Source organism: Ovis canadensis, chromosome 3, assembly GCF_042477335.2.
Source record: "Ovis canadensis isolate MfBH-ARS-UI-01 breed Bighorn chromosome 3, ARS-UI_OviCan_v2, whole genome shotgun sequence".
Lineage (NCBI taxonomy): Eukaryota > Metazoa > Chordata > Mammalia > Artiodactyla > Bovidae > Ovis > Ovis canadensis.
In genome coordinates, this window is record NC_091247.1 from 955,538 (window position 1) to 1,219,635 (window position 264,098).

Consider the following 264,098-nt stretch of genomic DNA (forward strand, 5'->3'; position numbering starts at 1 on the left):
CATCCATCCCGCCTGGGCGTCCCGGAGCCAGGGACCCTCTCAGCCGGCAGAGCCTGTGCTGGGGCTGCCCTGAGGCACCGGCCGGCGCCAGAGGCTCCCCGGGGTTGACAGGACAGGTTGACCCTGGCCTCCCAGAGCCATGGTCTCTCCCTACATGAGGAGGCGTGGAGATGTTCCTGTGCCCCCAGGGCTCAGACCCCACCCGCCTGCCCTGACCCTCTTCCTTCCATCCTGGCGGCTCCAGGACCCTCAGGCTGGGTGCCCTCTCGCCCCATCCTCCTCAGCTTGTGCCCGGGACAGACCTGGAGAGGCCCGCTGTGGCCCCGGGGTGACCGAAGCCCTGGAGCTGGTCGGGGCCCGGGGCCTGGCTCTGAGTGCTCCCGGCAGGATGATGCCACCCACCGGAGCCCCAGGCTCCTTTCCTGAGAGGCCTGGGCAGCGGCTGCCCTGGTTGGGGGCCATGGGTCCCTCTGCCCAGCTTGCCCCGTTCTGGGTTCTGGTCCCAGATGGAGTGGGCGGGGCCCCTGCTGAGACCGCCAGCTCGTGTGAGGGTCTCTGGCCTGGCCTGTTGACATTCTGGTTCCCCCGCCCCCGTACCCACGGTCTGAGTCAGGCACGCCATCCTGGACATCTGGGTCTCGTGGGCCAGGACAGCAGCTAGGAGCTCCCAGCCAGGCCTGGGGGCGTTACCACCAGCACCAGAGCTGAGGACACCCTGTGCCCAGCTGGACGGCCACCCTGGAACACGCGCCCGCCTGTCCTGGTCTGGCGGGCACAGCCGTGGCCCAGCCACCCCCGCTGGGAGATGGCCCAGCCACGCTCTGGTCCTGGGGGCAGGTGGGTGGTGGAGACAGACTGTGTCGGGCCAGCTGGGCACTGACCCACTCTGCACCAAGGTTGGGTCTCAGCCAGAGCTGCCTGCGGCCACTGCCCTGCTCTCCAGCCCCGCCCCCCAGGCCCAGCGGTGCCGGGGTCCAGCCCCGGTGGATCCAGGGTAATTTGAAGTGGGGACTGCGTCGGTGATTAGGAAAGAATTATTTAATTAGAGCTATAGAGAGAGATTAGGGAAGAATAGTGAGTGAGAGGACAGAAAGTAGGGGAGAAAAAGAGGCTGTATTCCTTGGTTTACATAGAAAGCCCATAAAGCCCCGAGACAAGGGACTTGCACCATCTACGTAGGCCACAGGCGCCCGCTTGAACAGCGGAGGGTGCCCTGCCGTGGGCTCCCTCTCGCGTGGGTCTCAGAAGCCCAGACAAATAAGTAGACACAGCGAGCCTCTAGCTCCAGATGGGAATTCAGCCTGAAAAGGAGAGAAAGAAAAGAACAACATGGGGGAGCCAAGCACTGGTGCAAGACCCACAACTTTATTTTCAAAGGCAGCTTATATACCCCAAGTTGTACATAAAGAAATAATGGAATATGCAGAGTTATGCAGGGGCAGCAGTCCTGACCCTTATTGAGACCAGGCTTTCTTTTTGCACCAGTTTAGTTCAGTTCAGTCGCTCAGTTGTGTCCGACTTTTTGTGACCCCATGAATCGCAGCACGCCAGGCCTCCTTGTCCATCACCATCTCCCGGGGTTCACTCAGACTCACATCCATCGAGCCAGTGATGCCATCCAGCCATCTCATCCTCGGTCATCCCCTTCTTCTCCTGCCCCCAATCCCTCCCAGCATCAGAGTCTTTTCCAATGAGTCAACTTCGTATGAGGTGGCCAAAGTACTGGAGCTTCAGCTTTAGCATCATTCCTTCCAAAGAAATCCCAGGGTTGATCTCCTTCAAAATGGACTGGTTGGATCTCCTTGCAGTCCAAGGGACTCTCAAGAGTCTTCTCCAACACCACAGTTCAGAAGCATCAATTCTTCGGCGCTCAGCCTTCTTCACAGTCCAACTCTCACATCCATACATGACCACAGGAAAAACTATAGCCTTGACTAGATGGACCTTAGTTGGCAAAGTAATATCTCTGTTTTTGAATATACTATCTAGGTTGGTCATAACTTTTCTTCCAAGGAGTAAGCGTCTTTTAATTTCATGGCTGCAGTCACCATCTGCAGTGATTTTGGAGCCCCCCAAAATAAAGTCTGACACCGTTTCCACTGTTTCCCCATCTATTTCCCATGAAGTGATGGGACCGGATGCCATGATCTTCGTTTTCTGAATGTTGAGCTTTAAGCCAACTTTTTCACTCTCCTCTTTCACTTTCATTAAGAGGCTCTTTAGTTCCTCTTCACTTTCTGCCCTAAGGGTGGTGTCACCTGCATATCTGAGGTTATTGATATTTCTCCCGGCAATCTTGATTCCAGCTTGCACTTCACCCAGCCTGGCGTTTCTCGTGATGTACTCTGCATAGAAGTTAAATAAGCAGGGTGACAATATACAGCCTTGACGTACTCCTTTTCCCGTTTGGAACCAGTCTGTTGTTCCATGTCCAGTTCTAACTGTTGCTTCCTGACCTGCATACACATTTCTCAAGAGGCAGGTCAGGTGGTCTGGTATTCCCATCTCTTTCAGAATTTTCCACAGTTTATTGTGATCCACACAGTCAAAGGCTTTGGCATAGTCAATAAAGCAGAAATAGATGTTTTTCTGGAACTCTCTTGCTTTTTCCATGATCCAGCGGATGTTGCCAATTTGATCTCTGGTTCTTTTCTAAAACCAGCTTGAACATCAGGGAGTTCATGGTTCACGTACTCTTGAAGCCTGGCTTGGAGAATTTTGAGCATTACTTTACTAGCATGTGAGATGAGTGCAATTGTGCGGTAGTTTGAGCATTCGTTTGCATTGCCTTTCTTTGGAATTGGAATGAAAACTGACCTTTTCCAGTCCTGTGGCCACTGCTGAGTTTTCCAAATTTGCTGGCATATTGAGTGCAGCACTTTCACAGCATCACCTTTCAGGATTTGAAATAGCTCAACTGGAATTCCATCACCTCCACTGGCTTTGTTCGTAGTGATGCTTTCTAAGGCCCACTTGACTTCACATTCCAGGATGTCTGGCTCTAGATGAGTGATCACATCATCATGATTATCTTGGTCGTGAAGATCTTTTTTGTGTAGTTCTTCCGTGTATTCTTGCCACCTCTTCTTAATATCTTTTGCTTCTGTTAGGTCCAGACCATTTCTGTCCTTTATCAAGCCCATCTTTGCATGAAATGATCCCTTGGTATCTCTAATTTTCTTGAAGAGATCTCTAGTCTTTCCCATTCTGTTGTTTTCCTCTATTTCTTTGCGCTGATCACTGAGGAAGGCTTTCTTATCTCTTCTCGCTGTTTGGAACTGTGAGCCGGCTCACTAAGCGCAGCCGAGAGGAGCTTCTTTTTGCATACTTTCCTGTATACAAAAGGTCTCAGGTGATTTACATTATCTTCTGGCCAAGAGGCCTGTTAACATTTTTATGGCTCCTTTCCTAGGAAAACTCATTTTCCCTTGAAGTGTTTTTTCTTTAATCTGCATCACCCTCAAAGTACTAAATAAAGTTACATCCCTGTAAAACAAAGGTGCAGTGGGTTATAACAAAGAAAGTGCTTAACTCAAAGATCTAATGTTGCTAATGCCAGGGCTACTACCTGTTTTTTCTATGTACCAACAAATAAAAGATATGAAAACTTGGCAGCAAGTATTGGCTCAACAATGAAACCCTTAATCAGTTCTATTCTAATGATTTTGACTCCTCAGAAGTCCCTACATTCCTAGGATGTTTTAAGCTTCCTATGCCTCTCACGGAGGCTGTAAACAATCCCATGCATAGCTGTAAGAGTCTGGATAAACCTGTCAGGCAGGCTAGAAAGCCATCAGAGGGGTTTTTGGATTGAAACACTCTTATTATGCCCAGGAGACTTATTATCTAAAAGCTCTAAATTAACTTTTTCCAGGAAAAGGTGGTGAGGGGATAGCCCCCTATTAATGTCAGAGGAGCTGGTGAAAGGCATAACATAGTAAGGCAGACAGATTCTGGTTTTGGGGTAGATGCTCGAGTAGGTCCAGGGAGGTTCCCTCGAGATCCGACTCGCCTTTGCCTGTCGGGTCTCTTCCTCATGACCTTTGCCCTGGGCGGGATTCCTCGTGCTGGCTCCCGGCACAGTGGAGTGGCAAGAGCCGCTGGCCCCACCCCACCCCCTGCTCCTTGGTGGCCGCTGCGGCCCATGGAGCCCACTTCCTCTCCCCCTCCCCTAGTCCTGAAATGGGCGAAGCAGACCCAGCTGGGGCCCCTGAGGGACCACAGGCCCCTCTCTTGGCAGAGCACTGCTGGGGGCTGGGAGGAACCTGGGAGTTTCTGGGCTCAGGGCTTGGTGCCTGGACTCCGGGGGGCACCCTCACCTGTAGAGCTGGTCCCCGCCCCCCCTCCCCGCCCCGCCAGGCACAGCACCAGCTCTCAGCAGGCTGAGCCGTCCCAAGTGTTCCCAAGTCCTGCCTGGTCTCTGCTTACATGCCCGAGGGCCCTGCCCTCAACCGCCCACTCCCTGGCCTGCTCCAGAAACCTGGGGTCCCCTCAGGAGCGGGAGCCCCAGGCAGCCTGGCCTGTGAGGGGAGCTGCAGCCCCTCGGCTGGGGGCTGGGGGCTCAGCCGTGCCCCAGGCTGGCCAGTTGCCTGAGCTCAGGGCGCCCAGAGAGCTGGAAGAACCTCATTCCTGGTGTGTCTGGGGGGCATTTGGGAGAGAGCAGCCCCGAGGGCCCAAATAGAGCAGAAGGTGGGGGGGGGGGTCACTCGGCCAGCCTGAGCTGTGTCCCCCCTCCCCTGCCCACAGACACCCGTGCCCCCGGGTCTCACGCAACCCCGAGTTCCCAGGCCTTAAAACTTGGGCTGAGTCACACCCCCACTCCCCCGGGCCCAGCGAGCAGACTGGGGAGCTTGTCCCTAGACTGGATCTCCCTGTAGGCATCTAGACCATGTCCTGTGGGTCCTGTTTCTCTGCAGAACACACCAGGGCTGTAGACAGCCCGGGAGTGGAGGGGGTGGTGGCTGGCTTCTGGCCCTGGGGCTCTGGGCCAGCACAGAGGAGGAGCTGCTGCCCGGAGGGGTGGGCCTGGGGCACGGGCAGTCGGGGCGCTCCTCGGGGCCGTGAGGACCAAGGACTAGTTAAACAGTAGAATATGAGAGCCAAATGTTGAGATTCAGGAAAGACTAAGAACAAGGTAGAAGCCCGGGATGATTGCTCAAGACACAGAGACGAAGCGCAAATCAACAGGGCAGGAAGGGGCAAAAACATCTACAGACACTCCAAGGAAAACGAGAGAAAACTTCCACGAAGAAACGGGGAATTTCCAGCAGACCCACCAAAAGGGATTCAAGAAGAAAAGCAAGCAGAGGCAGCCTCCGTCCACAAAGCCCCCTGCCGGCAGGCCTGGGGGCTCGCTGACTCGCGCCTGCTGCGCCTGTTTGCAGTGTTTGAATGGTGAGATTTTAAAAAGTAAAAACTTTAGAATAGTTTTAGATTTACAGAAGACTCGTGGAGGTGGCACAGAGGGCTCCCTAAAGCCTCCAGGTCAGGTCAGGTCAGGTCAGGTCAGTTCGGTCGCTCAGTCGTGTCCGACTCTGTGACCCTGTGGACTGCAGCATGCCAGGCCGCCCTGTCCATCACCAACTCCCGGAGTTTACCGAAACTCTTGCCCATCGGGCCCCCAGCCCCCATGTCACGTCAGTGCAGTGCGTCAGTCACAGATAATGGATGAACGTTGACACACTGTTAACTGAGGTCTGTGCTTTATCCACGGCTTCCCGATGGCCGAGTGTGAAGAGGCCGCCTGCTGTGCAAGAGACGCAGGAGACTCGGCTCGACCCCCGGGCAGGGCGGTCCCCCGGAGGAGGGCACGGCAACCCGTAGGTCAGGATGGTCCCCTGGAGGGGGAGATGGCAGCCCTGGGTCAGGATGGTCCCCTCGAGGGGGGGACAGCAGCCCTGGGTCAGGACGGTCCCCTGGAGGGGGAAATGGCAACCCGCTCCAGTGTTCTTGCCTGGAGAATCCCACAGACAGAGGAGCCTGTGGGCTACAGTCCATGGGGTCCCAAAGGGCTGGACGCAGTTGAGCAGGGACGTGGATACGGACGTGCCTACCCTACTTTCTCAGTTTTCCCCAGTCTTCCTTTGCCGTCCCACGTGACGGCTGACGATCACAGCTCCTCGGACGCTCTGGGCTGTGACTGTTCACACACTCGCCCCTGGCCTTCCCTGAGCTTGATGGTTGCAGGCTTGGGGAGGGGTCTCGCAGGCTGCCCCTCTGCTGGGATTGGGCAGAGAGCCCAGCACGACTGTGGCTTAGACGAGACGCGAGCCTGTTTCTCTCTGATGTAAAAGCCCGGAGGTGGTGGCCGTAGCCCACGAGCCTCGTGGCTCGCGGCCCCTCCTGCAGCTCGTCGCCTCTGTGGGTGGCCTCTGCTCCACGCTGCTGGCTCAGTCCTCCCCCCACCAGCAGCGAGGACAGGGGCCAGGGCGCACCTCTCTCAGAAGCCTTCTGGGGCGGTGCAGAAGTCACCACACATCTCTGGTGCAGAGCTGCCATGCGGCCACGACCCGCTGCCCAGAAAGCCAGGAGCCACAGCCTGCATCCTGTGGCCGTGTTGACAGCTCCCTGGGGCCTCGCCAGGATGCGGCCTCGTCGACGGGGGCCCCTGGCCTAAGGGCCTAGCACCCTGCCTCTGGTCGGGCAGCCCCTAGTCCTGGAACCTGTCCTCTGCGTTCTGTGGCCAACCTCCCCAAGCCCCTCTGGAGTCCAGACGCCGCGCAGGCCTGGCGCTCAGGACACCCCTCCGCCCCTTGCACGTGCATCAGCGTCCTCTGGGCTGTGACTCCGTGGCTCCCAGGTATCAGGCCCTCCAGGTGCACCCTGGCCCCTGGCTAGGCCATGCTGGGGGCGTGGCAGGCTTCCCCGTGCAGCAGCCAGCTGGGCTCCCACACTGGGCAGAGGTGAGGTGGGCCACCGTGGAAGGGTCTGCCAGGGCCTGCCTCAGTGGCACTCGGATGAGGTCCTCGGGGCGCCCTAGGTTAGAGGGGCCCAGTCACCGGATCTTGGGGGAGGTGAAGGGGGCTCTGGGTTGCTGGGGCTCCCTTGGCCTGCAGCAGGAGCAGAAAGGAGACAGCGGGGTCCCGGGGTGGACGCGAACCAGGCCCGGCGTCAGGACACATGGTGGCAGGGGTGCTGGGGGCCTGTGCCCGGGGCTTACCGGGCCCCAGCGCAGAGGAACAGGTTATTTGGAGGCTGCAGAGAGGGGAGGCTGGGGTGGGCATGGGTCCTGAGGCCGGGAGGACCGCGGGCCGCGGGCCTTGAGGAAAACATTGGGCCCTGGGATCCGAGGTCAAGGGAGATTACGGCCCAGAGCGGGGCGGTGGGCAGCAGGACCCAGGCCCTGCCCGCTCCCGGGCAGGTGGCTCTTCTTGAGTGAGAAGCCTGGTCTCTGCCCCCAGCTGCCTCGGGGCCACCCGGACAGTCATGCCGGGACCCCGCCTGGCTGTGGGGGGAGGCTGAGACGTTGGCTCAGCCCTAAGGGAGGCTGGACCAGCCGGGGGGTCGGGCCAGCAGGAAGGCTGAGCGGTGGGCTCAGCGGGGTCTCACCGCCAGGCTTGGTCCCAGTGGCCGAGATGTGGGTTCAGAGCTCTGGCCGGCTCGGCCACAACCGGGCCCTCAGCACTGAGGTCCTCTGACCTCAGGCAGGGCTGAGTGTGGTGGGGCCGTGGACAGGCCCTGTTGGAAGGATTCAGCTCTCAGTACTGGACGCAGAGCAGCCTCCCCAGCCCACGGCTCCGGCCAAAGTCCTCGGTTCTGGCCCAGTTGTGGCCCTGCTGCAGGGGGAGGGACCCTGACCTGGGCTCCCCAGGGTGGGTTGGCGTGGGGAGCTCTGCCTACCCCTAGCTCCCTGTGGTTCGTCCTCGGCCCGGCCAGCAGCAGCCATGGGAAGGGCGAGGGAAGGCTTCGCCCCTTAGCACTGACCAGATGGATGCAGACACAGCTTCAGAATGTGGGGCCCTTTGAGGGTGACGGCCAGACCTCCGGAGCCCAGGCGGAGCGAGACCCTCATCTCTGCCCCAGGGGTGCTGCAGGGCTCAGGGGACGTCCTTGCTTCCCTTCTCGGAACCAAGTCTGGGTCAGCCCCACCTCCTACTAGGTGTGGCCCCTTGCCCCCTTCCTGAGGAGACACGCACATGCACACACCTACAAGCGTACACACACACACACACCTGCTCACACACACCTAGGTGTGCACGGCCGCTCGTCCTGCCCTCAGAGCTGCCGGGGTCTGCGATTCCGGGGTGCACATCCCTCAGCCCTTCCCCTGGGGGCTGCAGGCCCCTCACCCTGCCCCTTTGCCTCCTCCCATCCTGGGAGCTGTGTGCATGTGTGTCTGTGTGTGTGTAGGGTGCGTGTGTGCGTGTGTGTGCATGGGTGTGTGCGCCTCCTCACCACCAGGCTAGTTACCCTAGGGGATGACGTGTCCCCTCCCCCAACCAGCCAGGGGAGGGACAGGCGTGGGGTGCCCCTACCCACTCCCAGAAACTAACAAGTCTGGGGTCTGGGCTCACAGCATCTTGGTCTGTGAAACTAGCCCGGGGGTGAGAAGAGGGCAGCACCCACCTCCACGCCCGGTGCCCATGCCACGCCCATGCCCCGCCCCACCCACACCCCGCGCCTATGCCCCTCACGTCCCGCCCCTGCCCCACGCCCCGCCCCACGCCCACGCCGCTCTCACACCCTGCCCACGCCCCACCTTTGCCCTGCGCCCACGCCATGCCCGGCCCGGCCCACGCCCCGCGCCCATGCCCGCCACGCCCCACCCCTGCCCCGCGCCCCACCCCTGCCCCGCGCCCATGCAACACTCACGCCCCGCCCCACGCCCATGCCACGCCCACGCCACGCCACGCCCACGCCCTGCGACCCGTGCCCCCGCCCTGAGCCCATGCCCTCCCACACCCGGCGCCCACGCCCTGCCCTCAGGGCTCAGCTGTCTCTCGCCTGGCCCTGGGTGGGGGCAGCTCCCTGCCCCTGAGTCACCCTGTCCCCTCGGCCGGAGCAGGGTGGGCATGGATGCCACTTGGTGCTGTGGGATCCAGGGGCACACAGGGACCCCCCCAGGGCCTTGTAGGGGTGAGACGTGACCCAGGCCCAAGGACGCAGGGGAAGGAGGGTGTGGGATCCCAGAGACCAGGCCAGCTGGACACGCCAGAGTGGGGTCTGCTTCTGGGACCACCGCGGCCTCACACTGGTCTTCCCAGCCCACCTGCCCAGCCTTCCCCGGGGGGCGGCCAGGGGACCCCGCCACGTGCCTCATGGGACATCTGCTGTCCAGGGGCTCCAGAAATTGCTGGAGTGGAAAAAACCCGACTCCCAGCTAATCCGCCCAGACCTAAGAAATACAATAACTTCCTTCAAAACAAAACAGCTTCCCGCCAGAGCATTCCTGCCTGAGCCACCCGAGCAGCCCGCCCGCGGGGCGATCATCCCGAAGAGACACAGGAGACAGCGCGTCTGCAGACGCAGGCATGCCAGCGCGCAGGTGCGCATGCGTGTCTGCGTGCGTGGACTTGGTGGAAACGATGTTTGTGCCCTCCTGCCCCCAGCACCCAGGGAACTGTGGCCTCCTCACCAGGGAAGGGAGGTGGGCCTCAGACCCCTCCGGGATCCTGCGGGCAGTTCCCTGGGCTGGATCTGCGGTGCCCAGAGCCATGACCCTCCCCGAGCCCCACCCCCATTTCCCATCTGGGAGAACGCTAGGGGGTCCCCAGATGGCTGCCCGGGGGGAGCCCTGCTGTGCGGGCAGCCGTGGGTGATGGGTGACGTTGGACACCTTGACGTCCAGCCGGGGGCCCTGCTGGCTGAGCTCCAGCCGCCTGGCACCCTGGCCTTGCCAGCCTTCAGCAAGCCCCCTGGGGAGGAAAGAAGGGGTGTAGTGGCTCCGGGGTGCTCTGGGGCTGGGGTCAGGAGGGCTCTACCTGCTGAGTGGGGGCCTGTTCTCCCTCCCAGGGTCTGTCTGTCCCTCTGGCTCCTGGGAACCGGTCAGCTTGCATGGGGCGGGGGCAGGGGGTGGGGAGCCTGGCTTGTCAGCCCCGCACCTTCCTCCATGCTGGAGTCCAGGCCTCCCCGCCTGGCTCCCAGGTCAGGTCAAGGGTCTGCAAGGGGCCCCTTTCCAGGACAAGGCTGGCCTGGAGGCCTCACCCAGCCCCTGTTCCTGGGGACCTGCCCCATGGCCACTCAGGGGTGCGCAGGCCCTTCACAAAGCCCCCCTACACAGCCTGCCCCTTCTGTCTTCCCAGCAGAGGTGTCTGGAGGACTCCCTCCGGTCTCCCTCCCTGGACGGGGGTCTCCCTCAGCAAGCGGGTTTCCCCAGTCACGTGGCACCATCCTCCTTGGGGGCCCTGTGTCCTCACTGTGTGTGTTGGGGGGGCCAAGGGGTGACTCTTGGGGAGTCAGGCAACCAGGCCCAGGTTGCCCTTTGTTGGGGGGCGGCTACTGGGGAAGATGCTTCCCTAGGGCCAGCATGGGCCCAGGAGGGCAGGCGGGGGTGGGGCTCCCGCTCAGTTCTGCACCCACAGATCCAGTCCCCCAGGACCCTGAACACCCCAGCCCGCCCGTCCCCCTCTTCCTGTCTCAGAAAGCGGGCGGCGTCAGCTCTGGAGGCCCCCAGGGTCTGGTCCCTGGCCAGCAGGCCCAGATGGTGCTGGGGGCTGTGGGGCCAGGATCAGGAGACTTGATCCGGCCGCCCACAGGGCCTGGGCCCACAGCGGGCCAGCTGCCAGGCTCCAGCCTGCAGCCTCCCACTTCCCCCCAGGGCACAACATTCCAGGACTGGCCCTTCCTGGCCTGTTCTCCCCATCTCCCTGCCCCAGGGACCCGAGGGGGGGCCAGCTTCACATATCACCCCCCTGCGCCCAGGCCCACCCCGCCTGACGCTTCCTCACCCTCGGCCTGGTCACGGGGTGGGGACCACACGAGGGGCAAGTGGGCCAGGCACCTGCCTCCCACCTTGTCCCAAGGTCACTTGGGTCCGGTGGTCCGGCCACGTCAAGCGGGCCCATATCCACCGTCCAGGCCCGCGGGGCGCCTACCCAGGCCCTGGCATCCTGCCCAGAAGGAAGCACGCAGGGCGGCCTTGCCACGGATGCCCGGCACACAGACCCTGTGCCTGGATCTGTGGGCTGGCTTCCCAGGGGGGCCGACAGCAGTGTCCACGGGGCAGCGCCTGGAGGACCCCTTCTGTCCCGAGGGACGCAGGGCTGTGTTCCACCCGGGAGCGAGCCTAAGGCACCACCTCCCCGAGAGCCGGGGGACACAAACAGGGGTGCAGGGGTCCCGGTCATCAACACGTCCTGTGACCGCCTCCTGTCCAGGCAGCTTGCAGCCCGGCTCCCCTCCAGGGACACAGTAACTGAACTGGAGACTGTGGCAGCCCCCGGGCCAGTCGGGGGGGAAAACGGGTTTCTGTAAGGGAGGGCCCGGAGGGCGGCAGGGAAGCACGGAGCTCCCAGAGGGCCTCCCGGGACGCCCACGCCCGCAGAAGAGGCAGGCAGGACCACGGCCAGCACAGGCGCGACTGCCTGCACACTGAGGGGCAGGTCCGTCCATCAGGTGCCAACCTGGGCCGATGGAGGGCAGGAGAAGTGGAGCCCCCGGGGTTGGCGGCCTCCCAGCCCAGACCCGGACCGAGGACCAGGCAGCTGGCCCTGGGGCCCTGCCCTTGCCGGGGTTTCCTTCGCGTTTTTCCTTCCTCCTTAGGGTTTTACATCCGTGTCCTTGGAGATTAACTTTACAGGTTTATTTATTTTTTTTGAAACAGAGCCTTCAGTGGGCCTGTGGCTGAGCGCAGGAAGTAGGTGGTTCCACGGGGACCCGGCAGTCCCTCCGGTGAGGAGAAAGGGGTACCTCCTCAGCTGTGCGGGGACCCCGGTTTCCTACGGGGGAGATTGCCCTTCCCCGCTGCTGTGGGAAGTTCGCGTGTGCCTCCCAGGCAGCGGAAAGGCCCTGCACGGGGGCCCGGTTCATCAGTGTAGTGCCTTTCATGGACATCTGCCCTCCCTGCCCTTTATGCGGAGGAGCTTCTCCCCTCGAGCAGGTCTTCTCCGGTGCGGGCCTGACGTGGTTCGGGGGCGGGGAACGTGCCGGGTGCGGGTGGTGGAGGCTCTCCCTGGCTGGCCCCGACCCCGGCCTGCCCTCCCAGCCTGGCCCAGCCGCAGCAGGGCTCCCGAGGAGCCGCCCCCCGCCCCGCAGCCCCTCGAGTCCTGCCAAGTGTGGCAGCCGCGGGGTCGGGGGTCCGGTCTGCAGTTCCAGGGGACACGGCAGCCCTCCCCGCTTTCCGTGTCCTCGTGTGACAGTTTAGGAGGCATTTGTTTGGGACTTTTCTCATTTCATCTTGGGCGTGTGGAGGTGCCCGTGATGCCCTCTCGTGACCCTGGACGGTCTCGGGCAGGCTGCGCAGCCTGGCGGTGGGTGCCGCCTCTCTCCTTCCTCCCTGCTTCTTCATCCCTTTGCCTCAGGCAGCCTTGCCTGTCGTCCGTCCACTTGACCGGCCGCTGCAGAAATGGCCGTGGACGTTGCTGTCTGCGCCGCTGTTTTTCCGTTTGGGTCTTGGCCCGGCTGTCTATTTCCTCCTGAGATGCCCTCGGAGCGAGCTGCCGTTTTCTCCACTTCCTGACCGAGGCGGTTAACCTTTCCCCCTTCCGCTCCGCTAACACGCCACACCCCCCACCCCGCCAGCCCCAGGGACCGGGCACTAGCTTTGACAGAAAGTGTTTTCTGATGTGTTTAGTGAAAAATATCTTCAGGGCCTCCCTCATGCCTCAGTCAGTTCAGTTCAGTTCAGTCGCTCAGTCGTGCCCGACTCTGCGACCCCATGAATCGCAGCACGCCAGGCCTCCCTGTCCATCACCAACTCCCGGAGTTCACTCAGACTTATGTCCATAGAGCCGGTGATGCCATCCAGCCATCTCATCCTGGGCCGTCCCCTTCTCCTCCTGCCCCCAATCCCTCCCAGCATCAGACTCTTTCCCAATGAGTCAACTCTTCGCATGAGGTGGCCAAAGTACTGGAGCTTCAGCTTTAGCATCATTCCTTCCAAAGAAATCCCAGGGCTGATCTCCCTTAGGATGGACTGGTTGGATCTCCTTGCAGTCCAAGGGACTCTCAAGAGTCTTCTCCAACACCACAGTTCAGAAGCATCAATTCTTTGGTGCTCAGCCTTCTTCACAGTCCAACTCTCACAACCATACATGACCGCAGGAAAAACCATAGCCTTGACTAGACGGACCTTAGTCGGCAAAGTAATGGCTCTGCTTTTCAATATGCTATCTAGGTTGGTCATAACTTTCCTTCCAAGGAGTAAGCGTCTTTTAATTTCACGGCTGCAGTCACCATCTGCAGTGATTTTGGAGCCCCCCAAAATAAAGCCTGACACTGTTTCCACTGTTTCCCCGTCTATTTCCCATGAAGTGATGGGACCGGATGCCATGATCTTCGTTTTCTGAATGTTGAGCTTCAAGCCAACTTCTTCACTCTCCTCTTTCACTTTCATGCCTAAGTGGTAAAAAGTCCGCCTGCCATCGCGGGAGACATGAGCTCGATCCCTAGTCCAGGAAGATCCCACCTGCTGCGGAGCAACTGAGCCGGGGAGCCGGAACTATTGACGCCAGGTGCCTGGAGCCCCTGCTCCGCAACCAGAGGGAGCCCCCACACTCCACAGCCAAGGAAGCCTGTGTAGCAGCCAAGACCCAGCACAGCCAGAGATAAAGAAATAAAGAAAGGCAGAAACCGATCTCTGACTGCCACCTCTATTTCCTCTTTAATTGCTCATCAAGTATTTAGAACTTTCTTCCCTCCTTTTTTCCTTTTTAGAAATTCAACTATAGGTAATTTATAACGGCCTTAGAAGCTCATTTCTTAATTACCAGAACTGCAGAGATTTGTTTTTAAAGAAGATTTGATTTACAATATGTTTGTTTTGTGGTCAGATAACATCTATTACTTCATTTAAAAATTAAAAAAATTTTCTTGACCATGCCGAATGTGGGATCTTAGTTTTCCCACCGGAGATTGAACCCCTTGCAGTGGAAACGTGGAGTCTTAGCCGCTGGACCACCAGGGAAGGCCCCTACTCCTCCATTTTAGTCTTTCTGTGTATGGAAACTCGCTTTGTGGTCCAGTAGTTGGTTAAATTTTGTAAATACCCACATAAACTAGATTTATTGGTCACAGTGAAAAATGTAACTGACCTGAGCTGAAGTGGGAAGCTGTAAACACTCGAGACTCCCATCAGGGGGCAGACGTATGACCAGCTTTGGGTACATCTGTGCAGTTAAGCACTCAGTTCAGTCACTCAGTCGTGGCCGACTCTTTTTGACCCCAGGGACTGTAGCATGCCAGGCTTCCCTGTCCGTCACCAACGCCTGAGGCTTGCTCAAACTCATGTCCATTGAGTCAGTGATGCCATCCAACCATCTCATCCTCTGCCGTCCCCTTCTCCTCCTGCCTTCAATCTTTTCCAGCATCAGGGTCTTTTCCAGTGAGTCAGTTCTTCTCATCAGGTGGCCAAAGTATTGGAGCTTCAGCTTCCGCATCCGTCCTTCCAATGACTGCTCAGGACTGAGTCCCTTTACGATTGACTGGTTGGATCTCCTTGCAGTCCAAGGGACTCTCAAGAGTCTTCTCCAACACCACGGTTCAAAAGCATCAGTTCTTCAGCACTCAGCTTTCTTTATAGTCCAACTCTCACATCCATACATGACCACTGGCAAAAACATGACTTTGATTAGATGGACCTTTGTCAGCAAAGTAATGTCTCTGCTTTTTAACATGCTGTCTAGGTTGGTCATAGCTTTTCTCCCAAAGAACAGGCGTCTTTTAATTTCATGGCTGCAGTCACCATCTGCAGTGATTTTAGAGCCCAAGAAAACAAACTCTATCGCTGTTTCCATTGTTTCCCCATCTATTTGCATGAAGTGATGGGACCAGATGCCATGGACCTTAGTTTTCTGAATGTTGGGTTTTAAGCCAGCTTTTTCACTCTCTTTCACTTTCATGAAGAGGCTCTTCAGTTCCTCTTTGCTTTCTGCCCTAAGGGTGGTGTCACCTGCGTATCTGAGGTTATTGATATTTCTTCCAGCAATATTCCAATATTCCACAAGATTCCAGCTTGTGCTTCATCCAGCCCGGCATTTCACAAGATGTGCTCTGCATATAAGTTAAGTAAGCAGGGTGACAATATACAGCCTTAATGTATCCTTTACCAGTTTGGAACCAGTCTGTCGTTCCATGTCCAGTTCTAACTGTTGCTTCCTGACTTGCATACAGGTTTGTCGGGAGGCAGGGCAGGGGTCTGGGATGCCCATCTCTCAGCAGCAAAAAGGAACGGACCATTGATTCAAGCAACACTGTGGATGCATCACAAGCTCATTTTTTCTGAGTGAAAGAAGCCAATAGAAGTGTCTGCTCTGCACGTTTCCACTCAGATGAAACCAGAAGGAGCAAACTTACCTGTAATAACAGCAGTGGGTGGCGGGGGGGGAGGGGTGGTTCGAGGAAGCTTTCGAGGTGACGCACTCACTTACTCGGCTCCATCGCGATGGTTGCATGGACGTACACGTTTACCAGCTTATCAGTGTGTCTCCCGAAATGTGTTCCGCTTGCTGCATGCCAGCTTCAGCTCAGTAAGGCTGTCGGGAAGACCTCCTTGTGTCCTTGGGGAGAGGGTATGGCGTTCGGCTGCTGAGCGCAGTGCCCTCTGCACACCGGCGTTACTCAGACCTTCTGTCCTTAATGCCCGGAGCCAGCACTGCCATCTAGGGAGGGAGGTCCGGGAAGCTGACCCTCAAGGATTGTGGGCTTGTGCCGCCTGTGGTTCTGTTATTTCTTGCTTTTGTTATTTTGAGGCCAAGTGATTAACTTCATACAAATGGAAAGTTCCTGTACGTTCTGGACTCTGCCGTCATCATGAAATAACCCTTTAGTCACTGGTAACTCTTCTGTCCTAAAGTCTTCTTTGTCTGGCATTATTATAGCTTTCACTGGACCTGTGTTCACCTAGGGAACTTTTTTCCTTTACCTCCTAGCATTTTGTTGTTGTCGTTTCCCTTTTTCTTTTTTTTCCTCCTAACATTTATTTACCCTTTTGTCTTAAATGTTCCTCTCATAAAACAGCCTATGATGCATTAAAAAAAAAAATCCTTGTCTGGGAGCTTCCCGGGTAAAGAATCCACCTGCCAGTGCAGGAGACGTGAGTTTGGTCCCTGGTCCGTGGAGCAGCTAGGCTCATGCGCCAAAGCTCCTGAGCCCGCGCGCTGCAGAGCCCGTGCTCCGATCAAGAGCGCCACTGCAGCGAGAAGCCGGGCACCACCGCTCCCCGCAGCCAGAGGAGGGCCTGGGCAGCAACAGACTCGGCGCAGCCAGAAATAAATCAGTTAATTAAAAAAGTTTATCTGATGAGCCTTTTAAGATGTATTTAGTTAACTTTGTTTAATGTAATAACTTATATTGGGATTTAAATTTGCTTTCTCACTTTGTGCTTTATATCTTTCCCACCTGTTTTTTCCATGGGGTCACAAAGAGTCAACACGACTGGGCGCCTAAACAGCAATATATGTGTGTGTGTGTGAGTGTAGTCGTGTGCATCCATGCGTGGGTTTTCCTGTATGCACACGTGTGTATGTATGTGTATGTGCACACACGTACGTGTTTGTGGGCAGCGTCTATTAACTCTAGACATGGGATCCCTGTGACGCAGCAGCCTCATTCCGAGCACGCAGCTCTGAGCCACTTTTACAGACAGCACTCTGACAGCAAGCGTGGCGGTTTCCACCCCAGCCAGTTCTCTGGTTCTCGGCACCAGCTGGGGGTCCCACAGTTTGATTTTGACACTAACTCCCTGGCGTATGTGCAGACCCCACAGACCAAGGACTCCATCCCACAGGGCTGTCCCCTCGCATCGGATGCCACCACCTCACCAGCTATAATCAGGGGCTCCCGTGACCCCTTCCATGGCTCAGTACCAGCTGGGGCAGCCCACACAAGCAGGCCCACAGTTCACTTGCTATTTGAAATGTATCCTGAAGGTACAGGGTGGAATCGGCCGACGGCCAGGGTGCACGGCCTTGCTGGCACCTCTGCGCACTCACGGAGCGGAGCGCTCCGGCCTCACAGGCGGGGTCTGGGGAGGCTGCATCAAGCAGGCAATTAAATGACCGGCTGTTAGCGATGTGCCCCCAGGAGGTGCAGGCGGGGCCAGAAGCTCCCCCGCCCCGAGCCACGCCTTGGTCTTCCTGGATTCCAGCCCCCACTCTGAAGCTACTTAGGGTTCCCTAACCCCTCCGCCCCAGCCCCCAGCAACCACCGCTCCACCGTCTGTCTGTGGGTCTGCTTATTCTGGACGCTTCATGTAAACGGAACCACACGCTCTGTGGCCTTTTGTGTCTGGCCTTTTTACTCAGTGTCCTCGGGGTTCACGCTGGTGCAGCGCGTGTCAGGCCCTTCTTTTTTGTGGCTGAACTTTGCGGGGCAGGTTCACAGCCCCTGGGGCTCTCCTGCTGAGGCTGGACCTAGCCCCGAACGTGGACAGGGAGGGCCATCCAGGTTGGCAGCTTTCACGAGCGTGGGATCGTCCTCACAAGGCGTGTCTTGGGCCGCAAAGACGAGCTGCTCTCCACACCCGCCACTGAATCCGAAGGCTCACCTGGCGCCTGGCCGCACACCGGCAGGTGTGCAGCCCGGTGGTCCAACCACCTGATGCTCTCTCTAGGCTGCGTCCCAGAAGCGTGTGGGCATGGAGAGCAGAGCGCACACCCCGGGGCAGGAGGTGTGAGAGCCTTGATCGCCTGCTCAGCGGCTGGTACCTCCTCCGCTGACCTCCTCCGGCATTTCCAAGGCTGGGATCTTGTGTGTCCCTTCCTGGGTGGCAGGCGCTGGGCTGGCCCTGTGTGGGGCTGCCGCGGGCCTCAGACCTCACAGCTAGTGCCCCCAAGTTACCAGGAACAAGAGCCGTGTGGGCACGTGTGCAGGGGGCATGTGTGTGCCTGCATGTGCTGTGTGTGTGTGTGTGTGTGTGTGGTATGCGTGTGACGCGTGTGCGGAGGCCTGGGCAAGGCCAAGGAGGTGGAGGCCGTGTTTCAGCATCGCCCCAACCCTCCCCCACCACAGCGGGGAACTGCGGCTTCCTCACCAGGGAAGGGGATGGGGGTCAGCCGCCCGTAGTCCCGCCCTCTCCACACCCACCGGCCCTGCGGTGGCAGGAGCCCTGTGCCCTCTCCCCAGTCCCACAGGCGTGCAGCTGTCCCTCTAGCTGCCCTGCCCTGTCCCCCATCACATGGTCAGACCCAGCAAGCCCAGTCGCAGACATGGGGCCTCAAAGGGTCCTGAGGCCTCAAGGGCCCTCTCTCCCTGGTGGGGGCTGCTCTCCCTGAAATGGTCCCCCAGGGGCTGGGGTGGTCTCTCCTGCGCCGGGGCAGTCACTGCGGCCACCCATACCCAGACGCAGCTCCATCCTCCCAGTCATGTCTCCGCCCTCGGGGGCCCCAGACCTGGGAGGAAACAGAGCTGCACTGACCGTCGGGTTCCCGGACTCTACACCCCCACCAAGGTCACGGCCACAGCTCAGCTGGGCCCATGTGTCCACCCAGCCAGCAGGATTAGAAACCCACGACCGGGATTGGGGCCTGGTCTGGGCCCTCGCCCATGTCTGGTCCTGATGGCAGGCGGCCACCACACTGCCCTGCCTGCAAGGGGGCTTGGTTGAGAGAACCGCAGGGCTGAGCCCCCCAGGGGGCTGGGGCCTTCTGACGTCTTCATGCCTCTAAAGGCTCAGGTGCCAGTGAGTCTGCATCCAGGGACAGGCCCCCGCTTTCGACTTTACAGGGTTTCTGCTTGTCAGAGGGCAGAGGTGGGGTTCCAGGTGACACTGACCCGTCCTGGGGACAGGCTGGTAACTGAGCCACCCAGAGCCGTCCCAGGGAGGGACGTCCAGCCAGCCTCAGAGAGAGGCGGCAGGTGGCATGGGCCAAGGGCGTGACCTGGACAGACGGCCAGTAGGACACCCGTGGGAACACTCGGGCCAGCGGGGGTAGGGGGTGGGCAGCTGCAGTGACCCTGCGCAGCTACGCATCAACTTTAGCCAAAAGCAAGCCATCTGGGTCTGCCAGGCGGGGCCATTGCCCCACACCCTCCCATGGGGACAGGCAGAGACCCAGCCTGGAGGACAGGGCCGGGCCGGAGGGCGGGGCCAGGGAGGGGCGGGGCCATGAAGGGGCGGGACTGGGGACACCCTGCAGGCTCCCTGCGCGCCGGTCACCGATGGGCGGGGCACGGGGGCGGGGCCAGGGCGGGGCCAGAGCGGGGCGGGGAGGGGCAGGCCGGAGGGCGGGGCTGCGGGACACCCCGAAGGCTCCCAGCGCTGCCGGTCACTCGTGGGCGGGGCCTGGCAGCTCAGAGTCAGAAACTGCTCTTCAGACGGTTAAACAAGCCCTTCTGTCTTCCCGCAGAGAAGGAAATGGCAACCCACTCCAGTGTTCTTGCCTGGAGAATCCCAGGGACAGGGGAGCCTGGTGGGCTGCCGTCTCTGGGGCAGAGTCAGACACGACTGAAGCGACTTAGTAGCAGCAGCAGCAGACTTTAAATATCAGAGAATGCGATGGCACCCCACTCCAGTTCTCTTGCCTGGAAAATCCCATGGATAGAGGAGCCTGGTGGGCTGCAGTCCATGGGGTCGCTAGGAGTCGGACACGACTGAGCGACTTCACTTTCACTTTTCACTTTTATGCACTGGAGAAGGAAATGGCAGCCCACTCCAGTGTTCTTGCCTGGAGAATCTCAGGGATGGAGCCTGGTGGGCTGCCGTCTATGGGGTCTCTCAGAGTCGGACACGACTGAAGTGACTTATTTTATTTTTTTCTGTCTTCCCACGGAGATCAGCGGGGCAGCTGCAGGCCAGACCACATCCTTCCAGCATCCGTCTCTGCCCAACCCCGGCTCAGTCCCCTCAGGACCAGAGCGCCTATCCACCCCCACCCCTCGCAGTGCTTCCAGGCCAGCTGACAGTGAACCTCAGGCCCACCCCTCTGACCAGACAGGAGGGGCGTGCGGGTGGCCAGAGGTCTGGTGACTCTGCCAAGGGGTCGGGCAGCATCCTTGAACCTCAGTTTCCTCATCTGTGCAGAGGCACCAAGAGCACCCCCTGCCCCTCAACAGGGCTGTGCAGGGTTAAGAAGAAGGCTGGGGGCCGAGCGGGGCCCCTCCTCTCTGCCTGCGCCTGGGGTCCGTACCCCACCCAACTGCTGTCCCCTGCCTGGCCCGCGCCCCAGGCTGGCGAGGGCTTAGACTTGCCTCTAAGGATGGCCCCTGTCCACGGAGAACACCATGGGTCAGCAGGGGAAGGACAGAGGAAGGAACACGGCGGGGCAGAGAAGAGACCACGGCGGAGGGTCCAGCCTGTGAACCACCACCCGGTGGCCAGTCCACAGAGGAGAGGCCCATCTTCACTCAGGAAGGATGCACCCCACAACCACAAGCCCTCGGTCAGAAACACAGCCACCCTCATGCCCACCTTCTCCACTCGTCCTCCCACCAGCCACCCACCTGCACACCTTGAGCCCTCTGCTCACCCCCCTTCCCTCCATCCGTCCATCCGCTCAGGGCCCGCCCCCTGCCCCAGCAGGCAGGTCTTCACTGCCTCCTCTGTGTCCGCTGCCTTTCGGGGTCTGGGACACAGCGGCGGGCAGAGCAGGCTTGTGTCTGGACAGCCTGAGCTGTTGGAGAGCCAGATGCACACAGAGATATCAAACCGTGACCACAGGAGGCTGTCACACGCTGGGCCCCTGGGGTCTATTACAGGGTCGATCTGGGTCATCAAGGAGGGCTTCCGTCCCAGAACCTGCCTGGTTTCTGCGACACCCTGCTCGGTGGACATGTCTGTGGGACCAGGCTCCACCGCCCAGGGATGCTGGAAGGGCTGCTTTCAGAGGAGTTTTAAACCAGCCCCACCCGGAGTTCTCCTGAGGGTAGATGCGCCTGGAGGCCAAGGTCAGGCACAGCAGGGGTCTCTCTGGATGCCTGTTGCCCTCTCCTGGGGCCAGTTCCCCCCTGGCTCTGGGGGCACACTACACCTCCTGGGCGGGTAGATCCTGGGGCACACCGGGAGGAGACTCAGGAAGGGGCGGTGCCCTGGTGCTCAGACTGGGGTTGGTGTCCCGGCTGGCAGGTCTCTGTCCCGCAGTGTCCCTGTCCCCTCAGCGGCAGGAGGCCCAGCTCCCCTTCCCCAGCCTGGGGCCTCTGTGTCCAGTCCTCCGGGCCTTCTGGGGGCAGAGAGGGGCCTTTGAGGGCCCCCAGCAAGGAGCTGGAGGATGAGGGGCCTTGTCCTGGGAACCACCCAGTACCGCCCACAAGGACATACAGACACACTCACGCCCTCGTGCGCACGCCCCTGGTGGGCAGGGGCTGGACACAGGTGCTCCGAAAGCAGCCCCCACCCGGGTGCCTCCCCACCTGCCCCAAGGTCACGGTCGCTCACACTCCTAGGCCCCAGCACAGCGCGTTTATTTCATGCTGGGAGTGGAGGCGGGGAGAGTGGGGCAGTGAGGCCGGGTTTGGCGGGGGGTGGGGGGTGACGTCATCTTTCAGCAGTTGTCAGGCAGGACTGGCCAGTCTGATGGAGAGACAGAGCCTCGGGATAGAGGGGATAGAGGCCGGAGGGGCCGGGGCAGAGCTGGGAGGGAAGCTGAGGCAGACACGGAGGCACGCACACACGCACACCCTGACACACGTGCACACACGGACACGTCGACATACAGGAACACACGTGCAAACACACGTGCACACACGTACACACAGCAAACCCTGACACACGTGCACACACGCACACTCACGTGCACGCACACACGCACACGCGCACAGTCGCTTTCAGGAGGGAAAGGGGAAGAGGCAGGTGGGAGGGACGGAGCAGGGGCTGGGGTGGGGGCCAAGGCACCTCGAGGGGCTGCCCTGCCGCCAGCCTGACCTCCTGGGGGGGAGTGCCCATGGGGCCAGACTCATTGCAGACCCCCGTGGCCAGGCATGGTGGGTGTGCGGTGGGCGTGCACGTGCTTGTGAGTGAGTGTGTACCTGAGGGCATCCTCCCTGTGCACGTGTGTATGCATGCGTGCGTGTGTAAGTGGTATATGTTCAAGCATGTGGCTATCACGTGTAAGGGCAGAGGCAGGAAACTCAGGGGTGATGGGAGGGGCACCTGGCAGGGGAGGGGGGGCCTGGGGGAGGGGGACCCGGGTGGGAAGGGTTGACCTGGCGGAGGGGGACCTGGGGGAGAGGGGTGACCCGGGGAAGGGGGACCCAGATGGGAGGGGGTGACCTGGGTGTAGAGGGGTGACCTGGGGGAAGGGAGACCCTGGGGGAGGGGGTGGCCCTGGGGAAGGGGACCCAGGTGGGGAGGAGACCAAGGAGCAGTGAGACCCCCGGTACACACTCAGGCTGAACCCTGGGGTAGCTGGGACCCTACACTTGGGCCCCAAGTGTGGGCCGGGCTCCCGCAGGGCCCCACAGGGCTCCGAGGCCCCGGGCAGACCCCAGCCGGAGCAGAAGCCCACCTGTCAGGTCCGGGAAGATGATGTTGTCGTCCGAGAGGCCTTGAGCTCGGACCAGGCAGACGAACTTGTCCAGCAACTGAGTCTGAATGGCCCATATTCTGCCTGGGGGCCGAGGAGCACGGCCTGGCTTCAGCCACGAGGTGGGGGAGCACAGGCTGGCCTCCCCGCCCCCCGCCCACCCTGACCGGCCGCGCTGGGGCGAGGGGCTCACACAGCAGGCTGACCCTGAGGACCCACTGCAGGCCCGACTGCTTCCTGGAGAGCAGGAGGGCGAAGGATGCGTAGTCTGTGTCGTACACGTGGATCTCCTCAGGGTCCGCCCCGGGCTCTGGGGGTGCAGCCTCGTCAGGCCTCCCCACCAGCACCCACAGGCTGCCCCCTCCTCCCCCCGCCCCCCACCCCCCGGCCCCTCACCTCCACTGTGATCCACTGAGAACACCCCAGGCTGGGACTGAGAAATAAGCTCGTACGACCAGGTGATACAGCGCTGGCCCCTGGGGAGGGGGACAGGCAGGAAGAAGGTTCCAGAACCTGGCCAGGCCTTTCCCAGGGGCTGCCCCCAGGTGGACCCACCGGGAGGGCCCACTCACGAGCCCTACGCAGACCTGGGGCTTTGCCCTGTGGAGGGGGACCTCAGCCCTGGGAGCTCTGATGCCGTGTGGCCCACCCATCTGTGGCCTCGGTCTGGACCATCTGTTGACCATTCCTCGGCCTGGAATCAGACCTGAAATGCACCCGTGGCGCACGCTCGAGGGACGGTGTTTCTGGGCTGTGACGTGCCTGGGAGAGCTCTGGGTGGGCCCTGGACTTGAGCTGGGAGGCAGGACCTGGTGCCCTGACCCTGCCAGGCAAACGCACTCGACTGACAGCAACAGCGGAGGCTTCTGGAGGTGGCGTTTGCACTGGGTCCCAGCCCCCGGAGGGATCGGGAGCGGGTAAGGATTTGGAGACTCCCCGCTGGGGTCTGGCGTGGCTGGGCCTGCACAGAGCCGGGGCAGGGGGGATGCTGTGTGCCCCGGTGCTGGCCTCCGGGCTTCCTGTCTCATGCCGGGATCCAAGGGCCCCAAGCAAAAGAGATCTCTGGGTGGGTGGGTGGGCGAGGAAGGCCACGGGACCTGCTGGAGGAGCTGCCCGGGTAAGGAAGCCTTGTGGCTTCCCCACCTCCAGGGGGGCTGTGCAGCCCCAGGGGACCCCAGGGCTGTCCATCAAGCCTCCCCACTTCTCCCCAGCCAGTCACCCCGGCCGGTCCACCACAGTGCCTGTCGCCCTGGACAACACAGCAACAGGTCCAGGGGAATGCAGGACTCAAGAAGAGCCGACCAGACACCATGGCCAGGCCGGCCTGGATGTTTCTTCTGTTCTGGAATTTTGGTCCTGAGGAGGTCAGTGTAAGCCACCATGTTATCCCTGTGAGGGGAGAACCTGTCTGAACGGAAGTCTAGGGCAGGCAGAGCTGAGAGGAGGAGAGGGAGGGGGGTGAGGAGCCTCTGATCACAGTGTCTTGAGATCCTGGATCCCGTGGAACCTGGCATCCACCAGCCTTGGGCTCTCCTGAGTCTGTGATCTAGTCCGTGCCACCCCTCTTTTGAAGACGGCCCCCCAGACCCGGGTGAGGTTGTTAGCAGCTCGTGCTGGACATCAAGTTAGGAGGAAGGCCCTGGGAGAGTGCGGCCGGAGCCCTCGGCGGAGCTGCCACGGAAGCATCGGCCTCTGAGGGTCTGGGCCCCAGCCCCTCACTCACCGGAACATGGCGTATGCCACTTCTAAGCGGTTGTTTTTGTTTAGCGTGAACGTCGCCGTGAAAGGGCTCAGCAGGGACCTGTCTGCTACCGTGTGGGTGTTGCCTGCCAGGCCGAGGACAAACCACTCCCCCTGGAACTGCAAGGGGCTGGGGGTAGGCAGGGGCCGGGCAACGGCTACCGGTGTTCGTTCATGCCCGCAGGAGCCCGAGAGAGCCCGGGCCCAGCAGGGACTGTGACACTGGCCCGGGGGCCTCTCTGTGCAGGGGGACTGAGACATTCCCCACAACTCCGCAGGGAGAGGTGGGGACTACGGGGGAGTCTAGGGTTCTCTGCTGCTGGAGGCCAGGGGTCTCCATGGCAGGGGTGCCCAGAGAGCTGGCTTGGCTGACTCCCCGCACCCGGGCCTGGCGGGCACCTCCCGTCCCTTCCCGGCCCTGACCTTGCTGTCCTCGAAACTGTGCAGAACGGAGGTGGGGGCTGCCCGGGAGTGTGGGTTCTGGCCCTGGAGGGCTCTCGGCAGGTACAGAAGCACCCACAGAGCCACCCACAGGCCCATCCCAGCAGGGACGGGGCGGGACGCGCCACCGGTGCTGCTGACCCCAGGCTCACCCACCTCTTTATCTGCCGGCGGGGCGGGCGCCCCTCCCTAGGGGTGTGACCCCACGACGTCCTCCTCAGAACCAGGCTGGGGGTGGGCTCCAGGGGCGGGGCCCAATCAGGCCCTGCCCACCAGAGATGGGGGTGTCTGGGTCACAGCCTGGACAGCGTGGGAAGCCAATGGGGTAGGTGGGGTGCCACTGGGTCCAACCCTCCCCGGGAGGCCCCTGAGCCAGCCTCCCGGGCTCGGCCGCCCCTTGCCTCCTCCGGGGGCCTCCCCACACTGGCCCAGCTGCACCAGGCAGAGGACAGAATGCTCTGCTCCAGGCGGGAGCCCAGGGGTCGGGGTCAAGGCCAGGGTGTTCTCACTCTGGAACAGGCAGGGTAGCAGGAGGCTCCACAGCCCGAGGCCAAAGCGGGGCCAGAACAGGGCTGGGGGGACCTGGGTCACCGCCCGGGAGGCGGGCAGGGGAGGAGGGGGCAGGGAAGGCCGGCGGCGGTGGGGGGCGGCCCCACACCCTGGTCCTGGGGGCTGGAGGGCAGCTGTGGAGGGCATGGGTGGCCTCAGACACCCCTGAGGGAGGACAGAACTGGGCACTGGGTGCTGGGCTCCGTCAGACATGGGAAGGACCTGTACTCGATCCCCGAGCTCGCCCTGGGCCACCTCCGCCCACCCTTGGCCTCCGGGCCCGAGGCTTCAGGCCTTGGCTCAGTCCCAGGCCGCCTCCTCTCCTCTGGGAAGGGCCTGGCCCTGGTTGGGTCCTTCCTCCCAGCTAGATGGGGTAGGACGGGGGATCTGGGGGCCCTGCCTTGACCTCCCTGGGCCTGGCTGGTTAGCACAGGTCTTCTGCTCAGGGACTCTGGCCTCAGTGACCTGGTGGTCAACCTCCCAAAGGACCCATCATGCTCCGCCTAAGCCGGGGGGCAGCCCCAGCCCCTCTGAAAGCTCTTACCCTACGCCCCTGACCCCACCGGGCCCTAAACCCGGCCAAGGTAGCGCCTGGCCTCCCGGGCTGGGGGTGCTCTGCCGCGCCAGGCCCAGCCATCCGGCCAACGGGGCCCTCCGGGGGGACGGGGCGGCGGTCAGCAGCGTGTCAGAATGGGACAGCCCGCCCCCCAAGTGCTGTGTGACCGTCGGGCCTTCCGTGGTCAGCTCCTGCAGCGGCGGAGGCCAGACGGGGCCTCCACCCCCAACCCAGGCCTGAGTGGAGCCCCAGGCCCAGGGCTCCCCCCGGCCCCCCCCAGCCCTGTCCCCCTACCACAGGCTCTATCCCCACTGCAGGCCCTGTCCCCCCGAGGCCCTGTCCGCCCCAGGCTCTGTCCCCTCCAGGCCCTGTCCCTCGACAGGGCCTGTCCCTTCCAGGCCCTGCCCGCCCCCTGCAGGCCCTGTCCCCCAACCAGGCTCTGTCCCCCCCGCAGGCCCTGTCCCCCTCCAGGCCCTGCCTGACCCTGCAGGCCCTGTCCCCCCCCCCCAGGCTCTGTCCCCTCCAGGCCCTGCCTGACCCCGCAGGCCCTGTCCCCCTCGCAGGCCCTGTCCCCCCCCGCAGGCCCTGTCCCCCCACTGCAGGCTCTGTCCCCCCACTGCAGGCTCTGTCCCCCCACTGCAGGCTCTGTCCCCTCCAGGCCCTGCCTGACCCCGCAGGCCCTGTCCCCCCCGCAGGCCCTGTCCCCCCCGCAGGCCCTGTCCCCCCCGCAGGCCCTGTCCCCCCACTGCAGGCTCTGTCCCCCCACTGCAGGCCCTGTCCCCCCACTGCAGGCTCTGTCCCCCCCGCAGGCCCTGTCCCCCCACTGCAGGCTCTGTCCCCCCCGCAGGCCCTGTTCCCCCCCAGGCCCTGTCCCCTCCAGGCCCTGCCTGACCCCGCAGGCCCTGTCCCCCCCGCAGGCCCTGTCCCCCCCGCAGGCCCTGTCCCCCAACAGGGCCTGTCCCCTCCAGGCCCTGTCCCCCCCGCAGGCCCTGTCCCCCAACAGGGCCTGTCCCCTCCAGGCCCTGCCTGACCCCGCAGGCCCTGTCCCCCCCGCAGGCCCTGTCCCCCCCGCAGGCCCTGTCCCCCCACTGCAGGCTCTGTCCCCCCACTGCAGGCTCTGTCCCCGCTGCAGGCAGGGCGGCCTCCTCCACGTGTAGACACAGCAGAGTAGGAGCACTGCTGCAGGGGAGTGGGAAGGGTGAGTGAGCCCCCCTGAAGCCCTCTCACAAGCTGGGGGACATGTGGCCCTCTCCCCACACGCAGGGGCCTGGCCCGCCGTCCACCGGAGCTCCTCGGGGGCAGGGGCAGAAGGTGTCCACCAGGAAGCACCGAGCACAGGGCGTGCCCTGGTGGCCCAGTGGTTCGAATTCCCGGCTTTCACTGCCACGGCCCGGGTTCAGTCCCTGGTCTGGGAACTCCCGCCAGCTGCGTGGCCAGAAAACGCAGAGCGCCCGCTGGCGCTGCATCCTCTGTGGGAATGAGGCACTGGAGGCTGGGGCGCGGCAGCCTCATCCCTGTGGGGCTGGGGGGTCTGAGTCAGGCGTGTGTGGCCTTTCCAGGCTCCCTGACCAAGACTGCCAGTCAAAGTTCCCCAAGTTTTTCAAGGTTTCTCTTCCTGATAAGATTCTCCGGGCAAGAGTGCTGGGGTGTGTTGCCATGCCCTGCTCCGGGGGATCCTCCCCCACCCCAGGCCTGAGCAGCCCGATAAAAAGCCAACTCTTACGATTAAAAGGCAAAGCTCAACCATAATTGAGAAACACCTTTACACAAAACGACTCAGGGCTCCCCAGGTGCCGCGGCGGTGAAGACTCCACCTGCCGTTGCACACGCGGGTCTGACCCCTTGGTCGAGCAGGCCCCTGAAGAAGGAAGCGGCAACCCACTCCACCACTCCTGCCTGGGAAACACCAGGGGCAGAGGAGCCTGGAGGGCTGCAGTCCGTGGGGTCGCACGTGTCCGCAGTCGGACGTGACCGAGGGTGCGCGTAAAAACGACTTGTCTAGAGCGACTGTCGCAACTGGATTCTGAAAACAGTTCTTTAAAAAGCGTATTTGGCTGTGCTGGGTCTCGTGGCCGCCAGGATCTTCAATTTTCACTGAGGCACGAGGGATCTTTAGTTTCAGCGTGTGGGATCTGGTCCTCCGACCCGGGATCGAACCTGGGCCTCCTGCGTTGGGAGCAGTCTTAGCCACCGGAGCACCAGGAAAGTCCCTAGTTTTTTAAACTTTAGAGGAGAAGGGGGCGACAGAGGAGGAAATGGCTGGAGGGCGTCACGGACTCGAAGGCCATGAGCTGGAGCAAGCTCCGGGAGATGGTGGACAGGGAAGCCTGGTGTGCCGCGGTCCATGGGGTCGTAAAAAGTCGGGCACGACTGAGCGCGCCTAAAGATGACTCAGCCAGAAGTACAGCTGCTCTACCTTGCAAGCGTAGCCAGAGCTCATCACACGTTTCAGTGAAAACAAAATACAGTGTGGCTGCAGCGCTCGCTCCGGTGTCCCCGGCCCTCAGCTCCGTGTAACAGCTGGGGCTGGGCTGGGCTGCCCTCGAGAGGTCCTGGCGCAGCCCCCGGACCCCCAGCCCTGCTGGAAGCACCCTTACTTCCCCAGAAGCCCGAGGAGGCTCTAGGGAGCCTGGCCTCCTGCCCGCAGCCGCCCACACTCAGGGCAGAGACCCTCCTTCCTGCCTGGGCACGTGCAGCCAGGCCTGCGGGGGCCTCTGGGCACTGCCAGCTCGGAGCCACAGCCCGGGTGACGGGGTGCCCAGCTTGGCAGGGTCGTTGCCTTTCCCGTTCCCGCCAGCCCCATTTGCCTGCCCAGCTGGGAGTCTAGCACCAAGGGACATGGTCCCTGCCTACTGTGGACACTGGGCCCTGCAGGCTGTGGGCTCCTCCCAGCAACCGCACCCTCTGCCCAGGTCTGGACGGATCCGCAGGGGGAGGAGGGAGGTGGGCACGCGGAGGTGGGCCCAGGGGTCTCCGACACTGCTCTCCAGGGACCAGATGGAGGTCCCTCCTGTTCGTGGCCTGCAGCTCACCCAGGGCGCCTGGCCTCCCTGCAGCCCAGGTGGGGAGGCGGGGCGGGCGTCCACCTCGCTGCGCCCACTCTACTTCTCCAGTGTCGGGGTGTGGCAGGCCCTGGACTTCGGCCTCCAGGGGCAGGGGCCTGGCACGCAGCGGGCACTGGGCAGACAGAGCCTCCCTGGACTAGGCGGCTTTGGCCAAGCTGAGGCCCACTCCCTGACCTCCTGCCCCGGCCTGGCACCAGCCTGGGGGTTGCCATTTACCCTCAAGCCTCCCCAAGTCCTCTTGAGGGGGACTGCCCCTCCTCCTCATGGGGGGCACAGTGGGACGGGGTAGGCTGGGCAGTGTGTGTCAGGCACAGCTGTCTTCAATGCCCCGGGGACGACTAGCAGCCATCACATAGGCCAGGCTCTCACCTGCCATGGGGTGCTGTGCGGGGAAGAAGGCCAGCCTCCTGTGGGGGTGGGCGGGGGTCTGGGGGCCCATCAGAGCGCGGGCGGGTGGGCCTGGGGCAGCTGGAACTGGCCCACATCCTCCTCGGCTTCACAGGATGGGCCAGGGGGCAAGCTCTCACTGGTGGGCCCGGAGCTGGGTGCCCCCCGCCACCAGTAGGCCTGGCAGGGGTGGGGCAGAGGCCCCATCAGAGCTCCTGCCCTTCCGTCTCTGCTTCTCGGGGGTCCGCACCACGGGTTTTTTCTTTGGTGTCCTCTCCGCTGTCAGGGACACGGGTGAGGGTCCCAGGAAGCTTGACCGGGACCCACATGTGTGGAGGGCGCTGGGAGAGGCCCCGTCCCCACACTTGACCTTCTGCCAACAGCCTGTGGTCGCACGGAGGAGCCCCTCCAGGCAGAGGCTGGGGGGCGTCCCCAGACCTCAGGGCTCCCACCTTCTGGAAAGTTCTCCCCTACAGGCCAGAGACCATCTCGTGGTCCCTCGCGGCTGGTAACCTTGGGCAGACCCTGGGTGTGGGCTCCTGGGGGCCACCCCATCTGTCCTGAGCCCCTCTCCCGGGCACTCTGGGCCCCCTGCTGGCCCACCCATGTGGTCTCCCCCAGGGGTGCCTGCTGCTCGCCGCCACGCACGGACTCGCCCCTGGGGGCAGTCCTGTGCCCTGCTGGCCTGGTCCACCCCTAGAGCGGCCGTGAGGGCCACGCAGCCTCCCAGGGGCCCTTTCTGCCTCAGCCACGGGTCCCTGGGGCTCTGGGCCCTGCCTCCCAGGAGGGATCTCAGGAGGAGGCAAGCAGGAGCCCTGCAGGGAGGGCTCTGGAGAAGGCCGGGGTGTCTGACCAGCAGGACGGCCCAGCGGGGTCACGGGGTAGGCCTGCTCAGAGCCAGGGAGCAGGAGAGACAGGTGCCAACACAGCTCGGGGGTCAGAGCAGGGGACACTGGGGTCCGAGGGCAGGGTGCCAGGTGCCCTAGGCCATGGCCAGGAGCCGTTCCCCTCCCCCACCACCCTGGGGAGGGCTCGGCACCAGGAGGTGGGCCCCCGCCCTCCAGCCCATCAGGGAAGCAGAACAGGTGGGCAGACGCCCCGGCGGGGTTCCGTCGTGGAAAGGAAGAGGCAGCAGCTGAGGCTGCAGCGTTTAATGAGAGCCCACGGAGCTCCCGGGGGAGGGGCAGCTTCCGGGGGGCGGTGGACGAGGGGTGGCAGGTCTAGCTCCAGGCCGGCTCCTTCGTTGCACAGGGCAGCCGCCCGCCTCACCTCCGCACTTCTGCAGCACAGACGCGTCTCAGCCGGGAGGGGGCCCTGGGCACCTCCCCCCCACGCTGCCCGATGGAGCTGCCCGCTCACCGTCCAGGGTGTGGAACTGGTCCGCAGCCTCGCAGAAACCTGGGGGCCAGGCCAGGGGTCAGGGGCAGCCAGGGGTAGGGGGCGGGCGGCGAGCCGGGGGGACACGGGCAGGGAGGGACACTCACCGTACTTGGGGAAAAACAGGGTGTGGTCCTCGGTCAGGTTGGCTCCCTGGACCCGCTGCTCAAACGCACTCAGGAAGGAGTCACCCACGGGCAGCGAGCGGACTGTGTGCGGGACACAAGGGCTCCTGGGCACCCAGGGGGCGGGGCCTGCAGGGCGCTCTGGGGGCTGCAATCCGCCCCTGCTCCCCCACTGCCCCGTCCCGTTCTGGCCCCACATTTGGGCCAGAGGGCAGGGGCAGGGAGGAGGGAGGAGAGGGCCCACCCAGCCCACCCAACAGCCCTGCGGGCAGGCAGATCCAGGCCCCCGGGACGTACCGTACAGCTTCACTGACAGCTGCCGCGCCCGCTCCAGGTACAAGACGGCGAAGCCGCGGTAGTCCGTGTCCCCGACGACCACGTCCACCGGCCCGCGGGCGCCCCGGGCTGTGGGGAGCCGGTGGGTCAGCCCCACGTGAGCGCTGTGCCCGCCCCCAGCAGCCACCGCCTCACCTTGGAGCAGGAAGCGCCCCGGGCGTCCCGTGTCTCCGTACAGCTGCCGCACTGCCCAGCAGATTCCATCCCTGGGGGCACGGCCGGCTTGGGAGGATGCCCAGCATGCTGGGGCACCCCGACCCGGGTGAGGCCGCAGCTGAGGTGGGCTCAGGGGTCCTCGCTGGGACTCACAGCTTTCGGAAGGTGCTGACGGTCATGGCTGAGCCCTGAGGAGCCGCGTGCAGAGTGGTGGCCTCAGCCCGATGGCCCTGCTCCTGCAGGTGGCGACACGGGGAGGCCACGGCCACCAGGAACCAGGTCCCTGCGAACTAGGGAGGAGGCCGGGTGAGGGCATGCAGGGATGGGGGCGTCAGAGCCGGGTGGGCCCCTGCCCCACCTCGGCCCAGCTCTACCTGCTGGGCGTCAAAGTTGGCCTTGGGCTGGATGGTGCTGATAGGGGATGGGGGCCGCGGGGGTCTCCGTGCCCGCTGACCCAGGGAGCTGCTGGCCAGGACCAGAGTCAAGAGGGCTGCAATCCTGGGGGTTAGCATGGCGATGGCAGGGACAGGGCAGGACGGCCACGTCCCGGGTCGGAGTCCGCTGTCCGCTGCTGCCCAGCAGCCCCGCCCAGGAAGTCTGCCCACGCTCCCGCAGCCAGAAACCCCTGCCCTGGGCCAGACAACCCCCCACTCAGGCTCCCGGTGAACTCAGCCTCACCCCGGACATCTGACCTCGGTCCTGCGCTTCCCGGCAGGGGCCCGTCGCCATGTCCGGTGTCCAAAGTCCAAGTTGACCTCTGGTCCTTGTCCACTGGGTGGCTCTGAGTCCACCTGCAACGCGGGAGAACCCGGTTGGAACCCTGCGTAGGGAAGATCCCCTGGAGGAGAAAGAGGCGAACCAGGATTCTTGCCTGGAGACACTCCACGAATGGACAGAGGAGCCTGGTGGGCTGCAGTTCATGGGGGTCGCAGAGTCGGACACGACTGAGCGACCTTCCCTTTTTTTCTCTTGTCCACAGACGCGGTGGTTTCCACTGCGGCGGGTGCTCACCCCTTGGTACGTTCATCTCCCCACAGCGGAGCAAGGGCCTGTGAGGCCGCGGAACGCCGGAGCTCGGTCTCGAACCCGCGACCCTGAGCCTCGCCCGCAGCCCTGCCCACGGGCCCGGCGCACGGCCGCCGCCCCTCCCGGCCGCCAGGGGCGATGTTCCAGGGGAGGCCGGGCGCGCCCAGGCGCGAGGAGGCGCGGCCCGGGCCGCGGGGCCCTAGCGCGCAGGCGCAGTAACGGCCGGCGCGGGCTGCGGCGCTCGGCCGGCGACGGTCATCGATGCCTCGGGGCTCGTGGCATCAGCCTGGCGGCCTCCATCATAGAGACGCGGCGGCCGGAGCGTCGACGGAGGGCGGAAGAGGGTCCGTGGGCTGAGGCCGGGCGCCGGGGCGGGGGCCGCGCATCCGGGCGGAGGCGGCCGCGGTGAGTGCGCCGGCCCGGGGAACGTCGTCACGGCGGCGTCCGGACCCCGGCCCGGGCCCTCACGGCCTAGCCCGGAGAGCGTCGTCACCCCGCCCCGACCCCTGGCCCGGCCCCCCACCTCCCCGGACGCGTCCTTGGCCAATGAATGAATCGCCGAGGCCGCCGGGACCGGGGTCGGGGCGGGGGGGGGGGGGGGGGCCCGAGCCACGGCCCCGCCCCCGGCGGCCCCTCGGAGGGAGGGTGGGGGGCGCTGGGCGGCCCCACCCCCGCCCCGCCCCGCCCCGCCGCCGGCTCGCCCGGCTGCGTCCGCGCTGGCCTGTGGCCAACCTGGCAGGGGTCCCCCAGGCCAGAGGGCAGAGGTCAGGGCCGGTTGGTGTTCCTGGCGGCGTCTGGGACGGGCGGCCGGGCCGGCCCTCGTCCCGCCGGGCCGGCCCTCGTCCCGCCTGCCCGAAGGCTCTCCTGGGAAGGACCTCTATCCCATGCTGACCGCTCCGAAGACTGGGGCAGCAAGGTCAGAGATGGTGTGCAGGGGTCACCGACCCTTCCCTTCTGGGCCTCGGAGCGGTCACCAGCTCTGGCAACCAATATCTCCCCGGGCCCCTATGAGGGGGCAGTCAGAGGGCCCCACCCAGAAAGCCTGTCCTCCTGAGGAGAGGAACTTTTGGGGTGACGGTCCCCCGAGCCCATGGCAACTCCAGCTCCAGCTGGACCAGGCCAGGAAGCTGCGCGTTCAGGGAATCACTGGGCCTTGTGGGGCCTCAGGAGTGCAGGGTCCGAGGAGCACGGCTGTCTAGGGGGGCTTGGGGAAGCTCTTGGCTCCTTGGCTGTGCAGGCAGTGCCAGCCGGCCCTCCGCACATGCTCAGTCCAGTGGAATGCCCAGCAGGGCAGTTGGTGGGGCAGGAGGAGCACCCGCTGGGCTGGCTGGGCTCCGCTCAGCCCCGGGCTCCTGTGCCTCTCTCCTTGGGCCTGGGGGCCGGTGTCCTCCCTGGTCCCACTGGCAGCCAAGGGGCCTGTGTGTGTTTCAGGGCCGCCTGGGCAGAATGTCACGATGGACGAGGGGGGCTCACCCCTGCTTCCAGACAGCCTGGTTTACCAGGTCTTCCTGAGCCTGGGCCCGGCCGACGTGCTGGCCGCCGGGCTGGTGTGCCGCCAGTGGCAGGCCGTGTCCCGGGACGAGTTCCTGTGGAGGGAGCAGTTCTACCGCTACTTCCAGGTGGCCCGAGATGTGCCCCGGCACCCAGGTCAGCACCGGCCCTCAGCTGGCTGGGGACGGCCGGGCTGGCCTCCCAGCACGGGGCCCGGGAGCGGGGCCAGAGGGTGGGCAGGGCGGCCCCCGGCGGCCAGGGCCCTAGCATGACCCTCCCCACAGCGGCCACGTCCTGGTTCGAGGAGTTCCGCCGCCTCTATGACGCGGTGCCCTGCGTGGAGGTGCAGACGCTCCGGGAGCACACTGACCAGGTCCTGCACCTCAGCTTCTCTCACTCGGGCTACCAGTTTGCTTCCTGCTCCAAGGACTGCACGGTGAAGGTGAGGGCGGTGGCCCCGGGGGGAGGTTAGGGCTGACAGTGGCCCCCGGAGAGGGTCGGAACCTGGACGACCACCCGGGCTGGGAGGCCGGGGCTGGGCGGCCCTAACTGCCTGCAGACGAGCAGAGGGCCCTGTGCGCAGCTGCGCCAGAGCAGGCCGGAGCCCCACGCACTCACAGGCCTCGGGTGGTCTGAAGGCCAGAGACCAGGGACCCCACCCGATGGCAGGCTCACCAGGCATGCCTGCTGGGCGCCCCCCGCGCAGATTTGGAACAACGACCTGACCATCTCGCTGCTGCACAGCGCGGACATGCGGCCCTACAATTGGAGCTACGCCCAGTTCTCCCAGTTTAACCAGGATGACTCTCTGCTGCTGGCGTCCGGCGTGTTCCTGGGGCCCCACAGCTCCTCCTCAGGAGAGATCGCGGTCATCAGCCTAGGTGAGAGAGGGCTGGGGGGCGGGCGGCCCGACCGCCCCGCCCCTAACGCCCCGCCCCTGCAGCCCCCGCCCGCCCCGCCCCTAACGTCCCACCCTCCTCCCAGACATCTGCGCCCCACACCCGCGCCCCACCCGTCCAGCCCCCTCCCGCCCCTTCCTGCTGCTACCCCCAGACACCTTCGCTCTGCTATCCCGGGTTCGGAACAAGCCTTACGACGTGTTCGGCTGCTGGCTCACGGACACCAGCTTGATCTCGGGAAACCTGCACCGCATCGGGGACATCACGTCCTGCTCGGTGCTCTGGCTCAACAACGCCTTCCAGGTGCGCGCGGGGGGCCCTGCGGCCGGCGCGGCCTCCCGCAGCCCGCGCCTACCTCCGCACTCCCGCCCCCAGGACGTGGAGTCGGAGAACGTGAACGTGGTGAAGCGGCTCTTCAAGATCCAGAACCTCAACGCCAGCACCGTCCGCACCGTCATGGTGGCCGACTGCAGCCGCTTCGACAGCCCCGACCTCCTGCTGGACGCCGGCGCCCCCGGCACAGGCTCCAGCCGCGTCTTCGACCTGGGCAGCGACGGCGAGGACGAGGAGAGCGACCCGGGCCCGGCCCGCGCCAAGGGCCTGCGGCGCCTCCTGGACGGGCTCCTGGAGGGCCGGGCACAGCCGCCGCTGCCGGAGAGCAAGCTGGAGACTAAGGTGGCCGAGCTGCTGGCCCAGGGCCACACCAAGCCCCCCGAGCAGGGCAGGGCCGCCGCCGGGAGCAAGCTCCTCATCTTCACCACCGGCTGCCTCACCTACTCGCCGCACCAGATCGGTGAGGGGCCTGGGGCGGGTCTGTCTGTAGGCAAAGTTCGTTCCTCCGCTTGTCTGGGGTTGGGGGGGGCGGGGCGGGGCATGCTGTAGTCCAGCATTGCCCCCCACTCACCCCTGGGCAGGCACACGTTCAGATCTGGGGGTGCAGGGCAGGCAGCACCCCAGCCATCTGGGAACTGCCAGGCACCGAGGCGCCGCCCCCACCCCCGCCCTCCTGCAGGCATCAAGCAGATCCTGCCGCACCAGATGACCACAGCTGGGCCCGTGCTGGGCGAGGGCCGGGGCTCCGACGCGTTCTTCGATGCGCTGGACCACGTCATCGACGTGCATGGACACATCATCGGCATGGGCCTGTCCCCTGACAACAGGTGGGCCTCTGTGGGCGGCCCGGGGGCGGGCAGCGCTCTGTGGGCGCACACTGAGCCGTGTGCCGGCGCAGGTACCTGTATGTGAACAGCCGCGCCTGGCCCAGCGGCTCCGTGGTGGCCGACCCCATGCAGCCGCCACCCATCGCCGAGGAGATCGACCTGCTGGTTTTCGATCTCAAGACCATGCGGGAGGTGAAACGGGCTCTGCGCGCGCACCGTGCCTACACGCCCAACGACGAGTGCTTCTTCATCTTCCTGGACGTCAGCAGGGACTTCGTGGCCAGGTGGCAGGGTGATGCCGGGGCGGGGCGGGGCGGGGGCGGGGCGGGGCGGGGCTCACCGCACTGTCCGCTCGCCAGTGGGGCCGAGGACCGCCACGGCTACATCTGGGACCGCCACTACAACATCTGCCTGGCCAAGCTGCGGCACGAGGATGTGGTCAACTCGGTGGTCTTCAGCCCCCAGGAGCAAGAGCTCCTGTTGACGGCCAGCGACGACGCCACCATCAAAGCTTGGCGCTCGCCACGCACCGTGCGCGTCCTCCAAGCCCCGCGCCCGCGCCCACGCCCCTTCTTCTCCTGGTTCGCCAGCCAGAAGCACTGAGGTGCCGGGCCCGCCGAGCCGGCCCGGGGCCCTTTCCCAGGGCTGAGCGCCGCCCAGACCGCACAGGGGCAGAGCAGCTCGCCACAGGAATGCCTTAGGAAGGGGGCCAGGAGGCCGCAGGGAGCGCGGCCTGGCCCCCACCACGCTCGCGCACACACACTGCCTCCTACAGCTGCGCTGCTCAGCGCCGGGCAGCCAGGGTTACCTCTGACTGGCCCGGGGTGCACAGGACACTGGGTCCCCCGCCCCTCACCCACCCCTTTCCCCTGGGCCTGGGCCCTGGGCCCGTCAGCACCACGTGTGCCCTGGCAGCCCCTGTGGGGCCTGGCTCTGTTCATGGCCCAGCCTTGCCCAGGGAGCCAGGGCCCCTCCTCTGGGAGCTGCCCAGCATCAGGGTTGCAAGGCGGTCAGGCCGTCGTGAGCCCAGGGGACCTGCATGTCACTGGTCGCCTGTTCAGGGTCTGAATAAACAGCTGGCAGGAGCACAGCACTGACCAGCCTCTGTGCAGGGAGGGGCGTGGCGTCTACTCGGGCCCTTGGTGTACTTGCTGGATGGGGTGGGGGGCCCCAGGCCACATGCTGGGGCTGCCCTGAGCCGGCCAGCGGGGACTCAAGTGCACATCCCCAGCTGTAGCCCCCACCGCGTCTAAACAAGGCCCCCCGGCACCGACTCCTGAACAGGTCCACTGTGTGCCCGCTCCCTGCCAGTAGGGGGCACAGGAGGAGTCTGACGGCAGGCAGGCGGGCCAGCCGGTTGGGAAACCAGAGCTCTGCCTGCCTGGGCGCCTGTGGAACCACCGGCTCAGGGCTTGGAGTCCTCAAGGGGGCCTTGGCTGGGGCAGTGGCAGAGCCCTGTGGCGCCTGGCATGTGGCTGGACACAGCAGAGGGGCAGGGGTGGCCCGGCCCCTCCCAGGGCTCACCCGGCCCTTGTATCATCTGGGGGTGCTAGGGGCGGGGGCTCTGACGTGGCGGCAGGCCTGCTGAGCAGCCCCGCGGGGAGCGGTGGTGCTGGACTGTGGTCGGCCCCACACGGCACCTCAACACAATGGTCGAGAAAGGCGTGGACAGGCCCTAGGGGACCTCACATCCTTCCAGCCAGAGGCAGCGGTGAGCAGGGGCCGGCCCAGTCGCCTGTGGGGTCACAGTCAAGCCGGCAGGAGGGAGACGGGCCAGGCAGGGCCAGGCTCACACAGGCAAGCTAGTCTAGGAGGACTTCAGACCAAAGGGCAATGTGTCTGGAGGAGCCAGCCAGCAGCACAGCGGCTCCCCAAGGACAGACCCCAGTGCCGCGTCAGAAGCAGGGGTGCGCACAAATCACATCCCTTGATTTGTCTGCAAACCGCTGGACCCGTGAGAACAGGGGAGGGGGCCCAACAGCGGCGGAGCCGGGGTGCACTGCCCTGGAGCCAGCAGACCCCATGGACGCTACTGGCCCTGAGGAGCTGCAAGATGAAACAGTTTCTGGAAAAGACCGGGAATATGTTTAATTGGAAGCCGTCAAGGAAATAGGAAACCTGTACAGCAGAAGCAGCAGAGCAGGAATTGAGAACAGGCAGAAACTGACATTTAAAAGGGAGCTGGCAGGGAAGACGTGCAGCGACTGGGCTAAGCGCTTCACACAGAGAAGGAGGCTGGACCTGGCCCCGCTGCTGCGGAGTCAGACGACAGAAAGCAGAGCAGCAGAAACCTGCCAGAACGGGAACGGGGCACCTGGGAGTGGCTCTGCAGAGGAGACGGTCCCCAGGGTGCGAGCAGAGGTCTGACGGAGGGCAGGAGCCCCACTCGAGCCTCCAAGCTCAGTAGCGGCTCGAGGCCCCGCCCCTCCCGGGCAGAGCATGGTGGGCCCACCGCCCAAGGCTCTGCAGAGGGGACCAGGGCAGCTGGGCCTCAGGACTGCAACTCTCCCCAGCGCCCACCTTCAACTGCCCGGCCTGCAGCACGGCCGCCAGCCCTCCGCGGGGCAGGAAAGGGGGTTCATGAAGCGGACTGAGTGCTGAGAGGCAGGGCGACCCCTGAGGGCTCTGTGGCCCCAGGTGCGGCGCCTGAGGGGAGGCCTGACGGCCAGGCCACAGGCGCCAGGTTTCAGGCTGGGGGCCAGACAGGGTGCTGGCAACCAGGCCAGAGGGAGCGGCTTGAGAAACAGCCCATGCAGGGCTTGTGAGGCCCAGGAACCCCTCGACTGTGGGGCTGGTCCCGAGGATCTGACCCAAGGCCTGGTGAGCTCACAGAGCAGTGCCTGCGTCCCCACCCAGGGCTGGGGGTGCACACACAGGGGGCCCGTCCAGAGAGGAGGGCCTGCGTCCCCGCCCAGGGCTGGGGGTGCACACACAGGGGGCCCGTCCAGAGAGGAGGGCCTGCGTCCCCGCCCAGGGCTGGGGGTGCACACACAGGGGGCCCGTCCAGAGAGGAGGGCCTGCGTCCCCGCCCAGGGCTGGGGGTGCACACACAGGGGGCCCGTCCAGAGAGGAGGGCCTGCGTCCCCGCCCAGGGCTGGGGGTGCACACACAGGGGGCCCGTCCAGAGAGGAGGGCCTGCGTCCCCGCCCAGGGCTGGGGGTGCACACACAGGGGGCCCGTCCAGAGAGGAGGGCCTGCGTCCCCGCCCAGGGCTGGGGGAGCATGTGGCACACCGAGAGAGGGCTTGGGGGGACAGCAGACGTGGGGTCCAGCCCACAGGTTGCGGTGGGGCCATGAGCCTGAGCCTAACTAGACCCAGACCAGATGACGTCCACGTCGAGTCTAATGCACAGCAGCCCCCAGAGCCGGGAGAGACGCCCGGAGGTGCCAGCCCCCCAGAACCGGGGAGAGACGCCTGGAGGTGCCAGACTTCCAGAACCGGGGAGATACGCCTGGAGGTGCCAGCCACCTAGAACCAGGGGAAAGACACCTGGAGGTGCCAGTCACCTAGATCTGGGGGAAAGAGAAGCCCGGAGGTGCCGAGTGTGTCCGTGTGAGCAGACGGGGCTGTGGTGGCTGCTCAGACACCTAAGCGAGCATCACACGCCGTGCCACAGACGTTAGGGCAGATACGTCTCAGCAAAGAAACAAACTCACTAGACAGACTCAACAGCAGGATGAAGTCAGAGGAGAGCCAGCAAATGTGACTGAGGATAGAGGGTGGAGAGGAGAGCAGGTGAGGGCGAGTGCGGGTCTGAGGGCTGTGGGCAGAAACAAGTGGTTCAAAGTAGTGGCTCTCAACGTCCGCAGATTCGGTGGAAGACACAAACCTACAGGTTGAAGAAGCCGAGCAGGACTCGGGGACGGCACACACACCCGGACACAAGTAATCAGAGGTGAGAGTGAAGACAGGATGCTGACGGAGGAGTGGAGACGCAGCTTGCCCAGGGGACGGTGCGTGGGGCCATGCAGCCCTCCCAGAGACCCAGGGCTGCAGGAAGCAGCACTCTGGGTGAGCATGCCTTGGCTTGCGGGACCTCCACTTCCAACCGGGGATAGCCGCTGGCCCGCCAGGGAGGCCCAGAAGCAGCCAATCTTCCGAGTGCTGAGGAAAGGTGGACAGCCCGGAACTCGGTCTGCAGTGGGAAGGCCCCACTCTGTTGGGCCTGGTGGAGGCGCTCTCCCGACAGGACACGACGTGAGCAGGAGGCAGCAGCGGCAGCAACGAGAAACCCTCTCCCGAGTTCTCCAAGCACGTGTGGTGACCAACCAGGGAGACGCCAGCGATGCCGCCTGGCGAGGCAGCCGGCCCATCAAGCAGACAGAGCCATCCCACACGTGTGCAGTGAACAGCAGAGCCTCAAAACACAGGCGGCAGAAAGAGACGCATCAGAAGTGACCGCCGCAGAGGCCAATGCTCCTCTCTCAGCGAAAGGCGAAGCCAGTCGGCAGAGGCCGCGAAGACACAGCTGAGCCCTCCCCGGCGGCTTCCTATGCGGCCCAGACAGGGAGTCTCACGCCGGGAAGTTTAAAATGGAGATCCTCGGAGATCCTCTCCGAGTCGTGGAGGCTCAGGTCGGAACTCACGGGGCTGGCAGGGCCGCTCCTGGGGAGGCGCCCTCCCGGGCTCTTCCTGGGCTCGCCTGCTGTCTCCGGACGCAGCACGCACCGAGCCTGCGCGTGCGCTCCCCTCTGCTTGTCCACAGGCTCCGGGCATGCTGGGCTGCACCCAGCCTAGCGCCTCCCTTTAACTTCTCTCTGTAAAGGCTGTCGTTCCAAACGAGGTCACATTCTAAGAAGTACCAAGAAACAGCACTTTGTAGCTTTGGGGGAACACAGTTCGACCCATGACGGCCGTCAGCCACGGGTCTGCCACATACAGGACGTGCCCCTCACCGACCGCAGCAGCACAAACAGGCACGGGGCTCCAGGCACTTCCTCCAGCCAGGACGGGTCCTGCCGCAGCTGCACGCCTGTGCGCAGGGCAGCAGGGACGCCCCGCCAGCCCGAGATGGGCGCGGGCAGGTGTGTGTCTGTGGGAGCAGAGTGGGGAGGCGACAGACGGCGGGGCTGGTGTTCACACCCGGCCGTGCTCAGCACACCAGGCTCTCCACCCTGGGGCAGGGGACGGGGCCCCGCGGGGGATGCAGTGCACACGTCTCACACGTGGGAGACCACACACGGAGACGGAAATTACACGCACAGCAGAGGGCCCGAATCGGCAAGGGCAGCGCCTTGGCTAGCTGAGGCGGCGCGAGGGGGAGGAGGCAGGACTCCGCTTTTCTGCAACGCCTCTTTTTAATTAAAATACGTAATTCAAAACGTGCACATGGTTAACTCTGGGCACGGAGTTGGTAACTCTCCATGCCTTGCTGCTGTTTAATGTCTCAACCAGAGCAGTGAGGGCGGCAGTGCTGAGGGAGCCTCCCTGTCCCGCCTGTCACGGGGTCTCTGAGGACCTGGCCCTCGAGTCTCCCAGTCGCGGTCACGAGCACAGCCGGGTGTGGACAGCCAGCAGCCAGGACTTGCGCCCGGCCGGAGGCCCCAGGGCTGAGGCCCCGACAGGGCCCACCAGCTGCATCCCGTGCTCAGGCCGCCCGGGCTCTGCCGCTGTCAAGGGGACCCCCAGGGCGGGCGAGGCTGCTCCTGGGGCGACTCCACATCAGGCCCCCACTGAAGACAAAGCCACCGGCACTTTTCAGGCCTGGGGCCCTGCTCTCCACGCAGCCCCTGGTGAGACCTGAGGGAGGGAAGCTGCCCAGCAAGCAGTCTCCCAGGAGAACAGCCGACTTCCCTGAGGTCCATGGTGTCCGGGAGCCACGGGCACTCAGGGTCACTGCCCCCAGGGCCGGAGCCAGGACAGCACTCAGCACAGAGAGCTGAGAGTTTGCCAACACCTCCCCGCACGGACGGGGAAGTTGACGTGTCTCTCGGCAGGGCTGGGCACCCCCACACCCTGCAGGACAGGGGACACGGGGCACCCCCGACGTGCAGCCTCTCAGGCTGGCCCAGCAAGGATCTCCTCCGAGCGGCAGCCAGGCCCAAGGCCGACCCTCCTCTCCCGGGCTCCTTGCGGCCGCCCTGCTGCGGGCTGAGGGCTCCAGGCCTGCGGGGCACACCCGCCAGCGACACACAGCCCGCAGCCCGGCCCTGCTCAGGACAGGCTCTTCAGGACTGAGCTCAGCAGGCACGCAGCCAGCGCAGGGCCACGCTGCGCGAGAGGCGGCTAGAGCCCGGTCAGGTCCACGATGGCCTTGATGAAAATGGCGTCGTCACGCACGTAGGAGTTCTTGGCCTCCATCTTGGAGACAGGGCAGAAGAGCGGGCAGCCGCTGGCAATGTTCATGTCGGTGACCGGCCTCTGGAAGGAGGACGAGGTCACGTCGGGCCTGAAGGCATCGATTACATGCTCCCGGTTGTTCTGGTCCAGCAGCATCAAGGTCACCTGGGAGGAGAGCGCCCGGGGGCGACAGGGAGTCACGGCTCCGCGGTCGGCTGGGCTTGTCCGTCTGTGCCCATCCCGGCCCATCCACTGACAGGGGCCCAGGCTGGCGCGGGCGTGTGGCCTGCGGGCCGGGGGGCTTCTCTCTGAGAACACTTGTCTCACGGGCGTTTTCTCAGCAGGAGCTCCCAGCTGCCCCGGCCGAGGGAAGAAGCGCGACCCCGCCCTGCACTCCGGGACGCCACATCCTCCGTGAGGGACACGGGGCTGTGCGTCCCCTCACTTCCGTCTTGACCTAGACCCAGACCTGGGTCCCTGGCTCAGCCCGGCTGCCCGCCGCCCTGGCATACAAGCTCTCTGAGGCAGCCCTCCACGCACCTTCTGGTTGAAGGGCCAGCGCAGGAGGGCGTCGTGCGGGCCACGCATCAGCACGAAGAAGAGAGACAGGTGGGTGCCGCGACCCGTGCCGTCCCCGTTGAGGTAGGCGCGCAGGCACATCTTGTAGCCGTACCTGCTGGTGTAGAAGGCTGCAGGGCAGGGGGGTGAGCCGGGCCAGCCGTGCAGCCTCCCCACAGCGCCTGCCACCCAGCATGGGCTCCAGGAGGGGTCAGCCACCAGTGCAGACAGACACAGAGCGCTCAGAAACAGGGCCTGAGCGTGAGCCCTGCTGGCCCGGATGCCGGCCGGGGGGCTCGGGCTGGGTCAACATGCAGCTCCCAGGGCTCTGGGCAGAGGGCCAAGGTCAGCCACCCCCGGTCTGGACGAGCCTCCCGTCCAGCGAGGAGCGGAGGGCTGAGCACTGGACGCAGCAGGGGGGGACGTGTAAGAGCGAGGAGGGTGAGGAGCAGGGAGCAAGCCTGCAGCAGACCCCAGCCTGGGGGTGGGGGCGGCAAGGCCCAGCAGAGCACCTGGGGAGAAGATGGCGGGCGTGCGGCCGGCCACGGCTTCCTGGCGCTTCCTGGAGAAGTCCGAGATCTTCCAGACGAACACGCCGTCGAAGGTGGACGCCTCCATCTCGAGGACCTTCTGCTCCAGGTCGGCCATGGCCAGATCCTTCAGGCCGATGCTCCTCTCTAGCTGCTGCACCTGGGGTGCGGGGCCGTGAGGATGGGCCTCCACCAGGCCCTCGGGGACCAGCTTCCGTCCGGCACGCACCAGCTCGTGGCAGACCTCCACGCCTGTCCCCATCTCCAGGAGGACGGCCCCTCGCCCAGCGCCTCAGCCTTCCTGGGGTCAGCTGCCGCAGGTGGGTTCCGTGCCCCGGAGACCCCCACCCAGGAGGCACGGCCACCTCTGCCCCGTCGGGCGAGGGGCCCAGAGGAGCGATGCCGGGAGCCAGCACGGGAGATCCCACCCACGACAAGGTCATGTGGACGAGACCTGACAGGCAAGGCGGACCAGGACTCGGTCTCCCTGGACCTGCTAGAGCATCCACCCCAAACCAGAATCTGTCTGCCTACTGTTTACTATCGTACGCCTCTCACCAACCCTTCTGATATTAGCAGGGGGCTATCCCCGCCACCTTTCTCTGGAGAAAATCAACTTAGGGCTCTAAGTTGATAAGTCTCCTGGGCATGAATGGAGTATTTCAATTCAAACCCCCATTAGTATTCTAGCTTTCTTGACAGGTTTTTCCTTACTCTTACAACTAACATACATGATTGTTCACAAACTTTCCAACCATGAAAGGCACGGGAAACCTAAACATTCTAAAAGTCCTAATGGGCACAGAGCCCTTTAAGGGGTGAAAAATCATTAGAACAGTCCCGGTAAAGGGCTTCATTGCTGAGCCAATGCTTGCTGCCAAGTTCCCGTATCCCTTACCCACTGTGCACCTGGGAGCGCATTAGCTGACAGGCTGGAATGTAAGAAAAACAAGTAGTGGCCTTGGTATTAACCACATCAGACCTCTGAGCCAGTAAGTTCTTTCTCTGCTGTAACCTTGTGCACCTTTGCTCCATGAGAATGTAAGTCTGTTTAGTATTTTCTGAGGCTGACACAGGGTAGAAACATAAAGAAAAAAAACATTTCAAGGGAAAACAAGTTTTCTGGTTGATCAACCTTTATCAAAAAAGGGTCATAAAATGTCAACAGGCCTCCAGGCCAGAAAATAATGTACATAACATAAGACCCTTGTTTATGAAAAGGCATACAGAAAAAATCCTGGTTTCAATAAGGGCAAAACTACTAGAGTGTTGGGCTGATTCTCCATAACCTTGCATCTTTCATTTCCCTTTATGTACGAGTCAGGGTAAAAAAGCTCCTTTTGAAAATAAAGTTACGGGCCTTGCTCACCGAAGCTTGGTCTCCCCATCTCTCTCTCTCTCTCTCTCTCTCTCACCAATGCCATCCATCCTGAGGGTACCCCTGGATCCTGCTGCGGCTGGACCCCGGCAGAGCTCTGCCCCGTCAGGCGAGGGGCCCAGGGGAGCTCTGCACAGGCACCAGTGGAGCAGGGAGCCTGCCGGACACCCAGGCGCCACCCTCCAGCCCTGGCTTGGACGCCCCGTGGCCCCCGGCCCCTGTCTGAGGAGGCCTGGGCACTGCGGGCTGCACCCCGCCCCCAGCACGGACCTTGTTGCTCAGGGCCTCAATCCTGTCTTGGTCCAGCCGGTGCTGCCGGCCACAGGCCTCGGCCGTCACGGCCACCCGCTCCACTTCCCGGTTCAGCACACAGACGATGTTCTCGAAGGTGGCCGTCTTCCGCTCCAGGGCCTCGCACCTCTGCAGCAGCTCCGCCACCCTGGAGGGTGTGCTGGCCTCCCAGGCGCCCTCGGCCTGGCCGAGGAGCGGGTGGCCGTCCCCTGGGGGCCGTGCAGCACCCAGCAGGGCGCCCAGCAGCAGGGCCAGGTGCTCCTGGAGCCGCTGCGCCTCGTGCTCCTGCTGCTGCTCGCTCTCCACCTGCCGGGACGACAGCGTCAGCCCCGCCAGGCCCCGGGCTGCAGACCTCGGCAGGCGCTGGCGCCTGAGTGCAGGGTGGCAGGAGGGCGAGTCCCAACACTGAGCTGCCAGCGCGGCGCCACCCACCCCGTCCTTGGGACACGGACCTCCCCGCAGGCCGCCCTCATGCATGAGCCGCCCTCGAGTGTGAGGCGCCGGAGGAGCCGTCAAAGACGCTGCCACACGGCGGGGGGCGGGGGTGAAGTTCACTTTCAGGCAGCCCCCCGCACAGGCCTGACTTTGCAGCCACGGCCCTTGCAGGGCTCCACAGTGAGTGTGGAGGGTCAGAAGGGCCAAGGAGTCTACAGCACAGATACAGGGACGGAGCTGCACGGGAGGCCTTGCGCCCGGGAGCTGCCGCCCAGCGTGGAGGCTGCGCCGAGGCCGCTGCTGGAGCCACGAGGCCAACGGGACAGGACCCTCCACAGGCCGAGAAGAGGCCCTTCACGCCCCGGGCCCCTCTGCTGACCACTGACAGCCCTCGGGCCCGCGTGGGCAACACCCAGCACTGCACTGCCCAGAAGCAGGAGGGCACACACAGACCCAGGGGACGGAGAGGGCCCCACCCCCATTCAACCTCAGAGAAACAAGGCAGGTGCTGAGGCCCGGTGCCACCAGCAGGCCGCCCCTGCCGAGCGCAGAGGGCTGGGCTGCCCATCTCTTGGGGCCAGGCCTGCACATGCCCAGCCCTCGGGGACACGGAACAGGTGAGAGGAGGGCCAGGGCCACGCGCACAAGGAGCTGCCCAGGCCCAAGGGAGCCGCAGAGAAGCTGGCAGATGCGGCCACAGACAGGAGGCGGGTTCAAGGTCCAGAGAAAGTTGGGGCGCTGGAGGACAGCTGGGCCAGTGGCTGGAGCAAGATCTCACAGCGGACCACGCAGGCCACAGAAGCGAGGCGGGGAGGGCTAGGGGCCGCCTGGGAAGAATGGACGCTCATCCGGAGACTGGACATGACGATAGACAGGAACAGGTCCAGGGTGACCACGGGGCTTTTGCCCGGAATAGCCAGGTGAAGCGAGGTGAGCGGATGGGCAGGGGGCGTGGCCAGACCTTGGGGGGTGCAACATGCTGGGCATCCTTCCCACTGGGTGGCCAAGGCTGGGCACTGGGGTTACTGGGAGGACAATGGGCACAGCCAGGACACGCGCGGGCCGGGCTGGGGCGAGAGCAGAGGCGTGTCCAGAAGGGCCTCTGCTGGGGAACGAGGAGCTGGGCCGCCTGCAGAGCTGGACTCACCATCTCGGGGCAGCCGACAGCGTGGAATCGGCACGGGACCCGGCATCTGCCACATGCCCGGACGTGGTCCTGAAACTGACGGGCCTGGGGTCAACACCGCTCCGCCTCTGCTCCGGCCGCTCACCCCTGCGGCCCCGACCAGGTCAGAGTCCGAGCAAAGGTCCCTGGACCCACCCCACCGGCTTCTGCACACTCAGGCCAGACAAGGCCCAGCAAGGTGCTCCCAAAGCTGCAGTGCACACTCGTGCACACGCACGCTCACGTGCACACGCATACGTGCAAACTTGGCCATGTGTGTGCTTGAAGCCAGCACAGGCTAAGGACGTCTCAGATCATCCACGGAGCCTCTACTCCCCACGCAGGCCTCCAAGTCCCAGAAAGCAGCCCCGCCGTCTCCCCTCTACAGCCCATTTATGGCCCCGGGGCTCTAAGGCTGGCGGTGAGTTAGCTAGCGGGAGTCGCTTACTCGTGTCTGACCCTTTGCGACCCCACGGACTGTAGCCTGCCAGGCTCCCCTGTCCATGAGATTCTCCAGGCAAGAATACTGGAGTGGGGTGCCATGCCTTCCTCCAGGGATCAAACTACACCCCCATATAAAAAGAGGGGGGGAATGTTGGTGAAACTCAAGGCAGAAAAGCTTTTGGCCACGTTCACAACCCGAGCATGGCCACCTGAAACCAGCCGGGACGCAGTTCTCACCCCTTGTGCTGCCAGGCCTGAGGGACCAAGGCTGGCAGGGAGGGTCAGGACGGGCCCCCTCCCGGCCTGGGAGGGCCTCGAGCCCCCATGTGCCCAGAAAGCACCCACCGCCCAGTCTTTGCCCTGGAGCACCATGACGGCTCAACACAGCTACGAACACGTTCTCTCCACAGAGCGACCCCAGACGCTCAAGAAAAGACGGACGGACTCTGTCAGACGCACCACAGCTGTCTCCCCGAAAACAGGCCACAGGGCTCTCGTCCTCCCCCCAGAGCAGAGGGCTGGAGAGACAGCCGGCCACACAGGTCAGCTCCCCGCGCAGCCAGCAGGGGAGACCACGTACTGCGGGAGCAGATGAGAGCACCTGCCCGCCCTGCCCCGCCTCAGAGACAGAGCCCCCAGGGCACAGGGGGCCCCGCCAGCGCGGGCACCCAAGCACCAGGTCCCCGTCCCCGCAGGCCCAGGGCGCAGACACCGGGCAGTGCCGTGGGGGGTGGGGGGCGGGAGAGACATGGAGCCCACCCTCAGGCCCAGAGCGCCCACCTTCTCACGGGCAATCTTCTTCTTGCCGCAGCCGTCACACGTCAGGGGGAACTTGGGGCAGGTCTGGTGGTGTGCCTGCAAGGGGCGCGGCGGCTGTCAGAGCCTCGGCCCGGGGTGCGGGGGGCGTCCGCGGGCTCAGGGCCGGGCCCGTCTGGACGCCAGGAGGCCAAGGGAGGGAGGCGCGGGCCTGCATGCTGCCTCGGCACGCTCACCTTCATGTCGGCCGGGCAGCAGGGTGCCCTGCAGTGCCGGCAGCTGAGGCTCCGCTCCGGGCACTGGTGCTCCAGGTGGTGCTCCTTCTCGCCCAGGCGCACGAGGCCTTTACACGCCGGGCACTCGGTCAGCATGAACGGGCAGTGTCCTTCATGGCAGCTCTGGCAATAAAGGGAGCGGGTGTTGGCAGGGCAGTGGCAGGATTCTGGCTGTGTCCAGGCCATGGGACCCCTGTGCTCATTCTGGTGCCCCTGCTCCAGGGCAGAGATCAGGACCCGGGTCCAGCTGGCGAAGCCCCGCCTTCTGGACACAGAGGGGACGGTGAGGGGGCCATGGACGCAGAGAGACAGGCTCCTAGAGGACGAAAGGCAGAGGAGAGCCGCCGCGGCCCAGGCGACAGCCATGCCGAGGCCCCCACTCGCCCTCCTGGAGCCGAGGCCATGGGTGATGCGGCCAGGGACGCGGACTCCCAGCCTGGGCTCCGAACGATCAGCCAGGCCCAGGCTGTCCCAGGAGAGGTGACGACGCAGGTGGCTGTGCTGCGGCCGTGAGAGCCAGGCCTGCCGGGCACTGGGGTTGCCACGGGGTGAGCGAGGAGGTGGAGGCGGCTGGAGCGGTGAGAAAGGGTGGGCCGGGAAATGGGAGGGGTGGCAGGCGCAGGGGACAGGCGGAGACCGGGAGAGCCGTCAGGAAACCTGGCCGGAAGGGGCACAGGAGGCGGCAGTAAGCAGAAAACGGGACACGATGCTTTGTGTGTGGCTGTTTTATAAAAACTGCAGTCAAATCCACATCACGTGAACATGACCACTCGTAGGAGCACAGCTGGGCGCCAAGCACACCACCCCACGGGGCCAGAGCCTTCGTGGAGATGCAGGCTGGGCCCCCGCCAGGTGGGGGCCGCTCAGGGCTGCAGGGCCGGGTGCCCCAAAGGTCAGCCACAGTGACCCCAGAGGAGGAGGAGCCTGCCTCGGGCCGTCTCCATGTGCCCACAGTCCGGGGCGGTGTGCACACACGGCCTCCACCTCCCGAGGCAGGCTTGGCTGCGGGGAAAGCAGAACCCCAGGAGCACCCCAGAGGCTCAGCACGGGAGGGGGCCCTCCAGGCAGCCAGGGAGCCCCCAGAACCCCAGCTCCACGCCGCCCCAGGGGTACACATCAGATGGGATGCAGCCCCCAGGCAGCCCCACATGGCCGGGGGGCGTCAGGGACGCTGCTGAGGAGGCCTGGTCCTAGGACACAGACGGGCTGTGCGGCGGGTGGGCAGGATGATACGGGGTGCAGGGAGCAGAGTGGAGGGACCCCTGCCCCAGGGGTTGCCGCTCCATGGACAGCGAGCGCCTCAAAGACTGCCCTGCAGGTATGCCCGGGGGGGGCACGCCCCCGAACCCCCCGAGGGCCCTGGCCTGGCCACACTGGGCGCAGGACGAGCCGCCACACGAAGGCCGAGGGGCGCCTGAGACGACGTGGCTCCTGAAGCACAGACAAGGGGCACCTGGGTTTGATCAAAGCAAAGGAAACGCTGGAGGCTGGGCGCGGGGCAGCTTGACCAAGCCTGGAGAGGAAGGCCTGTCCTGGTCGAGCCCGGCCCCACTCCACGGCGGCCGTCCCCAGGCTCAGGGTCCCGGCCCAGAGCAGGGGCCCACTCAGGGGCCGGGCCAGCTCCGTCAGCTCCCACTCCTCTCGGACGGCATGGAGAAATCAACACACATGCCGTCAGCCAAAGTTCAAACCAACTGCTCAGGCGTTTCAACTCTGGACGCCCAGGCAGGGCCCAGCAGCCCCGCTCTGCGCCCCTTTCAGCTGTGACAGCGCTATAGCCTGGCCCCCCCAGGTCCGCCCAGACCCTACTCTGAAGCCCGAGGTCCTTTCTCCCTGCTCTTTCCTCCACCGTTCCCTGCCTCTCCCTTCCAGGGAGCCACCCCCACCTGCATTTGGCAGGCGTTCCACCACCTTCTGACTGAACTGGAACATTATCTCACTGGATTCTTAGAAAACGCTAGACATCACTGCAAGGGAAAAGCTTATTCAAAGGCTACACAGGATTTTCCCCATCTTTCCAGACTCTCCGGAGCTCAGCTGCAGCCCCAGCATTTCCCAGCACGGCCCCAGTTCTGAAGTTCTGAGCAACCAAGAGGGCAGATGTCTTGGTGCAGGGCTGAGGGCGGGACCACCACGCAGCAAGGCGGCTGCCCGCACACCGAGGCGGGCCTCGCCCGCTGTGGCCTCTCAAGCCAGTGACAGGTCAAGCCTGCACCAAAGGCTGCAGTCAGAGGCCAGGCAGGCCCGCCTCCCACATGACCACCCCCTCGGGGACTTTCCTGAGCTCCCAGGCCCCGCCAGGGACTTTCCAGCCTGCGTGCCTGCAGAGCTGGCGGGCCCACGGCTGGCTGTGGTCCCAGGCTCTCAGCCAGAGGCCCCTGCAGCTGGCCCCGCACTGCCAGCGGATGCAGAAGAGACCCCCGAGGACTCGGGAGCTGGGGTTACTCCACCTGTCCCCAGGGACCTTTGGTCCCCTCAAAAAGCATCACAACATCCCCCACCCTCCCAGGGAGACCCTGCCCCAAGGCCTCCTCTCTGGACAGCCCCGGGCAGCAACAGTGCAGGCCCGTCCACAGATGGGACCCGTCCGTGCCCCTGCCCCACGGTGGCCCATGGACCGGAATCCCGCTCCCGGGAGGGGCGCAGAGAGACCTGTGCGTCCAGGCTTGGCGCCTGATCAGAGCAGAGCATGCGTGCTGTCCACCTGCCCCCAGGCTCCTCCACAGCTCTGGACAAGCTGTTCTGGCAAAAGGCAGACCCCGAGAGCCTGAAGCCCACGATGTAGAGTCGGGCAGGAGAACAGGGAACACCACTGGACAGGGCCCAGGGCCGGGGGCAGGAAGAGAGGAGCCGCAGGGACCCAGGGTCCCAACTCTAGAGCTGACGGGCCCCCGCCCTGAGGCGGACACTCAGGACAGCCCGCATTTGCCCCCGGCTGGGAGGCTGCTCTGTGGCCTGGGCAGCCCTGGGCAGAGAACAGGTGCCCTGCAGACAGCCTTGCAGCCTCGCCAGGGGGCTGTGCAGGCGCCGAGGCCTCCTCTGAGGCCCAGCCTGGGGACACGGACACACACATGCACACGCACGCCCCGGCCCCTCGGGCTAGGCCCAGCCACTCTGCCCTGTTGCGCTCCCCTCCCCCAGATCCCGCGTCACAGACCCCATGGCTGAGACTGGCCTCGGCGTGACAGCCCAAGGCCCCTCCCCCTGAAGCCTGGGGCGGGCTCCCCTGTTCTCAAGACTAGGCGTAGCCCGGGGTATGACCCGCCATGGCGTGGGCACCCCGTCCTCTGCGGGGAGCACCCAGCCACCGGGAAGTGCTGTGGGCACGGCTCGTGCGGGCGCCCCACAGAGGAAAGCATCCAGCGGCACTCGAGCCTCAGGAAGAGCACCGGCCCAGCTCCCAAGGAGGCGGCAGGGTGGCAGGCCCGGCTGCCAGAGGGCGGCTGGCACACAGGTGCCCCAACCTGCCAGACAGGCCCATAAGAGACATAGCCGGGTACTGCCCTTGTCGCTGGCGCCTTGTCAGGACGCCTTCCTGTGACCCCAGGACTGACAAGCGGGCCACTCCTGCACCCTCCAGCGTGAACACGCTCAGCGAGAAGACAACACAACCCCGGCAGTGAGAAAGCTGACTTCTTGCTCGCGTGGCGCTTGGGCTGGACCCGGGCCCCGCACACGCTGCTGCTCCCCGAACCTCGGCCACCCCAGGAGCGGGCACAGATGGCGAGCTCCCCAGCCCCAGGCGCGCGGCTCCATGCGGCCACCCCAGCGGCAGCTGCTCTCCCCCGTGGAGGCCCCTACCTCGTAGTCCTTCAGGGTCCCCTTCCAGGAGCAGCCCTCGCTGGGGCAGACGGCCGGCAGGCTCTCCACTTCCCTGCGGGCAGCATTGTCCGGGAACGCCTGGGGAGACAGCGGCCCTCGGGTGAGCCCCCCGCCGCCCGCCCCAGGCCCGGGCCGAGGCTTGGGAAAGGCCGCCTCTCCCGTGCAGCGGCTGCCCCCAGGCCCCATCTCGTGGCGCAGTCGGCGCAGCACCGACGGCTCACTCACCGAGCTGCTCTCCAGGATTGAAACGCCCTCCTCATAAATGCCCTCGTGCACACAGGCGGCACAGCTCTGGGGCCCGGAGCTGGAGCGGGGAGAGGCCCTGTGAGCCCGCTGCGGAGGCGGGCAGCCCCCGGACCTGCCCCAGGGCCCTGGCGCTCCCACGGCCACCAAGTGGGGGTGGCCGGCAGGCACAAGGCAGTGCGTGCCAGGGCACCCCTCAGACGGCCGCGGGGACCGGGGACACCGTCCCGAGGACTGGCCCCTGCCGCAAAGGGGCTGTGAGCCTGCGGCCCTGTCAGACTGTGCAGTTCCCACTCAAGACAGGAGGAGCGGGAAGACTGGCCCCAGGAGACGACCGCCTCTCCCTGCCGCAGCCCCACCTCAGGATGCTGCTCAGACAAAAGGAGCAGTAGCGATGCCCGCACTGAGCCTGGAAGGGTCTGCGCAGCACGTTCTTGCAGGCCGAGCACAGGTACTTGTCCTCAAGCTTCGTCCCCAGGAGGGTCTTGGAGAAGCCGGGCTGCAGCAGGTCCAGGGAGCCGGGAGGGGTCACGCTGGCTGCAGCCATGAGCGCCGCAGCCCCGCCAAGCCCACGCCCTAAGGGAGAGCACAGCGTGCCAGGCTGGGTCCGGGGACGCGCGGCCACCAGGGGCCGAGGCTGAGGCAGTGGGCACCCCCTGCCGAGGGGTGGCCCCTCTCCCAGGCCAGCCGGCCCAGCCCGCGTCCGACTGAGACCGCAGCCCTCAACCCTGGGCCTGGCATCTCCTCGAGGTGGCGACCGTGAAGAGTGCTCGGCAAACACCGGATGGTTCTCACAGACCCTCCTGCAGGAGGTCCCCTGGGCAGCCCAGGAGCTGGCCACACGGACCCCAGCCTCAAGACAGCCAGTCTCCCCGTGGCGGCTTTCCACCCAAACGCGGCTGGCTGACCACACCTCCTGTGGCAGATTGAGCCCATTCCATTAATCCATGGACTTTTATTCCTGTTGGACACTAAAGAACCACAGAAAGAGTCTCTCTTTTGAGCAATAAAGAGGGAAAATGCCCCAACACATTGCAGGCCTCGACCTCCCCCTCAGCAGTCACAGCTCCCTGGCCCAGAGCAAGGGCGCCCTGGGAGATCTCAGTGCTTAAAGCCTTAAATACTTTGTTCCAGTCACATTTACAAATGCACTTTAACCCTTAATCGTAAGGGAGTGAAGAATGAAACGGCAACCCACTCCAGTATCTTGCCTGGAAAAATCCACAGCGTGGCCTGGCGGGCCGCAGTCCGTGGGTCACCTGACTGAGCACGCATTGGGCGGGGGCGGGGGGGGGGGAACATGGGCGGGGGGGGGGGGACATGGGCGGGAAATGATAAACTGGTAGAGCTGAAAAGGAAAAGGACTGTAACGGGGGCACCACAGGGGCTCCGCCCGGACACCTGCGGCCGTGTAGGCCCCCCGGGCTGCACTGCACCTCCCGCGTGGGCGGGCGGGTGGCCGGCTGCCTTTGTACTCAGAGTGACAGATGTGAGGGGTCAAGTGTCAGGAACCTCCAACCAGGAACCAAACCCCTCCTGGGTCTTCCAAGCTTCCAGTTTATTTTCCAAATCCTCACTTCTCTCGAGCAAGGTGGTAAGAAACAAGGAGCGCTCCATGTGCCCAGCCCTGGCCTCGCACTTAACTCACACCCTAAAGCATGCTCCAGATGGGAATGCACCAACTTTACACAGCAGAATGGCATCCTGTTAAATGGCATTTCTACTAGACCAAAAAAAGTTACTCATAGAATAACTCCAGTTACAGGGAATTGGAGGACAGGCAAAGCTAACAGGAGACAAAGGAGCTGGGAGGCAGCTGCCCCGGGGCAACTCTGAGGCAGCAGGCGCTCGGGCTTCTCCCTGCCGGCAGCACCCAGACCCCCCCTTCCTGCACGATGGGGCCGGATCTTCCCTTCACCACCACTCCCATCTCCTGGAGGGTGAGGGGAACTAGAGAAGATTCACTGATGATTTATCAAGCATGCCTTCACAGCGGAGCCCTCTAGAAAACTCTAGACCAGGGGGTTTGGGGAGCTTCTAGTTGGACATGGGAAGTGTACCGAGGGGGTCTGGCCGCCCTCCCCACCCCCATACCTGGCCCTGGGTGTCTCTCCCAGCGGGCCAACACTTGAGATTCTCTGAGTTTTCGGAGCTCTGCTAGCAAATCATTGACCCCAAGGAGGGGTCATGAAAAACCTCCATTTACAGTCAGCGGATCTGAAGTACGGGAGGCCTCGCCCACCTGCTGCCATCGGAGGTGGGGTGGGGGCAGCTGTGTGGGGCCAAGCCCTGAACATGAGGGGCCTGTGCTGACTCCAGGCGGCCAGGACACCGGTCGATGTCCATCAAGAAACGGAGGGCTTCCCTGGTGGCTCAACGGCAAAGAACCGGCCTGTCAATGCAGGAGACGGATTCAGTCCCTGGTCCGTGAAGATCCCAGCATGCCGTGGGGCAGCAAAGCCTGAGCCACAGCCACTGAGCTCGCGCGCCTGGAGCGGCCCCCGCCTCTGTAGCCGGAGAAGAGCCCCTCAGCAACAAAGACCCGGCAGAGCCAGAGAGAGATGAGTCAATAAAAAAAGGGAGGAGTAGAGAATTGCTCGGTGTGGAAAAACCACGCTTTTGGGCTCAGAACCCTTGTGAGTGCTGGGCAGAGCTTTCCACACAGGAGGGTCAGCGCTACAGGAGGGGAGGGCTTCCAGAAGGCGAGCGTGGCTGTGTGCGTGGACACAGGCGTGTCTGGCTGTGCACTCAGGACTTGTACACTTTGCTGTATAAGTATTTCATTTTAAGAATAAAGAGACGGAGCTTGTATTCCCAGAGAATCCAAAAAAGATGGTGAAATCCCTAATTACAGTACAGTCATGCACATTTACCCAGAACCACCCTGCTCCATAACGTCAGCGATGGCAGGGCAATCTTAGAAATGGGTTTTAACACAAAAGAAGCCCCCAGGTGGGCTGCAGCCCCTAGGAGGGTGGGGGCGCCTGGCACCTACTGCTTCTTGCCATTTCCTTCACTGCAGGCCTCCTTCGCAAGCCCAAGTCCCACCTGCGTGCAAAGCGGGAGGACCAGTGGAAAGGGCCGTCCCTGTGGGAGATCACACAGACCCTGGAGACTGAGCCCAAGGCCCCTGGGCAGCTGGGCCCCACCGTCCTCGCCCGCTGCACGGGTGTCAATGAGTCATCTCAAAAGGGTGAGCTGCTGCCCAAACCAACATCACATCAAGAGTTGAACAGGTGGCTGCTGGGGGGCCACCTGTCGCCAGCAGACACACAGGTTCGACTCAAAAGCCTCCCTCTGGGACGCCCCAGTGAGGCACTGAACTCCCCGAAATCCACGCTCCCACCGACAGCCGCCCCTGCTGCTTGCAACGCTTGGACTTCCACCCCCGGGTCTAAGCCGCCTGCACAGCCAACCTTCCGAGGCCACAGTCAAGGACAGACATCTGCACACGGTGCGCCTGTGGCCCCCAGGACCAGAGCCCCAACTGAGCAGTGCCGTCCACACGACGGCCGCCTTCCTTCAAGTGCAACGTGATGCCGAGTGATCAGGGACCCACTCAGCGCCCGGCGACTGTGGGCACGAGAGCTCAGGAGCAAGCTCTGCGCCCACCCTTCTCGCAGCGCCCGCTCACAGCTACTCGTGCTGACAGGCACCCAGAGAGACGCTAACGACGGTGCAGCAACTCTGCCCCTTCGGGGCCTCAGCCTCCCCTCCAGCGGGTCAGGAAACCCACTGCCCCTGCTGCTGCCCACGTCCAGAAGCGGGATTCCCTGGTGTCCAGTGGTTAGGGTCCACCTGCCAGGGCGGGGGGCACGGCTCAGCTGAGCCCAGGTCTAGCAGAGGAGCCGCTGCAGCCAGAAGCCCACACACCGGAGCCCACAGCTCGAGCGCCCCTGCTGGCTGCACCCAGAGAAAGCCCACTTGCAGAAGGGAAGACCCAGCGACCCCTCCCCCCCAAAAAGCCAGCATCCAGAACCTGACCACACTGCTACCGCTAGGCCAGGCCACCGTCCACCGCGGTGTGACTTACCGCAGGGCCTCCCCAGGCCCTTAAAACATGACGGCACCCGGCTCCTCCCTCAGACCCCCAGGCTGCCCAAGCAGGCCCTCAGAGTCCCAGAGAGCCCTCACCTGCTCTCCTCGGCGAAGGGGCCTCGCGGGCCTGGAGGCAGGGAGGAGGGGCCCGGGCATATGCAGGGGGTTATGACTGCCCTCCCTGCTCCCCAGGCTCCCACTGGCCACCGACTCCCACGCCTGGGTCCAGCCCTTCCTCTCTGCTCTCCCCCTGACACACACTAGCCCAGCCATGCCTTACCCCGTTCCAAAGCAGGGCACCCCAATCCTGGAACCCGCACCGCCTCACCCCTGCTTCTCACCCCCTACCACCGCTGCTGTGTACCCACCTCCCTAACCCACGGCCAGTCCACAAGAACACCTGCCCCGAACGCCTCTCCACCACCTGCGGGCCTGCCCTGCGGCTCGGAGCCTGCCTCGGTCCCTCCCCCGAGACGCAGCCCCTCCACGGAACAGAGACACGCCCTCCCCCTGGACACACGGAGACCTTTGGGGGTGGCCCTCACCTGTCTCCAGGAAGGAGCAGCCCTAGCACCCCTCGAGGACGGGCATCGAGCCCAAGCCTGGACTCGAGGGCAGATGGACTGTGTGCACCCCACCCCTGGCGCGGTCCGTGCAGCCTGCAGGGCGTGTTTTTCTGGGTTTTCTTCTCTTGACCTTCCTCCCCTTGCCTGTTCGTGCCCTCCTGCCATGGAAACCCACCTGCCAGGCTGTGCCCAGTCCACACTGGAGTGCTGACCGTGTTGGCAGGTAGGCTGGCCTTTCCCACTGCCGAGAGGGGCCCACACCTGACTCAAGTCAAAAGGTCTGTCCTTCCCCCAAAACCTCCCCCTGCACCAGGGATGGCTCTAACTTCTCCGCTCCTGCCCCAGGTCACAAGCGCTGTTCAAACAGCCTATTCCTTCAGCTCCCCAGAGTGACCGAGTCCGTGACGCTCACACGCGACCTTCACCTCGTCCTGCCGTGAGCCACGCGGGGCGCTGGGCACAGTGAGTGGCGGCACCACCACCGGTGCAGCCGACAGGCCGGGGCCACAGGGCACAACGCAGCCTGGGACAGCAGAGGTCTGGGACGCAGGGGGATGCCCGAAGGGCCTGTGGCGCAGCCTGGGTGTCTCAGGAGGTGCCCACGCAGCTGTCCCCCGCCACAGGACCGGAGCGCGCAGAGGCTCCGCTCCCAGCGCCGGCCTTTGCGGGCTGCAGCCTCAGGGGGGCGGGGCTTCGGTCCCCGGAGGGCGGGCTGAGGTGGGAGCTGGGCCAGGCTGGGGGGCTGGAATCGGAGAGTCAAGACGCCCGGACGCGTGGAGAGGCTACTGCCCCTCAGCAAAGGCTTTACACAAGCACTTCTTAGAGGAGTTTGTTTGAAATTCAACAATAAGGGGTGTTACGGTATGCAAACTACACCGCAATAAAACTGTTAAAAAATGCAGAAACTCAAGCCACCCTTTTCAGTGACTGAGCTGCTGAAGGCTGTCGCCGGCCCCACCGCCGGGGACATGTGGCCCCTGAGTCACGCAGGGCCAGGCGCGAGGCCCGGCACGCCCCCTGCCCTGCCAGACTCTGGATCGGCCGAGCGGCGGCCGTCCCGGACGCAGCCGTCCCCGCTCCCGCTGTCCCCACCGCCGGGTCCACCGGGAGCCCGCTCGGCGTCCACTGAACCTGGGGCCCCGCACACACGGCAGAGCAGGGTCCCCGGGCTCCGCCCGCCCCGGCAGCGGCCTCCGCTCTGGACCCCCGCACCCGTCGGGGCCCGGGTCACCGTCGGGCAAGGCCAAAGCGCGGCGGGGCCGGGGCAGGCGGAGGGCCCGCGGCGGCCCCCGAGGCCGGGGAGCCCGTCCGCACCCCAAGCGGGGCAGGAAGGGGTGGGGGCCGCGGCCGAAGCTCGCGGGCGGCGCGAGGCGCGGGGGCCCCACCGGACCCGGGCCCGCCCCCGCGGACGCCCCGCCGTTCGCGAACCTTCCTGCGTGGGGCCCGCTCCGACTTTCGGTTTCCGGCCCCGAGAAATCCCCTCAGGCGCGCGCGCCGCGGCGTCCGCGCCTCCCGCCGGGCCTCCCGGGTCCGCGCGCCCCGCTACCCCGCGTCCCCGCCCCTAGACCTCGACCCCCGACCCCACCGCGACCCCGACCCGGACGTCAGGACTCACCAACGGTCGCCTCGCGCCCGGAACTGCCTGCCAGCCGGCCGCCGCGGCTGCCGCCGACCCGCCCCCGAGCCCGCCTGACGGACTGCTGTGGGGGCCTACCAGAGGCGCCCAGGAAGCCATAGCGAGCACCTATTGGCTACATTTCTCCCCGCCCCCTAATTAGGGCCCGCCCACCTGACGGACTGACACCAAAGCCTACCAAGGGCCTGCAGAGAGCCACGCGGGGCCCGATTGGCCGGTCCTGTCCCCGCCCCTCCCGCCTCCTGACGGACTGACACTGGAGCCTACCAGAAGCGCGCAGGGAGCCTCAGCGGGCGCCGATTGGGCGGGGCTGCGGCGCCTTGGGTACTTAAGTCTCCGATGGGCTCTCTCCTGGAAGGACTCGGCGGCTGCTTATGCCGGTGGTACCTGTTCAGCCACGGAAGGTCAACTCCAGGCCCAGGGTGCCGGCGCAGAGCTGGGCCCGAGGGTGGGTTACATTCATGAGAAAAAGTGCAAACGCACCCCGCCTATCTAAAGGGCGCTTGTGCTGAGTCGCTCAGTCGTCTGACTCTGCGACCCCATGGAGTGAAGCCCACCAGGCTCCTCTGTCCCTGGGATTCTCCAGGCAAGAATGTTGGAGTGGGTTGCCATGCCCTCCTCCTCCTTCCCGTCTAAAGGGTAGGAAGACCTAAAGGGAGGTCTCCTTCCCGAGTAGTGAAATGTTCTATATCCAGTAGCGGCGACGGTTGCCAGACCTTGCAAAAGTACAGATGACGCTGAAATGTAAGCTTGAAAGTGGTGAATTTTATACTATGTGAATTTTACCACCAAACAAAACCAAATATACATACCATTGGCATACAAACACACAAGTGGAAACATTTAGAAAGGAGGCCGCAGTCTTGACCAGAACAAAAGGACAGCGCCGGGAGCGGCAGGGCACTGCCTCTGAGTGTGGGACCCCAGGACCAGCGTTTCTTATCTGCTGAAGGAGGGTGGGGACGATTCGGATTCTCTCCCGTGGGACACATCTTTCTAAATACCTGAGAACAGTCTCCTCTGACACCAGCACGGGGGAAAAGGATGGCTCTCCCTATCTTGCAGGAAGCAACAGGCAAGGTTGCTTTGGCAGGTCGCACAGAACTCTGGGCACCCCTGCTCCAGGGGAGCTTCGGAAGCCGAGCAAAGTGCTCAAGGACGGAGTGAACGAAACCAGGCAGGCTGTGAAGCCACGTAATGTAAACGATCCTGCTGGCATCCAGAAGTACTCTCATCACACTGCATAAGTCATGACTGGGAGTCGGAATTCCCCAGTCCCAAACACCACAGCCCTGCACCAGCAGCGGGGCCACCCTGCGTCCAGCACCAGTTCTGTGAACCTCGAGGCTGAGTTTGCCATTTCCCTGGTGGCTCAGACTCAGTAAAGGATCTGCCCGCAATGCAGGGGACCTGGGTTCAATCCCTGGGTCGAGAAGGTCCCCTGGAAGAGGGCATAACAACCCACGCCAGTTGTCTTGCCTGGAGAATCCCATGGACAGAGGAGCCTGGCAGTCTACAGTCCTGGGGTTGCAGAGAGTCAGACGGCACTGAGCAACTAATACTTGCCTCAAGCATCCCTGCCCCCCGCCCCCACCCTGTCCCCCACCCTGTCCCCTCTTATGGGTTCCATGAGCCTTTCTCTCAAGGCTCGTAACTCGTGGAGCTCTCAGGGGTAAGGAGGTCTCTTCTCCTAGGGTCTGGGGGGCCGAGGTTGTCACGTGAACCCACGGGCAGCGAAGGGAGGAGGTTCCCCACAGCAGCACCCCTCTTTCTTTGGGTAAAATCTGGGAGCCGTTCACCTGCCTCTGCAGTAAGTCCCCAGGGAGGCTCATACCTCACTCACCCTTCCAGCATCAGAACAGCACGAAGGCGCTGGGCTCAGGGCCCCGTCAGCCCACCCTAACTCCCGAGGAGGCTTCCTGGACAAAAGTCCTGCTTCCCCAGAAGGTGGCTGCCTGCAGCCCTTGGCACTGACAGGGCTGAGCTAATCTTGAAGGTTCTGGAGAGGCTTCCAGCATGAGAATGCTTTCATGTCTTCCAGACTGCCAGTTCAGAGGGTCTTCCTGCATACACTGATCAATACACAGTGCGTGCGTGTGTGCGTGAGTGGTTCTGGCAGCAGGCCCTGGAGAGGCCGGGGAGACGGAGCCTTGGCAGGGAGGGGCTGCTGACGGAGAAGTGGCCGGCCCACATCCACCACCAGCTCAGAAGGTGACACCTCGGTCCTGGCAGGCTGGGAAGGGATGACTCACTCCGGTCGTCGGGCAGCGTGGGGGATTCCCACGCAGGTTCCTTCCTGCCAAAAAGAAAGCAAAAGTCAGTCTCCGAGGCAGTCATCTGGGAGGTGACTGGGACAGCCCCAGCAGACCCTGCCGGGGCCTGCGTCATCGCCTGTGCCCTGAGGGCTGGGGCCAGGGGCCTCTATCCCCTACCTCGGTGCCCCCCAGAGAGGCGTGGGCCCGGCTACAGACTCCTAGCTTTTCTCAGCTCTCCCAAGCAGGCAGGTCAGGCCCCATCTGCCGTTCACTGGGCCTGCAGACCCCAGGGGACGGTGCGACTGCCGCCTCCTACTCTGCCTGAGGCCCCCTCCCCGGCCCCTGGCGCCTGCTCAGCCGCCTGGGGTCTCCTCTCCCAGGCCCTCATCGGCGCCCCAGGACACTTCCTAATGCCCAGGGCACCTCCACTCCTCACTGGCACGGCCGGTCCCCTTGGACATTTCACCTCCTGTCCTTTACGCCCAGGCTTCAGGGAGAACAGCACTCAGCCCTGAGGCAGGAGGGTCAACGTGGGCCCCCACCTGGGACCCTGGATGTGGGCTGCCCCCCTGCGCCTGAAGCTGTCCCCAGAGTAGAGGCTGGAGCTGGCAGAGCCAGTCTCCTGACACAACCCACTCCCTGTCCTGAGAGCTCGGCCCTGAAGGTCACCCTGGGGCTGCAGCTTCTGAAAGGGGCCAGTTTCACTCTCACTGTGTAGTCACCTGATGGAGGGGGTTCCAGAAAGGCCAGCCTCCAGTCCTGCCCAGAATTCCCCTGCCCCAGCGCCAGCCACAAGGGGCTCCCCCGCTCCCCTGCCTGGAAGCACACTGCCCACGCTGTCCCTCCTCCAAAAAAGGAGAAAGAAGGGGGCGGTGAGGTCCGGCAGCTGACTTCACAGCTGCCAGTCACTCCCACCCACGCCCAGGTGCGGACGAGGTGCAGAGAGCAAGGAGGTGACAGGGTGTGCAGCGTCCTCCGTAAGCCAGGGCGGGAGAGAAGGGTCTCCATGTCCGTTTGTATTTTGTATTCTCTGCAGACTTGGGAAAGACGCAGGAGGAAGTAATTGACGTGGTGGGAGGCGGGGAGGGGCCAATTTCTCTGAACACCTACTGTTTTTAAAGCACTTCATGGTACCACCTATTCAAAAACATTTGGTTTTAAATAACAGAATATCATTTCGGAAGCTCTGGAAAACACATAAAGTTGCCAAGAAGGCAAAGATCACCCCCAATTCCCCCAATTAGAGACAAGCTCTGCCCAGATTCTTAGAAAATGGACCCCACCCCACATGCAGAACCACAGACCTGGGAGACAACCTCACGTGCAGAATCGCAGGTGCTGGGGCTGCCCTGACCATCCACGGCCTCCCGTCACCACGCCAATCTGGCCCCAGGGCCTTTGCACCAGCCCACAGGTGGCCGGGAAGAGCTACCTCCCCCCCCAGGTGCTGGACACAGCCTGGGCCCTCTAGGGTCTCAAGATAGAGAAGGTCTCTCTCCCGCTTGCCCTGTGTTAAGTGGGCCTCTCCCGCACGCCTGGTGGGACTCGCCTCGTGTGCTCCTGTCCTCCCGGTGACGTGGGTCCTTGGAGGGCAGAGGCCCCTTCGGGCTCACTGGGGAGCAGCGGTCGGTCCGCGCGCGCCCTCTGCCGGCCTCATCCGGAACTGCGGCCGTGGCCCCTTGACGCCGGCGGGACCTCCCGCCTAGGACCCACACTTGCTTGCTAGCTGTGGGGAGCTTGCTCCACTGCCTCAGTTCGAGCCCGGAAACCCTAAGATGGCTCTGCTCACGCTCAGACCCACCAGCTCCGTGTCGGAGAGGCTGGGGTTGGCCCTCGGGGATCTCCCAGGACCCCTCCACAGCAGACATTTCCCACCCCACCACGACCACCCTCCTCCATGGGGCTCCCTCCTGTCCAGGACCCAGCAGTCTACAGCCCGGCTGGGACCTGTGACCCTGGTTCTGCCAGCTGTCCACCACCCCTCCTAGCTTCCACAGACCCCAGGCCCATCCCTGGCAGCCCCACCCTCTCCTGCTGGGCCCCTCCCCTCCCCTGACCACCTGCAGAGGCCCTGTACCGGGCTCAGTCTAATTGGGGCTAGGTTCTGCAACTGAAAGAGGTGGCCGCCAGTGCTCTGGAGAAGCTAGTGGCCTCGTCCACTCCGGGTCCAGCCACTCGCCCCCCAGAGACCACAGCCCACCCTCTCCTCCCACACACCTGGCCGTTGCAGTCCTCACTGGGGATGCCCAATGGATCTTTCAGCTCCCCTCTCCGGCGGACCGAGAGTATTCAGTGATGACAGTGACCTGGAAAGAAGAGCTGGTGGTGGGAACGCTGTCTTGCTGAACTCGCTGTACACGGTCATGTAAAAAGTGAAAAGTAAGTACACTCAATAAACAGCACAGAAAAGGGGGAAGTGATGGATCAAAACTTCCTTTATATTAACGTGTTTTCTCAAAAAAGAGGGGAGTGCATATTCCAACACGTCCGTTTTTCACAGTAATAAATAACATCATAGACCAGCTTCTGTCTGCGAGTCTTAGTATCTGCAAATTTGACGTTTTTGTCAAGCAACCTTTCTTGTCTTGTTGGATTGTTGACTGTCACATTCAATAGACAATCCAGCCACATCTGTCCATCTATTCCACTCAGAGGTGACCAACAAATGGCCTTTACGCACCTTAACAGACTTATGGTAATTTTCTTTCACTTCTCTAGTATTTTTGCCTGGAGAATCCCATGGACAGAGGAGCCTGCCAGGCTACAGTCCATGGGGTCACAAGAGTCGGACATGACTTAGCAACTAAGCCACCACCGCCGCTGCCAGCCAGAGCTGGAGCGGGGACTGAGCTGGAGGAGAAGCCTTTGTGCCCGTCATGGATGCCAATTACCCCGAAGAGGAAGAGGCCTCCACCTATGCCTTGGTCAGGAAGGTGCCTCTCCTCACCATCAGGCAGGAGGAACTGCCCTAGGCACCCTCAACCACCCCCACAGCCCAGCCAGTAAAAAAGGGCCCAGCCAACGGAAAGCCTCCATTGGAACCCCTGCCAACCCCCTCCTTTCCCCATAAAAGCAAGTTCCCCTCCTTGTTGTTCCCTGCATTTGCCTATGGTCGGTCACACTTCTAACCCCCTGAACTGCAACTCCTCGGCTTTCCCACGTAGACTCTCTTCTGCTGATAACATAATTACTAACGTGGACAGCGACAACCTGTTTGACACTTGGCTGAGTAACGTCAGTGCCTCTGAGCCAGTGAAGGAATTCACAGATTCCACCCCTCGTGTGGGAGCTTTATGTACATACGCCCCCCGTGTGCACCTTCACGGGTGGAAGCTTGGGGAAAGGCTGCTGTGCTCGAGCAGGCTCCTGCCTGGATGGTCGGAGAAGACAGGACAGTGTGCTGGCTGCATTCGCCGTCCTGTTCTCCCCGCGTGACTGAAGAGAAGCCACGTGGATCAGTCCCACGGAACCTCTGTAACAGCCTTACGTGAGAATTTTGCCGGAGGCGTTGAGTTTCCGGCTTTGCCTCTGTAGGAAGACCCTTCCACCCATGGGTGGGAGTGAGCGCCAGTGAACCTGGGATCACTACGTGCTGAGCAAGCAGGTGTCTGCTATAGCAAACTCCTCTGCCTCCAGTGGTTAAAAGCCTCTGGGGAAGTAGAGACCCAGGGACAGAAAGTTGAACAGCAAGCTCGTTGGCGACAGCACCGTCACCTGATAACCAGCTGTCTTGTTTGTTTGTTCGGCTGGATACCTGCAGTTCTGGGCCCCTGATTTGGAACCGTCTTGCAAATTGGGTTTATTGTATACTTCTTTAAAAAAATAATTTCTCTCTGGGTGGTGGTGCTGGGTCTCTGTTACTGAGCGCGGGGTTTCTCTAGCTGCCGTGAGCAGGGCTGCTCTTGGTTGGGGTGCCCGGGCTTCTCACTGCGGTGGCTTGTCTGGCTGCTAAGCACAGGCCCGAGGGCTCAGGAGCTGCTCTGTGGCACGTGGAATCTTCCTAGACCGGGGACTGAACCCGTGTCCTCTGTACTGGGAGGCAGACTTATCCACTGTGTCACCACGGATGCCCCTAGTATGTGGTTTTTAATTCTGCTCAATATACTTAAGTTCTGCACCTATTGTTTGCTGAAACTTTATTTAAAAAATGACACTTCTAAGAAGACGGTGGCTTCCCTGATAGCTCAGTTGGTAAAGAATCCGCCTGCAATGCGGGAGACCTGGGTTCAACCCCTGGGTTGGGAAGATCCCCTGGAGAAGGGATAGGAAACCCACTCCAGCATTCTTGGGCTTCCCATGTGTCTCAGCTGGTAAAGAATCTGCCTGCAATGCGGGAGACCCGGGTTTGATCCCTGGGTTGGGAAGATCCCGTGGAGAAGGGATAGGCCACCCACTCCAGTATTCTGGCCTGGAGAATCCCATGGACAGTCCATGGGGTCGCCAAGAGTCAGACACAACCGAGTGACTTTCACTTTCAAGAAGCTGCCAGCTCAGCACTTGGAGATAATTCCTAGTGCTCATGGCCTTGACTAAGCATGGGCTTGTGAAAGGAACGCTGAGAGCTCTCCCTACTACGCCTTCCTTACTCGGACGCCGTCTGTCTCATTTTATTACTTTCCCTCCAAGACAGGAAGTGATGTGGGGCTTCCTAGGTGACTCAGCTGGTAAAGAGCCCGCCTGTAATGCAGGAGACCCGGGTTCAACCCCTGGGTCGGGAAATTCCCCTGGAGAAGGAATGGCCACCCACTCCAGTATTCTTGCCTGGAAAGTCCCATGGACAGAGGAGCCTGGCAGGGGACAGTCCATGGGGTCGTGAAAGTCAGACACGGCTGAGCGACTAAACCACCTCCAGTATGGGGGGACGTACCGTCCAGGGAAGGCCCTTTGCACTGAAGGAGAAAACACCACTGTACAGAGAGCCTCTTCTTTTTATTGTTGAATATCCCTTTATTTGGCTACACCGGGTGTTAGCTGCAGCATGAGAACACCTCGCTGTGGCACGTGGGATCCAGCTGCCCGACCGGGGTTTGAACCCGAGCTCCCTGCCTTAGAAGAACGGAGTCTTGGCCACTGGGCCGCCAGGGAGGTCCTCTCATCTTTTTTCAATTTCTCCGGCTGTACTGGGTCTTCGTTGAGGCATGTGGGATCTACTTCCCTCATCAGGGACCCAACCTGGGCACTTTGTACTGGTAACTCGGAGTCTTAGGCACAGGATGGTCGGGGAAGTCCCGAGATCCCAACTCCCGATCACCGATACTTTGACAAAAGATCTTCGTGAGGGGGGAAACGTGGAATTAATCACAGCAACCACACCTGAAGGTGGATTCGGGCTGGGGAAGTGCTCACCCCCACCAGGCTCATCAGTTACTCTAAACAGGAAGAGGTCTCTGTCTACATGTCCCACTGGGGAGGCGCCTCTGCTCCCCATGGGGCGGGAGGAAGGAGACTTCCCTCCGCCCCCCACCCCACGCACAGCCCAGTCTGTCAGAGATTGCAGCAGTCCCGCCAATGGGAAGCCTGCACTGGACCCCTGGCATCCCCCGACTGCCCCTTTTCCCCATGAAAGTGGGTTCCTCCCATGCTCTCCGTCTGCCTGTGGCCTGCCACAGTGGAGTCTACACGCGCATTAGAATTCCTCTGTTGTGGCGCATAAACCTACAGGAATGCTTCAAACAGAGCTCGTCTATGCAAAGCCAGGAGTGCTGCCCAAACCAAGGTCAACATTAACTTTAACCCAACAGGTTAAAGAAACGTCTGAACTGTTCTTTCCAGAAAACAATTCTGCAAAGTCATGATGTGGCATTCAATGAGAATACAGCCGAAAATGCAAGCAAAAGCATTAAAGATGCATTCAGTAACTCATACAAAGGTTATTTTTCTGAATTTTGTGATGCCGGTGGCATTTGTCAATTTTTGACTTATTTTCTCATGATCCAAGATTACCATAAAATAAATGTATTCGTTATCGTAAAATAGCATTCATTACATTACGTATACATTCATATTACACTGTAAAATCATGTATACATTATCCAAAATATACGTTACACAAAAACGTATTGTGTAACTAATTTTGTTTTTATAATTTTACATACTTCCTTGCATCCTCCCACAAAATATATTTGCTTCAGGCCCCACCTAACCTGCATCCACCCTGGCCCCCACCATCTTTGTATCGCTTGATAATAACTCCAGAGAAACAGAACTTCAGTTGGCGTGCAAGGTGACCAAAAAAGGCAGGAAAGAGAAACCAACGTCAACGACAGAGATCGACGAGGCCACCTTTCCCCTGCGTCAAGCTCGCGCGCGCACCCTGCCCGCGAGGGGCCAGGCCGCGTCCCCGCCAACCGGGCGCGAGAGGCCAGGAGCTGGCTCCCGTCCCCTTGCTTCCCGCCCCCTCCGCCCCCGCCCCGCTTCTCGCACAGAAGCCCCTCTCGCCTTTCCCCTTCCCCGCCCAGTGCCCCTCCTCTCGGCCCGGCCCCCACCGGGTGCAGGGCCACCCTGCACCGCCTCCCCGCGCTGGGGTCCCCGGCGCCCCGGCCCGCCTCCTGCCGCCCCGCGCCCGCGGCCCCTGCACCCCTCCGCGCCGCCAGCGGCTCCCCCGGCCCCTGCAGCGCCCCCCAGCGGCCACGCGTCCGGGCCGCGCCGTCTCCCGCCCCACGTCGCGCACAGCGGGGGCTTGCTTAGACGAGCCGGGCGCGGATTGGCTCCGAGCCGAGGGAAGTTCCCGCCCCCCGAGTCGCCGGCCAATGGGAGGAGGGGCGGGCCCGCGACGGGCGCCGGAAGCGGCCCAGCGACGAGGGGACGTCGCGTCGCCGGGTCTCGAGCAGCTGCTGCGGAGCCGCCGGACGGACCGCCTTCCTTGCCCGCCCCGCCATGGCTGAGAGCGACTGGGACACGGTGACGGTGCTGCGCAAAAAGGGCCCCACGGCCGCCCAGGCCAAGTCCAAGCAGGTGCGGGCGCGGCGCGGGCCTCGGGACCCAAGGGCGGCCGGGGGCGGGCAGTGGGCCCGGCCCGGCCCGGGCACCGGGGGGCACGGAGAGGGGCCCGGGGGCGTCTTGGCGGTTTCGGGCAGTGACACAGGCCCGCGGGACAGGGACTGCGGGGCCCGGGCGGAGGAGTGGAGCGGGCCGAGGCTGTCAGCGAGGACGGTCAGTGGCGGGCCCTGGGAAGCGAACGGACGCGGGCAGGGTTGGCGGGCACCACCGCCCCGGCGTGTTCTTCCCCCGTCCGCCGGCTGCCCGGTGCCCGGCCAGTCCGAGGCCGCCCGCGGAGCCCACTGAAGCACACTGCCGGCTGAAGGGAGTCCCTGGCCCCGGGCTGAGTGGCCTAGGACTCAGCATGCTGGTGGCCCTGGGGTCCCCATCTTGCCAGAGTAGCCGGCATGCCCTGAGGGGCACTTGGGGCAGACGGTTCTCCGGGAATCCATCGGGTTCCCCTGTGAGTCGCTGTAAGGGAAGGGGGGAAGGGCAGGTCAGTCTCCAGCCCCGCTGGGTTCTACTCTGAGCAGCCTTGGGCTGGCCTTAGACACGGTGCCAGGTCTGGGCCACGGCTGGCTTTGGCCCTGCTGACTAGTCTTCATTGACCTGCCCAGGACCTTTCAGTTGGTCAAAACCAAGTTCACTCTTTTTTTTTTTTTCTTCCAAAGGAACCTTAATAGCGACAAGCTAGGAATCATGTGAACAGCTCTAGAGAACATTTGTGAACATGTCACACTTAGAATGCCCCACAGCCCGGGGCAGAGACTTTAAGAAATATGTTACATTCGTGTTCTGCCCTGTGGATCAAGGGGTAGCGCTGTCTTTGCCAGCGTTTGGGGCGAGGGCTCCAGACTTTGTGCGATGTGCTGTACTTTATTAGGAACCAGTTTGGCTGAGGAAGGCCAAACCAGGCCCTCATTTGACCTTCCTTCTGGCTTTTGCAGGAGAGTCTCGTAGAGAGGTGTATTTCAAGTGTGGGTTTCTAAGGGGACCCACTTGCCCGTCTTTTTCGACAGTAAAGTCATGAGCTCTTTCTGTTTTCTTGACCAGAAGTTTATTGCGAGTTGCCTGGACAGTTGGACATAGAGGGATTTGTATGGCAAGCTTTGGCTTAAACCCAGCATTTGCTTGTCGGTCCTTGAAAAAACATCAGGTACTAGGCATGTAGCAGGGCGCTTCAGGGCGTGAGTTCAGAGCCTGACTGCCAGGGCTCGAAAGCATGAGGCGTTATCAGTTGGCTGACAGTAGCCTAAACTGTGGAGAAGGCAGTGGCACCCCACTCCCGTACTCTTGCCTGGAAAATCCCATGGACGGAGGAGCCTGGTAGGCTGCAGTCCATGGGGTCGCTAAGAGTCAGACATGACTGAGCGACTTCACTTTCACTTTCATGCATTGGAGAGGGAAATGGCAACCCACTCCAGTGTTCTTGCCTGGAGAATCCCAGGGATGGGAGAGCCTGGTGGGCTGCCGTCTATGGGGTCGCAGAGTCGGACACGACTGAAGCGACTTAGCAGCAGCAGCAGCAGCAGCAGCCTAAACTGGGGTTGGCCAGGTACCGGAAAACTAATTTTGACCAAAAAACACTTTCTAATTTTCTAGGCCATCTTAGCAGCTCAGAGACGAGGAGAAGATGTGGAGACTTCTAAGAAATGTAGGTACTCATATGTCCACTTGAGGGACCGGGGAGTGTCCGGGTTCCCTGGGCGTTAGGGTGGCTGCAGAGCTGGGGGGTGTGAGGGTCCTCTCGGAGCAGTGGTGGTTGGCATGAGTGGGGGGGGGTTCCTCCCACCCACTTCCTGTCTCTGGGAGGGAGGCCTGGGCTCAGTGCTCCTGGGTCTTTGGGGTGTCCCCACTTTGGGTGGCCTGGCTGAGCCTGTCTTCCAGGCTCAGGGCGCCTGTGGGGCCGGGCTCCATTCCAGACCGGCTCACCTGTGGGACTGCTGCCCACCCTGCCCTTTGCCCTTGCCTTGCACGGTCCAGGGGCCGCTGGCCAGAACAAGCAGCACTCGGTCACCAAGAACACGGCGAAGCTGGACCGGGAGACCGAGGAGCTGCACCACGACCGCGTGCCGCTGGAGGTCGGCAAGGCGATCCAGCAGGGCCGGCAGGGCCAGGGGCTGACGCAGAGGGACCTGGCCACGGTGAGCGCGCGGGCCCTCCTCCAGGCCGCGGCCAGGCAGGCGGGCTGCGGGCCCTGCTCGCCCAGTGGCTTGGGGCTTCAGTTCACTCCGGCCCTGGGAGCCCTGAGACCTCTGAGGGGCCGTACGAGTCAGCTGTGGCTTGCCGAGCTGCGTCTGCTCTGGCCCTGGGCCCGCATGCGGCCGCCCAGAGCCCAAGGCCCTCCCCTGGCTGGGTCCGTCTCCCACCACGCCTGGAGCTGACGGGCAAACACACGTTCCCCCTAGAAAATCAACGAGAAGCCGCAAGTCATTGCGGACTACGAGAGTGGCCGGGCCATTCCCAACAACCAGGTTCTGGGCAAGATCGAGAGAGCCATTGGTAAGTGTCCTGCTGACCTCTGCTGCCTGGCCAGGCGCAGGGTGGCCGCCCCTCCTGGCTGTAGTTGGTGAGGAAGGTGCAGGAAGGCCCCGAGGAATGCCAGGGCCACCCGGCATTGGCAGCAGCGTGGCTCGGAGCGGAAGCCTAGTCCTGGGAGGGGCTGTCCTCTCCCCTCGAGGAGGGGCAGGCACACGCTCTTTAGAATCAGACGTGAGAGCTAGTCCTGGGGTGAGTGAGAACCCAGGGCCAGGATGGCGCTCCCTGCTCCCTCCAGAGGAAGGGAGCGGACGGGGGGCGCTGCCCTCTGCGAGGGGGTGGGTTCGGAGGCTCAGGAACTGTCCTGTGCCTTGAAGTCCAGAGTGGGAGCTCCGGTGGTTAGTGGCGGCCCATGGCTCTTTCAGGCCTGAAGCTCCGGGGGAAGGACATTGGGAAGCCGATCGAGAAGGGGCCAAGGGCGAAATGAACATAAAGCCTCGAAATCAGTGCGTTCCGGCTGATCTCGTCCGGCTGGTCCCCTTGACCACCGGCGCCAGCACGGCTCTCTCCATGCGGCTGAGCGGAACACGGGCGGGATCCCCACCCGGGAACCCCTCTCCTCGTACCTGCTGTCTAACTAACAAACAAAACCTTGCAAAGTGTTTGCTTCTGATTTTTTCCTCCCTGCCCCCCGCCCTCAGTGGGGTGGGAACGCTGCCTCCCTCTCCCCCGGGGCCCAGCCTGCTGCGGGGATGGCTCCCGGGAGCTGGCGGGGGTGGGCGGCCACATCTGGGAGAGGAGCTGTGTGTCCAGCCTGGCTCGTAGAGAAGCTAATAAAGTCTGTGCCCTCGCTGCTGGTGGTGGGTCCTTGCCCCCGGCTCTCCGCTGCCGTGCCCGGAGTGCCCCCTCCCTCCGGCCCCCAGTGCGGCAAAGCGCTATCTTCATGAGGCGCCGCGAGGGAACCTGAGGGGCTGGGATGGTCCCTCTGCAAGCTGTTTCTCGTCACCTCTGCTGGGACGGTTAGTGGGCATCGGTCAGCCTCTGGGCATCAGACCTTGGTGCCCCCGGTGCCAACTCCCCAGTCACGTCCTTGTCTGTGGACCCCAGTGCGCTCGGGTGGCAAGGTGGCGCTGCCTGGGCTGGAGGGGGCACCTGGCTGTGCAGGGGTGGCTGTCACGCCCTCCGGGACAGCCAAGCCTGGGGTCCTCCGTAGACTTGGGTGGGTGGTATCTGAATCTCCTGTGTGTAAGATCAGAACCGGGGACTGTCCCGGGTTAGAAAGACTCTGCTCCATTTTATTACATGAGGGTGGCTTGTGGGTAGGGATTTTGACCGGGGAAGGGTGCACTTGGGGACCTTGACCCTGGGAGGGCGGGCCTGGGGGCCTTCCTTTGGGACTCTGGACAGATTAGAGCACTCCTCCGCCAGTCCAGCTCCGTGCCACCGTGGACCCTGACGAGCATCTGCTACTGTCTGTTGCCTGAACCTGTGAGGGTTTCCATCTTACGGAATCGCCCAGTGAGGTGGGGCCCTGCGGGGGGTCCCTCTGGCCTGGGCTGGGGCAGTGGCTTCTTGGGGCCCCACTGCACCTGCCTCCAGGTGCCTCGAGCCCATGGCTGTCTCCTGAGCCACTGAGGCCCACGGGAGGGGCCCCCAAGCATGTCCTCTCAGGTAGGTTGGATCGGGTCTGGGGAACTGCCCTTCCTGCTGATGGGCAGACCCTGGCCGGCAGGGCTGGCGCGCTTACTGCTGGGGTAAGGACCGCACTTGGGTCTGTGGGTACAGCCCCTGTGAGGGTGATGGATGCATGGTCTCAATGTATTGGGGGGGGGGTGTTGGTCCCTGGGCCAGGGTCCCGGTGGCGGGTGCGCTCGTGTGAGGAGCTGAGGTCTTCTCTGGGTCGTCTACTGGTCATTGGTGATTGATGCTGGCAGGGTGACGCGGTCCTAGGGGGAAGGGGAGGAGCTTAGTGACCGCTGGAGCCCCGTGCACCATCAGGCTCAGCACACGGCAACCCCCGGCTCCCGCCCTCCACCCCCACCCAGGGCTCCTACCGCCCTGAAGAGAATGTTCTCGAAGCCGGGGGCCACGGCGTCCACCTCGCCCCGGCAGGGGCAGCCCGGCTTCTGCAGCCAGCGCCGGCCTGCGACGCCCAGCAGCAGCAGCAACAGCAGGAGGAGGAGGGCGCCACTGACCGCGGCCGGCACCACTGCGGCCGCCGCCCCGCCCCCTGTGGGCCGCAGGGCAGGTGACCCGGGATCCCAGTCCCATCTCACCCCCACCCAGGCCCGAGGAGGGTGCTGGCATGGCTGTCCCCACGGCCTGGGGTTTCCAGGTCCCCTCTGAAGTCACCGGTCACGGGCTGAGGCTGGGCCCTGGTGGGCAGGGGGCTGCAGATCCAGGGGTCACGGCCCCAGGCTGGACACCCCCTTTATTGTGAAGTCAGCCACAGGCGCGTGCCTCAGCAGGAGGGGGACCACGGTCTCTGGCCTGACTGGGAGCTGGAGCACCGTGGGCAGAGGCGGGGGCACCCTGCGCCCGGGGACCCAGGACGGCCCAGCCCCAGGCTGGGGCCCTGCAGCGAGGGCAGCCGGCCTGTGGCTCTCCTGGTCCCTCAGACAAGGGCGTGACCCCCCCACCCCCGCCCCTGGGGCTGGCAGAGGCCCTGCCCTGGAGCAGAGCCGGCTCGCTGGGCAGGGCTTACCCTGGCTGGGTGTGGGCAGCTGGCACCGCTGCCCAGCCAGATACTCAACGTCGTCCAGGGCGATGGGCCCCAAGGCCGGCTGGCCACCCAGCGTGGCTTCAAACACAATCTGATGGGAGGGAGAGGAGGCTGTGTGGGCCGGGGAGGGGGCCAGAGCCGCCCGAAGCCTCCCGGGTCAGCGCGCCCACCTCACCTGGAACTCCGCGGCGCTGGCCACGTCCACCTGGCCCTCCAGCCACTGGTGCCGGCGCCGCCCACCCGCGCCCCACACGGCCAGCTGCCCCTGCGCGCTGCTCAGGACGACCCTCAGCTCGCCCTGGTCTGGGAGCAGGGTGTGAGGATGGCCAGGCAGAGTGGGGCGGCTCCCGTGCCCCCCGCCCCGGGCTCTGGCCCACTCACAGAAGTGCTCCGGGAAGCCCATGTGATACCAGAACCGCAGGCAAGAGGCCGCGGTGGGCGGCAGAGGCTGGCTGATGAGCCCGGCCGCTCGGCCCCCCGGGCCCAGCACGCTGGTCTCAAAGAGGGCAAAGTGGCCTGGAAACGAGAAGGGGGGTGCCTGACCCGATGGAGCTGGCGCCCCGACCTGCGGCCTCCGACCCCGCTGGGTGCCGGGTGGGTCAGGCTGGGGTGAGGCGTGTGTGGCTCGGCCCCTTCCCGCCTCGGACCCACCTGCCTCTGTGCCCAACGTGTGGTCCACGGGGGGCTGCGGGTAGCGGGAGGGGGAGGCTCCGCTGCTCCAGTCCCAGCTGTACCCGCCCAGGCCGGGCCGGGGCACGTGGTTCCAGCCACACAGACCAGCCTCGAAGTCACAGGAAGCTGCAAGGGGCTGGCTGTGAGGGTGCTGCCCCGTGCCCTCCACCCTTGGGGCACCACTGCCGCGGGGCGTGGCGGTCAGGCGCCTGAGGGTGGCAGGGAGCTGGGACCACCAGGACCCAGGCCACGGACGCCCACCTGGGAGGGGGCAGGGCCCGTCCTGGAGGAGCAGGTCGTCCAGAGCCATGTAGGAGTGCTCCACGCCAGCGGCCACCGCCTCGAACACCACCTAGGGGGCACCGGGCGGAGATCGTGCCTGCTGTGCCCTGGACAGCCCTTGGGGTAAGGAGGGCCCCCGCTCCGCTTACCCTCCAGGCCTGCCTGGCCTGCAGGTCCACGCTACCCAGGCGCCAAGTGGCCCCTCCACGGGAGCTGACGCTGAGTACTTGCTGCCTGCCGGCCTCCTCCACGTGGACCCTCAGAGTGCCTGCCGTCAAGTAGCCAGCCCCATCAGCGCGGCAGGGGCTGCCAGCTCGGGCCCTGCGGTGGGGGGGCTCCCAAGGGCCTCCTGAGGGGACCCCACGGCCCCGGCTCCCAGCAGCCCCTCACCTGGGTTGCGGAGGCTCAGGTGGTACCAGAAGCTCAGGCAGGTAGGCTGCACCAGGGGCCGCTGCTCCTCCGAGGTCAGCAAGGCTGCGTGGCCACGGAGCAGGGCCTGCGGGCTCGTGTCCACGACCATGTAGTGCCCTGGGGGGTGGCAGGGTCAGCCCGCTGGCCGCCACCCCGCTCTCCCCACCTGTCTGCCCACTGCCCCACCCCAGCAGGCACCCTGAGCTGTCTCCGTGGTATGGTCAGCATGGGGCCCCCACGAGGCGTTGGCCTGGCGTGTCCAGAGGCCCCGGCCCCCCACGGAGAAGCCACAGGCCGAGTCCTCGAAGGAGCAGCGCCTGGGGGCCCAGCAGGGCCCGGGTCGCAGGGTCACATCATCCAGCGCCATGCTGCCGTGGTACCCGTCCCGGAGGCCCTCAAACAGCAGCTGGGGGGCAGAGAGGGGTCAGTGGCTGGCCTTGCCTCGCCCACCGCGCCCGCGCCCTGGGCCTCACCTGGTACTTGGCGCCCGAGTCCGGCTGGTGGTGGAGGGTGGCCCAGGCTTCGTGCCAGCGGTTGCCATGGGTGCCAGACCTCGACCACAAGTGCGTTTCTGCCTCCCCTTCTCGCCTCATCACCAGGCGCAGGGTCCCTAGAGGGAGGGGGTTGAGAGGGGACGAGGCCTTAACCCCTGCCTCTCATCCACTCCTGGGACCCCCGAGGGAGCAAGAGGCAGGACTCGGGGCCCCTGTGAGGCTTCCCTGAGGCCCTGCCCAGCTATGGGCCTCACCGATTTGGGGCCCGAAGAGGTGGAACCAGAAGGAGAGGCACTCCTGAGGGGCTGAGGGCACCCGAGGCTGGGTGAGCAGGTGGGCAGCGGGGCCCCGGGCTGGGGGATCCGTAGGGTCCAGGAGCACGAAGTGGCCTGCGGGGGCACAAGGGGCTGGGCTGCGGGGCCCCAGGCTGCTGGGGCTCAGCCCTGCCCTCCCCTCTGCCCCTGGGAGTTGAGGTCTAGCAGCCGCCCCCCAGGCACCCCACCTTACCTTGGCCCGTGGTGTGGTCGTACCTTGGGCCACGGCTCTCCACCCGGTGCCAGTGGGCATCTGTGAGGTGGCCGGTGTGCCAGCCGCAGGCTCCCCGCTCAAAGTTGCAGGAGACTTCTGGCGGCGGGCAGAGGCGGGTCAGCACCCCCGACACCCCTCCCGAGTGCCGAGAGGCTGGGGGAGACTGGCTCCTAGAGAGGGGGCTCGTGGGGGCCCCTGGAGGGGGACCGGGTGGGGGGCCAAGCACCCAGGGGAAGCACCTGAGTCTTCCTCCGTGGCTGCGGCGGGGCTGCAGCCCATCAGGGTCATGTCGTCCACCCCTGCGCCCTGCTGCCCGGGGCCGTCCACGTCCACCAGCCCGACCAGCTCCAGCTTCACGGGGCACGAAGGAGCAGGCTGTCAGCCAGGGCTGGCCCCCGGGGGCCCCTCTCCACCCCAGGCCGCTCTCCTCACCCGGAACGGCCGGCGGCGAGCCCCGAGAAGGACCCTGTCCACCTTCCAGCCCCCAGCGGTGCTGCCTAGGGCCTGCCACACCAGCTCGCGGCGGCTGCCCTCCACCACGACCAGCTCCAGGAAGCCTGGCGAGGGGTCACTGTAGGCGGCCCATCCTGCCCCTGCCCCTCGCCCGGGGGCTCCGACTCCCCACCCCAGGACGGGGCAGAGGGTGCGAAGGGATGGTGGTACCTTGGGGGTGACTCTGAAGATAGTAAACCAGGTGGAGCTCACAGCGGGGGCCCGAGGGGCCGAGGGTGGGTGTGAGCACCCGGGCCTCCTCGGCCAGCTGCCCCCAGGCCCTCTGCACAGCCAGGAAGTGCCCTGGGGAGAGCAGGCCTCAGAGCTGGTTCCTCCCAGGGACCCCGATCCAGCGCCCTCCCTAGGGAGAGGGGGCAGCTGGAAGGCAGGCCTCAGGCCACCCCAGGCGGAGCCTCACCAGCAGCCCTGCGGGCATCTGGACCGGGCCCCCCTCTGTCCGGGGCCGGGAGGCGCACCCACTGCAGCCGCCCCACGCTGGCGTCTTCCCAGCCCCCGCCGGAGGGCGACTCGAAGTCCGTGGTGCCTGCAAGGGCAGGGGGCATGGGTGGGCCTGGGCCTCGCCAGCCACTCCCAGAGGGGAGGCCGGGGGAAGGGAGGGGAGGCCCCTGGCCCGCTCACCACACTCCTGCTCGTCCTCGCCCCCCGGGCACTGCTGCTGGAAGTCACACAGCTGCTCCGGGGGGACACACAGGTCCCCACAGAAGAAGTGTCCGGGCTCGCAGAAGCTCCGAGGCCGCAGGCTGGATGGCTGGGGCCAGGGGCCTGGGGCCCAGCACCCTGGAGGTGGACTGGCCAGCTCTGTGGGCCGGCGCGGGGGTCAGGTGGGCTGGCGGGGGCTGTGTTTCTCCCGGGGTGGGACGGGGTGGGAGGGCCCAGCAGGCTCACCTGGGATTGGCTTGCAGTGGTCAGACAGGATGAGGTCGTCCAGGCCCACGACGCCCCCTGGGCCTGTCTGCCCAGCCAAGAGGATCTGGGGACAGACGGGGTCGGGGGTGCCCCAGCACCCCGCTGTGATTCCCAGGCTGGTCTGCCCCCGAATCCTCTCGCCAGAATCCACACCTCATCCTTGGCTCTTGCTGGACACCCAGCCCTTCAGAGGGCATCTCTGCAGGGAGCCCTCCCGTCCTCTGGCCTGCCCTCCTCCTGAGACAGTGGAGGGGCCCACATGGGGCTCCCTGAGGGGCCCCGGCCCTCCCTGCACGATGCTGCCCTCGCCAGCCTCACCCGAAAGGGGTGCCTGCTCTGGATGTCAACACGGTCTCGGACCCAGGCTGCCCCCAGCTCCCCGTGGCGCCTGCGCAGCAGGATGGGGGTCTGGGGGGCCGCGGGGCTCGCCGTCTGCAGGAACACCTGGAGGCAGCCGGCCTCTGACCCGTGCAGGTAGTGATAGAAGACGAGCTGGGAGGGGCCGAGCACAGTCAGCGGAGAGCCGCAGGGCCGGGCAGGCAGAGCCGGGCAGGCAGGGCCGCACCCTGTGACTCCCACCCGCTCACCGAGCAGTTGTGGGGGGCTGAGGCTTGGAACTTGGGGCTGGAGAGGACCGCTGGGGCGCTGGGCTCGGCCACGGACGCGAGGAAGAAGCCTGGGGAGATGGCAGGCGTGGGCTGGGGTGGCTGGTGGGGCGGGGGTCCAGGGGCGGGGCGGGGGTCCCCGGGGCCTCACCCTGCGCGCTGTTCCACGTGTGGTCACCGCGTGGCCAGGCGGGGAGCCTGGGGCTGCCGGCACTGCGGTTCCGGGTCCAGCCCTCTGAGTGGTTCCACAGGCCGAGGCCCATCTCAAAATCGGTGGCTACATAGTGTCCTGGGGGGCAAGGGGGCTCCGGCTGTTGAGCGGGGCCTCCTGCCTGGCCCCCCGCCACCCAGGCCTGTGCTCACGGCCCCAGCTCCGGCGGACATCAGCTGTCTCAGCCCCCAAGGGATGGTGCCAAAGGCCAGCCCCCGGTCCCACTCACTGCAGAGGGCCGCGTCCTCGTCCGAGCGGTCCCCACAGTCGTCCTCCCCGTCACACAGCTGGGGGTGCGCCACACAAGCCTCGTTCCGGCAACGGTGGTGCCCCAGGGGGCAGTGCGCCTGGGAGGCTGGGGGCAGGGTTAACCCATCACCCGCCCCAAGTCCCTGGGCGGGGCCACTGACCAGGGCCTCCTGCTGACCCCCTCCCCGCTCCAGGGGTGGGCCCACAGCCGGGGGACCTTACTGGGCAGCCCGCAGCGCCAGAAGGCCACGTCGTCCAAGGCCACAGTGCCCCTGTGGGTGGCATTTCGTGTGGCAGAGAAGGTCACCTGGAGACAGTGAGGTCCCTAAGTCAGGGCCCAGACCCTCCCCGCCGTCCCCACCGTCCAGAGCGCCCATCTCACCCTGAAGGCGCCCCGGATGCGACCAGTGGGCACCACCAGCTCCTGCCAGTCTGGGCCCCAGGGCCCTGGGCTCCGCCACAGGGTCAGCGTCTCTGCACCGTGGGTCAGCTCCAGCCGCAGCTCGGCCACATCTGCAGTGAGGGGTCCGGGGGCAGCTCAGGCCCCAGGCCTCGCCCAGGCCCGTGGCTTTGCCCACCCCAGGACCCCTGCCCACCCTGGGGGCGCCTTCCCATCTCTGCGCCCCTTGTCTCAGGCCACCTGGCCTCGGTCGCAGGGTACGGGGTGCACACCTCCTGAGGCCGCGTGGTACCAGAGCCTGAGCTCGCAGGTGGGGGCGGCCTCGTGCAGGACAGGAGAGCGCAGGGCCGCGGTGGCCGTCTCCCTCCCGCGGTGTGCGCCGACCGCCACGTACCAGCCTAGTCAGCCGAGAGGTCAGGAGACGGGGTGGGAGGCACAGAGGGCTGGGGACAGCGTGGAGCCCCGCCCAGGCCTCACCGAGGTCGGTGCCCAGAGTGTGGTCCGAGCGCAGCTGCGGCCCCTGCGGCGAGGCCCCTGCGCGGTCTCGGAGCCAGCGGTAGCCCGCGGTGCTGATGTCCTGCCAGCCGCAGGAGTCCCGCTCGAAGTCGCAGGTGAAGGGGGCGCCCGGGCTGGGCGAGACCCCGTGGTAACCTGGGGGGGCAGGGGGTCAGGCAGGGCGGCTGCGAGGGCGGTCCCGCTGCTGCCCCCAGCCCCGGCTCACCGCACTGCGCCTCGTCGGGGCAGCCCCTGCAGTCACACACGAAGTTGCACTCGGCCTCGCGGGGGGTCCTGCAGTGGTTGGGGACCCAGGCCCAGCCGGGGGACCCTGCTGCCAGCAGAGACAGCCAGGTGGCCAGGGGTAGGGAGGCCCCGCTGTTCCTCAGCCCAGAGACCCCTAAGAGTCAGGCATCCTGGGACATTTCGGCACCGGGCCAAGAGGCTGTGCAGGGAGGGGGCCAGGAACCCACGGAGAACTGCCCCTGGGGGTCCCTGTCAGGGCCCAGGAGGGCATGTCCGGCCCTGGAGAGGCTGGCTGTCAGGATGGGGTGCCTGGGTGTGCGAGGGGCCAAGCATCACCGATGCAGGTCCCTCCCTGGGGAGGACCGGAGCCCAGCACAACTCGGGAGGGTCTGCGGCCCAGGCCCCCCAGCCTGCACCCAGCGCGGGCTGGACTCGGATCCCTACCCCAGCGAGGCTGTCCCCAGGACCCCGAGGGCTCACTCAGCATCCCCACTGCAGGCCGTCCCGGGCCCACGTCCCTCCTTCCCTGCAGACCCAGCAGCCGGGCCCCCGGAAGGTCCTGATTCAGGAGCCGGGCGTGGCGACTCACCCAGGAGCATGACCACCGCGGGCAGGAGGTGGCCGCACAGCGGCATGGTCAGGCCCGAGGCAGAGAGGCCGGGGGTGCTGTGTGCCCTGGCCAGCCTGGTGGGGACTCTGCCTGTCAGCCCGAGGCCCCGCAGGCCGACTCTGCTCTGACCGCGGGCCCGGCTCAGCCCTTTCTGTATCTGCAGTGGGCCCGGCTCAGCCCCTGTATCTGCACCGCTGGCCCCGGCTCAGCCCCTGTATCTGCACCGCGGGCCCGGCTCAGCCCTTTCTGTATCTGCAGTGGGCCTGGCTCAGCCCCTGTATCTGCACCGCTGGCCCCGGCTCAGCCCCTGTATCTGCACCGCTGGCCCCGGCTCAGCCCCTGTATCTGCACCGCTGGCCCCGCCCCGAGCTGACAGGATGATCACCTGGCTCTAAGTGCATCCAGGAGAGGCCCCAGCCCGGGGGGCTCCCACCTGCCCGGCCCCCTTTGGGGCAAAGGTCGGGCCTCAGCCGTGGTGCCCACTGCGGCCCAGCCGTCTGGTGGAGGCCCCGCTGGAGACAGCGCCGAGTGGCACAGGCCTCAGCTACTCCTCCTGGGGCCCCTGGTCCCGCAGAGTTCAACTCAGCCGGGCAGGAACTCAGCTTGTGCAAACCGTGCACCTGGCTTGAGTTCCCTGCACGGGGAGGGGGCAACCCTGGCAACCAGGGATGTCGTCCCTCCCCGTAACTCAGCCTGTGGGCTCCTCTTCACTTGCTCGCTTAAAAACGATGACTGTTTTCTTGTCAACAAGTGTCCGAGCCGTGTGGTGTGGGCTGGGCACGGCCAGGCACAGGGTCCAGAGGAGCCGAGGGGCTCTGGGCCTCATGGCACTGACCTCAGCGGAGGACCTGGTGCCAGGCGCTGCCAAGTTTATCACCGTCCGGCCTTGAGAGCTTGTCTAACCTGAGCCTGTTTCCTCATCTTTAAAAGTGTAACGATGGCGCCTCTGTGGAAAGGCTCCTGTGAGGGCCCTGGAGTCCAGAGGAGGCGGGTGCAGCGTGATGGAGGCCTCTGCTCCCCACAGCGCCAGGAGAAGGGTCCTGGGAGAGGGGCTCCACGCCTGACACCCGGTTTACTTGAAGCAGGAGTCTGAGGCAGTGGCCCTGATTCTGGAGTCGAGGGGCCACAGACCACCCGACTCGAGACCTCAGTCAGCAGCGGCCAAGGTGGGGGTTGCTGGTGCCCTCCCCCTACCGGGAGGGGCCCGCCTCCGCAGGCTGGAGGGACTTGGCCCTAGCTCCTTGCGTAACGGCTCGTCAGGCCTCTTCCCAGATGACTGTGGGGACAGCAGGTGCATGGAAAAGCAATCAGGTCATAAACGGGGGCAGCGGCCAGGGCCCCCTTATCAGACCCCAAAGGGCTGAGTGTGCCCTGCCCCTCCCTGGGCCCCTGGGGCAGGTTGCATGAGGGGCAGCCTCCAGCTCTTGGCCACCCACCCACACCAGCTGGAAGTACAGCGAGGTGCGCTGAGAACAGAGACGCCAAGCACACAGCGCTCAGGGAGCAGCAGAGCTGACGATGCTTTTAATTCTCCCAAGAGGGAGCCCCAGGCCCCGAGACCTGGCCAGGGTGGCAAAGTGCCAGGGGGTGCAGTCCGGCCCCTTGGGAGGGGCCTTCAGGGCAGAGTTCTGAGTGGGCTGCTGGACAGAGCGGGCCTCGAGTGGGCCTCAGTAGCCGTCGTCAGCCCACGTGACTTCGTAGTCCGGATACTTGGCTTTAATCTTCTCAGTGGAGACAGAGTGCTGGGCACGACCGTAACCCTGAGGGAAGGAGGTGGCTCTCACACACCAGGTCCTGGCTCCGGGGGCCCCCAGGCAGCAGGGACACCAAGATCCAGGCGGGGAGGCTGTCATCCCCCTAGCCACTCAAGCCACTCTCCCGGGAAGTGTAGCCTCCAGAGTGAGCCGACCTGGAGGGAGGGCCCTCCAGCTAGAGGTCGAGCTGGCTCTGGGTGCCCTGTGACCCTGCAGGTAGAGCGGTGAAGGGAGAGGCAGGCATCCAAGCTCCAACACAGCGCTGGCAGCCTCCAAGCGCTGGAGGACAGGGGCCTGGCCAGGCCTTCGGGGCAGGAACAGCACACAGCCCACTGCGGGCAAGCAGTGGCTCCCTCCCTCCCACTATGTTTCCTGGGTCATGCCGCGTGGAAACTGGGATGCTGCGGTCCTTGGAGGCAGGGTTATGTCGGCGAGAAGGGCCGGGTGTTCCTCAGCCAGGACTGGGGTCCCCAGCTGCGGGCTCACCATGGAGTAGCCGTACACGTGGATCTTCCTGTCCTGGCTCTGGTGGGAAATGCGCCCGCCCCCCAGGCACTCGCAGTCGTAGCCCTTCTTCTGTATCTCGCCCGATACCTTGTCGTAGATGTCGGCTGGAATGGGAGGGGAGCTCAGCACCAGCCAGGGCGGAGGGGGTCTGAGGCCCTCCCCCCGCAGCCCCCGCCCCCAGGAGAGGAGACCTTCTGGACCGGAGAAAAGGGAGGAGAGGGTGCGCCTGGGCAGAAGCCCTGGACTAGGAGTGGGGGTCGGGCCACGGCAGCCCCTCGTCTCCAGGACAGTCTGGATGCCTCCCTGCCTCGCAAGCCGGGCGGCGAGGAGACCCGGCACAGAGTCTACCTACCCCCGCCCCGCCCTCGACCCGCTCCAGCCGCGCTGGCCCCGCCCACAGCGCCCGAGGCCCCGCCCCCGGCCCGCCGCCCCGCCCTCACCGTGGTACTCGGCCCACTTGTAGCCGCGCACGATCTCTTTGGTCTCCCCGGCCGGGTCCCCGGAGGGTGGCGCCGCATAGACTCGAATCAGCACATACTTGAAGACGCCGTCGGAGTCGATGTCCACGTCGGGGATCTGGGCGAGGCCCGCCGCCGCCATGTTCCCGGAGCGCGCTCGCCCTACGGCCCGCGGCCCTGCCCCACGCGACCCCTGGCTGCGCGGACCGCGGAGGGGCAGGGCCTGGAGGCCGCTGGCCAATCCCGCGGGGGCATGCTGCCCGGGCCCAGCGCCTCAGCCAACCGTGCGGCCGACCGGCGGCACAGACGAACCAATCGCGGCCCAGCTTCTTGCAGCGCGGTGACCGCGCCAGCTCCCCTTAAAGGGGAACAAGGAGCGGGGAGTGGGTGTGGGTTCCTTTCAGCCCACGGAGAAGTCCCTGCGCGCGGGTCAGGGGCGGCTGACGGGCCCCTCTGGGGGACTGGGCGGCCCACGAGGCGCAGGGGGCGCGCGCTGGCCCTGACTCCCTCCGCAGACCATGCGCGCTGCCCTCGGCTTCCGCCCGGGTCCCCGCAGTGTATCTGAGGGCCTCCCGCCCGGGTACTCCCCATGCTGTCCCGCGGCCTCCCGGCCCCGTCCCCGCCGAGTCCCGCGGCCTCCCGGCCCCGTCCCCGCCGAGTCCCGCGGCCTCCCGTCCCCTCGTCCGCACCGAGTCCCGCGGTCTCCCGGCCCCGTCCCCGCCGAGTCCCGCGGCCTCCCGGCCCCGTCCCCGCCGAGTCCCGCGGCCTCCCGTCCCCTCGTCCGCACCGAGTCCCGCGGTCTCCCGGCCCCGTCCCCGCCGAGTCCCGCGGCCTCCCGGCCCCGTCCCCGCCGAGTCCCGCGGCCTCCCGGCCCCGTCCCCGCCGAGTCCCGCGGCCTCCCGGCCCCGTCCCCGCCGAGTCTCACGGCCTCCCGTCCCCTCGTCCGCACCGAGTCCCACGGTCTCCCGGCCCCGTCCCCGCCGAGTCTCACGGCCTCCCGTCCCCTCGTCCGCACCGAGTCCCACGGTCTCCCGGCCCCGTCCCCGCCGAGTGCCGCGGTCTCCCGGCCCCGTCCCCGCCGAGTCTCACGGCCTCCCGTCCCCTCGTCCGCACCGAGTCCCACGGTCTCCCGGCCCCGTCCCCGCCGAGTGCCGCGGTCTCCCGGCCCCGTCCCCGCCGAGTCTCACGGCCTCCCGTCCCCTCGTCCGCACCGAGTCCCGCGGTCTCCCGGCCCCGTCCCCACCGAGTCCGAGCCCGCCTCTCTCCGGCCTCCCACTCCACGTTGTTCAGTGGTTTCCCACCGCTGTTTCCGAAGGCCCGCCCCCCATGGCTCCGAAAATCTTCAACGTCGCACCCACTCTGAACAAAAAACGAGGCAGCAGTGGCTACATTCGAGTTATATTTTCCTTAGTTCGAAAGCGCTCCCTCTCTGGAAGTAACCCCAGTCCAGGGTCCTTCCTGGGCGGCGCGTAGGGCCGAAGGCGGAGGCCCCTGGGCAGGGGGCGCCGAGGCCAGTTTGTGAGGCCGAGAAGGCGGGAGGGGCTAAGCGGGGCGCGTGGCCGGTGCGAATGCGCGGAGCCGAGGCAGGCGCGCAGGCAGGTGGAGAAGGAACGAGAGGAGATGGGTGCGGGTGCGCGGGCGGGGGTGAGGGCAGCGATCGGAGGTGGGAGGTGGGGCCCCACAATTTAATTGACTCGATACCTCCTACCACCTGGCCCTGACGGGGGCCTGGGGCTTCAGGAGGGCCCTTCTGGGCGCCGGGCCTCGCCCTCTAAGGCCAGGGTCAGCGGGCAGCCCCCGACGAGAGCGGAGATAACGGACTGGACCGTGCACTCCAGCCTCCAGCGTCCAGCCCGCACCACAAGGCGGGGCCAGAGCGAGCTAGAGCGCGGGTGTTTGCGCAGTTGCGCCCTTCACGCCGCCCTGTGGAAGTAGCTCGCTCCCGCCCCTGCTCCAGACGGGACGAACCTCCTCCTCGGTCCTCAGTAGGACTACTGATAGGGTCCCAGCTGGAGGGCCTCCTGGGCCGCTCGCGTTCACCCAGCCTCTGCACCTGCTCCCGCCTGTGAGGTTAGGGCTGCTCTGGCGCACGCCTGGGGCCATCGACCAGGTGGGAGCAGGCAGCCCAACCCACGCCCTGCCGGGTCTGAGCTCTGGCCAGAGCCCCTCCCCTCTGCTTCCCGGGCCCAGGAACTTCTCCCTCTGGCTAGGTGTCTTGTGCCTTGGTTGAGGATGCCCCCACCCCCACCCCTAGTACCCCTTCACTGCTGCTTGCCCCAACCCCTGCGGCAGGGCGTGCAGCGCCGTCAGTGTATCGAGGTCCGACCCAGTAGGGGCGAGGGCCCCACGCAGGTCCCCGCCGGCCCTGCCTGTCCACTAGGCCAGGAAGTGCTCGGGATGCGGACACACCGAGACCAATTAGCGTGTCTGTCCTCTAGAGAGGAAAAGCCTCTGAGCAGGGTGCATCCCAGACCACAGGAAGCGGGTGTGTGTGTGGGGGGGTGTTTAAAGGGACAGGACTAGGCTTTGGTCAACTCGGGCTCCTGTACCACGGGGAGCCACGGTTGGAGAGGCTCCAGGGAGGCCCTGCTGATGGGGAGTAGACGGATGAGTCGCATACGCGCGGTCGGGCCTGCAGTAGTGACCCCTCCGCGCAAAGGCAGGGCGGGCTGGTCCTCAGACCCACCCCGCCTCCCAGCGGGGAGCACCGAGCGGCCGAGGACCTGCCTCTAGGGAGCTCCGAGGGCAAACTGGGAGAGAGGGAGCCCGGCGGGACTGGGAGGGTTGTGGCCGTAAAGAGGGGAAAGGCGGTGCTTCGGCAGACCGCGACGGGGCGGAGCTTGCGGCGATGTGGGCGGGGCCTGGTGGACCGGGTGGGGCTTGGGTGCACCTGATGGGGTTCAGGGTGGGCCCTGGGTGGACGCTCCAGCGCGGCTCACATGATGTCGTCCAAGAGGTTCGCGCTGGCCACCCAGTCGAGCGCGCGCGGCTCGGACGCAGCCATGATCATGCACATGAAGGGGCGGCCGGTGCGCCGGTCCGTGGGGTAGATGGTGGTGGGCGTGAAGCGCCGGTTGGCTTCCACAAACTCGCAGAGCTGCTCGTAGACGCGCGGAAACTCGTGGCGCAGGAAGACGCCGCGCAGCCGCAGCTCTCGCTGAATGTGAATGAAGGCCACCTCGCGTGCTCGCCGGCCGGCCTCGCCGTCCTGGTCTAGGCCCGCAGTGCCGGGCGGCGGCGTCAGGATCAACGTCTCCATGTCGGGTTCGCGGCCCCGCGCGGGGGGCGGCCGTGCTGGGCTGCCGGCCGCCAGCGCCACTTTGGCGAACTTGCGCACCGTGGGTCCCGGGCTGCGAGGCGCGGGCGCTGGCCGGGCAGGGGCGCCGGGCGGGGTGGCCCCGGGGCCGACAGCCACCGACACGCTGAGCAGGAAGCACTCGGCTGGTTCGTAGAGGCGCCCGGCGGCCGCCAGCTCCCGAGCATAGCTGCCCAGTGGGGCCGCGTGCGTGGCCAGCTCGCGCAGCGACAGGTAGGTGGGCGACAGCAGCAGCCCCTCGAGGCCGAAGCGCAGGAAGTTGTCCGCGGAGCCGGGGCTCGGGAAGCCCAGGAAGAGCACCCCGCGGCCGCGGGACAAGAAGCCGACGCGCGCGATGCGCGAGAAGGCGCGGTGCACCGGGCCGCTGTCGCGGCAGAACTGCAGCACGTGGCGGCACACGCTGCCCACGCGGCCGTACACGCAGCGCGCCTTGTGCGCGTCCCAGTCCTCGCGGCGGCACAGGCGCGAGCAGTAGTAGGTGTAGCAGCTGTGGCAGGACTTGAAGTAAAGGCAGGCGTTGAACATGGTCTCGGTGCGCCCGCAGCGCGCGTTGGAGCACGTCATCAGGTCGTCCTCGTCGGCGCTGGGCTCAGGGGAGGCGTCGGCCGCCTGCCCCTGTCCCGCGGGCTCTTCGGCGCTACCTGCGGACGCAGGTGGCGAGCGCGGCGCAGGCGCCGGGCCCCCGGGCCCCGAGGGCCGCGAGTCGAGCAGGCGCCGTAGCTGGCGGCCCAGGCCGTCGGACGCGGGCTCGAGCGCCTGGCCGGCTGGGGACCGCGAGTCGATGACCAGGTCAGTGATGAGCTCGTCCAGCTGTTCGAGGCTGCGCTGGCGGCCAGAGGCGGGGCCGTCGGGGGCTGCAGGCTGAGACTGGCGGGGGCGGCTCCCCGGCATCTCCCAGCTCCTGGCGGCCGGACGCTCGGCGGCGCGCAGGTCGTTGTCGGTGATGGTGATCTCCGGGGTTACGTACCAGTTTCGGCCGGGGCCCTCCCTCACACGGCCCTTCTCGGACAGTGACGTCTCGGACAAGGACAGCGCCGCGTAGCGTCGGGGTGAGGTGGACAGGTTCACGACGACAGGCGGGCGCCGGCCTTCGGGGGACGTGCTCCGCGGCTCCCGCGCCTCGTGGCCCAGCAGGTTCTCGTAGCTACGGCCACGGCCCAAGGGGTCTTCGCGGCGCGGCCCTGGGGCCAGGATGTTGTCCCAGGAGCGCGAGTAGTGGCGGCTGTCGGTCGCTAGCCGGGGTGGACTGGTGCCCGTGCCGCCATGCCAGGAGGCGAGCAGCGGGCCGGGGTCCGGCGGGGGCGCCACCTGCAGGGTGCGGTAAGGCCGCGGGCCCCAGTCGCCCCAGGCCGGGCTGCCTCGCAGGTGTGGGTAAGTCCGCGTCAGGGCTTCTCGATTGCGGTACCGCCCGAAGTCCTCAGTGTAAAACGCGCGGGCGGCGGGGCGGGCTCGAGGCTCCTCGGGGGCATAACGCGGGCCGCAGGGCGGGCCGTAGGCGCGGGGGGCCTCCCCGTAGTAGGAGCGGGAGGGTGGTTCCTGGACCGGGAAGGTGCGAACTTCCCCCGCGTAGTAGCCGCTCCCGCTTCTTGGACTGGGCCCTGGGGGCTCTTCGGGCAGAAAGGGCCTGGGATAGTAGCCGTCGAAGGGCGGGCCAGGGCTGGCCATGAAGCCCCCAGGGTGGCCCTCGGGTTCCTCCGTGTAGAAGAACTGGGTGGGCCCCGGCGGGGTGGTGAAGGGCACACTCCGGCGCTCCGCGTAGTCCCGGGGCCCAGGGAGCGGCCCGTCGCAGTACAGCGCCCGGGGGTCGGTGCAGTACGAGTCACTGGGGGTGGGGGTGCGGGAGAGGGCCGCGTGGCGAGGCCCGGGCACCGTGAGGCCGTGGAGCTGCGGGGCGGCGCGGGGCCAGGGCGCGGTCTCGGGGGGCCCACAGGGCCGTGAGCCCCGGGCGGCGTGCTGCAGCACCGCCTCGTCCGGCTTGATGTCCAGGCGGCAGCGGACGTGGGGGGCGGGCCCCGCGGGTGGCTCGGCTGGCGCGCAGCGGTTGGCTGCAGCACAGAGGGGCGCGATGCGGCCAGGGCCGCCCCGCTGCGGCTGTAACTTGATGGGGTGCAGCTCGTTGGCGAGCGCGCGCAGCGCGGGGTACGCGGGCTCCCGGCGGGGCGACGCGTCGGCCCGCGCCGTTCGCTGCGCTTCTCGGCCTCGGCGCGGCAGCACGGGTGGTGAGGCGGGCGCGGGCGCCAGGCTCGGGGGCGCGCGGGGGGCGCTCTTGGAGCGGGCGCGGCGCCGGGTTTCGCCGTCGCGGGATCGTGCGCGCGGCGCGGCGGGCTCCGCTGGGGGCGCCTCCGGGCGGGCCTCCATGGCCACCCCGTCCAGCGCCTCCAGGAAATCGAAGCTTCGACAGTGGCGCTTATTGAAAGGCGCGGGCGCTGCAGGCCGGGCCATGGGGCCCTCACATGGCGGGGGCCTCGACACGGGCCCCGGGGCCGCCACCTTGATGTCCTGGTACACGGTCGACACCAGCAGATCCGGCGGGTCGGTGCGGGTCATCTTAAAAGAAGTCTCCAGGCGTCAGCTCACTCGGCCTTTCGGGGCTTTCGCCCTGAGGGGAGACGCGGGTCAGGGCGGCCCCTCTGCAGCCCAGGCCCCGCTAACCCCCAGTGCTGGCCCAGCTTACCTGGGGCACGGCCCGGGAGGCAGCCAAGGCCTGCGGCCACAGGCCTGTGTTCCATGCCGGCGTCCCAGGCACCTGCAGGGGGTGCCCAGCTGTCCAGCCACTCGGGTCCTGCCCCCTCCTCCACACCATCCTTTCCGGGCCACTTTCTGCTGGGAGGAGGTGAGTGGCCAGAAAGGGGACGTCATTGCAGCAATCCCTGAGCTCCTGTGCTCACCAGTGACCACTGGCAGGCTGGGGTAGACCCCCTTTTCAGGGACAGGCCAGCAGTGGGGTAGGAAGAGAGTGCCCCAGGACCACCCTACTGGTGCCCACAGGTGGGACAACTGTGTGCTCATTGGGGGCCTTCACAGACTGCTTTAAGGTGCTGGCTCCTGTAAAGCAGGTGATGAAGCCCCCTCCTAACGCCTGGTGCAGAGCAATCCCCCCATGCTGCAGTCTGAAGCCCCTGGCCCCAGCCTTAAGCAACCTTAACCAGCCTCCTGCACCCCCCGCCCCCACACCTGGCGCGGCTGGACATGCAGCGGTCCTCCAGCGCTGTGTCAAGGCCCAGCGCAGAGGCCTCTGTGGGCCCTGAAGTGGCCCCGTCAGGCCCAGGCGTGGCCCGGAGGCTCACGGGCTTGCTGCCCTGCCCTCAGTCTACCTGTGGCCCTAGCCGCAGCTGTGCTTCTGGAGCATACCTGGGCCCAAAGCTCCTCTTGCTTTGCAGGAACCGCCTCTGACTCTCCCCCTTTTTGGAGTGGTTGAAACCCACCAAGCTCTTTGGGGCTATCATGACAAGGCCAGGAGAGCGACCCCCTCCATCTTTGCAGTGAGTGCCCGGCAGCAGAAACCAGGCGCTGGCTGCTGGACCACGTGGGGGTGTGTGAGCTCAAGGAGCTCAAGGCTGCCTCCAGGTCCCTGAGCGGCACAGCAGGCCAGGAGGCCGCCAGCAGGGGAGGCAGGGCGGTGAGTGGATCGAGCCCCTGCCACCCGCAGTTCTCAGGCAGGCCCTCCCCACAGCATCACAGGAGAGCTCCATGGAAACCTGAGGCTCCATGCCCCCGCATGCAGGCTGAGCTGGGGTCCACCCCTCTGTACCAGGCCCACGTTCAGACTTGGGCCAGCGGCTTCTCTGGGTGCCCAGTCTGGAGAGGCTAGGGGTGGAGGGGGGGTGCCTCAGACAGTGGTACAGGGTCTCCACCTCCTCACAGGCTGGGGGGGCATGCTCCAAGGTGAGCTTGGAAAAGCAGGGAGCTGGGCGCTCACCTGGCAGGACCTCTGGTCTGGCTGACCCTCTGTGTCCCCAGTGTGCCAGGGCTTTCCTGCCAGCAGAGCTGCCCCCCTGGGTCAGGGCCACCAGGCCATGCTTGTCCCCATCTCAGCACCCTCCCCCCACCTGTCCGTGGTTTGCAGGCCCATCCCCCTCCCATCCTGAAGCCAGGCCAGGACTCGGGGCTGGATGACAGGGTATGAGGCTCCGCCCCAGGGAGGTGACAGCCGGGCCTTGGCGCTGCCGCGGCCCCGAGGAGCCAGACTGGGCGACACCCCTTCCCTTGGGGATGGGACGGTCCGCCCCCGCCGGGGTCCCAGGCCTGAGGAGCCCGGCGGGTGGCTCTCCCCGGCGCGCAGCCCGGCCCAGCCCCGAGCCCCCGGGTGTGGGGACCAATGTCCTCCAAGGCGCAGCGTCCCTGTCCTCGTGGGCGCCGCACTCACGGAAGATCCGCGGGGCAGCGGCCTGGACCCCTTACCTGGGCGGTGCTCCCGCACCGCGCCCGGCGATCTGCGCAGGCCCGCTCGCGCTCCGCCGTCCCCCGCGCCGCCGCGGCCCCGGCACCGGCAGAAGCTTCGAGTCAGCGGCGTGAGGCTGCCGGGCCGCTCGGTGCTGCCCCCGATGGCGGCCGGCGGGACTGCACTTAAAGGGACCGCGCGATGGGCCGGGGACCTGCGTGGCGCGCTGGCTCCTGCTTGGGGCCGAGCTGGGTGCGCAGTGAGGGCTCTTTGCGCCCTCAAGGTACAGGCCTGGGGTCCAGCGAGAAGACCTCGGGCTGAGGAGCACCTGGCCCATCTTGCCCGCCCCCACCTCCCGGACACCTGCTGGAGGGCAGCTGGCAGCCTGGCCGGCCTTGGAGGCAGCCCAAGTCCTGGCCGCGCTGCGGACAGGTCCCGGAATTCACGCCTGCGGCCAGCCTAGGCAGGAGCAGATGGGCAGCCCCACGCCCTGCTGGCCTTTGTGCTGCAGGCCTGTCTTCGCCAAGCTCTCCCTGGGCACGTGGGCACCCCCAAGGGCCCTGCTGCTTCCTGTCCCCCCGCTGTGCGGCCTCCCTGGGAGGACAGGCTCCTCGGCCCCCCACCCCCACGTCCAGCGTCCAGGCAGGCGGAGGCCCCACTGCCCTGGTCAGGTGTGCACACCCTGGAGCTGCATGGTGACACCCCACCTCCAGCCCCTCACACGAGGCTGAACCAGGGGACAGTCCAGGCTGGCAGATGGGCAGGGCGCTGGTGCCTGCGGCTCCCAAGGCCGGGGTCAGCCACGTCCGGGCCGGTCAGCTGAGGGAGCCTTGGACCATTTCCAGGTCAGTCTGGTCTTCATGCTAGTGGGCACTACAAGGACAGCCAGCCTCACACACTGGGCTCCAGGCAGCCCCTATGGGTCAGTGTGGTGCCCAGCCCCCAACCAGTCATGGCTGGCCACCTGTGTCCTGGGTGTGGGGCTCTCTGGGCACCTGAATTGGGGAGAGGGCGTCCTGCCAACCAGCCCCTCTTCGGCCTTAGGAGGCACTCTGTACGCCTTTGGAAGGGACAGTTCTCGGGCAACTGGGTGGTGCAGGGCCCTGCTGACAGCCAGAGCCTGCGGGGCTGAGGTCAGTGCCAGGTGGGAGCAGGGGTGCACGGCCACCCTCAAGGTGGGACCAGGTCTGCAGAGGGCAGCTGCGCTGGCCAGCCTGGACAGCACGGCGCAAGTGGGGCTGGGCCTGCCTGAGGCTTCCTACCCTGAGAGCAGTTACCTCGCGGGGAGAAGGGCCCCATGGCCTGTAGGCAGGGGGCTCAGGCCCCTCCTGCCCACCCACGCTGACCTGGGCAGGGCCCCTGGCAGCAGCAGCACACACAGACGCGCAGTAAAACAGGAGAGCTTTATGGTCCAAGTGGTGCGGAAGGACAGTGAGGGCACAAGTGTTGAGGGCCTCCTGCTCGGTCCGCGCATGCCCGAGCTCAGGTGCAAAGCCAGACGCCGTGCCTGGAAAGAGCCGCCCCCGCAAGGGCGCCAGCACTGCCTGGCCTCGGCGCGCAGGAGTGTCGGGGTCCGGGGTCCGAGGCCTGCAGCGCCGGCCGAGCCGCAGCGGGAAACGGGGTCAGCCGGCATGCAGCAGGCCAGGTGAGCGCGTGCGGCAGGCCGGGGGCGAGCAGGGGCCGGCGGGGACGCAGCCCCCCTGTAAACAGCCTCACGGGCCTCCTCGGCCTGTCCCATCCCTGAGAAGCGCGGGGGACCGGCTGCCCGCCTCCCCTCCCTGCAGGGCAGGCCCAGCCCCCAGCGCACTGGGCGCCCGAGGTCCGCGGGGCGGGGCCTAGAGCGCCTCGTAGTCGCCGCCTCCGCGGAGGGGGCCGCCGGGCGCACCGCCGCCCAGGAAGGCCTCCAGCTCGTCCAGGGCGGTCCTCTGCGGGCCCCGGGGCCGCCGCCGCCGCTCGTCCCTGCCCTTGTCGTCCGCCCGCTCCCGGCTCTTCTTCTGCTTGCTCCTCCTCTTTGCCGCCTTGTCTTCCTCCTGCAGGGGCACACCGCGGCGTCAGGGCGGCTGGGCGAGCGCGGCCACCCCAGGGCACACCAGGGTTCGGGTACCTCTCTGCCCTTTTTCTTCTTCTTCTTCTTCTCCTTCGCGGGGGGCCTGCCCTCCTTATCTGCAGAGGAGAGGCGGCATCAGTGCCCCGGCCCAAGGCCAGGCCCAGGCCCGCCCTGGGCCTGGCAGGGGACTGCAGCCTGGGTTAAGCCAGGGGTGGGCAGGTCCCGTCTGAGCCGGGGTCCCTGGGTCCTCATGGTGAGCACAACCTCTGCCCTGGCCACTCCTGCAGACGTCCTTTCCCCTCTGCTCTGGGGACGAGGAGGGCCTCAGGTGGGTTTCTAGGCTCCAGTGGCCCAGAGACTGGGACGACGCCGGTAGCCAGAGACGGTGGGTCCCGGCGGGCCCAGAGACCAGGCCCTCTCTCTGCAGAAGGCCAGAAAGGCAGGGCGGGACCGCGGCCCGAAAGCGCTCCCGCCCACTGCCTGCGCCTGCAAAGGCCTCCCATGTGGCTGCAGGTCAGGTGCCTGGGGAGCTGGGAGGCGTTCAGAGAACAGCGGGGCCACGCAGAGCGCGGCTGGGGCCCAGTGGGGGCCTGCCTGCGGCCCCCTTGCCCCTGCTCCGGAGCCCCGGGTTCAGGGAGAGGGCAAGGGCAGCTGGCACCTGGCAGGAGGGGGCGGGCCCAACGCAGCTACCTTGCTCACTGCTGTCCCCGCGGCCAGGCTCTTCCAGCCCCAGCCCAAAGAGGTCGGAGTCGTCCTTCAGTCTGAAGGAGGGGACCAAGGGCTTGGGGGGCGCGGGGGGCTGCGCGGGGCCAGCGTCCTCATCAGTCAGGTCAGAGAGGTCCTCTCGCACGGGGAACTCGCCCTGGACAGGGAGCAGGCGGGTCAGCCGCAGACCCCTACATCCCCCTGGCTGTCATGTGACCCCCAGAGGCTACCGTTACCCCCCTACCCCGGGCCAGGGGCCCCCCGAGTGACGGCCCACGTGTGGCGGCTGTGACACGGCAGCCCCCCAGCCGTCCCCAGAGCAGGGTCAGCTGGGCCTGTTGTACACGGCGCCCCGTGGGGCAGCCCTGCAGTCCCCATGGGCCTGACCGTGCCCTGGGAGGCCCCACGTCTCGTGCAGCACGTCCACCGCCGCCACCGCCCCCCCCCCCCCCCAGCTGTCCTGGGCTTGCAGGGGGCAGGGGCGCAAGGCTGGTCCTCACCGCTCTCCGCTGAGCATCTGAGTCGCTCTCAAAGTCCGGGTCGTCCATGACGAAGGACAGCATCTGGGCTGCAATGGGCCCCTCAGCATCGCTCTCTGACGACACTGGCTTGTCTGTGCCCTCCTCCAGCCCGCCAGAGGGGCCCTCGGGGTGGGGCTTGGTGCTGCCTGGCTGGCGGGGCTCTGCCGCCCTGGGGGCCGTGTCCCGGGGTGGCCCCGAGGCCTTCGTGGAGGACCTGGGGACACCGAGGAGTGTCAGGGAGCTGAGGCCGCCTTCCACCTTCCCTCCCCCGGGGGCCCCTCCACCTCTTCCCTTCCGCCCCAACACACCTCCTGGTCTCTGGCTCAGGGCACTTCTGGGGGGCCAGGACTGCGGTCTTGGGGTGCCCTGCCCCCTCCTCTGACTCCTCCTCGCTGGACAGAGTGATGTCCTTGCTGGCGACGGGGCCTGTGAGTTGCAGGGGCCTGCCGAGAGGCTTATCTTCACGGTCCACGTCGTCCTGGAAGCCTGCCACCATCGGGTTCCCTGCCGGGGTCTCCCCGTCGCTGCGGGGAGGGCAGGGCAGTCAGAGGTCACAAGGAGGGCCCAGAGCACCCACTCTGGCCTTCAGGCCTGGGCCTGTGGGCCTGCTCCGCCCTGCGCAGGCATGGCCGAGGGGCACCGGCTGCCACGGCGGCCTGGAGGCGGCCCTGTGGGGGGTGGAGGGCACACGTGTGAGAAAGGCAGGTCTGAAGGGGACAGGGTGCTGGGGAGAGCACGTGGAGGGGCTGTAGGTGGCCACAAGCCCAAGCCTCCCGTGCGCACCTGCCCTGCCCGCAGGGAGAAGCACGCAACGGCTCTGTGGCCCCGGGCTCCGTCCACCAGGCCCAGCCTGTGCCCTCAAGCAGCAGCAGCCCAGGGTCAGGCAAGGGGGACGCCTGCTGAGTCGCGACACCGAGTCAGGCTGTGGCCTGAAGCTGCTCTCCCTTCCTCCTCCACGCACCTCTGCTCTGTCCCAGCGCCCAGATGGTTGTGTGTTCCCGGAGTCCACGCCTGACGGGCAGAGGGCCAGGCTGAGGATGACCCCGGCTGCCCGGTGCCTCCGGGCCCTGCCCTCACCTGTCGCTGTCTGGGGGTCCCCTGGCTCCCAGTCTCTTCTCATCCTTGGTGGGGGCCGTGTCCTCCAGGAAGCTGCGGTCCAGGCTGTCTTCAGGAACAAAGTCCTCCACGTCCTGGACTTTCGCGGAGGCCTCTGCAGCTGGGGCCGGCTCTGGGGACAGCAGGTGCCAGTTTGTGCTCAGCGACCCCCACCCGCTGGGCCGTGAGTGGGATGGTGTGGCTGGGCTGCAGGGCCGCCTGCCCAGGAGGATGGGGGACCTTGTCCCTCCTGGGGCCAGGGAGACAGACAGGGCTGCTGCCCCTCAGGAAGCCTGGGCCTGCCTCTGGGCCTCCCCTGGGGTGAGGTCCTCCCTGGGGTTGGGGTCGTCCCTGAAGGTGAAGATGGGGCCTACCTGGGGGTGGTTGTCCCAGGGGGTGGGGCCTACCTGGGGGCGGGGGGGCCACCTCTGTTGCAGGCGAGGCTCCGAACAGCCGAGCGATGATGCTGCGTCGGGGAGGTGCAGCTGGCGGGGGCGGGGCTTCAGCAGGGGCAGGGGGTGCCGGGGGGGCCTGGAAGGGCGGCTGCAGAGCCGGCTGGGGCGTGCTGGGGCTGGAGCTCCCGGTGGACACTGTGCTCGGAGGCACCACAGGGGACTGGGAGCCAGAGGACGGGCTCTGCCCGCTGGTGGTCAGCGGGGACACGTGGCCACGGCTGCGCGCCTCCATCATCTCCAGAAAGCTGCGGGAACGGGCCACGTGAGCGCTGCCCGCCCCGTGGGAGCACACCGCCTGCCCTGACATGGCCTGCCCCGTGTGGGCACGCGGGGTCCTGGGCACCACCTCCCCCTGGCTGAGGACGCCAGTGGCACAGAAGCCTGAGCAGGGCCTTCCTCTGGGGGGACGAGTTTTCAAACAGAAGGTGTGCCATGGAGAGCCAGCGTCCCTGCCTCTAGGCTGGCATGTGGAGACGCGTCTTGGCAGGGGCTGGGATGGGGTCTGCCCCCAACCTTGGCGGTCCTCCAGCGGCTCAGGGCAGGTCACAGGGACACCACTGCTGAGCCCCCAGGGTGCCACCTTCTCCAGGGACCGTCCTAGGGGCTGGCGGGAGGTGGGCACCATGGGGGGGCTCCAGCTGCCGCCTTCCCAGAGAACCTGGTGCCCACGTTCGGTTGGGGACCTGGCAGGAGCTGGTCAGCCTTGGGGGGGCGGGGCGGGCGTCCGCTGCAAGGCCAGCCTGACAGGGTGGGTGGAAACACCCCGCCCTGATGAGCCCTGCCGCCCCCTCACCGTGTCAGAGCCAGTGGCTGTATCTGCTTCCAGGGAGGCCCCAAAGTCCCTCCCTGAGGCCCTGGGGGGCCAAGGAGACAAGGGTCCCACCCGAGGGACAGCGGCTGCCCCACCCCCCGAACACCCAGCAGAGCGCAGGACATGGTTTAGGGGGAATTTGGGGCCAGGCCTTCCCCAGAGAGACGCACCCCAGGAGCTAACCTGATCCTCAGGCAAACAGCACTGCCACGCGCTCTGGGCGCCCACGACCCACCCTGTCGCGGGTCAGAGGAGTGCCTGCCGGGCCTGCTCCCCACGGCTCACCCATCCCATTGGACTCACTCAGACAACACCTTCTGCTATCAGGGGCCAGGAGGTTTGGGTTTCCCTCCTGCGCCCTCCCAGGAGCAAGGAGCTGCCTCCACAGGTGTCACCCAGGAACACCGACATCGAAACGGGGACGGGGCCTCGGCTGACAAACAGGGCCGCTGGGCGTGCAGGGGCCTGGGGTGGACCCGAGGCCAGTCAGGGGCGCCTCAGGCTGCACACCAGGTGGCCAGCAGCTTGGCTGGTCTGGACAGAGGCAGTGGGGGCCAGGCAGCCGGTGCCCACAGCTGCACCAGGCCTGAACACCCCTGCCCTCACCCCCGAGACAGGCGTACACTCCATGCGCCCATCACGCCCAGCGAGGCAGGCCCAGCCGGAAGTGCTCAGTGGGCGGGGCGGCAGAGCCCGGGTGCCCGACCTCCCATCCCAGGGAGGCTGGAGAAGAGCTATTGTCTCGTCTGCTTCCCAGGAAGGGCTGAGGCCTGACTGCAGCAAGGCCCAAGGCCTGTACCACCTCAGAGCTGATGTGACTCGGTTTCTCCGAGCAGCAGGCTGCTCGTGCAGACACGCCTACGTGGCGGGCGGCGTGCACATGCCGCCGGCCAGGCGCAGAGCCGGGCTGGAGCGGGGCCTGGCCCGGCGCGCGCGCCCCCCTGCAGAGCCCGCCCCCAGCCTGAGCGCGCGCCCCCCTGCAGAGCCCGCTCCGGGCCTGAGCGCGCGCGCGGCCGCCGCACGCACATGCCGTAGTTCTGGTCCTCGGTCTCCTGCTGCACAGACAGCTCCTCCAGCGTGGCGTCGATGTCCAGCTGGTTCGTCTCCAGCTGCCGCAGCAGCGTCTCCCTCTGCAGACAGGAAGCGGGAGGCTGAGTCGGGGCCGTCCCGGGATGATCCACTGCCCCTCGGCCTGGCGGCCCCCGATGGACAAGGCCGCCGCGGAGCCGGGAGCCCGCAGGGCCGTGCCCAGGGGCCGGTGAGGTGCCTCGGTGGCTCCGTGAGGCTAGAAGGGCAGAGGTCGCGACGTGTGCGAAGCACCCGAGACAGCGCCGCGTTCACACAGGTGCCCTGAGGTTCGAGATGCTCCGGCACTCGCTGACACGCGCTTCCTGCCAGCCCAGTGCTCCGCCCGCCGCCGCCCTTCAGTCCGCACTGGGGGTGTTTCCTTGCGACTTCGTGCACGCTGTGCTCTGACAGGAAGCTCAAGGCACCCCTAAGGTGACGTAGATCAACCCCCAGGGTCCCCAGGGAAAGGGCAGGTGAAGGGCGAGTGCCCGCATCCAGGCCTTCAGGGGCCTCATCTCTTCAGAAGGCGAGAGGGGAGGAAAGATGGCCACTCTCAATGGTGAGCTCTGCACCCTTTCAGAGGAAGCGAGGGGCCTCTGTGGCGGCAAGAGCCACAGGCCAGCACCCCAGGGACGGAACGAGCAGGGCTGTCACCTCCCGGGTCTCGCCTTGAAAGCCGATCACTTATCTAAGACCAGACACTGAGGCAGACACATCTGAAGGGCCACTGCAGCCTGCAGAGCTGTGACTGCGACGTGTGGGGCTACCGCTGGGGCAGGGTGGGGGCGAGCTGAGCCAGGGCACAGAAACCCTCTGCCTTTCCTATAAATCTAAGAGCATCCCCCCAACAAAAGGGAGAGCGAGACTCCAGGGAGGACGGCCGGCCAGGCGGGGGAGGGCGGGGGCTTCTCAGCCCCTGCAGCTGTTGGCAGAGTGCCCAGGCCCACAGCGGGGCGCCCACAAGGGCTGGTCACTGCCGCAGGCCCTGGCACCAAGAAGGACCCGTGCAGACGTGTGAGGGAGGGCCCAGCTCCCCAAACAGCCTGGGGCACCCCCCCCCCCCCCCCCCGTGGCTCCAAGCCCCGCGCCCACCGGCAGCGCTCACCTGAAGCTGCAGGAAGGGGATGTTGAAGAACCTGTGCAGGTACTTGAGGCCGAAGCTGTTCTTCATGGAGGACTCGGCGTAGTGGAAGTAAGAGGACCCTGGAGGCCTGTTCACAGGGGAGCAGAGATGGAGAGCCTGCGGCCGGGGCAGCGGGGCCCAGGCCCTCTGGGCCGAGGACACACCCGGGCCAGGCCGTCTTGGGGGCGGTGCCCCGGGGCGCTGCGCCCGCCAGCAGTTGATGGGCCCACCGTCCCAGGTGGAGACGTGAGGTTCAGACGGCTCTGCTCGGCAGGGCGCCCTCCGGTGGACACCCAGACCAGCCGCTGGGGCCGTCTGGCCCTGCAGGGCCTCTCTGTGCACCCGACCCGTGCTGGCCCCAGGGACGGGGGTGACATTCCCGCCACACCCTGGGGCTGCTCAGTCCTGACCCTGCCCAAGTCAGTCTCCAGGAGGGCCAGGGGCCCTGCAGCTGGGGGTGGGGGGGTGGCCAGGGGCGGTGCAGCAGGCCTATCCAAGGGGACAGGTGCATCCCAGGGGGGTGGACAGGAGCGTCCTGGTGGGGGGGGCATGGGTGTGTCTGGGGGCAGGCGTGGGCCCACCTGTCCAGGCGGTCCAGGACGTCGCGCACATCGTCGGGCAGGATGACGCGGTGCTCGCCCATGTCGCGGTAGTTCCCAAGCACGCACACGGGCACGTGTGTTGGCACTTTGGGCAGCTCCCGCAGAATGTAGTTGAAGGTCCTTGGGGGCACATGGGGGGAAGAGGCCTGCCTGAGCCTCCACCCAAGGGTGGGGCGCAGCGTCACAGGACCCCCAGGGTGTACGACACACACCCCGCAAGCCACCCTGAGGGGTCGCCCTGTACCCGTGTGTCCCCAGACCCGTCCACACCCCCTGCTGGCACCACGTGCCTGGGCTGCTTTCAGTGGGGGCGGGGGCCCGCGCTCCTGTCTCCTGAGTGATGAGCAAGGAAGTGCGCCCCCCACCCAGATCCAGGGCGCTCTGACCAGGAGCCCGCCGCCTCTGGCCGCTGTGTGCACGCTCTGTGCACAGAGCCACCTGACTGGAAACGCTGGCGTGTCCCAGTGCCCTCTTCTGGTGACAGGGACAGGCCCAGTGCCGTGGGAGCCGAGCAGAGACATGCTCCCTGGTGCTCTGGGTCCGCGAACCCTCCCACCCGCACCAGGTCTCCTGGGTGGGCTCAGCCTCCCTGCCGCCCCCTCCCCAGCTGGCAGCCTGAGGTGCAGGGATGTCCGTCCTGCCCACCCAGCTCCCCATGGGGACCTCCTGGCCTCCGGTCACAGCTCATCCAGCCGCAGCCAGACACTTCGGCAGCGGTGACGGGGCCCACGAGGCCCGAGGGGCTGTGCCAGCAGCCGTGCTGCTCCCAGGATGGGACGGCACCCCTGGCCCCAGGCTGGGCCCCCTGCCTGGCTGTGCCCGGAGGCGGAGCCGCTGCTCCTGCAGGGGGTCCGGCCTTGAGCCCCGGGCACGCAGCTCCCCCTCCTGCTGAGCGCCCTGCCGCCCCTGGAGGCCGCTGACATGTGGACTGGTGCCCCGTCCTCCGTGGGCATTGAGCTGTCTGTCCCTGCAGGTGGGAGGCCGGGTCCCGAGCGCGCTGGCCGAGGTTGGAATGTGTTGGACGCCAGGCACCCAAGTCACTGACAGGCACCCCGGGGTGAGCGGGTGAAGCCTGGGAGACTGTCCAGCCATGATGCGGGGGGCCCATGGTAAAGGAGCGCCCACACTGGGAGGGGCCATGTCCTGGCAGGTCTCAGCGGCAGCTGCGGGGAAGGCCTGGCTGCTCTGAGCGTCCCCAGCTGTGCAGCCACCGAAGCTCCCCCTCATCTCCTCTCCGGGCAGCGTGCAGACTCGAGGCCACCAGCCTGGAAAGGCCTCTGGCAAGGCCGGCCGAGTCACACGGGGAGGACGCTCCTGTCAGCCACCAGCCTCCCCCCAGAGCAGGGGTGCCGGGCGTCGGGAGGGCCTGGCGCTGGGCTGCCCCCACGGGTGGTGCTGTCACAGCTCAGAGCCAAGGGGCGAGGCCCCTCCTGCAAGAACCCACAGGGACACGACCCTCGGGGCAGGCGGAGGGTGCCCCCACACCTCTGCACGTCCCTCTTGGCTCATCTTGCTCCTGAGCTTCGGTTGTGATGAGCCACAGCGGTGTGGCCCCCCCAGCGAACCCAGGAACGTGGGATCTGGGGACCCCAACACAAACGACCGCTCTAAGCTGTGCATCTGAGACGGTGTCTTCAGCAGGGGCTGCACAGCTGGGGGGGCGTGTGCCTCCCAGACCCTGGCCTGCTGTCCGGTGCGGACATGAGCACGCCACCCGGCCCACTTCCAGACTCTCGAGTGCCGAGGCCCCCAGGCTGGCGGCGCTCCCAGCCCAGGCTGGCCCTGGAGCAGCGCTGGGCGTCACAATGCCCTCGCAGGCCAGCGTCCTCACCACTGCTTGGTGATGTCAAACATCATGACCACCCCGTTGCAGTTCTTGTACACATCCAGGAACTCCGCGTCCAGGGCCATCTCGGACTCCGCCTGCAGACGGGGAACCAAACCTCAAGAGATGGACCACGACCCACGTGCCACCTCCTGGTGAGGGCTGAGTGTGTCTTTTAAACTGAAAAGACATCAGCTGTTTTTGTTTTTTGGGGAAAAAAAGTCAACACAAGGCTAACTGGTGCAGCCACACGGAGCCTGCCCTCAGACGAGGGTGCGAGCGCTGCCTGCTGGCAGGGTCCTATGCGCCGGGCTCACAGGTGCCGCCGCGGGGCCTCGTGAGCTGAAGTGCGTCCCAGACCTGAGGACGCAGACCCAGAGAACCTTCCACAACTCACACCAGGGAAGCTTGTGGTGCTGGGGCAGTACAACAACGTGCCCATGAAGGTCAGGGACCTGGGCTGGGGCTCACGGAACCTTCCGGCCCGCTGTCAGACAGGAGGCCGTGAACAGAAGGTCCTCGAAGCTAGCAGAGACCGTCAGGCCAGGAGCACTGCCAGTCGTGGGGGTCCTCGTGGAGCCACAGGCGGCCCACGTGTGCCCGGCTACACCCGCGGCGTGCCTGTGCCTTTACGGGCCCGGGCCTCTGTGCCAGGAGTGAAATGTGAGCTCTCCACCTGAACACCTCCCAGGCCACTGCAGCCCCAAGTGGGTGTGGCAGGGGTCACAGACGTGAGCAGCAGCTCGGGTTGGTCCGCCACCCCACGCGACCCCAGGCTGCATGGGAGTGGCCGCTGCGTCCCTCCAGCGCCAGCAGATGCAGTCCTCGGGAGGGCTGGGCCGGGCGGGCAGAGGGGCTGAAGCGCAGACGCCTGCTCACGACCACCACCTGAAGTCGGGGCCGTGCGGAATGGACCAGCTCACCTCCTGGGGGTCGTTCTCCATCTTCAGCCCGTCACCTCGCTTCTTGCATTTTCCTTAAGGACAGAGGGACACAGTCACAGCTGGAGGCGCTGCGCCTGAGGACAGTGCGAGTGGGGCGGCCTCTCCCTGTGTCCCGCCCCCCAGCAGGGGCCTCGAACCCACGGGCAGCAGAGGCCACGGCGCCCGACATCACAGCCGGCACGGAGCCCGGCCTCCGACCAGCCAGCCTGCTCCTGGAGCCAGCAGCGAGCCTGCCCGGGAGCTGGGTCGAGGGGGCAGCAGAGGGGCCACTCAGACAGCTGCAGGGTGAAGAGAGCCCGGAAGAGACAAAGCAGGCTCGGACACGACTCACCTTTGTCAACTACATCCCAGACTTCAACTTTCACGATGTCATCAGTGGCTGAAACGGGAGAACAGCAGGATCAGCACCCAGTGTCGACCTGCGGCTTCAAAGTCGGGCCTCCAGGCCGTGCAGACGCCACAGCCCCCCGGGCGCCACCCCCAGGGCTCCTGCACAGGGCTCCTTCCTGGAAGGCGGGGAGCAATCTGGACGTGTGCTCAGGTGACAGGGCCCTGGGTCCTAAAGGTGCCTCTGGGGCAGGCTTGTGCCCAGCCAGTGCCCTGCGCCCCCGGCTGCTGCGGGAGGGCCTGATCCCAGTGACTCCACAGCTGCTCTTTGGCAGCGGTGTCGAGGGGTCGCCAGTCTGGGGTGAGGTCTGGCGCACGTCCCCAGGCGGTCGGGGGGCTACCCACCTCCCCAGGATCCTGTGGGGAAAGGGGAGAGACACGCGTGCCACTCAGAGAAGGGACAGAGCTTCACCCTGAACCGAGAAGAGGCACCCTGGGGGTGGGGCCTGGTGCAGCAGGGTGACACTGAGCCTGCAAGGCCGCCCAGACGGTGCCTGGCGGGCGCCGGGAGGCGGAAGGCCTGCCAAGGCCAGGGTGTCCTGCTGCGGGCTCACGGGACCTGGTTTTTCGATGACAGGAAATGTTTAAAACGGCTCAGAGGCCTTTTACTGTCATGATTCCTGAGCACGCAGAGCAGCTCCCCTGCCTCCCCACAGGGTCCCAGCAGTCACCGACCCCCACAAGGGGAGGGGACCCGCCATCCTGGTCATGCCCGGGGGGCCACAAGGGGTGCTCTGCCCACCAGGTGATCCTTCCAGCAAACCCTGCCCGGGACCCTGCGGGGGATGGGGCTTCCCAAGCAAGGACCGAGGAGCCTGCGTGCCGAGGCCAGTGTAAGCCGCGGCTGGAACCGGCCCGACCCGGCCTGGCCGGTCTGCACCGACGGCCAGGGTCCAGCCCCTGGCACTCACTCCCACGTGGACGAGTCTCCTGCCGGAGCGGGGGCTTGAGGGTGACCCCAAAGCAACACGTGTGGCGTCCCAGGGCGGACTCCAGGCGGGGGTACGGGAGAGTCCCCCTCCCTGCAGGATGCGCCTGCCCGACCCCAGACTGGGGGGGTCATAGGATAGCCCCCTCCTTCCCCACAGGCCGAGCCTGCCTGACCCCAGGCTGGGGGCGGGGGTGTCACAGGGGCGCCGACTCCTTCCCCTGCAGGCTACACCCACCCGACCCCAGGCTGGGGGGCCACAGGGGAGCCCCCCGCAGGCCGCGCCCCACCTTTGTAGCTCCAGTGGATGCTGGTGACCTGGATCTCCTGCGTGGGGATGTACTCCTCCACGAACTTCTTGCCCTGCAGGCGGTGCCACAGCGCCGTCTTGCCCGTGTTCCTGTCCCCGCGGATCACGATCTTCACTGGGAGAGAGCACAGGTCAGGCAAACAATCAGAGCAAGGCAAACGCGCTCCCCTGCAAGCACCCACGCACACCTGCCGCACACGCACGCCTGCGTGCCCGCGAGCAGGGAGCCCAGGGGAAGAGGCAGCGGGCGCAGGCTGGAGAGCGGGCAGCCCTGCTCCGCCCCAGGCCCCCAGGGCAGCTGACTGACACCCGGGAGTCTGCACTCAGGAAGGCAGCCTCTGGAACAGGCAGGGCCGGGCGCTCACCTCCGCAGCCCTGCGTGTCCCATGGCTGCCCTTAACCCGCTTTCCCGCAGCCCTGGAGCAGGACCCAGGGCTCCTCACGACCACACGCGGGTGACGGCAGGAAGCCTGGATTCTACTTTGCTGCCCAGCCACTATTTAGGAGAGGCGTGCTCACGCACATGCCGAGGAAGACAGGGCGGGCTGGGGACAAGGTGGGGAAGGGGGCAAGGTCCCAAGGTGCCGCAGAGGAGTGGGCTTCCTGCCACCTGCAGAGAAGGCAGGGGCTTGGCCTAAGAGTGTTCCAGAGAGCTGAGGAGCTCGGCAGAACCAGTGGGTCGGGGTGGAGCTAATGGCCTTGGGTGGGCGGCTGGGCCTCTGGGGGGGAAGCTGGGCAGCCTGCAGGGAGGTGCTCTGGAGGCCACAGGCCGGGCAGGGGCCGCGTCTCCCCGGCCAGCTCCGAGCGCCCGGCAGGGCTGGGCCTGGGGACACAGACGCCATGTTTCTCGCCCAGTCATTCTCTAGGGGGCTGTCTTCTAAGTTTCCAACGAAGTCACCAGAGCATGTTTTGTTCTAGGACTGCGTGGCTGCAGCTGTGGACTCTTTATCCTTCATGATGCTGGTCTTGTCTTTTTATTAATCTTGCCAGGGGTTCATCAACTTGGCCAGTCACGGGCACACAGCCTGTCTGGTTGGCTGGACGCCTCTGTTGGTTCTTCTTAAAAATCACTTGCTTCTGTTTTCCCTTGTCACCTACTTCCTTTTACTTGGGGTTCATCCTGCTCTTTTTCCTGGGTTTAGGTTGTATTCTCAGGTCGATGACCACCCCAAGTATGTGGGACATTCATTATCAGGGAATCACAAATGCTTCTTCAGCCCGTAGGTTACTTAGAGATGTTGTCACGATTCCCCTCAGAGCTGTGCTTGTTGTTGTCCCTAACCAGCTCTGTTCACTGTGGCCACAGACATGGTCTTTATGGCACACACTCCCAGGTGTCTGTGGGGACTGCCGGGGTTAGGGACGCGCCTGGGTTTGGGGGGCTGGGTGCAGGCGCCTGCTGTGCCACCGGGTCTTCCACCCGGCAGGCCGGTTGTGGGCCCTGCACCCAGTCTCGGTGCCCACGGCTCCAGCACAAGGGACGCCACGGCTCAGCTTCCCTGTGGCCGATGCCTACCCACTGCTCGGTCCCACATCCCCGCGTCCGGCCTCTGTGCCCCCATGAGCTGGGCGTCTCTCTCGCGCGTCCCACCGCTGGGTCCCACATCCCCGCTTCCGGCCTCTCTGTGCCCTGTGAGCTGGGCGTCTCTCTCGCGCGTCCCACCGTAAGGAAAGCACGCCAGTCTTCCTTCGCTGCTGAGTCTGCACGCTCGCCTTCCCTGGTGGCTGACAGTCCCCAGTCCCTGCAGAGGTTCCCTCCCCTTTTTTCTGCCTTTTCATGATGGGCAAGGTTTTTAAATTCCTGTTTTTGCCTGGTATTTACTTGGAAGATTCGCAACTTATTTCTGTTCTTAAATCTCTGACACACACCTTTGCCACAGTAAGTCTGAAGCTAGTGTCCTTGGCTCCCACTCAGACGTCATTCGCCACTGGTTGGCTCGGGGTTGTGTGCTGGCTGCGAGCGTTCCGGCCTCTTCTCCTGTGCCCCCCATGGCAGCCGTGGGGCCTGTTCACCATCTCTGTGCCCTGCAGACCTCCTGCATCTCCCGAGCTCTCTGCCTGGAGCGCACAGCCCAGGATTCATCTTGGTAGGAGCCTTGGCACAGCCTGGCACCCGCGGATAGGAGGGCTGATCGGGTGCATTTCTAGGCCAACGGGGCTTCCCCTCAGAGCCGTCACCGCCAGCGTGTGGTCAGGCTCTCAGCTGTCCCCCTGAAGGCACTCTGCTTGCTCTCTCCCTCTTCACTTTCGCTGTCCTGAGATTTCCACGATGCGTCCAGCTCTGGGGGTGTGAATGCCCCAGCCTCAGGCTTCTCGGCATTCCGCGTGCTCTGTGAGCTGCAGGAAAGCCTGGCCTGCATTTCTCCAGTGGCCGCCTCTCCACCTGCTCTTTCCTTCTGAGCCTCCAATCACACGTGTGCAGGTCCGGCCCCATTCTGAGCCTGCATCTCCCCGTCAGTGCAAGCTCCATCTTCAGTTGGAATATTACGCTGCGTCACCTGTCGGCCAGCTTCTTGTTTTACTGACCGTGCTTTTTCGTTTCTGGAGGGTCTGTTTTTTTTTCAAACACAACCTTTCTGTTCTGATTCTTGATATAATCTTACAACCATTTCCTTCTTTGATATGTTTCCGGTCCCATCACTTCGTGGCAAACAGTGGAAACAGTGATAGAATTTATTTTGGGGGGCTCCAGAATCACTGCAGATGGCGACTGCAGGCATGAAATTAAAAGACGCCTGCTCCTTGGAAGAAAAGCTATGACCAACCTAGACAGCGCATTAAGAAGCAGAGACATTACTTTGCCGACAAAGGTCCGCTAGTCAAACCTATGGTTTTTCCAGTAGTCATGTATGGATGTGAGAGTTGGACTATAAAGAAGGCTGAGAGCTGAAGAATTGATGCTTTTGAACTGTGGTGTTGGAGAAGACTGCTGAGAGTCCCTTGGAGTGCAAGGAGATGCAAGCAGTCCATCCCAAAGGAAATCAGTCCTGAATATTCATTGGAAGGACTGATGCTAAAGCTCCAATACTTTGGCCACCTGATGCAAAGAATGGACTCATTCTTTGATGCTGGGAAAGATTGAAGGCAGGAAGAGAAGGGGACAACGGAGGATGAGATGGTTGGATGGCATCACTGACTCAACGGACACGAGTTTGGGTGAACTCCAGGAGTTGGTGATGGACAGGGAGGCCTGGCATGCTGTAGTCCATGGGGTCGCAAAGAGTCGGACACAACTGAGCAACTGAACTGAACAACTTTAACATATATTTGTTTTCTATTCTGTTTTGAGAATGAAAAGCCTTAATTTTCTCTCCAACTGAAATCCTTTTAAAATTTGAAATCTATTCTTCAAAAAGCTAATTAGAAGAAAGTGTATAATACCAGAAATAAACAAACAGACCTGGTTTCATCTGGTTAAAAAAAGTAACTGATCTCTACTTCTAAGTAAAAAAGTCAAATCAATCTTAGAAACTTAGACATCACTCAAATAAATCAAGTGACTCACTGGAAACCCTTTAATTAAGACTCACCCGGAAGTGGCAAGAAGCCTTCCCCGAGAAGCGCGCGGGCGTCTTCCTGAGCAGAACCCCTGCATTTCTTTCTGTCCCTTTTATTCTAAGGGAAGAGCGCCGCAGGCAGGATCGGCTAAGGGCCGCAGAGTCTCTTCTACTCCCTGATTCTATAGTAACTTACTCAGACTGCCACACACTGCAAGCGAAACAGGGAACCTTTTTTCCAAAATAGGAAAGAAAGCTTCCGGTTTACCCTGGATGGGAACGACGCGTTCCTCGGCAGGAGGCAGGACTGGAACCCGACGGTGCCCTTCGGTGGCGCCGCCAGCAGGGGTCGCTGGACAGCCGGCCCCTCCTTCCGGCAGCGCCTCCCAACACAGCCTCCAGGGTCTCTCTTCGCGGAGCCCCTGGGATGGGGGATGGCGCGAAAGCCTTGGCCCCACGCTTCTCTCCGGACCTCACCGCACTGTGACCCGCCCTCGGCCCTCCTCCGTGGGGCCGGCGCTAACCTTCCGCCTAGCAGTCTCAGCCAGTCCCACGTGCTTAATTCCTCAGCGTGTCTTGTGCCCGCTGCCTGCCTTCCACTCTCCCCTGAAAGGTAAGCCCCGAAATGCAGAGACTGCGGTCTGGGTTTTCACTGATGAACGCTCGGTAAATATCTGCTAAGCAGATGAATGCCAGGGAAGGAAAACCTAGGAAGGAAAGCGTGGCGCACGCCACAGGCAGCAAATGCTCAGGGACCTGCAGGTCAGCCCTGCTGGGGCAGGCCCGACAGTCTGCCAGACGCAGCTGCTTATTTCCGAAAGGAAACGCGCTCTCATCCCGTGACCAACCTGTCAAGGCGTTGAGTTCTAGCACTGAAATCTGACTGGCCAGGACTCTGAATGCAGCCCCGAGCGAGGGCGCAGGACCGACAAGGCCAGTGCACCTCACCCCACCAAGCACAGCTGACCGCCCGGGCCCGCCAGGGGCAGAAAGGGCAGACAGCTCGGGGAGCACCCTGCCACTTTACACGCGAATGGCTTCTGACCCGCAGATACGGTCCCGTGTCTCACCTGGGTTTCGATTCTAAATGTGATGTGTATGCTGGGACTGTGCATCTGAGTCACTCCTCACCATCACAGCAATCTGCATGAAACGACTTATCTGCTGCACGAGAACAAAGTTCTATGAGAGCTCTTCACCCATAAAAATCCTGAGTCCGTAGTTATCATATGGCTGCGGTGCTTCCTTAAGTAAGATGTTTCAGAAAATACAGACTAGAAATGTTCTTTTCTGCTGACTAATAAAGGAAATAAAAAAAAGTTTGAAAAGCGTGTACTGGCCCACGACAGGGGCAGCATCAGCCTGAAAGGCCACCCGGGCACAGGGCTCGGTTTCTCTCAGCCGCTCTGCATTTCACTCACTTTGCTCCACCTCAGAATCTGCTGCCGCGCACCCCCCAGTACCTGAAGTGGGGGCTCTTCTTTGGAAGGACGCCAGTGTCCTTTCTGCTTCTGACCCACCCCCCAACCCCAACCAGGGGGCATGTCCACCAGGGAGGGCTTTTCAGGTGAACACTTTCCAGGCCAGTTTCCAAAGGAGTAAGATTAAGTTTTAACAAATACTACCATAACTAATAAAATTAAGCAGAGACATTACTTTGTCAATAAAGGTCCGTCTAGTCAAGGCTATGGTTTTTCCAGTGGTCATGTATGGATGTGAGAGTTGGACTATAAAGAAAGCTGAGCGCCGAAGAATTGATGCTTTTGAACTGTGGTGTTGCAGAAGACTCTTGAGAGTCCCTTGGACTGCAAGGAGATGCAACCAGTCCATCCTAAAGGAGATCAGTCCTGGGTGTTCATTGGAAGGACTGATGTTGAAGCTGAAGCTCCAATACTTTGGCCACCTGATGCGAACAGATGACTTATTTGAAAAGACCCTGATGCTGGGAAAGATTGAAGGCGGGAGGAGAAGGGGACGACAGAGGATGAGATGGTTGGATGGCATCACTGACTCAATGGACATGAGTCTGAGTAAACTCCAGGAGTTGGTGATGGACACGGAGGCCTGGCGTGCGGGAGTCCATGGGGTTGCAAAGAGTCGGACACGATTGAGCAACTGAACTGAATTGAATAAAATTAAATAACAGGAACCAAATGTGAATTATAAGACGTGAAAATGAGGTGTTTTTTAAAACAAATATTTATTTACTTTTGGCTGTGTCGGTCCTAACTGTGGCCCATAGGCTGTCTCTGCGGCACAGGCCTCTCTCTGGCTGGGGTGTGGGGGCTCACTGGTGGTGGCCGTGGGCTTAGCTGCTCCTGGGCGAGTGGGATCTGAGTTCCCCGACCAGGGGTCGAACCTGTGTCCCCTGCACTGGAAGGTGGAAGCTTAATCCACTGAACCACCAGGGAAGTCCCTGCAAAGGAGTATTTTGATTTACTATTCTCTTCTGGGAATGTGAGAGAATCACACACAAAATTGGGTAGAATACCTGCAAAACGATTCCTCTTTTAAGTTCAAAGTCTTTCCAATCAGTTTCTTAATATGGCACATTGTTAACTGAAATACAGGGGTCATCACAGAGACTGGCAGGCTCCCCTGAAAGTCGGAAATGGGGGAATGTCCGGTATCTTGTAGCAATATACAGAAATACTCCAGAGGGAAAGATTTAGAAGCAGAGAACACATTAAAACAAACAAACAAACAACTTCAAATACCGCTACGGAAAAGCCAGCAAGATGGAAAAACTTTAAAGAGGTCAAGAGGGCAGTCAGCGTCTAGGAGCTTAAACAGTTTTACATAATTTATAGCTGAGGACTGGAAACGATCTGGGCTTTCAGGCCATCGGGTAAGTAACTCCTTCCCACAGGAGAAGAGAAGTCTCCGCAGTAACAAGGGTCTGTTCCTTCTAGAGCCCTTCTAAATATATCTCTTACAAATGCTTCTTTTTTTAAAAAGGGGAGCAAGAACGAGCGGCGCAGCTGACATTCTCTCTTCAAACCGAATACCAAGTCTACAAAGAAAAACCCCGTAGGTCAAACTAGCAGGCCAGCGGAATCCCCCGCTCCGTCCTCCGGCGGGTGGCCACACGGCTCGCGGGCGGAGAGCCCGCCACCCCTTTAAGACCCGGTCACAGACCACAGACTCGCCCGCGTTACGTAAGAACTCCTCTCAGACGCGGTCACCTGGGCCAGCCAGGGTGCCGCAGACGCGCCAGGGGCCGCCTGGACCAACCGCGCCGTGCACACGGGACGCACGCCGGTCCCCCCCGGGCCCGCCTTCCTGGGGAGTGACCCACAGGCCAGACGGCAGAGCCGCGGGCGAGGCCCCGGCCCCCGGTCCTGCGCTGCCCTGGGCCCTCCTCGGCGGGCCGCGTCACCTCCCGACCCCAAGGGAGCGCCCCGGCGCCCCCGCCATCCGCGCAGGCACAGGCAAGGGCTCGGCTCGCCGGAACGCGGAGCGCAAGGCCCTCGGGGTGCGACGAGCGCCCGAGCGCTGCCCGGGCCGGGCGCTGCCCGGATTCGGCGAGTCCCGGGCGGCGCGGCCGGGCCCCCACCCACCCCACACGCCCCGCAGGCGCCCCCGCGCCGGGCCGCACTCACTGTTGTACTGCACCCCCTTGGCGAAGCGCCTCTGCAGCGCCTGGTTCATGGACTGCAGCCCGGCCGGGATGTTCCTGTCGCGGCCCGGGGCCTGCTCCGACCCCACCAGCTTCTTGAGCGCGGAGAACATCTTCCTGCTCCCACGTCCGAGCCCGGTACGGCCCGCGAGCTCAGCGGCGGCGGCGGCGCGGCGCTAGTCGCACCATGTCCCGGGGTCCGGCGGGCGGACGCCGGCCTGCAGGGCAGCTCGGGGGCTCAGCTGCGGAGGCTCCGCTCCGGCCCCCACGGCCCCCGGCGCGGCCGCTCTGTGCGCGTCAGCGCCGCCATCTTGGCGCCGGCTCAGCGGGGCGCGCACTACGGGGCGCCACGAGGGCCACGGGGGTGCAGCGCGCGTGCGTAGAGCGTTGCGGGCGCGGGGCGTGCGGCTACGGGGCGCCGCGAGGGCCACGGGAGTGCGGCTCGCGAGGTGCGGATGCGCAGAATGCTGCGGGCGCGGGGCGCGCGGGTACCGGGCACCGCGAGGGTTACGGGAGGGCGGCGCGGTGCAGGCAAAGGGCCTCAGACTCTGCAGTCCCGCCTTACGAGTTTGTCCCCCGGATTTCAGCTCAGTCCGGATCCCCGTCCGTGCCCCGGCCTGGACCCTCCTACTCACCCTCGCCCCTGAATCCCAGAGCCCAGACCCACACCGAGCATCCCACTCCCCTGCACACTTCCCCACGTGATGCCCTGCATCCGCGTCCCCTCGGCGCCCCGAAGTCCTGGAAAACTGTTTATTTGTGTAGCCAATGCAAGCGTGGGGGCGGGGTGTGGGGCGGGGCGGCCTCCTCCTCCTCCGGTCACTTCTTCTTCTTCTTGGCCGCCTTGAGCTTCTCCTCCATCAGCCGCTGACCCTGCCTCTTGATCTCGGCCCGCGAGGGCACGTAACTGTGGTCCACGTCGGCGAACTGGAAGGTCTCTGCAAGGAAGGAGGGGGAGGGCAGCCGCGCCCGTAAGCCCCTCTGCCCCGCCTGTGTCCCCAGATCTTGGGCTGTCCTCCGGCGCCCTTTCACGGCAGGGCCCGTTGTACCAACGACGTGTATTTCTTACTCTCTGTCTGGCGTTTGGGGTCTCGCACACTCGGGGAGAGAGACAGCCCAGGGTTCCCCCAGTTCTTCCGGAGCCCACACTCGACTGCTAATATCTACCCTATACGCCAAGCCTGAATCCCTCAGGGCCAGGTGCCAGACAAGAGGAGGACAGCCCGGAGGCCGCAAACGCCCCAGAATTTTTAGAATGGAAGGGTCTTAAACTGTGTGCCCTGCTCTGCCCTTCCCACACAGACCCCCGTAGGGGCCCTGGCCTAGGTCCCCCTGCCTGCCTACTGGCACTGGTGCCTTGTCATCACCTCCATCGGTTAAAATCCCGTGGGTGCAGCTGACGCGGCCTCCCCATTGCTTTAGCCCCCACTGTCCCTCCAGGCCACCCTGGTCGTATGCAACTAGTGCCACCCCTCGCCCCTGCCTCTGCACAGCTCAGGCCGGCCACCCGCCCCCGCCTCCTCTCCAGCTGCTGGGCCTCCTGTACCTATGACGTCCTCCTCCGTCTCCTCAAAGCTGATCCTGGTGTTCTGCTTCTCCTTCAGGGTAGAGGACTCCAGCATATCCCTCACCTTGTTGTTGACCTGCAGGGCACGGGGCCAGTGAGCCTTGGGGCAGGTGGGGCGTGCAGGCACCCCTGGCCCGGGGCTACCTCCTCCGTTCCAGCCAGCGTCTGCACTCGGTCAGCCAGGTATAGCAGCCTCCCCTCGCAGTACGCCAGCTTGCTGTACATGTCCAGGGTGGTCGAGGGCGCTGCTTCCTTCTGTAGCGGCGAGGAACCAGTTGTCTCGCCCTGGCCCCTCCCAGGGACCCTCTGTGCTGGGGGCTCCTCCCAGCTCCGCTGGTACCTGGCCGGTGGGCAGCGGGATGCCAATCAGGCGGATGTAGAGGTTGTCGATGCCGGTCTGGATGGTCAGCAGCAGCTTCTGGCTCGTGGCCATCTTGCTGTGAGCCAGCTTCAGCCGCTCTTCCTCCTCCTTCAGCATATCGTTCATTTTCTTCTCGACGGACTTGAAGCTGTTGAGGATGAGGGTGGGAGGTGGCAGACCGAGGGCGCAGCGGCGGGGTCCAGAGCAAGTGCTGTGCTAATTTGGGCTCAAGAGCTAAGACGCGGGGGGCGCCCTTGCCAGGCCCTGAGGCAGCGAGCCTGCTCAGCTCCAAGCCTGGTGCTGTCAGTGCAGAGAGAGGCGGGACCACCCGCGTACCTGATGGAGCTGGGCGTCTGGCGGAACTTGAGCGTGGCCTCCTCTATCTCCAGCCTCTTCATCAAGGCGTCCAGCTGCGCCCGCCTCTCCTCACAGTCCTCCTTCTGCTGCTCCAGATCCTCCTCCGTGCCCTTCTGAGCCAGGAACCGGCCGGCAATGTCCTGGCAGGGCCAGTGGGGTGAGCAGCAGCTGTGAGCCGGGAGGCAGCTGGTTCTGGCCCCCAGTGGTCAGTAGCGTTGACCGCGGCAGTGTGTGGAGGGCCCGCGAGGCCCTCGGTGTGTGTTCTTGCACGCCGCCCTCACGACAGGCAGAGCGGGCAGACGACCCCAACGGAGAGCCGGAGAGACCACTGCCAAGAGGCCGAGTGGCTCTGGATCGCTTGTCCGAGGGGGGATAAGCTTATGTCAGGACCATGGACAGGAGCTCAAGGTTTGCTAATAATAATCTCAGAGCGGATTAAAGTAAAAGGGGGGTCAGGTGGAGAGGCAGCTGCTGTTGGTTTGGGAAGGGGAAGGAGTCGGAGGTGGAGGCCACCCCCTCGGGGTTTAATCTTCAACTTCCCGTGGGCTCTGTGTGACCCTGGACCACAGCTCAGGTTTGCTGGCTGCGTCCCAGGAGGCCCTCCACTCTGATCTGTGGCTGCTTTGTGTGTCCATTCACGCGAAGGTGTCTGCAGAGCCTGGCCGGGCTCGGCCGGGCCTTGGGCTGGGGACGGGTCCCTCCCCTGCCCCTCTGCCCACACCCAGGAGTCAGGGAGTAGTACCCAGAGGTGGGAGCACTGCACAGCAGTCTTGACCTTCTCCACCAGAGCAGTCACATTTGTTTCGTATTCGACGTCAGCCTTGGAGGCCTCTCTCTTCCTCACTGGGTGCAGCAGAGGGGAAGGATAGCCAGCGTGCAGGGAGGGCATGGGAGCTCTGTGTGGGCCGTCAGATGCCCCCCACGTCCTCAGGGGAGGCCACCCAAGAGTTGGGTACCCTTCAGAGTCGCCTCTGTCTTAACTGGCTCCCTCCTCGGCCAGCCCTCGAGTGGCTCCATCCAGAGGAGAACCAGAAGCGGCTGGTGCGGCAGGGCTTAGTGGAGCTTCTCAGAGGGGCTTGGGTTCCGGGGGGGCCATTGCTGAGTGCATTTTACAGCTGAGAGGCGGGGTGCGGGGGTGGGGTTAGCCACACCTGGCCGAGAGCCCAGAGCCAGTAGCAGCAGCTTGAAGCGAGTTCTGTCGCCACTGGTGTGTGCCTGTGCGGGTCCCGCCAGGGAGGGGTTGGGGTTTATCAGTCTCCCTCACCCTGGCCACTGCAGGTGATGCCCAGCCTCATGGTGACCGACCTCTCCGGACCTTGGCTGGGGCGGTGGGAGCTGAGCTCTTACCTTTCAGAGTTTCCGGACCCATCAGGTTGGAGGGGAAGTCCAAGTCCCGCCGGCCCTGGAGACAGGGAGGAGGTGGCGTGGTGAGGGGTGTCCTTGGCGGGGCTGAGGAGCTGGGGGCCCCGGAGGGCGGTGCCCAGACAGCCCGGCTCACCCGGCGGTACTTCTCGCTGGTCTCCTTGGTGTGGATCTTGTCGATCAGCTTCTTCTGCTGGTTCAACCGGTTCTCTCGTGCCCGGCGCTCCTCGATGAAGGTGGCCTCCCCTTGCCTCATGTTCATCTGGGGACACAGGGAAGGGGCAGGGGTCTGTCCCACCAAGGCCTGTGGGCTGCTAAGCCAGTGTCTTCCTGATTTGAGATGCTCCACCTGTGTCCCCTCTCCTGGCCTCTGAGCCCTCCCTTGTATTACACTTCTCCACCTGGGATCTCTCTGCCGCCTCTGCCAGCTCCCCTTCAGGTCAGTTCAGTCCTCAGTCGTGTCTGACTCCGTGACTCCATGGACTGCAGCACGCCAGGCCTTCCTGTTCATCACCAACTCCCGGAGCTTGCTCAAACTCATGTCCGCTGAGTTGGTGATGCCATCCAACCGTCTCATCCTCTGTCACCCCCTTCTCCTCCCGCCTTCAGTCTTTCCTAGCATCAGAGTCTTTTCCAGTGAGTCGGTTCTTTGCATCAAGTAGCCAGAGTATCAGAGCTTCAGCCTCAGCATCAGTCCTTCCAATGAATATTCAGGACTGATCTCCTTTAGGATGGACTGGTTGGATCTCCTTGCAGTCCAAGGGACTCTCAAGAGTCTTCTCCAGCACCACAGTTCATAAGCATCCATTCTTCGGCGCTCAGCCTTCCTTATGGTCCAGCTCTCACACCCGCACACGACCGCCGGAAGAACCGTGGCCTTGACCAGCCAGACCTTTGGCTCGCGCCCTTCTACTCGGCCACCTTGCAGACCTTGCTGGCTCCCCTCAGAACTCACTAAAGTGGACTCCATGTGTCTAAACAAAAGCTCATCATCTTTCCCCAAACCACCTGTCTCCCAGCACGCCCGGCTCTGGTGGCTCCACCTGCCGGCCTTCCGCCCCCGCCTGCTCACGTGTCCCGGATGCTGCACCCTCCCTTGGCCTGCACGTCTAACTCGCCCCACCCCTGGTCAGGGCGACTTCTTAAAGGCCTCGAGTTCCTCTCCACCACGTGGAGTCTGGCCCCCATGACCAGCGTCTCGACCCTGGCCCTCTGGTCTCTGCAGTCAGAGCGCACCGTTTGGGAACACGAATCTGATCCTTTGTCCCCTCCATCTCCTCCCAGGCCTCCAGGTTCCCCGGGGGCCACCTGCTGCCCCACATGGGGGCTCCAGCCCCCGTGGCTCCTTTTGGCCCTGTTACACCCCAAGACTGTGCTGCCCAGTCTCCACCCCCAGAACCCACTTGTGCACTGGCCCTCCCATCAGGTCCGCACCCTAGGGTGGCCCCGCTTCATGAAGGGGGGGGGTACACAGGCCTTTCAGGGGCCTCAGCACAGACGGGGTGGAGGGGTGACACCTGCCCTGGCCAGGCCAAATCTCTGCCTCCTCCGTCTGCTTCCTGGATTCTGTGTCTGGTGGGACTTCATCTGCCCAGACTCATGGGGGATGAGGAGAGCAGGCTGGCAGGGTAGCCACTGGTCTCCTCCAGTGATGGCAAGGTGTAGGCAGGGGTACCCAGGTGGGCCCTGGGCCAGACAGGTTTGCAAGACAGCCCTGCAGGGCCCCAGCCTGGGAGCTGACCTTGACCTCATCCGTAATCATCATGGCGTCCTGGGACATGACCGTCATGTCCGACAGCTCCAAGCAGTAGTTGCTCACGAGATTCTGCAGCTTGTCCAGCTCTGTGGGGTATCCTGCCAGCTTCTGCAGCACAGGGGCGAGGGCAGGGGAGCAGAGTGCCTGGCGGCCCAGGAGCCGCGGGCCCGTCCCAGGCCGGCTCCCCTGGCCCCTTCCTGATTCTCCTCTGTCCCCCAGAGCAGACCATGCCTGCTTTCTACTCCTCACCCCAGACTGTGTGAGCCCAGAGGACAAGTGGGGCCTGGCCTTCGGCCCCAGCCAGGCCCAAAGCAGGTTAAAGGAAGGTTTTGAGAGGGAAAACGGCCTTCTGCTGGTGGACTTTCTCCCTGCCCAGGGCCAGAACCCAGAGACACTTCACTTCCTAAGAAGTTGTGATGGGGAGTCTGGCTGCCTGAGAGGTGCCCCTGGAGCCCCAGGAGGCTGACTGCTCTCTGAAGTGAAGTAGATGGTGTGGGGTCAGACTCAGGACTCAGGGCCAAGGCTAACCTGACCAGCTAGTGCAGGACCGTAGGAAAGCCACTTAGCCTGAGTTTCCCCGTGTGAAACAAGGTAATAATGGCTGTTTCAAGGGGCTGCTGTCAGGATGGATTGAGACGGTAGAGTGATGTATTATTTAACACGGGGTCAGGTCCCCAAATGTCCAAGACATCTTAGCTTTTAGTATTTTGTTGTTGATTACTATGTAGACTCTCTACTGTTTAAAAAAATTTATTTTTAAAGAATATATAGTGTTTCTACTTTTTTTGGGGGGGTTGTGTCACGTGGCCTATGGGATCTTAGTTCCCTGGCCAGGGGTCGAACAGGTGCCCCTGCGTTGGGAGCGTGGAGTCCTAACCACTGGGCTCCCAGAAAGTTGGTTTTTTATTTTAATGGATATGGGGACTACCCTGGCGGTCCAGTGGCCCACTGGAGTAGGCACCGGTTTGATCCCTAGTCAAGGAACTAAGAACGCAAATGCTTTGCCATGCAACCAACAAAAACTGCAGGTGACGACGGGAGTTACTGTTTTTAACGCATATGTTCTAAAAAGGCAAGAAGGGACAGCTGGGAGGAGAGAATGCATCCAGATGACAGAGGGGCCCTATCCTCCTCCCGTCTTCTGGCCATCTGGCCTGTGGCAGGTGCCTGGGCTCTGCTCTATGGGGGTCTGGGGGGGCCTCCAGTGAAGGGGGGTTGCCTCTTAGGAGGGCTCAAGGCCCCAGGGGCTTCCCCCTGTCTCCTCGGCAGGGAGCCTGGGGGCTGGCTTGGAAGAAGCCTGGCAGCAAGCCCAGGCTACTGGCCTGTGCGGAGGTGGCTAGCCCTGGATGGTGTGAGGGGACTTCCTGAGGGTGCTGGTTTCGTCTCTTGCCCCCAGAAACTGGGCCATGAAAAATGATGGGGCAAAGTAAAAATTCTGACATAGTACATGACACGCCTTTTGGAGCAGAAAATAAATTCTTTCCCACCTACAAGGTGCCACTGCTCCGCTGACGCCCAAAGCAGGGCTCACTCTTTCTAGGGGTCACTCAGGCTGGAGGAGAGGTGTAAGGCTGTGTGGGGGGTGCCCTGCCCTGGAGGACCCCGCCCCCAAGGAGATCCCAGTCGCACACAGCCTGGGGCCTGAGACTCCCGCCCTTCAAGCCCGGTTAGGCTCCCTGGAACCCGGATGCGGCAGCAGGTGTTGGGATCCGGGGCGAGGGGCTCACCTTCTTCAGGTGGTCCAGCAGGTCCATGTACAGGAAGTGGATATTTTGGCTTGTGGTGATCTTGATCGTCGTCTTTTCTATGTTGTTCTCCAGCTGACGGATGACCTGGGGTTGGGCGGTGGAGGGCACATTGAGAGTGCCTTGGGGACAGGCCACCTGGGAGCCCCGAGGCTCACGGGGGCGGGGCTGGCCTCTCTTCCAAGGGGCGGGGTCTCACCTAGCCCCGCCCCACGCAGCCCCGCGCCGGCACGAGCCCCGCCTCCCCAGGGCCCCGCCCCTCCTCAGCCCCGCCCCTCGGCCCCACCTGCCGCAGGCGCAGCTCCTCCTTGGTGGCGTCCGGCTGGCTCCTCAGGCCGGCCAGTTCCAGCTGCATGCTCTCCAGCTTCCGCCCGCGCCGCCGCACCGAGTGGATCAGCACGTTGTGCACGTTCACGCGGTCGAAAACATACTTGCGCAGCTTCTCCCGCGCCACCTGCGTCGGGGAGGGCACGACCCGCGAGTGGGTGCGCCGGGGGCCCCAGAGCCCGTGGGGGCCCGAAAGGGCCCCTGGAGCTGGGCGCTCGCTCCGCTGCGCGCCGGCCGCACCTCCCAGTGTAGTGCACCGGCTGGGCGGCGCGGAGGGGCCGTCCCGCCACCTACCTCCATGGTGCAGCGGCTGTTTGCCAGCCTCATGGGCACGTCCTTCCCACAGGCCCTGGAGATGGTCCACTGGTCGTACTGCGGAGCGGCGGCGGCTGAGCTGGGGGCCCGTCCCCTCTGCGTTCACCCGGCCGCCGGCCCTTCCAGGCCCTCTCCCCGGGCCCCTTCTGCGCAGCAAGACCCCAGCTCCTGGGGCCACAAAGGGCAGAGTGCTGCAGGCGCCATCGGGTCATCCCCGCTCGGATGTGATGGGGTCCAGAGAGGAGGGTTCCCGTGTCCGCTCAGTGGGTGCCGTAGCGGGTAGCCCCAGAAAGGGCCCCGAGTTGGGCCCCCTGAGGTAGGTGGTGGGGTCAGCGTGGGGAAAGCAGGGGCCGGCTGTCCACTTGTGTTGAGGGGAGAGGCTATTACAGCGCGCGCCCACCGCCCCCAGCCATCAGGCAGCAGGAGGGGCCCCGAGTTCACCTTCTTGGCCAAAGCCCACTCCTGGGACCTGCGGCGGATGTTGCTGCGCAGGAGAGCCAGCGTGGCCTTGTTCTTGACTGTCTTCTCCTTCACTGACTGGATCTGCAGCGCCCGACATTGCTCTGTGGGCGGGGGAGGGGCAGGGCAGGGCAGGGCAGTGGGATGTTGGCGGAGGGCCGGGCCTGGATTCCCGCGTGGCCGAGGTGGCCCGGAGTGGGGTCATGAGTTTGCTGCCTCTAAGCCCATGCAGCTTCCTCCCAGCCTGCATGGGGGCCCGCTTTGCTGTCCAGCGGTCCTCATCTGGACAGCGTTCAGGGTATAGTATTGCTGGGTGGTGGGGTGGGTGGGGCAGGTGGAAGCCAGGATGGGCAGGCCTGTCATCACTCCCAGACGCTCCTGTCCCCTCTGGCTTTGGGCCCACTATACTCACAAAGCTCTCTGAAGCCCCCAGCTTCTCCAGCCCCTCCCCATGGCAGACCCTTCCCATCCATTCTCCCAGCTCTGCTTGCGGATGAGCAGTGGCCTGGCCCCTAGCCAGTCTGCCCTGGGCCGCCTCTGCATTAGGACCGACAGTCCTGAACCTGGAGCCCCGAGTCACCCGGTGGCAGGCGCACCCTGGAGCCGAGTGATGGTCTTCAGCTCCTGGATCTGCTCCTCCATCTCTGCCTCGTTGCGGATCTTCATGGCGGCCCTGGGGGTCCTCCAGGACCCCTCCGCGCCTCCCGCCCTCTCTGTGCTGAGCCTGCTCCACAGAACCTCAGTTTAGATGTCCCTGGAATCCTGGCCCATTGTGACAGGGACCGAGGTTCTCAATGCCCAGGGAACCCAGGAATTCCCGGCCCTCCCTGGTGACCCCACCCTCTGCCCCCAGCCAGCCTCAGGGTTGATTCCCCAGACACGAGTCTCCCCGGTGCTCTCTGCTCAGGAGTGCTGCCCCGGTCAGCGTCGCTGTCTTCCGCAGGGTGACCTGTGGTTTCACACTGCACCCTCCCCGTCCTCCCCACATCACCATGGTCCTCCATGGAGCCTCGAAACACTGCCAACCTCTCACTGCCTGCAGGGTCTCCATTCCCTCACCCCACCCCAAGTTCAAACCACACCCTGGGGACCCGGCTCATGAGACCCCCAACCTCAGCCCTCACTACCCCTCATCTCTCAGTGACCTTCCCTGCTCGACCCCTACTTCTCTGGCGATGTCCTGAATCTGGCTTTAGCTCTCACTTACTCCAGAAATAAATTTGGCCTCCCAAGTGGCTCAGACGGTAAAGAATCAGCCTGCAATGCGGGAGACCTGGGTTCGATCCCTGGGTGGGGATGATCCCCTGGAGGAGGGCATGGCAACTCACTCCAGTATTCTTGCCTGAAGAATCCCCATGGAGAGAGGAGCCTGGTGGGCTACAGTCCGTGGGATCGCAAAGAGCTGGACGTAACAGAGTGAGTTTCAACAACTTCAGCTGACTACAGGAGGGGCCAGTGCCCTCCCTCTGCACCCCAGTCCAAGCCTGCCTTACAGCCATGTGGCTCAAGCCTGGGGTTCCAGGGGGTGTGCACCAGCTGGGGTACTTTTCCCAACCTGCATGAGTTTGCCAGGGCTGCCGAAACAAAGCACCACAGTCCCGGCAGCTAAAACACAGGGATTTATTGTCGTGCGACCTGGAGGCTGGCAGTCTGAGATCAAGGTGTTGCAGGCCTGGCATCTGCTGAGGCCTCTCCCCCAGGCTGGCAGATGCCGCCTTCCTGCTGTGTCCTCATGGGGTCCTTACCCTGGACTCTCTGGGTCCTAATCTGCTCTGATAAGCACACCAGTCTGATGGGATGAGGGCCCATCCCCGGTTAATTTAGTTACCTCTTTAAAGAAGCCTGAGCACCAAAGAAAGCTTTCGAACTGTGGTGCTGGAGAAAACTCTTGAGAGTCCCTTGGGCAGCGAGGAGATCAAACCAGTCCATCCTAAAGGAAATCAACCCTGAATATTTGCTGGAAGGACTGATGCTGAAGCTGAAGCTCCAGTACCTTGGCAACCTGATGCAAAGAGCCGACTCATTAGAAAAGACCCTGATGCTGGGAAAGGTTGAGGGCAAGAGGAAAAGGGGGTGACAGAGGATGAGATGGCTGGATGGCATCACCAACTCATTGAACATGAGTTTGAGCAAACGCTGGGAGACGGTGAAGGACAGGGAGGCCTGGCGTGCTACAGTCCACGGTGTCGCAAAGAGCCGGACACGACTGAGTGACTAATCAACAGCATCCCCTCCAAAGGCCCTGTCTCTAGATGCAGCCACAGCCTGCGGTGCTGGGCGTCAGGGCTGCACACCGTGAACCTGGGGGAGACAGTTCAGCCATGGCAATGGCCTTCACCCATGTGCTGTTACAGCTCGTGCCTTTTTCTGTGGCCGCTCACACAGACCCTTTTCCTTTCCGCTCACTCTTGGTTTTCAGTCTCATCTGAAACTCCAAGTCCGTCCTCTGCTCTCCGTCAGAGCGCAGGTCTTCCCCTCAGGAAGGACCTGCCACAGGCACGGTCTACTCCTTCGCTGCCCCTCTTCCCCCAGGTGTGATGCAGAGCCTGTTCCCTGATACTGGCCCTCTCCTCTTCAGATAGAGATCATGGGGACATGTGGCTGCCCGGAGCAAGGCCGCCCTCCCAGGCGCCTTTGCGCCAGGGGCCCCTCCTGCCTTAGCTCTAGCCAATGGAGTGAATGCAGCGGTGGTGAGCGAATCCCTCTCCTCCTCTCCCTTCCTCCTTCCTCTTCACAGGGATGAAGACGTGATGGCTGGAGCTGGTGCAGCTGCCTGGCACCATGAGGTAGATTTGGAAGGGGGGCCCTTACAGGATAGAGCACAGTAAAAGCAGCCTAGGTCCCTGACTCCTTGTTGGCCCCAGGCCAGCACTTGGGCTTCTCCATGAAAGAAAGCGCCAACTCTAGCTGACATGCCACGGTTACCATTTGCCTCCCTACACACAGACTCCTTGGTGCACAGAAGTGTGCAATGGATGTTCTTTTGAGTGATGGGCCAGGCCAGCAGGGCGGGGCTGGGCCTCCAGCAGCAAGGCCCTGGGAGGTGCACCCTCAGTGTTCCGGAGGAGCCTGCTGGAAAGGACGACGGCTCTGCCCGGGTGTCGGGTCTTGTCTTCCGCTCCCTCTCCCTCTGTGGGCTGTGGCTGAGCTGGACAGTCCTGCCCACTCAGGAGCCTTCCTCCATGTGGATGGAGCTGCAGTCAGCTGGCTCTGGTCCCCTGCACCCCTCACTTCCTCCTCCCCCAGAGAGAAGTGACTTAATCTGATAGGTGGGTTGGAATGGTCGGTGGGTGGGCGTGGCCACTTCCGGTCCACCTCTCCTGAGAGCAGGTGCTATTTGGCTGCACACATCTGCTCTGTGCCTCCCCCCACCCCCAGCCCGCGTGGAGAGCACGTGGGGCCCGCCAGATGTCTAATTCTGGGGTTCAGATTCAGAACTGCCCTGGCGCCTCCTCCCCTCAGTGTCGTGGTTCCAAGGAGACATTTCTCTCATCTTCTTACTGCTCCGACTTGTTCCCTGACTGCTTTAGAACTTAGGTGGGAAACAGGGCAAGGTGTTTATTAGTTCCCCAGTCCCCAGGGGAACTGTCATCTCTGGGGTGGGTGGGAGATGCAGGGGCCACAAAGGGAGTGTCAGCAGCAGAGTGCAGAAGCCCCCTCCATGCTCCAGGGCTGCCCCCAAAGGTGCATGAGGCATGCTGGTCCTCTCTAGCGCTGTGTCCACCTGCAGGACAGCCACCCCAGGAACGGAGTCTCCTGGCTTGAGCTCCCGGGCGGCCAGGCTGGGCAGGAGCAGTCTGCACAGGTTCAACAGAGCTGGTCATGCCTGTGTGCGGGGGCCACGGGTGTGGGGAGGGCCAACCTGGGTGCAGAGGTGCCAAGGGCTGTGTTCTAGAGTTGTCTGGCCCCAGGTCTTCTGTGCCCGGCTGGAGCTCTCCTAGCTGCGCCGATCTGTAGGAGGCAGAGAAGACAGCTAGAACCACACCCCAAAGCTGTTTCCAGTCCCTGTGCCCATTATCTGGAGGCAAACACTGAGGCTTGGAACAGGAGGGGTGCAGGCCGTGGAGGCCAGACCTGAGATCAGCCAGCCTGGTGTCCGATGCAGGGCCTTTCCATCCAGCCGCTCTCCCTGGGGTGTCTGCCCTCCTCCCTCTGCACTCACTCCCCCAGGGCCACCCGGCCCCTCCTGCGTCTTCCTCCTGCACACGGGCCCTCTCCTTCCCGCCCCGCCCCTCGTGTGCATGTCACAGGGACGGGCCCCGTGCAGCCCACACCTCGGGCCTGGGCTTGCTGCCTCCAACTCTGGGCACCGCAGCCTTGGTTCTGCCTCCTGCTGCCCTGGGGGCTCTCACCTGTGCCCATGTCTTTGGGGAGCTGCCCTGTCTCCAGGAAGAGCCAGAGGTTGCTGCATTTCTGCGACTCCACACGGGTCACCCAGTAGCTGGCTACTGAGCCTGCGACTGGGGAGCAGGGGGCAGGGGTCAGGGGGATGGGCATGCCCAGAACCACAGCCACCCACCCCCAGTGGGAACCCACTTCTGCTGAAGAGCCAGTGGCAACTGGGGTGCATTTCAGGGGTCCCAGGCTGGAGTACCCACCCACAGCCAGCAGCACCTTCCACTGAAAGGGGTATGGAAGCTTCCTCTGAACCAGCATCTGCAGGCCGAAGGTCGCGCCGGTGCCTGCCAAGAGCCACGGTCCCCATCAGCCAGCTTGTCCTCGGGGCTGGCCAGGGGACCACCGCGGCAGAGTCCACGCGCCCGCAGCACCTGCCAGCCTCCCAGCACTGCGGGCTGGTGACCTGGCGCCACTTGCTGGGGAGTCAGGGTGCGACCTGCTCACACCCCGGACCCAGCCTACCTGTGACAAAGGCGGAAACGCCCTTCACGAAAGCGTTCGACTGGCACGCGGCGTACTCGCCTAGTCCCTGGGAGGGGGAAGGGGTTGAAGGTTCAGTTCCCTGCCCCTCCTGTCCCTCCCTAGGGCTCACTCTGGCCCCGGGGGAGGGGACCACTCATCGTGAGGCCCTGGGGGCCCAGACACACCCTGCCTGCCCCCGTGCCCACCCAGGCAGGAGGCCTCCACCGCAACCGCAAGAGGGTCCCACACCTCTGTCCCTCTTCGCTTCCCTGATGAGGGTACTCCCATCAAGGCCCCCGCCCCGCTCAGGTCAGCTTCTGAGGTCGGGGCCCGCGTCCAGGCCGGCCTTCTCACCGGGTGCTTGCTGGCCACGGCGTCGTCCACCCGGGACAGGCCCAGGTTCACCATGGCTGGCGCGGCGCGGGGAGCCGGCGGGCTGACCTACACCGGGCCGGCGGAGGGCGGGGCCGGACGGGAAGGGGCGGGGCCGGACAGAGGGAGGGCCGGCTGGAGAGGGGCGGGGCCGGATAGAGGGAGGGCCGGCTGGAGAGGGGCGGGGCCGGATAGAGGGAGGGCCGGCTGGAGAGGGGCGGGGCCGGATAGAGGGAGGGCCGGCTGGAGAGGGGCGGGGCCGGATAGAGGGAGGGCCGGCTGGAGAGGGGCGGGGCCGGCTCCGGCCGGAGCGGGCGGCGGGGCCAGCGCGGAGGGGTTGGGCCTGCGCGCGCTCCTGGCGCCGGGCTCCGCGGGGGACGCAGGCGGGGGCGCGCGCTCCTCGCCGCGAGCCTGGCCTGGGTCGCCTGCATTATCTCCAAGCTCTTAGAGACCTGATTACTGTTAGTAATTTGTTGGGGTGGGCTTCGCTTAAGGGATTGCCTGTACTGGAGACGACCACGGAATAGGAGGTGGCTTAGTGAGTTAACTCCCCACGCATACTTGGTGTTGGTCCTGTGCTCGGAGCTGGCGGTCCCACGGAGGAGTCAGAGCCCCTACCCCTGACAGAGCAGTTGGTTAACAGACCTAGGGGGAGGTCAGGAAGACAAAATGGGGGCGGGGATGGAGAGGGTCAAGCAGAGGACCCTCAACCACGTGGGCCTGAGCCCTGGCCTATTTGATAAGCTTCAGGAGGCCCAAGTGGCTGGATCTGGGGGTCAGGCAAGGGTTGGGCTGTAAGTTACGGTCTCCGGCCACAGCCTTCTGTACCTTGAAGCCTGGCGGGAGCTTCAGTTCTTCTGATTGCACTGGGAGGGTCCCGGGCAAGGATGTCAGCGCAGTGGACACACGGCCTTCCTGCTTGGTTGGGAGCCAGCCTTCCAGGAGAGCGTCTGCTAAGGTTTAGAGGGTGTTTCAGTGACGGAACAGGCAGGGGTGTTGTGGCTGCATTTGGAGGCTGCGCTGCTAGGCTTTGGCACTGGGTTGGTGGTGCCAGTGAAAGGTTGTGGTGGTAAGCCGTGTGCTACGCCGGGATTGGTGACCTCCAGAGGAGAGGATTTCGATCCAGGGCCAGAGACAAGGCTTGACTACTCAGAGCTTTTCGTGTAGCACAGTTTTATTAGAGGGTAATAGAGATACCCTGTTGACAGAAAAACATCTAATTCTGCTTTATTGACTATGCCAAAGCCTTTGACTGTGTGGATCACAATAAACTGTGGAAAATTCTGAAAGAGATGGGAATACCAGATGACCTGACCTGCCTCTTGAGAAACCTGTATGCAGGTCAGGAAGCAGCAGGTAGAACCGTTGGTGGTCAGGGTCCCCACCTGACCACCAGCCTCCCAGATGCCTGATGGGAGAAAACGACGGTGAAAGACAAAAGCATCATCCCAACCTTCACGTTAACCTTGTCCATTAATTTTTCAAGCAGGATTTCCTGAAAAACACCTGGGAGATGAAGACTAGGTGAGTGAGACAGCAGAAAAAAGCAGTTGCTGGAAGCAGACCCACTGGGCTTCCCAGCTGGCTTAGTCGGCAAAGAGACCGCCTGCAATGCAGGAGACCCAGGTTCAAGCCCTGTGTTGGGAAGATCCCCTGGAGAAGGAAATAGCAACCCACTCCAGGATTCTGGTCTGGAAAATCCCATGGGGAGAGGAGCCTGGTGGGCTAAGGTCCATGGGGTCACAGAGTCCGACATGACTTAGCAACTAAACCACCAAACCACCATTCCCATCATGAGGCTCCACCCTCACGACCTAACCGCCTCCCAAAGGCCCCACCCCTCAGTCCCATCACATTAGGGTGTCAGCTGCAATGCGGGAGACCTGGGTTCGATCCCTGGGTCGGGAAGATCCCCTAGAAAAGGGAACAACTTCCAGTATTCTGGCCTGGAGAATCCCATGGACTATACCAACTCTGGTTCACAGAGACAGGCATGACTGAGTGACTTTCAGACGTAGAGGTCCAATGACTACCCTGGTGATGGTAGAGAATCTGCCTGCAATGCAGGAGACCCAGGTTGGATCTCTGAATTAGGAAGATCCCATGGAGAAGGGAGTAGAACCCACTCCAGTAATCTGGCCAGGAGGATTCCATGGACTGTATAGTCCGCTGGGTCTCAGAGTCAGACAGGACTAAGTTACTTTCACTTTATGACTTTTTACTTTTTTATTTTAATAATTTTACTGAAATATAGTTGATTTATAGTGTTAATTACTGCTATACAAAAAGTGATTCAGTTTTATATATTTATGTGTGTGTATCAGTTCAGTTCAGTTCCTCAGTTGTGTCCGACTCTTTGCGACCCCATGGACTGCAGCACACCAGGCCTCCCTGTCCATCACCAATTCCCAGAGCTTACTCAGACTCATGTCCATTGAGTCTGTGATGCCATCCAGCCATTTGTCGTCCACTTCTCCTCCCGCCTTCAATCTTTCCCAGCATCAGGGTCTTTTCTAATGAGTCAGTTCTTCATATCAGGTGGCCAAAGAATTAGAGCCTCTTTATATATATATATGTGGAAAATTCTGGAAGAGATGGGAATACCAGACCACCTAACTGGCCTCTTGAAAAATCTGTATGCAGGTCAGGAAGCAACAGTTAGAACTGGACATGGAACAACAGACTGGTTCCTAATAGGAAAAGGAGTGCGTCAAGGCTGTATATTGTCACCCTGCTTATTTAACAGCAGAGTACATCATGAGAAACGCTGGACTGGAAGAAACACAAGCTGGAATCAAGATTGCTGGGAGAAATATCAATAACTTCAGATATGCAGATGACACCACCCTTATGGCAGAAAGTGAAGAAGAACTAAAGAGCCTCTTGATGAAAGTGAAAGAAGAGAGTGAAAAAGTTGGCTTAAAGCTCAACATTCAGAAAACGAAGATCATGGCATCCAGTCCTATCACTTCATGGGAAATAGATGGGGAAACAGTTTATTTTGGGGGGCTCCAAAATCACTGCAGATGGTGACGGCAGCCATGAAATTAAAAGACGCTTACTCCTTGGAAGAAAAGTTATGACCAACCTAGATAGTATATTCAAAAGCAGAGACATTACTTTGCTGACTAAAGTCCGTCTAGTCAAGGCTATGGTATTTCCTGTGGTCATGTATGGATGTGAGAGTTGGACTGTGAAGAAGGCTGAGCGCCGAAGAATTGATGTTTTTGAACTGTGGTGTTGGAGAAGACTCTTGAGAGTCCCTTGGGCTGCAAGGAGATCCAACCAGTCCATTCTGAAGGAGATCAACCCTGGGTGTTCATTGGAAGGAATGATGCTAAAGCTGAAACTCCAGTACTTTGGCCACCTCATGCGAAGAGTTGACTCATTGGAAAAGACTCTGATGCTGGGAGGGATTGGGGGCAGGAGGAGAAGGGGACGACCGAGGATCAGATAGCTGGATGGCATCACGGGCTCGATGGACGTGAGTCTGAGTGAACTCCGGGAGATGGTGATGGACAGGGAGGCCTGGCATGCTGCGATTCATGGGGTCGCAAAGAGTCGGACACGACTGGGCGACGGAACTGAACTGAACTGATATATATAATATATATATATACACACTTTTTTTCAATTTAAACTTTTAATTTTCTATTGGGGTATAGCCAGTTAACAGTGTTGCAATGGTTTCAGGTGAACAGGGGGACTCAGCCCTACATATACATGTACCATGCTCCCCCCCAAACCCCACCCCATCCTGGTGGCCGCATGATACGGAGCAGACTTCCCTGTGCTGCACAACAGGACCTTGTTGGTCATCGACGGCAGAGGACCTTAGTTGTGGGAGTGGGAACTCAGACGCTCAGACTGCAGCATAGGCTGTGGAAACAGCTAGATTACTCTGCTTACATCTGACCACCAGATGGTCAACACCGAAATCAGACTGATTGTATTCTTTGCAGCCAAAGATGGAGAAGCTCTATACAGTCAGCAAAAACAAGATCGGGAGCTGACTGTGGCTCAGAACTAGAACTCCTTATTGCCAAATTCAGACTGAAATTGAAGAAACTGGAGAAAACCACTAGACCATTCAGGTATGGCCTAAATCAAATCCCTTATGTTTATACAGTGGAAGTGAGGAATAGATTTAAGGGCCTAGATCTGACAGACAGAGTGCCTGATGAACTATGGACGGAGGTTCATGACATTGTACAGGAGACAGGGATCAAGACCATCCCCAAGAAAAAGAAATGCAAAAAAGCAAAATGGCTGTCTGAGGAGGCCTTACAAATAGCTGTGAAAAGAAGAGAAGCTAAAGGCAAAGGAGAAAAGGAAAGATATACCCATTTGAATGCAGAGTTCCAAAGAATAGCAAGGAGAGATAAGAAAGCCTTCCTCAGTGATCAATGCAAAGATATAGAGGGAAACAATAGAATGGGAAAGACTAGAGATCTCTTCAAGAAAATTACAGATACCCAGGGAACATTTCATGCAAAGATGGGCTCAATAAAGGACAGAAATGGTATGGACCTAACAGAAGCAGAAGATATTAAGAAAAGGTGGCAAGAATACACAGAAGAACTATACAAAAAAGATCTTCGTGACCCAGATAATCACAATGGTGTGAAATCTCACCTAGAGCCAGACATCCTGGAATGTGAAGTCAAGTGGGCCTTAGAAAGCATCACTACAAACAAAGCTAGTGGATGAGCTATTTCATATCCTGGAAGATGACGCTGTGAAAGTGCTGCACTCAATATGCCAGCAAATTTGGAAAACTCAGCAGTGGCCACAGGACTGGAAAAGGTCAGTTTTCATTCCAATCCCAAAGAAAGGCAATGCCAAAGAATGCTCAAACTACTGCACAATTGCACTCATCTCACACGCTAGTAAAGTAATGCTCAAAATTCTCCAAGCAAGGCCTCAGCAATACATGAACCATGAACTTTCAGATATTCAAGCTGGTTTTAGAAAAGGCAGAGGAACCAGAGAAGAAATTGCCAACATCTGCTGGATCATCGAAAAAGCACGAGAGTTCCAGAAAACATCTATTTCTGCTTTATTGACTATGCCAAAGCCTTTGACTGTGTGGATCACAATAAACTGTGGAAAATTCTGAAAGAGATGGGCATACGAGACCACCTGACCTGCCTCTTGAAAAAGCTATATGCAGGTCAGGAAGCATCAGTTAAAACTGGACATGGAACAACAGACTGGTTCCAAATAGGAAAAGGAGTACATCAAGGCTGTATATTGTCACCCTGCTTATTTAACTTCTATGCAGAGTACATCATGAGAAACGCTGGGCTGGAAGAAACACAAGCTGAAATCAAGATTGCCGGGGGAAATATCAATAACTTCAGATATGCAGATGACACCACCCTTATGGCAGAAAGTGAAGAAGAACTAAAGAGCCTCTTGATGAAAGTGAAAGAGGAGAGTGAAAAAGTTGGCTTAAAGCTCAACATTCAGAAAACGAAGATCATGGCATCCAGTCCTATCACTTCATGGGAAATAGATGGGAAACAGTTTATTTTGGGGGCTCCAAAATCACTGCAGATGGTGACCGCAGCCATGAAATTAAAAGACGCTTACTCCTTGGAAGGAAAGTTGTGACCAACCTAGACAGCATATTAAAAAGCAGAGACGTTACTTTGTCAAAAAAGGTCCGTCTAGTCAAGGCTATGGTTTTTCCAGTGGTCATGTATGGATGTGAGAGTTGGAATATAAAGAAAGCTGAGCACCGAAGAATTGATGTTTTTGAACTGTGGTGTTGGAGAAGACTCTTGAGAGTCCCTTGGACTGTAAGGAGATCCAACCAGTCCATCCTAAAGGAGATCAGTCCTGTGTATTCATTGGAAGGACTGATGTTGAAGCTGAAACTCCAGTACTTTGGCCACCTCATGTGAAGAGCTAACTCATTTGAAAAGACCTGATGCTGGGAAAGACTGAGAGCAGGAGGAGAAGGGGACGACAGAGGATGAGATGGCTGGATGGCAACACCGAGTCAATGGACATGAGTTTGGGTGGACTCCGGGAGTTGGTGATGGACAGGGAGGCCTGGTGTGCTGTGGTTCATGGGGTTGCAAAGAGTCAACATGACTGAGTGACTGAACTGAACTCTGCTTAACGGCGTGAGAACCATATTTGAAGCTGTATTATATTTTCACAAACATTATAAAGTCTAAAGATGAAACTATAAAAAAGGCAGTTAAAGAACATCTGTGTAACAGGAGATAGTGACCATTATTAAAGCTGAATCTCTGTACAGTCCTGCAAAAAAAAAAAAAATGCAACCACACAGATCATGAAAAATAGAAACCTCACATTTCTTGTAAGTAAAAGACCCCAACGTCTACCAAAGATCTCTCTTGAGCCTCTGTCTTCAGACTTCCTGGAGAACTAAGGACTGTGGAGAGGAGAGGAGATGGACAGGTGCCCTCAGACTGAGCTGAAATAGGCCCAGAACTCCAGCAACGGACGCAGACCAGCTGCCGGGACAGGACCACAGGGTAGCTCGGGGCTCTACAGCGACTCAGAAAGGCATCACTTTTGGGAAGGAAGAGCGTTAGAAAGGGCAAGGGTGCCTTTCCACACTGGGTAGAGGAGTAAAATAAACATCTGTAAGTGTCGGCTCTTTCAAGACAAAAGAGAGCCAGACTTTACACACACGCCGGTACCCAAATGCCACCCATTAAAGAGAATCCGTTAAGGAGACGTTCTATACAGTCAGCAAAAACAAGACCGGGAGCTGACTGTGGCTCAGATCATCAACGCTTAATTGCAAAATTCAGACTTAAATTGAAGAAACTAGGGAAAACCACTATACCATTCAGGTATGACCTAAGTCAAATCCCTTACAGTGGAAATGACAAATAGATTCAAGGGATTAAATCTCATAGACAGAGTGTCTGAAGAATTATGGGGATGAAAGTTCATGACATTGTACAAGAGGCAGTGTCAAGACCATCCCCAAGAAAAACATGAAAAAAGGCAAAATGGTTGTCTGAGGAGGCCTTACAAATAGCTGGGAAAAGAAGAGAAGCTAAAGGCAAAGGAGAAAAGGAAAGATATAAGCATCTGAATGCAGAGTTCCTAAGAATAGCAAGGAGAGATAAGAAGCCTTCCTCAGTGATCAATGCAAAGAAATAGAGGAAAACAATAGAATGGGAAAGACTAGAGATCTCTTCAAGAAAATTAGAGATACCAAAGGAACATTTCATGCAAAGATGGGCTCAATAAAGGACAGAAATGGTATGGACCTAACAGAAGCAGAAGCTATTAAGAAGAGGTGGCAAGAATACACAGAAAAACTGTACAAAAAGGATCTTCACGACCCGAATAATCACGATGGTGTAATCACTCACCTAGAGCCAGACATCCTGGAATGTGAAGTCAAGTGGGCCTTAGGCAACATCATTACGAACAAAGCTAGTGGAGGTGATGGAATTCCAAATCCTGCAAGATGATGCTGTGAAAGTGCTGCACTCAATATGCCAGCAAAGTTGGAATGTGGCCACAGGACTGGAAAGGTCAGTTTTCACTCCAATCCCAAAGGAAGTCAAGGCCAAAGAATGTTCAATCTACTGCACAATTGCACTCATCTCGCACACAAGCAGAGTAATGCTCAAAATTATCCAAGCTAGCCTTCAACAGTATGTGAAGTGAGACTTTCAGGTGTTCAAGCTGAATTTAGAAAAGGCAGAGGAACCAGAGATCAACTTGCCAACATCCACTGGATCACAGAAAAAGCAAGAGAATTCCAGAAAAGCATCTACTTCTGCTTTATTGACTACACCAAAGCCTTTGACTGTGTGGATCACAACAAACCGTGGAAAATTCTTCAAAAGATGAGGATACCAGACTGCCTTACCTGCTTCCTGAGAAATCTGTATGCAGGTCAAGAAGCAACAGTTAGAGTCGGATATGGAGCAACAGACTGGTTCCAAATTGGGAAAGGAGTACATCAAGGCTGTATATTGTCACCCTGCTTATTTAACTTATATGCAGAGTACATCATGAGAAATGCTGGGCTCAGTGAAGCAAAAGCTGGAATTACGATTGCCAAGAGAAATGTCAATAACCGCAGATATGCAGATGACAGCACCTTTATGGCAGAAAGTGAAGAGGAACTAAAGAACCTCTTGATCAAAGTGAAAGAGGAAAGTGAAAAATCTCGCTTAAAAATCAACATTCAAAAAATGAAGATCATGGCATCCAGTCCCATCACTTCATGGCAAATAGATGGGGAAACAATGGAAACAGTGAGAGACTTTATTTTCAGTTCAGTTCAGTTGCTCAGTCGTGTCCGACTCTTTGCAACCCCATGAATCGCAGCACGCCAGGCCTCCCTGTCCATCACCAACTCCCGGAGTTCACTCAGACTCACGTCCATCGAGTCCGTGGTGCCATCCAGCCATCTCATCCTCGGTCGTCCCCTTCTCCTCCTGCCCTCAATCCCTCCCAGCATCAGAGTCTTTTCCAATGAGCCAACTTTTCACATGAGGTGGAAGTACTGGAGTTTCAGCTTTAGCATCATTCCTTCCAAAGAAATCCCAGGGTTGATCTCCTTCAGAATGGACTGGTTGGATCTCCTTGCAGTCCAAAGGGCTCTCAAGAGTCTTCTCCAACACCACAGTTCAAAAGCATCAATTCTTCGGCGCTCAGCTTTCTTCACAGTCCAACTCTCACATCCATACATGACCACTGGAAATACCATAGCCTTGACTTCATTTTGGGGGACTCCAAAATCACTGCAGATGTTGACTGCATCCATGAAATTAAAAGATACTTGCTCCTTGGAAGAGAAACTATGACCAACCGAGACAGCATATTAAAAGCAGAGACATTATTTTGCCAAAAAAGGTCCATCTAGTCAAAGCTATGGTTTTTCCAGTGGTCATGTATGGATGTGAGAGTTGGACTGTGAAGAAAGCTGAGCACCGAAGAATTGATGCTTTTGAACCGTGGTGTTGGAGAAGACTCTTGAGAGTCCCTTAGACAAGGAGATCAAAACCAGTCAATCCTAATGGGAATCAGTCCTGAATATTCATTGGAAGGACTGATGCTAAAGTTGAAGCTCTTATACTTCGGCCACCTGATGTAAAAACTGACTCACTGGAAAAGACCCTGATTCTGGGAAAGATTGAAAGCAGGAGGGGAAGGGGACAACAGAGGATGAGATGGTTGGATGGCATCACCGACTCGATGGACATGAGCTTGAGCAAGCTCTGGGAGTTGGTGATGGACAGGGAGGCCTGGTGTGTTGCAGTCCATGGGGTCACAAAGAGCCAGACACAGCTGAGCAACTGAACTAACGGAACTGAACTGAGAGCGAGTCCTCTGCATATGGATGCATGTGAATTAGGAATCTTGAAAGCCACCCAAACTGCCAATCCCATTCAGGAATTAAATAGACTTAGGAGTCTTTATACTTTGTTCTTAGAGGAAGAAACCAAGAAAAGAATGCAAACATCTCTTCTAATGGCAATCCCGCCGTGGGGAGCGGAGGGCCTGTGGTAAGCAGTAACTATACCATGAAACTCCAAACTGAGCCAAATGTGCCGAAGCATTGAAGGACGTTAAAAGAACATCTTGAAATTTATTATTTTTTTAATTAACTAAGAGCAGAAATGAACAAAACCAGGGAAGAATTCAGTAAGAGCTAATTGTTCTCAGGAAAGAAATTGACTCTCAGACTTTACCGATGAAGTGAAAATTCTTCAGGGTCTCCAGGCAAATGATCAAATTACTTTCAAGGGTGGGAACAAACTGGAATCAAACTTCCCAAGGCAAAATACGAGGCAAGTCAAACGGAAATACACTCGTAGCAGGAGAGATGCACACACCCTCTCGGTAAAGGTGGGCCTAAGGGCTCACTGTGGGTGAGGGTGACGCCAAAGTGCGGATCACTCAGTCGTGTCTGACTCTTTGCAACCCCATTGGACCTGGGTCAAAATACCACAGTTCAAAACCATCAATCATCAATTGCAGGTGAAGAATCTAAGCTACTCCATTTTGTAAGGTTCCGGGAAAAGAGCCTTTGGAAATCCAAGAGCCTTTGGAAATCCCCTGACCTCACCCCACCACCTTCGAACCAGTCAGAACCCTTGGCCAGCCCGGGGAAATTCGAATCAAGCCCGGGAAATGAGAACCAATCAGAACTCAACACCTAACCCTTCACCAGAAGGTGACCAGTCAGACCCGGAGACTCCCGTTTTTTTGAATTTTTCTTGCGAGAATACCCTATATAAGCAATGTAACCCAGCGCTCAGGGCTCCTCCCTATAGCTGCTGCGCTGGTATCGGTGGGAGCCCCAGCTCGAGCTTGGTAATAAAAACTCTCGATTTTGCATCAGATATCGGCTCCCTGGTGGTCACTGGGAGATTTCACCACTTGGGCATAACACAGGCAGATTTCTTACCATCTGAGCCACGAGGGAAGCCCCTGACGTGGATAAAGCAGTCCTAAAATGTCTAAGGCAGCTCATGAGGGTTTATGCATTAATTTTACAGGCTTCACCGCGGGCAGTAGTGGTAAAGAACCCAGCTGCCAATGCAGGAGATGTAAGAGACGTGGGTCCAATCCCCGAGTGGGGAAGATCTCCTGAAGGAGGGCATGGCAACCCACTCAGTATTCTTGCCTGGAGAACCCCCTGGACAGATGAGCCTGGTGAGCTGTGGTCCACAGGGTCACAAAGAGTCGGACACGACTGAAGCAAATTCCCCAGATGCACATGGAATCGTACGTCTTGATAACAGAGAGGAAAGCACGCACAGAACTGACTGTCTAGCCGCAAGGATAGAATCGGTGAGCTCCACAAAGTGGAAACGTTGCAAACTTAACTGACCAAATGACAATAAAACAAGGATTTAAAAAATTCTCTGTTTTTAAAAATACTCTTGGATGAAAGAAAAATGCAAAGTGAAATCACAGAATTCATTTATAATAAATATTATTAAAATATCACATGAAACAGGGTCAGAGGAGATGTCGAAACCTTAAACACAGCATTAAAGTAAAAGAATGAAAGCGATGTATTTCAGATTCCCAGTTCCAACAGTTGGAAAGGCGGTTCCCTGTGCTCCAGGGGTTGAGAATCCACCTTCCAACGCGGGGGGTGTGGCGTCCGTCCCTGGTCAGAGAACTAAGATCTCACCTGCAGGGGAGCAGCTTCCCCGGGGGCTCAGTGGTAAAGAACCGCCTGCCAGTGCAAGAGATGCCAGAGACACGGGTTTGACCCCTGGGTCAGGAAGATCCCCTGGAGGAGGGCAGGGCAACCCACTCCAGTATCCTTGCCTGGAGAATCCCATGGACAGAGGAGCCTGGCGGGCTACCGTCCACGGGGTCATGAAGAGCTGGACACGCCTGAGCACACAGACAGTGGAGCAGCAAGCCTGCGCGCCGCAGCCACTGAGCTGCGGAGCGAGGCAGCCGCTGCACCGCGAGGAAGAGCCCCCACGCAGGGGGGTCAGCAGCCAGACACACACATAAAGAAGTGTTTTCAAAAAGGACAGCAGGGGCTTCCCTGGTGGCTCCGCTGGTGAAGAATCCACCTGCAATGCGGGAGACCTGGGTTTGATCCCTGGGTTGGGAAGATCTCCTGGAGCAGGGAAAGGCCACCCACTCCAGTATTCCGGCCTGGGTCGCAAAGAGTCGGACAAGACTGAGCGAAAAAGTATAATCAAAAATTAAAAGAGGACAACATTAGAAACCACAGGGCTTCACGGAGAAGGAAACAGCAAATAGAGACTCCAGAACAGCGGATGTAGCTAATGGATCCAGGCCCTCACCCAGGGGCGTGGCCAGCAGGGCTGGGCATGCGCAGAAGCAGGGAGCCAGCGCACAGCCCCGGCAGAGGGAAGCGCGGGCCGCCGCCGCCGCCTCGGAGCCGGCGCGGTGCGGGCGGAGGGCCACCCAGCTCACCCTCGGGTCCGCGCACTGTGCCCGACCCCTGGATCGGCCCCCGGGGAGGCGAGGACCCCGCGCCTGGGAGCCCGAAAATTAAAAAAAAAAAAAAGTCCTTATCCTTGAGATGAACAGAATTTTCCCATTAATTTACGGGATTATTAACGGAATCATTAGTATTATTTTTTTTAAATAACAGAATTAACTAACATAAATAAGAAAAAATGGAGAGACTATAAATGCACGAAGTAAGAAATGACAAAAGGGTGGGGAAATAACCTTTGGGACAAAAGGATAAAAAAGGTTTCATCAACAAAGTGCTTTCTTTCCTGGCTTGTAAGAAAACTTCAAAGTCTTCAACCAGATGGATTCACAGAATTCAGTTTGCCTGAATTTACCCTATTAGAAAGAAAGATGGCTTCCTCGCTGGCTCAGCAATAAAGAATCTGCCTGCCCGTGCAGGAGATGAGGGTTGGATCCCTGGGTTGGCTGGAGGAGGGCATGGCAATCAGCTCCAGTATTCTTACCTAGAGAATCCCATGGACAGAGGAGCCTGGCGGGCTACAGTCCATGGGGTCACAGAGAGTCAGACACGACTAAGCAACTGAGCATGCGTGTACCCAGCAAGAACTATCTGTGATAGATATGACAGGTGATAATTTACAGATAAACAGAATAGACAGGTTGACAAATAGCACAAAGCACCTGACTGACAGAGAGGCTGTGAGAAAGGACTAGACTGACGGATGGTGGAAACGGCACCCACGCGGGAGCAGAGGGAAAGCTCAGGGTGTGCCGCGGGCTTCAGACCTTCCTCTTCCAAACCCAACCCCGGCTCTTCTCAGCATCACTCCTAACTGTACGCGCGTCAGTCGCTCAGTCATGTCCAACTCTTTGCGACCTCGTGGGCTACAGCCGGCCAGGCTCCTCTATCCACGGGATTCTCCAGGCAAGAATACTGGAGTGGGTTGCCATTCTCTTCTCTGGGAGATCTTCCCGACCCAGGGACCGAACCTGGGTCTCCTGTATTGCAGCAGATTCTTTACTGTCTGAGCCACCAGGGAAGCACTGACTTCTATTAACTCCTTGTTTTTGACCACAGATTGCATTTTCCCGTTTCTCCGTCTGTGCAGTAACTTCTGTGCTGAATAGCACTGTGGACACATGGTGGGGGCCCTGGTCTCCGTCACCGCCCTCGGAACTGTCCCCGCCCCCTCTTCCCGTGCTGAAGCTCTCGTGCTGGACATGATGTATTTGGCCAGTGCCTTTGGGGCCTTCCTGGGGGTGAAAGTGAAGTGGGGTTGCAAGGGTGGGACCCCAACCCAGTAGGGCTGGGCCCCTTAGAAGAGGGAAGGGCACCAGAGACCTGTCCCCACGTGTGCAGAGAGGGTGTGATGGGAAAGCTGCCGTCCACAAGCCGTCATGGGGGCCCTCGCCAGACACCAGGCTCTCAGCACCCTGACCTCAGACTTCCAGCCTCCAGAGAAGAACCCCTGTTGCTGCTGTACCACATTCAGCGGGTTCTGTGTCACAGCAGCTCAAGCAGACGTCCTAGAACCTTCTATCGGGAGGTCCAGCTGAGGCAGATGGCCCTGCTCCCCCGAGCTCTGGCTAGACAGATCTGGGGGAAAGGCCAGGTGCTCCCCAGGCACCTCGCACGTGTCGGAGTGCAGCCTCCAAACGTCCCCCTGCGCGTCTTTCTGGACCCGTTGTCTCAGGCAGGCCCTCCCCTTGAGGGTGGTCCTTACTCCTGGAGGCTTTCTGGGGGCCCACTGGGGTCAGCAGGATCTCTCTTCTCTGGCCGGATGGGCCCCACCAGCCCCTCAGCTGTGCTCAGAAGCCCTGTGACCCTGCTCTGCACGCGGGCAGGGGGCGGACGCCCACCCACATTCTCTGCCCTGCCCCAGCCGATAGAAGGGGGGTGGTCACCGTGGGGGTGCCCCCAGGCACTGAGGCGGACCGGGCTGATAGGGGATGGAGCCAGCAGGGGGCCGGGGTCGGGGCAGCTGTGGCCCGAGGGCCTTGGACCCAACGCCCACGGATTTGAGCTCAGGGCAGCAGGCAGCCAGGTGAAGATAGACAGGCGGCAGCTGTGGTCACCTTCCACTTGGGAGGAGCGCGGCTTGGGCCGGCCCGGGGCTGCCGCGGGCTCTCAGGTACCAGAGGAGAGACCAGGAGGGCCGGGGGCAGCCCGGCCTGCAGGCGCTGAGCAAGCAGCACGGGCCCGCAGAAGGGATAGGGAACAGCGGGAGCCGGCCTGCCCGCAGACATCTCGGCCACAGCGGGAGGAGCCCACCCAGGGGCGGGTGTCCCCCACAGTCACGGTGAACCCAGACCTCCCGAGAGTCAGGTCTGCTGCGATGTGGAGGGCAGTCACGGGACACACACCCCACCAGCCCGCCCGCCACCCCTCGGTCCCCAGGAAAGACGGGACCATGGGTTCGGCTGTAGAGTTTATTTGGGCGGAGCAGCTGCAGGTGGCCCCCCAGGGCTGGTAGCCCAGGTAAGCCAGGTGGGCGGGGCTGCAAGCACCCCAGTGGGGGGCAGGGGCTCCCCTAGGTCAGATCCTGAGACACGGAATGGCAGGGCCTCAGGATGCCGCCCTCATCCGAGGGCCCCAGCCAGGAGTCGGTGTCCTAGCTGAGTGGCCTGAGCCTCAGTTTCTCTACCTGTAAAGTGGGGCCACAGTCCCGTCTCTCAGAGCTGTTGAGACAGAGGGGGCCATGCAGCTGAAGGGTTAGCACAGTGGGGGACCTGGGAGCCCGATATGGGGTCCACAGGGCCTGTGACCCCAAGGCAGGACTCTGTTGGATGGAAACCCAGACAAGGCCAACCTGCCCCCACCTCCAGGGCCGCCTCCTGGTGTCAGCACCCTGGAGGTCCTGGGAGCTAGAGTGAGCATGGACTCCTATCAGGCTGGGACTCAGCCTGGGCGGAGACTTGCCTCCTTCAGGAGCCTGGTGCGCCTCCCGTGGGCCAGGGCAGCATGTGGGGCTGCGCGGGGGACAGGCGCCCAGCCCCCTCTCAGCCCAGGCTTTGCAGCCACAGGAGGGGCTGGCCCAGGACAGGACATGCTCACAGCATCCATGCCCGGGTAGGCCCTGACCCTTGGGAAGCCCCGGCTCCACCTGTCCAGGAGTCAGCCCCCCCATCCCTGGGACTCCAGACTCCTCTTCCAGCTGTGATGGGGAGGCCTGGGGACCCAGCCCCAGCCTCGGGGCAGGGAAAGGGACTCACCACCTAGGACAGCAGGTTCACACAGGTCACTGTGGAGAAGAGACGGTGGGGAAGTGGGGAGACAGTTCCCAGGAAGGAGGCCCCCAGGCCCCCAGCGCGCCACTCACGGTCCTTGGTGAGCAGCTGCACGTCTGAGACCGACAGCCCCTGCTCCACGGCCTTCTCCACGAACTTTTCTGTGGCTTTCTCATTGTGTTCCAAGGTCCGGCCTGCGAGGAAGGGGGAGCGGCTGACTGGGGCCCCCCCGGGACGCCCTCCCTGCCCAGCCAGTCCCCGCCCAGCCCCGCCCACCCAGTCCCCGCCCAGCCCCGCCCACCCAGGGCCCGCCCAGCCCCGCCCACCCAGGGCCCACCCAGCCCCGCCCACCCAGGGCCCGCCCAGCCCAGGCCCCGCCCGTCTGGGCCCTAGGCTCCTCCTGCCCCCCCGCCCCGCGGGGCCGGGCCAGGCCGGGCTGGAGCGGGAGGCTGCCCGCTCACTGTAGAGCTTCAGCACGCGGCTGGGCTTCTCGCCTCCGTGGGGAACGATGCTTATGACGGCGTAGGTCTTGTAGTCCGTGGCCACCACGATGACCTCTTTGCCTCCTTGGGACAAAACCAAACCCAGGACTCCCAGGCTGTGGGGAGGGGGAGGCGCCGCCCATGGGCCATACCCCCACCTCGGAAAGCACACACACAGGTGCTGCACACACGTGGGGCTGCAGCGGGCCTTCTGGACTCCCCGGGGGAGCTTCCTGAAGAGGGTAGGCCGGGAGCCCCACCGGCCAGCACATAGGCCACCTGGTCAGTCTCATCAGAGTTTGCAGAGAGGAGGTGCAGGAGTTCGCTTCCATGCAGGCTGGGCAGTGAGCTCAGGCTGAGGGCTCTGGGCCACCACGTCCCCACGGGAAGACCCTCAGAGCCAGGGTGGCTGAGCAAGGGCCATGTGCGGTGGGACCCAGCGTCCCCACCGGCTCCCAGCCGCGCAGAGTGCGGGGCTGAGGACTCCAGGCTGAGCGGGGCGTTGGGGCAGGGAGTGAGGAAGAGGCAATCGCGGGCGCATTCCTCACCAGAGTCTAAAGGGAGCTTGAACTTCCCGGGGGCGTCCCCCTTCACTGCCTGGTTCTTCTCCTTCATGCACAGGTTCATGCTGGAGAGGGCAGACGCTTTCAGCCCACGCTCGCCCACCGCCACCGCGCCTTGCTCTGGACCACCAGGGAGCCCCCGACCAACGGGTCCCGGCCCAGCTCCACGTCCAGGCACCAGCCACCTCAGGAAGCTGCCTTGGAGGACGGAAGCCCTGCGCCTCCGCCCTGGCCTGGGAGCCCGGGCACCCTCCTCCCCCAACCCCATCCTCGTCCCGCCAGGGGGCCCGCATGACACCCTTAAGGCCAGCGCCACTCACTGGTCAGACACGGAGGTCAGGCCAAGGTGGGCCCCGTCCTGCTCCACTATCACGGCCCCCACCTTCCGCCCTGGGGACGAGCTCCGGTGCTCCAGGTTGGAGGCCAAGGCAATCTCGTACCACATACCTGAAAACTGCGGGGACAGCAAGCTGGAGGGGGATTGCCTTGGGGGGCGGTGCCCGCCACTGGGATCAGGGCCTCCCCCAGCCCAGCAGGACAGTGGTCTGGGGAATTCCCGGGCCCCGCACGCCCGGAGCTGGCAGAGGCTCTAGAGGAAGCGTCCCCAGGGGCCTCCAGGCTCCCTCCGGCTGGCCCGGATGCAGCCACCTGGGTCAAGTTGAAGTTCTGGAGGCCCAAGTCCTCCTTGCCAGCCGCCAGCATCACGAGGAGCCCCAGCAGGGCTGCAAGCAAGCTGCCCCTCATGTCTGGCCGGCAGGGGCTGGGGCCAGCTCCCCAAAGCCACAGGACACGCTCCTCGGGCCCAGCCTGGGCTTATACCCTCCCCGTGGGTGTCAGCAAAGGCACAGGCTGGCTTCATTAAGCAGACGGCCTGCCCATCGGCCGGACCAGGCCTGAGGGCCCTCCGCCCCCGGACCTTGATGTTGCCCCAGCCACTCGGCTGGCCAGTCAGCTGCCCTGTAGGCTGGGCCCCAGGCCCCGGGGGGGACAGTGCCCAGAGCCCCCAGACCACCCGCGGGAGGCTGGAGGGCAGTGTGGGGCTCCAAGGCGAGGGGGCAGGGCAGGAGGTGGCACGTCCTGCACTTCGGGGACACGTGTGCGGGGGGCGGATGGCGGTCAGGGCCCCTCACGGCACCAGGACCCAACCGCTGCCCACGAGGCTCCAGCAGGAGCCCTCAGCAGCACCCAGGGCGGCCCGAGGCCCTGGCACCTGGCCCGCCTGGGAGCCCCAGGCGACCTCCGGACGTGGGTGTATGCCCTCAAGGGCCCGCCAGCTGCGTAGGCAGGGGCGCGGGCCAACGGGGCGAGACCAAGGGCACGGGCACCCAGGTGGTGCTGACTCTGTAGCCCACCCCGTGGGCAGCGGCGTGAGCCGGGACGTCCCGACCCCGCCAGCCCTGCAGGCCAATCAGCAGCTCCCGAGGCGGCTCCCCTGGCCCTTCACCCACGGAACCGTTTCCCGTGGCGGGGACAGCGTCTCTCTGTCCCATGGAACTGGTCCCCGAGGAGGGACAGTGTCTCTCCACCGCACGGGTGAAGAGCTTCATGAGCAGGGGTGGAGGGCACCTGTCCAGGTCCACCCGGCAGGTGGGCAGCTGCCCCGTCACCCCAGCTGCCCTCATGGCCCTTGACTGCTGCACCCCACCGCCAAGTGTCAACCGTCTTCCCGCCGGTGGTGGCTGGCAGCAGCCAAGCCGGAGGGCTGGGGGAGCGGCAGGGGCAAAGACAGGGAAAAGGAGGCAGAAGACGAGGGCAGGGAGAGGGCAGGGGGGAGAGATGCCCGCGGAGTGCCAAAGGGACGAGGGGGTCCCAGCTCCCTGGGGAGCAGAGTGCCTGGGCCCTGCAGACAGAGCAGGGCCTCACAGTCTCAGCTCAGCCTGCCGTGCGGCAGAGGCTCCAGGGCAGCTGCTGAACGTTTGTTGACCCCACCAGCCCCGCCTGCCACCCCTGGCCCCCCAGGAAAGACGGGACCATGGGTTTGGCTGTAGAGTTTATTCCGGCGGAGCAGCTGCAGGTGGCCCCCAGGGCTGGCGGCCCAGGGAGGCCAGGTGGGCGGGGCTCTAAGCATCCCCATGGGGGCGGGGGCTCCCCTAGGTCAGCTGCTGCGACGGAGAAGGGCAAGGCCTCGGGGCGCCGTCCGAACCCGAGGGCCCCAGCCAGGAGTGGGTGTCCTAGCTGAGTGGCCTGGGCTTCAGCTTCTCTGCCTGCGAATTGAGGTCACAGTCCCGTCTCTCGGAGCTGTTGAGACAGAGGGGGGCCTGTAGCTGAAGGGTTAGCACAGTGGGGCACCCGGGAACCTGAGACAGGGTCCACAGGGCCTGTGACCACCCGCAGATGGAAACCCGGACAAGGCCAGCCTCCCCTGCCCTGCCCCTGCCCCGCCCGCCCCAGCCTCCCCTGCCCTGCCCCCGCCTCGCCCGCCCCAGCCTCCCCTGTCCTGCCCCCGCCCCAGCCGCCCCTGCCATGCCCCCGCCTGGTGTCAGCACCCTGGAGGCCCTGGGGTCTAGAGTGAGCTGGGACTCCCGTCAGGCTGGGACTCAGCCAGGGGCGAAGACTCACCCCCTTTAGGAGCCTGGCACACCTCCCTGCGGGACAGGAGAGCATGAGGGACTGCACGTGGGATGCATGCCCAGCCCCCACTCCCCGCCATCGCAGGCCCCCTCGCCCAGAGCCCACCCCAAGGCCTGGAGCTCACCGTGCCGGCCCACCAGGTACAGCCCCATGTCTGTGGTCAGCTCCCGGAACTTCAGGAACCCAGGCTCACACTCGCCGCCCAGGCTCCGAGCTGTGGGGGCACCGGGGCCTGAGCCAGGGGGTCCCCGGGGGCCGCTGCGGTCCAGCCCCCACCCCAGGATTGCTTACTGAAATACTTGAAAACGTAAAACTCATTGTTCTGCCACTGGAGGGACACGCGCAGGATGGCGTACTGCTCATAGTCCGTGTCCATCACGTGGATCTCCCGGCGGCCTGTGTGGACAAGCGGGAGGGGCAGGCCTGGGTGGACGGGCACCCCTCAGGGCGGGTCGGCCTGGGAGGTCAGGGTCGACAGGGCCTGACTTCATTCTCCCCCACCTAGCCGGGACCCTCTCGGGGTGCCGGGACCCTCTCGGGATGCTGGGACCCTCTTGGGGGGTCTAGAGCAGCCCTGGTAGGGTGACCGGTCCACTGGGGGGATACAGAGCCTGGGGCGTGAGGAGGAGCACGGGGAACAGCATGAGGAACAGCCAGGCCAAGAGGAACTGGCGGGTGGGGCCCAAGGAAGCAGCTCTTACCAGGAAACACAAATTTCCCCAAAACATTCATTTCTGAGCTCACTATTTCTTCAGTCTGACAACTTCCTGAGCTGAAAGGCAACAGAGCGGTCACTAAGAAAATGCCCGCTGCGTGCCTTCCCAGGGCCCACTCCCAGCAAGGGGCAGGCATGCTGTCCCCAGGAGCGCCTGGGGCAGGGGGCCCGTGCCCTTCCGAGAGCTGCCCACCGGCAAGTCCTCCTCCCGTCCTGCTAAACCCACGAGGCCTCATCAGGACGCCCTGCTTCATCCGGGAGAGGACGCAGCTTTGGGGCCTGGGGTCTGGTCGCAGGGGAGGACCCTGGGAGGACTGGTGCACCCAGGGGACAGTGGTGTCCACGCCCCACGCCCACGGCTGCAGCCCCCTGACACACACGCCTGGCCCCCGCGCTGCCGGGCGCTGGGCTGCTTACTTGTTGTAGGCGACCGTCACGGTCAGAGTCTCCCCACTCAAGGTCAGGAACAAGGCCTCCAGCCTCCTCGGGGTCTTCAGTGCCAAGTTTTCTCTGGAGGCCACACCAGCTTCCCACCAGAATCCTACCATCTAGAGAAAGGACCGGAGCCAAGCCCATTCGGGCAGCCGAACCGGACCCGGGGAGGCCGACCCCTCGCCCTAGACCTCCCAGGCAGGGAGCCGGCAGACGAAGCAGCAGGCGGCGGGCCTTCCGGGGGTCCCCGTGGGGGCCCTGGGTCCCCCCAAGGGCCTGTTTGCAGCTGCCCCAGGGCTGGTGCCCTGTCTCCAAGGAGACCTGGCCTTGTGATGCCTGCCCCTGAGCAGAGGCAGCGGTGGTCAGAGCCCGAGAGACGGGGCAGGGAGCGGGCCAGCTGGACGTGAAGGCCCCCTGAGGAGGGTGGCCAGCAGCCCTGCCCCGTGGGGGAGGCCTGGCTCTGCACGGCCATGCTGGAGGACCGAGCAGCCGCCTTGGAAACCAGCCCTGGGGCCCGGACCTTCCCTCTGAAGCTCTTATTTTTTACTTTTTTCAGTTCTACCAGCTTATTGCTGCCAACCCATCACCCTCCACCCTCATGCACACATGCTCAGTGATATGACCCCATGGACTGCAGCCCGCCAGGCTCCTGTCCATAGCCTTTTCCAGGTAAGAACACTGGAGTGGGTTGCCATTTCCTTCTCCACCCTCTGAAGCTTTTAAAAACTGATCATTTTTTGCAAGGCAAGGGAAGCAAACCTATGTCCAACACCGGCTGTTTCTGAGCCTGCTGGCCCAGGCCGGGCAAAAAGGAGATCAGACAAAGAAGCCTCCAGATGGAGCCCAAATGCCCCCGCCAAAGTCCCTGCCCTGGGAAGGCCTCCTCCTCTGCTCCCACTGCCTGCGGGGTCAGAGGTCAGAGCAGGAAGCCCACCAACCCGGGAGCAGCAGACGGCCACCCTGAGGCCCACACCCCGGAGACCCCTCAGGGGAGCGGCCAGCCAGGCTGAGGACACGGTCACCCAGAGGAGGACCCGGGGGAGAGGGCCGCCCCCTGCCAGCCCTGGGTACTTGCTGTATCCCCACCGGCCAGGAGCGGGGACCCCAGGCAGGGCTGAGCTCACACCCAGGGGGTCCTGGGGCCCCCGTGAGCCAGCCCCAGCTCAGCCGTGGGAGGGGAGAGCTGGGGGAGCCAGCCCCTCAGGGCCCTCCCAGCCCAGGACCACCGCCCTGAGGAAGACCAGCACCTTCTGCAGGTCCAGGCCCTGCGGAGTCATCTGCACCTGGGCCAGCGTGAGGCCCAGGAGGGCGCTCAGCAGCCCGGCCCCCATTGAGCATCTGCTCCGCACCCTGAGCCCTGGGTAGGGTTATAGCAGGATGGATGGTGGGTGGGGGGTGCAACCTCCCTGAGAGGACCACGGTGAACTTGGCCTCCAGCCACTCAGGGGCGTGCATCCGGGCCTCAGGACACCCACAGCCCTGGAGCGGGGTGACCTGGACCAGAGCAGCCTGCGCCACCCCCCTCCCGGTCTAGGGCCTACCTGGGGGCCTGAGAGCAGGACAGACCCTCCCTCCCACCCCCAAGCAGGGCTGCCAGAACCACATCTCCCCCTGAGGACAGGCTGCTAGGATGGATTCGCCAAGCCCAGGCCCGCACACACAGCCAGACTCCCCTCCCAGGGCTCACAGCAGTCTTCAAGCTCTTTCTGATGGGTCTTGGGACAAGTGGGTGAAGGCTCCACAGGCCTGGACCACAGAGGCAGGTGAGGGCTGCTTCTGGGTAGGAGGAGTGTTGGAGGGGCTGTGAGGCGTGGGTGGGAGAGGTTGTTGCCTGCAGAGGGGGCCACGGGAGAGAGACAGATGCTCCATGGGAGGCAGCGCTGGGGTTGCCTGGGCCCCTGCCCCTTCACCGACACCAGGCAGCAGCCGGCAACCCACCCGCTTCCTGTGCGCACAGCTTCTCCACCGGATGAGACCTTTCCCTCCCTGACACCTGCCCTGACACCCACTCTGCACGGCCAGGTGGGGCCAGCCTCGGGAACCCCTGTCCTGCTTACACTCCATGAGCTGTGGGCTGCCGGTGTCCACCCCTTCCCACCATGCCCAGGCCCCCAAGCCCGGGACCAGGTCAGGGTAAAGCAGGTCAGGGAAAAGGCAGAGCCAGGCTACCTGGGCACCAGGGCCTCCAGCCACATCGCCCGATGGAGCCACCTTCCTGTCTCCCCACCCGTCAGGACAGCGAGCAGAGCCCAGGAGGGTCCCAGGGCACCAAGGCAGCCGCAACCCAGGTCGCAGCCCTGGCCTCTGGCCGATGAGGGCGGCCTCTCCACCTCTAAGGCCACAAAGGCTCACACAGGCCTGGCCAGCTAAAGGGGAGGCCCGCTCACCCGAGGCAGGAGGACTGCCACCTTGACCCTGCAGCAAAGCTGTGGGTCACACAAGGACCGGGCAGCCCCAAGACCCAGGAGGCCCGTCCAAAGGGAAGGAGTGGGGTGGGGTGCACGGGGAGGCTGACCCGGGTCCGGGCTGAGCCCGGAGCTGGGCTCACAAGCCAGGCCCCTAGGGGCTTGAGTGGGCAAAGGAGAGAGGACAGGAAGCCCAGGGCCGCCCCCCCGTCTTGGGGTGACCAGCCCGATGGGCACGCTCAGAGCTAACAGCTTCCTGCCCCACCCTGCCAGGGCTGCAGGACACCCGCGGGCAGTCAAGCAGGACGCCTAGCACCTCCCTGCCTCGCCGCAGGCCCGGCCCTTTGAAGTGTGAGCGTCGGGCAGAGCCAGATGCTGTGAGCTCCGCGGGGGCGCTCTGGCCACCGCCCCCCATAGAAGCTCAGCAGGGAGCTCAGGCCTTGGAGCCTGGCCGCAGGACCCCAGCCGGGCCACTGGCTGTGCAACTTGCCGACCTCTCTGTGCCTCAGTTTCCTTGCGAGCAGACAAAGGCACCCAGCAGGCTCTCCGCTCAGGCCCAAGGGTCCATCCAGGGGCGCTCAGGCTGGGCCGCAGGGAGGGGCTCAGGGTGCTCTAGCCATGATCGTGACCCGTTCCCAAGCCTCATGGAGGCTGACCAACGAGCCCAAGGTCAAGGTCACAGCAACAGCAGGAAGGAAACACCGACAAGCTGCACCCCAAAGCTCCCCCGCGGCTGCTCTGCCTCTGGGGGTTCTGCCCCTGACGGAGGCCCAGCCGCAGGGCCGGGCTGCCCAGGGCACCTCGGCATCCCCACAGGGCCCATGAGCCCACAGGGGCCGGCCGGGGGACCCAGATGCTGCTTGTGGGTGCAGCCCTTACAGGGGGCCACCCTTGGCCGGCGCCTCCTCCCTTTGGACCAGAGTGCCCATCCTCAGCCCCGAGCCTCCCGGCCTCAGTGGCTCCAGGAGCCCGGATCACGGCAGGGCCCCAGGGTCCTCCCTGACAACCTCTCCAAAGAATCCAGGGGCCTCAAAACTGCAGAATCTGTTTATTGAGCGGAAGGGGGAGGCCCCAGGAGATGCCCGTGGAGGGTGGGGGACGGGGAGATGCAGGGCCGGAGGGCTGTGGGTCAGGACGGCTCGGCGCTGCTCCAGCTCGCACTGCACAGACAGCAAAGGTCCGGTCACTCCTGGGACCCCTGAGTGGCGCTTCACACAGCAGGGTGCCCCATCTACTCATCCCTCGAAAGGGCAGGGTGAGCGGGTTCTGCCACCGAAGCTTCTGCAACCATGGAAACGGTCCCCCAAGGCGGCCCCCTCCCCCCAAGGCCACAGCCCCAGTGTTGCCCCTTACTGGGCTCCCCAGGGACCCAGCCACTGTCCCCAGGGCCTCACCACCTCCCTCGCTGGCAGAACAGCCACTTAACCCCAAGGAACCTACAGACGCAGCCCTGGAGAGGGGGTCCACGTAGGTGTGCACTTTACCCTAAAATATGCTTTCTCTAACATAATCGTGGGGGTGGGGCACAGAGCAGGCAGACAGGCTCAGGCTCTCTGCAGCTAGACCTCCTGACGGCACGTGACCCAATCCCTAACGTGGCTGAAACAGGGACGGAGCCGGGACCCTGGGCCGCGTCGTTGAGACCCACTGAAAGCTGCAACAGCCTGATTCCCCCAGCGCAGCCCTGGGCAAACTCGGCCCGGCCAGGGGAGCAGAATGATGTGAAGGCCAGAGGGCCGCTGCCCGCAGGCCACTCTGGAAGCCCCCACCCAACCTAACTGTGCCAGGAGAGGCCGCAGGGGGGCCTCCCGACGCCGGCGACTGTCACATCATGTCCGAGGCTTACTGCTCATGTAGGTTCCCAAGTTCTTCACGGGGAAGGGGGGTGAGGGGCCCGATGGTCCCCTGTCCGCTTTGGGAGAAGGCGTCCCCAAGAGCCCACCTGCATCCATGTCCCAAGGGGTCCCAGGGACTCAGCCCTGTGGCGGCAGCAAACCAGGAGGTTGGGGTTCCCACCTCGTGGGGCCTTGGGAGAGGATGAGGACTCGGGAATCTCAAGGCAGCGCCTTGTGCTCTGGGCAAGCCCAGGGCTACGGGGACACAGGACGCACTGGGCTGGATTATGTCCCTCCAAATCCACGTCCACTTGGAACTCTGAAAATGCCCTTATGTGGAAATAAGGTCTCTGCAGATGTAATTGTTAAAGATCTTGAGAGGGGATCACCCTTGATTTAGGGCATCCTTATATGAAGGCAATCTGGCCTCTTAACAAGCGCGGCAGAGATGGGAGTGGCGGCCCGACAGGCCAAGGATCGCCAGCACCAACAGCCGCTGGGAGAGGCAGGGGTTCTCCCAGAGCCTCCGGGAGGAACAGCCCTGCCCCGGCCTTGACTCTGCGCCTCTGGCCTCTAGGCTGAGAGTGACTTCCTGTTGTTTTAAGCTGCCCAGGTTGTGGCAGTTTGTTTCGGCAGCCCTAGGTAATCAGGAGAGGCTCCCCTGGGAGAGGCGATGTGTAAGCGGAGCTGCAGGCACAGGAGTGCGTATCCCGGGAGAACCAGGGATGCTGGGGGGTCTGCACGTGCAGACCTCAGCAGGGGAGAGGGCAGAGGTGCAGGCACACGGGCCCGGAGAGCGGGAGGGAGGTGCTACCCTGGCCCCTACCTGGGAAGGGCCAAACTGGGTCTCCGGAGCCCTCAGGGTGCGTGCCTGTCCCCCTGGGAGCACACATCTGTAAAAAGACAGAGGGTCCCGAGAGGCTGGGCTGGCTGGGACTGTCCCCTGCCTCCTGCAGCCCCTCCCCGTGCCAAGGGACCCGGGGGGGGGGGCGGGGGGGCGGCTGCACTCTTGGAAGACAGGGCTACCTCCTGCCGGCACCTCCCAGGACTCCGGAATGGGGGTGGAGCGGGCCTTTGGCAGGGCGGGGCTCTGTTAGGGGCGGGGCTTTTGCGGGGCGGGGCTTTGTCAGGGCAGGGCTCTTACAGGGGCGGGGTTTTGGCAGGGCGGGGCTTTGTCAGGGGCGGGGCTTTGGCGGGGGCTGGGCTTTGGCAGGGCGGAGCTCGCAGGGGTACCTGACTTGGGGAGCATGGCCACCATGTCCACTGGCAGCCCCACCGTCGGGTAGAAGTCCTGGAAGGCCTCCAGGGCCTGGGGACTTGCTTCTCGGGTCCGGCCTGGGGCAGAGCAGGGGCCCCTGTCAACCCCTGTGAACCCCTGTGGGTCACAGAGGTGAGAGAGATGGGCAGATGGGCACCCCTGACCTCACTGCCCTTTCCTAAAGGGTGACGGTAGGTCTGCCACCTGAGGTTGGGCAGGTTGTGCACCGATGAAAGGCCTGCCTGGCTGAGGGGCCAGTGGGGACTGGACGCTGCCCAGAGGGGCGGCCTTTCCCAATTCACACAGGGCACCTGGGGGCTTGGGGTGCCAGACCCTGAGTCCTGGAGCCCCACCCCTTCAGACTCCTTTACCTGCAGCTCCCAAAGCCAGCCTCCCGCCCTCACCCCGGCCTCTCCCCTTGGCAACTCTCCTGGTTCACTCTGCCAAGCCCACGAGAAATTAAAGCAGAATAGTACTGCAGCCCCTGCTCAGGGTGTCAGGCCGCAGGCCAAGCAGGGGAGGCGGGGTCTCCAGCCAGAGACAGGCCTGAGCTTTAGCCTGAGTGCCCAGCCTTCAGAGGCCCTTCAGTTCAGCCGTACCCACTGGCAGCCCTGGGGGGTTCTGCCAGCCCCCACCTGGACCTGGTCCAGACTTGGGAGTGTGTGAATGGGTGGGCAGGGCCTGAAGGGGTGCTCCAGCGGGTGGGGGCGGGGGTGGGGGTGCGGGGACCCTCACTGTAGAGCTGCACCATGGTGCTGAGCGCGCCCTCCAGCTCCTTGTAGATGTAGACCACCGCGAAGGAGCTGTAGTCCGTGTCCACCACGCGCACGTCCAGGTAGCCCGAGGCTGCAGAGGAGACGGCCGGCTCTGGACAACGGCAGGGCCGAGCATCCACCCACACGGGAAAGGGGGCGGGGCCCAGGCAGGGGCGGGGGCGGGCCCCGCGAGGGTAGGGGAGGGCCATGGGGGAGGGTCCCCCATAAAGAAGGGGGTGGGGGTCACCTACCTGGGACTCGGAAGTGCCCCTGGGCACCCACTCTCAGGTACTCCGCATCCGCTTGGTGGCAGCCGTCCGCCCTGGGGGTGCACGGCCGGCTCACTCTCGGCCCCGCCCACCCGGCCCCGCGCGCCCTCACCCCGCGCGCGCTCACCTGGGGAACTCCATGTGGACGCTGAGGTTGCCCCCCGCCGAGGCCTTGATGTCCCTGGTGGACATCAGCAGGTGGTCCTTCTTGCTCAAGAAGACGGTGCAGTCAGACACCATGGAGACGACGTACCAGAGGCCTGAGAACTGCAAGATGGCTCAGTGGCCGGGGCAGAGGCTCCTGGCACTCGGGCCTCGGCCACAAGGCCGGTAGCTTTGAAGCCACTCGGCCGGGGGTCTCCGAAGTGTCCGAGCCCCTGTGCTGCCACTCACCTGGGGCAGGGCTCCTGGCCACTGGGAGCCTCTGTTCTCCGAGTTGTGAAGTGGGTCAGTAACTACCCACAAACAGCGTTGTTTCAGGGTTGAACGGAAGGGACTCTAAAGGGTGTGCTCGCCCAGGACACCAAGCAAGCGTCCCACGGAGGCGGCAGGCTCCACTAGGACATGGTCACTCCTGTTTCCAGGGGCAGCTCAGCCCGGACCCCCCCCCCCCGCCCCCCGACGTGGCACAGCACGGGGGCCTGCCGTACCTTGTTGGCATCAAAATCTGGCTGCACCAGGACGTCAGCCCGAGCCGAGGGTGGCCAGAGCAGCAGCAGGACGCAGCTCAGCAGCGTGGCCCCCATCCCCGTCCGTGCCCCCTGGCCCCAGCACTGGTCCACTGCCCCCCTTTGTGGGCAGCTTTATAGCCCGGCCCGCAGTGGGGCAGGGCCAGCGAGCCGCCTGGACAGGGGATGGCGTCTGGGCTCCCGAAACGCCAGCCCCTCTTTGTTCATTGTTTGGCACGGTCGCCCGAGTGTCCCCACTGGCTCCAGGGGTCATTTCCGGGAGGGCTCCAGAGGGCTCTCACTTGACTTGGGCCTTGCCCACCTGTGGGCACCGCGGCTGGAGCCCGGGGCCCGTGAGGATGCCACTGGGAAGCACCCACGGTCAGGGTGCTCCAGCCAGGAGGCTCCCCTTTGGGGCCCAGGTCCCCCAGAGTCCTCACCTCCTCACCTCCCTGCACAGGAGCGGAGTCACATCAGCCAGGCCTGGGGACCTCGTCTCAGGGGGACAGAGGTGACGTCAGAGGCCCGAGCAGCCCTGCCTCCAGACCCCTGGCTGGGCCTCCAGCAAGCCTGTGTGGAGGGCGGGGCTGGGCCATCACCTGGGGTGGATTATGGGGTCACGGCCATCTTATCACTGGTTGCATAAGCGTGCGGACCGCAGTGTCGCCGGGGAGGTGCCGCAGGCTGGCCAGGCCTCTCTCCAGGTGGCCTCTTCTGTCCTCTCAGGGGACCCCAGGGGCACCATTTGAGGAGCAGCACGTGGCCTGGGGCGCCCGGAGTCCTTCAGAGGCAGGCGTCCCCAGGGAAGGCCAGCACTGCGCTCCCAGTAGAAGTGCGTTTAGGGTCGGAGAAGGACCCTCATTGGCCAGTGGGGTGGGAGGAGCGGGGGGTCAGGGCCGAGGGCTCCGGCTCACCGCCTCCACTGGGTTCAGGAGGCGCCAGCTCTCAACCAGATCCCAGAGACCTGGGATGAAGGCAGTGAAAGCCTTCCTGTGCAAATATTTACAAATCATCTATCTGATAAAGGACTTAAATCCTGAATCTATAGAGAATTGTCAAGACTCAAAAGAATAAAAGTAAGAAAAACCGGCAAAATATTTGAAAAGATTCCAAATCAGCAAGTAAAGCCACGCAGAGAGGCTCACGGGCATTCGTTCACTGCAAGGAGACGCCACCGCAGACCGGCAGGCCTGCCGCTCTGCTTCCAGACCAGAGACACTGGGTGGTCACCGCCAGGGTGGGGAACCGAGAGCGCGGCACCCTGGGGACGGCTCGGCAGATCCTATGAAGGGAGACAGGCAAATACCACGCAGTGCGACAGTCACAAGGCTAGATACTTACCCAAGAAAAATGAGACACACTTTAGCCAAAACCTGCTAGTGGCTGGTCACGAGATCTTACTGACAAGCCCTAAAAAACGGAAACAACCAAATGCTGTTCAGGGGGCAGGACGCACAACGCTCTGGGCATGAGACCTCTCCAGGCACACTGACCCAGGGCAAAGCCCAGATGCCCCATGCTGAGTGACAGAAGCCGGTCTGGAGGGGTACAGACTGTGGCTGCAGAACGCGGGAATCCTCAGGGACAGACGGGCCTGGCTGACGATGAAGGGGCTGGCGGAGACGCTTGGGTGACGGGCTGTGGTGCGTTGGTCTACACTTACAGAACCAAAGAGGGTGAATTCCATAGCGTGTAAACTATACCTCAACTTTTAAAAAGTGTAAACTAGAGACTTCCCTGGGGGTCGAGTGGCTAAGACTCCGTGTTCCCAACCCAGGGGTCCAGGTTCGATCCTGGTCAGGGAACCAGCTCCCACATGCCGCAACTAAAGGTCCTGTACGCCACAAGTAAGACCCGGCGCAGCCAAGTAAATAAACTTCTAACCATAGACCACAGCATGTAATCACACTCAGCCAGTGTAGACGGCAGCATGGATTCACACTCAGCCAGTGTAGACCGCAGCATGGATTCACACTCATACAGTCAGCCACTGTTTCCAATATGCAGAGTGCATCATGAGAAACGCTGGACTGGAAGAAACACAAGCCGGAATCAAGATTGCCGGGAGAAATATCAATAACCTCAGATATACAGATGACACCACCCTCATGGCAGAAAGTGAAGAGGAACTAAAAAGCCTCTTGATGAAAGTGAAAGAGGAGAGCGAAAAAGTTGGCTTAAAGCTCAACATTCAGAAAACGAAGATCATGGCATCTGGTCCCATCACTTCATGGGAAATAGATGGGGAAACAGTGGAAACAGTGTCAGACTTTATTTTGGGGGCTCCAAAATCACTGCAGATGGTGACTGCAGCCATGAAATTAAAAGATGCTTACTCCTTGGAAGAAAAGTTATGACCAACCTAGACAGCATATTCAAAAACAGAGACATTACTTTGCCGACTAAGGTCCCGCTAGTCAAGGCTATGGTTTTTCCTGTGGTCATGTATGGATGTGAGAGTTGGACTGTGAAGAAAGCTGAGCACCAAAGAATTGATGCTTTTGAACCATGTTGTTGAAGAAGACTCTTGAGAGTACCCTGGACTGCAAGGAGATCCAACCAGTCCATTCTGAAGGAGATCAGCCCTGGGATTTCTTTGGAAGGAATGATGCTAAAGCTGAAGCTCCAGTACTTTGGCCACCTCATGCGAGGAGGTGACTCATTGGAAAAGACTCTGGTGCTGGGAGGGATTGGGGGGCAGGAGGAGAAGGGGACAACCGAGGATGAGATGGCTGGATGGCATCACCGACTCGATGGATGTGAGTCTGAGTGAACTCCGGGAGATGGTGATGGACAGGGAGGCCTGGCATGCTGCGATTCATGGGGTCGCAAAGAGTCGGACACGACTGAGCGCCTGAACTGAACTGAACTGAGTGCCTGGAATGAGCCGAGTGTAGATAGGTAGGCAGGTAGGCTGTAGGAACTCTGCTCCCAGATGCCAGCTCTTGGGCTGAGGGGCAGGGAGACAATGTGTCCGAAGCCCCCAGGTGAGATCCGAGTGTGGCAGGCAGAGGTCCAAACTCTCACCACAGAACTGTGGGGTGAGAGCAAGCAGGGATCAAGGGACAGGTCACTGCGGTCTGCAGACCCCCCATGGACACCCTTGAGCCTCAGGTGTGGGGCAGCTTCCAAGGCCACGGGGAACGCTCCCGCCACCAGCATGTTCCCTGCCGGGGTCTGGAGACTCTGTCACGAGTTCTCGGTGCCCGCTCACCTCCTGCCTCCCCGGCCCCCTCATCTCCGAAGTTCACTCTCCACACAGCAGCCTGAGCAAACCTTGTAGAGCATCAGTCTGATGCGTCCCTGCTTGAGACGCTCCTGAGTCACTGTGGTGCAAAGCACAAACCCGCCCCGAGTGCAGGCTCCCAAGTGCAAACCGGTGCCCAGCCCAAACCGGCGCCCAGCCCAGCCCAGTGCCGCCCAGCTCCGCAGCAGTCAGCCCAGCCTGCCTCCCCCCTGCCCGGGGCCTCTTGCTCACACCCTCCGGCCCAGGGGCCCTCTGGTCCCGTCCAGCCCCTCACCAGAGTCCCCGCTACTTGGGTTAATTCTCACCCTCTGCCTAGTAAGCAGCCTTCCTCAAACCCAGCCCGTCTGTGTCCTGGGGCCTTGGTGCCATCCCAGTCCTCTCCTGTGTTTATTTGTTCTGTGCTCTCCTGTGAACCCCGAGACGACAGGAACTACACCAGCCTGCAGGCCGCCCGTCGGCCTCTGTTTCCCAAGCCTGGAGCGCGGGGCCTGGCGGTGGACGCTGCCCACTGACCCTTGTGAGTGAACGAGGGTCAGGCCCAAGTCGCTGTGACCCCTAGGTCTGCCAGCTGGAAACCTCACAGCATGCATTTGCCTGTGGGCAGGGTCTGTGTGGCCACATCCAGCCTGAGGTGGCCCTGAGTGCCTGGCACCGCAGGCCCAGACAGCAGCGGCTCAGTGGGGGCCAGGGCCTCCATCGCGTCCTGCAGGCCTCAGCACCCTGGAGGAGGCTAGCGCACGCTCTGCTGTGTGCAGAGGGGGTTTGTGGCGGCTCAGGACAAGGACGGGGGCACCGGCAGGAGAGGTGCCTTGGTGGACGGTGGGCAGACCAGAGCTGGCGAGGCCCTGGACCCAAGAAAATGCAGTCCCAGAAGTGGCCACAGAGTGGTAGCAAAGAGACGCTGCTCGCAATGCTGGTGGAAGAGCTTAGATGGGGCCTGCGGTTCACTGAGCTGGGGAGGGGTCCCCTAGAAGGAAAGCTGCCTTCCACTGAGGTGAGGTCTGCTAAAGGGCTGGGGTTCCCAGGTGGCCCCAGCGGTAAAGAAGACGCCTGCCGGTGAGGAGACGTAAAAGACACAGGTTTGATCCCTGCGTCTGGAAGATCCCTGGGAGGAGGGCACTGCAATCCACTCCAGTATTCCTGCCTGGAGAATCCCCATGGACAGAGGAGCCTGGTGGGCTACAGTCTGCGGGGTCGCACAGAGTCGGGCATGACGGAAGTGAGTCAGCACTTGTGGATTCTGTTGAAGGGTTGCCAAGCTTCAAAACTGCCACCAACAAATGGATAAACATATGTGGTCTATCCACACATCGGAAGATTGTCCTTATAAGGACACGATGAGCCTTGAGGACAGGGTGCTGGGTGAGAGGCCAGACCCCGAAGGCCGCGTCGTGTAGGAGCCCCCTGTGGGACGTGCGTAACAGCAAGTCCACAGAGACGGAAAGATTAGTGGTTACCAGGTGCTGAGCTGGGGGGGTACTGCTGGATGCGCACGGGGTCTCACTTTGGGGAGAAATGCCCAGGGGGGCAGCGAGTCATGCCAGGAAGCCAACATCCGGCCATGGGCTGGCACACGGAAGTGGACACAGCCCAGCCGGGGGGGTGACAGCTGCCCGGACAAAGAGAGCTGGGGGGGGACAGGGAGGGTTTCAGGGCTCCCAGAGGCTGCTGAGCAGGAGCCAGCAGGAAGGTCCAGGGCGGCACTGGGTCGGAGGCCATGCGGGAGGCACTAAGCTCTGAGTGGCCACCATCCCCATCCGCTTCCTCCAGGCTCAGCGCCCAGGGTTGCCCCCTAGTGTCCACCAGCCTGCACAGCAGGCTGCCTGCTCCTGGGGAGCAGAGTGGGGGGTCGAGGGTGGAGCGGGGGAGGGGGCTGGCAGAGAGGCACAGGGCGGCGGGGGAAATCCCAGCTGGGCCCCGCTGCCAACGGCTGCCTGTGGCCAGCGCCCTACGTGCCGCTCCTGCCCTGAGGGCCCCTCCTGGGCTGGCGTCCACCCCATCCATCCAGCCTGCTGGTAAAGAGCGCTGGGAGGAACTCTGGCTCGGCTTCCTGGGCTGGGGTCCTTCAGCCCCTGCCCACTTTCCCATCCAGTGCCCCCGGGCCCCCTCTGTGGAGCCATGGGGAGCCACCTCTGCCCATGCTGGGCTGTTTGTGCCGGAGAACCGGGCCCCGGGGTCCTCCAGGCCTGGGGGCAGGGCGACGCTTCGCTGCAGGCCTGTGTGTGATGGGCCCTCTTTGGCCCCCTTTCCTGTAGGGCGCATGCTGTCTCCAGGCAGGGGTGGCTGCTGCTGCTAAGTCGCTTCAGTCGTGTCCGACTCTGTGTGACCCCATAGATGGCAGCCCACCAGGCTCCCCCATCCCTGGGATTCTCCAGGCAAGAACACTGGAGTGGGTTGCCATTTCCTTCTCCAATACATGAAAGTGAAAAGTGAAAGTGAAGTCGCTCAGTTGTGTCCAACTCTTAGCGACCCCATGGACTGCAGCCTGCCAGGCTCCTCCGTCCATGGGATTTTCCAGGCAAGAGGACTGGAGTGGGGTGCCATTGCCTTCTCCGAGGCAGGGGTGGGGCAGCGGCTTATCTGAGGTCCTTCCTGCGAAGGCCCGCAGGACAGACAGCTTTATCTTTCATCACTTTCCAAGCTGCCTGTCCCGTGTCCACAGCACCCTGGAAGCCAGACAGCAGAGGAGGCTGGGAGCTGCGGTTTGCAGGGCCCCCTTCCCCGGGAGGGCGTCCTCCCAGGTACTTCCGCTTGGGTTTTGGGGCCTCAGACAGATCCTGCCAAACCCTCTGACCTCTGCTCCCAGGCAGGGTTGGTTTCCAGTGACCCTGAGTGGGCAGCCCGGGTCCAGGGAAAGCTCTCATGTGGCCTTGGGGGCCCGGCCAGGCTCACGGTGAGCAGAGGTGGGAGGCGTCACAGTGAGGCTGCCCAGAGAGTGGGCAGGTCCGGATGGCGGGTGGGCGGCGGATGGCACAGGGCGTTCCAGTTGGGTGCTGGCTGTGGTGGGGCAGGAGACAAGGGCCAGTCGGGCAGGAAGGGGGGTGGGCCAGGAGCATGTGGGAGCTTTCAAAGAATGGCGAGGGGGGGACCTTTTTGTATTTTTAATGCCTAAAACAAAAGATGCCCCAAACCGCAGCTTCTGGAGGAACTGTTTGTTCTTGCCTCTCTTCTCAGAAGTGACCTTGGCCTGGGTTCAAGAGCGGGGCCTCGGACCCTCCTAGACCGAGCGACAGAGCGTTGGCTCCCTGGAAGGGAGGGGATGGTGCAGCTGAGGGCAGGATGCTCATTCTGGAAGCTTCCAAGTGGAGGGCACTGGAGAAGCCGGGCTGGCACGAAGGTGTCCATGTGGCAGGGGCCCCGCACACGGTCCAGCCCCTCCTTGCTCCCCGGCGCGGCTGGAGGATGAGGAGAGGGGCAGGAGGGAGCCTGGCCATGAGCAGCCGCCCACAGCACTGTGTTCAGAGCCATATAAACGGGCGTCCAGAGGAGGAAGGGCTGCTCAGCCCGGGCCCGGGCAGGTTGCTGGCGTGTGGACCTCGCGAGGATGCACGCAGCGCTGCTGGCCGCCCTGCTGGCTGTGGTCTCAGTGCCCAGCGCCCGGGCCGTGTGGCTGGGGAGGCTGGACCCTCAGCAGGTGGCGGCTCCCCCGCGCTGGCGCGGGCCTGGGGCCACATGAGTCCTCTGGCCTTTGTGGTCTCCGGGCTCCCCCCGGGTCCCCCGGACCGTCCACAGGGGCTGCAGGAGGCTGGGCTGGGGCTGGAGGGACGGCCCCCTCACCTGCATCCCCTCCCTCAGCTCATGGGGTCCTGGTACGTCCTCGCCGTGGCCTCGGGGGGGAAGGACTTCGCGCTGGAGAGGGCCACGAGGAGCGTCGAGGGGGTCGAGGTGATGCTGACGTCCCAGAACACCCTGAAGATGCGGGCTTCCCGGCACAGGTGGGTGGGGCCGGGGGGCACGGCTGGGTGGCTGGCCCGCCCTCCCCTCCCTCTGCACCAGGCTCTGCTGTGAGCTCCACCCTCTGCCGGGTCTCCGAGGTCTGCGTCCTGGGCTCCGGCCGGGGGGCACCCTGGGTGGGACTCATGCCTTCTCCAGCGAGGCCGGCACAGCCTCTGGCCGCCCCCTCCGCCCCAGCCCTCTGGCAGCTTGGCAGCAGCTCCGGTCAGCAGGAGAGGCCGCTTCTTTGCTCAAGGCCCTCCTGAGCGGCTGCTCAAGGTGGGTCTGTGCATTTGAGCCCACATGGTCCAGGGGTCCCTGGGAGAGCCCAGAGACCACGAAGCCCCGAGGACCCGCATCACTGAAGTGTCCAAGTCCCCGCCTGTCGCTCAAGATGGCTGGTGGGCACCACCCCGGCCCTGGTGTCATCACGCAGCCTGAGCGGCCGACAGCCCCGTCCCGAGAGGAGGCCATCTGCCCTGCTCCTTCCCGCAGCCGAGCCTTCTGCAGCTGCCTCCCAGTGGGGGTGGCCTGGCCGTGGACAAGCCAGGACAGAGGGCATGGGGCTTGGGGCGGGGGCCCCGCTGTGCTGGGTGAACACAGGCTCACACGCGTCGTGGGCTGTAGCCCCAAAGCCACGTGGCTCAGAGAGTCCTAACAAGGCTGGCAAAAAGCCATCCAAACACGGAAGGTTGGCATCCGGAAGGCCAGGCCCCGTGGGACGGCCGTGGATGGTGAGGGGACGAGGGAGCTTGCAGGGGCAGGGGCCTCCCAGCCCTTTCTGGCGTCTGCTTGTGGGTGCCGTCGGTCAGCGGCCTTGCTGCCTGCTGCGTGGAGGCGTGTGTGTCTGAGGACCTGGGCCACACTGGGCGGAAGGGGCGGGGCCCAGGCCTGGCTGCAGGGCGCACCCTGACAGCTGGGCCCAAGGACGGGCAAGAGGGCGCTTCGTTTTGTGATTTAAGGTGAGTTTCACGTTTTGGTCTTCAAATAGGAAACACACTTACCTGGTTCGAAGGTCAGAGTCCCCTGGCAGTTCCCTGGGGGTCCAAGGGTGAGGACGCTGTGCTCTCACTGCCAAGGGCGCCAGTGTGATCCCTGGCCAGGGAACTAAGAGCCCTCAAACTGTGCCGTGCAGCCAAAAAATAAAGAAACAGGGAAGTGGACAGCAGGGGTCTTTCCTCCCCTCCCGACAGGCAGCCCCTGGTTTTGATCTGTGATGGCCCCTCGGAGATGTTCAGGGACGTGCAAGTCTCTTAAGCATTCAGGCAGGCCACAGTTGGGTGTCAGCCCCCGGGGTTCTCTGCCCGCTTTTGAAACATTGAAGATTTTATTCTCTTTTGCCTTTCTTAAAGTTTTAAAAGCTGGAAAGATAACCCTAACGTGAAATTCACCATCGTAACCGTTTTGAGTGCAGAGTTCAAGGGCATCAAACACGCCCGCCTTGTGCAAGCCTCACCGCCATCTCCGGAACTTTCTCACCTTCTCAGACTGACCCCCGTCCCCACCAGACACCCACTCCCCGTCCGCTCCCGCAGCCCCTGGCTGCACCGTCTGCTTCCGTCTCTGCGGGTTTGGTTCCTCTAGGGCCTCACATGAGTGGATCCTGCATCAGTCTTTTTTCAAAGGAAAAATGTTGTTGGTGTCCTTATGCTCACTCTGGCCCTGCTGGGTCTCTGGTGCTGTGCCGGCTTTCTCTGGGCGTGTGGGGCGGCGGCCGCTCTCAGTTGCACAGGCCTCTCTCCTGTGCTGGAACACGGGCTCTGCAGCACGTGGGATCCCTCAGGCCAGGGACTGAGCCCTGGTCTCCGGCTTTGGCAGGCAGACTCTTTACCACTGAGGTGGGATGGGGTGGGCAGGTCCCTGCATCTGTCTTGTGTCTGGTTTATCTCACAGAACACGGCATTCTCCAGGTTCACCCATGTTTCGGCCTGTGTTGGGATTTCCTTCTTGAAGGCTGAGTAATATTCCACCGCAGGGGTGGATCACATCCAGCTCCCTTTCACCCGTTGATGGGTGTCTGGATCGCTTCCAGCTTTGGGGCCTTGTAGACACGGGCGTGCAAATATCTTTTTGAGACCCTGTTTTCTTTTGGAGACACACCCAGATTGCAGGATTATTGGGTCATCTGCTGACTCTATGTGACTTTTTCTGAGAAACTTTTTTCACAGTTGAGTAATACTCCCCTGGGCTGCCTTCTAGGGCTCTGCTGACGGGCAGACAACCGTCTCTAGTCTTTCGCACCTGGAAACACACCTAGGGGTGTGGACGTTGGTGCCCTGGCCTGGGAGGAACAAACCCCTGGAGCTGAAGTGCGTCTGCCCTTTTCCCAAGTCACACGAGGCGGGTGCCCCGAGCTGCTGTGAGACTGGGTGGCCGTCTGACGGGTGACCGATGGCCCCACGGTTGTTTTTACTGCCTCCTCTGATCGCAAGGGAGGGGGCATCTCGGGGCCTGTCCTTCTGGGGCTCCTCCGCAGCCCAGGGTCTGTTCATATCTTTTGCATCTTTTTCCCTGGGTAGGTTTTTATTGACATGCAAGAACGCTTAGGTATTGGTGATTTTGGCTACTGTCTGTGATAAGGTTCGTTGCAAATTTATTTCCCAGTCTGTTATTCTCACACCTTCGAGCAGTTTTTGGTAGGAAGAGTTCTTTCTGTGTTTGTGTAGATGTGACTCCGGCTTCTTTTTAAGGCCTCTGGGTCTTGTGATGTAGTTGTGAGGAGGTCTTTCCACCTCCCTGGAGCTGAGAGGCCTCTGATCTCTGAGCTGCTCGGGGCTACGCCCTGGGGACCTGCGAGGTGTGACCGTTGATGGATGCCCAGCTGCCCTGTACCGTCGCCCAGGGTCCCTCTTCCTCCACTGGCCGGAGATGCTCGCTTCGTGACGCGCTAACCTCCTGGGCACTTTGCTTCATTTCTGGACTCTCTGCTCTGCTCCTTCGATCAGGCCGCCTCTGCGCCAGTGAGTCTGGCTGCTTTCCCTCTCGCGGCTCCGCGGTACGTATTGTTAGGGATCGGCTGGTTCTTGCTGGTGAGGCTCCTTTTGGGCTTTTCCTCGTGACTCCTGGGTCTTGCAGGGAACTTGGCTGTGAGCTCGTCTTGCTGCTCATTTTGCGGGTTGACGGCTTAGGGACACTGGCCTCTTCAGACATGGAGCCGCTTTGCCCCAAACTGCAGACCCCGTTTGTCTCAGGCACCTTTCACGCCCTCAGCGGTGCTCCCAAGTTTTCTCCATGTGGATCTGACAGAGCAGGCCCCTCGGGAGGGAGCAGCCGATTCTGCAGGTCCCCAGCCAGCCTGCTGCCCCGACGGGCCACCTGCGGCTGACAGCAGGGTTTCTGGGTAACTGAGGCCCCCGAGGGGCAGCCCCCTGCAGCCGCGCTGGCCGGGTCCGGGCGGTTCTGCCCCTGGGCCTGGGTGACGACGGATCCCTCTGTGCTCCAGGCTGGAGAGATGCCACCTGCAGGCTGTGGAGCTGCGGAGACAAAATTCCGGATGGGTCTTCGGGAATCCCTGTAAGGACGACGGCCGCCGCAGTCCTTCCGGGCAGCGTGGGGACCCCTCCAGTCCCCTGACCGCCGTCCGGCTGCCTTCTGCCCCCAGTGGCCTTGGGCCTTCCACACCAGCTGTGTCCCCAGGCCCCTGTGTGCGGGGTCAGCCCCTTGCGACAGGGATGGGCAGCTCCACCCCAGCTCGAGGGGCGCTTGTCTGGGAATTGGGAGGTGCTCGGCCAGTTGCTCAGCGGGACCCCGACCTTCCAGCTATGGTGTCTGGGGAGGTGGGCGCGGATGGGGGTGTCCTCTGCCCCCATGGGGACCGGATCTGAGGAGGGTGACCCGGGAAGAGCTGGGGCTCACCTGCCATCCCCCGACCACCTGGAGAGCCTGTGTGCTGGGGCTGGGTGGGGGCGGGGGGCCGAGAGGACCGAGCCTGGGGGCTCTTGGTCCCCTGGGGCCTGACGCACCCCCATCCCCCGGGCGCACCTTTCTCCAGCCCTGGGCGTGCTGGAGTACCGGGTGCTGGGCACCAACTTCAGGGACTACGCCATAGTGTTCACGCAGCTGGAGGCCCAGGAGGAGGCCTTCAGCACCGTGGAGCTGTACAGTGAGTGCACGGGGCTGCGCCCCCTCCCACCAGCCTCATCCCCGGCCCTGGCCCTGCGCCTGCCTCCAGGGCGCCCCCTCCCCACGCACAGCCCCTCCCTGCTCCGGACCCACCCGGGCTCAGAGGGCAGGGAGTCCTGGGCCTGTCGGGTTCTGGGGGTGGGCCCCTCCTCGCCCCCACCTCCGCCCGGCTCTCCCGCCTCCCCCGCAGGCCGGACGGCCCTGGCCAGTCAGGAGGCCCTGGGCCGCTTCGCCAAGTGGAGCCGGAGCCTGGGCTTCCTGTCGCAGCAGCAGGCCGAGCTCCAGAGGGACTGTGAGTGCCGCCAGATGCTGGGGGGCTGTTTGCCGGCTTGAGGATCTTCCTGGCCTTGGGGAGTCAGGTTGAGCTCAGAGGGGCTTCAAGGGGTCGCCTGCTCCATGCCCAGCGTCACCTGCGGGTGGATGGGGCAGGCGGTGTGTGGAGCCCCGGGTGCCAGTGGGCGAGGGGCCAGCCATCCTCACTGTGGCCCCTTTCCTCCCCAGTCACCTGTGCACGCAAGGTCTTCCCGGTAAGCAGCCTCCCCGAGCACCCCTCCCCTCTGTGTGGCAGGAGGTGCCTGGGTGTCTCAGGCCCCTCTCGTCCGGAGGCTCTACCGTGGGCAGGACTGGGGGCCCCGGGGAGCCGATGTCTCTGCGGGCGAGTCCAGGGTGCCCCGGGCCCCTCTTGTCCAGAGGCTCCACCGTGGGCAGGGCTGGGGGCCCCGGGTAGCCGATGTCTCTGCGGGCGAGTCCAGGGTACCCGTGTTCCTCTTGGTTTCCAGTGAACGCTGCAGCCCCCAGGGGCCCGGAGGAGGCTGGCCAGATGCTGCCCTCCTCACCCAGCTGCCCAGGGGCTGGGTGGGTGGCCGCCTGCTCCCAGGGGCTCTTGCTGTGGATTCAAATAAAGCAGTTCCACAAACTCTCCCGGGGTCTCTCGTGTGTCCAAGCAGGTCCCTGGGCCAACAGGAGGCCCGTCCTCCCGAGCTGGAGCTAGACCCTGTGGTCTGGGTGATGTGTGGGCAGGGCGCTGGGCTGGGGCGCCCAGGGCATGAGAGCTTGGCTTTTCCTGGGGCCCTGGGGTAGGGCGGGGGATGGGGGTAGGGACACCAGAGAGCCTGAGTCTGTCTTCCTGCGTCCTGAAGTCCTGGCAGGGGCAGGGGCCGCCGGGGGGCGGGGGTCACCTCTCACTCTGCTGGTATTGGGTGTACACACACACAGACATATGTGAGCACACACAAACACGCACACACACGTGCACACATGTCAGGACCTGCCGAAGGCACCACGCAGGCGGCCCCAGTGTCAGCACCGGCATGGCCCGAGCCCCGCCCTCAGAGGCCCCACTTCCTGTGTGCACGCCCCGTGGAGTGACTCTGCCCCGTCCAGCCTCTGTCCCCCCGGGGGTGGGGGTGGGGTTGGGACAAGAGCACCAACAACCTCCCTGCCAGGTACCATGGCTCCAGGGGACACTCGGTGACCCGAGGCCCAGGAGGCGACCTCGGGATCGAGGCCTCTGTCTTCTGGGGTGTCCCAGGCTGGCTCCGAGGGCCAAGGGCAGGGCTGGCCCTGCCTGCGGGGGGAGGGCCCAAGACCCCTCCCCGTGGGCCCCAGAGGCCGGCTCATGGCTGCGGTTGGCTGACGCCCACGGCGGGTTGGCAGGTTGGGCATTTAAGTGCACCGTCCAGGCAGGCAGCTGAGGTGGTGAGGATGGGGCTGGGCTGGCGGCCGGCCCTGCTGGCCCTGCTGCTGGGGCTGGGTGGGGGCCCCCGGGCGCAGGAGCAGCTCCCCCAAGAGTCCCACAACCTCAACTGGCTCAAGGTGAGCCTCGTGGAGCCGTCACCGGGCGCCAGGGCCGGGGTGGGTGAGGGCAGCAGGCAGAGAGCCCCTGAAGCCCGGGACGGGCTGGTGGGGGGCTTGGGCACTGGTCTGCTGGTCCTGAGGACCTCTTCTGGGGACAGGCTGCGGCTTCAAAACTCAACTGCTGACCGTGGGCCACAAGCCCAGAGCTCTGGGATGGGTACTGCCGAGTCACCTGCAGGCGCCCGTGGGTGGAGGGGAGGTGGGGTGAGCAGGCGAGCCCTGGAATAATGAGACCCCAGCAGGCGGAAGGTCCTGGTGGGGGCAGCCCCGGGCACAGGCCGAGCAGACGCGGGGGAGCCGGTGGGATGGGGGCCAGCTGGAGGAGAAGGCCCCGAGGTCCCTGTGGGCCGGACGCTCTGACCCTGCGCCCTGGCCCCTGCGCTGCGCCGCCTCAGGTCCCAGACCAGCTGGGCGTCCGCCTCCACGGCCTGGGAGGCCGCGGGGCACCCAGGCCGGTCCTGGACACGGGCTGGGCTGCGGGCGGGGCTCATTGGCCCTGGGGCCCTTGGAGGCCTGGGCTGGGCGGGACCAGCGTGGCCTTGCTCCCTCTCCAGTTCTCAGGCTTCTGGTACGTGCTTGCCGTCGCCTCCGACGCCCAGGGGATGCTGCCGCACCGAGGCCAGAGGAAGCTGGGCGCGTGCATACTGCAGGTTCAGGAGGTGGGCCAGCTGAAGGTGCTGCTCGCCTTGCACCGGTGCGTGGGCCAGGGTGGGGGGCCCTGAGCCCGGGGAGGGGAGGGGGCCAGTGGGGGGACCAGACCCAGGGTCAGTCTGGAAATCCTACAAGGACTGTCCCCAAACCCCCATCACTTCCTGCTGTCAAACTCAAGTGGCTGCTTTTTTGAGAAGGCCCCACAGCCCATGGGGGGCTGGGGGCAGGGGTGTTGGAGCATTTCCCCTGAGCGGTGGGACCGGCCCGGGTCCCAGCTGGAATGTCCCAGGATGGCAGAGCCTGGAGAGTTCTCCCAGGTCCCCAGCTCACAGCCCGCTCCCCCCACCCAGGTCCCAGGGGTGCCAAACACACTCGCTAATCCTGCGGAAAGACAGGAAGAAGCCGGTGTTCAGGAACACCTGTGCGTACCCACTGGGCCATGGCGGGCTGAGGGAGGGCCGTCTAGGGCTGCCTGAGCCCCCAGGACCCTGGACGGGACCCCTGACTGCACGGCCCCCAGCAGTCCTCCCCAGAGAGCATGCGCCGGTGGGGTCAGCCCACGGTTGCCCAGAGTTGGCTCAGCCGGCGTGTGCCCAGGAGCCTGGGCCTGGGGGTGGGGGGCTTTGCTGCCCTTCCGGATAGCCCCTCGGCGCGGGTGGTAGGGGCCTGGGGACCTCTGGAAGGACCGCAGTGTTCAGGGGCGAGCGGGGGACTCTGCCCTTCCTCCCTTCCAGTGAGGGGCGTGGAGGGCTTCCGCGTGATGGTCCCCGACTACAGCGCCAGCGTGGTCTACCTGCGCCTGGGCCGGGCCGGCCGGACCACCAGGACCTTGCTGCTGTTCAGTGAGTCAGGGGCCGCAGCCCTCGGGCCCTGCAGGGTGGCCCCCCTCCCGAGCCTGTCTGGGGACCCCCACTCCCGGCTGACGCTTCCCGTCACCCACCAGCGGCTGCGGTTCCCTGACCCGGAGCCCGGGGGCGTTCTGGTGAGGGGTGGTGCCAGGGGCCAGGGCACCCCTCGACCGGGGGCTCTGACGCTGCAGCTCTGGTCCACACCCGCCCTCACCCACTGCAGGCAGACAGCCCACGTGCAGCTTCCTGAGCATAAGAAAGTTCATCAACGCATGTGAGGCCCTGGGGCTCGCCAGCCGTGTGGCCGTGCTCCCGAAAGACGGTGAGGTGTGGGCGGCACTGCCCCGGGGCCACCCTGAGCCGCCGGGGAGCTGGCCCTGTGCGGGACGGAGGGACAGAGGGTGACAGGGGCACCTTTAAAGAAAGTCACGGCCGCGTGCACGTGCCCTCCTGTCTCCCCAGGGCCCCCCGAGAAGACCAGTAGCCGGGGCCGGGTCCCTGAGGGGCGGCTGGGGGCCAGGGCCCGAGGCCCCAGGGGAACTGCCATGTGTGCCCGGTAGACGTGGGCTCTCCTTCCCCTGCAGCCTCCTGTGCGCACACCATCCTGCCGTGAGCTGGCCACCCACCTGCTCCTCCCCGTGAGGCTCGGCTTGTGGTCCTCCCAGACCCCGGGAGCGAGTTCCAGATTGTAGGCTGCACACCCTGCTGCTTGTTGAGACGGGTCTGGAGACCCCAGGCCACTGATGGTGTGGAGCTTGGGTGGGCGTGGGCCCAGCAGGGTCCTTTAGGGTCTCCCGGGTGGGGGTGGGGTGCATGTTGACTGGGGGGGGGGCCCAGGGCTGGGTCCTTTGGATGGCGAGGCAGGCAGCTGCTGCCCGCCCTCATCTGCAGGAAATAGACGGGGCCAGCCCAGTGTGACAGCCGTGTGCTTCCCCCGCCACCGCCCTCCATGTTCCTCGACATCCAACACTTCCCAGGAAGCTGGGGAGAGAGCCTGAGGCAAAGAGGCAGACGCCAACACGGTCGCCCGGGTTCAGTCGTGGACCCTGAGGACTGTGTCCAGAGGTGCCAAGTGCAAACCGTGGCAGGTCGGGGAGGAGGGGTCACGGAGAGTTTCTTGGAGGATGTGACGTTTGAGCTGGGAAGGTTATGGTGGCGCTGGATCAGGGAGGGCCGTCCCGGAAGAGGAAACAGCCTGAAAACCCCCAGAGCAGCGGAGATGGCAGGGAGGGCGGGTGCAGGGCCGCTCGGAAGGGGAGGAGGTGGACGGGGCTGCTGGTGTCCTGGGAGAGATGGGATCCAGGGCAGAGGTCAGGGTGGGGGATGGCCGTTAGAGTGACAGGGCTATTTAGGGGTGGGGTTGCTGGCGTGGACGAGTCAGGCCGCCTACAGAGAGAAGCAGGACAGAATCGGTCAGCTGCTGCTGTGTAACAACCACACACGCGCATTTCTCTTTATCGTTATTAGGCTGCTCCTCAACTTGCAGGATCTTAGTTCCCTGACCAGGGATTGGACCCAAGGCCAGGGCAGTGAAAGCACCCGAGTCCTACCCGCTGGACTGCTAGGGAACTCCCCCCACAAATGTGTTTAGTGACTGCGCCTAGGGCTCAGCTCGAGACTGGGGGGTGCAGGCAGGCCGAGAGGTGGAACTCGGCTGGGTGTGCTCTGCCGGCTCCAGGGAGCGCGAGATGGGCTCGGGGGCCCTTGCCCTCCAGCCGCTGGGCTAACCACAGGGCGCCTGTCTCGCGGCCGCCACGAGGGCACACGGGGTGGGGAGCGAACAGGAGCCCTCTGAAGGCGCAGACCCGCCCGGAGTTCCTCGCCTCTGCCCTCTGAGTCGCCGCCTGGCCCCACTCTCCACCGCAACAACTCATGTTGGGGGGCTTCCCTCCGCCTGCCTCTCTGCCCCGGGGCTCCCGTCACGCCCGCGTGGCTTGAGCCCTCCAGGCCTCCTCTACTCCACGCACCTCCTGGCCCAGCACTCGGCCTCCCTGGGGGACAGAGAGAGGGGGCCGCCTGGGTGCGCCCGTCCTGGAAGGAGGAAGGGTAGCCCCTCTGGGGGTGGGGGTCCCCGGAGCGTTGGTTCTGAGGCTCCACGCCTTGTCCTCGAAGACGCTTCTTTTTCACGTGCTCGGCCACCTCTGACGGAGGCGTGGGGACATGTGCCAGGTGGGCACAGCCCTCAGCCCATCTCCAGCCTGGAGGGTCGGCCCAAGGCTGCCCTGCGCCAGGCTCAGCCGCGAGGCGCTTGCGAGGCTTGGAGGGTTTTCCATGTGTTTGCCTCCAGCGTACCCCAGGTGCCCAGGGCCCCACCCATGGTTCCTCAGGAAACCTGTCTTTCTCCAGGTTTGATGGTTAGAATCTGGGAGCGCTCGGTCGGCAATGGCACCCACTCCAGTACTGTTGCCTGGAAAATCCCATGGACGGAGGAGCCTGGTGGGCTGCAGTCCATGGGGTCCCTGAGTCAGACACAACTAAGCGACTTCACTTTCACTTACACTTTCATGCATTGGAGAAGGAAATGGCAACCCACTCCAGTGTTCTTGCCTGGAGACTCCCAGGGACAGGGGAGCCTGGTGGGCTGCCGTCTCTGGGGTCGCACAGAGTCGGACATGACTGAAGCGACTTAGCAGCAGCCTCAAACATCCGAGGGGCCCTTATGTGAACCTTGAAGGCCTCCCTGGAGCCTTAGTGCTTCCCGGACCAACAACAGCGTTGCAGGATCTTGGTCTGCTCTGCACCCTGAGGCTGGGTCTCACCATGGCGCCGGGATTGGGTTCTGCTCCTTGCATTTTAACAGCGTCCTCCTAGATTTGATCCCCAGCCAGCCTCACCCCTCCCCCAGCCGGCCTCACCCCTCCCCGGGGGTTTCCTCTGGGATGAGAGCGCCTCAGGTCCTGGAGGACCCCTGCGCACCCCTCCCATGGGGCCGATTCCTCTGGGCGTCCCCTAGAGGGCGCAGGTGCGCGCTTGCACACACACGCTCACACTCACTGACTGTCCTGCTGGGGGTCAGAGGGGTGTGCACATGAGGGCAGGGGAGAGGGGTGAGGAGGAGGTTGGGGACAGAGATAGTGACCCCCAGCAACATGCCCGGCCCATAGCATGGGAAGGGGGTCGCCAGGGTGGCCCCTGGGCCATCCCTAGAGAGGCCTGGGGAAGACAGGGTCTGGGGTCCTGTGTCCACCACTCTGGGCACCGGGAACTAGGATGAGGCTCCTCCCCAGCGTGGAGGGGCTACAGGAGAGGAGGCCCCAGCTTACTCCAGTGTAGAGGGGGTGCTTAGACGGGGTGGTCCCAGAGGCCCCATAAGATTGCAGGAGAGTCTGTTGGCCTTGCTCCCCCATCCGTGACCCACTGTGCTCCGAGTCCTTGGAAAAAGCTTTCTGCTCCCTGAGGTCCTTCTGAGCAGGGGGCAGCCTGGGGACGTGGGGGACTGGGGGCCTGGGCGGGGCAGAAGAGGGCAGGAACTGGACCACCCATCGGGGACCAGTGACAAGACCCTCCTTGCTGGCCTCCGGGGGTCCTCATTTGGACCCCTGGTTGGGGTGAGGAGGCCTCCGGAGTGACCTGGGCATGGGGACAGTGGAGGGGGGAGGCGGCGAGGGAGGTGCTGGGGTCCCTCTCGCCCAGGAGCGGGCAGGCTCTGCTCCTTCGGGGGTGGGCCCTGGTGGAACCACTGCCTTGCTGAGTTGCCGTCATGCCCCGCCAGCCTCCTCTGTCCACGGGGCTTTTCGGGTAAGAGCATTGTGGGTGCTGCCTTTTCCCTTCTCTAGGGGATCTTCCCAGTGTGTGTCCTGCATCGCAAGCGGATTCTTTACCCGTTGAGCGATCGGGGAACCTGGACCCCAAACAAGGGATTTGGTCTCTGCTTTTCCTGACTGGGGCTGCAGTGCTGGAGATAACCACGAGGGGGCGGTCAGTGCCCACTCTGCTCCGTGGAGAATAGCGCAGGGTCATTCTGGGCGTCCCCCTGCCTCTGACTCAACAGGCACCTTTTATTGTTAGCCTCCAGGCCCACAGTGTCAGCTGCTCAGAGGCGGGAGGGGGCTCTGAGACCCTCTGTTGATGGTTCAGCTACTGCCTCCCCAGCACGAAGAACAGGGGCCATGTCGGGCCTGGGGGTGGTGCTGACATGACAGATGGCTCCTGCCCTGCAGGAGCTCGTGGCCTGGAGGGGCAGGTGGACGAGAGCAGGTGAGCAAGTCCACGTGAGAGAAGAGCACGCGCTCCAGGGAGCTGAGTCAGGGTCCTGGGGGTGGGCCGGGAGCCCTGGGGGTCTACAAGGCTCCACGGGACACCGGTGCCGTGACCAGAAAGACAGGGGCGGCCAGCCCTGCACACTCGGAGCAGTGAGCTGGGGTCAGAGGTGCGGCCAGCCCTGCACACTCCGAACAGTGAGTAGGGATGGGGGTATGTCAGAGAATCGGAGGAGGAAGAGATTTCGGCCAGAGGGCAGGTGAGGCGGGAGCTGGGGTGGCCGGAGAGAGCTGGCGAGGAGAGCATCTGGGAGGAGGGGGAGGGCAGCCCCGGGTCTGGACGGATGGTCGGAGTCTTGGGGTCTGAGTGGCTGGGACGCGCCACCCCCGCAGGGAGAACCACCCTCAGGGCTGGCCCCTCATGGGCTCTGGAACCACCCTCAGTGGTGGCTCCACCCACACCGTCTACCTGCTCCCTGGCCCCAGAACTTTCCTTCCCTTCCCCCACTTTAGAAAAAAAATTGTATTCCCTCACATTAATAGTGGTTTATATTTTAGGCTCTAAATTAAAACTAATAAAATATCACCTTGCATCACTTAAACTGAGCCGCGGATGAGCGTCAAGTCCATTCCCGATTATATGCAGCCTTCAGTCCGCAGAGGAGACCCCAACCCAGAGCGCCTGGTTCCCGGCCGCTCCCCCAGCCCCTGACAACTTCTGGTGCTTTCTGCCCAGAGGTCACAACTGGTCTTTACTGTTCTGGACGCTTCCTATGAATGGACTCATACAAGGTCGCTTTTTGTGTCGGCCACATTTTTAAGAGGGGAGTAGTTGATTTTTGTTTTCTTTTTTAAACTTGAAATAGCATTTCTGTTATTTGAAAAGGAAATTCCAGATGGATTAAAGATGAGATGTACAAAATAAAGTCCTTCTAGTCAATATGTGCGTGGTCTCCGGGCTGACCCTCTTGTCCTCAGCGTCACACCAGGGACAGAGCACTGGGTTTTGCCTTGGCCAAAATGAAAATGGGGAAAATGTAGCAAGCAGGAAAGAGACCGTAAACTGGAACCCCGTCCTTCACATCCCAGGGCCAGAGAAAGCTGTGACATCCCTGAGGTGGACGTGGGTTCGATCCTGGGTCGGGAAGATCCCCTGGAGGAGGGCATGCAGCCCACCCCAGTGTTCTCGCCTGGAGAATCCCGCGGACAGACGAGCCTGGCGGGCTGCCGTCCGTGGGGTCACAGAGCCAGACACGACTGAGCGAGCGCGTCTCTGTCATCCTCAGACTCTGTAAAGACACTATTTTGAAAAGAAACAAAGAACACACAGTTCCCAGAGGCAACCCCCGTGGTCCGTGCCTGTGAGGCCGCATGTCGTGCCAGGCCCTCTCTCTGAAATGTCCACAATAAGAATCCTTGGCGCTGGAGAGCCAACGGCTGGTTCCCGGGGCTGGCGTGAGACCCAGACAGACGTTTGGTGGTTGGTGGGCAAGCAGAACCTTTTTGGGACGACGGGAACATCCTAAAAGTAGATTTTGCTGAAGGCTGCACAGCTCCAGATGGTCGACACCGAAACCAGATTGATTCTCTTCTTCACAGCCAAAGATGGAGAAGCTCTATACAGTCAGCAAAAACAAGACCAGGAGCTGACTGTGGCTCAGATCATGAACTCCTTATTGCCAAATTCAGACTTAAATTGAAGAAAGTAGGGAAAACCGCTAGACCATTCAGGTATGACCTAAATCAAATCCCTTATGATTATACAGTGGAAGTGAGAAATAGATTTAAGGGTCTAGATCTGATAGATAGAGTGCCTGATGAACTATGGAATGAGGTTTGTGACATTGTACAGGAGACAGGGAGCAAGACCATCCCCATGGAAAAGAAATGCAAAGAAGCAAAATGGCTGTCTGAGGAGGCCTTACAAATAGCTGTGAAAAGACAGGAAGCAAAAAGCAAAGGAGAAAAAGAAAGATATACTCATTTGAATGCAGAGTTCCAAAGAATAGCAAGGAGAGATAAAAAAGTCTTCCTTAGCGATCAATGCAAAGAAATAGGGGAAAACAATAGAATGGGAAAGACTAGAGATCTCTTCAAGAAAATTAGATATACCAAGGGAACATTTCATGCATAGATGGGCTCAATAAAGGGCAGAAATGATAAGGACCTAGCAGAAGCAGAAGATATCAAGAAGAGGTGGCAAGAATTCACAGAAGAACTGTACAAAAAAATCTTCATGACCCAGATAATCACAATGGTGTGATCACTCATCTAGAGGCAGACATCCTGGAATGAGAAATCAAGTGGGCCTTAGAAAGCATCACTACGAACAAAGCTAGTGGAGGTGATGGAATTCCAGTTGAGCTGTTTCAAATCCTGGAAGATGACGCTGTGAAAGTGCTGCACTCAATATGTGAGCAAATTTGGAAAACTCAGCAGCGGCCACAGGATTGGAAAAGGTCAGTTTTTGCTGGGAGCCAGCGTGAGGAGCTCCGCCCGTGGCAAAGGTCATGAGGAAGGAGGCTCGGCATACGCAAAGGCGGGGTCGAGCCTCAGGAGACCCCCTGTTCCCGAGCATCTGCCCCCAAAACCAGAGTCTGCCTCCTTTGCTGCTTTCTCCTCTCACCTACTCCTCTGGCTTTACAGGGGGCTGTCCCCCACCACCTCTCTCGGAGAAGGAATTAACTTAGGGCTCCAGCTAATAAAATTCCTGGGCGTGACAAGAGTGTTTCAGTTCACAGACTCCTCTGAAGGTTCTCTAGCCTGCCTGACAGGCTTATCCGGCCACATGTGATTGTTCACAGCCTCCCAACTGTAAGAGGCACAAGATGCTTTAAACTTTCCAAACACAGATTCTTTTGAGAAGTTAGAAAATTATTAGTATAGTACAGTGGGTTGATTAGGAATTATATGGGTGAAGCGTTTTTCATTTGTTGGGCCAATATTTGCTGCTAAGTCTCCATACCCCCTGCCCTTATACACATTAATTAATACAACCAGCATATAGGAGAAATAAGTATTAACCTTTAAGATTAATCACATTAAACCTTCAATTCAGTTCAGTCGCTCAGTCGTGTCCGACTCGTTGCGACCCCATGAATCACAGCACACCAGGCCTCCCTGTCCATCACCATCTCCCGGAGTTCACTCAGACTCACATCCATTGAGTCCGTGATGCCATCCAGCCATCTCATCTTAGGTCGTCCTCTTCTCCTCCTGCCCCCAATCCCTCCCAGATTCAGAGTCCTTTCCAATGAGTCAACTCTTCACATAAGGTGGCCAAAGTACTGGAGTTTCAGCTTTAGCATCATTCCTTCCAAAGAACACCCAGGACTGATCTCCTTTAGGATGGACTGGTTGGATCTCCTTGCAGTCCAAGGGACTCTCAAGAGTCTTCTCCAACACCACAGTTCAAAAGCATCAATTCTTCAGTGCTCAGCCTTCTTCACAGTCCAACTCTCATATCCATACATGACCACAGGAAAAACCATAGCCTTGACTAGACAGACCTTACTTGGCAAAGTAATGTCTCTGCTTTTGAATATGCTATCTAGGTTGGTCATAACTTTTCTTCCAAGGAGTAAGCGTCTTTTAATCTCATGGCTGTAGTCACCATCTGCAGTGATTTTGGAGCCCCAAGAACTAAAGTCTGACAGTTTCCACTGTTTCTCCATCTATTTCCCATGGAGCGGTGGGACCGGATGCCATGATCTTTGTTTTCTGAATATTGAGCTTTAAGCCAACTTTTTCGCTCTCCTCTTTCACTTTCATCAAGAGGCTTTTTAGTTCCTCTTCACTTTCTGCCTTAAGGGTGGTGTCATCTGCATATCTGAGGTGACTGATATTTCTCCCAGCAATCTTGACTCCAGCTTGTGTTTCTTCCAGTCCAGGGTTTCTCATGATGTGCTCTCCATAGAAGTTAAATAAGCAGGGTGACAATATACAGCCTTGATGTACTCCTTTTCCTATTTGGAACCAGTCTGTTGTTCCATCCAGTTCTAACTGATGCTTCCTGACCTGCATACAGATTTCTCAAGAGGCAAGTCAGGTGGTCTGGTATTCCCATCTCTTGAAGAATTTCCCACAGTTTATTGTGATCCACACAGTCAAAGGCTTTGGCATAGTCAATAAAGCAGAAATAGATGTTTTTCGGGAACTCTCTTGCTTTTTCCATGATCCAGTGGATGTTGGCAATTTGATCTCTGGTTCCTCTGCCTTTTCTAAAACTAGCTTGAACATCAGGAAGTTTACAGTTCACGTATTGCCGAAGACTGGCTTGGAGAATTTTGAGCATTACTTTACTAGCATGTGAGATGAGTGCAATTGTGTGGTAGTTTGAGCATTATTTGGCATTACCTTTCTTAGGAATTGGAATGAAAACTGACCTTTTCCAGTCCTGTGGCCACTGCTGAGTTTTCCAAATTTGCTGGCATATTGAGTGCAGCACTTTCACAGCATCATCTTCCAGGATTTGAAATAGCTCAACTGGAATTCCATCACCTCCACTAGCTTTGTTCGTAGTGATGCTTTCTAAGGCCCACTTGACTTCACATTCCAAGATGTCTGGCTCTAGATGAGTGATCACACCATCATGATTATCCAGGTCGTGAAGATCTTTTTTGTACAGTTCTTCTGTGTATTCTTGCCACCTCTTCTTAATATCTTCTGCTTCTGTTAGATCCAGACCATTTCTGTCCTTTATCGAGCCCATCTTTGCATGAAATGTTCCCTTGGTATCTCTAATTTTCTTGAAGAGATCTCTAGTCTTTCCCATTCTGTTCTTTTCCTCTATTTCTTTGCATTGATTGCTGAAGAAGGCTTTCTTATCTCTCCTTGCTGATATAAGCATTCAGATGTTTATATCTTTCCTTTTCTCCTTTGCTTTTTGCCTCTCTTCTTTTCACATCTATTTGTAAGGCCTCTCCAGACAGCCATTTTGCTTTTTTGCATGTCTTTTCCATGGGGATGGTCTTGATCCCTGTCTCCTGTACAATGTCACGAACCTCATTCCATAGTTCATCAGGCACTCTATCTATCAGATCTAGGCCCTTAAATCTATTTCTCACTTCCACTGTATAATCATAAGGGATTTGATTTAGGTCATACCTGAATGGTCTAGCGGTTTTCCCTACTTTCTTCAATTTTAGTCTGAATTTGGCAATAGGGAGTTCATGATCTGAGCCACAGTCAGCTCCTGGCCTTGTTTCTGTTGACTGTATAGAGCTTCTCCATCTTTTGCTGCAGAGAATACAATCAGTCTGATTTTGGCATTGACCATCTGGTGATGTCCATGTGTAGAGTCTTCTCTTGTGTTGTTGGAAGAGGGTGTTTGCTATGACCAGTGCATTTTCTTGGCAAAACTCTATTAGTCTTTGCCCTGCTTCATTCTGCATTCTGAGGCCAAATTTGCCTGTTACTCCAGGTGTTTCTTGACTCCCTACTTTTCCACTAAGTGCAGGTGGCGGCGGCAGCGGCCGGTGCACTAAACGTGGCAGAGAGCTACCCCACGTCTGAGGTCAGGGGCAGCGACGTACAGTGCCAGGCTGCGACGACGCAGGAATGGCTGAGAGAGCTACCCCGCGTCCGAGGTCAGGGGCGGTGGCCGAGAGGAGCTACCCCACGCCCAGGGAGTGGTGGCTGTGCCGGGCGCAGGAGGGCCTAGAGGAGCCATCCCACATTGAAAGTCAGGAAGGGCGTTGGGAGGAGATACCCCTCATCCAAGGTAAGAGGCAGTGGCTGTGCTTTGCTGGAGCAGCCATGAAGAGACACCCCACGCCCAAGGTAAGAGAAACCCAAGTAAGAAGGTAGGTGTTGTAAGAGGGCATCAGAGGGCAGACCCTGAAACCACACTCACAGAAAACTAGTCAATCCAATCACACTAGGACCACAGCCTTGTCTAACTCAATGAAACCAAGCCATGCCTGCGGGGCAACCCAAGACGGGTGGGTCATGGTGGAGAGGCCTGACAGAATGTGGTCCACTGGAGAAGGGAATGGCAAACCACTTCAGTATTCTTGCCTTGAGAACCCCATGAACAGTATGGAAAGGCAAAATGACAGGATACTGAAAGAGGAACTCCCCAGGTCAGTAGGTGCCCAATATGCTACTGGAGGTCAGTGGAGAAATAACTCCAGAAAGGATGAAGGGATGGAGCCAAAGCAAAAACAACACCCAGCTGTGGACGAGACTGGTGATAGAAGCAAGGTCTGATGCTGTAAAGAGCAACATTGCATAGGAACCTGGAATGTCAGGTCCATGAATCAAGGCAAATTGGAAGTGGTCAAACAGGAGATGGCAAGGGTGAACGTCGACATTCTAGGAATCAGCAAACTAAAATGGACTGGAATGGGTGAATTTAACTCAGATGACCAGTATATCTACTACTGCGGGAAGGAATCCCTCAGAAGAAATGGAGTAGCCATCATGGTCAACAGAAGAGTCCGAAATGCAGTACTTGGATGCAATCTCAAAAACGACAGAATGATCTCTGTTCATTTCCAAGGCAAACCATTCAATATCACAGTAATCCAAGTCTATGCCCCAACCTATAACGCTGAAGAAGCTGAAGTTGAATGGTTCTATGAAGACCTACAAGACCTTTTAGAACTAACACCCAAAAAAGATGTTAAACCTCAGGCTAAGTAAATTCCTTTCTCGATTGTAACCCCCTGCACCTTCGCCCTATAGGAATGCAACTTTATCTGGTGCCTTCGGAGGGTGGAGCCTGGTTTAAGAAAAAAAATCACCCCTGGAAAAAATAGGTTTTCTGGTTGACTGACCGTTATCAGAAAGAAAGGGCCATAAAATGTCAGCAGCCCTCATGGCCAGAAGATGATGTAAAGCCTCTAAGACCTTTGCATACATTTATATGAAGCACCTGATTTTGATAAAGGTCAGGTCTGCTGACCCCGTGTGACTTTGTATTCTATCTCTATGTATAACAAAAAGTATATAAGCAAACCTGAAAATAAAGAAAACGGACCAGTTCCTGGAAAGACTGGTTTCCCCCGTGTGGTCTATTCTCCTTCTCTTCTTTTCTGGCTGAATTCCCATCTGGAGCATGGAGGCTCGCCATGTCTACTTACTTGCCCGGGCTTCTAAGACCCACGCGAGAGGGAGCCCAAGGCGGGGCACCCTCCACTATTCAAGTGGGCGCCGGTGACCTATGTAGCTGGTGCAAACTCCTTGTCTTGGAGTTTTATTGGTTTTTCACGTAAACCAAGTTATTCAACATCTTTTTCTCCACTTATTTTCCTACTACACTATTATTTTCTAATCTCTCTTTATATTTCTAATTAAATAGCTTTTTCCTAGGACGCCAGTTCCGCCTCCCCTTTGAATTACCCTGGATCCACCGGGGTTAGACCCCGGCAAGATTATGCCAGCAAATATGGAAAACTCAGCAGTGGCCACAGGATTGGGAAAGGTCAGTTTTCATTCCAGTCCCAAAGAAAGGCAATGCCAAAGAATGCTCAAACTACTGCACAATTGCACTCATCTCACACGCTAGTAAAATAATGCTCAAAATTCTCCAAGTCAGGCTTCAGCAATACATGAACCGTGAACTTCCTGATGTTCAAGCTGGTTTTAGAAAAGGCAGAGGAACCAGAGATCAAATTGCCAACATCTGCTGAATCATGGAAAAAGCAAGAGAGTTCCAGAAAAACATCTATTTCTACTTTATTGACTATACCAAAGCCTTTGATTGTGTGGATCACAATAAACTGTGGAAAATTCTTCAAGAGATGGGAATACCAGACCACCTTACCTGCCTCTTGAGAAATGTGTATGCAGGTCAAGAAGCATCAGTTAGAACTGGACATGGAACAACAGACTGTTTCCAAATAGGAAAAGGAGTACATCAAGGCTGTATATTGTCACCCTGCTTATTTAACTTCTATGCAGAGTACATCATGAGAAACGCTGGACTGGAAGAAACACAAGCTGGCGTCAAGATTGCTGGGAGAAATATCAATAACTTCAGATATGCAGATGACACCACCCTTAAGGCAGAAAGTGAAGAGGAGCTAAAGAGCCTCTTGATGAAAGTGAAAGAGGAAAGACAAAAAGTTGGCTTAAAGCTCAACATTCAGAAAACGAAGATCATGGCATCTGGTCCCATCGCTTCATGGGAAATAGATGGGGAAACAGTGGAAACAGTGTCAGACTTTATTTTGGGGGGCTCCAAAATCACTGCAGATGATGACTGCAAAGACACTAAGCATCTTTGGAAGTCACATCTTAGTACATTTCAGGTGCTGTGAAGTTCAGTTCAGTTCAGTTCAGTCTCTCAGTCGTGTCCGACTCTTTGCGACCCCATGCACCGCAGCTCGCCAGGCCTACCTGTCCATCAGCAACTCCTGAACGCTTACTCTTTGGAAGGAAAATTATGACCAACCTAGACAGCATATTCAAAAGCAGAGACATTACTTTGCCAACAAAGGTCCATCTAGTTAAGGCTATGGTTTTTCCAGTAGTCATGTATGGATGTGAGAGTTGGACTGTGAAGAAGGCTGAGTGCCGAAGAATTGATGCTTTTGAACTGTGGTGTTGGAGAAGACTCTTGAGAGTCCCTTGGACTGCAAGGAGATCCAACCAGTCCATCCTAAGGGAGATCAGTCCTGGGTATTCATTGGAAGAACTGATGTTGAACCTGAAACTCCAGTACTTTGGCCACCTGATGAGAAGAGCTGACTCATTTGAAAAGACCCTGATGCTGGGAGGGATTAGGGGCAGGAGGAGAAGGGGATGACAGAGGATGAGATGGCTGGATGGCATCACCAATTTGATGGATATGGGTTTGGGTGGACTCCAGGAGTTGCTGATGGACAGGGAGGCCTGGCGAGCTGCGGTGCATGGGGTCGCAAAGAGTCGGACACAACTGAGTGACTGAACTGAACTGAACTGCACAGCACCTGAAATGTACTAAAAATCACTGACTTGTCCACGCGGATGAACAATATCATGGCGTGAATAAACAGCGTGGCATCTAAAGTGTATGTAGAAAGCTGTTGTTAAAGTACACGTAACAAAGGAGTCAGACTTGACCGCGGAGTGGTTCTAGCCCTTGTCGGAGGCAAAGGAAGGAGAGAAGACTTACTCTTATCTCCAGAACCGAACCAGCCGTTTTTACAAGCATGCTCCCACTGCTGGCGGCTGGAGCAGGGTTCACGGTGAGGTGCGTCACCAGACTGCACCCGTCTCACTCTGTCTGAGGTGGTTTCGACCACAACCTACAACATCCCCTGTTCCCCAAGCAGAGGAGACGGAACCCTGAAACTTGGGCTGCAGAGAAAGCTCTGGCTTTCTTAGAATGGAAAGACGATGGTCGCTGAACTGGCCCTGTAAGCCAGTGGTCCACCTGGCCCACTCTGGGGGTCAGCACGGGGCTGCAGGTCAGCCCCCCGCTCCAGCCCGCCCAGGACTGCTGCCGGCTGGCGCTGCACACGGGTGCGGTGAGCTGCAGCTGGAGGGAGGGCGGCGACGCTGGGTGAGAAGGCGCGGCTCCTCTGCGGCTGCAAAGGTCACTTGCTGCAGAGGCGCTTCCTGTTGCCTTGTTCTTGGGCCGCTTCCTTGTGGCTGGAAGCCAACAGCAGCGTTGCCCTGGCTGACCTGTGGGGAGCCCTGCCCGCCCGACCCTGGCTGACCTGTGGGGAGCCCTGCCCGCCTGACCCTGGCTGCCTGGCGGCCCCGTCACCCTCGGTGCCCACCCCGTGTCACCCCCACACCACCCTCAGCCCATGGTGTCGGATGCCCCGAGTGCTCAGTGTCTGAGCCATCATCACGCCTCGTCTCACCCCGCTGGCTCCACTGGGAGAGTGCCAGCTTGCGTGGCTGGACCCTAAGCCCTGGGCAGCCTTCTGTGATGCCCCTAGGCACCTGGGTGCTTTCCCCAGGGTCCCGAACGATGCCGCAGCCCAGGGATGGGTTACTGTAGACCCATCAGGCTCACCCTGGAGATGAGGGTGGGGGTGGTCAGCACCCTGGGGCGGGGGGGTGGGCCTGGGTTTGCTACCAGCACCCCAGCGGGGCCCTGACTCCTGGTACCAATACGGTCCCAGCCCTGCGCCACACGCCGTGGCCAAGAGGACACTGTCTCACTCACCACTCCGGTGCCCAGGGAGACCCCGAAGGGCCGTGTTCATCACCAACAGAAAGCGCCCGGCCGCCCCAGGGATTTGATCAGCCCAGATTAAACGTGTGCCTGACGACAGCCCCATCACACTCCCGGGGAACACGTCGGGGGAGAGATTCTAGGCAATTTCCACCTTTTCCTTAAACAACGCACAACTGCGGTGCAAACAGTCTGCCTCTTACTTAATGTGAGCAGCCCTTTTTAAAAAAATTCTGATGAGACGAAAATCAGAAAATGCTGAGAACTCAAAAGTAGGAGTTAAAAAAAATCCTCTTTTTGTCCAGAGGGCAGCTTTTCTGTTGGTACTTGGTATGTGGTGGGACCATCCCATGGGCAGTTCCAACCAAGGGCTTGCCAAACCGAAGAAGGGAAGAAATGAGACCGAATTGCTGGGCATCTGGGTGAATCCCCAGTGAGCCAGGGACGAGGGCCATGCTGTGGGCGGCGTGGGGGTGGGGGTGGCTGACAGGGCACCCACGAAGGGACAGCTCCTCACAGAGCTGAGACCCCCAAGCTGACCGCACCAGTGGGTCCAATGTGACCCCTGGGTGCCAACAACCCAGAGAGGCCCGCCTCCAGAAGCCCCCTTTCCTGGATCTGCTCTGGGACGCAGGTGTGAGGAGCCAAGGAGGCTCCCCCGGGCTTGGGGCGTGGAGGGGAGGCTCGCAAACCTCCCAGGAACCACATCCGCTGGCTTGGGCCTGGCAGAGGAGACGGGAGGACACGGGTCCAAGAGGCCTCCAGGCACGTCTGTCTGTTCACCCTGACACGTGGCTCACTGGCGGACAAAGCGCCCGCTGTTCAGACGCGCCTGGGGCCCCAGCGGAGCCCGAGGAGGAGAGGCAGCCAGAACACAGACGTGCATGACCTTTCCTGGAGGCTGCCCGCGGCCAGGTGTGCAGACCAGCCCAGCCACCAGCCGGGCCTGCTCAGCCGGGGCGGGCTGTGGGCACGGGGCCTGTGGGAGTCCAGCCCTGGGGGAGCCAGGGACCCCGGGATGGGGAGGCGGCAGCCTGAACCTCCGGATCCCCCCCCGCAGGCCAGCAGCAGGGCAAGGACAGGCCCAACCTCAGGCAGGCGGGGGTGGCGTCAAGCCTGGAGCTGTCGGGGAGGCTGCCAGCAGGGACAGATGGATGCGATGGACGGAGGGCAAAAATAATAAGAATTATGAGTCCAGGTTGGACAGGAGGATAAACATTCATCGGAGGGAGAAGTAACCCACAAAACTTACACATTAAAAGAGCTGGTAAGTGCCAACTCCAAGAAAAGCCTTTCTGATGAGTTACCCCGTGGCACACTTGCGTCGAGCTTCTCTTGCCCGTTTAGCCGCCGCTCCGACGGCCGCTTCCAGACTCGATGCGTGTTGTGGTTCTGCTTTAAGACACGGATTCTGATCGACCATGTGGTCACCATCAAAACAGCATAAAGCTGGCATGTATCTGGAGAAAACTAACATTCAAAAGGATACCTGGGCCCCAGGGTTCAGCGCAGCACTATTTGCAGCAGCCACGACGAGGAAGCAACCTGCGCCCGGCGACAGACGAGTGGGCGAGGAAGAGGGCCGCGCACACACAACGCGTTGCACGGCCGCAGGGAGCACGGGGTGACGCCGTCTGCAGCAACAGGGACGGACGGAGAGATGACCACGCCAAGTGAGCTCGGTCAGACGGGAAAACACAACATGTGGTGTCGCAAGTGCGGAATCCGTATGAATGGCACAAATGAACTCATTTACGAAACACGCACAGACTCCGAGACGTAGAAAGGAAACTCCTGGCTGCCGCGCGGGACAGTGGGCTGGGGTGAGCCAGGGCTTTGGGATTAGAGCATACTCACTGCTACACACACAATAAGCGGCAGGTCCTACCGCACGGCGCAGGGAACTGTGTTCAGCATGTTGCAGCAGCCTACAGGGCAGAAGAGTCTGAACAGTGTCTGCATGCAGCAACCCCTCTGCTCGACACCGGAAACTCACACAGCGTTGCAGGTCAACCGTATTTCCATTTGAAAAACGTCTCTAATTTAAAAAAAAGCATAAAACTGCGTGGTGAGTTTGCGCAGGTCCCACTATGAAGAAACTTTGGACAGTGGGGGGTGGCATTTAGACTGGACCTCGACTCTTCACGTTGGGGATGTGTGCCGCTTGACCCCAGACTCACTTCCGGCCTCAGGCAGAACACAACTCACCTGCCCTCCACGCCCCCCTGCTCACCTTCACATGCTGCGCCCTTGGCTGGGGTCTCGGGAGTAGGCAGCCGGTGCTCCCGTCCAGAGGGTGGAAGGAGTCAGCTGAGCTCAGCCCCACAGTGAAGCCACTGTGACCTAACGTGCCCCACGAACCCCACACTGCCCGTGCCCCCCAGCACGTGAGGGGACAGCTTCTGCTAACTCACAGAGCCCTGCGACCCTGGAGCCCTGCTGGGGCGAGGAGGGGCCCTGTGGGGCCAGCGCAGGTCGGAGGTGGCGCCGGCACGGGGAGCACCGTCACCCGGCTGCCTTGGCAGAGGGCCCGGGTCATACACCCTGGCAGCCCCCGATGCCCAGGGGAGACGCCCGGAACCCGGGCTCCTTGTTGTCTCCATCTTTTCACACCCTGGCCGTCATCCTGTCTAGATCTTTGCTCCGTATGTGTCTGGCTGGCTGTCTTTTTCTAGCTTGTTTGCAGGGCTCTCTGTGGACTCCGTGGGGGATGCTTTGCAGTAAGCTTCTGGGGGCTGCCCTTCCTCCGTCTGTGTCCTGCGCACCTGTGGGACCCTCCTCTGTGGCACCGAGGCCTTGCCATTCCTTTCTACAAGTCCACGTTTCATCTTTACGCATTTTAATCTACCGGGACTTAACTGTATGTGGTGTGAGGCAGGGAGCTACATTCGTACAAGCTCCATTTACTCACTGTTCTCTTGACAAATGTCGTCACCACCTGTACCCTACCTGTTCAGTTGCAAGATTGTGTCTGACTCTCTGCGACCTCAAGGACTGCAGCCCACCAGGCTTCCCTGTCCTTCATTATCTCCCGGAGTTTGCTCAAATTCATGCCTGCTGAGTCAGTGATGCCATCCAACCATCTCTTCCTCTGTCGTCCCCTTCTCCTCCTGCCCTCAGTCTTTCCCAGCATCAGGGTCTTTTCCAATGAGTCGACTCTTCACACCAAGTGGCCAAAGTATTGGAGCTTCAGCTTCAGCACCTGTCCTTTCGAAGAATAGTCAGTGTTGATTTCCTTTAAGACTGATTGGTAGGATCTCCTTGCAGTCCAAGGGACTCTCAAGAGTCTTCTCCAACACCCGAGTTTGAAAGCGTCAATTCTTCGGCGCTCAGCCTTCTTTATGGTCCAGCTCTCACATCCAGGCACGACCACCGGGAAAACCATGGCTTTGACGGTATGCACTTTTGTCGGCAAAGAGGGGTCTCTGCTCTCTAAACCAGTGTCTAGGTTCGACGTAGCTGTGCTTCCGAGGAGCATCTTCTAATTTCCTGGCTGCAGTCACACGGTCCGCTGAGTGTGTGTGTCTGTGCCTGGGGCTTCCCAGGAGGCTGGGACGGCGAAGAACCCGCCGGCAATATGGGAGGCCTGGGTTTGGTCCCTGGGTGGGGAAGATCCCCTGGAGGAAGGCTCAGCAACCCACTCCAGTATTCTTGCCTGGAGAATCCCATGGACAGAAGAGCCTGGTGGGCTGCAGTCCACAGGGTTGCAAAGAGTCGGACACGACTGAGCGATAACGCTTTCACTTTTATCTTTGTCTGAGTGCGTGTATGTCTGAGTCTTTCACTTTTATCTTTGTCTGAGTGCGTGTGTCTGCGTGAGGGAGTCTGCGTGTGTATGTGTGTCTGAGAGTGTGTCTGAGAGTGTGTGTGTCTGAATGTGTGCATCTGACTGAATGTGACTGCGTCTCCGTGTCTGCCTGTGTGTGAATCGGCGTGTGCCCCTGTGCTGTATAAGTGTGTGTCTGAGTGACCGTGTCTGTGTGTCTCAGTGAGTGTATGTATGTGTGCGTGTGTGTCTATGTGTGTGCGGATGAGTGTGTGCCTGTGTGGTGTGTGTCTGAGTGACTGTGTGTGTGTGGCTCAGTGAGTTTCTGAGTGAGGTCTTCATCTGAGTGACTTGTGTGTTTGTGTGTGTGTCTGAATCGGTTCCGTGTGTCTGAGTGTGTCTGAATGAGTGTGTGAGCACACACACGTGTGTCCGTGTGTCCATGTGTGTGTCTGTCTTGGTCCCCCCCTCACGTCTGATCCACCGCTGATCTGTGTGGAGCAGAAAGGGGACGTCGAAGTGCCCACTTACAGCGCGTCTTGTCAGGAGCACACGCACCCGCTTAGCTGCATGCTTGTAGTCACGCAGTGGTTGGCGCTGAATCTGAGGTTGAGAAGCCGCTCAGGGGCATTCTCTGACGCGACCCACATCCTCCCTGGCAGGGAGCGTGTCACCCTGGCGCTGGCATCGCGAGGTTCTCTCACCTGGCCCAGCCCAGCCTCCAGCCTGGGCAGCCCTGTGATGGCTCGAGGTGCTCAGCGTGGGTTGTTCGGCAGCATCAACAATAGTGACCTTTACCTGCTCCACCGCAGAACTGGCCACAGGTTATGGCCAGGAAGGGATTGGTTGACGGTCTCTGCCAAGTTCCGCGGGGACCCTGGGCCGTGGGACATAAAAGGCCGCTGCCTGAGTGGCTGGCACAGCCTCTCTGCACCCAGTGAGCGGCCTGTTGGTGGCTGTGCATCCAGACCCCAGGAGATGAGGGCCCTGCTCTTGACCCTTGGCCTCGTCGCCTCCCTGCAGGCCCAGGATGCTCTGGTCTTGGACAGCTGGACTGAGGATGTGAGGCTCAGATGGAGCTGGGGCAGCTGGAGGGGCCCCTGGGAGAGGCACCAATCCTTGCCCCCGAGGCTGTGGTTAAACTGAGCGACGGGGGTCTGAGAAAAATGGGCCTGGGTGCCCATAGTCCCGGGGGCCCTGTGGGGCTGGAGCCCACCTGGGGTGGGTCTGGCGAGGGTGCCGGGCATCTGCTGAGGGTGGGAGGCAGGAGATGCACGGTGCTCCAGTCTGGGGGTGTGGCAGAGTCCGGGGCTGCTGAGCGGGGCAGGGGTGCTGGGCCTGAGCCCTGACGGCAGGCAGCTCTCTCCAGGTGTCAGGAAAGTGGTATCTGAAGGCCGTGACCACAGACCAGGACGTTCCCGGGAAGAATCAGGAGTCGGTGACGGCCATGACCTTCAGCGTCCTGGAGGGGGGCGACCTGGAGGCCAAAGTCACGTTGCGGTGAGAGCCGCCTCCCACCTCCCTGTGGACCCCTCCCCACAGCAGGAGAGCAGTGTCGGGGCATGGGCAGCCCACACTGGGGTCCGTCCCTACTCCTCAAATGACGCTCAGCCCTGGACAGCTTTGAGGGGCCACTGCCTTACTGGGGACCCTGTGCAGGGACAGGTCCCAGATGGGTGAGTGGCGGGGCAGGGCTGGGAGGCCTGAGCAGCTGCCGTGTGAGATGCTGAAGGCCCCTCGGTGCCTGGATTCGGCAGGAGATGTGCCATGTTCCCGGGGTTGCCTCGGGCCCAGGTCTGCCGGCAGCTGTGGTGGAGCGGGGCACACGGTGCCCGGGCTGGGCTGGGCTTCCAAGGTGGCCGTACCCCGGGCATCAGCAGGGCATGGCTTCTGTGTCCTAGGGTTGACGGTCAGTGCCAGGAGACGGGCCTGGTCCTGGAGCAAACCAACGATCCCGGTAGATACACGGCCTGTGAGTCCTGGAGCCCCAGGATGGGGCAGGGGGGAGGTGGGTCCCAGCACATTTCTGGGGGTGAGCGTTCAGCCAGAGAAGCCCCACTCCTTTCTGCGCCCCCTTAAGTGCCCAGGGACTCCTCCCACCGGTCAGTCTGCCTGAGAGGTGAGAACAGCTGACGCCGTGTCCAGGTGTGATGGACTCATCCAGAGGGGCTGGCCGGTCCGAGCTCCTGCTGGAGCAGAGCTGAAGCTCCCCCGGCTCTAGCCTCTTTGGACCCCCTGAAGCCCCTGGGATCCGCCCACTGGGTGACCACCTCCTGGGCAGGGCCTCTCCTGGGAGCTGGGGGCCCAGGGCCTGGGGGTCTGGCCGGGGTGGAGACCCTGGGCAGGCAGTCCTGGAGGGGCCTGGTTGCTCAGGACCGTGTGCCGCCCTCCGCAGATGGGGGCAAACGCGAGGTGTTCATCTTGCCGTTGTGGGCGCAAGACCACTTCATCCTGTACTGCGAAGGCGAGCTGGGCGGACGGCAGATCCGCGTGGCGAGGCTTCTGGGTGAGGGTCCCACGTCCCAGCCCCGCAAAGCCCCTCCTGCCCCCTTTCCCTGTGCCTTCTGCTCAGGAGAAGCCCCCGAGGAAGCAGCAGGTCCCACGTTGCGGCTCGGTGTCCGTGGGGGACGCTGCGGGCGCAGGATGCCAGCGTCAGTGTTGGGGCGGGCCTGGCCGCTCACCAGGCAACTCCCTGTGGCATCACCCTTGGCTCCGCTCCTCGGGGGTGCCTTCGGTGGGAGAGCCCGAGTGGGAAGGAAATTCCAGCTCCTGGGGCTTCATTACGGGGACGAGGCTCAGGCAGGCATTGGAGCGTCAGGACCTTCCTGCCCGTGGGCAGGAGGTCCCACGGGTCACGGAGGGTCCCTGTGGCCAGGAGCAGAGTGGGCGTCAGCTCAGGGGCTGGCATGGACTCCCTCCTGGGCAGACCTTCCATCCTCAGGGCGTTTGCCGAGGGCAATTCCTACCCCGCTGAGGCCGGCTGCGTGGGTGCCCCATGCCCCCGAGACTCCTGGGCGGACCTGTTTCTCCAGCCTGGCTCTCCGCCCGGCCCAGGGTCTGTGGGTCCAGCCCTCTGGCCAGGGCGGCCGCTCACTCTCTGGCCCGAGGCGGCCACTTGCCCCCCAGGCCAGGACCGAGGTGGCCACTCTTGGTTGTACCCTTCACCCCCCTGTCCATCTTCTGGTTTCACCGACAGGAAGAAACCCGGAGAACAGCCCAGAGGCCTGGGAGGAATTCACGGAGTTCGCAAAAGCCAAAAAGTTGAACCTGAAGATCTTCAGGCCCCTGCAGAGCGGTGAGAAGCCCACAGGCGCTGGCTGCTGGCTGGTGCCCGCGGCGGGGCCGTCCTCGCTGGGGTCCTCGCTCTGTCCTCGCTGGGGTCACGTGACATTCTGGCTGACGGAGGAGCCCTGGGCTAAGGGATTCCCTGGGGTCTTCTGAAATGTGCTTCCTTTTTCTACAGAAACTTGCTCTCCCAGAGGAAACTAGGGTGAGTGAACAGCTGTAGAACACACTCGGGGTCTTGGGGTCCCTGGGGCTTTGAGCAACCATATGGTCGACCCCCAAGGCCTGCTCCCGCCTGGCAGGAGACCCAACCTGGGCCAGGTGGGTGGGGCATCTGCTCCTGGGCTCACCCGGCCCCTGGCAGCGCCTTCTGACGGGCTCAGAGTGTCAGTCCTGGGCAGTGGGGAAACCCCTTTGCAGGGGGCAGGCCGTCTGCTTCTTGGTGCCCCTGGCCCCCGTGTGCGTGCCAGCAGGTGTGAAGTCCCTCCTCATCCCCATGGGTCACCGTGACTGTTTCCCAGTGAGCTGCTTAGAAGGCCTGGAGCTGGGGCGCCCCACGCAGAAAGCCCCGACCCCCGGGTCCCTCACCGGCGGTGGGTCCCTTGGGAGGGTGGTCTCAGCCAGCAGCGTGCCCAAGGTTACCTGCCCAGGTGTGAGCAGAGTCCGAGTCCAGAATGCTGTCACGCTCCTCCTCTGCCCTCGCTGGCTCGAGGTCGCTTTCTCACACTTCCACACGTGGGCTTGGACCTGAAGGCACCCCAAAGGAAGGTCCCTCTTCGCTTGCCCAGAGCTCCCTGAGGGCCCCCTGCCCCCTGCCGCAGCACTCGGAGCACGCTCCCCCTCCCCGGTCCTGGCATCATGACCCGCCCCCTCCTCTGCAGGGCAGGGGGCACCGAGGCGCCACGGCGGCCCCCCGGCAGCGCCTCCAGGAGTGTCCGCCCTGCAGGACGAGGAAGGAGCCCTGTTCCTGGGACCCGGGCCGCTGCACCCCCTCCCTCCCAGCTCCCCACCCCTCTCCTGGCTTCAAATAAAGACTTTCAGCGTCCCCGGTGGTTCTGCTTGTCTCTGGGGTCCCTCGGAGGGGGCTGAGGCAGGGAGGGATGTGGGGGCCGGGGTGGGACCCCCAGCCTGTCGGGAGGAGGACCCCAGGTCCGTGCCTGGGCAGGTCTGGGAAGGCGAGTTACAGCCCCAGAGGCGAATCACCACACGTCAACTTGTTCAGACAGCTTTGGGGGGATTTTTGGTGTTTTCGATAAGATTTAGAGACTCTGATGGCACCCACGAGGCAGTGAGCTTCGGAGATGAGAGGCAGGGCTCTGACAGCCCTGAGCACAGAGGCTGCTGGGCAGGGCGTGTCGGGGCTGCGCTGGGGACAGGGTGGCCAGGGGCTGGAGTCGTGGGGCCCTGAATGGGAGAGCCCGATGGGCAGGTGTGAAGCGCGGGCGTGACCGGCCGCTCGGGAAGGGGAATTGCCTGTGCCCGGCCGCGGCTCCCGGCGGCCAGGATGGCACCGAGCCGACCCACCACACCTGGGCCTGGCTCCCCGGTCTCAGAAGGGAGCCGGGGTCCTACCCAGCGTCTGAGGGTCTCCACGTGGCAGGCCCTCCGGACGCCCAGCTGGGGACGCAGCGCCAGCCCCGAGGTCATCTGCGGCGGGTGCGAGTACGCCTCTGGCGCGGTCACTTGGCTTGGCCGCACTCAGGGCTCACAGGGGCCTGCTCAGCTCCAAAGGGCAGCCTGCGGGCATGGGGTTCCCAGACGGTTCATCTGGGGAGGAGCCCAGAGGGGTTGCACTGCAGCCCCTTCCCCTGGGGGGTCTGCCGGCACCTCTTGTCCATGGCTCGCAGCATCACCCCAGGGTGGAGCCCAGGAGCTCAGCAGCAAGTTCTTCAAGCCGCCAGGGCACAGGTTTCCTATCAGAACTCTGCCTGCTCCCGGCGGCAGACACAGGGCTGACCTCAGGTGAGCAGCAGGGAGCCCAGCTATCAGGTCCAAGGCCCTTGGTTCCCTTCCTCCGGGGGCTGGCTGATCTGCAGCACTGGCCCACTGGTCTGCCTCTGGTGGCTCTCCAACACCTTAAATCAGTGTTTTCCCCTTTTGTCCAGAGTTAGTAATTGCTCCTTGGGGGAGGTGTGGAGCTCTGGGAGGTCCCTTGGCCAGGCTGGAAGCGGCTCAGTTCAGTTCAGTTCAGTCGCTCAGTCGTGTCCGACTCTGTGACCCATGGGCTGCGGCAATCCAGGCCTCCCTGTCCATCACCAACTCCCAGAGTTTACTCAGACTCGTGTCCTTTGAGTCGGTGATGCCCTCCAGCCATCTCATCCTCTGGAAGCGGCTCTGCGTTGACTAAAGGAGCCGCACTTCACAATCCCGACAGAAGAGGGCGCGCTGACAGGCGGCGAGCGCGGCGCGGCGCCGCTGACGCGCGATGTTCAGGCGGTTTCGAGCACAGAGGCGCGGCGAGGGGAAAGCAGGAGAGCGTCCTAGGCGGGCTTTCCCTAGAGCCAGACCCTGCACGGGGCTCACTCAGCTGGTTCCCCCTCCCCAGTGTAGGGCGCGGTCGGCTGAGGACCAGCCTGGCCGTCCCTGCGCTGCTCCCAGCGAGCTTCTGCCCCAGAGGAAGCCCTGGGCGAGGAGTGCCGGGGCCTGCGGTCAGGGCTGCCTCTGTGCCAGGAAGGACGGGTCTGGAGGTCCTGGGGGCCCTGACATGACGGCTCAGATAACCTAGTCACCGCCCATGGTGTGGACCCTGCTCTTCTTCAGTTCAGTTCAGTTCAGTCGCTCAGTCGTGTCCGACTCTTTGCGACCCCATGAATCGCAGCACTCCAGGCCTCCCTGTCCATCACCATCTCCCGGAGTTCACTCAAACTCACGTCCATCGAGTCGGTGATGCCATCCAGCCACCTCATCCTCGGTCGTCCCCTTCTCCTCCTGCCCCCAATCCCTCCCAGCATCAGAGTCTTTTCCAATGAGTCAACTCTTTGCATGAGGTGGCCAAAGTACTGGAGCTTCAGCTTTAGCATCATTCCTTCCAAAGAAATCCCAGGGCTGATCTCCTTTAGGATGGACTGGTTGGATCTTCTTGCAGTCCAAGGGACTCTCAAGAGTCTTCTCCAACACCACAGTTCAAAAGCATCAATTCTTCGGCGCTCAGCCTTCTTCACAGTCCAACTCTCACATCCATACATGACCACAGGAAAAACCATAGCCTTGACTAGACAGACCTTAGTCGGCAAAGCAATGTCTCTGCTTTTGAATATGCTATCTAGGTTGGTCATAACTTTCCTTCCAAGGAGTAAGCGTCTTTTCTTAGGTGGAGGTAAAAACGGCAGAATGATCTGTGTTCGTTTCTAAGGTAAACCATCAATATCACAGTAACCCAAGTCTATGCCTGGCCACTAATGCTGAAGAAGCTGAAGTTGAATGTTTCCATGAAGACCTATAAGACCTTCTAGAACTAACACCCCCCAAAAATGTCCTTAGCATCCTAGGGGAAAGGAAAAGGAAAGTGAAGTCATTCAGTTGTGTCCAACTCTTTGCAACCCCATGGACTATAGCCTACCAGGCTCCTCTGTCCATGGGATTCTCCAGGCAAGAGTACTGGAGTGGGTTGCCATTTCTTTGTCCAGGGGATCTTCCTGAACCAGGCATTGAACCCTGGCCTCCCACATTGCAGGCAGACGCTTTACTGTCTGAGCCACCAGGGAGATGGTTCATCATAGGGGACTGGAATGTAAAAGTAGGAAGTCAAGAGATACCTGGAGTTACAGGCAAATTTGGCCTTGGAGTACAGAATGAAGCAGGGCAAAGGCTAACAGAGTTTTGCCAAGAAAATGCACTGGTCATAGCAAACACCTCTTCCAACAACACAAGAGAAGACTCCACATGGACATCACCAGATGGTCAACACCGAAATCAGATTGATTATATTCTTTGCAGCCGAAGATGGAGAAAGTCTATACAATCAGCAAAAAAAAGACTGGGAGTTGACTGTGGCTCAGATCATGAACTCCTTATTGCCAAATTCAGACGTAAATTAAAGAAAGCTCTGCTTGCTCCAGGCGGCGCACACGGGGCTTGTGGGGCGGCACCCCTTCTGCACAGAGCCTGGGGGTCTCTGGGGGTCGTGCTCCCTCCGAGAAGGTGCAACGGACCTCCTGCCTGGTCCTGCATTGCTCTGGGCTCCAGGTCTTACCCACCAGTGGTCCCAGCAGCCACCCACCTAAAAGCTGCATCGCGGGGTGGGGGCAGGAGGCCGCCCGCGGGGACCCCAGGCCTCAGTTCTTCGGATTCTCTGCTGCCTGGATCTGAAGGGTTACCTTCCGCTTTGCCTCTGCTCAGAGGAGCCTCTCGGGGTTGCCTCTTCCTTGATCTCGTCCATCAGTCCTCCTGGAGAACCAGCGTTGGCCTTGTTTACCTATTGTTTTTACCGTCTGTTTACTTGCTCACTTATTTCTGGGCTGCCCCGGGTCTTTGTTGCTGCGTGAAGGCAGTCCCTGGTTGCATGGAGTGGGGGCTGGTCTCCAGTTGCGGGGGGTGGGCTTCTCATCGCGGAGCACAGGGGGCTGCGTGGCCCCTGGGCACGTGGGCTTTTCCTGGATCGGGGACACAGCGGTGCCTGCACACCGGCAGCCGGATTCTCACCCACTGGGCACCGGGGAAGCCCAGCTTGGCTTTAGACGGTGCTTTCTCACATCTCCTTTGCAGGATTGTGGCTTCTTCGTGTTCGATCCCTCCTCTCTCTGTTCTGGGTTTGCTCTGTGATGGTTTTAGCACTCATCTGAACACTCAGTTTGAAACTGAGTCCCTTCGTCAAGCTTCTAATTAAGCTCTATCTGAAACTTTCTTCCCTGTCTTTTCCTGAACCGCTCCCCCTCAAGATGGTCGAGTGCAAAAGAACAGGGGGATTGAGGCCCCAAACCAGCTCCCGTGTCCCTGGCTTTTGCCTCCTGGGCCTCCTCTGGTTCTCGAAGGGTTGGCTCGGGACGTGGTGATTAGGAAGTGAGGAGGAGGAACCAAGAACAACTGTTGGGCCAGGGGACTGGGGACAGTTTAGGCCTGACACACGCGTTAAAGGTGTTTTTACAGGAAGCAGACCCCCCACCAGATGGAAACTGCTGACCACAAGCACGGAGACCCCAGACCCCTGAAACCGTCTGCAGCGCCGAGCGCAAGCTGTTCACACCTTTGCGGCCCCCTCCCCACGTGGCCTTTGAAGCCTGTCTCCTAACCAGCAGCTCGGGACGGGCTGGGCCCCGGCCCGCCGTCTCCCCAGGCTGCCGGCCTCCTGAGTGAAGCAGCTTTTCCCTCCCCCAGCTCTTGGCACTTGAGTACCGGCCTTTCGAGCAGCCGAGCGTGGGTTTGGTGCCGGCCTCGTCAATTACAGGTTCATTTGTTGACTTCATTGTCTGTTTGCTTCCAGTGCAGATTAGGCTGCGGTCAAGGCAGAGATAGTTCGGAAATCGAGGCTGAGGGGTGGCGGCACTGCTCCACGTGCAGGCGGGCGTCAGCGGCTCCGCGGCTCCAGCACAGCCCGTCGAGAAGGTCATCCTTTCTCCTAGAACTGCCGTTACACCTTTGTCCAAAAACCCGTGGGCCTCCTGCTGGCGTATGTGCCTGCCTGTCCATCACTCACATGGACCTGCGTCTATAAACATGGGCTGAATGGCTTCTTGTCTACCTCGGGGTGGTGGCTCAGAGCCTGCTTGGCCTGCCAGCCTCTGTCCATTTCCCAGCGAACCTCAGCTGGGCTGTGGACCAACCCTGCCTCTTGGGTGCCCGGTGCCCGGCTGTCCAGGTGTCTTATGACAGTGGGCCAGGCTGAGAGGCCTCTGCAGAAGCCAGGGTATCCCAGGTCCAGGGACACCTTGTCTCTCCAGGACGTGGCAGGGGGTACCGTCCTGCCAGGCCCCGGGAGAGGGTCACACAGGCTGGACCTGCCTCCTTGTCTCCTGAAAGGGCACTGGGCCTGCCCCCTGACCACCTGGGGAGGGCAGGCCTCTGCTCAGTGGCACCTTGGATGGCAATTGTGGTAATTAGTGGGTCCAGCTGAACGTTCAGTTCCGCCCCCAGAGGGTAGGGTCATGTGAGTGTGTGGTGGCGGGAGGGGGCAAGCCCTGCCCTGTGCGGCACAAACGCGCCTTTGTGGGGGCCCAGGGTTCACCTGTGGCCCTGGCTGCCTTTTCGGTCAGCCCCGAGTCCCAGGAGGGCATGCCAAGACCAGAACCTCCTCCGTCCCCGGGGAGAGAAGGGGGCCCCGCCCTGGCCCAGTGCTGTGTCCCCGAGCTGGCTGCTGTGAAATGCAGACAGCTGGACACCGCAGAGAGCGGTCGGACATGGCGAGGGGCTGCCACGAGGGAGCAGGCCGGACGGCCCCTCTGAGGGTGGGGTCCCCTGTGCCCCCGTGCAGTTGTGGACAAGCGGGCAGGCTCCCCACCCAGGGCTCAGACAGGCGGACAGACACCGGTGGGGTCATTCAGGCAGGAGCTCCAGGGCAGGGGGTGGGCGGCCCCCAAACACCCCATCCGGGCCTGGGAACTGACGGAAGTGGGCCCGTGAGGTGGGACTGGGTTACCGATGGTGAGGCGAGATCGCCCTGCAGCTCAGGGCTGGTGTCTAGACAGACACGTAGGAGAAGGCGTGAGGGGATGGAGTGGAGGGTCGGGGATTGTGGCCACAAGCCAGGGGCCGCCGGGAGCTGCAGGAGGCAGGAGGGACCCCCCGCCCCAGAGACGGCAGAAGGCCGGCCCTACCGGCACCTGGATCTCCGACCTGGGGCCTCAGCACTGGGAGGGAATACGCTTCCACCATTCTCAGCCTCCTTCATGTCAGGGGCCCAGAACATGAAAACTGCTCTCCACAGACAATCCACAGGGAATGTGACGCAGTTGGGGCGTACCTTGGAGGACTCCCCGAGGAGGCCATGCGGGAGCTGAGCCCTGAATCCTCAAATGGTGCAGAAGGTGGCAGGCCAGGGGGCCCACAGGGATAACCGCCTGCCAGGGCAGCAAGGCCAGGACTGAGCTGGACGCCTGCCTCCCATTCCTTATCTGCCCTGCTCCCCTGCGGGTCAGACCTCGGGCTCACGGAAGACCCTGCAGGAGGGGGGAGGTGCGCTCGTAGAGGGTAGCAGGCTGACGGTGAGGCCAGAGGCCCCCTCCCGTCGCCCCAGCTGCAGGACGGCCCTCCGCCCCCCACAGACCGCGTGGGGCCCTGCAGCTTAATGAGCCGTGGGTGGAAATGACAGGTTCCCTTGCCAGCTGGCCACAGAGCGCGGGGGTAGGGGGGCTCTGGGCCAAGCTCCCTGGGACCCTGGGCTGGGGGTACAAAGGGCGGCTGAGGGAGGGCCCACAGAGCCTCTCGGAGCCTCAGTGAGAGGACCTGCCTGCGGCGTGAGCCCAGAGCCCCAGAGATGAGGACCCTGGCCCTGACTCTGACCGTCGCCCTCGGCCTGACCTCGGCCCTGCAGGCCCAGGACAACCTGTCCTTCCAGGAGCCGGATGTGAGGCTCTGGGGGAGGGTGGGGGTCAGGGGTCCTGGGCTGAGCCCTCCCTATCCACGAAGGCCAGCGTCTCGGGGTCAGGAGGGAGACGTGGTGTAGGGCTCGGCCCTGGCCCTCCCCACAGACAGTGACCGCCAGGGCTGGGAGACTGGGGGCCAAGGGGGCTGCCCCGTGTGCTCAGCCCCACGCAGCACCCCAGGAAGGTGCTGGAAGGAGGGGACCTCAGATGTGCTGGGGGAGCAGCCTGCGGGTGTCCGAGGGGGCTCCAGGGGGCGTCGGGTCGAGGGAGCTGGCCGTGGGAGGGTGGCTGGTGAGGAGGAGTGGAGGCGGCCGCCAGGCTCACACGCATTCCAGGTTTTGGGGAAGTGGTTCATCACGGCCGTCGTGGAGACCGAGGGCCTCACAGGGGACAGGGTGCTCCCCATCACGTTCTCCGCCCTGAGCGACACCCACGTGTGGGCCTCCGCGACACTCAGGTCAGTGTTTGGGCTGCTCCTGGCCGCCCGCTGGCCCCGCTTTCCCAGGCCCGAGGCCCTTCATCAGGCCGGGCTGGGCAGCGGCTGCGAGCCCCCCCCCTTCAGGGTCCTCCCGCCATCCGTAGGCGTGGGGAGAGGCTGAACGCCCACTGAACTCTGAAGAAGGGGCCGGGGCTCTGCTGGGACGGGGGTGGAGAAGCAGAAGGCTCCACCCGGAGTCGGGGTCCCCTGCGCTGCTCCAGGGGCGGGGTGCGGGCCCCGAGCATCCCCAGGACGGAGGGGACCTCAGGCCCCTGTGCACGGGGCTGTGTCCTCCAGGACCCGGGGCGTCTGCTACGACGTGGACGTCGTCCTGGAGAAGACCAGCAGGTCCGGCACTGTGAGTCCGGGACGGCGGGGTGGGGCCTCAGGGGCCCTGTGGCCGAGAGGGGGCCGTCAGGATGGGGAGCCCCCTGCCGGGGCTCAGGGCAGGCGGGGGCACCAGGGGGCAGGTGACTAGATCCGGGGGGCATGGCAGTCGGGGCCCACTCACCGCCACCAAGCCAGGGGCCAGGACTCTGCTGACACGCCCGGCCCGTGGCCCTCCGCAGCGAGGGGCAAGACCCATGTGGAAGTGGAGGAACTGCCTACAAAGGACCACCTCATGTTTTACTGTGAAGGGCCGTTCGAGGCGGGAAGGTTCAGAGCAGCCAAGCTCTTGAGTGAGTCCCCTCTCCCAGCCTGGCCCCGTCTCTGCTCCAGGGGCCCTGCCCGCCCGGCAACAGCCCTTCTCTGCCCAGGGCTTCTGCATCTCCGAAGGGGCAGCGCTTGAGGGCATGACACACACAGGCCCAAGTGCTGGCCCTTGAGTGCCCAGGGGCCTGTGCAGGCAGACAGTGCCCTCTGGCCCGACAGACCGCTCCGGAGGCACATTCCGAGCCCCACTTCCGGAGGCAGGAGACGCTGACGGAGGAGGTCTCGGGGCAGGGACCCTCACAGGGGTGAAGGCCAGGGTTCTCTGGTCAGAGGGCAGCGCAGTTCCTCTGGGAGGGGAGCCCTTCCAGGTCAGGGGCCTGACGCTGCAGGTGGCTCTGGGATCTGTCCTGGGGTGTCCTCCCAGGCCCCCAGGAACTTGGGTGTCCCCTGGGGCTTCCCCCCTCTTTCCCCGGGACCTGCTGGCTGGGAGGGGCCTGTCTCCTCTGCACCTGCTAGGGGTCCACTCCAGACAGACCCCTCCTGCCCTTCCGGGTGTCCCTCGAGGCCTGACTCACCAGGCGCCTGGCCTGCAGGTAGGAATCCCGACGTGAACCCAGAGGCTCTGGAGGCTTTTAAGAAATTCGCACAGTGCAAGGGCTTGTCTCCGGAGGACATCTTCACACCTGAGCAGACGGGTGAGGGGCCGGCCCTGCGGCATCCCTGGGTCCCCTCTGCGTCCTCTTCACGCCCTGGGTCCCTCCCTCCGCCCCCTCCTGCTTCTCCCCGGTCCCTCCGTGGGGAGACGTCAGCTCTGTGATGGGTCACAGGGAGCCCCGGGGGGCCCCGCTCTGGGTCTCCGTGACCCACATCTGGGCTGCAGGCGGTGAGGGGTCTGGGCCCCTGTGTGGGGCGTCTTCTCACTCCTGGGTTTGTCTTGGTCTCTACAGAAAGCTGCAAGCCTGAAAGTGACTAGGGTGAGTGGTCCTTGAAGCAATCGAGGGTCGGTTCAGTGGGGTGTCAGGGTCCACCAGGCTCCCCAGGGCAGGCAGGAGGGACCCGCGTGGCCAGGAGGCGGCGTCTCTGCTCTGAGGGCCCCGCCGGCCGGCCCCGCCCTGCAGGGTCTGTTCCGGGGCTGCACTCCACACATAGGCGCCCTCTCTGTGCTCAGGGCTCACTGTTGGGTAACTCAGGACGGTGCCCGTCCAGCTGTGCCTCCGGTGGAAGGTGCATTCCACCCTCCACGCTGCATCCCTGGGGGCAAGGAGAACCCCATCTGCCCCCTTCCTCCATGACCTTTCCCCTCCTCTCCAGGGCAGGGGGCACCAGGCTCCACAGCAGCCCCCGGCAGCGCCATCAGGACCCGCCATCCTGCAGGACGTGGGAGGAGCCCCTGGAACTTGGGCCTCCCCACCCCCTGCTCCCCTGCCCCGCTTTCTCGCCCAGCCCTCCCTCCCCTCTCCTGGCTTCAAATAAAAGGCTTCAGCGTCCCCAGGGGCTCTGCCTGTCTGTGGGGCCCCTCGGGGGGTGAGAGGGGAGGACAGGGAGGTGGAAGCCTTGCAGGAGGGACCAGAGGACCCGCTTGTGTCCTGGGTCCCCGTGGTGTGCACCTCTGTCGGATGGGCCTGGGGGTCCGGGGAGAAGCAGGTGCTGGCAGCTCTGCCCGAGGTCCCGGGTGGTCTCTGCAGGTCTGATGCCCACAAGCTCAGGTTTGGGTGGTTGTGTGGTTGGGAGGAGGGGTCTAATACCCAGGAGCACAGGCTTTGGGTGGTCCCATGGTTGGGGGAGGGGTCTGATGCCCAGGAGCACAGGCTTTGGGTGGTCCCGTGGTCGGGGGAGGGGTCTAATACCCAGGAGCGCAGGTTTGGGTGGTCCCGTGGTCGGGGGAGGGGTCTGATGTCCAGGAGCGCAGGTTTGGGTGGTCCCATGGTTGGGGGAAGGGTAAGGGTGGCAGGGTCAGCCCCAGGCCCAGGTGGGGCCACGTGTGCAGGTGGGGATCGCCCGGCCCCGCAGGCCCCCACAAGCTGGAGGCCGAGGTGGGAGTGAGGGGGGCCAGGCCGGGCCAGGCTGGGCCAGGCGCACAGGACAAGGACGGCCCAACACTGGGCCCCAGACCCGGACGACTGCTGGTCCCCCACTCAGGCCTGGCTGCACACAGGTGCTGCCCCTGGGGAGGGGACCGCGTCTGCAGGGACCTCTGGCCTCTTCTGACGCTGACCCCGCCGTTTCCCTAGATCCCCCTGGGGCGACGTGCAGCCTGATAGCCAGCCGATGGTGACCAGGGTCTCCTTTCTCGTGGTGGGAGGCGGATCCCAGCCCAGCCTCCCTGCAGACTAGGGACAAGGGGTCCCTCCACACAGGGTCGGTGCTACTCCCCAGTGGGGCAGCCAGCTAGCCAGGTGTTGGGAGCCAGCGTGAGGAGCTCCGCCCATGGCAAAGGTCATGAGGAAGGAAGCTTGGCATACGCAAAGGTGTGATCAAGCCTCAGGAAACCCCCTGTTCCCGAGCATCTACCCCAAAACCAGAGTACTTTACGGGGAGCTCTCCCCCATAACCATTTCTCTCAGAGAAGGAGTTAACTTGCTCCAGTTAATAAAAATTCCTGGGCGTGACAAGAGCGTTTCAGCGTACGAACTCTGGAGGTTCTCTGGCCTGCCTGATCAGGCTCGTCCGGCCGCATGTGATGGTTTACAGCCTCCCAACTGTGAGAGGCACGGGATGTTTTAAAACTTTCTAAATACAGACTCTTTTGAGAAGTTAGAAGATCATTAGTATAGTATTAGTAGGTTGATTAGGAATTATATTGGTGAAGGGTCTTTTCATTTGTCCTGCCAATAATTACTGCTAATTCCCTGCTCTGGGTGTGACAAGGATGTCTCAGGTCAAACCTCTCTGCTGACAGACTAGTTGTATGACAGCCTCTCAGCCATAAACAGCACAGAGAGTTTGGAGTATCAGCATAGGGCTTTTTTCATTGATGAGTCAATGATTGCCGCCAGGCCTCCATATCCTTAGGCACCTGGGAATATATTAATCAATGTATTTGGAATATAGAAAAGGAAATATAGTAGTTTTTAAGGTTAGCAATACTAGACTTTTTGAGTTAATGAATCTTCTCTTTTGTTATAGACCACTGTACTTTGTTATAAATCACTGTGTCCTTGCTATGCAAAAATGTAACTTTATCACCTTCTTAAAACAAAATAGATCTTAAGGGGAACATTGGTGAAGGGTTTACATTTGTTGAGCCAATATTTGCTGCTAAAACTTCATATTCCTGCCCTTATAATGAATATAACTAGCATATAGGAAAAATAAGTATTAACCTTTAAGATTAATCATGTTAAACCTTAGGTTAAGTAAATTCCTTTCTTGATTGTAACTCACTACACCCTCACCCTATAGGAATGCAACTTTATTTGGAGGGTGGCGCCTGATTTGAGAAAAAATCACCCCTGGAAAAATAAGATTTCTGGTTAACTGACCAGTATCAGAAAGGGCCATAAAATGTCAGCAGACCCCATGGCCAAAAGATGATGAAACTCATAAGACCTTTGTGTAATTTTATACAAAGCACCTGATTGTGACAAGGGTCAGGTCTGCTGACCCCCGCGTGACTCTGTGTTCATCCCTATGTATAACAAAAAGGTATATAAACAAACCTGAAAAATAAAGAAATCGGATCAGTTTCTGGAAAGACTGATTCCCCCGTGTCGTCTTTTTCTCGCTCCCCGCTTTCCTGGCTGAATTCAGCCTCTTTTTCTACTATCTGTTCCTAATCTCCCTCTGTATCTGTAATTAAATAAGTCTTTTCCAGGACGCCGACTCCGTCCCCACCTTCGAGTCACCCTGGATCCACCGGGGCTGGATCCCGGCAGCCAGGACCCTCCTGGACACAGCAGGACCCCAGGCAGACGAGGGGCCCCAGGCACTCTGTGTTCCTTCCTGACAAGGAGACACCAGAGAGGGGGTTCCCTGAGTGCAAGCCCCTCACCAGTGTGGGGGCGTCCTGTGGAGCCCCTGTGCCGGGTCTTCTGACTGCTCACCCCACATCCTCCCTGCCCGGCCTCTCCCGCCCCCTCCCCGTGTCAGGGGTGATGGCACTGGGCCCTGGGATCACCAGCATCGTCTCCGTCTCAAGCTGAGCTGCCCGGCCCCTCCCGCCCCCACCCCCTCCCCATATCAGGGGTGATGGCACTGGGCCCTGGATCACCAGTATCGTCTCCGTCTCAAGCTGAGCTGCCCGGCCGCCCCCACCCCCTCCCCATATCAGGGGTGATGGCACTGGGCCCCAGATCACCAGTATCGTCTCCGTCTCACCCTGAGCTGACCAGCCCCTCCTGCCCTCCTCTCCATATCAGGGGTGATGGCGCTGGCCCCTGGGATCACCAGCATCGTCTCCATCTCACGCTGAGCTGCCCGGCTGCCCACCCCCCCCATATCAGAAGTGATGGCACTGGCCTGGGCACACCAGGATCGTCTCCGTCTCACGCTGAGCTGCCCGGCCCCCTGCTCCAGCCACACCTTCAGGTCCTCACCACGAGCCTCACCTGGGCCTCGACTGGCTGGGAAGGGCACACAGGTGGCGCTGCCAGGACCAGCGAGAGGGATGGTTCCGGGGCCTCTCAGGGGGCAGTGCCCACACCAGGCTGACTGCATGGAGCAGGCGTTCCTTCCTGCCATCCGACAGCGAGGAGGGGCCACTGCGTGTGAGGAGCCGCAAGCGGGGGACACACAGAAGGGCTGAGGCCCTCGGGAGCAGCGGGGGGACCTCCCAGGAGGGGAGCCCTGGCCTCTCATGACCTCAGGGTGGTGTGCCCCCAGCAGAGGGGCTGCATGGTCAGGGGGAGGGGTCATAGAAGGTTCTGGGGTCTGGGGGGGACGGGACCACCCACCACTGGAGTTAAGAGCTCTGCAGTGTGGGAACGGTCTGGAGCCTTCCCCCACCTGTGCACAGACAGACATGCACACTCACAGACACACGTGTACACAGACACACACACACACGCACACAGACGAATGCACACATGTGAGCGTGCACAGGAGACACACATCAGCACAACACACTCACACACGTGTTTACACGCGTGCACACGCGCACACTCACATCACACGGCCATGCAGCACGTGTCTGCACAAGACAAAATTCTGTGCAAACTGGAAGCGGCCAAACGAGACGGCAAGGGCGAGCGTGGACATTCTAGGGATCAGCGAACTAAAAGGACTGGGATGGCTGAACTTAACTCAGGTGGCCATTAGATCTACTACTGCGGGCAGGAATCCCTCAGAAGAAATGGAGTAGCCATCATGGTCAACAGAAGAGTCCGAAATGCAGCACTTGGATGCAGTCTCAAAAACGACAGAATGATCTCTGTTCGTCTCCAAGGCAAACCATTCAATATCACAGTAATCCAAGTCTATGCCCCAACCAGTAGCGCTGAAGAAGCTGAAGTTGAATGGTTTTTATGAAGACCTACAAGACCTTTTAGAACTAACACACAAAAAAGATGTCCTTTTCATAATAGGGGACTGGAATGCAAAAGTAGGAAGTCAAGAAACACCTGGAGTGACAGGCAAATTTGGCCTTGGAATGCGGAATGAAGCAGGGCAAAGACTAATAGAGTTTTGCCAAGAAAACGCACTGGTCATAGCAAACACCCTCTTCCAACAACACAAGAGAAGACTCTTCACATGGACAGCACCAGATGGTCAACACCGAAATCAGATTGATTATATTCTTTGCAGCCAAAGATGGAGAAGCTCTATACAGTCAACAAAAATAAGACCGGGAGCTGACTGTGGCTCAGATCATGAACTCCTTATTGCCAAATTCAGACTTAAATTGAAGAAAGTAGGGAAAACCACTAGACCATTCAGGTATGACCTAAATAAAGTCCCTTATGATTATACAGTGGAAGTGAGGAATAGATTTAAGGGCCTAGATCTGATAGAGTGCCTGATGAACTATGGAATGAGGTTCGTGACATTGTACAGGAAACAGGGATCAAGACCGTCCCCATGGAAAAGACATGCAAAAAAGCAAAATGGCTGTCTGGAGAGGCCTTACAAATAGCTGTGAAAAGAAGAGAGGCGAAAAGCAAAGGAGAAAAGGAAAGATATAAGCATCTGAATGCAGAGTTCCAAAGAATAGCAAGAAGAGATAAGAAAGCCTTCTTCAGCGGTCAATGCAAAGAAATAGAGGAAAACAACAGAATGGGAAAGATTAGAGATCTCTTCAAGAAAATTAGAGATACCAAGGGAACATTTCATGCAAAGATGGGCTCGATAAAGGACAGAAATGGTCTGGACCTAACAGAAGCAGAAGATATTAAGAAGAGGTGGCAAGAATACACAGAAGAACTGTACAAAAAAGATCTTCACGACCCGGATAATCATGATGATGTGATCACTAACCTAAAGCCAGACATCCTGGAATGTGAAGTCAAGTGGGCCTTAGAAAGCATCACTACGAACAAATCTAGTGGAGGTGATGGAATTCCAGTTGAGCTGTTTCAAATCCTGAAAGATGGTGCTGTGAAAGTGCTGCACTCAATATGCCAGCAAATTTAGAAAACTCAGCAGTGGCCACAGGACTGGAAAAGGTCAGTTTTCATTCCAATCCCTAAGAAAGGCAATGCCAAAGAATGCTCAAACTACCACACAATGCACTCATCTCACACGCTAGTAAAATAATGCTCAAAATTCTCCAAGCCAGGCTTCAGCAATACGTGAACCATGAACTTCCTGATGTTCAAGCTGGTTTTAAAAAAGGCAGAGGAACCAGAGATCAAATTGCCATTATCCGTTGGATCATGGAAAAAGCAAGAGACTTCCAGAAAAACATCTATTTCTGCTTTATTGACTATGCCAAAGCCTTTGACTGTGTGGATCACAATAAACTGTGGAAAATTCTTCAAGAGATGGGAATACCAGACCACCTGACCTACCTCTTGAGAAATCTGTATGCAGGTCAGGAAGCAACAGTTAGAACTGGACATGGAACAACAGACTGGTTCCAAATAGGAAAAGGAGTACGTCAAGGCTGTATATTGTCACCCTGCTTATTTAACTTCTATGCAGAGTACATCATGAGAAACGCTGGACTGGAAGAAACACAAGCTGGAATCAAGATTGCCGGGAGAAATTTCAATAACCTCAGATATGCAGATGACACCACCCTTATGGCAGAAAGTGAAGAGGAGCTAAAAAGCCTCTTGATGAAAGTGAAAGAGCAGAGTGAAAAAGTTGGCTTAAAGCTCAACATTCAGAAAACGAAGATCATGGCATCCGGTCCCATCACTTCATGGGAAATAGATGGGGAAACAGTGGAAACAGTGTCAGACTTTATTTTGGGGGGCTCCAAAATCACTGCAGATGGTGACTGCAGCCATGAAATTAAAAGATGCTTAGTCCTTGGAAAAAAAGTTATGACCATCCTAGATAGCATATTGAAAAGCAGAGACATTACTTTGCCAACTAAGCTCCATCTAGTCAAGGCTATGGTTTTTCCAGTAGTCATGTATGGATGTGAGAGTTGGACTGTGAAGAAGGCTGAGCGCTGAAGAATTGATGCGTTTGAACTGTGGTGTTGGAGAAGACTCTTGAGAGTCCCTTGGGCTGCAAGGAGATCCAACCAGTCCATTCTGAAGGAGATCAGCCCTGGGATTTCTTTGGAAGGAATGATGCTAAAGCTGAAGCTTCAGTACTTTGGCCACCTCATGCGAAGAGTTGACTCATTGGAAGATCCTGATGCTGGGAGGGATTGGGGGCAGGAGGAGAAGGGGACGACCGAGGATGAGATGGCTGGATGGCATCACGGACTCAATGGACTTGAGTCTGAGTGAACTCTGGGAGATGGTGATGGACAGGGAGGCCTGGCGTGCTGCGTGATTCATGGGGTCGCAAAGAGTCGGACATGACTGAGCGACTGAACTGTGCACACACAGAAAGACATGCATGCACACACACACACAGTTTATAACAAATGTAAATGCCACCCAGAGCAGGCGTGGCATGAACGTTCCCCCGGAGGCCTCTGCGCTGCCTCTCTCCGCCTACCTCTGCCTCCCACACGCAGGTCCATGCCCGTCGCTGTGCGTCTCCCTGCTGACATCACATCCGTGGTCTCACAGCCAGGATCCTGGATCCAGAGGGCTGGGCCACGCGACTCAGGTAAGACATCCCTGGAGTCTCTCTGCCGCCACCCACTTTAGCAGCCGTGGGGCATTCACTCGTCCACGCGGACCACACCTGGTGGATCCCGTCCCCCCTCCAGAGACGAGTGTTTCCGGCCCCTGCCATCTCAACTGGTGCCGTGATGGCGACTCTTGACAAAGCAGCTGTGAAAATCTGTGAGGACTCCTATGGCGAGCTCCCGGGAGTCGCTCTGCAGGTACACGTCCCTGGGGTCCTCCTCCCTGACACCCCAAGTGCACAGGCACACGCGTCACTCGAGGAGCCCCGTGGGTGAGCTCCCAGGAGTCGCTCTGCAGGTAAAGGGATGCGCCTGTGGGGCCCTGGCGTCCCATGCACGGTTCTCCCAGAGAGGCGTGTCCTCCACACCTCCCTGCAGGGGGTCTGCTGGCCTCTCCTCATGTTGTCCCCAGCGCTGGTTGTCACCAGCCTGGAAACCCGCCAGGGCCGGGGCGACACTGCTGTCTCCAGTGTTTACGTTCTCGTGCCACCGGGAGGCCGAGCGTCTCTCACGTGCACCAACCATGTGCGTCGCCTCCTGTTAGACGTGCCCTTGTCTGTCCTCTGTCCCTTTTTAGAACAGACTTTCAAGATCTGGGGACCACAGGGGTGTCAAACCGCTCTCTGGCCTTGGGACGCGAGGGGCGTCGTCCCGGCTCGCGGTCTGTCCTCCCAGCTCTCGGCATGTCTGTCTGTTTGGCCGTGGGAGGAGCCAGACGCTTCCGTCTTCTGGCTCTGGGGCCACGCTTAGAGCAGGGGTCTTAAACCCTGAGACTGTACATGTTTTTACAAAAAAGACTTCAATTTGTATATCTTATCTTTAACTCACCTGAAATTTCCCTTTCATATAACAAAAAAATGCTACTTCCAATTAAAAAAGAAAACAAAAGTTAACTACTCCCCTCTTAAAATATGTGGCTGATACAAAAAGCGACCTTGTATGATTCTCTTCACAGGAAACATCCAGAACAGGGAAAGAGCAGAGACAGGAAGCAGGTTAGGGCTGGGGGAGAGGGGGGTCAGTGAACACTTTGGGTTCCCTTCTCGGGAGGAAACCTGTCCGCCCGAGGCCGTGGGGAGGGCTGTAGACCTCAGAAGCGCACAACTCAAAACAGACTTGCTTCTGTGAAGGCATAACACTACATTGATGCTCACACAGGGACTGAGACAGATGGCGACGCCAGCTCTGCGTGCAGGGCAGCAGGGGAGACACGGGTGGAGAGGACAGCCTCTGGGCTCGGGGAGCAGACGAGGGCGGGATGATCTGCGAGGATGGCAGTGAAAGAGGCCCGCTGCCACACGTAGAGTCGACGGGCAGAGTGAGCTGGGTGCGCGAAGCGGGGCACCCACGCCAGCGCTGCCCTGGGACAGCCCGGCAGGAGGGGGCGGGGAGGGAGGCGGGAGGCAGGTTCAGGACAGGGGGACACACTGTGCCTGTGGCCAGCTCACGCTGATGCATGGCAAAACCCATCACACTATTGTAATTATTCTCCGATTAAGACAGATACGAGAAAAACAAAAGACACCATAAATGATAGGAAATGAAACAATAAGATTGGAAACAGAGACGACCACAGGGAGGGGAGAGGAAGTCTGGGGCGCGGGTACCGGGTGGACTGGCCTCCGGGCGGGGCGGTGGGTCCGGGCGGGGTCGGAGTCTCCTCAGGACCAGGGGCCGCCGCGGTGCAGCCCTGGTGCTCCTGCTCGGGGCCGTCCAGCCGCTGCGGGGCGCCTCCGGCTCCGGGAGCGGCTCCATCTGCTGCTGCTTCTGCCGCCCGGATCGAGGTCTGCGGGTTGTGCCAGGGCTGCTGCTGGGGGCGGTTCCACATCCTGAGATGCGGTGAGGCTGCAGGAGGTCCCCGAGCCTGCCTTCCAAAGGCGGAAAACATCCCGCCGCCCATGCCAGAAGCGCCAGACCGCGGTCCCCGACGGTGCGGGCTGTCTGAGGCCAGTCTCTGCTCCCCCTGTGTCCCTCCACCCTCCTCCCCCTCCGGCTCTGCCTCGCCGAGGTCCACGGACTCCAGCTGCGCTGGGAGAAGGCGAGCCCGGCGCTCCAGGTTGGAGCTGGGCATGTCGAGTGGCAGCTGCCTGAGGCAGGGGAGGTCGGGGGGCTGACAGAAGTCCTCCGAGCCCTGGTCCAGCCGGGTGCCCAGGATGGAGGAGACGGCACCGGGGGCGCGCGGGCGGGCAGCAGAGTCAGGGCCTGGCCTTTCCTTCCTCTCGGGCTTCCCCTGGCACCCCCTGGGGGCCGGGCTTCTGGGCTCACCCCGCCCATCTGGACGCCAAGGCCTGGTCAGCAGTGGGGGCGGGCAGTCTCGGCTGGAGGGAGCCCTCTGTCCACGGTGACCACCTCTCCCTTCCTGGGGGAGCCCGACTCACTCCTGTCTGCCCCCACCCCCACTCTGGGTCACCTCCCAACTCTTGGCCCCTGCCCCACTCTGCCCCCCCCCCCCCCCCCCCCGGAAAGGGAACTGCAGGATGGGGGGAGGGCCGCGCCTGCTCTGTTCATTGCTCCGGCCTGGCCTGGCTGCGCTGCACACAGTAGGTGCTGCATACGGATTTGCTGAATGAATGAGCCCCAACCAGCACCTTACAGACACCTGAGGGGCCCTGGGGCTCTCCGCCAGCCCCCAGCGATCCCTGCTCCGGCTGCTCCCTGGAGGGGACCCCGAGATAGGATCCTGAGGTTCCTTTACAAATGGGAAGACGGCTCTGCCCAAGGGCTGGAGGCAGAGAGCTTCTTCACGGGGGAGGAAAAGCTCAACGAAAACAACCCGGTCCCTCGGGAGCCCTTTCCGCCGGGCCAGGCACGAGGCCGCACCGTCCACGCGTATGGACCGGCTCAGAGAGGTGAAGAGACTTTCCCAAGCCACACAGCCGGTCGCTGGGCCGCTGGGCCGGGGCGCTCGCCTCTTGAACTGCGGGTCCAGGATCTGCTGGGCCGGCGGGAAGGCGGGTCCCGGACCTGCTGGGCGGGGAGAAGGCGGGTCTAGGACCTGCAGGGCGGGGAGGAAGGCGGGCCCAGGACCTGCTGGGCGGGGGGAAGGCGGGCCCAGGACCTGCTGGGCGGGGGGAAGGCGGGTCCCGGACCTGCAGGGCGGGGGGAAGGCGGACCCAGGGCCTGCTGGGCGAGAGGAAGGCTAGTAGGCTCACGGGAAGCTGGTGACGTATGAGGGGTCGCTGACCCGGAAGGCGGGCACCAAGTGCTCCAGCGGCTCCTCCAAGGGTTCTGCTGTGCCCATCCCCATCCCGAGGGGCTCATCCAGCTTCGAGGAGGATCCATTTACACACAGAACTCATTTTCAAACAGCGGGACAGTTCAAAATGCAAACAGCGAGAATACTCGGGCTCACATCCTGAAATGCAAAGAATTGCCTTGGCACACGACCAGGGCCAGGCGTGGATGGCGCCGGGGGGTGAAGGAGGAGTCCAGCTCCTTGGCTTGGGCCTGGGCCTGGAGGCGAAGGTCTGTGCTGGACCCGGGAGCGGGGCCAGGTGGCGTCTGGCCCCAGATCCCCAGGCCTGGAGCGCCCTCCACGCCCACCCGAGCCTTTGTGGCCCAGGTGGTGGCGCGGTGCGCCTGCCTCACCCGCTCTGGCCCCAGGTCCCCCCGGACCCGGCTCTCCTGGGCCCCGGGACACCAGCCGGCCAGGGCAGGTTCGATGGGCAATGGGAGGGGAGGCCCTCACCGCCAGCCTCGAAGCTCCCGCACTCTTGGGGTCCGTCCTGCAGGGCGGATGCCTCTACGCAGGGGCGGCCGTGGGGGGGCACAGGCACCGCCAGCTGTGCTGCCTGGGGGGACGCCGGCCTCCGACCAGGGTGGGAGCCTGTGCCGCGCCCCCCGGCAGCTCCGAACCTCCCTGCTGGGCCTGTGCGCCTAGGCTGTCCAGCTCACCCGTGTCCACCCGGCTGGCGAGTGCCCCGCTCAGGGCGACCACCCGTGCCCGCGGCTCCCAGCGCCCCAGGGCAGGCTGCACAGTCAGCGACCCAGACACTCCCGCCTGGCACAGGTTCCAGGGGATTCTCGGGGGAAAGGCGCCTGGGGCCGCCAGGAAACGGGGGTGGTAGGGCTGCTCCCCCTGGCCCAGCCCCGCATCTCAGCTGCCTGTGACCCCGAGCGTCCTCCGTCCCCCTGCCCCGTGCCGCCTTCCCTAGACAGCCTGCTTGTGAAGGGTGTGGGGACCCTCTGCCCTGGGGAGGCCCATCTACAGCCAGTGAGCCGCCTCATGCCACACTGGCCCCAAGGGCCTCGGCTGTGCACGCTGGCACCCCTGGGCGCAGGGGGACCATCCGTGCGGAGTTCCACCACCGAGTTCGGGCGCGTGCATTCGCACTCTGAGGGAGGCGCTCTGTGGCGGGAGAGCCCATTGGGGCCCCAGTCTGCCAGCCTCTGAACGTCTCCGTCCTGTGCTCCCAAATTAAAGCAGCACCTGCTCTAAGGCTACCATACAACTCCCTCACCCTCCGAGCAGGAGACCCTTCCAGAAAACACTGGGACCTCCACTGTGCACCCCCACCTCAAAGACAGAGTGGGCCCTGGGGCATCTCGCTGCCCCCATGCACCGCTGTGGTTCCTGGGTGGGCATGTGTCCGTCCATCCCACCAGACAGGTTCCTGGGGCATCAGGTATCCTGGGAGCCCTGAGGCGGGGTCCTGGGAGGCCCACACCTTGTCCGGGAATGCGCGTGCTGCCTAGGAGGGTCCCGTGATGAAGAGCATCAGGAGGTCCTTGTGAACAGGGCCCCCCACCCCGCCCATGTGGAGGAGGCCCGTCCAGGGAGTGGGGGGTCACCAGGCCTCTCTGCCCTGCTGAGCCCACGGCCACAAGCCGATGGTCCACGGAGGCTCAGAGAGCCGGGGGTGGCAGGGGCCTCGCGTGCCCTGTGGGCACTGATGGAGAGAGACCACACAGAACAGACTGCAGGACCAGGGGCCCGGGGCCCACCCTGCCCGGATCCAAGCTTTATTTCTGCGGCAACCATGCCGTCTGCTGCGCTCAGCCTGGCCCAGCCCAGATGGGATCCTCTGCAGTGCTCACCCTGCAGCCTCACGTTGCAAACCAGCCCCTGAAACCGGGAGGCCGCAGAGCAGCCCAACCCGGGTCGTGAGAAGAGTCGGCCCGCCGTGCGGACGTGCCTAACACAGGGGCCTGTCTCAGGGTGGACGCAAGGGCTTCACGCTCTGGGGACACGGTGTTTTCTGAGGGGTCCTTTGCGGACGGGCCCCTTGCCGGGTGAGCCCCCCAGGCGGGCTGCTGCTGAGCGTAGTTCCTAGCAGCAGGGGCCCAAAGCCTCGAAGGTCTAGAGGCGCTCCCAGCTCGGGACAGGCTGCTCCTTCCCGCCAGGAGGAGGTTGGGCGGGTCAGGGGGAGTGGTCCACGACCAGCCCGGCCTGCGCTCCCGGGGCAGTGGGGTCGGCTGGGGGGGGGCCCGGGGCGCCCTGCAACCGGTGCAGGGCCTCGAGCTGCCGGCGCTTCTCCTTGGCCCGGGTGACCACCGTCTGGAAGAGCTGGCAGAAGAGCTGCACAGCCGGGGGCGAGTCGTCGTTGCCAGGGACGGGGTAGGTGATGAGGCAGGGGTTGCAGTTGGTGTCCACGATGCCCACGGTGGGGATGTTCATCTTTGCCGCATCCCTCACGGCCACGTGGGGCTCAAAGACGTTGTTGAGCGTGTGCAGGAAGATGACGAGGTCCGGCAGGCGGACCCGGGGGCCCAGCAGGAGGGGCGCGTTGGTCAGCAGGCCGCCCTTGAAGTAGCGCGTGTGGGCGTACTCACCGCAGCTCCGGGCCGTGCTCTCGATCAGGTGTGAGAACTGCCGGGCACGGCTCACGAACAGGATGATGCCCCCGCGGAAGGCCACATGGGCCGTGAAGTTCAGGGCGAGCTGCAGGTGCGTGGCCGTCTGCTCCAGGTCAATGATGTCCTGGCCCAGGCGGCTCCCGAAGATGTACGGCTCCATGAACCTACCGGACGCGTGGCCCGCGTGAGCCGCCCGAGGCCACCTCCCACCGCCCTCGCTTGTCCTGCTCCCCACACCCCACCGCCCTGGGGCCGGTACCGTCTGCAGCCTTCCCCATGACACAGCGAGGACCCCACCCTAGGAGTGACCACCAGGGGCAGTCAGGGGGCTGGACCAACAGAGCAGGCTGGGCTGCAGGCTGTGTCCACGTCTCAGGCCAGAAGACTCTACTCTCTGAACCTGCACCTCGTCACGTGGTGACCCTAACAGAAAGGACCCCACAGGGATGTCTGGACGCTCACAGGTGACATCCAGTGTCCTGCCCAGGGCTGCGTATGTGGCAGCCACCCTCGTTATTACGGCTTTACCACGGAGACCACCCAGGGCCGGGGGACCAGTAGGGCAGGGGCGCCGGCTGGAGCAGGAACCAGCCAGGCCTTGGAGGGAAATCCTGCAGCCCAGACCTGCGGGCCTGGCAGAGGGGCCGGGTGCCAGAGTGTGCCCTCGTGGTCCATCCCCTCCCACTCCGTTCACGTTCCTGCTCACTGCCATCTGGATTCTGTCCTCCTCACAGACGCCGCCAAGGGCCCACAGGCCCAGCGCCCTCAGTGCGGGAGACTTCTGGGAAGAACCCCCAGCAGCGCACCCTCTCACTTCCCGGCCCCGCCCCCAGACTCCGGGATGCCGGGCACCCGGGCTCCTGCGCAGGGCCGCCCCCGCGCTTCTGCCTCACATGCCCTCTGAAGGCCCTGGTGTGGCGCCCCTGGTCCAGGCTGCTTCCTCCGAGGGCACCTGTGTGACACTGTCCTGGGGTGGCCAAAGCGTCACCCGTTCGGGACCTAAGTTTCCAATGTGAAAAACGCAGCCACCCGCTCTGCTCGGCTCCCCCCCTTCACCCCAGGCCCAGCCACTGCTGCGGCTCTGCCCAAGCAGCCACCGCCCCCACCCCTCCGCCCCCCAGTCCACTCTCAACCAGGCCCTCACAATGGCCACCTGAAAGGACGGCCAGTCACCGCTCCTCAGCCTGCCACTGGGATGTCCCTCCAAGGGGGTGGCCTTGCCAGCCCCCGTCCCATCGCCGGCTTACAGGACCTACAAGACCAGCCGGCCTGTCCCTGCGAGGACCATGAGCCCCACGGGAGGCTTGGGGGGAGAGAAGCAAGCTGATCGTGAGAATAAGCACCCATCCCTCCCGGAGACTCCACGATCCCATATGGAGGAAAAGGGGGGTACACACTCTGAAAACAAACTGAAGAGGGGGGCCTGGACCTCAAGGCAGGGGCCCAAGCGCTCTGGACGAGCCACAGCCACCAGGCCCACGCTCACCTGTGCCGACAGCCGGCCTTGTGGCCCAGGTGCACGCGGGCGTTGAAGAGACTTCGCACGGAAAACAGCTCCTTGACGTTAAAGAAATCGGCGTGCTTGAGGGGCTCGCTCAGGATCCGGGCGCTGAGATCTGGGCGGGGAGGTGGAGAGCATGCAGGCCCCGGGTCCCGGCTCCCCCAGAGCCTGGGGCCTGCGGAGGGCGGCGGCAGATGCTGGGGGGACCCGGGGCCTTCTGCGCAGGCTCGGGGGCGGGAGACCGGATCTGACCATGGCTTCGCTCCCGGGTAAACCCGGCCAGGTCCCCAGTCGGCGAAGAGGCAGCCGGCTGATGTCTGTGTCTGCGGCCCCCGTGGTCCCGCCGGCCGCCTGCAGAAACTCCCTCAAGGCAGCAGCTCGGGGCCGGCCGGCCTCTGCCCGCTTGGTGGCTGGGCGGGGACTCGGAGGCCGCGGCAGCGCGTGCGGCGCGTGGGGCTCTCCCTCCCGGACCCGCAGCCCCTCCCGGGGCCCGCGCCCCCCGGCCCGCACCCCCGGGGCCGCACGAAGACCCAGGGAGCCCGCACCCCCGGGGCCGCACGAAGACCCAGGGCGCCCGACCCCCAGGGCCGAGGGCCCCCTTACCGCTGCCGCGCTCGGGCTCGCGGGCGGCGGCGGGCGCGGCGCTCCCCAGCGTCCTGCCTCTCGGCGCGGCCCGGCTTTGGGGCGCAGCCCGGACACCTGCGCAGACAGCGGACTCAGAGCGCGCCCGCGCCCCCCGCCCCGCCCCGGAGGGGCGCCCGCCGCGCGCGCCACCCCGGGCCCCTCACCCGCTCCGAGCAGCCGCGGCAGCACCGCGCCAGGCGCCATGGCGCGCATCCGGGCGGACGGCCTCGGGGACGGGCGCAGGGAGGACGCACGCACGCACGCACGCACGCACGACGGGCCCGGCGGCGCGGCCGCACGAGCGGCTCCTCCTCCCGCCGGGGCCCGCGCCGCCCCCGCCGCAGCGCCGCCCGCAGGCCCGGAGGTGCCGCTGCGCCGCCGCCGCCGCCCCGCCCGGAAGCCCGGCGCGCCCCAGCCGGCCGCCCCGAGCCGGAGCGCGTGGTCCCCGGGGAGCCGTACCCCAGGCCCGCCCGGGCGGAACCGCAGGGAGGGCGTGGCGGCCAGGGCCCGTGGTCCGGTCGGGCGCGGGGCCTGGGGGCCCATCTCCCCGCCCCGTCCCCCGTCCCGGGGTCCTCGCTCCCTCCCTGCACGGGGCCGGGCGGCCAAGGAGCCCCACGCTGCCCCGCGGTACCCGCCGGGCAGGGGGGCCGCGCTCCCGCCCGGCCAGTTCTTACAGCAATATGTGGCTTAGAAGGGCTCCATCAGCTTAGTCCAGTGTGCGGTCCAGCCTCAGACCCAGGGTACCGCCGAGTCTGCAGGCGGAGTGGCGAGGTCACGGCGCAGCCCTGCCGCGCGGTGAGCGCCGGGTCCCCGCCGCAGAGCGGCCTCGGAGCACCGAGCCCCACTGGTGATCCTGGGCCGGGGTCTTCGGTGCCCCGAGCCCCGCCCCGCGTTTGGGGAAACGTGGCGTGCGTTCGCGCCGGTGGCTTCAGAGCACAGGGGCCTCCGCACTGCGGCCCCAGCAAGTGACCCCTATTCTCGCAGCCAGTCCAGGGCCTCGGGGCTTGCCAAGGAAGCTTCTAGAACTAGGACTTCTGCCCAACCCGCCGGCGGTGGCGGGGGGTGGGTGGCTCCCGCCCGGGGGTCGCGGCGCCTTTAAGGGCCCCGCCCGTGCATGGGGTGGGGGGCGGGCCGTCGCTTAGTAACAGGACGCCGCGCCGCCGCCCGCGCCTTCTGTGCCCCCAGAGCGCGGGGCAACCGAGGCGGGATGTCGGAGGAGGACCCCCAAGCGTGCGCGGAGCCAGAGGAACCCAAGGCCGGGCCCCCGCCGGAGAAAACCAGCGACTGCTACCGCGTGAGCGAGGACCTGCCGGCCAGGTTCAACAACCCGGCCTGGTTTCGGGGCTACAGGTGAGCACCCGGGAGTCCGCTGAGGGTCTGCCTTGCGTGCAAGGAGGAAAGACCAGTGCTCCTGGTCCGGCGGGCGGCCAGGTGCCCAGCTGGGCCTGCCTCGGCTCAGCCCACAGGCCCCAGCCTGACCCCCGAGTCAAAAGCCGGGTCAGCGGTTCACCATCACAGGAGCAGGGAGGTGCAGGTGGAGGCAGCGGGCCTCCCCCCCACCCCGCCCCCCGGGCGCTGGGCGGGGCGTGCCCGGGGTTGGGGTGGGGGGATCGTGGCCACACGCCTAGGGCGAGGCCAGCCTGCTGTCCTGTCCGAGAGGGGAGGGCCGGTCCGCTGGAGACGCGCGGACGACGCGCCCATCACCGGGCTGCCGAGGGGCGCGCGCCCTGCGGGCTCTAAGGCGCAGGCTGCGTGCCTTTCTTGACCCCCACCTAGTTCCTCTACAAGCCCCCGGGATCGGCTCAGCTGGGAAATGAAGCTGGGAGATAGAAGGATACGCTCTTGCCCATAGTTAGTAAGAGGCAGAGCTGGGGTGTGGGAGCCCACAGTCCCTCGCTGACCTGCTGTACCACTAGCTGAGATCAGGGCCGGAGACAGCAGGAACATTTTCTCCTGGAGGCTCAGAAGTGGAGGGGCGCCCCGCCCCCCAGGTCTGGAGGCTGAGTCACAGATCCCAACTTCCACCCCCCTCCCCCCCCAGGAAATGACAGCATGGGACCAGGGCTTGCTGGGGCTGAGGGCCAGCACTTTCCACGTGGGGGTTCTTTATGGCTTTGACAGAGGTCAGCAGAGGGGTCAAGGGAGGCTGAATGAACCTGCCAGGAAGGCCAGCCCTGAACCCCACAGGAGCCCGGGTCTACGGCTGCATTGTGTGCCTACAAAGCTCTGTCAACCTAATACGGTAAAGCTGTGGCTTGGGCAGACTTAGAACAAATGAGTGGAAAATAAAGTGTTCTTTTCATCTGCCAGGACCAAGGAGCCCCCCTCAGTGTACAGGACCAGTAACCAAGTTTATGGTAGCAGAGCCCCCACTGTGCATGAGATGCCGGTAAGGAGGAAGCAAGGAAAGGCTCTGGAGGGGGGTGCGTGGGTGTGTACGGGGTGTGTGTGTGTGTCCGGAGTTCCAGCATCACAAATGGAAAGGGGTTACCTCACATCTCTTTGGAACAGGACATGAACGTAGCAAACAGTTTTTAAAGGTTGGGAAAGGGGCCTGGTAGGCTTGCTTGTGTGTATACGCTTGCTCAGTTGTGTCCAACTCTTTGGGACCCCATTGACTGTAGCCTGCCAGGCTCTCCTGTCCTCGGAATTTTGCTTGCAAGAATACACTGGAGCGGGTTGTCATTTCCTCCTCCAGGGGATCTTTCCAACCCAGAGATCCAGCCCGGGTCTTCTGCGTCTCCTGCCAGCCTCCCCGAGGACTGGCCCCATCCACTCCTACGAGGAGCCAGCTCTTCTGGCAGTAGGTTTGGGCAAATGAATGAAGGACTGCTTTCATTTTGGAGATTAACCTGCGACCCTAGGAGGCAGCACTGGGTGGTGAAAGCTCAGGTTGCAAAAGGACTGTGGTCTCTGCGCCTTTGGGGAAGCGGAGTCCTTTCTGATCGACTTCACATGGCGGGGGCCTCCTCGAGTCCTCCAACGGCCGTGCTGCGTCCAGGAGAAGGGCCGGTGTGCTGGTGTGAGTCACCCGTGGGGACCCCAGTTGGTGGACCACCCGCTTGGGGGGCCACGTTGGTTTTCTTCCAAAATAGCCCTCGTTTTTTAAGACGCATTGTGGATCATGTATTTGGCTTAGACTCTGCCGGACCCTTGTTGCTGCACGGGCTTTCCTCTGGCGGCGGCGAGCGGGGGCTGCTCACGGCGGCGGCCCCTCTCGGTGCGGAGCACGGGCTCTAGACACAGGCTCAGTGGTTGCGGGTCACGGGCTCACTTGCTCTGAAGCGTGTGGGGTCTTTCTGGACCAGAGCGTGAACCCGCGTCTCCTGCATTGGCAGGCGGATTCTCTACCGCTGAGCCCCCAGACGGTCCTCATTTAAAAAGAGCTGGACGATCACTTCTTTACTTGTCTTGCGTGAAGGAGTACAGCTCTTAGCAAAAAAGAGATTGTTTACCTAGAAAGTTTCCAGAGCACTAAAGATCATGCTCCCAAACCAAGGGATCAGGTGTTTCCGCGCAGAAGACCGCCGTGCTCACTAACACGAGCCCAGATGTTCTGCTTTCGTGCAAAGGCCGTGTGCTGGTCTTACGAGGCAGGGGCAGTGGGCCGTGAAGCACGGGGTTCTCACGAGGCAGGTTTAGAAGGCGCTTTTCCTGCTCGTTGTCGACCTGCTTTATCAGGAGCCTGGTTTCCAGTTTCCGGCCTGAGTGTGGCTGCTGGACTCGTCGAGCAGGACTGTTTCCTCCCCGTGTGGGAACAGAAAATAAAAATGCGTGTTTTGCGCTTTAAAACATATACGGAAGGAAACTATCCTTCCTGACACTAACGGTGGATGCGTGTCACTCCTTATCCATTTGTTAGAGCCCAGAACGCACAGCTCGGAAAGTGGGCCTGAGCGTGTGCTGCTGACTTGGTTAATGAGAACCCGCCCACACTGGATCGGTCGTCCTGCACGCTCTGCGCTGTGAGACACGCACACACACCACGGCAGCTGCGTGTGTGCTGCGGGGGCCGAGAGGGAACTGCTGCTCTGAGAAATGACTGCACTGGGAGTGCCTGGAGGCCTGGTGGTTGGGAATCCGCGCTTCCCTTGCCGGGGTCGAAGGTTTGATCCCTGTCCAAATCCTGGCAAGCTGCACGGCATGGCCCGTAAACCTCCAAAAACCAACAAAGCAAAAGAAAAAACACCAACACACACACACACACACACACACACACACACACACACACAACAGACAAAACATCTGAAAACCCTCCAAAATACACCGAAGGCCATTTTTCTTTGCATTTGCTTCCTGTCGAGGAGACAGAATATCAGGTGGCCTTCTTGACACAGGGGACTCTAGAACAGGTCACCTGTCCCACAGCGGTCCAGGCCCCTTCTGTAGAGACGCCCAGGTCACCTGGCGACGCTGGGTTGCTGAAAGGACCGCCACCCCCGGGTGCCCGCACACACCAGCAGCCCCCCGTGTCCTCACGGCAGCCCTGGCCCATGAGGGCAGCCCCTCCCGAGCCCCCTCGGCGGGTGGGGTGGGGCCCTCAGAATGGTTCTGAGGTTCTGCAAAAGGTTCTGATTCCCTGTCAAGGCCGGAACCTATTCACGCCACTTCTTTTCCGCAGACAGCTCAGGCTCAGAGAGGCCCGGTGACTTGCCGTAGTTACGCAGAAGCAGAGCTGGGCACGGCTTCGGCCTGACCCCCTGTAACCAGACCCAGATGGCACTGCCTCGCCGGCTGTTAGAGCCCGCGTGGCCGTGGAGGGAGGCGCCTTCCGTCAGGACCCCCGGCACTAGGCGTGAACCGGGGCGGTGCTGGCGGTTCAGCCGCTCAGTCGTGTCCGACTCTTGCGCCCCCATGGATTGCCGCCCGCTGGGCAAGGGCACGAGTGAGTTGCCATTTCCTCCTCCAGGGGATCCTCCCGGCCCAGGGGTCGAACTGGGGTCTCCTTCATCGCAGGCAGATCCTTTACCGACCGAGTCACCTGCGAAGTCCAAGGGTAGACGAGGCCGTTCCGCACGCCCGCCCCTCGGCCTCTCTGTTTTCTGGCTTTAGGAACAGCATTTTCTCACAGATGCTCATTTTTATTCCAAAGGTGCCTGGTGACCGATTGCTCGAGTGTTATCCCGCGTAACTAACCCCAGTGTCCCCTTCTCACTTCCAGAAGGTGTTTTATCCAAATTCGTATAAGTTTTCTAGACAAGTTGCAGTGGGTGGAATGTTCCAGAACAACACTCTCAACGTCTACATGGAGAAGAGCATCGTGACGGGTCCTGACAACTACATCACCTCCTACGACCGGCTCAACTTCCACCGCAGCTACAGGGTCTGCAGGCCGTCCTTCTGCGACTGAGGGGCCTCCCGGCTCCTCCGGCCGCTGTCTGCCCTAGTTCTTGATGGTTCGCCCAGGTGTAAAGGGACGTGTTTTACCACTTTTCCCGAAAACGCTTTTCCTCTCTAGATAAGCAGGCAAATGGGGCAGCGGTGCTCTGCTTTCTCTGTTTTACACCTGAGATGATAAAGATGGCTTGACTTTCCATTAAAACTCTTGCCACGGCGTCAGTCCCTGACTCATCTGTAATCTGGGCGCAGGGCGCTGGGTGTTCCGAGACCCCGAGCTCGGCCTGGAGGCTGGGAAGGCCTGCAGCGCTCCACCTGTGTCTTAATCTGGACGCATCTTTGTTTTTAGCCTCATGACAGATTGTGGGGGTTTTCTGTTGTCAAGTAGCTTGCTGGGCCGCAGGGGGAGGGTTGGATCCCTTGCCCTGGGTATGACAAGAGCTGGTGAGGGAGCAGGGGTGCTCCGGAGTGGGGAAGGCTCCAGGCAGGACCGGGGGAGCCCAGGGCAGGCTCGGAGTGACCCCGAGCACTCCCTGCACCCTGAGCACTCCCTGCTGAGCACTCCTTGCTGAGCACTCCCTGCACCCTGAGCACTCCCTGCACCCTGAGCACTCTCTGCACCCTGAGCACCCCCTGCTGAGCACTTCTTGCTGAGCACTCCCTGCACCCTGAGCACTCCCTGCTGAGCACTCCCTGCACCCTGAGCACTCCCTGCACCCTGAGCACTCCCTGGCCACAAACAAGGCCCAGGTGGAGGCAGAAGGCTGGCGAGCGCCACGCATTGCTGAGGGGCGATGTGTGCGAGGGGGCTCCCTGCTTGTGTTCATCCGGGGAAGGCCGTTGGGTGTGATAACCACATGGGGCTTCCCAGGTGGGGCTCTATGGTGAAAACATCCTGCCAAAGCGGGAGGTGTGAGAGACGCGGGTTTGATCCCTGTGTCGGGAATACCCGCAGGAGGAGAAAAAGGATCCTTGCTTGAGAAACCCCGCGGACGGGAGCCTGGCAGGCGATGGTCCATGGGGCTGCAGAGTCGGACACGATTGAGCCTCTGAGCAGTGGCTGCGTGAAGTGGACCCCTTCTCAGCCAACACTCGATGATTTAGACCCTCCTCAGCGTTCTCGGGGGCTTCCCTGGCGGTCCACTGGTTAAGAGTCCCCCTTGCAGTGCAGGGGCTCGGGTTCCATCCGGTGTGCCGCAACCTGGAGCCCACACACCAGAATCAGAGGCTCTGCGAACAACCCCGCCAGAACCAAGACCTGAAGCAGCCACATAGCTAAACATGAAAACCATTTTCTCCGACGGGATGTGTGTGCCAGACATCGATCTCGCTTCCCTTATGACCACCCGCTGCAGGACACCTGGGAGGTGCTGGGACCGGAGAGACGAGACGGTTAGAGACTGTCGACGCTGCTTGTTTACCGGGGTTTTTATCCAAAGAGAGTTTTTACTCACGTATTAATTTGGGAGGAAATGAAATACCATGGCCGGTTAGCTCTTCATTAAACACTTTGTGAAGCAAAAGTAAACATTTCAGCAACATCCTTAAGGTTCCGTTTGCGAGAGACGTGGTTTCTAGAGAAAACCAGTCCCTTTAACAGAAGTGATACAAAGCTGAGGCTGGAGCCAGGATCTGCTGATAGATCAAATCCTTTTCATTCGCTGGAAAACCAGCACAGGCTCCAGGCATCAAACTGAAAATGCATGTTTCACAGCTTGTCACTAAAAACACCAAAATACTCAGAATGCGTCTGCATTCTACCCTCTATTGAGATACAGAAGGGAGGATAAACAAGGACGCGTTATCAGCCCAGTTCTGAAACTCGACAGAAGAGAGCACTGGCCGGAAACGCGGAGTCCTCAGGGCGGCCGTGGCTGTCAAGCCCCAGGACCGTCTGCCCCGCAGCCTTGGCTGAGCAGTGCACTCGGGGCGGGACAGCGTGTGATGGTCAGGGCCCAGGCTGGGCCCGTAAGTCAAGCCGATGCCCACAAACACAGCAGGTGCTGAGTGCTCGGGTGAGCTTCAGCGAGTTAGTTCCGGCTTCAGGATCAGGCAGTGAAGCGCTTTCAGTACCCCTCATAGCCGGCCACCAGTGTTTCTGTGCCAGTTGCTAATGAGTTAATGGGAAGTTAGACTCTTGCACGTTGAATAAATGGAAAGTGGACGACAGAAATACCTTCTGTATCACACGTACACCCATCTTCCTGAGAAGTCACCCGCCGCCTCTGGCGCAGGCTCCCAGTCCCCACGCCCTCCTGGGGCCGGGCCCCTGCGGACACCCGTCGGCCACGCATGCCCACCCGTCTGCTGTCTCACGGTCTTCAGAGGGCTTCGACGGCGTCGCCGCGGCAAGTCTTACTCCACATCCCTCTGTGGGTGGGGAATTAGGGTCCAGAGGGGCTGCCCTGTGGCAGGCCCTGGGCCCCCGCTTTGGTGGTGGAGGGGGGCCTGGAGGGACAAGGTCATCAGCGTCCCACCCCATAGACCCGCCCTGACTTCTCAGTGTTTGCACGAGTCCCCCAGGAACTCCAGTGATTCTCATGGAATTTATCCTTTCAGTCACTTAGTCGTGTCCGACTCTGTGACCACGGGCCGTATTGCAATCTCTATGTGCGGGGGAGGGAGGAGAGTTTGGATCGACAGGCTGATCTTTCGGCACAAGACGGTGCCTTCAGCGCGGGGTAATAGCACACAGAACGGCTCGTTGAAAAATGGGGAGAAAATCACACCCGTCAGTCTTCTGACCACCGCGCTGAGATCTTTCAAAATCTTAAATCCAATCAGAGCAGTTATGGGAAAGGCGATCGAAACACTCAGGGTAACAAACACCAGTTTCCACTGATTATTATGTTAAATGCATAGCCATAGAGAAGCCCTGTCTCCACTCACGAGGCCTGCACCCGGCCGCTCTGCTCCTCCCTTAAAGGAAACGTTGACAGTTTCACAGCACTTTTCTCGTCGCTTAATTTAGCTGCTGAGTCGGCCTAAAACTAGGAACTCCTTAGTCCAGAGGTGTATTTTCATATTTCCCTATTTTTCTTCAGTGATATTTCACCTTTTATTTACAGTTAATTAGAATAAATGGTTTCAAATACATAGTAAAATGTGTTGATGTTGGGAAGACAAATCCCTCTGTCCAGTACACAAAACACCAGAGATCTCAAAGATTCAAAACGGAAATAATGTATTTCCCTCCCCGGCAGCCTTGCCTGGTACTGGCCTGGAGGTGGTCTGCAGACAGCCAGGGTGGGGTTTGTTGCTGTCTCTCCGTGTCAACACCGGCCCTAAAGTTAATTTTGAGGAAGGGGTGGGATCAAGGTGGCAGTGCTTTTTATATGAGCAAAGTGCTGTTGTTTAAACTGAGTATCTGGGGCGTCCCTGGCAGTCTCGTGGTGAAGAACCTGCCTGCCACTGCAGGGCACAAGTCGGATCCCTGGTTCAGGAGGATCCCACACGCCACGGAGCATCTAAGCCCAAGAGCTGCAGTGACTGAGCCGGAGCGCCTGGAGCCCGGCGCCACGGCCGGAGAGGCCACCTCACTGAGGATCCCGAGCTCTGCGACCAAGGGGAGACCCCGCTCGCCCCCACCGGAGAAGCCCGTGTGCAGCAAGGGAGACCCGGCAGAGCTGAAACGACAACAGTGATGAGAAAGAGCGGCCAAACTCAGCGCCGGGGTGAGCCTGCTGACAGCTCGGATTCTCAAAGACCCCGTCCTCTGTGGACACGCGGGTGGTGAACGTCAGGCGCTCGCCCCCAGGGCTCTCCCCGCCTCCCACCCCATCCCTGCCGCTAGGGCTTCTGACGTGGGGTGGGATCTCCCCCCGTCCTTGGCGTTAAGGGGAGTGAACATGTGGCCCCAGCGTGCAGCGACCTCCCTTCGCTGGGCAGCGAGAGGGGCCCCCTTGTTCAGTCATTCCTTGCTGTCTGTGCCGGGTCTCCCTTGCCCTGCAGGCTTTCCTCCAGCTGCAGCGCGTGGGCGCCGCCCTCTCCTTGCCGCGTGTGGCTCCTCTTGCTGAGCACCGGCCCTAGGGCGCTCTGGGCTTCAGTCGTTCCGGTTCCCGGGCTCCAGAGCTCAGGCTCAGTAGCTGTGGAATCCGGGCTTAGTTGCTCCGGGACAGGCGGGACCCCCTCAGAGCAGGGAGTGGGTCCGTGTCCCCCACACTGGCAGGCCCTCCTCGGCAGGTCTCGGGGCTTTCGGCTTGCTCTGGCCACACGCCCTCCCCAGCCTCTTCCTGCGGGTGGGGGTGCGTCAGCCGCCCGGAGCTCTGTGACCCTTGGACGCGAGGCGGGGCCAGGACCAGTGGAGGGGCTGGACTGCGGCTGCGGATGAAGCCGTGCTCCCGCCGCCCCCACTGCGGCTCCCCTCCTGAAAGAAGCTGACTGGTTTGGGCCGTGCTGGGCCCACGTGGCTGTGTGCGGGCTTTCTCGAGCTGTGCGCGCGGGCTCCAGCTCGTGTCCTCTGCTCTGGCAGGCGGGCTCCAACAGGCAAGTGCCACTCCAGCCCCTTTGCGGACAGGCTGCAGGGCACCTCCCACCCTGGCCCCAGGGTGCACCAGTGTTGACCATGTTGGGGGGCGGCAAGTGGGAAAACAAAAGCTTTTATGCATTCTGGCTTGCGGGCAATCTCGGGATGGGCCCACGCTATCAGGGTTACGTCCAGGTCGTGAAAACCAGGCATGCCTGCAGTGCCCGGGGAGCAGCCAGAACAGGGGTGGGGAGGCTGAGGGGGAGGAAGGTGGGAAGGGTCTGGGGGGCGGCGATGGGGCCAGGAGCAGAGAGGTGCCCGCGGCTGTCCTCGATGGCAAGGGTGGAAGCCTGGCAGGTCCCAGACGCTGGGTCCTCACGTCAACATCCTGCAAAGGCCACTCCGCACAGGACAGACCACATCAACTGAGGTGTGAGCAGTGCTTGATTTATTAGCATTAAAAAACCCAGTTCATATATACAAAACAAACTGATTTCTGTTGTCAAGTGTTAAAAGCACTCCTTTAAAATTAAATACAGCTTAAAGCATGGGTTAATGAGTTGGTTTCCTGGGAAGCACTTCAGTGAATGAATATTTGCCAACGGAAACATCAGACTCACACCACGTGGGCACCAGGGGGTCACGGGATCCACAGGGCTGTTCATCACAGCGTCAACCCCGGACACTGTAGGTGCCGCACACGTCCCCAGTGGGTATTCCCGCTAAGACCCAGGGCGGGGGCACGACCTGTGAAAATTCACTGGCACGTTAGAGTAACGACCAACGTCAGCGGCAACTTAAACCTCGCGCCAGGCCCGCCGCAGCTGCACCGATGAGCTGTGACGCCCGGGGTGGTCGGTGAAGGTTCGCTGGACAATGGTGTGTGAACGTCCATGCTCGGCCGTGGGCCCTGCGGCAGCTGAGCAGCAGAAGGCACAGGGAACCAGGCTGGTCCCAGCTGTGCGCGGCACCGTCAGGCACCGAGAACACGGGGTGGACGGGCACCCCGGCCCGCTGCCGGAGCCCACCCCCAGCCCGCCCAGCCCCCGCCCCCGGCGGGCTCGGTCCTCAGGACTCCGGGCACCAGCCGCTCTGTGGGCACCGATGAGGATGAGGACAGTGGACACACACGGGCTGGCTGAGACCATCTGGAGCTGTGACTGAACGTGAAGGATGGCAGCTTCCGCATAAAAAGGGGTTTACTGAGCTGGTGGACTTGTGTCAGAACTGAGGAGGCCTGGACACTCAGCAACAGAGGCTCCAGGTGTGAACGGCTGGCCGGCGGTCTCCCTGGGGGCCTCGGTGTGCGCCCCGGGGGGCTGGTTTGCTCTCCGGCCTTTGTGCTTAGAAACGCTTTTCTGCTTGAGGACCCCGGCGGACCTCTGCGGGGGAGGCGGGGGCTCTTTCACTTGAGGAGTGCTGCCCGCAGCGCCCTGACAGGGACGGCCGGGGCGTCTGGTGAGTCTCGGGCAGGGCTCTGGTGGCTGCCTTCCCAGGGCTGGCACTGCGGTCGCAGCAGGCCACGTCCACCAGCGGTCGGCCCTGAGCACGGGGATGCGCGGAACCGGGTCTGCTCATCCAAGACTTGTGCGGAGCCCACGGAAAACCGCTGCGAGGAATGCCCTGCAGGATCCAACAGCGGCGTTCACCCAAGATAGTTTTTACAGCACTTTAAATAATTTACAAAAAAGGCTACAAAAATCATATTTACCAGGACACATCTGTTAAATAAAAACACGGTTTCACGTTAGTGTACACATGTACAGGCCGCACAGGGACCCCCAGGGCCCCTGTTCCACCAGGACCGTGGCTGCAGGGCCCGCACGAACGCGGCGCTCACAGCTGCAGCACTGGGCCCTGGACCGCGGGCCCGCTGCCCTCCTCCACCGACGTGTCGCTGAGCTCGCTGGCGTCGCTGCCCAAGGCCTCCGGCTCCTCCTCGTCTCTGTCCAGCCCCCTGCGCCCAAACCGCAGGTCCAGGACACCCTCTTCTGGCCCCGAGCCCCTCCTGTCGGACAGGCCGAGCCCTGCCCGGGGCTTCCTACAAGGCCAGCGGCTGCTTTCCTTCACCAGCAGGCGCGGGCTTCCAAACACCGGGCTGCAGGTGGCCTGGGCCTCCCGGAAGGCCGAGAAGGACGGGCCCTGCAGCGGCAGGCCCAGACCAGGGCTGAAGAGGCCGGTCTGCTTGGCGCCCCAAGGCACGCTCTTCCCGAAATGGAACAGCTGCGTGGAGAGCAGCGGCGAGAAGCCGGCAAAGGGCAGGCCCCTCCGGGGGTCTGTGGCGAGGCTGGGTGAGCCCCGGGCCTGGCCCCCTGGCCCCTTCTCCTTCTGGCCGCCAAGGCCCCCTCTCCACGCAGCCACGTCCCTGCCTTCCGGGCCCAGTACCCAGGTGCTCTGCAGCCGGCTCTGGGGGGTGAGGTCAGGCCAGGGGAGGGTGAGGCCGGCCCGGGGTGCCCCGTCCCGCTGGGAGCCCGGGGTCCGTGCCAGCGAGCCTCGGCCCTCTGCCCGGGCGCCAGCCTCTACGCGGCTCGGGAGCTGGCCGAACGTGCCCTCCCCTGTAACCCCGTCGGGCCCCCTGGGGCCCGGGTCTCTGGGGGCACAGATGTTTCTCCTTGGAGCCGGCGCCCCTTTGGCAGGGGCAGGCCCGCTGGTGCTTCTGGGTGGCGCCAACTCACACCGGGCCAAGGTGGCCGGGGGACAGGGCTGCTCAGGGTGCAGGCTGCTCCCCCCGCCTGGAGCAAGGGCTGTTCCTGGCCCCCGGGGTCCCTCGGCCCCCAGCAGCGGGGCCCCCCTGACCCTCTGGCTCCTCGTGCACGTGCCAGGCTGGGCAGCAGGGCCATGGGGCAATGCTTTCCTGCCTGGGAGCTCTGGCCTGGCCCCAGTCAGCGTTCCCAGGGCGGCTGGGCCCCCTCCTGGAATTTCTGATCCGCTCACGGACTCCTTGGCCTTTTCGGCCAAAAACTTCCTGATCTCCAGCTCGATGCTGTCGTCGCTGTCCACGGAGCTGCTCTCGTCAGACAGGGAGCTGGGGCTTTCGGTGGCACCAGGAGGCTCGCGGGCTGCCGACTCCCTGGAGAACGGGCCACCGGGCGCAGCCCTGCCCCGGGTCCAGGGTGCTGAGGGGCCCGAGGGCGCGTCCTCTGGCCCTGAGCCGTCCGCCTTCGCCCTTGCTGTTTCCCGGCAGGGGACGTGCAGGGGTCTCCCCGGGCTCTCCCTGCCGTCCCTTCTGGACTTGGAGAGACAGCTTTTCAGCAGATGGGGGCTTCGGTCTCTCCAGTCTTTCTGGAAGCCCCCCAGTTTGTCCAGGAACTGTGTCTCCGTGGTGCTAAAACGGACCCTCTTCTTGCAGCCAGCCCGGGGGTCCCTGCACCGCTTCCGGAGCCGCCGCTTGGAGCGCAGCAGGTCCTTGATGGCCGTGTCCAGGTCCTCGTCGCTATCCAGCGAGCTGCTCTTCTCCTCGGAGCTCGCCTGTCTGTCCCCGCGCCTCCCCTCGGCCGTCTGCCCGGGGCCAGGTGGTGCGGCTCCCAGTGAGTCCGGGGCCCCGAGCTCATCGCCCGGCCCGCCCGTCTTGAAGGGGAGAGGCTGGCTTCGGCTCTCGCTCTCCCTCCTGGGGGCCTCGGGGGCTCGCCCCTGGCCAGGCTGCACCCGGCCCTGGCCGCGCTCGGCGTCCTGGGCATCCTGCGTCTCGGCCGTGTCCCTGGGCCGCCTGGGCGTGCAGGGCGTCCTGCTGCGCCTCCTCCTGCAGCCTGGGGATGGGTCTGGAGTGTCAGGGGCTGGGGCGCTGAGGCTGGGCGGTGGCGGGCTGTGGGCGGGCCGGGCGCAGGTCTCCGTGTGGGGCAGCGGGCCCCCCGACTGCGCCTTCAGGGCCAGGAACGTCCGGATCTCCCGCTCGATGCTGTCATCACTGTCCACGGCGCTGGTGTCGCTGTCGGGGCCCTGGCGCAGCGGGCTGGTGGGTGCGGGCCTTTCCCCACCGTCCACGGGGGCTGGCAGGATGGTCTTGGAGATGTCCAGGATGGCCTCGGCACACATCAGCTCGGCAGACGTGTCTGCCCGGCGTGGGGACCCGTCCAGGCCCAGGCTCTCAGCAGCCACGCTCCCCGGAGGCACGGGAGCCGTGGTTTCCCTGGGGGGCCTGGGCGGGTGCTCAGGATCTGGGCTGCCCGGGCCGAGGTCCGTGGCCTTGGGGGCCGCTGGCTTCTTCTTGCCGGGGGTTTTGCTGTGGGCCTCGGGCCAGGGCCCCCTCAGGCTGTGGGGCCCCTTCTCCTCCGTGGGCAGGGGCCCCTGCTGGCCCCGGGCCTCCCTCCGCTGCTCCCGCTGGTACAGCCGGATGGCCTCCTCGATGCCGTCGTCGCTGCTCGAGTCAGGCTCCTCATGCACCAGGGCGGCGCTCCGTGGCCGCCTGCCCTTCCGCGTGGAGCCCGCGCCCCTGCGGACCCCACCTTTACCCGGCGCGGCCTCTGCAGGGGGCCCCGCAGTGGCAGCAGCAGCTGGCTCGGTGGCGACCTTGCACCTGAGGCCTCTGGGCAGTGCGGTGGCCTTCGAGGACCTGGGCAGCTTCCGGAAGACGAACTCCTTGCCGGCGCCCGGCAGGTCCTGCTGCGGTGCCCTCAGTGGCGGCTCTCCGCCAGGCCTGCAGGTGGTTCTGGCCAGGCTGTCACTGGGGTCTGCCTTTCTGCTGGCAGCGAGGCCACCTTTCTGGGTCTCGTGCAGCCTCTTCTCGCTCAGGAACTGTTCGATCTCCGCCTGGATGCTCTGCTCGAAGGAGTCATCGCTGCTCACGCTGAGCGGGGAGGCGGAGCCCCGGACAGGGCCGGGGCCAGCTGCAGGGTCTGGGGGACACGGGGTGGCTGGGGCGCCGCTCAGAGGTGGCTCTGGTCTGCACCGACGGGCTGCGTCCCCGGCTGCAGGCGGTGGGGCGGCCCCGCTCTTGGCCCTCAGGTACTCCTGGATGGCTTCCTCGATGTCCCGGTCCACCGAGTCGTCGCTGTCCGAATCCGGCACCAGGGGCCCGAGGCTGGAGGCCTCCTCCTCCCGCTTGGGGTCAAGACCCACAGCAAGACCACAGGCCGCAAAGGCGGGGCTGGCAGCCGGCAGGGCACCCCGGCCCCTCTCTGCCCTCTGGCTTCCCGGCCGGGCATGCTCGCCTCTCATGCCCGGGGCTGCCTTGTCGCCCTGAAGTCTGCTGATGGCCATCTGCACCTGGGCGCTCGCCGCCGCTCTCGAGCTGCCCTCCCTGGGCTCTGAGAGGCATCGGGGAAACCTACAGCTCCCGGGCGGGCCGAAGGCCTCCCACGCGGACCGCAGGGCCAGCACAGGAGGCGCGTTCATGAGAAACATCCTAGCGGGCGGCGCGCAGAGGTGGGGCTTTGCTTCTCTGCCCGCTTCACATCCTGCGGGGGGGCACGCTGGGCGGGCGCCCCGGGTCAGGTCGCATGGGAGCCACGGGCCTGGCGAAGGTCCGGCCGGCCGTGGGCCCCCGGGCCTCAGCTTCCTCGGCTGTACGGGGCGGGTGGCCGAGGAGACTCATGAGAAAACGCTTCCAAGCCCCCTGGGCCGAGCTCGTGGAAGCTGACGCGGGTGTCCTTCCATCATCCCTCCGACCATCTTCTCCGGTGAAGGAGCAGAGGCGGAGTTTACCTTCCGAAGTCGTCAAGAGGGGGTGACGGGACGAAGGCGCAAAGCTTCTGGCCGGGTGGAACTGCCGACTAGTGGGAGTCAGGCTCAGCGACACATCACGGGTTGGTTGGCTCTTGACACAAACTAGCAGCTCCTGAAAAGAGAAGTTACGAGATGTGAGCACCTAAGCGCCTTTGGAGAGTTATGGACACAGAAGCCTTTCTATTGGAGAAGCCTGAATGTGTGTTTGCCAGATGATCTCAGGGGACCGTACGACTATTTGCATGTAATTAGCACAGACGCTGCCCCAAACAGTCACGTGCCCTTCCTCACGCTGTGTGGCTTCTCTGCTTTCTGAATCTCAGTCCAAGCATGGCTGGGCTGGCAGAACCGCTGGGCTGCCCTTGGGAACACAGTGCGGACTTGCTCCCAGAGGCCTTGGCGGTCCGGGACCACCGCCACGGCGGGTACATGGAGCAGGCTGCACACAGAGGGTTAGCAAGACGCAAGACACACCACCACTATCAGTCCTGAACACGCCTCTCCGGCCTCTCCTGACCCCCACAAACTGGAACGCACGGTGACCGAGAGTCAAGAGGAGAGCTTGGCAGCGCTCCTGGAAGCAGCGAAATTGAGTTCCGACCCCAAACAGTGCCGGGCAAGGCTGTTGCTGCCTGGGAGCCTGGGGGTGGGGGTGGCCGGAAGTGGCCTGGGTGTTTGCTTTGCTCCCTGCAGCTCCTTCTCCCGGAGGAGCTTCCTTCCTGACGAGCACAGAGTCCTGTGTTTACACACCACAGTCCTTTCCAAGAAAGCCTGGCCCGGCCACCTAGGCACAGACGTGCCCAAACAGGTGTGACGAGCAATTAACCAGAGGGTGTGACCAATTCAGAAGGAAGTCCTTTGCTACGGATATTTATGCTCAAAAAGTGAAACTTCAATGTCAAAGACTTTGCTGCAATTACCTGTGTGTGATTCTCTTCAAGTCCAGGTTCAGTGTAACGTCTGCAGAACAGTTCAAGGACTGGGTCTTCATCTCCCTACGTGTACTCTGTAGCGTCTTGGGCCCACTTTTTAAAAAGACTTTTGACTGTCAGGATTAAAAAGAATCAGAGACTTAATTCAGAGGCTGAAACTATCGCTGGTAAATGTTTTGGGGGAGAGAAAGTGCATTAATTTAAGGGCTCGAAATTCAATTTTGGAAGAACTTACCCTGAGGCCAAATACAGTTAACCACAATAGTTCCAACTGCCCTGAGCCATCGGTCTGATGTACCAGGACATGCATAGCTGGGGACGTGAGAAGCCACTTCTAAGTCCTCAGATGGAGCCCCACCACAGCAGGTGGTCTTTCCCGCAACACCACCCTCCGAGGAGATCCCCCGCTAAGGACAGTGGGAGCCGGCAACGCCGAGGGGGAGGGCTCTTCCACTGGGCTGTGTCCACCTCACTGCCCTGGTATTATTCAAGCTGTCCTGGTAAAATAACAGCGTACAAGACATTCCCAGAGGCCTTCTTGAGAGTCTAGACCAGGAATGTTTACTTGCTGAACAGCACTGCCATCTGAAGAAGCGCCTGGGGACGGATCCCAGTGACTTCTACTCCAGGCAACAGACAGCACGGGAGGGAACGCTCCTCTCTGCTCCTCACCTTGACTGTGGTCACTGCTTCGAAATGCGGTCTCCAGCTCGGACTCCCAGGGAGTGGTTTTCTGAACTGTCAGATTATCTAGCCCAAGAATGAGGTTAAAAATTCAGAGGGTGTCTCCAGCGACAGCTTGGCTTGTGGCTTTAAAACAATGGGCTACATAAGATGAATCATTCTGGAAAACCCCCTCAACTGTACTTTGGGGGACTGCGGGCTGAAGCCAGGGGGCTCCCACTTTTGTCAGACTGCTAGCCTGCACCCCAAGAGCCCTGGAACCAGGTCTGGAGGGTGACTGTGGGGGCCCCAAAGCCGCGTGGTGCCAGAGTCTGAACCGTGCTGGGGGCCCTGGACCTCTCTCTCTAGACAGACACCTCCTGTCTCCAGGAGGGCTGCTGCTGCTGCTAAGTGGCTTCCGTCGTGTCCGACTCTGCAACCCCAGAGACGGCAGCCCACCAGGCTCCGCCATCCCTGGGATTCTCCAGGCAAGAACACTGGAGTGGGTTGCCATTTCCTTCTCCACTCCAGGAGAGCAGAACCTCACTAATGCTTATCCCTGGACAAGCCTGGTTCCCTGCATGGATGCCCAGCACAGCCCTGGGTTCCCCACAGTGCTGTGCACCCCTGGCTGACCCCCTGGGGTAGGGAGCTGAGGGTCAGGGTTACAAAGCCCAGGAGGGCCTCTCCGGATTGCTGGCCTGAAGTGGGTGTGGGCTGGAATTTCGGCCGGGCTTGCCAGAAGGCGAGGCTTGACAACACAGCAAGGACGGCTCCAAGCAAAGCTGCAGGGCCGCTGTCTGTGGCTGGAGGGCCGCAGGCAAGGCGAGACCCTCGGCTGGCCCTGCCCGCCCTTTGCTCCCGGCCTAGGGGCGCTCACCCCCAGCGCGGCCTCTGCCAGGAGGCATCCCTGTAACCGGAGCAGCAAGCCGGTCCTCCAGCAGGGAGGGGTTGGGCTGCGCCCCGGCTTTATATTCTGGGCTCCGTGGTTTGGGGGCGAGGGGCTGGCCGAGAAGCCGGGGCGGGGGAGGGGACCCTCCCGGAAGCTGCGTGGGGCGGGACGCGGGGCGCGATCTCTGCGGGAGGGCTGAGCGCGGGACCCCCTCCCCGCCGCCGGCCCTCACCTGGCCTCACCTGGGCCCCGCGCCCGGCCGGCTTCGAGGAACGCGGGCGCGCGCCGACGGGGGCCCGGGCCAGGAGCTGCCTCTGGGGCCGCGGTGACTAGCCGGCGCCCGGCCGAGTCCACGCCGCCCGCGGCGGCCCCTTCCCCGGCGGCCTGGCGCCGCGGAGCGGCCTGCGCGCCCGCCCTCCGGCCCGGCCCCCGCCGCGCACTCGGCCCTGCGCCGGCCCCCAGCCCTCGCCCGCGTCGGCCCCGGGGAGGCGGCGGGGTCCCGGGCCGAGGGGCGGGCTGCGGGCGCCGGGGGCGCGCGGGCGGGCGGGGCGCGCGCAGGGCGGGGCGGCCCCGGAGCCCCATCCCCGGACCTACCGGCGGCGGCGGGGCGGCGGCGGCCGCGCTCCGGAAGCCGTGCCCGGTGGCTGGGCATCATGGGAATGGCACGGCCGAGTTCCGGGGGAGGCGCGCGGCCCGGCCGGACCCCCGCCCGGCGAGCGCGCGCCCACCTGCCGGCCGCGCCGCGGAGGAGCCGCAGGAGCCGCGCGCCGCCCCCGCGCCCGCCCGGCGCCCGCGCCCGGCGCCCCGCGCCCCGCGCCGGCCCCGCCCGGAGGCGGCCCGCGCCTCCGGAGACGCCCCCCGCCTCCCGGCTCCGGCCGGGCCCCGGAGGGCGCCGGGGCGCTCGGAGTGAGCAGCCGGCTTGAGGTCTGACCCCCGCCCGCTCCCGGCCAGAGGCGGGGCCCTCCGGCGCTGCGGGGCCCCTCTCCCCGGGGGCCGCCAGCTGCTGGGCGCTGAGTCGGTGGCCGGGTCGGCAGACACCGCCCTGCCTCCGCGGTCCCGGGGAGGGGGACGTGCAGGCCGGGAGGGCGTGGGCCCCCGCCGGGCGCGCGGACGGGCTGCTTTGCGGCTGGTGGTCTTCCTGTGGTCAGCGCGGTAACCGGAAACTCCTGCCCGGCCCGGCGCCGCCGTGTGCCGAGCACCGTGCCCCCTCCTCCTCCGCGCTGGCGGAGGGGGTTCCTCGAGTCTGCACAGAGCTCCAGTCTGGCCCCCCCGGGAAGCCGCCGGCCCCTGTGCGTCCCCTCACCCGCTCCCCGCTCCCCTGCCAGTACCCCGAGCTCTGGGCTGCGCGTCCAGCCTTCTCTCTAGGAAAGCTGCCCAGGCCTCCAGCTGCCTTTGCCAAATGCCGCTGTGTGTGTGCTTGGTGCTTCACCTCCACCTTCGGGAGAAGGAACAGGGGCCGCGGATGGATAAGCAGCTCCCCAGGGGCAAGAGTGCTGCTGCAGGGAAGCTGGGTGGCAGGGGTCAGGCGTGCTGTGCAGTGGAAGCCCAGGGCCAGAGCAGCAGAGGGCGGGGCAGGGCAGGGCCCACCTATCACTCAGGGTCTCTGAGCACCTGAGCCTGCCGGGCTGGCCTTGGGGAGGCCGGGTGGAGGCTGGGGTACCCCGGGCCTGGCTGCATGGGCGTCCCTGCAGGAGAAAGCCTGTTAAGACACACCTGACGTTTGGGGAGGGGGAGGGAGCGCTGTCATCTAGGACCCCCCCCCCCCACAAGCAGCAAGGCAGGTGGCCTCTGGTCCTCGATGACCGTGTGGCCCTGAAGTTCTCTCCCGGTTTGTGTGATTTTTCTAACAGCTCAGAGATCTTCACTCAAGGCCTGGGGTGTCCCACTGCCCCTCAGGGACCTGGGGCAGGTGTGGCGGGCTCTGACCCGTGCGAGGGGCACATCGAAAGGAAGGCAGACACTGTGCTTCTGTGCCCCCCGTGCCAGCCTCCGGGCCCCGACCTAGACATCTCTCGGGGTGAACTGGGGTTTTGTTTCCTGTCTACAAAGTACTAGAAACTGGACAGGAGAAAATAAATCAGAGGCTTTATTCCTACAGGGATGAGAAGGGGGCTGTTTCTTATCTGCCTGGGGAATTTGGGGCCAAGTGTCAAGAAACCCATGAGAACACTGAATTAATTCTTCAGTAAATTGTTTAATAAACACTGTCTTCCCATTAGGAGAGTAATACTTCTTTATCACCGAAAGTTTGGGAAAAGTATCTAATGAGCCAGAACTAGGGACTCCACATAACTTGGCTTGGGTTTTCACAGGTTTAACTCATGCCGTGATGAACATTTTTGCCGATTTGTCCCTGGAAGCCGCCGGCTCAGTTTTCCCAAGGGTAAATTCCTAGAAGAGACACTGCCGGGCCAAGCACTGGGATGTATTTTGGCCAAAATGCCCTCCGGAAAGGCCCGGCTGAGTACCGTCTGCCCTGTGGGGCTGGCTCCTGTCCTCCGTTCGCCTCTGGCAATCTCACAGGTAGAACGAGCCTTTCCACTTGGAGCTTAATCTCTCTACCTCCTGGTGGTGCAGAACATCTTTTTATTTTACTGTTGGCCATTTGGAAAATTGCCTGTGTGTTCTGTGTGCACTTTTAAATACTTTTCTGTTGGGGCACCTGTCCCTTTCTTGCCCAGAGCTCTCCTCATTAAGGACTGAGCCCATCTTCCGCCACGTTTATTCTGTCATCTTTGTCCTTTTTCTTTGAACTTTGGGTCTAGCTTTTGGCTTGTTGCTGGTGACGCTTGAGTTTTCAATTTGTGTAGCCAAACCTGTCAAGTTGCTTTTATGGTTTCCAGGGCGGCTATTACCTAACCCTGAGGTTTCCTAACCCGTTTGCCAATTTAATGGCTAAACTTACAAATAAGAACTACTGAAGACCTGCAGGGGTGTGAATTACAGATTCCTGTGGCCAGCAGAAGCCCAAGATGTGACGGGTAATAAACAAACTCTGGAAGGGGAGAGGCTTTCTTCATTTCTTGTTCGAAGCCACCAACCTTCAGATATCTGTGCATGCACGCAGATCTGTGCACAGGAGCACAGGCGCGCGTGTGGACGCATAGTGCACATGTGCACGCGTTTACACTGAACTTTTAGGAAGCCTGTCTCCTGCGTGGTGGTAGGTCATCATTGGAGGAAGGGCACTGGTTGTATCGAAACTCTCCTGTTGTAAGAGGTGTCGACCTTGGTGTTTAGTTCCCCAGTCAGGCTGCTCACTGCGGGTTCAGGGTCTCCTGGGATCAGCCCCCAGGCCACCTTCCCCTGGTTCCTGCAATGGACCCACCTGGCACCGTGAAGTGGGCTCCCTTCCCCAGGGCAGGGGTCCCCCACGCATCTCTGCTCAGCCTAGTCCGACGTTTCTAGAAGGATAGCCGGCAGCTCTGCTGTCCCGCGGGTGAGTGAGTGGGGGGAGCAGGGGCTGGGGCGGTGGCTGGGCTTCTGGTCGGGCTCCGGGGCCCCTCGTGGTCGCTGCTGGCCTCTGGCCCCGCGCTTGTCCTCCTGTCAAGGGGAGCAGGGAGTTCTTAGAGGCCGTCTCTTATTCTCCGCACGGAGGTGACCTCCAGGGAGGCAGCTGGGCTCCCGGGGCCGAGGTTGGTGCCAGTGGCGGAAGCCGGACGCCCCCTTACTTGTCTGTTTTCCCTAAAAGAGTGAAGAGTGCCTTCACGATGAGAGAAACTCAAATGAGGAGGCACGGGCCCCCGCCCCACACCAGGAGCTCTGACGGCCCCTGGGATACAGCACTCCAGGCAGCTGGTGTGAGGATGAGGGGTGTGTCCTCGACACGTGGGAAACGTGAGGCCCGCTGGTCCCGCTCCAGGACTGTCCCAAGGTTGCGGTCACAGTCCATGCGGGTGAATCGCCGCAAAGACGATCCTTCATTTAGCAAAGCACCCCTCTTCCGGCTGTTAGGAGGGGTGGGGTCAGTGACCGCACTGTGCCTGGCGTCTCTGCTGGAGAGGACGAGGCGGGGCCGCGTGGAGCCCAGGCGGGCTCTCCCCGTGGGGCGGCCTGCCAGCAGAAGAGATGACGGAGTGGCGTCTCACCTCGGGACGCGCCAGCCACCCTTAGCAGCGGGGCCTCCTCTGCGGAGCGGCCCCGGGCAGGGGCTGGCTGGGGTGCTGCGGGCTTCCTGCTGACCTCTTCCTACTATTCCAGCTTTGACCGTGAGCATTGCTTTCGTACATACAAAGACCAACTCGTAACATATGGAATGGAGCTATGTGAAAGTTCATGCGTGTAAGCGCAGCCACACACACACACACCCCACCCAGACCAGGTCCATGTGATAACTCTGCCCACTCAATTCAGCCTTGGAAAGTCTATTTCTGTAAAACTGTTTTAAAATCACTCACCTCGAGAGTCTGGGACTGACGTCTGTACACTAAATAGGTAACCAGTGAGCACCTGCTGTGCAGCTCAGGCAACTCTGCTCTGTGACCTCAGTGGGAAGGAAATCCGGAAAAGAGCGGCCTGTGCACACACACAGCTGATTCACTTTGCCGTGTGGCAGAAACGCGTGACACTGTAAGCAGCTGAACGCCAATAAAAGTCAATAAAAAGGTCTCCTGCCTCAGAAACGACTTTTACTCAGTGTGTTTCTTGAGTGCCAGATTTTTTAGAGTTTTCCCGGTGTGATTTTCACCCAATTTATTATTTACCATTGTAGTGACCAACTTGACTTTAAGGTCATCCGTTTATAAGGCAGCTAAACTAGGCAGAAATTAGGCCCTTGAGGGCACAGTGTTTGTCCCAAATGGAATGAAGACATGTTACCTCCAATTTATTCTCAGAAGAGCAGGGTATTTTCCAACCCCAGGTTTGAGAGAAAGAAATTTCCTCTCTGATTCTTTGCAGAAAATAAATTGGATGAAGGCCCTCATTCCACAACTCTGGGAAGCTTGCTTTCGCCTCTGCTTGGGGCCTGGGGGCACTGGGATGCTGCTGGGAGGTGGCTGGACGGGGGCTCAGGCTGGATTAAAGTGGGGAGACCCCTTTAAAAGCAGGAAAACATTCTGGACGAAGGCAGAGCAACGGAGGCTGGCAGGAGCCGGACATTCTAGTCTAGCCGTGCTCTGGCCGGAGACCCCTGAGGACGGTCCACTCAGAAGTGAGGAGGCGTCAGGCTGCAGTGTCCTTGGACACAGGCCTGGGTGAGGGGAGCTGGTCGTAACGTGGGTACAGGGAGGCCGAGGGCAAGATGACCCCTCAGGCTGCCCACTGAGGAAGCAGCCAGGCCTCTATGCTCCTTACACGGGGGCCCCTGGGAGGGGGCACCGTGGTCAGGAGCGTGGCCAGCGAGGGCCCCCTCTTGGTGCCTCCGCCCTGAAGGGGTCTGGGCAGCAGTTCTGTGTCCGCCACAAGCAATTCCTCGAACCCTGTACATCAGAAATGTCGCTGCCTGCCCCTGTTTCCAGCCAAGGGTCAGTTAACTTGTTACATCTTATAGGAGTTTTATTCCAGCTCTGTTCAGAGGAGGAGGCTGCTCCAAATTGGTCAAGCAGTGACAAGGTGGTAAGACTGGGGCGTGAAAATCTGAACTGGAGTGTTAAACGTCAGGATGAGCAGGATGGCAGATGTCGCAGAGGAAACCGATTCAGGCGGAGCTTGTCCCGAGGATGCCTCTGTGCTCCTGGGAGACGATTTGGCGCAGAGTAAAAACGGGAGAGTTCACACTTTAGGCTCAAAAATCTCCCCAAGTCTGCAAAAACGATTCTATTTCAGCTTTCTTTTGGCAGAAAGAAGAGGAAGCTACTGCACGTTCTCTGAGTTTGGGAAAGGCAGTGTGGAAAACTCGACCTTTTTCGGTACAGAAATCTCCTTCTGTCCTGAATCACGTCTTCCCTTCCTAGGACATGGGAGGGGGACGCGTGTCCTCAGGCTGAGGAAGGATCCTGGTGTCCTGGTTTCTCCACCCCAGCTAGTTTGGTGCCATTAGAGGACAGTTGGGCATTCCCTTGTACCCCCACCCCCTTCCAGAAGGTACCGTCTAATTCCACACTAAAGCCACTTGAAGAAACATCCCCTCCACGACACCCTGTGTGGTCCATCTTGGGAGTATATCGAGCGATAGACATAGTTGGGGAAAACGTCAGGAACTTGCAGGCCGGGAAAGGACGTGAGGTGTCTGCTGGTGGGTGGAGACCCGCTGGGAGGGGCCTGGGCAAGGTGAGTGCTCCTGGGTGAACAGCAGCTCCATGGGAGGGTGGCTCCGGTCGCCTGAGCATGGAGCTGGGGGCAGTGCAGGGTTTTCCCCTCCCTGAGATCAGAGCATCAGACTCAGCTTCCCCGGGAGCCTGGGTTTTACTTTCTTAGTTTCCGAGTGGCGATGTTTCACTGCCCTGGGGGTGGCCACTGAGTGTGTCTGTTCCGCCTTGAGGGGGCGTGGTGAGGTCATCTGTAGGCCACGCAGTGCCCAGGCAGCAGGGCAGACTCCCCGCCCCCATGGAGATGGCGTGTGTGGGGGGAGCTGGTGGGCACCATGGCGAGTGCGCAGAGGAGGACCCCCAGCATGTTCCTCTCTGTTTATAAAGCAGGACGAGCCCCTTTATGAAAAGCAGCTGATGCACTTTACCCTGTGTGCAGAAACCGCAGTCTCCAGCTACAACAAACAAGGGTTTCGCCTGCTAGGAGGCAGAAGGAGGTTGACCAGTAAGACAGATGTAAAGCAGCACAATTCCTAGAGTGGGAGCCGCGGAGAAGGAGGCTTTAACCTGGGCCACCCAGCACCACTGGGGTTTTATACCAGAGACTCGCCGGGGGACAGGCTGGCTGGTTACGTGAATGACACGGGCAGAGGTGACCTTTTGTGTCACCCTTGGCAGCCGCTTGCTTGTAGCCTAAGGACATAGTGCGCTGGGCTTTCCAGCGATCAGGAGTCCACCTGCCAGTGCAGAGATGCAAGAGACAGCGCTTTGATCCTTGGGTCGGGAAGACCCACTGGAGTAGGAAATGGCAGCCCACTCTAATTCTTGCCTGGAAAATTCCACGGACAGAGGCGCCCGGCAGGTCCATGGGGTCGCAAAGAGTTGGACTTGACCGAGCATACACCGTGGGTTAGCTTCATCCTAATGCACACAGACATAGTGGGGATGTGTGCGTGTTCCGTTTAGCTCAGCATCTTTTAAAGGCATTCAGGGAAAGGAGTCAGACCACTGGAGGCAGGCTCAGAGCTGATTGTCTGGGGCGGGGAGGGGCGGTCAGGCCCCAGGGGATCCCCAGCACTGCCTGTCTCTGCAGCCTCCGTCCCCAGGTACAGAAAGGGCCCAGAGCGCTGTGCAAACCCTCTGCCTAAGAAGCCACCGTGCTCTGCTCTGGGAGCCTGGAACGGAGCACGCAGGCACAGCCTGAGGTCTTCGGGGCTGAGGGGCTGCCGTGGGCTCCACGGTGACAGCCCTGCTCTGTCAGCCACCCTGGACACCAGGCCAACTGGAGAAGGGACTCAACCTAAAACCTCAAAGAAGGAGCCCAGGCGTTTAAAGCTGATGCCCAGGAGAGAACGCACGTTTGACAACTGGTTTCTGCTCTGAGTCCTCTCTTGTGCCTGTGGCTGAACTTCGGGGGAAAAGGGTGGAGCTTGGTTTTGCACCAGACCTGGAGGAGAGAGGTCTCTGCTGTGAGCAGGCTAGACCTTCCCGACACGCCGAACGCTGCCCTTGCCATCGGCGTGGAGGGTGGTGGCAGTGGCTGGGGATAGTGTCCCACCGTGTGGTCTGGGGACCCCTGCTTTGGGCCTCGAAGACCAGGGAACTGAGGCCGGAACATTTGTGACTGGAAAAGGAGAGAGCTGCTTTGGGGGCATTTTCCTGAAGAATCCAGAGCTGACTGAGCGGCTCGGTGCCGGAGGTCACTTCCAGAGAAGGGTCCGAGGGCAGACCCCAACTCTCAGCTGGAGGTCCTGGAAACCAGACAGGGCTGCCCATCCCGGGGGGCTGGAGACCCCAGGCTTCAAGGACAGGCCAGAGGCAGACAGAGCTTCGTCTAACACCCAGACTCATCCATCTCGGTAAATACGCTAAAATTTTAGTAAATGTATTGCAGCCTCAACCTTGACAGTACCATCTCGTTTTTCCCACCACTGGTGCCAAGACTTAATTGGAGACCTCAAGTGGACAGAATAACATTGACCTTTGAACCTGAGACCTTGACCTGGGAGGAGGGGTCAGTTTTAAAGGGAGAACCTGCTCTGGTTCTGGACTCCGTGTACCCTCACAGGAGCTGGCGCTGGGGGGCTTGCCCGCCTGCCTCCCATCCCAGACCCGGGAGCTGCCCGCTTGGTCCTCTGCCCTGAGGGACGTGGACCTGCTGTCTTCCTTCACTGGCGGGACAGCTGTGGGTGCCCTCCTGCTGGTCACTCAAAAAAGAAACAACTCAGTAGAACCTGGAAATAAGTCAAAGCCCACGAGTTCACTCTAAGATTTCTAAATAGCCCAAATCGTCACCCTTGGAGAAGAGGAATCAGCTCCGTGCGTTGAGGGTGTGAAGAGGAGAAATCCAGCATTTCCCTGCCTTTCTGAGTGAGCTCTGCCCCTGGGGAGCCAACAGTATACGAGGGAGTCTTTTTTTAATTAAAGCATTCCGAGTAACAAAGGAAAGGGGGATGCAGAATTAACATATCACCATTTTGCAGCTCCCAGGGAGTTAACGGGAATGGCAGCCACTGGTCCCTAAGAGGGGATGTCCAGACCTTCTGTGCCCAAGGCTGGCTGAAGGGATGGAGGCTTCCACCTTGCAGGGGTCCACTCATTGGATGGGGGCGGGCTGACCAAGCGCAGGGAGGAGGCGGCCGGCAGCACCCCAGCGCACGGAGAACCTGGCCCGGCGATCAGTCTTCCTTGATCGGCTGTGAAAAGTGGGCAGCTTGGGAGCAGGCTCTGGCGTGTCCCTCCTCCCCACCCTGAGGACCCCCGGGGTCTCGTCAGCTCTTCCCCAGGAGCACCTGGTGGGGTCCTGGAGCGAGAGCCCTTGAAATTGTGCCGCCCAGGCCGTGGCCCCCGGGAGTTCTTCACTCAGGACCCCACGCTCCTCTGAACACAGCCGCCCTCGTCCCCGTCCCGGCGCCCCCCGCCCACTCGTGGCTGGGGCCCCTTCTCATGCAGGTTCTGAATTCCCGTCTCTACAGGTTTTGAGGCGGCCGTTTAACCCGAATCTCAGCTCTCCAGGGGGTGGAAGAGGAGCTGCCGCTTTGCGTGTGCAGCTCTCCTTGTCCTGAGGATGGGCGGACGGCCTCCGGCGCGCTACACGTTGGGCGCTGAGCCGAAACCAGACGTGTCCCCGCTGCGGCCCGCGCCCCGCGCCGCCTGGACCCATGCCCTCATTCGCTCTTGTTTGCCCCTCTGTTACTGTTGCTCAGTCTCTCGGTCGCGTCTGACTCTTTGCAGCTCCGTGGACTCCAGGCTTCCCTGTCCTTCACTCTCTCTCGAAGTTGGTGCAAACTCATATCCATTGAGTCGACGATGCCATCCAACCATCATCCTCTGTCAGCCCCTTCTCCTCCTGCCCTGGTGGCTCAGATGATAAAGAATCTGCCTGCCGTCCAGGAGACCCGGAATCGATCCCTGGGTCGGGAAGACCCCCTGGAGGAGGGCATGGCAGCCCACTCCAGTATTCTTGCCTGGAGAATTCCATGGACAGAGGAGCCTGGCTGGCTGCAGTCCATGGGGTTGCAAAGAGTTAGGAAATAATTGGGTTTCCTGTAAAGCTGTCAAAGTAGAGGAGAAAAAGTCAAGGAGACCTGACATCTAACGAGCAAAGGCCCCTTATGGGGAGCGCTCTTCTGTGCTGCGTCTGAACGCTCTAATGCTAGGAGCTTGGTGAGCAGGCCTTCTCCGCTGATTCCTCCCAGCCTGGCCTCAGCCTCAGACGCCCGGCTGCCCCAGGCAGCAGCCGCGACCTGGCCAGGTGGGCTTTGTCAGGTGACTGACCTCTGGGGCCAGGCTGGAGTAGCTCAAACCACCCACTTCTTTACTGACGCTGCCCCATGGTGACTTCCGAGGGTGGGTTGATGACCAACAGTTGGGACTCTCTGGAGGACACACCCAGGAGGTGTGGGCTCCCCCGCTGTCAGCGAGAATCTGGAAGGCAAACCTCCTGGTGTGAGCATGGCCACGTGGAAGGGACGTCCAGGCTCAGAGGGCACGTCCTCTGCCTCTACCTGGGAGACCCAGGGCAGCCCGGCAGAGTGATGGCACTCATTCAGAAAGCAAATAAAAATAGCCAAGCAGCCAGTCACCTATGGGGAATCCACAGTGACCCAGGTAGACCGGTGGCTGCCGGGGGCCGAGGTAGGGAGCTGGGGGACGGGGGGAGGGTGACGGCTGAGGGGCCTGGGGTGCTGTGCTGATGAGCGTGTCCTAAAGTCAGCCGTGGTGGAGGCCGCCCAAGCGGTGACTTCACTAAAACTCATTGAACGTGCTGTTTGCCCAGGTGGTGACTTCACTAAAAGTCGCTGAGCTGTACACTTTTTTTTTTTTCATATTCGGGGTGCCATTCACTTACCACAGTGACACAGGTGTGAGCAACTTTTGAAACGCTTGGAATTGGCCTCTGTGCCTTGGATACATTTTGCCAAGTTCCGTAGTCATATATCCTTATGTTTTTGAGATTTTGGATTCAAGTTTTGGAAATAGCTAGGAGGGCTGTAAAGCCAAGTCCAGTGAAGGGCATGGAGGGACTGAGCGGGTCACTTCCATGCTGGGTTACCGACAAAGTGCAACTTTTAAACTGTTTCTGCAGTCATTTCTGAAAGAGAAGTTAAGAGCATCTGGGCCAGAGCAGCATTATTCAGGTAAACGTGCAACTTACAAAGGTGGTCTCTTGGAAGGACACTGCTCGTTTGGCAAACAGTTTGTGTCTGTATTACTCCTTCCATTTTCTTTGGATTTATTTTACTATTCTTTCTCTGTATTTTTTTTTAAGATGGATGCTTAGTTTTTAGCATTTTTTTTAGCATTTCTTATTAATTTTGCATACCTTTTAAGGCTGTTTCTAAGCCATAAGATGCACAAGTTATGATATATTAATTTGTAATTTGATGATTATTTTAAAATATTCTCATAACAATTTAATGGTAATTTCCAAGCATGAAAATTTCCTAATTTTTCTGGTTATTGATTTCTAGCTTAAGTTGTCTCAGTTACATATTGCTTTGCGAGAAACCACCCCAAACATAGAGATTTAAAATGACAACACTTGTGGTGTTTATCCAGGTCGGGCTCTGTGGGGAGTTTTCCAGGGTGGGGGCAGGAATTGTCTGACGTGTGTGTGTGTGTGTGTGTGTGATCAGTCTCTGAGTCATGTCCTTATCTTTGTAACCCCAAGGACTGTGGCCCACCAGGCTCCTCTGTCCAGTCCCTATGGGATTTCCCAGGCAAGAATACTGGAGTGAGTTGCCATTTCCTTCTCCAGGGGTGCTAGCGGTAAAGAACTCGCCTGCCAAGGCAAGAGACATATAAGACGCAGGTTCGATTCTTGGGCTGGGAAGTTCCCCCGAGAAGGAAATGGTCAGCCACTCCAGAATTCTTGCCTGGGAAGTCCCATAGGCAGGGGAGCCTGGAGGGCTACAGTCCATGGGGTGGTAAAGAGTTGGACATGACTGAAGTGACTCAGCATACGTGTTCTCCAGGAGATCTTCCCGACCGAGGGATCAAACCCTCGTCTCCTGCATGGGCAGGTGGATTGTTTACAACTGAGCCACCACGGAAAGCCCGGAACTGTCCAAAGCCTCACCACTCACATAGCTAGTACTTAATGCGCCAGTCAGGGCCTCAGCTGGGTCTGAACACCGTCATGGGACCTGGCTGTGCGTCCTCTCTTCCTCACAACGCTGAGGCTGCGCTCTGAGGGCAAGACGGTCTGAGAAAGAGCCAGCTGGGCAGTGTCAGCTTTGCAACCCAGCCCCGGGTGTCTCAGCACCGGTCCCATTAGGTCTGGTCCTTGAAGGTGAAGACCTGCCAGGTTCCAAGTAAGGGGAACCGGACTCCATCCCTTCACAGGTGGGAGGGGTGCCAAGGTTCTGGGTGTCTTGAGACAGAAATACTGTTGTAGCTTTTTTTTTTTTTTTTTTTTAATACAGTCTGCTCCACTCCCTAGAATCAGAGGCTATACCTTTCATGATGTGAGCCCTTTCACATTTTTGAGAGTTCCTTTCTGGCTCAGTATATGGTCAATTTTTATAAATACTCAGTGCGTTTGGGAAGAATGTGTGGAGTTGTAAGAAGCAACCAACTCTCAGTTTTGTTGGCCATGTTGATAAAATAGTCTACATATCCAGACTGACTTCCAGGCAACTGTTCTAATTACCCAGAGAGAGTGTCAGAATCTCCCATGATGCGTAATTGTCTACTTTTCTTCGTTTATTTGAAAGCGTTTGCTTTATGTATTTTGAGGCTACTTTATTAAGTACATGAAAATTTAGAGTTATTATTATTCCTGATATATTGGTTACTTTATCAATATGAAGTGTTTCTTTCTGTTTGCTGCTGCTGCTGCTGCTAAGCCACTTCTGTCCTGTCCGACTCTGTGCGACCCCATAGACGGCAGCCCACCAGGCTCCCCTGTCCCTGGGACTCTCCAGGCAAGAACACTGGAGCGGGTTGCCATTCCCTTCTCCAATGCATAAAAGTGAAAGGAGAAAGTGAAGTCGCTCAGTTGTGTCCAACTCCTAGCGACCCCATGGACTATAGCCCACCAGGCTCCTCTGTCCATGGGATTTTCCAGGCAAGAGGACTGGAGTGGGTTGCCATTGCCTTAGTAATGCTTTTTGCTTTAAAGTTAATTTTTCTGATATTAATATAGCTACCCAAGCTTTGCTTCAATTAGTATTTTATGCTATGTTTATCTGTTCTTTACTTTCAACTTTTAAGTAGATTTATGTTTTAGGTGTATTTCTTCTAAAGAGTATATAGTTTCCTAATACCCGACCTCATCTATCTGAAAATTCTAGTAGAATGTTACTATTATTATTTTTAGCACTTCAAAGGTACCATTTCATTGTTTTTTGTGTGAAAACCCAACAGCCTTCTTTATTTCTGTGGCTTCTTATGATTTTCTCTTTATTGCAGATTTTTAAAGAGGTGTATACTGTGAATGTCTAGTTGTATATTTATTCTGATTTATTCTTCTTGCTTTTCCCTACTTTCTTTAATTTCAGTCTGAATTTGGCAATAAGGAGTTGATGATCTGAGCTACAGTCAGCTCCCAGTCTTGTTTTTGCTGACTGTATAGAGCTTCTCCATCTTTGGCTGCAAAGAATATAATCAATCTGATTGTGGTTCCAAATAGGGAAAGGAGTACGTCAAGGCTGTATATTGTCACCCTGCTTATTTAACTTCTATGCAGAGTACATCACAAGAAACGCTGGGCTGGAAGAAACACAAGCTGGAATCAAGATTGCCGGGAGAAATATCAATCACCTCAGATATGCAGATGACACCACCCTTATGGCAAAAAGTGAAGAGGAGCAAGTAAAGAGCCTCTTGATAAAAGTGAAAGAGGAGAGTGAAAAAGTTGGTTTAAAACTCAACATTCAGAAAACGAAGATCATGGCATCTGGTCCCATCACTTCATGGCAAATAGATGGGGAAACAGTGGAAACAGTGTCAGACTTCATTTTTTGGGCTCCAAAATCACTGCAGATGGTGACTGCAGCCATGAAATTAAAAGATGCTTGCTACTTGGAAGAAAAGCTATGACCAACCTAGACAGCATATTAAAAAGCAGAACCATTACTTGCCAACAAAAGTCCATCTAGTCAAGGCTATGGTTTTTCCAGTAGTCATGTATGGATGTGAGATTTGTACTATAAAGCTGAGCACTGAAGAATTGATGCTTTTGAACTGCGATGTTGGAGAAGACTCTTGAGAGTCCCTTGGACTGCAAGGAGATCCAACCAGTCCAGTCATCTCGATCCTGTTTTCGTGCCTTTGAAGAGACACCCAGGAGAGGGACTGCTGAGTCACCAGTAGCCCTGTGCTTAGCTTTCCGAGGACCTTCCATACAGTTTTCCGTAGTGGCCGCTCCAGTTTGCATCGCCACCCGCGGTGCACGAGGCTTCCTTTTTCTCCACATCCTCACCAACACTTGCTGTCTCCAGTTGCTTTCACAGCAGCCGTCTGAGGGGGGTGAGCTGATGCTCACTGTGGTTTTGATTTGCGGTTTCCTGGTGGTCAGTGACGTGGAGCACCTTGCCACGGAGCTCTTGTCCATCTGAACGTCTTCTTTGGAAAAACTTCAGTTCCCCTCCTCGGCCCTTTCAAAATTCAGATGGTCTTTTGCTACTGTGTATGAGTTCCTTATCTGTGTTGGATATTAACCCCCTTCTCAGACGTATGGTTTGCACGTCTTCCTTCCCCGTCCGGGGGTTGCCTTCTCCTCTGCGGATGGTTTCCTTTGCTGGGCGCTTTCCCTCGGCGCCATCCTCGTGTTGACTTTTGCCCTGTTCCTTCTGTGGATGCTCTGGAGGAGTCTCAGCGGACCTCCCAGCCTCCCAGCCCCAAGGCTTGCCCCTCTGCTGCGCACCTCTTCCTGCTCGCGCCGCTGGTCTGCGGCTCCATGCATGTCCCCTTCCTTCGAAGCAGCCTGGGCATGGGGGCACTTTACCCACCGTGGGCTTCCTCCTCTTCCTGTGGCTCCCACACTGGTTACATGTAGATGTTTCCCTTCTAAGTGAACCCCTTCCACCCCCGAGGGCTGCGTTCCGCTGACGCTTCCTGGGCTCCTGACCTCTGGGATCTGCCGGCCGCTGCAGAGCTGCCCTCCTCCTGCCCGGGTCAGCTACCCTTCCCACGTGCATTTTCAGGGTCTGTGCTTTACACTCGCTCCTAGTGTTCCTGAAAAATGAAGTTTTGAAAAAGATCTTGTTGTTTTAACGTGATATCTAGGTAGACGGAGGCATACATTCTGGCTCACACAGCCATCCTCATAGTAAAATGCGCAAACTCATGCTTTTCAAGTAAATTTTCTTTTTTTGGTTTATTTATTTGGTTGCCCCAGGGCATAGTTGTGGGCATGTGGTATTTTCAGTCTTCCCTGCGGCATGTAGAATCTCATTCCCTGACCATGGGCTGAACTTGGGCCCTCCATGGGGAGCACAGAGTCTTAGCCACTGGGCTTCCAGGGAAGTCCCATGTTCTGGCTTATTTTTAGGCAGCACTCATTTTTCCTGAAAGAAATTTTTGAAGTCATCTTGGCTTCAGGAGTATCTTTTGCAGCACTTTAGCTTGATAAAAACACATTTTATGATTAAGTTTCAATAATTTAAGCAAACGCTTCTGGTAGAACCAAAATGTAGGAAGAGGACAACTTTCTCTGGATTTTATTTAAAAAATTAAAAATAACCGGGCACATCCCTTTCTCTCTTCCTTGCTTAGAATTTTGCTTATTTGTATAAAAGCCTTGGAGGGGAATAATGACTTTTCCTTTCTGATACTGAAGGAGGAAACAGAACAGGCTCTATCTTGAAAGCAGGACTCCATCTTGGGCCAGACTGTGGACTTTGAGCTTTATGCCCAGTATCTACCGAAACAACATACGAACTGTGAAACCGGGCCCTTGGAAGGAAGAGCCCCAGGGCCTAATTATCTGTGTACCCAAACAGAATCATACATTCTATTATGCTTATTGGGGAATGGCCACAAGCCTATTGATAATTGTCCACGGTTAACTACCTAGGTTTAAAGCACATAAATCACAGGTTAACTCTGATTGTATCTTTCTTTTTCCTTTGTTCAGACTAGTTTCAGGGAATTTGGGGAGGTGGGTTTGGGCACATTTGCTTAAGGTATATAAATAAGGTTTTCACAAAAACTGGCCCGGGTCCTTGGCTCGGAGGAGACTCTGTGATGGGCCAGCCGGTGTAATCAACTGCACTCCACTCTCTGCATTGCCCTTCTGAGAGACCTTGTTTCCCGGAACGCGTGGCTACATTTGACAATACTTGACGGAGTGAAAAGTGCAGAGGTCATCTCGCCCTGGCAGGAGAATCTGAGCCTTGTACAGAAGGTTCTGGATGCTCCCAGCAGCTCACGGAGTTAGAGTAGGAAAGTTCCCACCCCACCCCCAAATGAGGAAGGGAGGTGGGGACAGAGGGGCGCCGGCCCCCAGGGATGAGGACTCAGGAAGCGCAGCCGCACTGCACTGAGGGCTGGGGCTGGGGCTGTGTCCTCAGAAGTGACCCCCTAGGGCTCCCCTGGTGCAGCTAAGTCTCCACTCTTCCAGCGCCGGGGGACGTGGCCCCGGTCGGGAACTGAGAGCCTGCGGGCCACTCGATGAGGCCAAAAAGTTAGAACAAAAGAAGCCGCAGGCCCCTGGCTCCCGCCCCAGCTCCAAGCGCCCCCTTTGAAGCAATCATGCTCGGAGCGTTTCAGCGACTGTCTCTCTGGTAGGGAGGCTCCTTGGCTGTTTATATTCAAGATGAAAGGCTCCGGGTTAACTTTTCCCTCACAGGAAATTCATTCAAGCCGTGTTCAGTGGGGGGAGGCTGTCGAGATGTATCAGGAGAGACAAATCTCAGTCAGAAATAGAGTGCCGGGGGTGGGAGGCGTGGAGCTGGAGGGCAGGTGGCTGCCCAGCCAGCCATCCGAGGGTCTGTTCATGAAAACGTCCTGCTCACTGGAGCCGCTTCCTCGAGAAGGTGTTCTCGGCCAAAGGACTGTCCCCGCAGGTATAGGAAGCTGTTATCTTCTCTAATGAGGCTCAAAAAGAGTCAAATCCGGGAGTATTTCCTCTGGTCAGTGGTGCTGGACAGGAGGGACACATGATGGTCCGGGGACGCCCCAGCCGTCGCTGTGAGGGCCTGGCAGGGCGGCACTCTGCCTCACACCGTGGGCACCCTTGGCGTCCTGCGACAGGAAGTGATCCCGAGACAGGAAGTGATCCCGCGCCCGACCCGGAAGTGATCCCGAGCCCGACCAGGAAGTGATCCCGCGACAGGGGGCGATCCCGCGACAGGAAGTGATCCCGCGACAGGGGGCGATCCCGCGACAGGAAGTGATCCCGCGACAGGAAGTGATCCCGCGACAGGAAGTGATCCCGCGACAGGGGGCGATCCCGCGCCCGCGGCAGCCCCGCCGGAGCCGCGGCCCTGCTTCAGACGAAGCTCTCTGGAGAAGGGAAGTGGGAGTCTGCATTTTGGAGCAAATAACAGGAGGTCTTAGAGTTTGTGTAAAAATCTGTCTCTCTTAGAAAGGCCAGAGCCTGCTACCCACTTAACTGCCCTTCTGGAGCGGCCTGCACCTCGGCCGTTCACGGCGGTGCCTGTCTGGGTGACCTGAGGCCGCAGGAGAACAGACGGGTCTAAACGTTCCAGCCGGAGGGCGGGTCTCAGCTGGTGGATGCACGCGTCTGGCACGAAGACGCTCGGTCAATATTTGTAGAATAAATAAAGGAGGGGGCGGCTGGCCGGGCGAGCGGCAGATGGAGCCCGCAGCAGCACCTCCCTCCCCACCCCGCTGGCCGAGGCTTCGAGGCGGGAGGCCTTGCGCGGCCGGCGGGCAGGGCGCCGCGAGGGAGCCTGGGGGTCAGCTTGCGGGCCCAGGACGGGAGGCCAGCCTCCAGGGCCCCTCCCGAGGAGGCTGACGCAGGGGAAAAGGGAGAAACAAGCCTTGGGGTGCGCACCCTCCCAAGACACTTTCCAGCTTCAAAGAGGTAATTAAAAATGCTCTTTGGAAGAGCAATTTACATTTCAGCGCAAGCACGTCCCTCTGTTAGGTGGCTTCTGAGAAGGCCTGTTCGCCTTCCTCACGGAAAAGATAGGAAGCACGCGTTCCACCGTCCGCCTGGTCTTGGAAAACCTCCCGTGGCCGCGGCAGAGCTGGGCCGGGGCAGGCGCCCCGCTGTGAGTGTGGGAGGTCAGGAGACCCAGCGCGTGTGCTCACGTGAGTGTGTGTGTGCACACGCACCCTGTGCTTCTGGGTATGTGTGCATGAGAGTGCAGCTTCCAAGGAAATGGAAGTGACGCACCGCAGCCTCACAAATGAGTCCTTCCCGTGTGTGCAGTGTGTGCTGATGTGGGACGTTGTCCACCTGGGGCTCTGTGGCCACGTCTGCCCTTTCCTGGCCTCAGGGGAAGGTTCAGGAGGGAAAGAGGCCCTCAGAGGCTGCGAACCCAAGAGGCGTGGAGACGCCCACGACCTCCCCGTGGCCCCCGGACCGGCCTGCGGCTGACGCGCCGCGCGGGGACCCGCCTTCCTGGGCTAAGCTGGCCTGGGCCGTGTCTCTGCTCCTCCTGCTGGAAGGTTCTGAGCAGTAGAGCTCTGCGGCGGGGTTCGGACTTTCCGAGACACCGCCGTTCACCAAGCTTTACATGGGCGAGCTCTGATGTCTGCAAAACGTGAGTTTTTAGATACAAAAGATACCAGTTTGAGGTCATTCAAATCGGAAGCTCCGGGGCAGCCGCCCCTCAAAGCTCTCTTGATACTCTGGTTTTCTAGTTCTGCGAGACACGCCGCCTCAGCCTGACTGTGTGGGAGAAGACGGCCCTGCTTTTGTGGGCTCACGGGGGGCGTGGGGGGCAGGACTTGAGCGGGGGCAGGGGCGGCTTCGCCTCTGGTCATCTGGGCCGCCGCGGGTGGCGCCGGCGCCGAGCCTCAGCCCCCGAGGGCTCCGAGGTCGCGCCTGCCTGCGGCTGGTCCGTGCGGCCTGGGCGCCTCCAGGGTGGCCGGGTTCGGAGCGGGAGTCTCTGCCCGGGAAGGTCAGGGAGCCGGTCGGGCAGCCGCCGACAGGTCTCTGAGCAGACATCCTCCCTCCTTCCTCTCTTGGAGGAGCCCTCGTGCAGCTTGAAGGAGGCGACAGAGACCCCGCCTCTTAGTGGGGAGAGGCTCCGCGGCTTCGGGGCCACGTTTCACAGTGGCCGTTAGAGTCCCTACGCCCTCTGCGAGGCTGGGGTACAGGCTCATGTGCGAGCTCTGATGAAGGCACCTTCTGACATGCTGTCTGGGGGCACGGTGGGGGCACGGTGGATGCACGGTATGATAACTGTTTTATCCCCCCAAATCTGGAGCTCCCCACATTCTAAATTACCCCAGGCTCCATACCTGGGCTCAGAGCGCCCTGCAGGGATTCAAGCACTTCAAAAAAATTTAGGTGAAATTCATGTAACACGAAACCCACCGTCTTAAAGCTCTTGATGAGGCGGCATCCAACGTCCACAGCATTTCCATCACTGTGAACGGAAACCCTGTGTCCCTGGGGCAGGCACCCCCGGCCCCTCCACCCCAGCCGCTCCTCTGCTTTCTGCCTCCCTGGATGTGCGTGCTGTGGGTTTCTCGCCAGGAGGAATCGTGACACGTGCTCTTCTGTGTCATCGTGTTTTTGAGCTCCATCCTTGCAGGAGAGCGCCATTCTTTCCTAAGGCTGAGTGATGCTTTGCCCAGTGAGCACGGACCGCGTTTTGCTTATTCGTCACTCGAGGGGCATTTGGGTTGTCTCCACATCTTGGCTGCTGTGAATAGGGCTGCTGTGAACTTTCGCATAGAAATTTTTGTTCGAATGAGTTTCAATTCTTTTTGGAAAATGCTGAGAGAGAGAGAGAGGAGCCGACGGTCAGTGCAGGGAATGGTCGTGAAGGGGGCTGTTTCGATTCTGGGCAGCTCCCCAAGCCCACCTCTGGCTATGCTTCTTAGAGGGAAAGCCGTGAGCCAGACCCTCCTTCCCTGCAACCAGCTCACTTTTGTGGGAAAAGGAGTCTAGATCCTCTAGCAAAATCTCCCTTGACATGCTCCCTTTCCAATTTTGAATCAGTCAGTTGTTCCGTGTCTGGTTCGGTTGCTTCTTGACCTGCATACAGGTTTCTCAGGAGATAGGCAAGGTGGTCTGGTATTGCCATCTCTTGAAGAATTTTCCACAGTTTGCTGTGACCCATACAGTCAAAGGCTAACCCTAACCAGCAGTCAATGGAGCAGAAGTAGATGTTTTTCTGGAATTTCTTTGCCTCTTCTATGATCCAACGGATGTTGGCAATTTGATCTCTGGTTCTCCTGCCTTTTCTAAATCCAGCTTGAAAATATGGAAGTTCTCGGTTCACGTACTACTGAAGCCTCGCTTGAAGGATTTTGAGTAGTACCTTGCTAGAATGTGAGATGAGCACAATTGTGTGGTAGTTTGAACATTCTTGGGCATTGCCTTTCTTTGGGATTGGAATGAACACTGACCTTTTCCAGTCCTGCGGCCACTGCTGAGTTTTCCAAATTTGCTGGCATATTGAGTGCAGCACTTTCACAGCATCACCTTTTAGGATTTGAAGTTGCTCAGTTGGAGTTCAGTCACCTCCACTAGTTTCGTTCATGGTGATGCTTCCTAAGGCCCACTTGACTTCACATTCCAGGATGTCTGGTTCTAGGTGAGTGACCACACCATCGTGGTTATCTGGGTCCTTACGACCTTTCTTGTACAGTTCTTCTGTGTGTTCTTGCCACTTTTTCTTACTCTCTTTGCTTCTGTGAGGTCCTTGCCATTTCTGTCCTTCACTGTGCCCATCTTTGCACAATAGTTGACGTAGAACATTATATTAGTTTCAGCTGTGCAGTGTAGTGATTCAGTGTTTCTGTATATTGTAAAGTGGTGACAGGTCAGTTCAGTTCAGCCGCCCAGTCATGTCTGACTCTTTGTGGCCCCATGGATTGCGGCACGCCAGGCCTCCCTGTCATTGCCAACTCCTGGAGTTTGCTCAAGCTCATGTCCATTGAGTCGGTGATGCCATCCAACCATCTCATCCTCTGTTGTCCCGTTCTCCTCTTGCCCCCAGTCTTTCCCATCTTCAGGGTCTTTTCCAATGAGTCAGTTCTTTGCATCAGGTGGCCAAAAGATTGGAGTTTCAGCTTCAGCATCCATTCTTCCAATGAATATTCAGGGCTGATTTCCTTTAGGATGGACTGGTTGGATCTCCCTGCAGTCCAAGAGACTCTCAAGAGTCTTCTCCAACACCACAGTTCAAAAGCATCAATTCTTCGGGCCTCAGCTTTCTTTAGACTCCAACTCTCACATCCATACATGACCACTGGAAAAACCAGACTTATTGACTGCAATAAGTCTAGTTATCACCCATCAGCACTCATAGTTACGGCATTTTAATTTCTTGTGATGAGCGCTTTTAAGATGGATTCTCTCAGCAGCTCTCACAGGTGCGGTACAGTGTCGTCAAGTCCGCTCCCACGCTGTGTGCCATGTCACTCTGTAGCTGGAAGCATGCTCCTGTCCACGGAGGCCCAGCCGGCCGCGGGGAGGCCCCTGGTGCAGAGGTGCCGGCTGGGCCCGCTGGGTGTCAGGACTACCCCACCGGAGAGACGGGTGCAGGGGGCAGCGTGCCCAGCAGGGGGCAGCCGTGCCTGCAGGTTGCCAGCACTGAGACGCTGCGAATCAGCCTCAGCCCTCAGCCCACCCTGGGGAGCAGCCTCAGCCCTCAGCCCACCCTGGGGAGCCGGGGCCGCGCCAGGCCCCCTGGAAGCTGAGTGGGAGGCCTCTCCTGCTCAGCCCCGGCCCCGACCGTCGGCCTCTCATTTCTGAAACGTGCATTTGAGGTTTCCTTTTTCTCACCCGCCGCCCACCACCCTTTCTGCCTTTAAGTCCCACGTGGCCCCTCCGAGCCCCATGCGGCCCTCCGGATTAAGAGTGACCGACGTACCCCGATGCGGACAGCTTAGTAGGGAAACATGCAAAGAGCTCATCCATAATTTTTGTGTTGGTTACACATTGAAATTGACAGTTGATAGGCTTGGCTAAGTGAGACATCTGATCGGAATCCTCACCGGTCTCTCTTTGCCTTTTCAAGCGCGGCTTTTTTCCGCTCCTCGGGCAGGTACGTTGCCCTGCAGCCCCTGTCAGTCTGGGGGGCACGGGAGGCTTGTGCCTGCAGCTGGCGTGGAGCGTGGCTGTGGGACGGTGTGCCTGGTGGAGACCTCGGCCTCCTGGCCTGGCTGCAGGGCTCAATGCCAGGCGCCTGCCGGGGCCGTGGGGTTCTGGCCACTCTTGCTGCCTGGCTGCCGGCCTGGCAGCACCGTCGCCACACTGGGCCCTCTGCGCATGAGCGGCGTGGACCCCAACCCCTTGGCCGGCCCCTTCCTGCTGCGGGTGCCCTGAATCAGCACAGAAACCAGCCCCTGGGCAAGCCCAGCACGTCGGCCTGCAAACCCGCTGGGGGCCCTTCCAGGGGCTGAGGCCCGGACGCGGGGCAGACACTTCAGCCGGAAAGCCTGGACCTCAGTGTGTCCCCGGGAGTGCGCCGGGCTCTGAAGTCCCTATGCCTGCCTGGGCTGGGGAGCCTAATCGTGCCCTTTCCCGGTGGCTTTTCCTCGGGAGATGGGGATGGGAGACGTTGAGGCCGATTCTTCCCCTTGCCCTTCAGCCTCTCCTGAGGGCGGGCGTTCTGGGGTGTGGGGTCACCCAGCCTCAGCCATGGCGCGGGCAGTCCCCAGTTGCTGTCTGCCCCCATCTGCCGGGGCATGAGTCCTTTGCTCCCCCTCCAGCTGTGGGCACAACCTGCTTCACCCCGAGAGGATGGAGGCCCCAGTGCCCAGGTGTGCGGGTCCACCAGGTCACCCTGCTCCCTCCCGGCCCAGAGCCGGGCCCAAGCCCCTCTGCTCAGAGCCCTCCCATCACCCTGGGGTGTCTCAGGGTCCCCGCAGCTTCCTGCCTGCTGGACTACCCCATCTGTAGAATCCTCTCTCTTCCCTCTCAGAGCCCAAGCTCTCCCAGCCTGCTGGGGTGGGAGGAGGGGGATAGATTTCGTAGGCAAGACACTGCAATCACTAGCCATTAGAGGAAAGCTGGGCTGATTGGAAGATGTCAGAGTTAAGAATCCTGTCTATGGGGATTTCCCTGGTGCCAGTGGCTGAGTCTCTGAGCTCCTAAAGCAAGGGGCCTTGGTTCGATCCCCGGTCAGGGAACTAGACCCTACATGCCGCAGCTAAACATGGCACGCGCTACAGCAAAGACCGGAAAGCCTGTGTGCTGCTATTAAGACCCGCACAGCCTAATAAATTAATTGTGGAAAAAAAAAAAAGAATCCTGTCTATGAAGAGACAGATTAAAGAGAACAAAGAGCAAGCTAGTGAGTGAAGAGATTCTCGCTGCAGATAACGGACAAAGGATGTGTAAACAGTCCTGACCGACCGAGAAGAAAAGGACACACGCCTCAATAGCAAGACGTGCAGAAGCCGTGGGTGGCCTCTCTCAGACATGGGAGACAGCTGACAGCCCTGACTCCGTCTTACATGCAGTCTAGAGCCTGCCGGATGGTGAACGGGGTTGGTCTGTAGGACCTTCTCTCACTGGGGGCAGGACAAAAGGGAAAGCGTTAGTCGCTCAGTCCTGTCCGACTCTGCGACCCCATGGACTATAGCCCACCAGGCTCCTCTGTCCGTGAGATTTCCCAGGCAAGAATCCTGGAGTGGGTTACCGTTCCCTTCTACAGGAGATCTTCCCGATGAGGGATCGAGCCTGGGTCTCCTGCATTGCAGGCAGATTCTTCACTGTCTGAGCCACCAGGAAAGATTTGGACAATCACTTTGGGAGAGTTTGGCTCATGTTGTAAAGCTGAGCGTTGATGTGTCCCATAGCAGGCCACACGCGCAGGAGCACGGCTTGTGAGGTGCTGCTGAGCACCCGGGCAAAGACGGGCCGGTCGTGGCGCTGGGACAGCGGAGGGGCCCCGGGCATGTCATCCACACGACTGCGGGCTGGGTGTTGGATGGCCTCTGCACACGTCCGGGTGGACAGTCCTGTTCAGCAGCAGCAAAGGCAACAAGCACTTGCCCATTCAGGCTGGTGGTTACCCCTGGGGTGGGGAGGCAGGCGCGGAGCGAGGGTGGGTGGAGCCTGTGAGGTCTTGGGGTACGGGGTACGGGTGCTCCCTGCATTCTCAACACTCCTGTGGTTGAGATCTGTATGTACGGTAGCGGGGGCCCCTGTGGACGCGTCATGCGTGTGTCTCATCCGCTCTGAGCCCGAGTCCAGACGGTGAATGGACACAAGTACCCCCCCTCCGCCCCGCCCCACAAAGCAAGCACCTGCTTAGAGTTAAAACTCCCAGCAAGGTCACCTAGGCCGTGCCCATGCCACCCTGCTGTGCGTCTTTCCCAGTTTCCCGGAGTCCAGCTCAGTGTCTGTGGGCGGGGGCCTGAGGCCGCACCGGGATCGCCTGCCTGGCCCTTCCAGGCTGCTTTTGCGCTTGCTTTACAAGATGGTGGTGAGTTCCTGGGCGCAGAGGCGCTGGGCGGAGAGGCAGCGTTGTCTCCCTGGGGTTGCTCGGCCTTGTTCAGCCTCGGGGAGGGGAGCCGGGGTGCTGGCGAGCTTCCTCTCCGGGCATTACTGAAATCGCTCACAGCTCTTCCCGCCCGATGTGAGCTGGAGGGAAGACTGCCAACTTCTGTCTTTCTAGAAAATCCATTTTGCGAGCATCTGGTTCTGACCTACTCGTGGACACGGCTCTAAGTGGCTTCGTCAGTCGATTTCCTGTCTCTGAACAGAGAAAAGAGAGTTTGAGGACAGGTGAGTGAGGGGTGGGGAGGGGACAGAGCCGGCCATATCCACCCTGGGGGTCCCTTTGTAAGATCTGGAAACGCTTCCAGAGCCTGAAGGTGAGGGGGCTCTGTCTTTGCTGAAGCGAAACGACCAGAAGCGACAGCATTGCTTTTGTGGGAGGAAGGATCCCACGACTTTCCCACGCCTTCTCTCAGCTTGCTCTTTCCTTCACCAAATGGCCCCAGAGCAGGCGCGGGCCCGGCCTCACCCTGGGGTGCTCAGCAGGGAGGGGTGACCCGGCAGTAATGAGGCGGAGATGGCTGAGGCCCTGATGTCCCCCAGGTCACTCTGGGGCCCCTCTGGCCACGTCTGGTGTGCCTACCCCCACACCCGCCGGTGGCCGGAACCAGCCCCCACGAAACTGCAGAGCCCCCCAAACAGTCCCTGATCCCCTAGAAATCTTCCCCAGAAATCTCTGCTCCTGGGCCCCCCCCGCCAGCCTGGGGCCCCCGCTGCCCCTCACCCCACGTCCCCCGTCACTGGGCCTGCCCACGCGGCCTCTGCTCAGCTGTCTGCTCCTGCCCCCCCACCGCCCCAGGCGGTCAGCCTCCACCCTGCCCTGGACCCTGGGACAGCCCCCTCCCGGGCAGGGTTCTTCCCCCTCGCCAGCCTGACCACGCTTGCCCTCTGTTCACAGCCCCTCAGCTGCCGTGCCCAGGCCTGCCCAGAGTGGCCCCAGCTGCCCTCTCCCAGACCCTGCAGCCTGCCCAGCCTGCTGCCCCCTGCCCTGCCCATGGCCCTGTGGGACACTCCCCTCCTCAGGCCGGGGGGCCCCATGCACATCCTTCTGTGGGAGACCCCTGGCTCACTGTCACTAGTGAGCACCCCCATGGGCGCTCCGTGAGCCGGGCCCCCAAGCCGGGCCCTGGCGGGGTCCCTGCACACGTTGGCGCTCAGTGAAACGGGGGTTGAGCAGGTAAGTGGATGTAGCCCCTGGGCCCTAATGGGTCAGAAGAGTGGCTGCTCCAGGATGAGGACCTCTGGGCTCATCCCTCAGTGGGGTCCTGACCTTTCATCCTGTGAGGTGCTTCTGCCTCTGTTGGGCAGCTCACTGCAGGGCGGGCTCACTCGGGGGGTGGCGTCCCCTTGCGGACCTCCGTCTGCCCTCCTGAGGCCAGAGTCTTCGTAACCCAGTTGCCTGTGGGGGGAAGGGAGGGGTCCCTACCACTGCCTTCCGCCTGGGATAGGGGATGACGGCCAGCCCGTGACTGTCCCCGGGGGGTGCAGGGACCTTCCAGGTGGTTGGTGGCCTGGGGAGGGGGCCAGGAGGAGGGAGCAGGAAACTGAGGCCCAGCTGTGAGCGTCTACACGGCTGTGAGTGGGCTAGTGCAGGCGTGCCCTCGTCTACACAGACGGCAGGGCCGGGGTGAGGGGGGTAGAGGGGCTTCTGTAGCAGGAGGGTGGTGGGCCAGGGTGGCCAGCTGGTGGGGAGGGCTGGGGCGTCCAAGGACGGTCCAGGGGGACACGGGCTGGGAAGGTGTGGGGGTGGGTAGGGCAGAGAGGTGAGAGGCAGACCTGGGCGTCTTTCTGGGGCTGAGACCAAGCTCCCTAGGAGGAAGGGAAGCTGGACCCTGAGGGAGCGGAGGGTTGGGGGCTGGGGGCTGGCGGGGGCGCTGGGGCCGTGGGTGTGAGATGGAGCGAGCTTGGGGGTGAGGGGTGGCGGGCCCCTGGGAATCGGGTGGAGGAGGCTTGGTGGGGCCACACTGGGAGCTGGCGGGGGTGCGGGCTCACCCTCGGGGCGGGTCTGGGGTCTGCCCCGGGAGGCTCAGGGCCCTCCCACATGCAGCAGTGACCGCAGGTGCCCGCCGGGGTGCGGCCTGCGGTCTGCTGGGCCGGGTGTTCTCCAGCTGAGGGCGTGGGGAGGGCCCCCGGGGGCACGCCTGTCCTCGGAGACGACGAGCCCGTCCCTCCCCTGGCTCCCTGCACCAGGACCCCGGTTTACCCTGAGGACCCCCCGCCATTGGTCCTGTCCCGGGTCGGCCGTCTTGGCGGCCCCTGGCCCTCCCGGCCCTCCGGCCTCTGCAGCCCTGGGGGCTGGTCTCTACAGTCACGGCCTTAGGGCCGCTGCCGGGGCTTAGGTCCCAGCCCCCCTGCTCTGCCAGCACCTGTGTGCCTGTGGCCTCGAGGGTGACGTGATCACCACTCTGAGGGGGCAGACCAGCAGGGCCCCCTCGGTGGATGCCGATGGGAATGGGCTTGCTCTGAAGGTGCACGAGTTCTGGGGAAGAAGTCTGGGTGCGGCCCCCACACAGGGCCTCAGCGCTGCCCCCACGCCAGCTGACTGCTGCCCACCGCCCGCCGCCCAGGCTACCAGGGCTGAGCCCTTGCAGGCCTCGCCAACTCTCGCCCCCTTAGCAGGAGGCGCCTCCAGGGAGCGGGCAGGGTCCTCCGAAAGCGTGTCATCCTAGCCGAGGGCCGAGTGTGGACCAGGCTCCCGGGTGGCGGGGCCAGGGCTCTGTTTGGGGCGGGGGAGCCCCCACCATCCGCCACAGCTGTGCCCCAGAAGGGCGGCTCCTGCAGCTGACGTGGCTCCAGGCAACCTGGAGGAAGGTGGCGCCAGGCCTCCCTGCCGGCTGGACGCCTTCCGAATGGATGACGAATGTGTTTTAATTCGTCCCCACTTGGCACGGAATCCCCACCGCCACCTCGAGAAACTGGGTCGCCAGCAAAGGCGTGCTGGGCTGACTCCAGCTCCCCGGCCTTCCTGCACGAGGGCCCTGTTCTTGTTAGCATGCTGACGGTCCCCGCGGGGCTCAGGGTGGTCCAGAGATGGCCGGGCCTTGGGGAGCTGCAGGGCAGCCCAGGAAGGCAGCTCTCTGCCCTCAGGAGGGGGTCGTCTCCACTCCTGCCTCTTGGGGAGATGACGGTGGGGTGCAGAGTCGGAGGGCTTGTGGAGACCCCTTGGGGTGCTGGAGCTGAGCCTCCCCTGCCAGGTGCTGAGACTTCTCTGGGCAGGATGGGTGTGTCCCGGGCTGACCGCACCGGTCTCAGATGTGCCAGTGTGGGGAGACCACGTGTTCCTGCTGCCCACTGGCTTCTGGGGCCGCACCCTCGGCTCTGGAGGGTCCCTGAGCCTCCTTCCCGCCTCCTGGGCTAAAGGATTGTCCAGGTTCATCAGTGGGTGACGTGCGATCCTCCACAGTGGCCGTGCGCTTGGAGGCAGGGACGTTACTCAGCGGCCCACGGCACAGCTGGGGTCAGCTCCAGCCTCTGCCCTCTGAGCCAAGGCAGGTTACCCCACCCCTCGGAGCCTCAGTCTCCCTTCTGGGGACTGAGAGACAGAGGCTGAACAAACAGCCTTGTGTGGGCTCGGGCGAATGGGGCATGTGAAGGGCGAGCTGATCAGACGGGAAGGAGAAACGGGGGGCTGGGCTGTGGGTGAGGGCCGAGGCCTCTAGAGTGCTTGCGGGCCGCCTGAGCTGGGTGAAGCTTAAAGCCCTTGGTATTTGGGTCCTTGAATTTTCCTTGGTGGAGGGAGGGGCAAGTGGGGGCCCCAAAGTGTCGGTGGAATCGTCCTCAGCAGGGTCTGTGGGCTCAAGGTGCTCTTGTCTCCTGAAGACTTTCGGTGGGCTTGTGACCCTGGGACCTTGGGGAGACCCCAAGATCGGGGTGGGGGCTGGGAGCCGTGCAGACCTCAGACTCCCCCACGGGCATCCTCGATCAACACCCTTAGGACGGCGGGGCTGCTGGGCTCCAGGGACTTAACCACCCCTGACTCCTGGCTCGGCCCAGCAAGCAGCCCTGCTCCCCCAGGCCCGCTGTCCCCGGGCCTCCTGCCTCGGCTCCCAGCCTCTGTACACCTGCTCTTTTGCCTCTCCGGTTAGGCCTCCACTGGTGTGTGGGGTGTGTTCCTTGTCCAGGCATATGCCCACTCATCCAGCCAACCACCCATCTTTCCATCCATCCGTCCGTCCGTCCGTCTGTCCGTCCGTCCGTCCATCCATCCATCTTTCCATCCATCCGTCCATCCATCCCCTGTTCTATAAATACTCTCCTTGAGCGAGTCACACAGTCAGTTTAAAGCTGGGAGCAGGCAGGCGGGGAGAGATCCAAAGGGGAAAACCAGTTTCTGCGCTCATGGAGCCGAAGGGTGACGATGGGTAAGCCCTCTGCATCCGTGGAGGGGAGTGGGCAGGGTGAGGAAGCTCAGCTGCTCAGACCACCACAGAGCTTGCCTGCTGGGAGCAGGGGCGATCAAGGAAGGCTTCCTGGAGGACAGGCAGCCCGGCTGAGATCCTGGAGGCCTGTCTCCCGGGCCGACCAGTTCTCCCCACGTGTCTCCTGATAGGGGTGGGGGAGGCAGCTCACAGACGTCCGCGTTGCCTTCCCACACGGGTGGGGCCCCCAGCCTGCCCACGAGCCATCTGCCGGCTCCTGCCTTCTCCGAGCGACGTGCTGGAGCCCGTGGGCTGCCTGGCTCCCGCGTGGTTGCTAGCTGCACATGTGGGCCTTGGAAGTCCAGCCGCACAAATGCCCAGGGGTGGCGCCCTGGAGAAGGCACTGGGCCCGGAGAGCCAACGGGGCGGGAGCGATGGCCTTCCTGGAGCACGGCGCCTCCCTGCACCGTGCTCCCGGGCCCGCGCTTCGTCCCTTTGTCGGAACCGTCCTGGGGGGCGGCCAGGCGCTGGTCACTGGTGCAAACGGAGGCTCAAGGGAGGCGGTGCTCCACCCCGGGGCACAGAGCCCCGGGCAGGGCCAAGCCCCCTCCTCTGCGGTATGCGGCCCACCAGCAGCGCCCCCAGCAGTGCCACAGCCGAGGGTCTCCGGCCTCGTGAGGGTCCCCAGGGGGCCTTTCGTCCACAGCAGGGGACACCTGCCACCTTCACGGAGCTGAAAGTCTTTGAGGGGACACAGAGAAGGAAACGGCCTTCTCTGGTTGGGTCCCCGAGGGACCCAGGAGAGGAGGGCGGTAGGTCTCACTCAGGGATGGGCATTCCTGGAGTTTCTGGAGCATCCGTAGGTTGTGGCAGGAAAGGAAGAAGGTGAAGGGCTCCATGAGGAGTCTCTGTGCTCTGATTTGGGTCAGCTCTGTCTTTTCTCAGAAGCAAAAACAAAGGCCGGGGTTTCTTTTGCTAACTGACTCTGCCCGTTGGACTCTTCGTCGTCGAATTTCACCATGGCCGAGTCTGGCTCGTGGGGACCCTGGGGTGCTCTCAGTTCAGTTCAGTTCAGTCGCTCAGTGGTATCCGACTCTTTGCGACCCCATGAATCGCAGCACACCAGGCCTCCCTGCCCATCACCAACTCCCGGAGTTCACTCAAACTCACGTCCATCGAGTCAGTGATGCCATCCAGCCATCTCATCCTGGGTCGTCCCCTTCTCCTCCTGCCCCCAATCCCTCCCAGCACCAGAGTCTTTTCCAATGAGTCAACTCTTCGCATGAGGTGGCCAAAGTACTGGAGTTTCAGCTTTAGCATCATTCCTTCCAAAGAAATCTCAGGGCTGATCTTCAGAATGGACTGGTTGGATCTCCTTGCAGTTCCAGGGACTCTCAAGAGTCTTCTCCAACACCACGGTTCAAAAGCATCAATTCTTCGGCGCTCAGCCTTCTTCACAGTCCAACTCTCACATCCATACATGACCACTGGAAAAACCATAGCCTTGACTAGATGGACCTTAGTCGACAAAGTAATGTCTCTGCTTTTGAATATGCTATCTAGGTTGGTCATAACTTTCCTTCCAAAGAGTAAGCGTCTTTTAATTTCATGGCTGTAGTCACCATCTGCAGTGATTTTGGAGCCCCCCAAAATAAAGTCTGACACTGTTCCCACTGTTTCCCCGTCTATTTCCCATGAAGTGATGGGACCAGATGCCATGATCTTCGTTTTCTGAATGTTGAGCTTTAAGCCAACTTTTTCACTCTCCTCTTTCACTTTCATCAAGAGGCTTTTTAGTTCCTCTGCACTTTCTGCCATAAGGGTGGTGTCATCTGCATATCTGAGGTTACTGATATTTCTCCCAGCAATCTTGATTCCAGCTTGTGTTTCTTCCAGTCCAGCGTTTCTCATGATGTACTCTGCATAGAAGTTAAATAAGCAGGGTGACAATATACAGCCTTGACACACTCCTTTTCCTATTTGGAAACAGTCTGTTGTTCCATGTCCAGTTCTAACTGTTGCTTCCTGAACTGCATACAGATTTCTCAAGAGGCAGGTCAGGTGGTCTGGTATTCCCATCTCTCTCAGAATTTTCCACAGTTTATTGTGATCCACACAGTCAAAGGCTTTGGCATAGTCAATAAAGCAGAAATAGATGTTTTTCTGGAACTCTCTTGCTTTTTCCATGATTCAGTGGATGTTGGCAATTTGATCTCTGGCTCCTCTGCCTTTTCTAAAACCAGCTTGAACATCTGGAAGTTCACAGTTCACGCATTGCTGAAGCCTGGCTTGGAGAATTTTGAGCATGACTTTACTAGCATGTGAGATGAGTGCAATTGTGCGGTAGTTTGAGCATTCTTTGGCATTGCGTTTCTTTGGGATTGGAATGAAAACTGACCTTTTCCAGTCCTGTGGCCACTGCTGAGTTTTCCAAATTTGCTGGCATATTGAGTGCAGCACTTTCACAGCATCATCTTTCAGGATTTGAAATAGCTCAACTGGAATTCCATCACCTCCACTGGCTTTGTTCATAGTGATGCTTTCTAAGGCCCACTTGACTTCACATTCCAGGATGTCTGGCTCTAGGTGAGTGATCACACCATCGTGATTGTCTGGGTCGTGACGATCTTTTTTGTACAGTTCTTCTGTGTATTCTTGCCACCTCTTCTTAATATCTTCTGCTTCTGTTAGGTCCAGACCATTTCTGGACCATTTCTGTTAGGTCCTTTATCGAGCCCATCTTTGCATGAAATGTTCCCTTGGTATCTCTAATTTTCTTGAAGAGATCTCTAGTCTTTCCCATTCTGTTGTTTTCCTTTATTTCTTTGCACTGATCGCTGAGGAAGGCTTTCTTATCTCTTCTTGCTATTCTTTGGAACTCTGCATTCAGATGCTTATATCTTTCCTTGTCTGCTTTGCTTTTCGCCTCTCTTCTTTTCACAGCTATTTGTAAGGCCTCTCAGACAGCCATTTCGCTTCTTTGCATTTCTTTTCCATGGCGATGGTCTTGATCCCTGCGTCCTGTACAATGTCACGAACCTCATTCCATAGTTCATCAGGCACTCTGTCTATCAGATCTAGGCCCATAAATCTGTTTCTCACTTCCACTGTATAATCATAAGGGATTTGATTTAGGTCATACCTGAATGGTCTAGCGGTTTTCCCTACTTTTCAATTTGAGTCTGAATTTGGCAATAAGGAGTTCATGATCTGAGCCACAGTCAGCTCCTGGTCTTGTTTTTGTTGACTGTATAGAACTTCTCCATCTTTGGCTGCAAAGAATATAATCAATCTGATTTCGGTGTTGACCATCTGGTGATGTCCATGTGTAGAGTCTTCTCTTGTGTTGTTGGAAGAGGGTGTTTGCTATGACCAGCGCGATCTCTTGGCAAAACTCTATTAGTCTTTGCCCTGCTTCATTCCGTATTTCAAGGCCAAATTTACCTGTTACTCCAGGTGTTTCTTGACTTCCTACTTTTGCATTCCAGTCCCCTATAATGAAAAGGACATCTTTTTTTGTGTGTTAGTTCTAGAAGGTCTTGTAGGTCTTCATAAAACCTTTCAACTTCAGCTTCTTCAGTGTTACTGGTTGGGGCATAGACTTGGATAACTGTGATATTGAATGGTTTGCCTTGGAGACGAACAGAGATCATTCTGTCCTTTTTGAGATTGCATCCAAGTGCTGCATTTCAGACTCTTCTGTTGACCACGATGGCTACTCCATTTCTTCTGAGGGATTCCTGCCCGCAGTAGTAGATATAATGGTCATCTGAGTTAAATCCACCCATTCCAGTCCATTTTAGTTCGCTGATTGGGGTGCTCTAGGGTTTCGTAAAAGACACACAGTGGAGGGCAAGCAGCGCCCTTGGGAGGGACCACCTGCTTCGGTAGCGGCTCTGAGAAGCCACTTGGAGCAGAAAATGCTGGCACGGAAGCGTGCAGGCGAGCCTCTGGCAGGAGTGGGTGTCTCCTGGGCCTCGGGAGGGATGGGGGTCCCCGGGAGCTGAGGCTGGGTTCAACCCCAGCGGCTTGTGTCAGCCAGTTTGATGTGGCCCTTGGAGGGGCCAGGAGGCCCCATGTCGGGGTCCCACCACTCTGGGCCAAGCCCCCTGATTCCTAACCCCAAGCTCTTCAGGCTCAGAGGGCTCACTGTCTAAGGCACAGGCCAGTAGGCAGCCTCGTCTGTCATCATTCTCACCCCATTGGAGGCTGAGGCTTTCCATGGCGGCCACTGGTCATGCGGCCCCTCACCGGTCTGTGCGTCAGGGCACGGCTGGGCCCACTGCCTGCAGATGCCCCCGAACACCCCTGTGCCCATTGTGTGCCCCGGGGCACACTAGGTGCAGGGCGTGGCTGTGCATGGACGGGAGGGGTGGACGACTGGCCCCTCAGACTGGCCCCTCCTGCTGTGTCCGGCCTGGCGGTGGCCTGGGTGTGCCCTGGGTGCGAGAATCTGGTTGTTAATCCTCCCCCACCCTGCCCAGCTCAGCAGGTTGCGGCAGGCTGGGGCAGTCCTGAGGCTGGGGCACCCAGGGCAGGGGCTGGGGAAGACCTTGGGGGTCCCTTAGGTGGGGGAGGCTGGGAGAACCCACTGCAGGCTCCTGCTTGTGTGGAAGCCACAGAGGCTCAGGGCTTCCTCCCTCCTGCAGAGCAGGGAGGGGCCGGCCCAGCACCCCCCATCCCCAGGCCACAAGCTGCTATGTCTCTCTGGGTCACTGTGTCTCTACCCCACTCCCTGCCTTCCTTGTGTGTGCAAAGAGGATGCACCGTTCTGGGAGCAGGTGGTGTGGGGCTCATGAAGAGGAGGGCAGGGTTGGGGTTCACACAGGCTCAAACCTGTCTCCACCACAGGGTCCTGGGGCCCAGGCAAGTCAGGGGACCTCTAGGACCTCAGGCTCTTCCTCTGGGCACTGGAGACTTGAAGGGCCCCACTCTGAGCCAGGACGTGTTGGGGGCCTGTCCCCCCACAAGGGGCTGACCTCTTGGGCTCTCTCCTGGGCAGAGCTCCTGTCCTCACAGCCAGACAGTCATTCTATCTTGCTCTGTCACTTTGGTCTATAAAATGCCCGTCTGTCCCCAGTAAAATCCTGGCTCAGAAGGTGCTGGCTTCTGCCCCCTTTTTTAGCAGAGAAATATGGTGTTTAAATGTTTCATGGTCTGGTGGTAAATGTTTATGAGAGAGGCCCATTGGCTGGAGGTCAGTGGCTTGGCTGGGTTTGTCTCTCCTGGGACCCAGAGAAGCCAGGGAGAGCAGGGGGATCCTTTGTTCCGAGACAGCCGCCTCTGGGACCCAACTCTGCGGACCAGGCAGAGGTGGGGACCAGGCTGGGAGCCGGAGGGGAGGTCAGGCAGGCCCTTTTGTGATAGCGGCTGCATACTCAGGCAAAGATGCTGAGGATGATGAAAGAACATTCCTGAGAGCCTGGCGGAGCCCCTCCCTTCGCTCTGGGCTTCCAGACTCTCCCCGGCTCCTGATCCAGCCCAGAGCTGCGACCCCAGGGGCACGGGGGGGGGGGGGGATGCCCAGCTCTCCGTGGGGCTCTGTCCTTCCTGTGGGCTCTCTTTCCTACTGACCAGTGGGGACTGAGGCTGGAAGGTGAGGCCCAGCAGGTATGGCGCCTCCCGTTTCTTGTCTCCCCTTAAACGTAGGATGATGATGACGGTGCTGGCACTCCCGCCGAGGCGCGGGCCCAGCTCAGTGCCCCTGCTTCAGGCTCAGGGCCCACTTGAGGTCCCAGTGGGCGTCTGCCCAAAGCCTTGAGGTCCCAGTGGACGTCTGCCCAAAGCCTTGAGGTCCCAGTGGACGTCTGCCCAAAGCCTTCGCGTTCCCCTCTGCTGCTCCCCAGATCTAGACACAACCTATGAAACCACAGTTTCCGGGACCCTGCACACGAGGGCAAGGAGGACAGGATGGCTGAGAGGTGGAGGCGGGCGGGGCGAGCCCCACAGCTGCTCCCAGCCTGTGGCCAGGAGGGGGCCGCGGGAGGATCCTGGAAGCCCTGGGTTCAGGAACCCAAGAGCCCAGAGAGACCAAGGCATTTAGTCACAGGGCAGAGCCTCAGAGGAGAGAGCTGGTGCAGATGTGGGCCCCCAAGTATTCGTGTCACAAGTGAGGAGGGCTCCTGAAGTTTAGGAGAGGACCAGCCACCCAAAATGACAAGAGGAAACAGTCCTCAGGCTGGCAGAGCTGGGAGGGGTGTCCTTCCCACCAACCAGAGGAGAAACCACGATTCGCGGGTCCCTGGGCAGGGGGGGAGCGCTCAGCAGGGTCTGGCCTCGGTTACAAGGAATAACTAACACCAGGTTAGCCGCTGTCTGGTCCTGCATAATGAAGCTTAAAAACAAGACCCAGGAGGTTAAAACTTTCAAATTAAATTCATCCGCAAACAAAGCTCTGAAGAATTGATGCTTTCGAACTGTGGTGCTAGAGAAGA

At 61.7% G+C, this 264,098-nt stretch overlaps 20 protein-coding genes and 3 long non-coding RNA genes across 65 annotated transcripts; 7 read left to right on the forward strand and 16 right to left on the reverse strand.

Moving 5' to 3' along the window:
- Window positions 1-21,505: 21,505 nt before the first annotated feature.
- LCN12 (lipocalin 12) lies at window positions 21,506-28,679 on the reverse strand. The gene is made up of 8 exons (XM_069579578.1): window positions 28,530-28,679; window positions 27,067-27,308; window positions 24,277-24,423; window positions 23,878-23,942; window positions 22,950-23,120; window positions 22,747-22,863; window positions 22,536-22,637; window positions 21,506-21,601 (listed from the first exon to the last, which is right to left on the reverse strand). The coding sequence occupies exons 1-8, from the start codon at window positions 28,677-28,679 to the stop codon at window positions 21,573-21,575; spliced, it is 1,023 nt and encodes a 340-aa protein (XP_069435679.1). The 3' UTR covers window positions 21,506-21,572.
- A 1,748-nt stretch (window positions 28,680-30,427) lies between these two features.
- C8G (complement C8 gamma chain) lies at window positions 30,428-32,868 on the reverse strand. 4 transcript variants are annotated; one of them, XM_069579761.1, is made up of 9 exons: window positions 32,157-32,868; window positions 31,978-32,076; window positions 31,660-31,783; window positions 31,439-31,575; window positions 31,265-31,335; window positions 31,091-31,198; window positions 30,776-30,877; window positions 30,651-30,689; window positions 30,428-30,570 (listed from the first exon to the last, which is right to left on the reverse strand). In XM_069579761.1, exons 1-9 carry the CDS (start codon window positions 32,204-32,206, stop codon window positions 30,557-30,559), a joined length of 744 nt encoding a protein of 247 aa, XP_069435862.1. In that variant the 5' UTR covers window positions 32,207-32,868; the 3' UTR covers window positions 30,428-30,556. The 4 variants fall into 4 exon arrangements, with proteins under 4 accessions (XP_069435862.1, XP_069435863.1, XP_069435865.1 ...); XM_069579762.1 differs by having other exon boundaries at window positions 31,660-31,747; window positions 32,157-32,863; XM_069579764.1 differs by lacking the exon at window positions 31,660-31,783 and having other exon boundaries at window positions 31,964-32,076.
- FBXW5 (F-box and WD repeat domain containing 5) lies at window positions 31,128-36,951 on the forward strand. Of its 7 annotated transcripts, none has more exons than XM_069579752.1 (10): window positions 31,128-31,391; window positions 32,265-32,302; window positions 33,743-33,958; window positions 34,087-34,244; window positions 34,509-34,683; window positions 34,856-35,004; window positions 35,077-35,494; window positions 35,714-35,861; window positions 35,933-36,145; window positions 36,221-36,951. In XM_069579752.1, exons 3-10 carry the CDS (start codon window positions 33,766-33,768, stop codon window positions 36,462-36,464), a joined length of 1,698 nt encoding a protein of 565 aa, XP_069435853.1. In that variant the 5' UTR covers window positions 31,128-31,391; window positions 32,265-32,302; window positions 33,743-33,765; the 3' UTR covers window positions 36,465-36,951. The 7 variants fall into 7 exon arrangements, with proteins under 7 accessions (XP_069435853.1, XP_069435854.1, XP_069435847.1 ...); XM_069579753.1 differs by having other exon boundaries at window positions 31,268-31,591; XM_069579746.1 differs by having other exon boundaries at window positions 31,268-31,391; window positions 32,265-32,655.
- Window positions 36,952-41,140: 4,189 nt separating this feature from the next.
- On the reverse strand, window positions 41,141-61,573 carry TRAF2 (TNF receptor associated factor 2). 6 transcript variants are annotated; one of them, XM_069579757.1, is made up of 12 exons: window positions 61,256-61,573; window positions 60,113-60,574; window positions 52,398-52,614; window positions 52,021-52,099; window positions 51,775-51,873; window positions 47,935-48,096; window positions 47,723-47,797; window positions 46,481-46,555; window positions 44,878-45,204; window positions 43,212-43,389; window positions 42,682-42,830; window positions 41,141-42,306 (listed from the first exon to the last, which is right to left on the reverse strand). In XM_069579757.1, the coding sequence occupies exons 3-12, from the start codon at window positions 52,583-52,585 to the stop codon at window positions 42,088-42,090; spliced, it is 1,551 nt and encodes a 516-aa protein (XP_069435858.1). In that variant the 5' UTR covers window positions 52,586-52,614; window positions 60,113-60,574; window positions 61,256-61,573; the 3' UTR covers window positions 41,141-42,087. The 6 variants fall into 6 exon arrangements, with proteins under 6 accessions (XP_069435858.1, XP_069435857.1, XP_069435859.1 ...); XM_069579756.1 differs by lacking the exon at window positions 61,256-61,573 and adding an exon at window positions 61,000-61,249; XM_069579758.1 differs by lacking the exon at window positions 61,256-61,573 and adding an exon at window positions 61,076-61,227.
- A 5,236-nt stretch (window positions 61,574-66,809) lies between these two features.
- EDF1 (endothelial differentiation related factor 1) lies at window positions 66,810-70,841 on the forward strand. The gene is made up of 5 exons (XM_069579765.1): window positions 66,810-67,487; window positions 69,114-69,165; window positions 69,495-69,655; window positions 69,920-70,013; window positions 70,415-70,841. The coding sequence occupies exons 1-5, from the start codon at window positions 67,410-67,412 to the stop codon at window positions 70,474-70,476; spliced, it is 447 nt and encodes a 148-aa protein (XP_069435866.1). The 5' UTR covers window positions 66,810-67,409; the 3' UTR covers window positions 70,477-70,841.
- Window positions 70,842-71,260: 419 nt separating this feature from the next.
- On the reverse strand, window positions 71,261-79,358 carry MAMDC4 (MAM domain containing 4). The gene is made up of 29 exons (XM_069579579.1): window positions 79,313-79,358; window positions 78,704-78,877; window positions 78,460-78,633; window positions 78,255-78,380; window positions 77,965-78,095; window positions 77,805-77,889; window positions 77,563-77,688; window positions 77,274-77,411; window positions 77,105-77,193; window positions 76,836-77,009; window positions 76,497-76,581; window positions 76,230-76,409; window positions 76,009-76,134; window positions 75,762-75,893; window positions 75,531-75,655; window positions 75,338-75,449; window positions 75,078-75,194; window positions 74,825-74,959; window positions 74,550-74,686; window positions 74,275-74,482; window positions 74,056-74,193; window positions 73,815-73,933; window positions 73,645-73,735; window positions 73,363-73,509; window positions 73,093-73,227; window positions 72,887-73,014; window positions 72,694-72,802; window positions 72,044-72,219; window positions 71,261-71,935 (listed from the first exon to the last, which is right to left on the reverse strand). Exons 1-29 carry the CDS (start codon window positions 79,356-79,358, stop codon window positions 71,894-71,896), a joined length of 3,705 nt encoding a protein of 1,234 aa, XP_069435680.1. The 3' UTR covers window positions 71,261-71,893.
- A 1,471-nt stretch (window positions 79,359-80,829) lies between these two features.
- On the reverse strand, window positions 80,830-83,376 carry PHPT1 (phosphohistidine phosphatase 1). Of its 3 annotated transcripts, none has more exons than XM_069579767.1 (4): window positions 83,264-83,376; window positions 82,035-82,410; window positions 81,574-81,698; window positions 80,830-81,093 (listed from the first exon to the last, which is right to left on the reverse strand). In XM_069579767.1, exons 2-4 carry the CDS (start codon window positions 82,192-82,194, stop codon window positions 81,001-81,003), a joined length of 378 nt encoding a protein of 125 aa, XP_069435868.1. In that variant the 5' UTR covers window positions 82,195-82,410; window positions 83,264-83,376; the 3' UTR covers window positions 80,830-81,000. The 3 variants fall into 3 exon arrangements, with proteins under 3 accessions (XP_069435868.1, XP_069435869.1, XP_069435867.1); XM_069579768.1 differs by lacking the exon at window positions 83,264-83,376 and adding an exon at window positions 82,840-82,869; XM_069579766.1 differs by lacking the exon at window positions 83,264-83,376 and having other exon boundaries at window positions 82,035-82,818.
- A 58-nt stretch (window positions 83,377-83,434) lies between these two features.
- On the reverse strand, window positions 83,435-88,264 carry AJM1 (apical junction component 1 homolog). Its single transcript, XM_069579745.1, has 2 exons — window positions 88,043-88,264; window positions 83,435-87,967 (listed from the first exon to the last, which is right to left on the reverse strand). Exon 2 carries the CDS (start codon window positions 87,913-87,915, stop codon window positions 84,988-84,990), a length of 2,928 nt encoding a protein of 975 aa, XP_069435846.1. The 5' UTR covers window positions 87,916-87,967; window positions 88,043-88,264; the 3' UTR covers window positions 83,435-84,987.
- Window positions 88,265-91,138: 2,874 nt separating this feature from the next.
- Window positions 91,139-110,449, reverse strand: RABL6 (RAB, member RAS oncogene family like 6). Of its 2 annotated transcripts, none has more exons than XM_069579769.1 (15): window positions 109,670-110,449; window positions 102,551-102,685; window positions 101,277-101,324; window positions 100,925-100,977; window positions 100,008-100,099; window positions 98,156-98,296; window positions 97,557-97,662; window positions 96,410-96,513; window positions 94,525-94,817; window positions 94,100-94,250; window positions 93,331-93,546; window positions 93,002-93,236; window positions 92,487-92,658; window positions 91,854-91,912; window positions 91,139-91,779 (listed from the first exon to the last, which is right to left on the reverse strand). In XM_069579769.1, exons 1-15 carry the CDS (start codon window positions 109,797-109,799, stop codon window positions 91,585-91,587), a joined length of 2,130 nt encoding a protein of 709 aa, XP_069435870.1. In that variant the 5' UTR covers window positions 109,800-110,449; the 3' UTR covers window positions 91,139-91,584. The 2 variants fall into 2 exon arrangements, with proteins under 2 accessions (XP_069435870.1, XP_069435872.1); XM_069579771.1 differs by lacking the exon at window positions 109,670-110,449 and adding an exon at window positions 107,138-107,231.
- On the reverse strand, window positions 110,426-119,881 carry CCDC183 (coiled-coil domain containing 183). Its single transcript, XM_069579772.1, has 14 exons — window positions 118,532-119,881; window positions 117,918-118,039; window positions 117,456-117,533; window positions 117,121-117,288; window positions 116,817-116,921; window positions 115,075-115,197; window positions 113,470-113,595; window positions 113,319-113,373; window positions 112,714-112,814; window positions 111,951-112,111; window positions 111,594-111,762; window positions 111,398-111,508; window positions 111,233-111,329; window positions 110,426-110,624 (listed from the first exon to the last, which is right to left on the reverse strand). The coding sequence occupies exons 1-14, from the start codon at window positions 118,599-118,601 to the stop codon at window positions 110,506-110,508; spliced, it is 1,605 nt and encodes a 534-aa protein (XP_069435873.1). The 5' UTR covers window positions 118,602-119,881; the 3' UTR covers window positions 110,426-110,505.
- Window positions 119,882-121,478: 1,597 nt separating this feature from the next.
- TMEM141 (transmembrane protein 141) lies at window positions 121,479-123,288 on the reverse strand. 2 transcript variants are annotated; one of them, XM_069579774.1, is made up of 5 exons: window positions 123,150-123,288; window positions 122,796-122,862; window positions 122,534-122,617; window positions 122,288-122,395; window positions 121,479-121,886 (listed from the first exon to the last, which is right to left on the reverse strand). In XM_069579774.1, the coding sequence occupies exons 1-5, from the start codon at window positions 123,201-123,203 to the stop codon at window positions 121,873-121,875; spliced, it is 327 nt and encodes a 108-aa protein (XP_069435875.1). In that variant the 5' UTR covers window positions 123,204-123,288; the 3' UTR covers window positions 121,479-121,872. The 2 variants fall into 2 exon arrangements, with proteins under 2 accessions (XP_069435875.1, XP_069435874.1); XM_069579773.1 differs by having other exon boundaries at window positions 123,045-123,260.
- A 439-nt stretch (window positions 123,289-123,727) lies between these two features.
- Window positions 123,728-138,522, reverse strand: LOC138435311 (uncharacterized). Its single transcript, XR_011255027.1, has 3 exons — window positions 138,312-138,522; window positions 123,996-124,117; window positions 123,728-123,812 (listed from the first exon to the last, which is right to left on the reverse strand). It is a non-coding gene; the product is annotated as an uncharacterized lncRNA (long non-coding RNA).
- A 193-nt stretch (window positions 138,523-138,715) lies between these two features.
- LOC138435247 (epididymal-specific lipocalin-5-like) lies at window positions 138,716-140,115 on the reverse strand. The gene is made up of 5 exons (XM_069579580.1): window positions 140,020-140,115; window positions 139,692-139,825; window positions 139,258-139,436; window positions 138,788-138,892; window positions 138,716-138,726 (listed from the first exon to the last, which is right to left on the reverse strand). Exons 1-5 carry the CDS (start codon window positions 140,113-140,115, stop codon window positions 138,716-138,718), a joined length of 525 nt encoding a protein of 174 aa, XP_069435681.1.
- Window positions 140,116-141,348: 1,233 nt separating this feature from the next.
- LCN8 (lipocalin 8) lies at window positions 141,349-147,582 on the reverse strand. Of its 3 annotated transcripts, none has more exons than XM_069586255.1 (6): window positions 147,437-147,582; window positions 143,075-143,205; window positions 142,644-142,714; window positions 142,234-142,338; window positions 142,048-142,156; window positions 141,349-141,609 (listed from the first exon to the last, which is right to left on the reverse strand). In XM_069586255.1, the coding sequence occupies exons 1-6, from the start codon at window positions 147,440-147,442 to the stop codon at window positions 141,543-141,545; spliced, it is 489 nt and encodes a 162-aa protein (XP_069442356.1). In that variant the 5' UTR covers window positions 147,443-147,582; the 3' UTR covers window positions 141,349-141,542. The 3 variants fall into 3 exon arrangements, with proteins under 3 accessions (XP_069442356.1, XP_069442358.1, XP_069442359.1); XM_069586257.1 differs by lacking the exon at window positions 147,437-147,582 and adding an exon at window positions 144,777-145,013; XM_069586258.1 differs by lacking the exon at window positions 147,437-147,582 and adding an exon at window positions 141,931-141,956 and having other exon boundaries at window positions 141,512-141,609; window positions 142,067-142,156; window positions 143,075-143,277.
- A 605-nt stretch (window positions 147,583-148,187) lies between these two features.
- On the reverse strand, window positions 148,188-150,357 carry LCN15 (lipocalin 15). Its single transcript, XM_069579581.1, has 6 exons — window positions 150,262-150,357; window positions 149,739-149,878; window positions 149,594-149,664; window positions 149,323-149,433; window positions 148,563-148,664; window positions 148,188-148,222 (listed from the first exon to the last, which is right to left on the reverse strand). The coding sequence occupies exons 1-6, from the start codon at window positions 150,355-150,357 to the stop codon at window positions 148,188-148,190; spliced, it is 555 nt and encodes a 184-aa protein (XP_069435682.1).
- A 4,074-nt stretch (window positions 150,358-154,431) lies between these two features.
- LCN6 (lipocalin 6) lies at window positions 154,432-162,500 on the forward strand. 10 transcript variants are annotated; one of them, XM_069579779.1, is made up of 8 exons: window positions 155,958-156,419; window positions 156,701-156,863; window positions 157,322-157,461; window positions 160,902-160,972; window positions 161,451-161,561; window positions 161,772-161,873; window positions 162,083-162,108; window positions 162,361-162,500. In XM_069579779.1, exons 1-8 carry the CDS (start codon window positions 156,031-156,033, stop codon window positions 162,361-162,363), a joined length of 1,005 nt encoding a protein of 334 aa, XP_069435880.1. In that variant the 5' UTR covers window positions 155,958-156,030; the 3' UTR covers window positions 162,364-162,500. The 10 variants fall into 10 exon arrangements, with proteins under 10 accessions (XP_069435882.1, XP_069435880.1, XP_069435884.1 ...); XM_069579781.1 differs by adding an exon at window positions 154,432-154,520 and having other exon boundaries at window positions 156,168-156,267; window positions 161,451-161,873; window positions 162,083-162,500; XM_069579783.1 differs by lacking the exon at window positions 156,701-156,863 and having other exon boundaries at window positions 155,958-156,267.
- Window positions 162,501-163,284: 784 nt separating this feature from the next.
- LCN10 (lipocalin 10) lies at window positions 163,285-165,853 on the forward strand. Its single transcript, XM_069579785.1, has 6 exons — window positions 163,285-163,396; window positions 163,993-164,132; window positions 164,440-164,510; window positions 164,824-164,931; window positions 165,161-165,259; window positions 165,522-165,853. The coding sequence occupies exons 1-6, from the start codon at window positions 163,286-163,288 to the stop codon at window positions 165,548-165,550; spliced, it is 558 nt and encodes a 185-aa protein (XP_069435886.1). The 5' UTR covers window position 163,285; the 3' UTR covers window positions 165,551-165,853.
- Window positions 165,854-183,994: 18,141 nt separating this feature from the next.
- Window positions 183,995-186,505, forward strand: LOC138438006 (lipocalin-1-like). Its single transcript, XM_069586259.1, has 6 exons — window positions 183,995-184,078; window positions 184,386-184,516; window positions 184,918-184,988; window positions 185,412-185,522; window positions 186,213-186,311; window positions 186,480-186,505. Exons 1-6 carry the CDS (start codon window positions 183,995-183,997, stop codon window positions 186,503-186,505), a joined length of 522 nt encoding a protein of 173 aa, XP_069442360.1.
- An 18,167-nt stretch (window positions 186,506-204,672) lies between these two features.
- Window positions 204,673-206,535, reverse strand: LOC138435319 (uncharacterized). The gene is made up of 2 exons (XR_011255031.1): window positions 206,326-206,535; window positions 204,673-206,105 (listed from the first exon to the last, which is right to left on the reverse strand). It is a non-coding gene; the product is annotated as an uncharacterized lncRNA (long non-coding RNA).
- Window positions 206,536-208,059: 1,524 nt separating this feature from the next.
- MRPS2 (mitochondrial ribosomal protein S2) lies at window positions 208,060-211,620 on the reverse strand. The gene is made up of 4 exons (XM_069579786.1): window positions 211,227-211,620; window positions 211,042-211,137; window positions 210,424-210,553; window positions 208,060-209,101 (listed from the first exon to the last, which is right to left on the reverse strand). Exons 1-4 carry the CDS (start codon window positions 211,603-211,605, stop codon window positions 208,501-208,503), a joined length of 1,206 nt encoding a protein of 401 aa, XP_069435887.1. The 5' UTR covers window positions 211,606-211,620; the 3' UTR covers window positions 208,060-208,500.
- Window positions 210,363-216,621, forward strand: PIERCE1 (piercer of microtubule wall 1). 9 transcript variants are annotated; one of them, XR_011255029.1, is made up of 4 exons: window positions 211,337-212,412; window positions 213,373-213,451; window positions 215,684-215,947; window positions 216,224-216,621. XR_011255029.1 is itself a non-coding variant. In XM_069579789.1 (4 exons), exons 2-4 carry the CDS (start codon window positions 212,270-212,272, stop codon window positions 216,410-216,412), a joined length of 411 nt encoding a protein of 136 aa, XP_069435890.1. In that variant the 5' UTR covers window positions 211,340-211,857; window positions 212,248-212,269; the 3' UTR covers window positions 216,413-216,621. The 9 variants fall into 9 exon arrangements, 7 of the variants coding, with proteins under 7 accessions (XP_069435889.1, XP_069435893.1, XP_069435892.1 ...); XM_069579789.1 differs by lacking the exon at window positions 215,684-215,947 and having other exon boundaries at window positions 211,340-211,857; window positions 212,248-212,412; XR_011255030.1 differs by having other exon boundaries at window positions 211,454-212,412; window positions 214,925-215,947.
- A 4,674-nt stretch (window positions 216,622-221,295) lies between these two features.
- On the reverse strand, window positions 221,296-229,732 carry PPP1R26 (protein phosphatase 1 regulatory subunit 26). Of its 6 annotated transcripts, none has more exons than XM_069579796.1 (4): window positions 229,607-229,732; window positions 228,130-228,207; window positions 227,446-227,570; window positions 221,296-226,637 (listed from the first exon to the last, which is right to left on the reverse strand). In XM_069579796.1, exon 4 carries the CDS (start codon window positions 226,202-226,204, stop codon window positions 222,701-222,703), a length of 3,504 nt encoding a protein of 1,167 aa, XP_069435897.1. In that variant the 5' UTR covers window positions 226,205-226,637; window positions 227,446-227,570; window positions 228,130-228,207; window positions 229,607-229,732; the 3' UTR covers window positions 221,296-222,700. The 6 variants fall into 6 exon arrangements, with proteins under 6 accessions (XP_069435897.1, XP_069435898.1, XP_069435896.1 ...); XM_069579797.1 differs by lacking the exon at window positions 229,607-229,732 and adding an exon at window positions 229,255-229,529; XM_069579795.1 differs by lacking the exon at window positions 229,607-229,732 and adding an exon at window positions 229,245-229,529.
- LOC138435322 (uncharacterized) lies at window positions 229,582-233,634 on the forward strand. The gene is made up of 2 exons (XR_011255032.1): window positions 229,582-231,535; window positions 231,856-233,634. It is a non-coding gene; the product is annotated as an uncharacterized lncRNA (long non-coding RNA).
- The last annotated feature ends 30,464 nt before the right edge of the window (window positions 233,635-264,098 follow it).

Bases quoted from the DNA above. Each gene is read 5' to 3' on its own strand.
- LCN15 (XM_069579581.1), bottom strand. From the start codon at position 150,357: ATGGGGGCCACGCTGCTGAGCTGCGTCCTGCTGCTGCTCTGGCCACCC. The intron at 149,665-149,738 runs GTGAGCGCGCGC...GTGCACCCCCAG, and splicing joins GTCCACATGGAGTTCCCCAG to GGCGGACGGCTGCCACCAAG. The intron at 149,434-149,593 runs GTAGGTGACCCC...TCTCCTCTGCAG, and splicing joins GGGGCACTTCCGAGTCCCAG to CCTCGGGCTACCTGGACGTG.
- CCDC183 (XM_069579772.1), bottom strand. From the start codon at position 118,601: ATGAAGATCCGCAACGAGGCAGAGATGGAGGAGCAGATCCAGGAGCTG. The intron at 112,815-113,318 runs GTAAGAGCTCAG...TGCTGCACCCAG, and splicing joins GGGTCCGGAAACTCTGAAAG to TGAGGAAGAGAGAGGCCTCC. The intron at 111,763-111,950 runs GTACGCGGGTGG...CATCCTCAACAG, and splicing joins CAGACGCCCAGCTCCATCAG to CTTCAAGTCCGTCGAGAAGA.
- PPP1R26 (XM_069579799.1), bottom strand. From the start codon at position 226,204: ATGTTTCTCATGAACGCGCCTCCTGTGCTGGCCCTGCGGTCCGCGTGG.
- TMEM141 (XM_069579773.1), bottom strand. From the start codon at position 123,203: ATGGTGAACCTGGGCCTGTCCCGGGTGGACGACGCCGTGGCCAGCAAG. The intron at 122,863-123,044 runs GTGTGGGACCCT...TCCCCCTCCCAG, and splicing joins GGAAGCGAAGAGGGACAGAG to GGACTAGGCGAGTACGCCGC. The intron at 122,618-122,795 runs GTAGGCTGGGTC...GGCTCTTGGCAG, and splicing joins CGTTTCCGCCTTTGTCACAG to GCACCGGCGCGACCTTCGGC.
- MAMDC4 (XM_069579579.1), bottom strand. From the start codon at position 79,358: ATGCCGCTGTGCGGCCACCTCCTGCCCGCGGTGGTCATGCTCCTGG. The intron at 77,010-77,104 runs GTGAGCGGGTGG...GGCCCCTCCCAG, and splicing joins CAGCCCCCCACAACTGCTCG to CTCGTCTTCTATCACTACCT. The intron at 71,936-72,043 runs GTAGGAGCCCTG...CCTTCCCCCTAG, and splicing joins AGAACATTCTCTTCAGGGCG to GACCGCGTCACCCTGCCAGC.
- RABL6 (XM_069579769.1), bottom strand. From the start codon at position 109,799: ATGTTCTCCGCGCTCAAGAAGCTGGTGGGGTCGGAGCAGGCCCCGGGC. The intron at 94,818-96,409 runs GTGCGTGCGGCG...CCGTTCCCGCAG, and splicing joins GAGGACCAGAACTACGGCAT to CTTTCTGGAGATGATGGAGG. The intron at 94,251-94,524 runs GTAGGCCCCACC...TGCTGTCCCCAG, and splicing joins GGTGGCCCCCCCGCCCCCAG to AGCCGGCCCCAGCTGCAGAG.
- TRAF2 (XM_069579757.1), bottom strand. From the start codon at position 52,585: ATGGCTGCAGCCAGCGTGACCCCTCCCGGCTCCCTGGACCTGCTGCAG. The intron at 52,100-52,397 runs GTGGGGCTGCGG...TCCCCGCTCCAG, and splicing joins TGTCTGAGCAGCATCCTGAG to CTCCGGGCCCCAGAGCTGTG. The intron at 42,831-43,211 runs GTGCTCTGCTGG...CCTGCCCTGCAG, and splicing joins GCCCGCCATCTTCTCCCCAG to CCTTCTACACCAGCAGGTAC.
- LOC138438006 (XM_069586259.1), top strand. From the start codon at position 183,995: ATGAGGGCCCTGCTCTTGACCCTTGGCCTCGTCGCCTCCCTGCAGGCC. The intron at 184,517-184,917 runs GTGAGAGCCGCC...TCTGTGTCCTAG, and splicing joins GAGGCCAAAGTCACGTTGCG to GGTTGACGGTCAGTGCCAGG. The intron at 186,312-186,479 runs GTGAGAAGCCCA...CTTTTTCTACAG, and splicing joins CTTCAGGCCCCTGCAGAGCG to AAACTTGCTCTCCCAGAGGA.
- LCN12 (XM_069579578.1), bottom strand. From the start codon at position 28,679: ATGTCCCTTGGTGCTAGACTCCCAGCTGGGCAGGCAAATGGGGCTGGC. The intron at 24,424-27,066 runs GTGAGAGGGCTT...GCCTACCCCCAG, and splicing joins GGCCACATGTCCCCCAGCTT to CCCCTTGCAGTTCCAGGGGG. The intron at 21,602-22,535 runs GTGGGCTTCTGC...TCTCTCCATCAG, and splicing joins CATCTTCCCGGACCTGACAG to ACTGGCCAGTCCTGCCTGAC.
- AJM1 (XM_069579745.1), bottom strand. From the start codon at position 87,915: ATGACCCGCACCGACCCGCCGGATCTGCTGGTGTCGACCGTGTACCAG.
- LCN10 (XM_069579785.1), top strand. From the start codon at position 163,286: ATGGGGCTGGGCTGGCGGCCGGCCCTGCTGGCCCTGCTGCTGGGGCTG. The intron at 164,133-164,439 runs GTGCGTGGGCCA...CCCCCCACCCAG, and splicing joins GTGCTGCTCGCCTTGCACCG to GTCCCAGGGGTGCCAAACAC. The intron at 165,260-165,521 runs GTGAGGTGTGGG...CTTCCCCTGCAG, and splicing joins GGCCGTGCTCCCGAAAGACG to CCTCCTGTGCGCACACCATC.
- PIERCE1 (XM_069579788.1), top strand. From the start codon at position 212,177: ATGGGGTGGGGGGCGGGCCGTCGCTTAGTAACAGGACGCCGCGCCGCC. The intron at 212,413-213,372 runs GTGAGCACCCGG...TTCATCTGCCAG, and splicing joins GCCTGGTTTCGGGGCTACAG to GACCAAGGAGCCCCCCTCAG. The intron at 213,452-216,223 runs GTAAGGAGGAAG...TCTCACTTCCAG, and splicing joins CCACTGTGCATGAGATGCCG to AAGGTGTTTTATCCAAATTC.
- EDF1 (XM_069579765.1), top strand. From the start codon at position 67,410: ATGGCTGAGAGCGACTGGGACACGGTGACGGTGCTGCGCAAAAAGGGC. The intron at 69,656-69,919 runs GTGAGCGCGCGG...CGTTCCCCCTAG, and splicing joins CGCAGAGGGACCTGGCCACG to AAAATCAACGAGAAGCCGCA. The intron at 70,014-70,414 runs GTAAGTGTCCTG...TGGCTCTTTCAG, and splicing joins CAAGATCGAGAGAGCCATTG to GCCTGAAGCTCCGGGGGAAG.
- LOC138435247 (XM_069579580.1), bottom strand. From the start codon at position 140,115: ATGAGGGGCAGCTTGCTTGCAGCCCTGCTGGGGCTCCTCGTGATGCTG. The intron at 139,826-140,019 runs GTGGCTGCATCC...CTGTCCCCGCAG, and splicing joins AGAACTTCAACTTGACCCAG to TTTTCAGGTATGTGGTACGA. The intron at 138,893-139,257 runs GTGGGGACGCTG...TTTTGTCCCAAG, and splicing joins CTCTGCGCGGCTGGGAGCCG to GAGGCAAAGAGGTCATCGTG.
- MRPS2 (XM_069579786.1), bottom strand. From the start codon at position 211,605: ATGGGCCCCCAGGCCCCGCGCCCGACCGGACCACGGGCCCTGGCCGCC. The intron at 211,138-211,226 runs GTGAGGGGCCCG...CTGTCTGCGCAG, and splicing joins GCCGCGGCTGCTCGGAGCGG to GTGTCCGGGCTGCGCCCCAA. The intron at 209,102-210,423 runs GTGAGCGTGGGC...CGCGTCCGGTAG, and splicing joins AAGGCCGGCTGTCGGCACAG to GTTCATGGAGCCGTACATCT.
- LCN8 (XM_069586255.1), bottom strand. The intron at 142,339-142,643 runs GTAAGAGCTGCT...TTGTCCACACAG, and splicing joins GGGGAAATTTGTGTTTCCTG to GCCGCCGGGAGATCCACGTG. The intron at 142,157-142,233 runs GTAAGCAATCCT...GTGCCCCCACAG, and splicing joins TTACGTTTTCAAGTATTTCA to CTCGGAGCCTGGGCGGCGAG.
- PHPT1 (XM_069579767.1), bottom strand. From the start codon at position 82,194: ATGGCGGCGGCGGGCCTCGCCCAGATCCCCGACGTGGACATCGACTCC. The intron at 81,699-82,034 runs GTGAGGGCGGGG...CTCCCATTCCAG, and splicing joins CAAGTGGGCCGAGTACCACG to CCGACATCTACGACAAGGTA. The intron at 81,094-81,573 runs GTGAGCCCGCAG...TCCTTCCCTCAG, and splicing joins ACGTGTACGGCTACTCCATG to GGTTACGGTCGTGCCCAGCA.
- LCN6 (XM_069579775.1), top strand. From the start codon at position 156,806: ATGCTCATTCTGGAAGCTTCCAAGTGGAGGGCACTGGAGAAGCCGGGC. The intron at 157,462-160,901 runs GTGGGTGGGGCC...TCTGTGCTCCAG, and splicing joins ATGCGGGCTTCCCGGCACAG to GCTGGAGAGATGCCACCTGC. The intron at 160,973-161,450 runs GTAAGGACGACG...ACCTTTCTCCAG, and splicing joins ATGGGTCTTCGGGAATCCCT to CCCTGGGCGTGCTGGAGTAC.
- C8G (XM_069579761.1), bottom strand. From the start codon at position 32,206: ATGAACTGCAGCCCACCAGGCTCCTCTGTCCATTCGTGGAGTGTCTCC. The intron at 30,878-31,090 runs GTACGTCCCGGG...TCCCGCACACAG, and splicing joins GCTGTCAGTGAAGCTGTACG to TCCGCTCGCTGCCCGTGGGT. The intron at 30,690-30,775 runs GTGAGTGTCCCT...CCTGGCCCCCAG, and splicing joins CCTGTTTTTCCCCAAGTACG to GTTTCTGCGAGGCTGCGGAC.
- FBXW5 (XM_069579747.1), top strand. From the start codon at position 32,205: ATGGGGGTCGCAGAGTCGGACACGACTGAGCGACCTTCCCTTTTTTTC. The intron at 35,495-35,713 runs GTGAGGGGCCTG...GCCCTCCTGCAG, and splicing joins CTACTCGCCGCACCAGATCG to GCATCAAGCAGATCCTGCCG. The intron at 36,146-36,220 runs GTGGCAGGGTGA...TCCGCTCGCCAG, and splicing joins AGCAGGGACTTCGTGGCCAG to TGGGGCCGAGGACCGCCACG.